The sequence below is a fragment of the Aythya marila genome (assembly GCF_965140915.1).
Source record: "Aythya marila genome assembly, chromosome: 2".
Taxonomy (NCBI): domain Eukaryota; kingdom Metazoa; phylum Chordata; class Aves; order Anseriformes; family Anatidae; genus Aythya; species Aythya marila.
The window spans coordinates 105,259,115-105,547,472 of record NC_139043.1 but is presented as its reverse complement, the minus strand read 5'-3'; the positions used below and the strand labels follow the sequence as shown (position 1 = coordinate 105,547,472).

Here is a 288,358-nt window from a genome sequence, read left to right as displayed (position 1 = left end):
ACTGTTGAGGAGTTTGAGTACTTCCTTCACCTTGTCTGTTTTCTGTGAAATTACCTAGGTGGATTCCAAGCTCCCTTCCAAGCACTGGAGGGGGAAAAAAAAAAAGGCCTCAGAAGCCCAAGTGCACACAGGTCAGCCTGATGTTGAAGAAGGTTCTTAAGTATTTGGAAGATTGAAAAATGGGCTGTGTGAAAAAGGAACCTTAATGTGAATGCAGATTTTACCTTGTGGTAAGTAGAAACAGGTTGGGATGGAAACTGGTGGAAAGATTGCTACTTGGACTAAGTGGAAATCATGAGAATGTGCTGTTGTTCATGGAAAAAAAAAAAATGCAGCTTTCACAATATGCAGGTCAAAAGCAGTATGAAGAAAGTCTGACATCTTTCCTTCAGGCCTGAGTTTCAGCTGGGGACTGCTTCCTAAAGAGGTCCAGCAACTTGAAGAGAATTAATCTTCCTCCGAAGTTCTATGAACCAGAGCCTCAACAATTAGGGGTAAGCATGCTTCTGAGCAAGAGACTCGTCAGGGTGCCAATTGCTTTGTGAAAAGCCATTCTTGCTGGGGAGCAATGCAACCAATCAAAGAGCATTAGACATATCAGGATGGGGTAGGGGGAGGTTTTCCTTCCATGGTGGGGCTGGTTTGTACAACCACAGTGCCAGGCAGGCTGCAAAAAAGACTGCTGCAAGGCAGCTGCAATCCTAGTGATGATTGAACTCATTAGCTTAGCCTCCTCTTTACCGTGGTAGGCTTGAAGTACTGAATTGTCTTTTCTGTTTTCTCTCTTAAACATTGCTGCTGCTCTGTGTAGGTACCTTTTCACAGACAATTAAAAGACCAAAGAGAGGAGCAGGAGTGAGAGGGAAGACACCGGGTGTTAATTAGATTTTTTTTTTTTTTTTTACCAGTAAATGAACCTGTCATGCAAAGGGAGTATCTGAGCTTCAGAGTGAGCTGAGAAATATTCACAGTATCTGAAGCAATTGCAGAAGGAAGTTTAGACCATACTGAAATGTGTCTAAATGGAAAAAGTGTTTTGCTTCTTTTTGATAATTTCATTTCCCAAGTGGGACTTCGGTGGCTAAGTCTTGTTCCCCAACCAATCACTCAAGATTTATGGGGCACTGCATGTTTAAATAAACTAGAAATCTAGACTTGGGTGCATATGGTCTTTCATGTATGTACTGGATTTATTCCAACAACAGGACACCTATCCCTTGCCCTGGCACCATACTGAGGCAGTTGTTCCCTGCCACGTCACTAAATCCCACCTCCAACCCTCTTGGGGGCTCCTAATTCCTACTGTTTCTGGAGACTTGTGGCTTCTGCCTTGGCAGTAAGGCTTTTGTGCCAGTAAAAGGACACAGCTCTGTGTTAGCAGCGACTGTGAACAGAGAGGCTGGAGCATTAGCAAGCAGAATTAGGGGGTTTGCCAGCAGCTATTTAGATTAGATTAAAGAAGGTGTTAGGAGAAATTAGCTGGGGATGGGGTTGGAGATAGTGATAGGGGTCAGTGGGGACATTAGGGAGCACACAGGGACAAGACTTTCTGTACTGTGGCATCCCCAGGCTCAGGGTAAGGTTTGCGTCAGGTGTCAGAGGGAGATGGGTGGGCATAGGGTAGACACACTCTGTCAGGTCTCCTATCCACTCCTGTCCTGACCCACAAATCCATCCCTAGAAATTGCCCGGTGTGATGCCTTCAGAGTGCTGTAGAAATTCACAGCTGTGTTGGGAAAACATGACAAAACTGAGCACTTCCCAGGTGGAACTGCCCTTCCCAGGTCAGACCATGAGCTGATTTCACAAAGTTGATATAGGTTTCTGAGGACATTGCAGTTTCTGATGGGACCTATGTGACCAGGAGAGCCTTACCTCCTGCAGCATCACTGCCTTCATCAGCCAACAGCAGCCCTTCACTATTAATAATGCCTGACACATCATCTTCTCCCTCTTCATCCCTTGCACCATGCTGCTGGAGCCCATGGCCCAAACTGCCATGTCATGATTGCAATCCTGCTCCACCTCACACTTCAGCTGGAAAGGAGTGTCTTTGTGCTTCCATCTCTTGTCTGTAGGTGATGGAAATGAGCCTTGAGGGGATACAGCTGGCTTGTTTATCTCAATCCTTGTAGACAAATGACTGCTGAAAGTGCCCTCTGCTTTTTCTTTTTTCCACATGGTAATAAATACTTCTTGCCTCTGCATCCTTCCTCCCCTTTCAAGCACTTTGCATCACCCCCAATAATTACAATAACCAGATCCACCACAGGGTGAAGCAGAAACACTGAGTTTGCAGTTTTCCCTTTCTCCCTGATGGCACCCATAGTGGTTTGGGAAGACTTTTTCAGACTTCATAAAGGTGGATGAGATATTTGGGCTCATACTTGCTCTGCATAATACACCCCTGTCTCACAATCCACCATTCCTAGAGGAACGGTGTAGTGTGGAGGATGTGAACATCGTTAAAGGTGATTATGTAGACAGAGTTCGCCTCAAATCCAGAGGCTGGTACTAGCAACAGTTGCTCCCCTGAGCCATTTCAGGCAGGAGAAGGATGGCAGGTGAATAAAGGTCTACATGGAAGGGAAAGTCCTTGGAGAAGTAGTTTATATGGTCTGAAAAAAAATGACCAACAATAAGCTTTTGGGAAACGAGACTCAGATTGGAAGGTAAAATGATTTAAAAAAAAAAAAATATATTTTTTAGGTTTTAGCTCTGATTAGTGTATATAACAAGTACAAATCCTAAAAGAACAAAGGTTACAACAAGGAATGTCAAGGATATGCCGTAAATCACAATTTTTTTATTTTTTATTTTTTTGCAAAAATACAGATGCTACCATGAATGTCAACAAGGCCGATGGGTCCCTTTATTCAAATACCTTCCCAAAACGAAGGGGGCACAGAGGTCAACAGCTTTGGACCATCATCAGCTCTGTATACCATACTATGATGGCACAGTATTCCCCACTGCCATACATCTGACCTACACATAAATTAATTTCATAGTGCTAAAAAGAAAAATCTCAACAACTCCAACTAAAAATGTAGGTATACAAAATAAACAAATTTCTACCTCTGGGTGGATAGTCTGCTTACACTGAAACAGTAGCAGTACTAATGAGAATAGCAGTTTGGAAGCAGGAGAAATGAGTATTTGGGAACACGAAGGTTAAATCTTCACAGAATCACAGGAGGGTTGAGGTTGGCAGGGACCTCTGGAGGCCACCTGGCTCCCCCAGAGCAGGATGCCCAGGACCATGTCCAGGTGGCTCTTGAATATCTCCAAGGAGGAGACTCCACAACTTCTCTGGGCAGCCTGTGCCACGGCTTAGTCACCCTCACGTTGTTTTGTGATGTTCAGAGGGAGCCTACTGGGCTCCAGTTGGAGCCCATTGCCTCCTGTCCTGGCGCTGGGAACCACCCTCATTGCACCCTTCCTTCAGGTGTTTATAGAGATTGATAAGATTCCCCCCTTTCAATCTTCAAAGAAACAGAATATATCAAAGTTTGAAGCCAAAGTATAATCTGTTGATTTCATATATTTTTAAAATTTCATTTTTATAAGGAAAATGCTTATTCTTATAATTTTATAATTTCTGTTACAATTTCTGCTTTATGGTTTGGTTTAGTTCCCTTCCTTCTTTGCCGTCGATTTTCTTGTTTATTTGTTGGTTAGCTGTTCGTGTGCCTGTTCTTACTGGGTTTTGCAGCCCCCTGCTGGAGAACCAAGCCCCCCCAGGCCCTCCCCAGGTCCCGGCATCCCGCGGTGGCGGCGCGGGGTCGCCAGGTGGCGGCATTGCACCGCCCGGGGAGCCCCACCGGGCCTCACAGTCCTTGCGGCCAAAAAAAAACCCGATGCATTAAATCTGGGTACATCGCCCGGCTTTATTAACCTGACGAGCACTTTACGAGGCTGTTTACCCGGTCCTTCTCTTCCCCTGTGCCTGGTTCCCGTGTGTTTATCACCGGAGGGATTCAGTGCATCTTCCCTGCAAAGAAATCGTTAACCAGGTGTGGGTAAGTTTTTGTGAGAAGTTGGATTTTTCCTTTTCCAGAAGTAGAGGTGGTGTGTGCAGCACAAAAATACTCACAACTGAAAGTTAAAAGGCAGTTTGTTACCTTAATTGTGGGAATGTATTACTCTGTGATGCATTATATGACTTTTCTCTCAGTAAGTCCACATAAATGAAATGTGCAAAATAACTACTTTCTCCCTGCACAAGTGTTTCTTGCTTTTCTATTATGAACTCTGAAGTGGCTATAAAAGCTCCATTTCTGAATGGAAAAAAATATGCAAAAATCCACTATTTCTGGGAAATGGTTGGGATACTTCTGTTTCATCAGACCAGTCAGCAGTGTCCATAGAAACTGCTGCATGAAGCTAGATGAGAGATAAAGCATCAGTAGATAAAGCTGCACAGAATTCAGTGGGCTTCAGCCCTCTGCATTTCACCTGGTCTTTCTACACCCTGTCTTTAGAGGTATTTCAAGAAAAAAAGAAAAAAGAAAAAAAAAAAAAAGGAAAAAAGTGAAGCAAGCATTAAAATGTATCAAACTTGGCATATTTTGACAGATTCTGTCACTTTTTTTTTTTTTTTTCCAGTGCAAATTAGGTACATTTTTTTTCAAAATAAATAAATAAATAAATAATGAAATACAATTAGTTAAAACCACTTGGCCCCAGCCCTTCCCGTTTGGAAAATGTTTCTAAAATTTTTCTCAGGGTCACTGTGGAACATCACTCTTCAACAGAGGCTTGTGAGGATTTCCATGCTAGAGCAACCCTAGCTGGGACATCGTTCTACAACCTCTTGTTCATGCAAATAGTAGATGATTTCCAGAGGACCCTTTTCAACTTCAGCTACTCTGTGATTTGGTGAGACAGCTTCTCCTCTCCTAACTGGCTGCCCCCTCATCATTGCTTTATTCTTCTCCTTCTGTATGGTGTTGCTTGTTCTCAGTGCCTACTAAAGCTGTGGGACTTGAATCGTTCAGCACTGTCATTTCTGGGACTGAGTCCAAAAATCTTCAAGTAAGCGAGTCCCAGACAGTTATTTCCCAGAAATGGTTCTGAAAACATCAGTCATTTGAACATGTCTCAAACTGCCATAGCAATGAGCCTGCTCAGTTGGACTGCCCCAAAATGCCCATAGGGCACAGCCAGTGTGTCTGTCCCCCGCGCAGAGGCTCACTTCCCCTCTAATTTAGGAACTAAAGACGTTATCTGTGAAACAATTAATAGCCTCAGCCTTCTCTGTCCATCTGTGCCTGATTTGAAGCTCATGGCCTGGGGACCCATCAGAGAGACCTGAAGGGCTGATGTCCAGCCATGGTGGCCACAACGTGACACCTCTCTGGGGAAGGGCAAAGCACAGCAGGAAGGTGCAAACAACGAAACTGAGATTCAACATAAAGTGAGCTGCCCCAGCATTATGCTTAATAAACAGTAAATAGCCAGTGGAAGCCTTGTTTATGCAGTATTCCTCTCCTTAATGAAAGTTGTATGTGCTTGCTAGCTTGATACAGAGACATCAGAAAAGATTTATGCTTTCTTTTAAGAATGCTGTAGAATGCCCTTGGTATTCATATAATCAGTAGCCCACAAAACCTTACAGGGAATTTTTATCCCAGAGACCCATTTCCATCCCCACTGAGGGACCCAAGGGAACGAACGGCATGGAGCTGGAACAGGGAGGGTCAGGCTGGGGGTTAGGTAAAGGTTCTACACTCAGAGGGTGGTCGGGCACTGGGACAGGCTCCCCAGGGCAGTGGTCATAGCACTGAGCCTGCTGCAGTTCAAGGAGCGTGTGGACAATGCTCTCAGACACAGGGTCTGATTTTTGGGTGGTCCTGTGTGGAGCCAGGAGTTGGACTTGGCGGTCCTATTGGGTTCCTTTCAAATCAGAGTATTCTAATATTCTATGGTTTAGTAGTATAACTGTGCTCAGTTTTGGGACACATGAAGAAAGACACATTCCAACCAAAAACAGTCTCTTAAAGTAGTTGGGAAAAAAAAAAAAAAAAAAAAAAAAAAAAAAAAAAAAAAGGAACCCCTTGAAGTGACTTTCAATTAAGCTTTTAAGAGAATTAGGATGCTCTTTGTGTGTAACAGCTAGACCATAAATTTGATTTCTAATTAAATGCTGGGGAGAGACTTCACATCACATGTCATTCTACCTGTAAATTTATTGATTTTGAGATTTGACCAAAGTTACTTGGAGATATGCTCTTTTCTCCTTCTGCATAGACGCAGCAACTGTGCAACTTCTGAGAAAACAAAGGAAAGCTGAAGGACTTGCCATTGCATTGCTATGCTACTGTAATCACAGAAAGTCACAGACTTCTTTTGTAGGTCAGTTAATGGAAAGGTCAATATTCTACTGGAATTTCTCTCACACAGTGCTCTAAAGCCTGCTTATGGTCTCTGGATGAAGCCAAGTGCTTGTGCCACATTAGTCCTTAGAGGGTTAATTACATTCTTTTTTACCGGACCATTTTCAGCCACATCATACTTTAAGACAAACATGAGCAGATTTCATTATCTTGTTACAAAAGTTAAGGAGCAGATAATGCTTATTTCCTACTGGCAGTGTTATGGGGCAAAGCATTTTTAATAATTACACAGTTTTGCAGGTATGACTATTTCTCTGAACATTAGGCCTGAATAGCTGTTTTGTCTCTGTACTCTGTTACCCTTTATTACTTCCAGCTCTACAAAGATATATTCCATTTCTTCATCTAATTTAAATGAAAACTCTATTTCTGACTGCAAAAATAACCCTACCTTTCTTTTTTTTCTTCTGTTCTCTCCTCTATGACATTGGTTCAAGTGAAATGGTGTGGTACAGTAAAACATTTTTTCCACGACAACCCTTATGGTTTCTCAGATGTTAATACTCTGTTGGGACAAAAACAACACAAATTACTTTCAGTCTATATAATTTGGTGACAGTAGTCACTGGGGAATTACCTGATGCTGTTTCTTGTGCTGCTCAGTTAAAGAAATGTGTCTCTTTGCTGTCACCCAAACCTTTGTAAGTTTTTTTCTGTGGGTCAAAGTGTTAAAGGCTTGGGACTGTCTGGTCAAACAAATGAGTACAGTGTGAAAAGGAGCACTGTGTGCAAGCATAGTACAGTCCCTGACCCCATCTCTCACAGCTCTTTAATTGCAAGGAAGTCATCACCTTACAACAGCATTGCAGAATGACTTGACCTGAAAACCCAGCCTGCAGTCTTCACCAAAGATAACTTGAAGATATCTTGCTAACAAATAAAACAAAGCATGGCTAGCACAAATTACTTCTCCTGTGCTGAGCAATACCCAAATGCACTGTGAACCCTACCCAATGTTTCTACCTAGAGAATTTATGCCATCCCATGCCTGCAGGGTCTAGGACACCAAGTATACAGTCAACATTTTATGCATCTGAATACTACACAGTCTACTACTCTGATTTGACCTTTCAGAAGGGTTCCGCTTACCATTTCACAATTTTTAAGCCAAATCTTTTCAAGCATCTATGGGTTATGATTCCCCAACTAAAGCACGGATAAAGTTTCAGGAGTCACTGTTCTTCCTTCTTGAAGCCAAGGAATTAAACTAGGCTATTCTTGTTTTCTTGTCTTCTGCAAGCATTAGAGCACAGATGGTTGTTAATGTTTAATTGTACAATTGTACCTTAATCTTTTGTTCATGGATAGTATTTACCCATCCTATATGAGGGTAAGAGATGCTTGAGGCAATTAAGATTTGGAAACTGTCATCTATTTTTGTGTTTAAACAATTCAGTTGGAACCAGAAGCACCTAGAAACAGACCTGTTTCTCAGAGATGATGCAAGCTTTGTGCAATTCCAGAGAAGCTGTAGGCAATCATTACCTTCAGGAAAACCTCAGCTGGCACTTGGACATACTTTGTCCAAAGTACAGCTCAAAAAAAAGTCTATGTGTTGGTTATACTTGAGAGAGGTACTGCAGGCTAAAACCTGCTACTCTTGCAGGTATTTTTCCTACCTAACAGTCTTTGTCAGTTTTTTTTTTTTTTTTTTTTTTCCTTTTATATTTTAATATGAATATAAACCAAGATTTCCAAAATTATAACTGATTCTGAGTGGTTAATTTGCTATCTCTCCAAGATTATCAGAGGGTGGCTGGTCAAGCTTTTGCAACTCTCAGACCACATTAAAATGTCACAAGTTAGACAAAATACATGCTCTTAAAATGTCCACTGATAAATGACATTACTGGCAGTGCCATAAATGAGATGAAGAAATTCTATTATCAGGCACATTAGGAGGTGGCATCAAAAGAAATGTTCAAATTAAGACTTTCTTAAATGCATGGTTAGAGAGCTTTCTTGTCAAAAGAAATGTGAATATGAAGTTTCTTAACAGAAAAATATATATGGGCAAAACTGTGCAAGCTTGAGTGGTGGTTTTACCCTTCTAGGCAGCTGAACTCCACCACAGCCACTATCTCACTCCCCATCCTCAAAGGAAAAGGGAGAGAAAATGCAATGGAAAGGGCTCAAGGGTTCAGCTGAGGACAGGAAGATCACTCAACAATTATTGTCATGGACAAAACAGACTCAGCATAGGGAGATTAATATAATATATTGCCTATCACTGGCAGACCAGAACAGTGTGAAACTAAAGGCAAAGTAAAAACACCTTCCCCTCATCCAACCCCTTCTATCTCATCCCCCCCGAGCTGTGCAGGGGTACAGGGAATTGGGGCTGTGGTCAGTCCCTAATGCCCTAGGTCTCCGACACTCCTTCATGGTCACGCTGCCCCTGCTCCACGTGGGGTCCCTCCCAGTGGATGCCGTCCTTCCCAAACTGAGTCTGCGGGGGCTGCCCACAGGCAGCAGCTCTCCAAGCGCTGCTTCCACACGGCTCCATACCACAGGGTCCACCCCCCAGGAGCAAACTGCTCCAGCACGGGTCTCCCATGGGTGGCAACTCCCCCCAGACCTCCTGCTCCTCTCCACGGGCTGCAGCTCCGGCCCAGGGCCTGCTCCTGCGGGGGCTCTCCATGGGCCGCAGCCTCCTCCAGGCCACATCCACCTGCTCCACCAGGGGCTCCTCCACCCATGGGGGGACTGCAGCGTGGAGATCTGCTCCATGTGGGACCCATGGGCTGCAGGGGGACAGCCTGCTCCACCAGGGACCTCTCCACAAGCTGCAGGGGAACTGCTGCTGCCTGCCTGGGGTACCTCCTACTGCAATGACCTGGGGGTCTGCAGGGCTGGTTCTCACTCCTCTCTCCCAGCTCCTGTTGCACAGTTTTTTCCCTTTCTTCCGTCTGCTCTCCCAGAGGCCTTACCAGCTTTGCTCACTGGCTCGGCTCTGGCCGGCAGTGTGTCCATTTTGGAGCTGGCTGAAACTTGTCCTTATCTAACATGGGGTAGCAGCTGGGTTCTTCTAATAAAGGCCACCTCTGCAGCTTCCTACTGCCAAAGCCTTGTCATGTAAACACAATACAGCTTGTAATACCCCAAAATACACAACTGTAAGGAAGAGAGACCTTTGAATCATCTCTGTCCAAATGTGTTGGGGTTTGGGTCTCATTTCAAGGGAAGACAGAGCATATTTAATTTCATTATTATTATTACTATTATTATTATTAATGTTAAGTCCCATAACTGTTGAATCTCTTGTCTATTTTCATACAGCTTTGGCAAACATCTAGTGATTATAGAGAAATTTAGCTCTTGTAGAATCTGTGAAATGGATTGTTGCATAGACCATTCACGTGCCCCAGCTCAGGGAAAAATGGCAATCAGAGCTTATGCATTAATAGACACCGGGAGGTGTCTATTCGCTTAGGAGAGATACTTCTCCAGAAACCATTATTCAGGGAAAATGCTTAGTTTTTCAATATATCAACCATAAGGCTCCAATTCTGAAGAAAATTAGCATTAGTCTTGTGCTTTCAGAATTAATTTTTGTTTCTGGTTTTAAAGTACCTCTATTGTTTCAGATTTTTTTCCTCCAACAATAAGCCCCTAGTCAACTTCTGGAAAGTTCCTCTGCTGGCCTGTTTCTAGGGGATGATATTTTTTTTTTTAGGCGTAAAGCAGCAACTTCAGTGGCCCTTTATGAAAGTCACAAAAATGCAGGTTCCAGGTCTTTAAAATACACTGGGTAGATGAAACAGACTGTTAAAATGTCTCTTGTTGTTTCTGGAGGGACTCAGCTTCTACTAGAAATAGTATTATTGACTTCATTACTATGAACTTCAACTCTTTCCTATCCTGATATTTACCACTGACTTGGGAACATAATTCTCATTAACTGCAGAGCAGTCTCATTTTTCCTTATCACTGAAGGCTCTATCCATTTTCCTACTTGCTTTTACCTATCCTGTTTCTAGGGTTTCCAAGGGGAAAAAAAATAAAAAATCTTTCACTTGTCCTCAGTATGAGTCATAGATCGGGATTAGAAAAGAGGAATATTCACAAGGGATAGCCCAATGGTGTTAAAAACATATGAATATTTTAAAGTTTTTTGGGGGAAACATTTTCAGCTGCAAGATTTATATGTTTTTTATCTCCAGAACACATTAAAAATGGATATTCAGAATTGTGATAAATATGCGAAAGGAAAATAATGATTTGAAATATCCTATGATATTTCAATATGTAATGCCAAAGAGCAGAAAAGGTGTGTTGATGTGGAAAATTCTTAATTAATATTTGAGTAAGTATTCACTGTCTGCTTCCCTTCCCCCTTCACTTACTGTACAAGACTTTAATACAATCTCATATTCTCTGTGCTAAAAATCCACATAGGGAAGTGGCCTGTGATAGGGATAGAGTGACACCTGTGATAAGGATAGGGTGATAGGGTGTGGCCTGTCTGATCAACATTTTCTCATTATAAATTGTGATGGACGCTATTGGTCTATCTACCAACAGAATACTTTCCTGTGACTTGAAATGAATATTAATTAATCTATTATTCCTCTGTAAGGAATAGAAAAATAGAAAAAGGAAGCAGCTTCTCAGTCTCTCTAATTGAGCATTGTAATTGTCATCAGTACCCCTAAATATCAAATGCATTATTTCAACTGTGGAACAATTCCCCTAAAAAGCAATAGAACATAATTCCCAAATAACAAAATTAATTAATTTTATAATAAGAGAACATGCAAGCATCTTCTCTGTGTGTCAAGTAATGCAGAAGTCCTATTTTAACAGTGGTGAAATGGTGCACCGAACACCACTGAAACTGGATTTCTCCCTTTGGCTTTCTATGCTAAAAAGGATCTAATTTCTAATTTAAAATGACAACAGTAGATGAAGCACAAAAGTGGGGGATTCGTGGTAGGCTGAAGGACACATACGATGTCATTCCGTTGCTTTGTTTCTTTTTTTTTCCTTTCTTTTTCCTTTGTAAAATAAATAAAACCCTGGCCAGTGATCACTATTGTTACCTGCTGCTGGTAACAGCCTTTTGCTACCTCTCTTCCAGCTTCACAGCCCACACTAAGGTTTCCATGACAGACAATTGCGGGTCACAAAAACAAAACCAAGGGCATGAGCAACACCCTGGGGCTGTTGGAGCAGGCTGGCGGAGATGGGATTTGTGGGAGGCAGCTGTTAGAGGCAGGAGGTAGCTATGCCTCTTCTCTCACTTCTGGGCCACTTGAGCACTCGGCAGGAATCATAGGCAGTTGCAATTGCAAATACCTTCATCTGTGAGGATAGCTCAAGTGCTCTTTAAAAAAAAAAAAAAAAAAAAAAAAGACACTCAAGAATTACAGGAGAGCTTCTTCTCTTTGCAAGACAGTCAAATTTTGAACTGACTTCCCCTGTAAACTGAGGAGAACCTAAAGAGAATGATTATTTAGTGGAAGCCTGTAGTCACATGCTGTTTGTTTGTAAACCTATTGCTATGGTCTCCTAAAACCATATCATTTCATCCTTGAGGAGTCCATACTTGTATTTTCCTTCCCTTTTTGAAGAGAGGGAAATAGTGGGATTTATATTGGCATTTAGCTGGTACTTCAAGAAATTGGTGCTTATTAGTACCATTACAAAGGTGGAAAACTATGGGAAAACTATGTTTAACCACAGACTCTGAGCAGCATAGCTTTGCTTTCTCAGACAACCTGCTCAGTGAGTAGTGAAGCTGAAGAGTTCACATCTGATCGCACACATCTTTTTTCCCAAAGGATATCCCATTCTTTATCATGCTTCTGTTGGGAGTTCCTCAGATTTATGCAAGGCCATGGGAGTAGGTCTGACTGTGGTACCGTGCTTTGCCATCTGTTTCATAAGCCTTCCTTTTTCTGATGAGCTAAGTGAAAGATTTTCAGATGAAAGCCACCTGGGGGAGGGATAGCTACAGGGACCACAAGAAATGCAGGCTCAAGCCATGGGTAGCTGTTAGAAATATTACTACATCTACACCTTACTCACTTCCACAAATGGATAGGAGTAAGTTTTTCAGTTTGGAGGCCAGACATAGGCTGCTGGGCAAGCCCTGCTCTGTTCAATGTGTTGGCAGAAGGATGCTGTTCCTCAGAAGGGTCAGGATATCAGCATATACTGAAGCAATGCCTGCAGCAGGTGGTAGGAAATGCCTGAGCATCTGAAATACTTTCTTTCTCCTAGACCCAACACACTTTCCTGATCATCATGCACAATGCAAATCTCCTCCTCATCTTGGGCACCAGAATCATTCTCCTGAGAGTAGAAGGCAAGCTCACATTCTCTTTGAGAGTACCCTCAGTGACCACAGGTTATATAAAAATTGTGGGCTAGAAATCTTGCTCCACAAAAATGAAACCTGGGTTTAGGCTCTTCTCTCTTGAAATTCAGATATCCCCATCCCACACACAGCCCTACACCCACCATGGCCTAAAAGAAGCTAGACCTGCTCCTTATGAGCTGGACACCATCCAGATAGCAGCCTGAGAACCACAACATAGCATGATGTGGGAGTGCACAGCTGGTTTGGGCATTCACCTGTGCAAGGTGAAGCCCTGCAGTTTTCAGGTTGGGTCTTCACCAGGCTAGGCTTTCAGCCTGCTCCTATACTTTGTATTGAGCAGTCTTTGGGATCAGCAAGATGAGGAGCAGGGCCAGGGAATGGCCCTGCACAAGCACCTCAACATCAGCTTATAGATTTATGTGCCTTCAGAGTTTTTCTGCTTAGAAAAACTCTGCTCATGGGAGAGGCAATTTCTCTGCTTTTCTCTTTTTTCTCTCCTACCTATAGTATTTCCATCTGTTTCTCTTTTTGGAGGAAACTATACTATCATTTGAATTAGCTGAAGTGCAATAGAGGAACAAAGAACTCAGCTGAGTGCATTTTTCTTTGCTGTGTCCAGAATAATCTGTTCATTCAAGGAGAAGAATAGACAAAGATCATCTGCATTGCTGATTTGGAGAAGCAGCCTGCTCACATCTCACAGGCTGAAGAGATTCTTGGGGTGCATTTCTTCAGACAGAGGCTGCCTTATCCTGCTGTCAAAGCACAGGCAGCTCTAGATTATCTGCAAATTTTGAAGATATCCAGGCAGTGTTACTGATATAAAGTATTGACAGCTTGCATGACCCCTATAAAAACACCATAAAAACATGCACAGCAAAAGTGAGAAGAGGGAAATTAAAATTTCACGTGTGAAGAGTTCAGGGGATGGTGTTTATTCACAGTTTAACTGTAGGGGTCTAATTAAGGACCAGTTGATGTGAGCGCTGTGCTTAGAGAAGCTGTACCACTTGAAAACTTCAACTATCACCATATGCAGCCTCAAAATAATTTAAATGTTGAGTTAATAGTAATTTTTTAATTATTATTATTCATTATTTGGGCTGAACAAAACTGAAGGGAGGACTGCAGTAGACAATCCATGAGCCAGCTATGACAACCAGATTGTCAGACTATGAAAGTTCTTGGAATATCAGCAGTGTCTTTACTGCCTTGTTTACAGTGTTATTTTCATCTTAGAAAATGGTTCAGAAAATGCCAAGTCTGTAAGGGCAGCCTGGTTTCAGAGACCTTTAGGGACCGTTGAAGACCGCAACTTTGGTTAAAGTTGTTTTAAGCAGACATGCCAACCAAACCAGACCCTGCTGCTGCTTCCCACTCCATAAGAGCATCCATCCTGCATACCTGGCTCCTCCTGGGGCAGAGCAGGTTGAATCAGGCTCTGCAGGAGCCAGCAGCAGTTTTTCTCTATGCATTTCATTGGTGCAGCAATTAGCTCATTTTACACAGCTCTCAAATAAACCAGACTGCAGTCATGTTGAAAAAAATAATATGTCTGTGTCTGAAACCTGACTGCAATCCAATTTCTTTAAAGGTTGCATGACACAGATATCCCAGAAACAGCTCTGCAGCAGCAACAGAGATTGATTCCACTTCCCCTCTTTTGCCAGGGAATAGCCTTAGCAAAACTTTCAAATTGATGGTAATTCACTAGTTTCAAAGGGCAGACAAAATAAATCTTTAATAAAGAGATTTGCCCCAAGAAGGAACTGCCAGTTTAAGAAGCTTAGAGCTCCAAATCATCGGACTGTGTTCTCTGTGTAATTTAATACTGGAGGATCTTGGCTAACTTCATTAAGAGGATGACAGTGAAATTGAGATAAATCATCCCATGGTTAGGAGAGAGACCAGTATAGAAAAAAAAATATATAATCAGCAGGTCAAGTAGGTTATATTATTGCACAGATAACTTTCTTCCACACTAGTGTTCAAGTGAGTTTCATTGACACAGACTATACATTTGGCACCAGACCCCATGCTGTTGTAAAGTCAGGTATGTTGCATAATTCACGTAAACACATCTGTAGTTGCTGGACCTTTAATAGGTTTAGTTTTTTATTGTTTTTAGTCCACTGAGTGAATTTTGTTCTTCTTTATTTTTTTTTTTTTGTAGTCATTTTTACTTCTTAACCAAGTAATATATAAGAAATGTCTTTACAAATCATGTAACTGTAATAATCTTAGATTTTTAACTTCAAACACCTGATTCTGATAATTTAAAATACTTATTTCTTACTGTATGGAAAGATTCCCACTCTCTACAATCTTTTGATACAGTCATGCTAAGCAAATACTAAAACTTCAAAAATGTCTCAAAATGACTAGAAAAAAAAAGCACTGCTAAGAAAGATATCCCCACTGTCCATACAGAGCTGTAATTCTATCTTATAACTGCTGTTGTGGTTTTGTTTTGTTTTTCTTTTTCTTTTTTTTTTCCCCTGCATAGAATATCAACCATTTATATAAAGACTTTTCTCCAGAAAGCTGAGTCACTGGTTTTATTAAACACATTCAGCATAAAATGTGCATTTAAATCATTTAAATAATGCTTTTTCTTACATTTTGACAAAATTTGTCCTGCATAACATTCAGTTCTTCCAACTGAGCAAGATTTTAAATTCAGAATCCTTATTTCAGGCTTTGTCTTCACAGCTTTTCAATGCCAGCCCTCTGTAGCGCCTCTCTTGCTTGTGCCTGCTGCTTTTCAGAGGCAGGATGCTGGACACTGCAGGAATAGCTGCTCTGCTTTAACCGTTCTCTTATCTCCACTTTTGTCCATCATTAGTTGTGCACATACAGATCATTTTCACTCCATTTTGGAGGTAGCAGCCCAGGATGGATAAGTATGGGCTGTGACACCTGTTTTGGCTGAGCTCTGGATGTATTAATTTCCTGAAACAAAGAGCATGAACAGTCCATACTTTGGCATAAAATATTATAATGTAAGATTGAATGAAACCCAAGAGCCTTGGCTGGAACAGGTAATTTCTTTTTAATGATTTTATTCCATTTGCATTGAGTTATAATACATTTCCTTAGTACACAGCACAGGAAAATATTCTTCTTATAACTGATTGATTTAAAAAGGTTCTGCTCTACATCAGCCAAGAGGGACGACACAGGCCTGAAGTGACAGACAACCTAGTCTTGAAATAAGAGCATTAGGAAGCATTAACTCTTGCAAAAACTGACCTGTCGCATCATCTGCTTGAAGAGACTTAAACAGGGACTTATAACCTAAATTACAGAGTGGATGATCACTGTTTATGTCTGATTCCTTGCTACATCATTTTGAGAGATGAAGGATGCTCCCTATAAAGTTAGGGCAGTTATAGGAGCTGTGCAATGCTTACTCGCTGCCACCAGCCGTGATGTGTCACCCAACTCTACACTGTGGGCATGTGTCATGGCAGCTGAAGTCCTCCCTGGGCTGAGAGCTGGGCTTTGCATCCTCTGGGCAGATTGAGGAGGTGGCTGGTGTGTGTTGGGGGGGAGATACTGCTCCTTCAGACTGAGTTCCTGTCTTCATGTAAATACCAAGGGAAAAGGAAAAAGCAAGCAAGCAAAGCTGATCTTCTCAGCATCCTCCTCATGGTCTCTAACCATTTTCAGCTCAAATTTCCATATATCTCATTGTATTTATGTATTTAGTAACCCTCAACAGAATTCTTCCCAATGCCTGTTCTCCACCTTAAATCTACTAAATTTTTTATCCTACAGCCTAAGGAAACTTCTGGTGTTCAGTAGGAGCTGAACTCGGATCTCTCACAGAGTCCCTTTTACCACTCTTGTGCTTATTGTAAAGTATCCTTTATTCAAATGACAGACCCTTAAATTCCATGTTCACATTTCATATGAAAGAGGAGTGACTAAATCAGTCAAATTTCACAGAATTACAGAATGGCTGAGGTTGGAAGGGCCCTCTGGATGTCACCTGTTCCAATTCCCTGCTCCAGCATGGCTTCCCAGAGCAGGGTGCCCAGCACCACTTCCAGGTGGCTTTTGAAAATGTCTGGGGAGGGAGACTCCACAATCTCTCTGGGCAACCTGTGCCAGTGCTCCATCACCTGCACAGTGCAATGTGTACAGCAACACTAAGCAATCACAGAATTATAAACAAACAAACAAACAAATAAATAAATAACCACGAATGTTGTTGAGAAGGTTGCTGAGAAGGTTTCTAGCCCTTTCACAATCATAGGGCAGGAGCAGTTATAATTATTTTAGTCTTGATAGTTATTTCTCTTATCTGTTCTCCAGGAATGTAGACTTATGCCTCCCAGCAGCCTTTTCCATTCTGGCACAGAAAATTTGCTCATTTTCTATTTTTTAATCTCTTGCTCATTTTTTTTTCCCAGTTTATATCTACTACTTCTCTTCAGAAGCAAATGTTCTTCTCTTTTCTTTTGCAAAAAACCTTTATTGTATTTGAGTTAACTGTTGGTTAAACTTCACATTCAGAATAGAAAGCAAGCCTGACAATCTCAAATCCTTTAAGAAAACCTATGATAAATTTCAAAAGTTCTCATTTTGTACTGATCGAATTAAAAGTATTCAAATAGAAATGATTAACACAATTCCGTATTTAAGAGTTGCCTTTTGCATTATATTTTCCCAAACTGCCTCTGTTTTAGCACTTATTCCTTGAAAATAACTACACAAGGAAGAAAATTTCTGGAAACTTGGCCTTGCAAACAGGCTTTGCCACATACTGATTCCAATTGTTTTATTAAAAATGTTCAACAAACAAGGCCCTCTGGAGAAGTCTAGATGTTTTCAAGAGGACACCACCACCAGGGCTACCCAAAGTTCCCATGCAGAGCTACCATGCTATGCAAATATCCATGCACAGCTCAGGGGGGTTCTGCAGTGTGGCACAGCAAGTTGCAAAGCTGCCTCCACAGACAGGGAAACAGCAGTGCTCTGTGATGGAGAGGGAAACTTGCCAGTTCTGAGATTAGAACAATGTTAGAAATAAATGGAAAGTTTTCCCCCTAAAAAGAGAGATATTGACCTTTTCTGAACTGTTTGACTGCAGCCACTAATGAAACAGCCTTGCTTTCTAACATCTGCAGTTGTTAGCTGCATATTCTTAGATAAAACTTCTTGTATTGCCAGCATCTGTCTGTGTAGGAAGAAATTGAAGACTTTAGGAAAGACATGTTTTTCCCCTGATGCCTCAGTTAATGGAAATATCAAATACTGCAAAGTTGTTGTTGTTGTTGTTGTTGTTTTTGCTGGTTTTGTTTGTTTGTTTGTTTGTTTGTTTAATTTCCTTAAGATTTACTGCTCATTAGCAGGGATAGGAGCATTCTCCATTAGCAGGGAAGGGGAATTAGGAATATTTACAAATACAGAGATCAACTACTATGATAGGACTTAAACTTTGGCAAAAAGCCACGGTGATAGCTAATTATACAGGAAAGCATTACAATTGGGAAAATATGTTGTATATAGTACATCACTTGAATTTTCAATCATGTTTCAAGTGTTTTGGACTGAAAGGGATATTTCATCTGAATATGCAGAAGAGCTGAAATGTGTCTTCACCAAGCAGTTAATTTTGTATTTGCAGTTGAAAGGATCTTAAAGTATTTTCTGTGTTCTGGAGCTTTCTATCTGTGCATCAGGTGAAGACTGCATAGCTACAACTTGCTTTTTACAAATGAAAAGGACTGATAGAAAACTGGAGGGAACAAATATTTCATACCAACATTTCTTTTACAGTTACATTACCTTGCGTTTGGCCTTGTTGAACCTCATGAGGTTCACACAGGCTCACCTCTCAAGCCTGTCCAGCTCCCTCTGGATGGCATCCCTGTCCTCCAGTGTGTCAACTGCATCACACAGTTTGGCGTCATTGGCAAACTTGCCAAGGGTTCATTCAATTTCACTGTGTGTCACAAACAGAGATGTTAAACAGCACCGGTCCCAACACTAACCCCAGAGGAACACCACTCATTACTGATCTCCACCTGGACACTGAGCTGTTGACCACAACTATTCAAGAGTGACCATCCAACTAATTCCTCACCCATCAAGTGGTCTGTCCATCAAATCTGTGTCTCCCAAATTTAGAGACAATGATATCATGAGAGAGACAAGGGTATCATGTGGGATATAAATAATATTGTATAATATGATGTAATGTAATGTAATATAATATGATACAATGTAATACATTGTAATGTAATGTAATATTATATAATGTAATATAATGTAATGTAATGTAATATAATTAATGTAATTAATATAATGTAATGTAATTAAAATAGTATAAAGCATTCTTTGAAGACAAAGGGCAACAAAGAGTGAGTGACAGTTTCTCTGGTCATAAATACTACTTTCATCTAAAAAACATAGTGGCAAATGAGAAGGAAAGGAATGAAATTTCATTTGTTTGTGTACCTTAGTACTCAAGCACCTGTATTCAGCATTTGATTTCAGATACCTTTGCTGAATATTCTTTGTCTTACAATATAATAAGCATTACAAAAGGTATAAAACTTCACAAAATTTGGGTATAGCATGTTCATATAAAGAATATTGTGTAGCAAGAGTCAGTGAAGAGATGCCCATATTTTATGCCCTATTAGTAACTGGACACAAATACTATCACCAAATCTTTGTTTTCTAATTTTCCTAAAAATGGTGAAATTTATTATTTCCATTCATTCACCAAATGCACTAAAAGAAGAACATTTTCTTCTTGTAAAATGGCTTAGATAGCACAAATCTGTCAAATATTGCTGTCTAAGTCTGAAATAGAAAGTATTCCTGTAATTTCTGTAAAGAATTTAAAATCTTAAACAAACAAACAAAAAAAAAACAAACTCCAAAATCCCAGCTGTACTGAAATGTATTAAAATGGAGACAGACACATTACAAATTATAACATAGACCTTGTAATAATTGAGATATACCTCAGAGAATAAAGGAGTATGTAGTTCAGATATGCTGAGGGAAGTAATTTTTTCTTAAAATGCTCCTCAAAAGAAAGCATTCCCCAAGATTTTTCCCATGATGGAAGGGGGAAGGGGTGTCCCATCCTGAGACCCTACTGTCAGGTTTCATTGCATGGGCCAGCAGATACAGAAGCTGTTGAGAGGCACAAACACAGGCAGATAATGTGAGCATGAAAACCTTTCTTTCTTGGGAAGTCAGGCAAAAAACCTCCATCGCTGACCTCAGATGTCCCAATAAATGGGTAACTCAAGTTCAGCCGAGCTCATTCTACATAGCTGCGTATGGTGTGTTGCCAAGATATAGACTCTCATTTATATAATGTGTAAGCAGGAGCAGCAGCAGCTTTGAAGCCAATGTTAGAAGTGTAATTGGGTGAAATCCAGGCTTCTTTTAAGATGATGAGAATTCTGGCAGGAGATTTTAGGAGTGAGGGCTCCACTCATTAACTGTAAGCCAGTTCAGCAGTAGGGGAAACATGACTAAGATTTCTCAGGTCCTAGAAAAAAATAATTTCTACACATTATTCAAAGTATTGATTCATATACATAGCTTTTCCAAAATAACAATAACAATAGTAATAATTGTAAATAATAGAGGACACACTACAGGTTTCATAACGGGAATGAGCTAGAACCAGCTCCACCAGATGCCATTCTCAGAGAAACATTGTGTGCCTTTGACATAATTAAAACATAAGCATGCACAATTTCTAAACTTCAGACTGTGGCATTTTTTCTTGATTTCCAGTGATTGGTATAGAGTGATGCATAATGGCTCACTTGGCAGACTGCCTTTTTGCAAAGGGACAGGTAGATCTTTTCTGTAAAAAGAGATAACATAAAAATCCTTTATCCCACATGCTAGAAAGTAATGACTCCTTATCATTGATTTATCAATAGGAGGTGGATTTGACAATACATGTGAAAATAGAAGTGGCTCACATGAGGATTTAGGACCACTGTGGATGAGAGAGTAGGATCATAAGAAGTTCATTTATAAGTACACAAGCAAGGCGCTTGTTGAGAGTAAAGTCTGAATATTTATTAACTACTCCTGCTTTAATATGCTCCAGATTTCCTTGGAAATCTTAATTTTCTGAAGTTACTAATGGTTTCTGAACCTATGAATGTACCAAATACACACACAAAGTGAGATGCTCCTTCATCCCTCCATCTTCTGTAGCTGCAGCCAGAACAATTCTTGTTTCCAGATAAATTAATGGTTTCTCCTTAACAGCAAATGAAAGACTTTTATTTATTTATTTTTTAAAGACAAAACATGGTATCAATTTGTTTGCCTCCCTCACACATAGACATGAAATTCTAATCAGCAAAACAGAATCAGGAACAGTTTGTAAGGCTTTTGGTATAGTCTTGCAAACACTCTGAAAACAATGCTGATTGTCTTACACTTCTGTTGAACTGGGCTTTGTGTCGTGTAACACCACATGGCTTTTGCTACTGTGCACAGGCACTATATTTAATCTATGACAGGGTGTGCACTCCCATTTTTTTTTTCTTTTTACTTTTTTTTTTTTTTTTTTGTGGATAAAGAAACTAGCAGGCAAGAACCAAGTAAGGAAGATTTGTCTGGTTTAGGCCAAGTTTCCTTTGGTAAGTAATTTTTTTCATCAAATGAGAATGCTGCTTCATTTCACCCAGAATGATGTGCTTTGCAAAAGTACCTTAAGTGGTCTATGTTACAGAGGATAAAGTGATCTAGGAAAAATCTGTAGGAAAAATTTGCAGGAAACTTGCTTCCTCAGACCAGTCCTGTAGCTCTAGCACCATCCCAGAGTTTGGACTGATGTTTTCAGGGGCTTTAGTGCCCACTTGTGGCCTTTTCCTTGTCCCTTTCTGTCTTGGTGGTCTTCTGAGATCATCCTGTACTTTGGTCAGGAAGGTCATGTACCAGAAGAGACTGAATGCCAGGACTGGAAGCTGGCAGACTTTTTAGCTATGTTCTTGCATTGCTAGTGAAAAAATGTTGCTTGTCATTGGCCCTTGATACTAGATATTGTTCTCCTCTTGTCTGTGCTTTTGGAATTTCAGTCCAAGATGGAATAAAAATGACAGTACAAGAGACACGGTATGGTCCAATGCTCAAATGACAGTCACAAAACAAAAAGGAGTTGGCTGCAAATTCTCGTAAGTGTCTACAAACATACACAAAATCCTTAGGATGATGCATTGTTCCTCCAGAGACACATACATACTGAAAGAAGTAGAGTTTGCCCATCTGCAGAGCGTTTGGCATCTCCGTGAATGATGACGTATTCATTTTCACCAACAATCTGAAAATTCACGTGTGGAAACATTTTTTGCTTCTGTACAGATGGGTACTTGGGTGAAATGAACAGATCACAAAATAATAAGGAACAGGTCGATTATGAGCAGAACTCATTTTTTATCTGCTGTCAAGCCTCAGAAGTGGAGGGAACACAGTCATATGTGTGCCCTAATGAAATGTGACAGGCATTTAGAGACCAAAGGCTGACATTTACTGACAGCATCGCCATCTGCACACTGAAAGCTGCTAGCATCCGGACATCATAATCTGTTAAGGACTGTTTATTATTGTACCTCCAAATTGCAGGTCACACAGATCCTGGGGTTTTATGGCATTAGCTCTGTATGCAGCCCTGTTACCTCAGCAAGGATCATAATTCTCAATCTCTCAATGTGCTCCCTAGCTGCATGTTTAACTTTCCAAATAATCAAGATACTTGCATCCTAATAGGCTAAGATACAGATATTTGAAAAGGGACAGAAAGAAAGAAAGAAAAAAATAAAATCAACAAAATAAGCTCACAAGCCTCCTAGCCTGCCAGCAGGCAAAATAGATGTTAACCTAATTCTTACCAAGGCAGATGGAGTTATATAATCTGATTTCTAAGAGTAAGGGTTTTCTCAAGGAAAGATTTAGCATATGTAGTATATAGATGTTTTGACAGCTTCAGAGTTGTAACATGGCAGTAGTTTCTACAAATCTATCTCTACACACAATGCAGGTACAGACAAAACTGTTTAAAGAATTAAACAAGTGGTAAAGATAGGGTTTGGGCTTGTTTTTTGTTGTTGTTGTTTTTCTCCTTCTTTTTTTTTTTTTTTTTTTTTTTTTTGCCTATACCAAGGAACAATGTCACCTGAGATGTGTTGGACAACAGAGATTTAAACAGGGACTAGGGGACTGACCCAATGTTTAATTCTTAGGCCTTTTTTTTTTTTTTTTTTTTTTTTTTCAGAGCAAAGAAGAAGATGACCTTGGGAGACAATAGTACAGGTTAGCTGGAATAAAATAGAGCAGGGGAAAATCAATGGAGGTTAACTTAATCTTCAACGTTTCCTTCCATTGCAAGGAAGAGGAGAAAAGGCTGAAGCCACATATCAAGTTCTAGAAGCAGGTGTGCCGATTTTTGCCTGGAATAAAATGTTTTTTCATCATATGAGATACCCTGAGGAATGGTCCTGAATTCCAAACTGGCTTGCTAGAGTACTGTGTTTGCTCTCCTGCCTGGCAGTGAACAAGGAGCACCCAGGGACTTCTCTTTTTTTCATTGAAAAGCAAACAAACAAACAAACAAAACACCACCACAACACAACACAACAAGAGACTTGTTTAACTGCTCCGGGTGGTGGAGGAACATTTCTGGCCAGGTAGAGGTCCAGTGCTTTCTGCAGAGTTTTACTCCTTGGAGATTGGCTACAGCCTTGTTTGTTCTCATCCAGCCAGCTCCTCTGAGCACAGTGATGAGCAAGCTGACACCTGACCCGGGCACTGAACTTTGAAGCCAGCTGTAGCAAACAGTGAAGAATTTGGTACCTTCTAAGCTGAAACAGAGTTCTCAACTAGGTGGCATCCTAGTGTCTCAAGTGATGAGGAAATATGGGAATTTGGAGCATCTTGTTCTTTCACACAATTATGAGAGGGGAAAATGGTGTGGGACTTATTTATTTAAATTAGAGAGTGATTCAGGGATGTGCTGGGTCCCCTCAGGTACCCCTCTTTATTTTTTTATTTTTTTTTTTTCTTGGGTCTGCTCACGTGACTTTTGTCTGGAGGTGAATACATGAAAATAAAGAAATGTATGAGGTCAAGAGAAGAGCTGCAAAAGTACCTCAGCACTGAGAAGGCCAATTTGTTCCCTGCATTCAGTTATCTAAACCAAAAAGTACAATGAGACTGCCTATAGATCCAGAAAGCCTAATGCTCACTTATGTGGTCCATGGGAAATCTGAAGTCGGATAGACGTAGTCAACTGTCACAAGTCAGGGCAAACTGTGCCCCAGGAACAGTTTTTGCCTTGAAAGTAAGTATTAAAGATCACTGTTTTATGGGTAATTCATCAGCAAGAGAATGTAAGGAAGCACTGGCTAACAGAGTTGTCCTCTTTGGAAATAAACACATACAGTGAGCTGTAGGAAAGGGTCAATATGTTATCAATGAGACAAGTAAGATTTATTATATTCACTTTCCTTGTTCTGGAAGCAGATGGCTAACACAGTTCATCATGATGAACTGATAGCTTTTCAGAATGAGCTGTCCCATGCGTAAAAAAAAAAAAAAAAAAAAAAAAAAAAAGAGAGAGAGAGAGAGAAAACAGTATTAGAGAGAGAGAGAAAACAGCATTAGTAGAAGATATGTTTACTAAGCAAATACATGGCAAAGGCATATGGCAACTGGAGACTAGGGCTTAATGTTCTGGGATGCAATTGTACACGTAAATGCACATGTGCAAAGCATGGCAGCTATTCAATCCCAAGGGCTGTAGCAAATATATCATTCTACCAAAGGATGCAATTCAAAATCTTCAGTAGATGTAAGGAAGTAGCATTAAAGTTTTCACAGCAATGCAGCAATGCTCATTCTACCTCAGATCACAAAGCATGCGATTAGTCTTCACTAACAGTTGTTTCTGAATGAGTTTCAGCTCTGAAAGCACACAGAGATCATTTTCCTTAAAGCCAACAGGAACATCTTACTTAGGTGTTTTATAATCAAATTAAACGGGTTCCTCCTCTAGTCCATGAAGGATGAAAACAAAATGAAACAAAATAAAACAAAAACAAAACAAAACAAACAAAACAAAAAACAAAAACCACAAAACCAAATTCCCTCTAGGACATCATTTATTGCTACACCATGATGGAACACCAAATTCCACAAAGTTCAAACTAATCAAACCCAAACTACTTAAAGTGAGCTATTGTTGTTTTAATGGTAAAATTAGGAAGCTCATACACAAAATCCAAGTAGTAGGCCACTAGAGGAAAGGCTATTGAAAAGACAAGCTGCTTATGTTAATTAAACAAAGAAAATCTGCCTGGCAGACAAGAATAAATTTGAAGCAAATGCATTTAAAACACTCATCTATTTCTTGGTGTTTGCCAGAGAACTCAGGCATAGCTAAAACGTGTACTCATCCATCCCTTCTTAAGGATTAAGGAAGTTGCTGTCAAATTGACTAACTCTGGTGGAGATGCATTTGTCTTTAAAAGCAGAAGCCAATACACATTGATGTCCAGCAGGTTTTGTGGAAGTATCTACAGAAATAGATAAGAGACCTTGCTTCTGTTTCTTTTGAAAGGCAGGATACAGTGCAACCTACTAGGCCTCAGAGCCTTTAGCCTTTAGCCTTTAGGCCTCAGAACCTTTGTTCTATAAAACCTAAAACAAGGCAAAAGTTTTTGTCAGTGCTTATCTTATGGGGCCCTGAGGAGCCAGCCATGAAAAATCAATCTATGGAAACCAGGCTACGTCACTACTGCTGCTCACTCTTTAGTGAGTGTCTGGTGATTGTGAGGAGATCATTATCAACAGCTCAGTTATCTCCTTCACTGCCACATACTCTTTTAACAAATTGATCCAACAATTTGTTGCAGGAACCAATGGAGAGAAGTTAGGCTATATCAATATCCAGGTCTTCGTGGATTTTTTTTATTTTTTTTTTGTTTCAGACCCAAGAAGGCAATCAAGAGAATGGAGTGAATCCCATATACTTTCAAAAAATGTATTCTACTTCCCCTTTTCTTTTTCCCAAAAACATTTAAAACTTTTTCGTATAAGCCTTTTGTAATGACACATCAACACCTGCATTTGACATTTGCACACATGTAAAGGGTAACTGCAGCATATTTCGATGTAGCCACATCAAGAATAGCTACATTTATATTTTTATAATCTTATTGTAGACACACTACATTCTGTGATGTTAAAAACATTGCCAAAAAATCAGACATGACACCAGTGGGGACTTTAATTAAGATTTTTAGATGCATCATTTGCTATTGAATAGATATTCAAGAACTTCCAGCTTTTAAGTATAATGTTATTACACAATGCTATTATTTCTCTGAAAAGACAAAATGAAGATGTCATTTTCTAAGTTACACTGTTTTGTGGGGTGTTTTTTTTTTGTTTGTTTGTTTTTTTGTTTTTTTTTTTTTGTTTTGTTTTTTTTTAGTTTAGTTTTGTTTTGTTTTCTTCACCTTTTAGAGCAGGGATTTCCAATGTAAGTGCCCAGAGCTGACAAATTTATTAACAGAGGCAGTTAGTAATCTCTTACAACATCCTGATGTGTCCATATGAATTTCCATTGAGGTGTTGCTGCTTTGTGGACAGTGTATGATTACATTACAAAGAACAGCCCAAGTACAGTGATAAAACTATAATAACCAACCTAAATGAAAATATGGCAAGCACAGTGCAGGATAGCCACAGACACCTGATTCTACTTCATTAAAAGAGATGCAATAGTTGTACTTTCACATTTGTATATCTTTCTACTTGACATGTGCTAAAATGTGAATTTATTTTAAATATGTTTAGATGCCATTTTGATTGTCTTGCACTTTTAAGATATGAATTATTGTAGTGAATAATGTTTTCAGTACTACAAACTTCATGAGCACACTGGTTGCTTCATAAAATATTTTATAGTGAATCTGAAAAGGAATTCTTCCTTTCTTTTGATAAGAGAAACAAGAGACATGTAAGATGTTAAAGTTTCTTTATTTGTAATCAGACCTGCGTCACATCTGTAATAATTTTTAGTCTGTATTTTTGCCAGAAAATATAATCTATCAGTGAAGATACCAAAAATACCCGCTTTTACCATTTAGTGAGCATGTAAGAAGTCAAGGGTTAAGTATTCTTTTGTGCAGTTCTCTCACATGCAGTACAGATCTCAACTACATATACTGGATGCAAGTGGTGTGCAGAACATCCTTTGCCAATAGGTGATACTAAATGCATGCCTTAATTTAGGGATATATATAATAGATAGGAGATGCATTATTTGGGTCTCAGGGAAAACTACACTATTTATGTAAGGGTATTTGTTTTTCCTTGATAGGAGAACATAGTAAACCTCCTCAAGGCTCTGCAAGGCTTTATACCATTCTTCTCTCCGCAAGATATTAGACTTCTGACAGCACTGAAATGATGTACTGGTTGAGTAACAATGTGTCTAAAAGGACTAAAACAGTAAAGAGATATTGAAGAATAGCATAGGAAGGGAGGAATAGGCTTATAAGAAGCAGTGGCAAAAGCCAGGATTCACTGGCTTTTGAAGTTCCTCTTCTAACATGATGATTTAAAGAAAATATACTGACACAAAAAATAATTTCCAGATTACTGTATTATTACTAAAAATATAATTACCAGGAAGAAATAAAAAGACTTGCCTTTCAAATTTCTGAGGAAAAAAAAAAAAGACTAATTTCAAATAAATGCTGATTTTGCTGTCCTTCCTTCCCATATCATTCTAGGTGAGTCTTTGGAAAAAGTCATTTTACACCAGTCTCTCCAACAGTCTTCTTTCACTGGGCTTGCCTACTTATCAGCCTGAGTTGAAACTTGGCTCATGATCATGATCAGTTTTCTTAGGATCTCAGCAAGCAAAGATGCAGTGAGTGGTTAGAAAAGAGCTATCTCTCAAGTAAAGGCCAGTAAATGAAAAATCTATTGGCAAAAAATTATTATTATGACAAACATACACATGCCCCAAGACCCAAATATTTCCGCATGTCAAAGCTTGCTTGGCTGGGAAAATTCACCCAGCATCTATAGAAGTGAACTGTGTATTTGCAATCCAATTCAGTTTTCAGGATTAGAGGATTTAGAACAACTTTAATCATGTTGAATTTTTCTTTGCATTTTTAAGTGAAAGAAGATTGAGCTAGATCATTATCTGGTATGAGTCAGTGCTGGAAAAAAAAAAAAAAAAAAAAAAGGAACCAAGCAGAGCTCAGAGGCTTAATATTACAGTATGTGGCTATTCATGACTAAGCCCTTGGCCATCAGAAAGAATCCTGAAACTGTTTAACAGAAGCAGTAGGACACACTAAGTAATAGCCAATTACTTAAACCAAAAAGTCTCTTTGAGAATCATCTTGCTGAGTAGAAAAGCAATTATGAAAGTTTATATCATTCTTTGCAGATCCTGTGCATCTGCTTCTCTGTATTTCTAGGTATATTACCACAAGAATTTGGATGCAGCAAAGCTACAAACCATTTCTAGAATGAAATATATTGTTACTCATTTCAGATGTGTAATAGTGCAATCATCATTACAGTAAGGGAGCATAAAGTGAAAGCTACATTTATTTAATGTGTATTTTCAGAAATATCATGGATTTCTTCAGCTATATAGAGTAGTTAAAGGATATGTTCTGTATTACCAGCTTAAAGCAGTGCTACTTAAGGTCAATCTATGCGACAATTGCAAATATCTGAAGTCACTTTATGCCCAGCAGGTGAGAAATATCTATCATGACAAAATTCAGACACAGTATATTTCCATCCTTCAAGATACTAATAAATTCAAAAACCTTTTTTAAAGCCACTCCAGTATTCATTGTCTGTAAATCAAGCCACAGCAAACTTTCAAAACTGAAGAAGGAGCTAGCAAACTCCATATCAGTACATCAGTTTCTCTTCTTTCATTATCAAGAAAATTAAAAGCTGTAGTTGAGGCACAAGTGATTTTTATGTAGAAGTTCAGAAGTATTTCAAATAAGTAGACCAAAACTTCAGTACTTACTTTAACTTCTCAAAAAAAAAAAAAAAAAAAAAAAAGACATAAATCGCAGATCTATGATCACAGTCATAGATCATAGTCACTGCAAAGTTGCACTGGATTTCTTTTTTTTTCCAGTATGAAAAAAAAAAAAAAAAAAAAAAGTTGGTTCATGGAACTTACCAAATCAACTTTATACTGCCATTTCTCATAGTCCATGGTTAATCAAAACAAATAACAGTCATGTTTCAAGGCAGCCTGAAAGCATTCTACTACACTCAACAATAAACTACTTCTTCAGCGGCGACAGCTTCAGTGAACCCAGTAACTCCGAGAAGAGTCTGGCCAGCTGACCTGGCAGCAACACTGCGTGCAGAACTTATATGAAAGTGCGCTGACAACAAGCTTTCAAAAATAAGTCCATACCATAAGAGCTTGTGCTTGAAACTACTTTTATAGCTAAGATTATTGTTTCTGTTAAGAGGCACTGCATAAATATGGAATTAGTCATCTAATGCACTTAATATTTCTCAGCCGAGGACTATTGCAGTTTTACTCTATGTTTAGGTGTTGATTATACTTTGGTTTGTTTTACAACAGTAACATTGCACTAGCAATACAGCTGATACTAAAGAGAAGGCTGAAAACATTGAAGGATCAAAATAAACAAGCTGCTCCTTTACTTCTTTTCATGCTTCTTGGTTAATTTCCCTCTTTCTAGCTGGAGGCTCATACTGCTGTTTGTTCGCTTCTCCTTTTGTTGGCTTTCCTGGGAAACTTGCTGTACTGCTTGGAGGATAGCGGTCTGCACAATTTGCTTGCTGGCATTCTGCAGCTTAACTTCGTCTTGCTCTGGACCCGGTTTCTCACCTGCAGGAACCAAACAACAAACAGACAAACTGAATCAAGCATTTATGACCACTCTGTGAACACCTGAGGGATAAAAAAAGAGAAGGAAAAAAAAAAAAAAACAAAAAACAAAAACCAACCAACCAAACAACAACAACAACAACAACAACAAAACAAACAGGGTGCTTGGGAACAGCTTATGACATAGGGAACCTGCTAATGCAGAAAATGACATAGTAGGTTGGAAAGTTTCTACTGCATGTTCAGCACTACTGGACTGAATGAAGAGGCAGAATTTGAGTCATAAAGTGCAGCTACACAGTTCCCCACCCTAAGAACAGCTGTGGTTTCACAGTGGAAACTAGTACAGCTCCATTTTGCATCATCAGAGGGAGTTTTTTGTTGTTGTTGTTTTCACATCCAGCTCTGAATCACATCCTTTTTGACTTCAGCTGCATTTCTGCATAGGGAATTTGACTTCATTTTACAGATCTGATGTAAAATGAAAAGCCATGAAAAGCTAAATTTTTCTGTTAATGTTTCTATTTACTTTTACTTAAAATTAAAAGCCCTCACCCAACAAATTCCACTTGTTGTGAGGGAACAACAACAACAAAAATCAATAGAAACCTAACAAATATACTTTTCTTATGTGATTTTTTTTTTTTCCACAATGCTAAAATCTGGAGAAAAACAAAGTAATGCAGCATGACAGATGACATATGGTAATGAAGAGAAGTATATTATGATAAGAGGTTTCTCTTTTGGAATTATTTTGACTCCTAGCAGCAATGATAATTCTGAGGGACGATAAAGAATTTTGTAAAATGGTCAAAGTTTATCTTGATGTACAAAAATAATAATTCTGAATTAAAGTGAGGTACACCCACTAAAAAGCTGTATTTAGGAAAAGGTACGCTTGATAATTGAAATGCTTAGAGTAGGTGTTTATTTGCATCACTCACTTGATTTGATTTAATTTTTTTTTTCAGATATTCATCTCAATTCTTTCTTAATCAACTGTACTGTAGTCAAGTATTTCATTAAGTGGGAACTGTATTTTACTGTCTGTTTTGAAACCATATATTAAAAACTCTATCCTGAGAGAAGTAAAACAGAGTGAATTGAAGGTCAGATGCTTTTATGAGAGGGCCACATTTGGAGCTGTGACATATTCCTGATGTTCCTTAAGAAATGCTTGGAAGAAAATTTAAGATAGAATCAAAAAGTAAAGTAAAATCACTTGATTATCTTACAGAAGACACTATAAAGACATATGAGCCTAAACCAACCACTACCAAACTTTATTATGTAAGAAAGAAATAATTCAGTATCTCCAATACCTCTTCTAAGTGGTTTTAAAACTATATTTATTTCTATCAATTATGTACATATTATAAAAGTTCTGGCTAAAAGGAAAATGCAAATGTGTTTTAATTCTGTTGAAATGAAATACATGAAGAATAACTCACAGCTGTACCGAGATGACTAACTCTGACTACAGTTCAGAGGTTAAGACCATAAAAATTTAGAAAACACATTTTAATCTGGAAATGCTAACTGAATGGAATCACTTGAATTCTTGGCTCAGTCAGCTTCCCTGATTCACTTTGTTCCACCCATAAGCACTTGAAACAGTGTTTTTTGGATGCAGTTCATTTATTTAACAGTAATGTATAGATATTCCTTTTTTTTTTAATCAAATATTAACTCACATTTTTATTACAGAATGAATCAGTCTTCTTGCTGGCTGAAAAATATCCAACTCAGCTGGTGTTCAGAAGATAATATATTAGCAGAAGTATGAATAAACATGAATTTCTAAACACATGTGGTATTGTAAATACAAGTGAGTATGTTGCAATTGGCTATGAGGTAATATGGAATGTGAAAAATTTGCCAACACACATAACCATAAAAAATCAGAATTTGTGGTTAAAATCATACTGTTGTTAAGCATGTAGCTGTTGAAAATTACCTGATTTTATTTCTTTGGGGGTGCTTCATGATTTATTTTGTTCTTGCCACATAATCTACAAATTCTGACTTTTATATATATATGTGTGTATATATTAACCGAGTTTTTCAGTTGTTTGTCATAGAGTAAATCCTGCCTTTAGGTACTACTCAGCTAAGTGAGACCTCTATTACATCTACTTGTTACAATATTCTGGTCTGTGCTGGGAAAACAAAACAAGCAGAGAGAACCCAGAACCTCTGATCTATTTCTACCTTAATTCTGACATCTTAGGTATACACAAATGAAACAAAGCAGCATAAGCACTTAACAATTTTTCATGCATACAACATATTTGAGATTACAGTAACCCAAGTAACAACAGCTAATTGGCTTTGGTTATGAAGAAAGCTAAAGATGTTGGCCTGGGGTGATGTAAACAATGGGGCCATTGGCAGCTTATGCTGACCAACTAAACTAGAAAGCAACAATCAATGAAAATAAGGTTATAAGAAAAGAACCCAGGAAACTATAGACCTGGTAGTCTAGCCTCAGTAGTTAGAAAAACTATGGTGAAAAGCATTTAAAGAACAAAGCTACTATCAGGCATAGTCAACATGTTCACATAGGGAAAGTCCTACCTTAGTAATTTGATCTAGCAGGTCTAGGGAAGTGATTGTCCCCCTGTACTCCGCTCTGGTGAGGCCGCACCTCAAGTACTGTGTTCAGTCTTGGGCCTCTCACTACAAGAAGGACATCAAGGTGCTCAAGAGAGTCCAGAGAAGGGCGACACAGCTGGTGAGGGGTCTGGAGAACAAGTCTTACGAAGAGCGGCTGAGAGAGCTGGGCTTGTTCAGCCTGGAGAAAAGGAGGCTCAGGGGTGACCTTATTGTTCTCTATAGGTACATTAAAGGAGGCTGCAGCGAGGTGGGAGTTGGTCTATTCTCCCATGTGCCTGGCGACAGGATGAGAGGGAATGGGCTAAAGTTGTGCCAGGGGGAGATTTAGGTTGGGTATTAGGAAGAACTTCTTTACTGAAAGGGTTGTTAGGCATTGGAATGGGCTGCCCAGGGAAGTGGTTGAGTCACCATTCCTGGAGGTCTTTAAAAGGCATTTACATCTAGAGCTTAGTGATATGGTTTATTGGGGGACTGGTTAGTGTTAGGTCAGAGGTTGGATTAGGTAATCTTGGAGGTCTCTTCCTACCTAGATGATTCTGTGATTCTGTGTGATCTATAAGGTCATCCACCTAGTGCATGAAGGGAAGGTTGTGGATGTAGCCTTTCTGGACTTCAATAAGTCCTTTGACCCTGTTCCTCACAACATCTTTCTGGAAAAACTGTCCAGCTCTGACATGAACAGGTATATGCTATGCTGGGTGATGAACTGGCTGAATAACAGAGCTCAAAGGGTTGTAGTAAATGGGGTTACATCTGTCTGGTGGCCAGTCACTGGTGATGTTTCCCAGGGCTCAAGTCTAGGACCAGTCCTGTTCAACATTTTTATCAATGATCTGGATGCAGGAGTGGAGTGCATCCTCAACAAGTTTGCTGATGACACTAAACTGGGAGGTACTGTTGACTCACTGGAGGGATGAGAGGCAATGCAGAGGGATCTAGAGAGACTGGAGCATTGGGCAATCATAAATGGCATGAAATTCAACAAAGGAAAACGCCAAGTTCTGTACCTGAGATGGATTAATGCTATATACAGGTACAGACTGGAAGACAAGCATCTGGGGAACATGTCAGCAGAAAGGGACCTGGCCGTGCTGGTGGCAGCAGGCTCAAGCTTTCAGTCAGAGTGTCATCTTCAGGCTGAAGAGAGTCAAAATTTACTATACTTTAATGTTTATTTTCAAAGTGTCACAGCCATGAGAGCACCTTCCACTCCATTTATGATACTGAGTTATTTTGTTATTTTGCCCTAACTGTTGGCTAAAAAATCTTTTGCATTCCATTATGTCCTAAAAATATGAGGTTTTGAAATTGCTAAAAAAGAACTTTGATTCAAGAAGGGAATCTCCCTCACTTTTTCCTTTTTTTTTTTTTTTTTTTTTTTCTCTCTCTCTTTAGATAACACTTGGTATCATAAAGTCTGAAAACAGGAAAATCTAGCAATCATTCACCTGAGAAGTGTGGATTTGGTTGCCTTCTCGTTTCCAGCAGGTGAAGGGAGGTGATCCTTCCCCTCTACCCAGTTCTGGTGAGGCCATCTCTGGAGTACTGTATCCAGTTCTGGGCTCCCCAGCATAGGAAGGACATGGAGCTTCTGGAGAGAAGGTCACAACAAAAGGTCACAGAGATGATGATGTTCCTGGAACACCTCTCCTATGAGGAGAGGCTGAGAGAGCTGGGACTCTTCAACCTGGAGAAGAGAAGGCTCTGAGGGGACCTCTGGGGGGATCTGGGGGGATATACAAATACCTGAAGGGAGGGTGCAACAGAGACAAAACCAGGCTCTTGCCAGTGATGCCCAGTGTCAGGACAAGAGGCAATGGGCACAAAGTGAAGCACCAGATATTCTCTCTGAACATCAAGCAACAATTCTGTGCTGTGCAGGTGACCAAGCACTGGCACAGGTTGCCCAGAGAGGCTGTGGAGTTTCATCCTTGGAGATCTTCAAAAGTTGCCTGGACGTGGTCCTGAGCAACCTGCTCTGGGTGGTCCTGTCTGAGGCAGGGGATTGGACCAGATGAATTCCAGAGGTCCCTTCCAACCTCAATCATTCTGTGATTTTGTGACTCCAGCTGGCAAGGCTGACATAAAACACAACTTTTCCATTTCCTGAAGGAGTACACAGCAGTGTCTAGAAGGGTATAATGATCAACTCTTCTTCCAACTATTAATTTCACGGAAAGCAGTCAGCACAAAGCTGTTTTCTGAGAAGCTCATTTATTTGTTGATATTCTGCATCTACTCTGAACGAGAAGAGAAGGATTGGCTAAGAAAAGCAGAGATGACTCATGCAAGGATCCCAAAGGGACTGAGCTGGAAGATATCTATCAAACCGCTCTAACTTACTGAGATACAGACTGTTGTGGACATGAACAAAGGTGGAATTCTGAGTGCCTATAGAATTAATCAGGCATTTTAAGGACCAAATACTTTAAATTAGGTAAAACACGGGCATCTCCACTGTTATTTAAGCATTTGGTGTTTAGCTAATCAAACCAAGAATGACTAGGGTGATAAGACACAACTAATTTTTATTTATGGTTTTTGTTTGATTGTTTGTTTTGAAGAATAACTTTACATTTAATAAAAACTCCATGACAAAAGTTCTGTTGAAGTACTTGCTGGTAAAAACTTGCAGGACAGCATGAACAACATTCTCCCTAAAGTTATCCTTGTCTTACAGCTACTTTTTCCTCTTGATGTCAGAAAATCTTTTCTACCTATTCTCTGCCTTTAAATGCTCACTTCAGTTATACAGGAACCTGGTACACCAATTCTGTAAACAGAGAACTGAAAACTCCAGGTTCAGTGATGCTTAGTACTTGAAGACAAGGTAGCAATTTTATCATTAAGAAGTGACAAAGTCTCTTTAGTGTGTTTACATCTCTTTGCCTTTCACTTTGTGAATTTTATCCCAACTGACTTAGCAAATTAAAAGTAATTTGCAAACTCTAACCTGGTTCTGCAACCTAAAATATGGTTTGAGAGATTCACAAAACCTCAAAGTCCTGTACTGCCTTCAGAAATCAGTCACATATTCCTCTTTCTGTATATTAGTGCTGTATATTAGTACCTTGAAATTCCCTTGGCCAACTTCAAACTTCATGAAGGCAAAATAAAATAAAAATTTGGAAAAAGAATAATAACATTTGAAGTAGGTTCCAAATTTTCCTTTAAATTCCTAGAAGTAATATTAGTTTTAGCTCAAGAACATATTGTGTGGGAGATCTTATATTACCTGTTAAATCTCTGGACTATTGAATATGCCTAAGAAAAGTATACATGAGAATTAGTAACTACAGAGAAAAAAACATTTAGCACAGATTAAGTCCTGGACAAGAACTTCAGTCTGGTTGCACATAGACCCCCTTCTCATTTACACACTTCACTTTCCTGAAAGCAAGATGAGTCACTTCCATTCCAGTCTGCAGTCAAATCAGTCTCCTGTGCTTTCTTTTATTCCGTGTGTCTTTTCCCTTTCGGCTTGCTCCTTGTTAATTTTAATAAGGCTTATAAACACTCCTACCTAATAATAGTCAGCAGCAGGTCATTTGTTTGAATCAGCAGTTCATTAAGTTTTCTACCATACCTTTTCAGAGTATTGTTGGGGAAACTATCATGAAGGTAAGTTACCACAGGCATGACCTTGCTCTCACAAATATGCAAGCCAATCTCAAATCCAATGACACTAGCAACGAACTATGGGGAACAAGACAGCTTTCAGTTGGTGAATAGTCAGTAATTTAGAAGGAAACAGAAGCAGTGTTTCTCACATGGAAAGAGGGCAGGAGCAGAATGATGAATGAGCTTTGATAGGAAAGAACTTCAGACTTTTGGAGAACATGGACTACAAATAATTCATCCCATACTTTTTTATAAGACATTAGTCGCACACAGGCATGCATGACCCTAAATGAACATCCAACCTCTGTTATCTCAGCAAATTTCTACTGTCCCTCAATTATCCTTTTTACTTCTTCAGCAAGCTTACTGCATTTCCCAGGAGAAAAATAATGTCTTTAATTTCAATTCTGCTTTCCTCAAAGCATGTGGTCTTTATGCAATTCATTATGTCTTCCTGCAGGTTAGGTCTCATAGGATTTTCAGACACAGTACAAACACTGTATCTGAAAAGAACTGCTTAACTCATATATCAGGTTCCACAAATCCCAAGGGCCATGCATCATAGGTTAAAAGTTTACATTCTGCTCCACAGGAATAACAAATGCAGTTTAATTCCAGCAAGTGAATTCCTCTAAAGCTGTTCTTCTGGGGGAGGGGATTTTTTTTTTTTTTTTTTAACAGAAAAACCCATATTCCTTTAAGCAAACATTTGAGCAATTTAGAACTCACAATTACCCAAAATATATTTCCACTAACTACAATTTTAATTTATCCAAAATTTCTGAAGGTGGAAGAGTCACCAAGCAAATATGCTTTCTCAATTTTTACATGAGATTATGCAGGTACATCCTTTAACCAGAAACTTTATTGCTTGTTTTATGAATGCATTGCTTGCTATTCCTATTGGAATATTTTACCATTATGCTATTTTCTGCAGCACTACAACATTAGAATTAACTTATTTTCCATGATTAATAAAAATAAATAACAATAAAACAAAATATTACTATCTGATAAGCCTGTTTTAATTCTATTTAAAATTATTACTCTAAATTTTATAAGTAAACTGACAGTACTGGTGACATTTTAAATGGGAATGAAAGTATAGATAAGCAAGACTGTGATGATAAGGCTTCATCACAAAGCCCAGCATATATTTGTAGGAAAACTCGCAGTATATTAATTAATTTGCATTTATAAACTATAGTACTTTCAAACAATTTGAGAACCTGGAAAGTTTGCAATGACATAATTGAATGTATATGTGGTAGTAATTAACAGTAACATTCTTTGCATCAATATTGATAATCTTCTGCTGCAAGAAACAAATCCAGTTCTTCAACATCCTTAATCTCCCATTGGGATTAGGCATTGACATACATATCTCTCCATCTTTCCAGTCACAACATGGAAATTCCAAATGAACATCTTCTGGAGAACGTTCTGTAACCTATGAATCAAAATGGTTAAAAATCTCCTTATTTTTAGTTGCTTTATAGGTTGATGCTAGGATCTCAGCACTGCAAGCTTAATTTGAAGATGATATATAAAAGATCAGGCTGCAAATTATCCATAGTCAGAAAATGTTGATGAGTCATGTTAATTACATCCATGATGAATGAACATGGCAGTCAGCCGGGGCTGTACACTTTCAAACGTGTACAAAACTAACTTTATACATGAGTGTCACTAAGCTATTTACAGGATTAGAGACTTAATTTTAAATGACATCAATAACAATGCCAGATCAGAGATCTCATGAAAAGGTTCTAGAATGAAGCTTTAAACTGAGGAGAGGGAGAGGGAGAGAATCCTGAATCCTTCACTGTATTATCATTCTGTCCAGTATAGTTCCTCGTGTCCAAAACTGGAAGCTTGTGAGGTCCTGAATCACAGCTATTATGTTGCTCTGATTCCTTGAGGAAGGAGGAGGTAAACTAAAGGTATCAGAAACACTAAAAGTACTTTCAGGTAGGACTGCCATGTTTTCCCTTTTACCTAACCTTCACTAGAAAAGTCACAGTTAAGTTATATTTTCTACCTTAACCTCATTCCTTAGCTACTGCTGTGCAGCCATCATGGAAGAGGAACTCTGCATCAGGAAGAGGCCTGGCACAGGCCTAAGCATCTAAGCATCTATTCTCAATGCGTTTTATCAGATTTATTGTCATACTTCAATGTATATATTTTCTAGGTATTTTCATGAATAGTAATGATTTAATTGTTTAAGGACTAAGTCTTCTCAGCTTTAAAGACTGGATGTAGTTTAAAGTAGTAGTTACTGAATATTCTGCCATACATGAACTTATGAGTGTGATATTCTGATTTTGGTCCCAGAATTAAAAAAAAAAAAAATATATATATATATATATATATTTATATATTTATTTTTTTATATTTTATATAAAATCCAGATCTAATACTATAGGATAACACTAACCAATGTAGATTTTTTTGTTATTGTTTACTCCTAAGGTGGAGTTTAATTTATTAAAATAACTTACTTCCTAGAGAACATCAGGGACCAGCTGCTTCAAACTTAATGAAAAACTTAAATTCTCTTCATCTGCACAATTTTGCTATTTATTTAGGGAACATACTTCAAATATGTAAGTAAGAAATATCTGCGCATCAAATGCTGTGCTTGTCCTAGTGCAGGAGAAGTCCAATGGCACAGATACAGTTGGCTTACATGCCGTTAAACTTCCTCTGCCTTTTATTTTCTACTGCTTAGGTGCTCAGAAGTTCCTATCCAAGAAAAAAAATATCAGGCACAGAAAGCGAGATAACATTTAGGTCTTCTGAATCTAAACTAAAAACATTAGTGGTAGGCTCACACTAATTGCCACTGAAATACATAGCTTTTCTAGGTGTTAGAAGGCTTTTGCTATTCACCACTGTGTAGAATAGGGGAAAGGAGAGCTTTCAAATGCCCCATACTCCTCTACAGTTCATTTTGCTAGCTGTTCATATTTCTGCAGTGCCTTGCATGCTTTGGTCGTCAGCTATGTAGAACTTAATTAAAATTCGTAATGTCTAAATGGGATTAAAATATATATATAAATATATATGTATAAAGGAAAAGGTTATGTAACTTGTCATAAGCCAGCAAGTCATTGATAACATTCTGTTAGGCTTTGAAAAAGTTTCAATTTACATCAGAATATTCAGAGCCTAATTTCAGGAATTGGCTAGTTAAACCTCAGCTGAAGAAGAGCCCTTCTTTATCTTTTTAAATAAATAAATAAATAAATAAATAAGAAAAACAAACAAACAAACCACTAAATCTGCACAAACACAAGAATATAGGAAAAGAGCCCTGTTTATTTTAGAATGTGAGCAGAGTTTGAAAGCTGTACATTAAGGCTATTAATAATTGATGCTGGGTTTATAAGTATGTGTGTGTGTGTATGTATGCGTATATGCAAAGTCACAAGAGAAAACGAATCAGATTATGTATATTTAGAATGCACCTTCAAAAAGTAAAAAACAGGTTTTTCATGGCTGTAATCTTGACAAAGTCCTTCTTTACAAGTGTTTAAAGAAACAGGATGCCATGGAATGCTGTATTCCCTTCTTGGATCTAATTCTAACTTCCCAGAGAAATATTTTCCACTCTATTAAGCAGACTTACTTCCATACAGAAGGTAATGTTAATCTGTGATTATTTATCAGAATTAGTAATGGATATGCACCCTCTCCATACTTACAAATAGTGAGTGGATTCACTAATCAAAGTAAGAAATTGCAATGCCATTATATCAAATATGTGTATTGCAAAGTGAAGCAAATGTAAGCTATCCACAAGAGATTACATTTGTCTTACCATTAGAGAAATATCTGCACAGAATGTGGCTCAACTTACTTCTTCAGGCAGCAAATTTCTGACTCTCTTGAAGAAGGAATACAGCATCTTCTGACAACATGACTACAGGCATTTGTAGGGTTGGATGACAGCAGCACAAAGCTCACCTGCCTTGACTTCCCTGGTGAGGCATTCTAAATGATCCTGAAGCATTTTACAGCTACATGTATTCAGGTCAGCTTTTCATTTCTGTTAACATCAGTAAAGATTCTGCTCCAATTGCAATCCCTTAAATAATAATACATCTTTTTCTATAGGATCTTGCAAACTATTACTGAAAGAACATAACAGCAAATGGGTAACCAGTACTCAGATAATTTCAGAAAGCCTATAAAGGAATTATTAATACATTGCAAGAAAGTAAATTTTGCTTAACTTTGTATTTGCAAACATAATGCAATAGAGTGTGCCCTTAATAAAATCCTTAACAGACAAGATTGAAAGTATAGGAATAAATCTGTCTTTCACTGTATTTTACTTTGTCTATCTAATTTCTATTATCATGTTAAGGCTTACAAGGTTAGAATCATATTATTTATGTCTATAACTACAACAGAATAATTCATATAGAAGAATAACTATTTGGAGGGAATACACTTAGCAGGTCAATGTAACTCATTCCCTTTGTGCACTCATTATTTGACTTTCCTGATCAATATATGGAGAATATATATAGTCGTAGTAAGGATGTTAATAATGATTGTACAACTTATTAACACCAACCCCCAACAATGAACTATTTCTTTGATATAAGTCACTACACAAACACTGTGAAGACTGAATTCTTTTCACAGCAAATCTGAATAGGATTCAACCCAGTGATCTGGAAGTGAAGGGTGCCATCCCCAATTGCTTAAGCCTTCATTTCTGTTACAAATGATTTGAAAAAGTAAATACTGTGCCAGTTTTTAACACTGTGTTCATCACTTTAAAGTAATATTAGTTCTAGTACTGTTGACTACTTTATAAGCTTAGTAGTTTCATCACATCTGTGAATATCTACAAACTAACATTTTTTCATCTCACTAATGAGACCTGCTGGTGGAATTTCACATCAGGGGAAAGATCAATGCAACACTAGGGAGAGGCAAACGCACAGAATATTTTTTTCCTCAGTGAAAAAGAACAAGAAAGTTCCTCTTATATGATTTCTCCCTACCAGGTGACAAACATTTTGAAGTATGGTTGAGAGGTCTTAGCTACAAATACATTCAGATTGTTTTATTATATATGTATATATATATATATATATTTTTTTTTTTTGGTTGAACTGGCCTGCATACTTACTATCAACTTTACTACCAGCCATCACAAATTCTGGACAAGAAAACAGTTATATCAAACTGCATGAGCTATGAAAAATAGTCTTAACTGTAGCCTCCACTTTATGTCTGTAACATGGACTTTGCCAACACTAAGCTAATGAGAAAGAATCCTATGTATATACACTTTAATCTTATATCAAAGTGGGTTTCATTTGTTTTTCTACACAGAACTTAGACCATTAGCAGAATGCAGCACAACAGGGACAAGGACCGTGCCCTGCTGTCCTACAGTTGTTCTCATCAATGAAAGAAACTTCATAAGTGACCGTACTAGAGTACCACACTTGGCACAAGCACTGGAGATATTCCACAACAGTTTATCTTCAGAAAAGTAAAGTTATTGGTAGGAATTTTTCCATTCATTATGTCCCTCATTAGTATCTGTGCATTATGGATGGAGGTCTCCACAGTATCTGTAATGTTATATCAAAAAAAAATATCAAGAAATTTCATGTCTTCACATCCCGCAACACAACAGGTTGTAGCTTTCCCAGATTTTCCACTTGAGAAGATCAGGACTATTCGGACAAGTAAGCACATCTGTTTCAGTGTGCAGCTGCTACATCTTCAATTGCAGTTTAATGAGATTCTTAAAATGTTTGGTACAGGATGTGCTTCTGATCTCCAGTGTCATTATGCAAGTCTGTTATACTGTCCCTAGCTTAAAAATACTACAAACAGCTGTGCAGCTGAAAAACTATTTGAAAAGCTGTTGGAGTTGCTGTTGTAAGAGAAAGGTGCTGAACAGTGAATATTCTGACTTCTCTAATGTCTAACTACCTTTAAACTCTAAGCATTTTAACAGATCTTTTTTACACAATAATATTAGTAAAAAAAAATATATATATATATTATATATATATATATATATATTTCTATTGCCTCCTTTTGAGATTGGAGGGTCATGGGTAAAGCCAGTGAGTTTCTAGTTAGGGAAAAAATATCCAATAAGAAAAAAATCTTCAAATTACACTGAAAAATAACACAAATCATCTGAAAGGTTGAATCACACAATTCAAAATAGATATAAGCTTTAAGCTTTAAAGGATGAGAGTGTTCAGACAATGAAACAAACTACCAGTGTAAATGTTGCAACCTTTCTTTACATATTCAGATCAAAACCAACTCTTCTAAAAAAAATAAACACATATATATTATTTACTAAAGAATAAAACTTAATTCAACATATACTAAAATAATAACTTAAATGATATCCTAATGAGAGAGTTGCTTACGAAACCCATTAGGATACATACATCCTTAAAAAATTTCTAACTTTATTTCCCAGCTAGTTTTGAAAATGCAGGCCATCTTTGTGCTACATCAATGCAGATACACAGAGGACCGAGGTTTAAGGCGTAAGTGTTTGAATGATTCATGTGCAAAATTGTGTTAGGGAAAAAAAAAAAAAGAAAAAAAAAAAAAGTTTATTTTATTTTACACATGAAAAGTTTTGGGGGCTGCAAATTAGCACAGAATATGCCAAAAACTATTTTGGAGAAAAGGAACCAAAAGAATTGCCAAAGAAAGTAGTACGATATTAATTAGGAACAACTTCAAATTATTGTTGAATCATGAAGATTAAGTTAAAAACAAAAATATGATTATTATTGATAGATTATTGATATTGAAAGCAATCACTATTTTCTAAACTAATGATAGGGCTTGCTTGCTGCATTCTAAAATAATCTTTTCATAATTTTTGCTGATACTTTAGAACAAATAAATATTTTAATAATTCTTCATTGATTACCTTATAATGATAGATATTTAAGCTGTGGAATCATTTACAAATATCAATCTTTTATAAGATAATTTGACAGTTTTTGTTGTTGTTTGGGTTTGTTGTCATTGTTTTAAGTCTGGAATCCATTGTTTTCTGAAGTCTCCTAATAAAACCTGTCACTTCAGCCATGAATTCTCTTTTCTTTATAGCCTAATCCAAAAACTTGAAATTGCGTGTTTCTCTACTGCAGTCCCATGCATTCCTCCTTCCTTACATTCGACGAACAGAAACATTTTCTTGTCTGCTTCTCAGGCAGCCTAAAGAAGTTCAATTCAGGAAAGGTAAACAAGCTAAATTTTGCAATGTAGTAGTTGGTCCACATTTCCATTAAGTAGATCATCCCTTATTGTTAGGGTAGTATTATAAACAGTGTCATCATGCGAGAATCCTCTAGATAGAATGAATTCCCAGACATCTCATAGAGTTGGCACTGTGTTTCATAGACACCAGTCTGTCATTAGTCAACCTTCACAACAAAGTACAATGAAGCCCCAGTCAGGTTAAACCATATAAGCAAAAAATGTGCTTTTCTCAGTTCCTTTTTTCTTTTTTTTTTTTTTTTTTTTTTTTTTTTGGCAGCTTGTACAGACATTTATGTCAAGACACAAATTAAAATTTGGTGTGAAGAAAGACCACATATGGAGACTAGCTTTTTGCATAGCTGTAAACAGCAGCACACTGTTGAGAATAAGCCATAATAAGCCAGAATGTCCACTTCACTTTTATTTTGTAAAACAAATATCGGCCTTTGTATAACAATTTTGACATATCTGGCTTGATAATATCCAAGCGTGTTTTTTTTTTAAAAAAGTTGCTTTTTAATAGTAATCCATAGACAGTTGTTTTCAGTTTAAAATAAATAAATAAAAAGTATATTTAAACTTGGTAGGTTTCTTCTAATTAACATTTCTTCTAATTAACATTTTTTAAACATAACGTTAAATCAGTGCTCTGAAATAATTCATAACTTTATGTCTTCATGTTATTGATATTAAAAGTCTTACCTTTGTCTTCAGCTAAACAAGTTATATTATTTTTTTCCTGGAAGAATATTTTTAGTTTGTTTTATTTGTTTGTGTGTGAGTGCATGCACATGCCTTTGTTTTTTCCCCTTCTGGAAGCATGTTTATCATTCTAAGCCTGAAAGTTGTAAAGTATAACCCTTTATATGTAGACAAATATTCTTCTCCCTCCCTCCCTCCCTTCTTCCCTCCCTCCCTCTACCACCAAAAACATATAAATGAAACTGAAAATCAGGTGGTCATTTATCATGAGATTAAATCAGAAAGTTGAGCCAAGAAAATGAAGTTCAGCTTCTTAGTAAGTGTATAGAATTCCTATGTCATGTAGCCTTAATTATGGCTACTATGAAGATACTAAAGATGTACAAACCCTTGATTTAAATAAACATATACATCTTATACATCCACAGAAGAGATAATGCCAGGGCAGGAGGGCTGATTTGCAGTGAAGAAAAGCAAACAAAAACAAAAACAAAACAAAAAAAAAAGCAGGCCTTACTGAATACAGAAAAAAGTGTCAAAGCATTCTGTTTTATCGTCTTTTTTACAAATTTAGTTACCCTATGCATATTATGACATTTGCAAGGAAACCAAGGGCTTTTTTTTTTTTTTTTTTTTTTTTTTTTTTTTTTTTAATATATAAAAGTAGACTGAAAAAGAATCATTATACACAACAGGTTTCTTTTTATTTTTTTTTCTTTTCTTTATGGATTAGAGTCCTGAACAGAACAATGTATGTAGTTATTAATGAGATTTGTGTTTTGTTCATTGTCAGTCTTTTGGGAAAAATAAAGCATGTGTTTTCATTATTTTAGAGGTAATCTCATCCTGCAGTACTCTGGTCCCATGGAACATTTCAAAAATGAGTACTGTTAATGGTGACACACTGACAGATAAAAGGAGTTCAGAAAAGAACCCCCTAAGAAAGTGTACTACAAAAGAACAGTGGCTGGTTCTATTGAGATAAACAATTTGATCCCAATTTCAGGACAGACTGTGTTGGAAAGTATAAAATTAGCATGCAACCAGGCAGTCTGAGAGACGAAATGAACTTCTGATTGTTCAAAAGGGATATTAATCTCTTGAAAGGTTAGAGTTTCAGTTGTTGAGTTAGAAAAGTGAAACCCCAGGACTGCTCTTGTAATGAGGGTGTAAAGATTTTGAATTTTTATCCCTTCTCAGACTGGACATAGAATTCCAAAGACAAACAAAACTTCTGTAAGCTTTGCAAAACAAAGGTTTTAACAGCTCTTTGTTGTCAAGTTGCTGCCTTCACTTTACCTTTTCTATTGACCCATTATTTTTACTGACAGTTATATAATTTTAAAGAAGTCAATTACAAGTTACTTCACTACAGAAAATGTTATGCATGACTTTAATATCTTGGAGCTCCTGGGCCTTTCTGAACAACAAATTGCCCATTTCCAAGCAGAATATACTAAGTCCAATGCAGCTTCTGTGCAGCTTCTCAATGGTCTACTATATCTATACTACACACCAGAGATCCTGCACCATTATAGAGTGAGGACTCAAATGAAATCCTGCTGAAGTAGGAACACAGTAAAAAACAAACAAACAAACAAACAAACAAACAAAAAGCCTGAACAAACTTTCTGTTCTCTTGCATTCAAATACTTTGAGGAGAGGGTGGGGGGTGGGAGACCGGAATTTTGTAAAATAGCTCCATCAGCTTTGAAGCTTGTCTTATTCACAGCTGCCAGCGTGGGTGTTAGGTGGACCCACTGCTCAGGCACTGCGAGGCAACATTTCCCTTCCTGCCCTTTCCTTTGTGCAGTCTGGTGTGCACAGCACCGTGTGCACTTGCACAGGTAACGCTCCTGTCCCTGACGGGAACCACCGGGGTGACCCTCACAACCTCTGTCTGCACAGCTGAGTGCCTCCCTTTGAGATTGCCTGCCTCTGCCCGGCAGCAGACCTAGTTCGTCTGCTGTCCCTTCCCCTTCACCCCCCAGGTAGCCTCTCCGGCACGGTCGGGGCCTTCCCACTGCTCTCCCCGGAATGGGCACGGGAAACGGCTGCCCTTACCTGGAGCAAACACCATGGTGCTGCCACCCCGTACCGTCAGCACCTCGGACAGCGGCCGCGCCGCTCAGCACCGCGGACAGCGGCCGCGCCGTTTCAGCACCGCGGACAGCTCCCGGCCCCGCACGGTTCAGCACCACGGACAGCTCCCCGGCCCCGCACCGCTCAGCACCGCGGACAGCTCCCGGCCCCGCACGCCGGCGGAGGCGGCTGCGGGCCGCGGTCCCTCCCTCCACAATGCGGCGGGGCGGGGAGGGGGCCAGGGCGCCTCCGCCGCCCTCACGGACGGACACACGCACACACACACACACACACACACGGACGCACACGGACGCACACTCAGAGCAACACCGCTGTCACAACTCGCTGCCCCGCAGCGACAGAAGCGGGGAGGGCGAGGAAGGTAATAGAGGTCTGCCCAGCAGGGAGACCGGCTAATTGCTCCTAATTACCTCTCGGCACCAGCCCCGCTGCCTGACATTTCGGGGCACGCTGCTTTCGCCACAAGCTAGCAGCCTTGCTAATACGCTCCAGCGACACTGGACTTTGTCACAGCACTGTAGCTCTCAAAGATTTAAATGCTGAGGAATTTATACCCTGATTTCGCAGGCCTGATAACACAGCTGTAGTGACAGAAGCACTTCGAATTAAGAGGGAACATTAATGTTCCAAAATATAAAACACAATTTATTATTTAATTTACTTAATTAATTATTATTTAATAAACACAATTTATTAAGGTAAATAAATAAATGAATGAATAAATGAACTAAGTAAACAGGAGGGCAAACAGTGTGAAATGATAAAACTTAAAAAAAAAGAACAACTTTTGTGTTTCACACTTAACTTGCTTTTATTTGTAAAACCAATGCTCAGGTTTCATGGGGTCCCAGAACTTCCACAACTGAAGCAGGAAGCACTGACAACAGTCAGATGGGACACAATTTACAGTAAATAACTGTTCTGTTTAACCCTACACCTGCAAGAGGTAGTTTGAAAAACATTGATTAACAAGTGCAGATTAGCGAAAAATAGATTAAAAACACATTTTTAGTTGGAAAATTGGCATGTAAATTTTTGCGATATGCAATGCATTTTCCAGACACACGTTTATAATCTACAGATTTCTACAAACCTATTTCATTATTTTCATAATCAAGCATTTTATACACACACAGCTTTCCATATAAATCTCAAATAATTTAGGTATCCAAATAAGTACTTCTTCTTAAAATATAGATACAGAAAAGCCCTGAGTCGCTTAAATAATTCTGCCTATATACCCCAGCAAGAACTCAAGAATGGCATCACTTGCAAAGTCAAACTAATCACATGGTGACTGTTTTATATATTTATTTATTTATGGAACACCATATATGATCATGTCTGAGAAGGCCTTCAAGACTTATCTTTATATACTATTTCTGGATATTCACAAGATCTTCCCCCTATCAGCCTCAGCTTCTTTATTGCCATTTCTTCCTCTCTTCTGCCTTATATTTCAAAGATTTAATTTCACTTCTCTCAGACAGCAACTAACTCAAACATTATAACTCTGACTGTTTAGAAATATTGTTGTTTAAGAATGCTACCTGTAAATATCTTTTTTGCATCTATTGTTGGTTTGTACCTACCTAAAATCTGAGAAATAATAGCATAACTATGAACATGAACTTAGAATAATTTCTAGTACACATAGCCCAAATACAGGAGGAAAATATCAGCTCTCTTATGAGAAAGATAAAAGGTATCCTACAATCTTTAAAAAAACAGGACTTTGAAAGACTGTAGGAAAATTCATACTGGTATTTTCTATGATGAATCTGTTACATGGCCTCTGTATACTTCATTCGTGTCTTCAGTGGAGGGTCAGCCTTCATAGAAAAAAATGTTAACCGCTTTTCTCAAAAAACAAACAAACAAAAACACATCAAATCTGTAAGTTCTATTACACACATCCCCAAAGGAAATTAGGTTTATGTTTCTAAGAGAGTAAGCTTTGAAATGGTGGTGCAGTTTCCAAAAAGATATTAAAAACAGTAAGTTATGTTTCAGTGATCAAAAAGTTTGTAACCTACCTGTAAAATTCTATGAGGGTATCGTTGACTTTGTAATAGAACCTACAACATTTTGGCGAAAGAATAAAGATCATTAGCCATAATATTCTGCACACATCTTACTTTAACTGATATCTGCATTTAATCTAATGAATTACGGAGAACAGGCATGCTTTATTTTAGAATCTTCTATTTTTCTTGCTCAATTTAAAAGCTAGCAGCAATTAATGTTTTCTGACTGAAGCAAAAATGCTATACTGGGCTTCTGAAGAACATGTTTTCAAATTCCAGATTTGGTCACAGGTTCATCAGCACAAAAATCATTGAAATAATTGTGCAGGATATAGTTCTGTTGTAAATTATCACCTCAGATGGAATACTGATGGAGGCAAAATTTTCCTCCAATTTATAAAATCTTCAAAGGGATAGCAGTAAGCAAAATGTGCAGCTAATACAACATAATAATGAAAACAAGTAGTGCACTAATAATTATGCTCATTCAACTTCAGATCAGTGGAAAACATCAGTTAAGCCCAGTAACTCAAAAAAGCCCATGAGAGTAAAGCGTAGTGCTAAAAATGAGGTATATCATTAAAATACAATACATGACCTTGTTCTTTTAACGACTTTAGAAAACAGAAAATATGAAAACAGAGAGAAAAACATCTGTATGTATTTTTACCATTAATTATATAGTCCCCCTTCCATGTGTATCGTTTATCTTACTGGTTGAGTGAGGAACTAGTAGTCTCTGTATAACATCAGAAGACTTAAAATTTTTCAAGTATATGTCTTCAAATATTTTTAAAGAAGCTTCAACTTACTTAAAGTGTACTGCATTAAGAATGTTAACGTTTTAAAATCGATAGTTACAAAAATCAGTTGACTGATGTCACTTTAATATTACCCACGTATCTGATGTAAACCTATTATTCTAATGGGGCTGAACACAATTATGTTGGCACAGAGTCATCAGCTTAGTAAACATTTTTTAAGGATTTTTTTTTTACCTGAAGATGTTCAAAGTTTCAACATTTTGTTAACAAAAATGTACAGCTAACATTTTACAGGTAGGCATCTGAGTGTTTCTGGAAGAATCAGTTGGAAGTAATCACCTAAATATAAACGCAAACATTTTATAAGAAATTATTATAAAAATAAAGAGATAATCAGGAAGATTTCATATGTATGTATCAAATGCTAGTAAGTTTTATATTTTATAAAAAGCTGTCTCCCCAGCTTTGAGAACAAGCTAACCCTTAGCCATTTTATATTTCCTCTTACACTTCAAAATTTATAATCAAACCTTGCTCTTTCAGAGGGAAGATTAATCTGATCAGTAAACCACCTGTACTACCTTGATGTCTTTTGCTAGACTGAGTAGTATCATAAATGTCTTCAAAAAAGTAGTTACAGACACTATCTTATGGTTAAACTTAAGAAAGATCTCTACAAGCCAAGGTGCAATACATTACAACTGAAACTGCAAGGAGGCTGTTCAGAGGAAATAATTATGAGTGAGTGTCAGCAAGAAGCATCTAAAATTACTTGGATGAATATTTGAAGTGTCAAATGACAATTTGTATAGAGGGGATCATAATATTCAGTGTCCTAGATTTAAACTAGAACAATTAATGCCTCTGTGATTAATATGCCTCTACCAAACAGATGCAGGGAATAAACAGAGTAGGGAAATGAGAAAAATCTAAACAGGTAGAAGTACCATTCTCCTGAAAAAGGGAATAAATTAAAAGCCAGTTACCTTTCCGTGAGTATTCCAGAAGAACAGCAATGCACAGACTTCCAGCGGCCAAAGACATGAGACCTTGAAAGCCAGCAACAAGAACATGCAACATTTTCAGGAACAGGAGAAAGTGAACACAAAGACAAATGTGGCCATTAGAGTTTCAATGCATTTGTCTATTAATTTTTCTTAATTAATTTGATAAACTACATATTAGTCTAGGCTCAAGATTTACAAACATGGATATGTTTTAGAGTCAAACAGCGGTACGGTTTAACCTTTTTTTTTTTTTCCTTCTTAATTTAAATATCACAGAAATGAGTCTATACTGGGACTTCTCACAACAAGTAAAGGATCCCAAAAGCCCCATATCCTTCCAAGGAATCTCTGTAGCTTCCCTAGATTCTCCGTCTAGGAAATCTGTGATACACAGCTGCCATCACAACATCTGAATGCCTCACATTAGCAGGTGCTAATGATTTCATCTTCCAACAGTCACATCAGAAATATCTTTATGTTACAAACGGGAGCGAAAATTACAGAGAAGTTGAACCCAAAACAAAAACCAACCAACAAGAAATAAAGACCTAGATAAATTTAGAAGGTCTAAATATAAGACTGAATGATTCATCTAAAGCATTACCACACACGCAACAGTGGAAAAATCAATGAAGCCAAAGTAAGCAGCTGCTCCCACCTGCCACACCTTTGTAGACAACCAGCCCCTCCACTGAGACAGATGAATGAATCACTGTCCAAAAACCAGAGCCTTTAGATCACAATGAAATTATGCTGTACAGCAAGGAATTTAGTCCAGTCAAGTCCTAGGTTAATGGATCTAGCAGAGACACTGTTAAACACAGGAAAAGACTTTAAAGGATCTCACATAAAACTCATGATAGGAACAAGGCCATATCATTCTGCACCAAAGACTCATAGGATAGGTTGGGAGTATGCCATAGAAAAATTCTCATCTTCAAACCTTTTCTGTTCTACCAGTATAACATGTCTATTAGAATAAGAATGAATACTTTTGCATTTATCCCTCTCTTTTGTATTAAGGGTGTTTAAGACTATGATCATACCACAGCTTATTGGTGTCTGTAACTTGCCTTAAGTCATAAAATCAGGCATATGCTCAAGTCTTTAAAGAACCTAAAAGAAGATATGCAAAGAAGCATTTATGACTCCTGGAAAAGAGCTAAAGTGATAAAAAGGCAGGTTTAAAATAAAAGAAGAAAATCCAAACTTGCTATAATATAGTATTTCATTAAAGACTTTGATAAATTCAAGTATAATATTTTAGTAAATGCAAACAACCTAAATATTAAACAACAGGCTTAATTTATCACTCAGAGAACAAATACATTTAATATGTATATATAAAAATAACTATTTTAACTTGCTACTAAAGGGCTTAGGTTAGTTGAGAAGGGGAAACTATTGAATTACTAAAGATCTGAAACATAACATACAAACATTAAATATATAACACTGTTTCCTAACTTGTTCTGTAGAAACAGAAAGATGGGATTTTAGCCATCATGCATAGCTAAAAATTAAACTGTATAATTATTTGGCCTAATTGCTTAAATTACATTTGTAAACATCAAAAGAAAAGATATCTTTCTTTTGCAGTACCTTATAATAACAGTAGAGTGTCAAAAGTCTAAAGTTAGCAGGATTCACACAGAAAAGACCATGCCCAATTAAAAAACATCTATAGGAGGACATCACTGCTCTAGTAGAATTTATCACATCCATCAAATCTGGACTACCCTTGGACTGCATTTAATCAGTCCTTATAACGATGGGCAACTTACAGTCATACAACTGGATAAAAAAAATTAATGACTGAATTGGAAGATTAACCTTATGTTTCATATTGAAAGTATTTACTAACTCTGTTAAAATTGGTAATTGTTAACTTTAATTATAACATTTCTGTTTTACCAGACATGTATTTACAATGGAAGCTATGACATTTTTAAATAAGAATTTCTGATTTATTTGTTTCAATTTTTGCAGACTGAAAAACAAACTCTAGCATGAGTAAACGTACCTGTCATGCATCTCAAAAACTTTAGATTTTAATCATTTCCATGCATATAGGTCTAATACCTGTTAGTCCAACAAGTAAGCTTAGTCATATTCAGACCTCTTATTAATCTGACATATAAAAGCAAGGGTATAGCTGATCCTACATATGAAGTAGATGAATCAAACTCTTTTCCGTTATTTGATTTAAGATCGGATTCCAGAACAAAGATTAATTCTAGAAACAAAGTTAGAATATATTTGTTTTTTTTAAAAATCAAGTCTCACTTTAATGGAAACATTTAATGAGGTCTTAACTGCTTTTCAGGGGTATAAGGTTTCATGTAAAGTACTAAAAAGTTTAAGACTGAAACCTCACACCACTGCTACAAAGTTTAAGTCTCAAAATCCTGGTTTAAACTCTATTCTATATTTTAAGAGCAAAAATATAGTAGATGTGATTGCTATAATCTTACTGGAAAACTTGAAAACTTTTCTGGATGGATAGGTAAAATATTACTGGGTAAAATAAAATCAATAACAGCTGTAATATAAAATAAGGTATCTTGTAAAAAGAAAATATTTAAGTGCTGGCATTACAGATGGAAAAAAAAAAATACTTGTTAAAAGTAAAGCACAGAAAATTATAAGAAATATCAGAGAACAGAATTCATTTCCAGGGAAGAACTTTTCACTGAAAGAAGGCAACTCCAGAACAAGAAAACCTTCTGCAGCATTTGCTACGCAGCCTAAGAATTAAATTTAAAACTCCTTAACTCAAAATTGAGAACCAATTTCATATATAAACGTATCTACACTTTTTATAGTCAGGTCTTCAAATGGACCCATACTTACCTATACCTGGAAGAAAATAAAAATCACTCATTAAATAATCTTCATATTTAGCAGAAAAGCCTAAACTAGAAAGACAGAAAAAAAGTTCTTAACAAGAAATCAGCTGATGTCACCTGATAAAACACAGAATCCGTGTATCACTGTAGATTTGATTTATATTATTTGCAAAAGCTAAAGACTGTTTGATAATTTTTACAAAGTAAGAGTGATCTAAAATACACTTAGAGAATATTGTCTACTTCTAAAATCTGTAAACATAAATCAATGTTGCAAAAATATATTTTTTCATCCTCTTAGGCTTACAGTTTTATCCTTCAGTGAGTTAAATATTTATCGTCTTTTTAATTATTATTTTCTCTTTAATCTGAGTAATTTGGCAGAATTCAAGGCTTTGTAGGATTACTAGGTGAGAGGGAAGAAGGACTCAGAGTAATCTAAATAGTAACAAAACAGAAAACAAAATCAAAAAAGTACAACCCCCCCCAAATCCCCCCCCCCCCCAAAAAAAAAAAATAAAAAAAAATCAGAAAACAAACAAAATGAAAGAAATGAAGCACACACGTTTCTCTCTTCAAAATCCCCCAAGTTTATCAGTAGTAGCTTTTGCACAGGAGTTATGTCTGATCCTTTCTGTTGTCTGCTTGCCTCTCACAAACACTTTGCCACAAATGCTGTATTTTAGCAGCTTGTGTTGAATGTCGTACCAAAATTGGATAAATCCTGCTCCATTCTGTCTTCTAACTAGCTACGTGCTCCTGCCACTTACCTTGAATCAAATCTAATGTATTGGTTCAACAAGGTAGGCCAGCTTAAATCTAACTCACTGAAGCACTGAATTGCTCTGTTATAGAAACTCACTCAATTGGCTTACCCTAAAGCCCCAAAAGCCATTAAACAGGGAAAACGAGGGAGGAAATGGGTGCAAAAGGCACTAGTTGGAGAGGAAAGGAGAGAATGGGATTAACCCTCTTAGCAACAATTTGCAGTTTTACTACGTCAAATGAAACACAAAGGTGCTGTCTTAGGAGGCAGTCCCACCATGGCCAAAGTCTGTGCAACTTTGGGCTGCTTCTCCACTGACCCTAGCACTGAGGTAGTCATGTATGTGGTGTTGCACTTCAGGGGGCTAACAAGCTTAAGAACAGCTTCAAAACAGCTATTAGTTTTCAGGTGCTTCACCTCTCTACAGAGAAGTTCACTGAGATATTCCACAAGTGCTGCTGCAGAACCAACAGTAAACTGTGGCAACCATAACTCAGGTTGACTGAAATTACCATGGATCTGAAACCTTGATCTTCTTTAATATTTTCCCTTATCTTGCAAACAAGGAAACATCTCATGATTTACCTCTGCCCTGGACATGAAGCCTATAGCTTCATTTGTTACCTCTCTCATTGTTATCACTTAAGACAAATAACTAGGCTTGAGTTAAAAAGAACACTAGGCCTGTTCCTATGCCTTAAGAACACTGAATATAGACTGCCTTTGGATTCAAGGGGAGAGTCAGTAGCTTGTTAAAAAAAAAAAAAAAAAAAGAGTATCCAGCATATTAACTAATAAGCACGATATTAGTTCCATGAAAGTTCTAGGCATAGTAAATGCTACCCAGAAGTACTGCGTAGCTTTGCTTGAAACTATGTCCTGAAAAGTCTTCAAAAGGGAAGAATTCAGCAAGAAAAAAAGAATATAACTTAGGAATGGGAATTGTCCAGACAAGATAAGAGGGTGGCTATGTAAGATAGAGTGAGCTGTCACTCATTTCACTACAGTTGAAATAAGAAGGTCTTGCTCCTTCTTGCTTACCCTCATCCCTTTTCCCTTCCAAATACCTTCACCACTTATCATACACTGACACAGCAATTCACCAGACACCTCTAGGAGCTGGAAAGGAAGGGAGAAGGAACAAGACTCTCCCTTTCAACAGAATTAAGCTTTACCACACAAAGCCTGCTTTGCTATCCTTTTAGACCACTGTCTTCTCAAAAAACAAGGTTTACAATAGGAAAAAAGAAAATCAAAATCAATGCTTAAGTTTTTAAACAAACATAGAGAAATATCCCATTGCAAACTATCTTTCCATGCAGCAGAAGCCACTTTCTATTCACTTTATCTCTTTGCAAGGTAAACAGATCAAAGTCTATCAGCGTCTGAGAGAAGCATTCCTTAATGCCCTAGGCAGAACTCAAGAAAATTTTAATTATTTTGTAACAGGAAATGGGGGAATGATAACAGGCTTATGGATTCCCCAGTAAAAATGAATAAATAAACAAACAAAAAAATGAAAACAAAAATGCACCAGGACAAAATGCTTAGATAAAGACAGTCGGTACCACTAGATACTTCTACTGTAATAGATCTCTATCAAAAGATTCTTCATGGCTTGCACACACAGGAAAAATAATCCATACACAGATTCTAAATGTTGCAGTTAAGGTAATGAAAACAAAATGACAAAGTGTCATCTTAGGTGACTGACTTCTTAGGCAGGGGAAAATGCTCTTAAATACAATCAACTCTACTCTGTATACAGTAAATACAAATTTGAATTTAATTTATATTACAGCTGAATAAATTCAAGTTTGAGAACATTTTTTTTCAAAGTATATACTTATTTTTACTCCAACTCTTCTCCCTAACTTTGTCCATGCAACCTTAAACACTACAGAAACACATTCACAAGCTTTGACTGTTTGCAAAATAGAACCAACTAGTATCTTCATAAGACATATACACAGTCCTGAAAAGTCTACTTTGTAAACTGCAATGATTCTGACAAGTACAAAATAGCAATAAATCTGCATATAATTGATAATTTCCCTTGAAGAGAAACTCCTCTCTGAAGTTTCACAGTATCTTGTATATTTCCATTTCCAATTTCTAGAGAAGGAAAAAAATGTTTGTTTGTTTGTGTTTTTTTTTTTTTTTTGTCTGAGTACCTCCTCTTGCCTGAGCACACTGCAATGCCACTAAAAGGGTTTGTTCTTATAAGCACTGCCTGTGGTATCTGTGACCCTGAAAAAAAAAAAAAAAGTCTTTATTAGGGAAGAATGAAAAGCTAAGTATTTTTGTCTTTAAAAATATTCTAAAAATTGAGCTTCCCTGCAGCTAACTTGCTTGCACACGCAGATTACTCAAATGTATAAATAGTCTGTTGGGAGGAGGTAAGAAATCTACAAAAGTAAGCAGTGTGCTTTTTTCTTTTTTTTTTTTCTTTTTTTTTTTTTGTTGTTGTTAAACAGAATGATTTTGCATAACAAAATATATTTTTTTTTTCTAAAATGGAAGAATTTAAATTATAATTCTTCATAATTCTTATAATTTTATGATTCCATGAAGACCATCTATATTCAAGGCACTTTCAATTAATTTCTTTTACTTCTACATTAAAATACAGCTTTAAATCTAAATGTATGCATAGCATGTAACGTGGTTACTATCATATATATATTTATACAGAATGGCTCAACATTATGAAAAAGAAAATACATTTGGAATTTTTCAGTAAGAATTTCAACTTCTTGTTATCGTCACTTGCAGTCTTGTATTCTTTCAAGTGCTACAGACTTTTAAATATAGATATGTATCTTAGATACATATACATCATATGTAAATACATATATAGATATATAGGTTATCCTAGAAGGAATCTGGTATACAAGTACACAGCATTTGTGCTGTTGGCCAAGCCTTTTGATATCCATAAACAAAAAAAGTTAGGCTTGGAAAAACTTTGTTCAATCTACATGTTTTTCAAATTTACCTATATAAAATTAGATACTTAGCTAGAGATTATTGGAGATCAGAAATACTTCAGAAGTCTATTTCTATCTTAAAGAGCTCTCAACATGACAGCGCTCTTTTGTTCATATTGGAATTGTTGAAATCCATAAACTTTCAGCATTTTATAAATATCTAAAGGAGTAGGGCCTGCAAATAAGAAAATATAAAAGGATAGTGGAGAGAAATATTAAAAAAAAAAAAAAACAACAGCAACATATCAATATTATATAAATCACCATTTTTAGCTATTCTATTATTTCAGATTCCTTTTATTACATTTAAGAATCATTCCTGAGAAGAGATGTCTCGACTCTCATGACACATATTTAACAAAATTTATTCATGGAAGTCCTCCGTCTGTTCTAAAATGAATGCTATTATAATTGTTTTAGATCTATATAAAGACAAATGACAGACCAACTGCTGTAATGGAATTTTTAATGATACTTTTCTGGCTAACCGGGCATGCTACTGTGAACTGTGGACTAACTGAACAAGACGAAAATTCTCTAAAACTGTCTTTACATTCTAGGTAGAATTATACTATTCTGTACTGCTTTGTAAATGCTTTAAGAAAAATCATATGAGGCTAGTGGTAGATGTACTTTATTTCAGCTATACACTGCTTCTGTATGACAGAGGGGTGTCTGAACTGATAAAAGACTTAAGAAAAGATAATCTCTCTCTAAAAATACATTCTAAGCTTAGATATTATCTGACTTTTTATTCTATATCTTACCCAACTCTATTAATTTAAATAATCCTACTCACTGGAATTATGAAGGTAGCCCTAAAACTACATCTAAATTGAAAAATTGGGACCAGATCTCCAAAGCAACCTGCAGATCGAGTAGCTAAATAGCAAAATTTTGAGGAGTATTTAGCATTTTCAGCTTACGTGAACATATGGAAGCTGAACTCTTCAAAATTTTGCTACTCAGGTCAGCATGAGGCATTTTCTTTCACATGACGACCTCTAAATCTCTCATCTCTCACCCAACGCTGTTTTTCAAAGAATAAATCAGAAAATGATAACACAAGTACTAAACTGTGAAGTGCTTCATTTTCTAATGTTTGTTAAAATACTGGTAAGGAGGGTGTGTAAAACAGGGGTTAGGGAGTGCAGAAGGGCTGGAAGGTATTCTTTCATATGGTCTCTGTTCCTTTTCATCTTTAGAAAACACCTGTTTTTAAGAGCACAGTTAAAAATCACAGAATAGCAAAGTTCATATTTGAAGTATTTCTTTTCACTGTACATTATTTAGTCTTTTAAATCACAAAGAATCTTAATTAAACTGTTTACTTCCTTAGCGTTTGGATCTTTTTGCAACTCAGGAGACTTTGGGTTAGCATCTCGACTGGTGTCAATCACACAGACCCATTCGGGTCACCAGAAATCAACTGACATGTTGTTGCATTAGACATATATGTATATAAATATATAAGTATATATACATAAAAGCCGTGAACGTGCAAATGGGTATTTATATACTTAAAACATGGAGAGTTCCCTTGAAGCTACTTGGCCACGTCACCATACCATGGATAGACTTTCAGCATAAGCCAGAATTTTTGCTATCCTCTATATATGAAAGACATTACTGACTTGGGTTTCGAAGCAGTAGATGGAGAAGTGTATATTTAGAACTAATTCAATGCATGCTGGTTTTGCTACTTAATTTAAATATATATATGTAATATTTAATGCAATTGTGGCCACCGATGTTTCTATAGCATTCTGTCATTCTTGCACACACTCTAGTTAGCTAAGCTGTCCCTGTGTCTGCAAACCTTGTTAGGAATATTAGGCTAGTCTGGTCCCAGTAAGTCAAAAAATTCCAAATAACTGGACAGGATCTCATCTACTTTCCTGTAAGTTCTGAAAGAAATCATCATCCTTGTAAAAGCAGAAGTAAAACTTTGCCCACTCCTCAATCAGTCCAGCTCATAGCTATTTATCATGCTGGCAAACATTCTGTGGCTTGGAGCTGATATACATCTGTTCCTGTACACAGCGTCTTATGGTTCAGACAGAAGCTGGGAGCAGTAGTGCAGTTACTGCTGCCACTGTATTTATGCACATGCAGTTGTATTTACCTGAACTTCACGCTCAGATCTCCATAGTACATAAGCTACAATCCCTTCAGAAGGTAAACACATAACAGGAGTAATTTAAAATACATTGCCAATAGCATAGAGATGAGGTTACTTCCTAAGACCTCTTCCGGAACTTTAAGCTGAAATTATTTTTTTAATTATTGAATTATTGTTCAAAAAAAAGAGGAGAGGAGGAAGGAAGGGAGGGGAAGGGAGACTTAAGCATTCATGAACAATATTGTTGTTGTTGGACTCTGGAAAATACAGTGGCATTCTGACTCCTTTGCAGCTAAAAACTAGTAAGAGGCTTACGCTCCTTTTGAAACCTATGACATGGGAGTAACTCCATTGTCTTTACTTAAGTTGTTCCTATGGCACAGAGTGCTAAGGCCAAGTCCCATGTAAAGTGTTTATGCCATGCCCAAGGCACATGTGACAACATTTGTTCCTGCCTCAGAATACTACCGTATAAGAGTATATAAAATATCAATGTCTCAATTTTAAAATGCTACAAGCATCTTGCAACCCTTAGAGCTATAACCTTATATAACTCTTACAGGTGTAAGCTTAAAGGATAGCGAAACCTACTCTGATGTAAAGTCTAGTTATTACACTTCTGATTGTCTTTCCATGCATTCCTGCTTTCTCATAAGTTTCAAATTCACGACCTGATTGCTTGTGCACGTCAGACAGAGGGCGATGTTTTCTTCTGTAAGCCTTGAGCTCTCTTACCATTCAAGTGTTCATTTATTACTTCCCTAGCATTCCAAAAAAAACAAACCACCAAAGTTAAAGAGGCTCTTCAGAGGTTGTTTAGCTTACCCTGCAGCTTCAAGGCGGAATTAACTATATTTAAACCATTCCTAAAATGTTTGTCTAATCCATTCTCGAACACCACCGGTACCAGAGATTGGAGCACCTCCCCAGGCATTCTGTTCTAATAATTCATTATTCTACCCCTTAGAAATATTTTGTAATGTCTAATGTAAATGCATTTTAAGCTCATTACCTCTTGCACTCTTTGTAAGAGATCTAGAGATTTTTTTTTTCCACCTTGTATGCTTCTGAAGTCTTTTCACAGCAGATTTGTTTTATGCACAGTTAACCACCCCAATTTTATCATCTAAGAAAAAAAATGAACAAAAGATAAGAAAACATAGCAAGACTACTATTCTTAGAAAGAAAAAAGTAGATCCCATTCTGGACCTACTATCTTTATCTGTGATCATATACAATAAAACATTTTAACAATGGTCATTTATCATGTTCCTCAAGAGAACCAATAAAATGCAATGAATACACATCCTCTGATGTTGCACAGATACAAAATGTATAGTTTGTTTACAAACTAATATTACTGAATGTAAAATGAAGCAACATTTTAAAAAAATATATTGGTAAAAGTCCAAAGTTTACATTTTCTAAAATATTAAATTCGTGTTTTATTTACAGACCAGCTTTCAAATGATTATTGGCATTTTAAGATAATTGCTTAACCTGATGGGTACATGTATAAAATGAAACTGTAAAACAAACAAACAAACAAAAACAATATGCAAAGTTTCATATAACAGTTCCAAAAACGCTATTTTCCATTTCTATTTAGAAATGCAAGATGTGATTTGCCACGCAGTAACTTACCAGAACCTGGTCTAACACTTCAATATGATATAGGTTTTGCAAACGACCAATGTTATCCAACCACGTGCCCAAGAGTGCATTTTTTGCCCATTCCAACTTCAAATGAAGTGTTGACAACAGTTGTAATATTTACAAATTTAAAATAAAGGCTCAAAATCCCTTTGGATCACATTATCACTGTTATTGTGTCTTCTCCTGTTGACTACACATAGCAGACTGCAATCCAAAGACTACGTATTTTGCTGACTCTGTGAGTTAACAGTTAAATTAGCAGCATCTACCTCAGCTTGTCTGGAAAAAAAATAAAAAACGAAACAAAACAGGCAACTCTAAGTAACAGACTAATAGTGAACACTGATTCTGAACCAGTTATGACTGAAATCACCCACTGAAGTCTCCCTCTCGCTGAGAGGTGGCGTGCCAGAGGGTGGAAGCTTTGAACCTTAGCAGGACCTATTAGCTGGTGTGACAAGTCAAGATATAAAAACACACAGTCTGAACACTGCTGGCGGGTATGCGATAGCCCATGGCTGTGCTCTGAAACTCTGGAGGTCTGGCAGTGAATTCCAGTCACTCACCAGTGCAGCTAATTCTCCTGTGCTGCCAGAAACACTCCTTTGCCTTAACTGTGCTAGGTTAGGTGAAGTGAAAGCTGCATAATAATAACTACAGCCTCAGGCTGTATTAGCTTTAACTCATTTCTACGGGCCTGAGTAAGGAAAGAATCTCCTTCTCCATGATGCATCTTTTTTTCCTTCGTGGCTCCATCCCATCTCCTGGGGCCTGCATAAGATTTCTAAAATGAACATAGAAACAATTGAGTCAGACTCTTTTTTTCCCCCAGAGAAGGGACTAGTGAGTGCAATGACCCTTCTTCTTTGCCAGCCTGGACCACTGTGAATAATGCCATTTTTTCAGGAAAGCAAGTACTTACTAGTCCATAAAACTTGCCACCTCAATTAACATGAGAGGATATTTGAGGGAGTGGAATAAGAAGCAATTTCGATTTGATCGCCGCCCTCCAGTACACTCTGTGGTACCAACCTCTAGCACCTACCTTGGGTGAAAAAAGGAGGAATTACAGAACCTAGGGAATTAACAGTTGTTTCTCCAAAACTGTAGGTATAGCACCTTCAAAACTATGAAAAACAAGTACTTCCTTCCCATGTTTGGTATGTTCTGAGATCTCAGCACTTTAAAACATAACTCACTGATTTTGATGTCTATACCATACGTAGTATCCCATACTGGATGAAGCAAAACATCAGCCAGTGACGATCCCTGTTTTATAGAGAACTTGATCATACTCTTAAATTAAATCAGGTATTAGTGCATTGTACTGCTAACGTCAACAAAACTATTTTATATTCTAAGAATACCCATCTCTGAAATATTTTAAAATACCTAACCAAGCAATGCTTTGTGTTCCTATGTAGCATTCAATTCTTCTAAAAATAGTTGCTTTTTTTTTCTTTTTGGAAAAGATAATTATCAGTCTAAATGTATACCAACAATAGATTTTGTTCAATTTCTTATATTATTTCTGATAAATTTTCTGTGTGTTTTTTTTTTTTTTTTTTTTTTTAACTACAGGCTATAGTTTCTAGTTGCTGCTCTGCTTCAGCAGCCATAGCTGCTGCCTGTAATTGTTCTGTTTCACTCTGGATGGAATTGGCTGTAGTAACTTGTTTTCTTTCACTGTGCATATTGTTCTCATGCCTTTTTAGATCAGATGCTTTAGCAAACGCTTTAGTGCAGGAACTGCAGACAAAAGGTTTCTCTCCTCGGTGTCTTCTTTCATGGTCTTTGAGGTGGGACTTGTGCTTGAAAGCTTTATCACACATATGGCATGCAAATGGCCTCTCATTACTGTGAACTCTTTCATGCTTTTTTAGATCTGGTGCCCGAATAAAAGACTTTCCACATACCTCGCAACTGTAAGGCTTGTAACCTGTGTGTATTTTCAGATGCTCTTTCAAATGAGCTTGTGTGGTAAAGCCCTTTGTACACATTTCACAAACAAATGGTCTATCAGCAGTGTGTAGCTTTTCATGTTTTCTCAGTCGTGCTTCATCAGAAAAGGTCTTACCACAAGCCTGACATACAATGTGTTCCCTGTGACCATAAAGCAAATATTCAAATTTCATATCCCCAGCTGCTGTCGTCCAGCCTGGTGTCTGTTCATCTTTCACCTCACTTATGCCATCATTAAATGTCAAAGCCTGAGGGGTTTGGGATCCTAAGTCTTTTGATTCGGTTGTTTCCATGGGCTCTACCTCTTGGCCATAGCAGTTTACTTTTCGAACCTCTTCACTTCCCAGCTCTTTCAGAATCGCCTCCTGAACTCTCAGGGTAGTGGTGGGTGATTTTCCATCTTCCTGACTGGGGGGAGTTCCTTCCACTGTCACATCAGATGGACTGTCGTCGTGATCTCCAATTTCTTCCACCTCATCGTCTTGGGTATCGTTAGGTTCCCCAATAGGACGGTTTATTTTTAGGCAGTACTTGTTCTTGGACTGGGTGTTTTCTTCGGGACTAGATACATCACGCTTTTGCGTGCAGAGTTTATCTAGAAAGCGAATACCAAGAATCTGGCCCGAAGACATCATCAAATTTACATCCTCTTTCTTAACAGAAATCTTTGCAGTGTACATGTAATTGAGAACCTCCTCAAAAATATCAGAACGAAGAAAATCTATTTCTATTACTGATGAACTATCGACTTCTAGTTTTTTGAAAAGCTTTTTGAAGTAGGTACTGCAGGCAGCAAGCACACACCTATGTGCTCTGAACTTAACATCTTCAACCACGATAGCTATGTCACAAAATTCTCCTTCCAAACGTTGTTCGTTTAATGTTTTCAGGAACACAGTTTTGTGATCATCGTCATTGTACTTAATGGTTTCAGACATACTGATGAAAAACTCCTGTAAAATAACAAGGAAAAGCTTTGTAACAAAGTAGTCTAAACCATAAAATCCCAATAGCTGATGCCATTTACACTCCAAAAGAATTGCCAGGTAATTTTTTTAGTTTAATAGGACCAGGAAAAAAGCCTTTCGGAGTATAAAAACATTACTCTTAAACCTCTTTTAAGTTTTTGAATGTATAAAAAATATTGTAAATACATATAAATAACTGCAAATATAAAAATCTCTCCCTAGATTACACACTTTGTAGGACACATAGATACTTGTAGAGGATATTTTTTGCATTAGATATTAATTATTCAAATACTGATTCAGTCATCCACAATGGGAAACTTTCCCTGTGAAGTTGCAATTCCTTGAAAACGTGCGATCCAACTGCAGCAGAAGTCATTCACTAAATCTTCATTCTGAAAATTGAGGAAAAACTCTAAATGTGTCAGCATATCCAACTAAAACGCGAAACATCAAATATAAGCCTTACCATGAACAATGCAGGAAATTTTCTGAATAAATGGTTATTAAGTATTTGACAGATGATTAACCCTTACAATGGGCCACCTTCAGCCTGAAAGACAGAAAGATAGTAGTATTTTAAGAAATGATAAAATATATTACATAAGTTATTTTAAATTAGCGTGTTAAAACACAGCATTTGCCATTATTTACAATGATTCTGTAAATACTATTAAAATGCCCTATCCTACCGATGACTTTGTAAATTAATTTGATAGCGCTGTCGTCCAAAAACCACACATTTGCTTTCATCTGGCTTCAGCACTTCCCTGACTCTGCTTTCTGGTTACTTACTTACTTTGGACTAGCGCTGAAAGACAGAAAAACTTCTACAGGAATCAACACAGCTGACCTATTAAGCCATCAAAAAGACTGAATGGCTGAATTCTGCTGAATTAGTGAGCAGACCAAGACCAGTGGAGAGAGCGGTAAGCAGACAGCAGCTCGAAGGACAGCACCTTGGGCTGCAGATGGATGCACTGAGAGACCACGAGATAGATGCAGCGAGACCAAGGACACCAGATCTCCAAAGAAATGATGGAGATACTTGAAAGGCAGAGGGATGGTGAAAGATACAGAGTTTATGTTACTCAATCCCCATTTCCCAGAGGGGGACACTTGTGGCAGAGACAGGAAACGCACTGGAGAGGAGGGCAATCCAACAGTTGGTTCGAACACCTCCCTCCATCACCTCACGTGCATCTGCAGGATGCTCAGCTCCTAAACTCCTGCTTATCCTTATTTTTCTTTGACCAAATATGAAAGGGATGCAGCTGCCACTCTGTAACACAGCATGGAAGCAGCCAGCACCCTGCAAGTGCGTTTGCAGGTCTGGCATTGCAGCAGGTGGACTTAAGTAATAATAATAAAAAAAGGAAAAGGTAAAAAAAAAAAAAAAAAAAAAAGGAGGAAAACCAACGTTATTTTCGTTGCCGTGTATAACCAGATGTTGTGATAGCCGAAAAGGAAGCGTACTTTTTTTTTTTTTTTTTTTTGTATTTGATACTTGATCTTGATATTTGAAGCTGCGTGTGTGTGTGTGTGTTCCTGGGCTGCCTAGCTCTGTCCTGTAACCCTGCCCCGATGGGGACAGGACTGTCCCAGCGGGACCCCACGACTCCTACGAGACCCCCACGGGACCTGCGGGGCGCTTGCTGCCGGCTCCGAGCAGCGATCGCGCCCCCCTCCCTTAGTCCCAGGCCACCGCGCACCACCACAGCGGGCGGAGCGCGGGAGCGGCGCCGCGCACCCGCCGCCGAGGACGCGACGCGGCGCGGGCGGGCTCCCGACGGGGCCCGTCCCTCGCAGCAACCCGCGGCAGGAAGGCGCCGCCCGCGCTCCCGGCCTCTCCCCCCCCACCCTCCCTGCGCACACGGCGGCGGCGGCGGCGGCGCCGCCTCACGGGGCTGCGCAGCGCCCCCCTCCCTCCCCTCCCTCCTTTCCCGCCTCCGCCGCCAGGCCGCGCGCCCCTTTGTTGCAGCGCCGCCCGCGCGCACCCGGCGGCGGCGGCGGCGCCCGCGTCCCCCGCGCGGCGCTGCCGTTGGGAGAGGGGGGGGGGGGGGTTGGGCTCGCGCTTACCTGCCGCCCGCCCGCGCGCGCGCACGGAGCCCGCCGCCGCCACCGCCGCCGCCGCTTTCCCGGGGAGCTGCTCGCTGCCGCCGCCGCGGGACGGGGAGCGGGGATGGGGGGAGCAGGGATAAAGGGAAAGGGGACGGGGAGAAGGGAGGGGAAGGGGGAGAGGGGGGGGGGTGATTTGGGGAAGGGGGCCGGGGGGGGGGGGGGTCTGCGCGCGCGTCTGTGCGGCCGCCACCGCCGCCCTCCTGCACGAGCACTCAGTGCGCGCGCGCGCGCCGGGGGCGGCGGGAGGTGGTGGTGGTTGGGGTGGTGTTGGGGGGGGGGGGGGGGGAACGGAACGTGCATGCGCGGTGCGAGCAGGGCGCGCCTCAGCCGGGGAGCGTGGAGAGGAGCATAGAGACTGTGTGTGTGTGTAAAGGGGGGGGTGGCGCGCGCACCAACGGGCGCCGGGCACCCGCCCGCGTGTGCGAGCCCGGCCCCCCCCGAGCGGGCGGGGCGCGAGGAGCGGCCGCGTGAGGCACGGGCACGAAGGCGGCGCGCGGGGGCGGGGCCGGGGCTGGGGCCGCGCGCCGGCCGGCAGGCGGCGGCGGGCGGGAAGGGGCGCTCGCGCCCGGCGGCGGCAGCGGCAGCGGGAGCGGGAGCGGGAGCGTGAGGCGGGGCCGCGGCTCCTCGCGGCCCTGTGGGCGGGAGCGCTGAGGGGAGCGTGCCCCGGCCGGCCGCGCGCCGCGCGCTCCTGGCGGCGGCGGCGCCTCAGCGCTCCTAACGGCCCCGGGCAGCGCTGAGGCAGCCGGCGCGGCCGCCGGGGAGAGGAGAGCTGGGGCCGCACCTGTCACCGCCCGCCTCCCTTACATTTTGTTTCGTTTTATTTTATTTCGTTTTATTTAGTTAGTTTTATTTTATTTCGTTTTATTTCGTTTTATTTTATTTCGTTTTATTTATTTCGTTTTATTTTATTTATTTTTATTTTATTTTATTTTATTTATTTTTATTTTATTTTATTTTATTTATTTTTAATTTTATTTTTTAATTTTATTATTTTATTTCATTTCATTTTATTTTATTTTTTTATCGCCAGGCTGTAGCCCGATGGCACGGCGTCCATCCCGTGGAAACAACCCGTGGATAAATAAAGCTTTAAAAGTTGCAACTCTTGCCCCTTCCTGAGTCATCTCCTGTAATGTTCCTATATCAGACAAATACATTTAGCGAATTGCTCGCCAGCTTATATTTTTATATTTTTAAACTTATATTTTTAAAATTATTCATTATAAAACGTATTTTATCTACCCGGTTTTAGGTACTATGAAAGCAAATTTGTATTTTGACTGTGCAGCCGGGACTGCCAGGCCTGGTTTTGTAGGTGCCTGGCACTGAGGCAGCAGAACCAACTGTATTAAACCCAGCCAGAAGCGTTTCTGACTCTTACGAGAACTCCCTCCAGCATGGAAGGAGCTCCCCACACACAGCTTCAGGACGTGCTGTGTGTTGTTGTGACGGTGCCTTGGGCACTCTGGTGGTGCCCTCCTTAGTCCTGAGTAACCTAACTGCTGAGTTTACTGACTGCACAGCACGGCTGAGGCTGGCCGGGCCCTCTGGAGGCCCCCTGCCCCAGTCCCCTGCCCCAGCGGGGCCACCCAGAGCAGGGTGCCCAGCACCACGGGCAGGCAGCTTCTGAAGGTCTCCATGAGGAGACCCCACGGCCTCTCTGGGCAGCCTGTGCCAGTGCTTGGCCACCCGCACAGCACACAAGGGCGGCCTGGGGCTCAGAGCCTGTGCCCACTGCTCCTTGTCCTGTCACTGGATGCCACTGAAAAGAGCCTGGTTCCTTCTTTGTGCCTTCCCTTCAGATGTTTATACATATTGCTGAAAGCCCCTCTAAGCACCCTCTTCTCTGTGCTAAATAGTCCCAGCTCCCCTAGCCTTTCCTCATAGGAGAGAGCTGTGCTTCCACAGTCATCTTAGCGGCCCATCGCTGGACTCTTGTGGTAGCTCCACGTGTCTCTTCCACTGGGGAGCCCAGAACTGGGCACAGAAATCCAGGTTTGGTCTCACCAGTCCCGAGTAGAGGGGGTAGGGTCACCTCCCTGCTGGTGACACAATGCGGCCCAGGATACCACTAGCCTTAATTTACTGCAAGGGCACATAGCTGGCTCATGGCCAACATGGTGTCCACCAGGACCCCCCTGCTGACCAGCAAATTGTGCCTCATGCTCTGTGTTTCTGCTACACCTGCACAGTGCCCAGCACAATGTGAATGTGCTCAATATCCAGGGGCAGGTTCCACTGTAGTGCACATGGTCCTAATTAAACCACTAGCGGAGGACAGCACGGTTACCACAGTGAAAGTACGGCCCTTGGTTTCCTCTCTCCGCTGTCTGTGTAATCTACTTTTGAATGAGTGCTACATGTTTCAAGTTGTATCAGGAGCAACTCTCACTGAGAGGCTAAAACACAACACGCCTGTGTGTATCCAGATTATATCTCCACAACTATGACCTGTTGAAAAATGAAACATTGCCACTGCCAAACTGTGTCATCTTTTTCATCACTTGTACCATCCCAGGTGTTTGCCAAGTGGTCTAAAGTCAGCAGTGCTCTCTGGTGAGCTTGCAAGCTGAGCTAAAACCTTCCTCCTTTCTACCTGGAGGTGCAGGAACACTGCCTGACTGTAAATGCTATAGATAATATTATAAAGCACGTACAGTGAGCAGTAGGCCTAAAGGTTATTAAGATTTGGCAGTACCAGGCAATAACAATAAACATAACAAATAACAAATAACAATAAAATTGCAGATTATTTAAACTACTGCATGTGAGACAATTACCCATTTCCCTGTGATGATTTTTGCTGAGTGATTGAAGCAGACAAGAGATAGAAACCAGTGTCACATGCAAAAAAGTCATGTCACAAGCTTCTGGTGAAACCTGCTTGTCTGAAACGCAGCTACAAGCATGCACCCTCTATGTCTCTTGAAGGCCCTACGCTGAATGGTACCAGAGGTACCTAGCAGTCATCTCAAGTGGGGTTTGTGGAAACTGCAAGTAAAATGGCTGCACATATGGAACTGAAGCGGGTCTGGATGTGGGCAGGTTGCTCTGGGCTTCAGGAATAAAAGAAAAAAGGTAGAGGTCACAGAAATTTCTAATGAAAAGACCTGGGATCAAAAGTACACATTACTGACGGTAGAACATAAAAATAGGAAAACATCTCCACTAGCATGTCTGTGGGCTAATATATATCATGTCAGTTTGCCAAAAGTAAGCATTTCCTCGGTCTACTGGAAAATACTCTTCTGCAGAAGGAGTGTAACCAGGAGGAAAAAAATGCCCTGATCCTATATATTTGAGTGCAACACTCTTCCTGTGAAATTACCCGGCACCCAGCTAGCCCAGATTAATATTCAGGCTTTGAAGCAGATTTGCTGTTTTGCTATCTGATGCACCAGACTGTGGATGCTGTGGAACCGTTGAACTAACAGGCTGTTTCCAGACTATTTTCACCGTAGGGATATACATGCAGGGAGAACGAGACCTTTGTAGGATGGGCTTGTTGGTTTTGCAAATTGTGTAACAGGAGTGCAGGGTGACAAGTGCCACTTTCTGCAATCATACATGTATGTGAATGAGGCATCAGAGATGCAGGCAGGAAGTGCTGAAGGTTTGCTTCTAAAATGTTGAAAGTGGTGACTAGCTTTAATATATACATGTATATTGTGTCAGTGCGTTCTTGTGCGTTTGTGGTGTTAATGTCAATGGTGTTAAATCTCAATGGTGTTAAAGGTGTTAAATCTTAATATCATGGCCTGTTGTCATGTATTCTGATTGTATCTTGCTCTTGCAGAAAGAGGCATAGATCTCCCATGTGAATTTTGCATGGGTCGGACGTTTCATCACACAGAAGACAGCAAAGATACAAAATGTCCACTCTGTGAAAGGGAATCTCAGAGCCCGTTCACGTATTCCCACACGTCAGCAAGGACTGTCTGTTTAAGCCTCGGTGGAGTAAAAGTGAATGTGCTAGGACAGAGGAGGACACTCACAGAGCAGATGCTCCTCGCAGAGTGTGTTACCCATAGCAACCTGGCGAATTTCCCAGCAGAAATTTGCGTGCAACTTAGTCATGGTTTTGCATCATTTACTCACTTCTGTGTTTTCAAGCATCTTCAGATGCTTGAAGATAGAATAGTAGAGAGAAACAAGGAGGAGCAGAGCACAGGGGGTGGAGGTTGGTGGCACTGCCCTTGGTTCAGCTGCACGAGCAGGAAAGGTGGCGAGGCCATCTCACCATCCCAAACACTGAATAGTGCTAACGGTTTGCACCTGTGCCTGAAGGCACACAGGTCCTGTCTGGAGACCCTGAGCTCTAAAATTGTATTTAGTAGTATTTTGAAGTAGAAGAGCATCTTAACTGTACACTCTCCCTTGTGATTTAACCTGGCAGGCAACTAAATACTACACAGCCATTCTCCCACTCCCACACACAGTGGGATAGGAAAGAAAATAGAAAAAAAAAAAAAAAAAAAAAAAAGGTAAGAATGTAAAAACTTGTGGGTTGAGATAAAGGCAGTTTAATAGGACAGAAAAGAAATAGAACAGAAATAATAATAATAATAATAATAATAATAATAATAATAATAATAATAATAATAACAACAGTAGTAATAATTATATGTACAAAGGAAGTGATGCACAATGCAGTTGCTCACTACCTTCTGACCAATGTCCACCCCATCCCTGAGCAGTGATACCCCCACACCCTGTCCAGCCACCCCATATTAATTGTTCAGCATGATGCCACATGGTATGGAATATCCCTTTGGCCAGCTGGGGCCAGCTGTCCTGGCTGTGTCCCTTCACAGCTCCTTGAGCACACCTAGCCTCCTCCTGGCAGGGCGGTGTGAGGAGCTGAAAAGTCCTTAAATCTGTGTGAGCACAGCTGTGCAACAACTAAAACATCAGTGTGTTATCAGCATTATTCTCATCCTAAATCCAAATCACAGAACCATACCAGCTACTGTGAGGAAAATTAACTCTACCCTAATTGAAACCAGGACATCCTACACCTCGTGCCACATTTATCTACAGTCACGTGGAATAGTACATGGTGATATGCTTGTCAAAAGTTGTGGTAGATTAGGATTTGTGGCATGCAAACTTAGCAATTCACTCTCTGTGCATGCACAAGGCACTCCATATTCTTTTTGTTCCTAAGCAAAATAGTCCAGCTGTAGCTTGAATAATACCGGATGCCTTATTACAGTCCGTGTCTGACTCTGTCTCACTCTCATCCTTTTTTTTTGTATGTCTTTATTGATGTTTTTCAGTTTGTGCTCCATTTCTTTATTGATTTTTTCTCTATTTCTTCCCTGTATCCCCACCACTCTCTCATTTTCCCTTTTCCTTCCTTTCACCATCAGTTTTCTCCAGGCCCAGTACTTGACTCTGTATGACACACTTATTTGATTCAAATGACACAGGGAGTGAGTGAAGGATGCTTGCCACTTCCCAATGCCAAGTGCTGGAGGTAATTCAGGAAAACTTCACTTTCTTTCTTCCTCTTCACGAGTGTCCTATCTGTGTTTCCTTGCATCCTATGCCTTTATATTCCTGTCTTATGTAGTTTTGATCCTGTACTCTGGTGCTGGAGATAATGATACAGGTAGCAACTTAGGGCAGCAGCAATGTTTATTACCATCCATGGAAACCAATGGGAGGAAGTCACAGAATACAGGTTAGAGGTCCCAGAGGAGAAAGAAAGTGCTCCATGTATTTGTATTCTTTCTCCTAGGCAAATATGGTATCAAATGAAGTTGCACATTCAGTATTAACGTGGATATTTCTTGACTTTTGAGTGTATAGTAATCCATTATAAAAAGAATGGAAAGCATTTTGCTGAACTGGTTAATATTCAGTAGGTGGAAGCTGTTTCTGTGCTTGATTCTTGTTTGTATGGCAGGTTGTGCTAACATTGTTACAAACACGCTCCTAAGAAACAACTGATCTACAAGAGTATAATGACTGGCCTATCAAAAAGAACAGATTTCTCACATTTACAGGTGAGGTATCTTTTTGATTTACAGAGCACATGTACCATCTGTTCCCATAACGCTGGCACAGTGACTTCAGTTTCAGCCATGTTTCATGCCCAAGGCAGATTCTGTCAGGATGCAGTTAATAGAAGAGACTGCCATTCTGTGAGTGATTCACTTGATGTCCAGTTTGCTTGTTTTAGTAGGTTAGACACATTTTTGGGGGGAGGAATGATCTGCTGATGTGAGAATGGTCTGAGGGGTTACCAATTTACAGTGGATCTTGCCACAGCTTTGTGAAACCTTAATTTTTATCAAAGATGTATTTTGGCACATGGCACTTTCTGCATTTTCCGAAAGGAGCTGAGCTTGCCAAGTGAAAGCAAGTACTGTTAACTATAATGTATTTATTTTGTCAAAAGAAAAAAAAAAAAAAAAACAACAAACAACAAGTCTTTATATTGCATTTGAGTATTGGAAACTGTCCCTCATATTTATGGATAGGCTACAACTGAAAAATCAGTTGTCTCACAGCTACAACCCTCGGTTTCCCTTCACCCTCATTCCTTGTGTTTAGATGTTTGTTGTCTACAGCAAGAATAACTTATTAAATTCTCCATTGCTGTTTTGGTTATTTAAAGCTCCATAAATAAACTAAAAGCACTGTCTGATCTGATAGTTTCACACATCAGTCAGTATAAACAACTACACAGGGTACAACCACAGAATAAAATGGAATCTTGTCCACACTACGCAAAATGCTTGAAAGTCTGTAGCTGAGACTGAATGACCAGGATTCATGCATCTCAAAAATGCCATTGGTGGAGAGGAATGAAGTGATGCACAATGCAATTGTGTTGTGGCAATTGGTGAAGAGGAATGCAAGCAGACAGCTTGTATGCTTCCAGGTGATACAGCTGCCTTCATCAGCATTTGATTGCAGACATGAGATTCCCTTTTTGAGAGCATGGTCAGGGTGGCACTTTGGTTAACAGAATGCAAAGGCAAACTTCCTAATGGCAGCTTTTGCCTTATCTACAGTGGTAATTAATAGCAACGGTTTTTATTTTTGCTTTCCTTTTCATGTCTTTGCCATAATACAATCAATGTAAAATCAACAAATTTTAAGAGGGAGGCTTGAATTCAGAATTTGTATGAATTTTGTCTGATATCTGTTACTGGATGATTGAAGTAGTTGTGTTTATATTGGCAATTGTATGTTTAAAGACAAGTGTCTTTATGTGAGCTTTATACAATGGACAAGTTTTGCAGCATTGAGCGTGAGACTCTGTTTAATGTTAATGGGGTTTCCTGCACATTTGCTAAGAAACATGAACTTTCACTTAAAAAAAAAAAAGAAAAAGAAAGTGGAAATTGTAGAGTGAAGAGCACTTTCACTGAATATTCCATTTTACACATTTGAATCCTTTACCAGCACTTTTCAGTAAAGAGACCAGGAATTTTTAGCCTGTTAACACCTGCAATATTGATCTCACTATTGCATCTGAATACTTGTTGAAAGCAAGGGAACAATTTTATGATAACGAAAGCAGAATTCACAACTGATTTCATCTAGTATCAAAGTCATTAAAGATCACTGGAAAAAAAAGACATCACACCAAGAAAACATCCCCACCACCAAATTATTTGAACTGAGCTGAAATCAGGCTAGAGGCAAAAAAGCTCAGAGCTCTGTCAGAACTGTTAAATATCACCAACTGTAACCTGCTTAAGAATAAGGAATATTTAGATAAGGGAACAAAAGAGAGACATGTTTTATTCATTTGAGGGAATAAATGGGCCTAGAAAGAAAGAAAGAAAGAAAGAAAGAAAGAAAGAAAGAAAGAAAGAAAGAAAGAAAGAAAGAAAGAAAGAAAGAAAGAAAGAAAGAAAGGAAGGAAGGAAGGAAGGAAGGAAGGAAGGAAGGAAGGAAGGAAGGAAGGAAGGAAGGAAGGAAGGAAGGAAGGAAGGAAGGAAGGAAGGAAGGAAGGAAGGAAGGAAGGAAGGAAGGAAGAAAGGAAGAAAGAAAGGAAGGAAGGAAGGAAGGAAGGAAGGAAGAAAGAAAAAAAAAAAGTTATCCTGGTATCATAGAGCACTAGGTAGTAAAAAATTGCCTTTTCGGCTTTCTCTGTCCCAGGACAAAAAATAAATAAAAATCATAATCTGTCATGACAAATGTAGAAAAAGAAGGAATATCTCCTGTATCTATTTCATTTGTCTAAACTGAGTCTTTTTGGCTGTATTGAAGATGACATTAACTGTCCTGTGATGTCAGTCATTCAAACTAGCTTCCTTCTAATTACCTTCCAATGACACACATACATGAAAAAACAGCAAACACAGAAATAGACATTGAAGTTCTTGTGGTGCTTCCTATTGCTTATAACCTTTCAATTTCAGAAGAACAAGCCTCGCACATTGCCTTCAGGCAACTCTGAGATGTAACTAATTTGCACCAGCACTAAAGCTGTTTAAGATACTATTTTTGGCTGATGCGTTTGGTCACACAGTTATAGGACTGCTGCAGAAAATGGAGGCTTATCTGGCAGCCCCAAATGCTTCTCAAGCAGAGGAGGAGAAAAAGAAACAAAAGGGGAAGAGCTAAAGAAGTGAGAAGATGAAAAGAGCACAAATCTGATGTTGGACCGGCACAGACCTGGTAAAGGCTGCAGTACTAGCTGCCTCCTCTACACACCTTAGGCTGGTCAGAGAATTTCCACAACAGACCCTGCTCTTGCAGCAGTGGTAGGTCCCATAGTAAAGCACCCCCCTTACCACCTGTCGCTACTGTTGGTGGCAGTAGGCTTTGTTGTTTAATGAATTTGTTTGCTCATTTGCTGTTAAGTACAGTGCACAGTTCTGTTCCCATGTTATGAAAGGTATGAAAGAAAAAAGAGCAGAAAATAATTTCAAAATTATTTTGAGGGCTGCAGAAACTGTTTTACAGTAAAATACTTTCAAGGCACAAGCTATTTAGCTCCCTCAACAATAATGCATTAATATGGTTTGATTACAGTGACTAAGACACTTACTTAACTTAATGGAGACAGAACACCGGTTGAATAAAAGGTTCTTTAGTCCAAAGGAAAAAAAAAAAAAAACACCACATTATAAAAATAAATAAATAATAACCACCTGAATTACCCATAGGTGGAAGCTGAGACCATGAAACCATTCAGATAGGCAATGAAGCATATATTTTTTAAACAGAGGGAGTGATTAACTGTTGGAACAAACCAGCAAGAAAACTAATGGATTGTCCATCTTTTGAAATCCTCCAGTGAAAATTGAATGTCTTTGAAAGTCATGCTTAGTCACACTCTAGTTAATTGGCTCAAAGTAAAAACAGCAAGTGACATTGTGTCCTGTTTTATGTAGGAGGTCAAATTAGATAGTTGTAATAGTTCTCTTTGGCTTGTCACCTCTGAAATACTGCAACTGCCAAAGGCCTACATTAAAGGAAAAATAATGCATTAAAGTTAGGCACTCCAAGGATAAAAAAGGCAGAATTAAGGTTACTCCAATAATCTTCACTATGATCCTCTGTGCATTTGCATTGTGATGCACTCTTAACTGCTCAGTCACTCGGATTGTCCTCTCAACATGGACCATTACCAGAGTTATAACCCTAAATCTTTAGAAATCACGGACTCTTCTGTTCCTTGATCTAAAGAAATAGTCCTGTATCAGTTTACGTGACAAGGTTTTGGTAGCAGTGGGGTTGCAGTGGTAGCCTTTGTGAGCAGAGCCCAACAGCTGCCCCATGTCAGATCAGAGCCAGCTCCAGCCCGCTCCAAAAGGGACCCGTTGCTGGCCAGAGCTGAGCCAGTGAGTGATGCAGGTTGGGCCTCTAGAAGAGTAGATTTAAGGAAGGGAAGAAAGAAACTTGCTGCACAACAGCAGCTGGGAGGAAGCAGTGAGAACCAGCCCTGCAGACCCCCAGGCCACTGCAGCAGGGCAGGAGGTGCTCCAGGCAGGCAGCAGCAGTTCCCCTGCAGATTGTGGAGAGGACCCTGGTAGAGCAGGCTGTCCCCCTGCAGCCCATGGGTCCCACATGGAGCAGATCTCCATGCTGCAGCCCCCCCTTAGAGGAGTCCCCATGGAGCAGGTGGATGTGGCCTGGAGGAGGCTGCAGCCCATGGAGAGCCCCCACAGGAGCAGGCCCCAGGCCAGAGCTGCAGCCCATGAAGAGGAGCCCACACAGGAGCAGGGGGTCTGGGGGGAGCTTCCGCCCACCTGTGGGGGACCCGTGCTGGAGCAGTTTGCTCCTGGGGGATGGACCCCATGGTACGGAGCCGTGTGGGAGCAGTGCTTGAAGAGCTGCTGCCTGTGGGCAGCCCCCGCAGGCTCAGTTTGGGAAGGATGGCATCCCCTGGGAGGGACCCCATGGGGAGCAGGGGCAGAGTGATTTTGAAGGAGCGGTGGAGACAAAGTGTTAGGGACTGACCACAGCCCCCATTTCCTGTTCCTCTGCACTGCTTGGAGGGAGATGGAGAAGAAGGTACTTTCATTTTGCTTTCAGTTTCTCACTGCTCTTGTCTGTTCGCAATCAGCAATAAATTATATTAATCTCCCTACGCTGAGTCTGCTTTGCCTGTGATGGTAATTGGTGAGTGATCTCCCCATCCTTATCTCAAATCTTGAGCTTTTTCCATCATATTTTCCTTTGATGAGGGGGAGTGAGTGAGCAGTTGTGGCTGCTTTTCATGCTGAAGCCACCAGTTTTTGAAGTTCCTGTCTTCTACTTTTATGTGGGCCCCCCTTAGAAAGGGGTGCATAGAGCACATAATTGTATAAAGGATGGGCAGAATGAAAGGCACTTTGTGTCGGTGTTGAGTGAATGGAAGTATGGGAATTCTGATCTTACCAAGGGCATGGGAACTCTTAATCTTGAAGGAGAAATGATACCCCATTAGGGTATGAATCTTGTCCTGCCTATTCTGAAAGGCAGCATGGGTATGGAGGTGACACAACCCTGTAATATTAAGAACAAATATTTTATTCATAAATACGGCATATCGGTCACAGCCTAGTTGCAGAATACAACGTATTTTGTAGGGAGGATTTTTTTTCTCTTATATACGTGTGTTAGCTGAGATACAGAAAAATATGGATGATACTGTGAAAAATTGCTGCCCAGCAATTTACTTAAATTCATTCTACTAACAGTCAGTGGGAATGCTGTGACTCATAAGTGAATTAGGTGTGAACCCATAATTCATAATGCAGTAGGCAGAGAAAACTTGCTTATCCACCGACAAGAATTTTTGAACACATCACTTCATATTTAGGGAATAATATGTCTTTTTTTCCTGTTTTTGATTTGTTTTGTTTGATTGAGAAAAATGTATAGAGCTATGCAAGAATCTTTTAAGCCCATTTATAAAGATACATGTTTCTACGTCTCTGTACACAGCACAGTTTTTAGGAAATATGCTTACTACTTTAAAGTAAAATAATGTTGTAAGTATATTTATAGGGTAGAGAGGAAAGACTGATTTTATTTATGTCAGCCTTGTCTCTGGGCAATCAAAACATTACATTAAGAAGTCATATGCAAAAGTATAAATGAGAAATCTAGACTTTAATTTGTCTAATTTTAGTGTGTCCCTAGATTTTTATGTGAAATATTTGAAGATCTCACTCTACATTTAATAAAGTAAATAGAATATCTCCCATTGATTTCCACCAGAGACAATGTCAAACTGCATTTGGAATAGGGTTGAGTATATCCTAGCTCTCTTCAGGTTTAATGAATTTTATTCTGATAAATTCAAAACTCTTACCATAAATTAACAGTCTCGTTAGACTCATAAGATAAAAAAACAACTACATCTCCATTTAACTCAATGGGAATATAGAAAAATAATATCCCCTACTAGAATCAGCATAAGCATTATTACTGTCTTGACAGATTTGAGTGTATGTAGTATGATCAATACTTCTATTTCTGTGCAATCCTCAACAAATTGCCTTGTTCCAGTTCTAAATTGTTAAGAGGTGCAAAGATGAATATATAATAGAGATGATGGGCAGAAAACACTAACTTAAGATAACAGAACTTTAGCAGATCTCCCTCCTCCTCTCTTCCCTCCCTCCTCCTGACCCCCCCCCCACACACACACTCCACCCCCAATTTCTTCTTGGCCCTTCAGCACTGTCCAGAGTTACAGGTTCCTCAATATTTCCCGGAACACAAAGGCAAACAAAACCCAGCCACATGCATATTAAATATAATGGTAAGCAATATACTTTCCTCCATTGTCAGTGTGGACCATCATGCCAGGAGCTACAGGTGGCCATAAATGATTTCAAAGGGTTACATTACTCAATACTTTAATTCTCCTCACTTTACAGAGACCTATTAATTTTGCCTTCATATGACTGCAGCATTTGTGTCAGTTAACTCAAGGAGTTACTGGTATATTTCCTTCACAGAGTAGAATATTCCTAGCAAATTGGCCTTTTTTTTTTTTTTTTTTTTTTTTTTTTTTTTTTTTTCTGGTCTTAGCAGATCTAAGTCCACAGCATACATCACAAAGTCCCCTTTTCAGCTACTTTCCAATTTCAAAAAGAAGTCCAATGTCAAAAGAAAAACCTAATACTACAGCTTTATGAAGCTTAGCTCTGCCTCAGTTTTGCTGCTGACTTTAAACACAGCACTCTCTAATAGCTTTTCAGTGCACCCTAATCACTTTAGGTCAGCTCTGCTACCATTAGAGAAGCTTGAAAATATCCCAATACATTACAGCTGATAATATTTAACCTACAACAAAATCTGACTGACCTTTGAGAGAACTGTTTAGATGCATGCAATAGACATAGAAGGATCCACACAGATAACGTACTTCCTTAAGTATACTCATGAACGCAGATACCAAAACCAGAGATGCAATGCCTACAGTATAAAAAAAAAAAAAAAAAAAAGTACAATACAACAGATATGGCAAATAATAATAATAAAAATAATAAAATAATAATAACAATCAATTTATAATTGGTCTGCCACAGCAAGAGGTGGCACTCAGTACACTGAGGAAACCTATGAATATTCCAAATCTGAAGTGTTTGCATAAAAGGAGGAAATTGGAAAAGATTCATAGGATATAGATGCTGCACTCTAGAATGATGATCGACTGTGGTGTGCCGCTTCTGCTAGTGAAATGCTTTTGTACAGGTGGGCTTTGAGAACAGTGTTGCTTGTTCAGCCATGGGATTATCAGATTTAATGCCAAAATATACTTTTCTTTGCACCTTGTTTGACCAATTCAGCTGCTCATGTCCCCAGTACAAGTGTATGCATTTTGCAAACTGATGAATGGTGTCAAATGGACATGGGCATTGCAGTCAAAATCAGGCTGTATGATTCAATACCATACAAGTTGCATGTAATACAGGAAACATAACCCTATAACTCATTGCAAGTTATGTGAATTATTAGTCCCATGAAAATAAGTAGAAGTTACATATGCTTGGTTTGAACAGTTTATGCTTTATAACCACAGTCCTTCAGAGTCTTTTCCACATAGAACCCATAAAAATATTTCCAGCAGCTGTGACTGCCAAATTATGTGGAGCAAGTGAACATTGCTCAGTCTCTGTAAGTACAAAGAGACTTAACAGTCATGCCTTATGGTCATCCCAAGCATTATTCATTCTGCTTTGCCTAATGCATATTTTGGACTTAAATGCCCACTGACTTCTCAGCCAAAGCTGTTAGTGGTATAACTACAGCCTCTGATGGCAATGTAGCAAGCCTTTTTGCTTGATATGTGCTATGATTACAAAATAAAGTAGTGTTACATTAATTATTTATAGTACATCTGCAGCATAATTTGCAAACTTAGAGTCTGATTATTTTATGCATTGGCAACTAAACTAATCTGTATTTATTGTTCAATCCCAATTTATTATTCAGGGAATTCAAAGGGGATGGCTAAGTATCATTCTCTGCTTTCTAGCTTCTGCAGTTTCCTTTCCTGTTTTGTTTTAGTATGAATGCAGAGAGATGGTCTCAGGAGTGGGGGAAGAGAAACATGTTCTTAAAATAAGAAATTCTTTTTGTAAAACTCTAGAGGAGTTTTACAACCAAGATAACAATTATCTGACAGAGATACTGACAAAGATATAGCAGCTTCTCAAAGACCTTGCATAAATAGAATTTTACACATACTCAAGCCAGGAAATATTATTAAAGCACCGGTTCCAGTATCTGTATGCAACATAAGTTGAAGGAGGAAAGGAAAGGGATAAAGGAAAAGAATTTTAATAGTATCAACCATATAATAGTTCCAGCTACTGTCTGTTAAATAGTTCAGTCTACAGAAAGTGATACTTCAGGGCTAAATCATCTGTGAATGGTGGGTCTCATTCAAGTGAAGTCAATAGAAAGTCCATCAAGTGCTTTAAGAAAGGTTCTGTCCCTCCATAGGTTTTTCCATCTCAAGTATCATCTCTCCTTAAATCAAATGAGACTGGCCATTGCTGATGCTCATACCCATTAGGTGGAGATAAGTACAAATAAAGCAGGTATATGGTACACTGCTATTGCATTTTGACTTTCATTCTCTAAGCTTTAGAAAGTCAAAACAGAATATTCCACATGCTGGATGGACAGTGCTGTCCATATGGGTAACATTCACTGAATGGATAATGAGGGTTATTTATGCTTTTTTTTTTTTTTTTTTTTTTTTAGAGAGATTTTTTTTCTTCTGAATAACTGCAGCAATTTCCATATTTGCTCCCATATCAACAAGGTGTATGGTTAGTAATGGAAGTAAACCAAATTCTGGGTGTTAGCCTTATGTTTGCACAATCATATTTTGTCATAGTTGATAAAATGACAACAGGCCAATTCTCAAGCATATTTATGCTAATCAAAGTGCTAGGATAATTCTTACTTCAAATATGAGGCAATGTGGCAGTTGTTTCTATTAGACCATCCTGCTAATATCTCCTATTGATGCCTATGGGATGAGTCTTTGCATGCTCTGGAAGCTGCTTAGCCCACAGGATTGGTGCCTTAAGAATAGAAGCCCTAATTTCAGAGAACTCTTTCAAACTGCCTGAAACTTGGCAGAAGCAAGAGTAAAATAACAACAGCTATAAGCATCACCTCTTATATATATATAGGTTCCATCTTATATTGATATAGGTTCTATAGATTTCATTCATTTTAGTATCAGAAGATCCTCTGTTTAGGTACATGATATCCACACAGCATTTCAGTAACTTTCACTATTTCATTTTTATCCTATATGGTACCTCACACCCTGTTGTATCCTTTGGCACTTAGGGTGGCAAACACTTGTAAGGTGATGTACCACATACAATCTATGTAACTACCTTGAAACTCTGTCCAAAGCCCAGTTTAGAGAAAACTAGCAGGTTTTGGTTGTTGTTTGGTTTAAGTTCATTCAATGTGTGCATTCTCCAAGATTCTCATTTGCTTAGATAATTATCTTGTTTCAGAAGAGCCTGAGTCAGCCTTTATTAGCTTACTAGCTTTAAAACCTCAAATGCAACTGGATGTTTAAAAAAATAAAATAAAAAAGGAAGCAAATATATTAGCTTAAGAGCATATAGCTTGACATGTTAATGGCACTATATTTTTATTTTAATCAGGGACTTTTTGTTCACAATATTTAAGTATTTAATGCACCATCCAAATCAAGAACAACTGTTAGAGCTTTGGATCAGTATGCTGTCTGTTAGCATACTGCATTAAGTATTAGCTTTATTACATAAGTTTACATGTTTTACTGTAATAGTTACCAGATCAACTCAGACTAAGTAGATCACAAAAGCCTTAGGCATCGCAGGCTGTGTTGATTCAGCAATATTCTCTTGCTGTCCTCTTAACATGCTACTAAAACTTTTTGCTTGATCATTGTGTAGAAGCAATATAAGCCATGAATTCTGCTCAGCCCATTAGTATGCTTATCCTGAAATGTACAGTGTGTTGCTCACAGGAGTTCCATTTAATCTTGGGTACTTGTTACCACACACAATTTCTCCTGAAACACCCCCATGCACTGTGCCATTTTCCTCTCTTAAGCTCTCTGGTGCAAATCAGACCAGAGTGAGGATATGACAGATTTCCCTTTCCAGTCTTATTTTCAAACATTTTCACCCCCTCTGACTTTCATCACATTTGACTTCACCTGACTCTTTTCTTACTATCTCCTCGGTACCTGGGCTCTATGGGGCACTGTCTCCAATTCTGTCTTACAGTTCTCTGTTGAATGTCTTTCTCCTCTTCTTAAGGTCCCACATGCTCAGGCTTCGGTGATCTCCTTGTTGATGACCCACTTTAGCTGCCCATTTCCTTTTCCTCACCTCTGCTCAACTTCCAGGCTTAGATCAAAACTTCCCAGAAGGCTAATTTCCCCATTAGGGTCTTCATTAAATAAGACTCTCTGTGATGCTTGGCTCTATTTCACCTCTGTAAGCTTCAGACTCTTATATCAGGCTCTTATATCAGGCTTTTGGCTCCCATCATCATGTCCTATCACTAGCTCAGCCTATCAAAATTTATGTCTTAATCTCTCTTAGCTGGTTTGGCTCTTAAATTGAGGTCATCCTTGATTTCTTCATGTTTAATTCTTCTCTACCTTTACAGTGAAAGCAGTTTTTGTCTCCACTTTGAGGTCAACCAAGCCCTGGCTGAACGTTCATCTTGTCTTTGCATCTTCTTCCACTGCTCTCTTTGCACAACAGGGCTTTGGTGCTGTGTCCTCCCACTCTAAAATCACTTCTGTCTTGTGCACTGCCACCTTCCTGGCAAAAAAAGAATCCCATGTTCTAAGGTCCCATGTTTTCTCTTGATGTTCTCCCAGACAGTTCATTGTGGGACTACCTTGGTTTGTTCTTTATAAAGATGTATAAAATTATTTCTTGAACTCCTTAAAAATTCCCCTTTCAAAATTGGTAGCAGACACATACACTGGGATTCTTCACCAACAGAATCTCATTGTATCCACCTGTGTATTCTTACTCAATCATCTCTTTTATTACTGGTTTATACACTTTGTTTATATACTGATTAGGAGATCCTAGGATTGTGTATTTCTGCTGATTCCAATGTGTGAAAAACTTATCAACTCAGATCAAAGCATAAGCACACTTGCTTTATGAATTACCTTCACATGGTTAAATCAGCTTCACCAGTTCAGACCTTCAAATATCTATGGCCCTCAGACCATGCTTGACTTTGTTTACATTTGAAATCTGTACTGTAATTATGAGGTTGTTTTGATACCATAGTTCTAGTGATTTGTTTTAGGTTACTGCCAGGTATCGGGTGGAAAAATCCCTTTTAAAGGAATATTAGTCTTCTGAAGCAAAATTCTGAAGTATGACTTTTGAAGTCATACTTCAAAGAAGTACTGCACAAACCATTTTATGATGTATTTGGAGACCTACAGTTTTAAAGGACAAGCAGCCTTTAAAAGACATAAATGTAGTTTCTAACAGTGGAACATATGCCTTTTGTATAAAGTTTAACAAATAACCAAAACATTGTATCTGGAAATGGGAATACCTTGTAGAATTGTTTGCTGTCAAAACAAAACTTTCCACAGTAAAATTCCTGTCTCTTCCTCTCATTTTCTTTCAAGTCGTGCTACAACTGTTTTTCATTAATAGCCCAAATAATATCTCCCACAAGTTTTGTTCAAAAGTTTGGTTCTTTCACTACAAACACATAATAAAACCTCAGTTCCAAGTGAATTTTCCTGCTTTCAGAACAACCTGATGTATCTGTTACGCATCTGCTGTGTGCTATAGGGTTGTATCTTTCAGATCTCTTTGTTTGGGCTAGTTTGACCTCTGAGACTACAGACTTTACTTTCCAAACTAATTTGTTTCTTACAAAAAACAAACATTTCTATTTATCCTTGTGATTTAGACATATGTTATATTTTCTCCTAGACCTATCATTATGTCTCCCATCTGGCACTGTGGGAAGGAATACGCATTCTTTAATATCACATGACAAATTTGCGTGTCTTGAGACATCTCCCGAGCAAGGTTCCCCCCTACATCTTTGAAACTATGTCTCTCAACTCTTACTGCCAACCCTGATTCATTAGTACTTGCAGTTTTACAAAAAGACAGAAAATTACATAAAATCCAAGTGACAATTTTTCCACCCAGCTGGTATTTTTTTTTGTCATGGGATGCTTCTGCCTGCCTATGATAAGGCCACAGAGAACAAACATATTTTATGGTCTGTAAGGCAAACATATCCATACTATCCTCTATTTATATTTAACATATATACATAACTTATCCATATGCTATATTTACTGTTGCCAATCATAAGTAACTTTCTCTGTTTGAAGCATGGCTTCCTAGAGCTGTGCCCATAAACTGTACAATTTCTGTCACAAACACCACATTCATCCTAGTAACTGAACCACTGAATTTGTGCAGGATGGTGACACTGTCATCATACAAAGTGCAAGTTTCATTAACTGGGTTCTTGTTCTCTTTTGCTCGCATGTTAGGTGAAGATGGTAATTAACCAAGAAAATTGCCATCTTTCACTGTTCAGATTCTATCAGCAGTACAAAGCAATGAAGAAAGAGAAAGAAAGAGAAAGAAAGAGAAAGTCACCAAGAACAAGATCTAGAAAAAGAAATTATCTCAGGAACAGTATTCTGGAAGACCTGACAAAAAAAGCTGACAATTGCCTCTGAAATGTATTTTAAGCATAGATAGCTATCAGATAATTTTGTTTTCTGCTTGATTCAAAACAGTAAAGAGAAATGAATAGTAAATGAGTTGCCCTTACTGTTTTTGTAATTCTGGAATCTGCAAAAGCAACATACCTGACAAGCCATGTTATTGAGCAGCATAACACACAGCATGAGCATGTGGCGGAATCTACCTTCAAATGACAGCACACAGCTGTTATGAAGGGATTGCTGTTGTGTTGCCTTTTGCAAGTGAAGCAAATATAAATTCAGACACACCCAATGTGTTTGGGTCCATTTGCGAAGTTGCTGTCTCTCTTATTGCTAAGGATAGTAAGTGCCCTTTCTCACTGGTCCTGATAGTTTTTAGCCTTGTCATGAACTGCTATATCTTTCTGGGGAAAGGTCATAACCTTCTTTCACCTCTGTTGTGTTGTTGTGTTTGAGTTGGGGATATTGCTGTTGAAGTCACCTATATACAATCATAGAGGGGCTTGGGTTAGAAGGGACCTTAAAGGTCATCTCATTACAATGTCCATATTTTTACATACAAATGTAGGAATTAGAGAATGAGCTGTCTGTTTCTGTACACCAAATGACTGAGCTTTTTCTAAAAGAAGTTCCTATTAAAAATCCTAAAGGAAATATTGAGCGCTTTCTCCATCAGCTATGAGATTAATCATTTATACCTTAATATTTGTAATGGGATACATTGAATTCAGGCTATTTGTTTTATGATTAACTCTAATGGAAATAATAGTTACACACACACTGTATTTGTCAACTTTTGCTCATCAGACGTAGCAGCAGAATATGACAAACTATAAATGCTCGTAGGCATTTGTAGGAAATAGCTGCAGATAAATGGTTATAGACACCTTTCATCACTGTTGGAAAATAAAAATTGGGGATAGGGCTGCATTTTTTTGCATTTTTGCTTCTCCTTTGTTAGCTTCTGTTCAGCTCACACAAAGATCAGTGCTTGGTGAGAGGCATCACAGGGGCTGAGACCCAACACATGGGTTTTTATAATGTGGAAAGATCCTGGACCTGTTTGCCATCATGGCAGGCTCTGAATAGGCCACATGTATTGACTGACATATAAACACGAGGAAAGTTCCCCTGTCACCTTGCATGGATGTGGATGCTATGAAAACTCTGTCACCAAAGTGGTAGGGATATTGCTTTTTTTGTAGGTTAAATCCAGAAGACAGGTAAGTCAGCTCTTCGGGTGTTGTCATATGGGTCACTGTTTTTTGTTTGTTTTTTTTTTCTTGTTTTTTTGTTTTTATTTGTTTGGTTGCTGTTGTTGTTGTTTTTAACCAGGAAAATGGCAGTAAAGCTCAGCATGAACAGGGCTTAGGGGAGGAAAGACAGAAATGACAGAGCTGAAAGTGTTGTGAGAAGAAAGATGAAGGTGAGTGATGAATGCCCAGGGACACAATAATAGATACAATGAGAAACATAGAAGATTATCTGGTAGACTTGGGGGGTTGGAGGAGAGGGTTTCAAAAGCAGAAGCAGAAAAATGACAGGGAAGTTTCTCCCCTCTGCAGTTCTAGAGTGTTAGTTAAAGTTAAAGGGAAAGGTGGTGAGGGGTCTGCTGCAAACCAGAGAGAAAAGACACCACCAAGTCTAATGCTCTCCAGTACCACATGTTCTGAAGTCAAAGACTTGCCCTGTCAGACAAAAAAAGCTTGAATGGGATTATGAGTTCTATTATGACTTCTTCAGTATCTTCCCAAAAGAATCAAAGGTGAAATCTTAATTAATTTATTTATTTTTTTCTTCCCTATTTTTTCCTACCCTGGGAGAGAAATAGATGCAGAGAGTGAGGCATCCATATGAGAAAGTCTTAGACCTAAGTGTTGTCTCAAGAAATCATCATTTCTCTCTACAGCAGCAAAGCATTGCTTGAGGCAGGAAGGATATCAGAGAGTTTTAATTGTTGGTGTCAACACAGTGCGCATCAGTCTTGCCAAATGGTGTTTTCTCTACTGATTGTTATGTAACAAATCTCCTTGCCAATGTTGCTGAGCACACAGAAGTCTGCTTTGACAAAGTGAAGACTGCAAGATGGACATCATTAGTCAAGGATGTATAGCTAGAATTGGATCACTTTTGAGTCTCAGCTATAACTGCTTTACATAATCATAGAATCATAGAATCATAGAATATCCTGAGTTGGAAGGGACCCTTAAGGATCATCAAGTCCAACTCTTGACACCGCACAGGTCTACCCAAAAGTTCAGACCATGTGACTAAGTGCACAGTCCAATCTCTTCTTAAATTCAGACAGGCTCGGTGCAGTGACCACTTCCCTGGGGAGCCTGTTCCAGTGTGCAACCACCCTCTCTGTGAAGAACCCTCTCCTGACGTCCAGCCTAAATTTCCCCTGCCTCAGCTTAACCCCGTTCCCGCGGGTCCTGTCACTAGTGTTAATGGAGAAAAGGTCTCCTGCCTCTCGACACCCCCTTACGAGGAAGTTGTAGACTGTGATGAGGTCTCCCCTCAGCCTACTCTTCTCCAGGCTGAACAGGCCCAGTGACCTCAGCCGTTCCTCGTACGTCTTCCCCTCAAGGCCTTTCACCATCTTCGTAGCCCTCCTCTGGACACTTTCCAACAGTTTCATGTCCTTTTTATACTGTGGTGCCCAGAACTGCACACAGTACTCGAGGTGAGGCCGCACCAGCGCAGAGTAGAGCGGGACAATCACCTCCCTTGACCTACTAGCGATGCCGTGCTTGATGCACCCCAGGACACGATTGGCCCTCCTGGCTGCCAGGGCACACTGCTGGCTCATATTCAACTTGCTGTCTACCACGACCCCCAGATCCCTCTCTTCTAGGCTGCTCTCCAGCGTCTCATCGCCCAGTCTGTACATGCAGCCAGGGTTTCCCCATCCCAGGTGCAGGACCCGGCAATCTAATGCAGGGATGAGATATTGCTAGTGCTGTGAAGAAACATCTTGAGCTGGCTTACACATATTTGCATTGTTTCCTGCCTGTTTATGTAGGGACAAATGCAAAAGAGCATACCACTATGTGTAATGAATCTGGACACCACTTGATGTTTGTGCTCAAGACTGACTCAGTAGTAGTAGTTTCAATAAGATTACACCTGGAGCCGTGCATGCACTGGATATAGCCACCCTTTTCCCAAATACCGCCCCCCTCCCACCCAGTATGTGTTAAAAATATCATCAAATATTGGGACAGTTGTCCGTACCAAAAGATAACATTAGAGATATGTTTTAGTACTGTATACACTGAAGAAGCATCTTCTTTGGAAGTTAGCAATGTTATGGGGATGTATTTTTCTGTAGTTATCTCTAATTGCCACAATTTTAAAGTAATAGTGTGAAAAAAAAGGAGAGGAGAGGAGAGGAGAGGATAGGAGCGAAGAGAAGAGAAGAGAAGAGAAGAGAAGAGAAGAGAAGAGAAGAGAAGAGAAGAGAAGAGAAGAGAAGAGAAGAGAAGAGAAGAGAAGAGAAGAGAAGAGAAGAGAAGAGAAGAGAAGAGAAGAGAAGAGAAGAGAAGAGAAGAGAAGAGAAGAGAAGAGAAGAGAAAATATGTCTGTTTCAGATGGTGGATAGATACTAGTCCATCACAAGTTTTTTTCTTTCTTGAGACAGCAACTGTAGTATTCCATGACTGCAATGAACAGAGTACATCAAACTATTTTTCTCAGATATGTGCTAACTGAAGAGAGATACTCTACTGCACATATGAACATGTACAACAGTACAGCATTGTACCCTGCAGTACAGCATTTTATCTGATTTAGTGTTTTACTAAGTGTTACTTAGACAAATAGGTTATGTTCTCTCTATAGAAGTTCTGAATTAGGACTGTACCCCCTATATCACAGTCCTAAAAAAAAAATAAAAAAAATAAAAAATTATTAAACCCACCCAGCTAATGATAGTTCTGTACTGCCTTGAAGTATCCAGTACTGCATCTGCAGCACCACCTTATTTTACTTGCACATGTCTGGAGGCTTCCTTGTTTTTTCCACAATGGTTCCTTTATGAATAGTCACAAGGACTTTTTTAAACCCTCCATTTCCCCCCCCCTTTTTTTTTGTCCTTGGAGAAATACAAAAAATAATTACTCCATGGATATGGGACAAAGTTTCAACGTTTGACTCTATAATTAAGTTTATTTTTTGAGACAAGTAAGTACCTGCTTTCTTGATCTTGAACTATTACCACCTACCTTTTCTTTCATTCATATAATCTTTCCCAGGCCCATGTACAGGTTCTGTCACAGTCAGTGAAGGAAATATTTTATATTTATTCTCTGAAATCATCTAATCTAGACTTTCCTTGTCCTCTTGGTCTTTGAAGGGAGGCACAACCAGCAGTTTCAGGTGAAGTTAACCTTCTTTCAGTAACTACCTTGGATGAAAGAAGACATCTGATCAGCAGATGTCTTCTTTCAGCAGGCACTCATAGGAATTGATTTTTTAATCACAACATGTAAACAACACTGATGTTATTTGAGGAATTTTGATAATGCAGCTGATAGTCTTTCTCTCTCTCTCTCTCTTTTTTTTTTTTCCTCTGATCACCAGCAGTTTATTAACAAAACAAACAAACAAACAAAACCCACCAAAAACCTTGTTCCAAATCAATAGAGCAATGGGTTTTGGCCTGCCAAAGATATGGCTCTTCTGACATTGTGTGCTTAGTTGTCAGTGGGGGATTAATCTACATCACTGGAGAAACTGGAATCACATCTCCACAATTTCCACTTCCAGCTAATCAAGTATATGTAATGGTAAAACTTGTGTAGGGAGCCATTTTGTTTTACTGTTGTCCCAACATCCATTAGCCTTAATTACTGGAGTGATTGATGTACTTGACAAGACAGATGGACTACTCAGGGTGTCAGCCAAGTTTTCCACAACCTATATGGCTATAGCAGAACTTTTGCTCTGCTTATGTCTCTTTTCCTGTCTTTTCTTTGTCCTAAAACCAGACAGACTTAAATGTGAGCTCAGCATTAAATGCACTGAAGAAGAGCCCAGTGGTATGATGGAATAAATAATGCTGATGCACCATTTCGGTCCAAATGTAATGGCAGATGTAATCAGTGATTTGATACCTGACTGGTTCAGCCTGTGTCACAGCAGCCTACATCACATGTATAATATAATTTCACTGCATTCCTAAGGCTTGTGCAAGGGTCATGTGCCCATGTGTACAAGAATGGAAAAAGACAGCCTTATTCCTCAGCCCCTGGTCTGAGCAGATCAGGTGGAAACCAGCTCCAGTTCAGGTTCTCTATAACACTGGGCTGCAGTGGAGATGCCCTCCTGGTTACAGAGCTCCTTCGGTGGCTGAATTACAACTGGCTGCTCATCTCAGGATAGTTTAGGTGTCAGCATTGTGATGATGTAACCTCTTCATTCTCATGTACTAATAAATACTGCATTTCAGGGGGTGTTTCTATTTTGCCTTCACACAGAACACAATGTTGTAAATATGTGCAAATTGGTTAAAGAGAGGCAATACTAACCTTACTTCCAAGAGGTGAAACATAAATACGGGGTGGCTGAATCCGTGTCTGTGGGTATCACAGTAAGGATGGGTAGAGGGGCATTGGATTCCTACCATAAATGTTGAAGATCCCTACTGAAAAGCGGAGTGAAAGGAGGGGAGTCTGTTGGAGGACATGCTGAAAGAGCTGTTGGAGATTCAGGAGGATGGAATTCAGATACTACAGTGGAGTATGTGTCTGACAGAGAGGACAGGTTCTGGAGAATGACAAGAGAATACAGGGCCTGAGTCTGAGCCTGGAGTAGACAACCAGAGGGGCTGTGATAGCTACTGTGGGGGAACACACTGGCCTGGAGAGTGGGAGAGAGCAACTCCAGGTGAAACTGACAGCATGGCCCTGCATGTGAAAGAGAGAGTTGGTGGGGACAGAACAGATATTTTTAGGAGGAAAGATACTAAAGAATTCAGATGTAAATCCAGTATCATGATGAGAAAGATCCCCTGGGATGTACCATGAAGAGGTTTTGAGGATATCAGAAGCTGAAGTTGTATTGGGTTTATGTAGCAAGGTGTTGGCACTGAGGGCCTGCATGGTGGCCTCTGTGAGAAGAGTTGAGAAGCTGCCCCATGTTGGATGCAGCCAGTTCCAGCTAGCTCCAAAACAGACCCACCACTGGCCACCAGCCAACATCGGCTGGAGAGCAGCTCTGCAGAAAGGGGCCTGGGGTGCTTGTGGCAGCAGCTCAGCATGAGCAAGCAGTGTGCCCTGGCAACCAAGTGAGCAAATCACATTTTGGGGAGCATTAAACACAATATGGCCAGCCAGTCAAAAGGCATTTTCCTGCTATATTTAGTGTTGGCGTGGCCTCATGTTGAGTATTGTGTGCAGTTCTGGGCTACAAGATATAAAAAGAGTGTTAAGGTCCTTGGAAGTGTCCAGAGGAGGGCAACAAAGCTGGTAAAAGGGCTGGAAGGCATGTTCTGCGAGGAGAGGCTGAGGACACTTGTGTTGCCTAATCTGGAGAAAAGGAGGCTGAGAGGCAACCTTGTGGCTTTCTGCAACTTCCTGGGGAGGGGATGTGCAGAGGGAGGTGCTGGTCTCTGCTCCCCATTAACTGATGTCAGGACGCACAAGAATGGCACAAAGCTGCAACAGGGGATGTTCAGACCGGACATGAGGAAAAAATTCTTTACCATGAGGGTGGTGAACATTGGAACAGGCTTCCTGGAGAGGTGGTTGATGCCCCATGCCTGTCAGTGTTCATGAGGTGTTTGAATAATGCGTCAGTAATAGGCTTTAACTTTTGGTTAGCTCTGAATAAGTCAGATAGTTGGACTGGATGATTTTTGAAGGTCCTTTCCAGCTGAAGTGAACTATTCTATTCTATTCTATTCTATTCTATTCTATTCTATTCTATTCTATTCTATTCTATTCTATTCTATTCTATTCTATTCTATTCTATTCTATTCCGCTCTGCTCTGCTCTGCTCTGCTCTGCTCTACAGAATGTCTATTGTAATGAAGGAAAGCAATCTACAGGATTTCCAATGTTCATGCTTTTCAGTGGCAGGTCAGAAACTAGGGATGGGGTTTGGAAGATCTGAAGACAGATGACAAACCATCAAAGCTAATGGACCAGAAAACATAAAAGGGTCAGTGTGAGAGAGAGCGGACTCATTCTGAAAGAGATCAGATGATGATTGAAGAGGGAGGAGAGCGGCTTTAAAAAAAAATAAAAATCCAAGAGAGTACTGCTTGGTAAAAACAGCCGAGGGAAAGACACCACTGATAAGAAGAGAAGAATGGATGAAGCCTGAAATTTGAAGAGAGTTATGAAAGCAAATAAATATACACTACGAGATTTGGTGGCATCATGACTGTAGGAGCTGAAGCTGTTAACTCTCAGTGGTGAAGCCTGCAGGACAGAATATCAGGAGTCCACAAAAGGTTGATAGTGATGACAAGAGGCAACAGCAGGAATGAATTGGAACAGAAGCAGCAGATGTAGTCTGTTCAAAAGCCCAGAGAGAAAATGCAGAAGAGTGGAACCTGATATATCAAACACACTTGGGTTAAGGTGTAGAATATGAAGATGAGCAAAAACGGTAAAAGAGAATTTGAAATAATCATGGTATTATTGCCACTCACTGTTGCAGTCTGTCTTCCCAGAGTTTGCAGAGGCTTCCTTGTCAGGTCACAAGGCCACCTCCTGCAGATATTGAAGACAGCCATTTGTTTCTGTGAAGGCAGGCAACATACTGCAGTGGTTTCATGTTAGATATTCACTTTTACCAATTGATATGACAGAAAGTATTTGTACTGACATATTGCATCTGATTGCAGGAAAAGAAAAATCTTCTGACATGTCAATCACTAGATGACATTTTCCCTGGAAAAACGGACAAAAAAGTCCATTGTTTAATACATATTCTAGGATGATTTTGTATAGATACTGTCAGAACAAATAATGTTCTGTGGCAACATGTATACATGTGTGCATATTTGTCTGGTAGTTTTGGATTTAGGAGCTCTAAGGGTGAGTGGTGAAACTCAGCACTTCTGACTATGTAACACAATTCATGTTTGTCTGAGTTTTATATGTACTGGAGATTAGATAAAATGAACATAAACGCCTTTAGAAGTGAAATCCATCAGCTGAGTTCAATCAGAAAACCCATATGTCTGAGAAACAACCTCATAAATCCATAGAGGAAGGATATCAGGGTATCTGTGCAAATAGCACTCTTGATTTAAGGAAAGAGAAAGCATCATATTAGTTGGGCTCTTCCTAGTGGAAACAGCTTTGAAGGTTTTTAAATGACCTGCTTTTGTACTTTCAGGTATATTGCTTTCATTTTTTTCTTTGCTCTGTTGTATGATTTATGACACATCCTTCTCTAAGATGTTTAATTTTTATATTTTATTTTTTTTTTTTCCTAATAATAATCTGTTACCTTTTACCAGTCACCCAGGAATACCCTCCAAAGAATACACAGCTAGTACTTAAAAGCAACATATGCAGCAATGGAATCATAGAACCACGGAATATCCCAAGCTGGAATGGACCCACAAGGATCACCGAGTCCAGCTCCTGGCTCCACACAGGTCTACCCAAAAATTCAGACCACAGGCTTGGTGCTATGACTACAACCCTGGGGAGCCTGTTCCAGTATGTGACCACCCTCTCGACGAAGAAGCTTTTCCTGACCCTCCCCTGTCAAAGCTTGACTCCATTCGTGCGGGTCCTATCACTGGTCACTAAAGAGAATAGATCTGCACCTCCTGCCCCTCTGCTCCCCCTCATGAGGATACTGTAGTCTGTGATGAGGTCTCACCTCAGCCTTCTCTTTCCCAGGCTGAACAGACCAAATTTTGCATAGTAAACTCTGGATAAAAAAAAGAAGGTTCTTATACTAGAGAAAACAGACCTGATAGACTGTATTACAGAAAAGTCAAATCTGCGTAAAAAAATAAAATAAAATAAAAATTAATATTTCTAGTATCAATACTTTTTTTTTTTTATTATTATTTCTATGTCATTATAGTCTCTCTTAAAGACAAGGCGATCCTACTTACAGTTAGTCATAGTTGTTTCAGCTGTAAGAGTGAAGTTGTTGATTTATGGAGGTTATAGCTGCATTTGGGAGCAGGAGGTGAAATAAGAGAGCTGACAGATTTTTGCATATTGATCTTCTTTAAAACTAGGATTTTTGAAATTCTAGTGCTAACAGTTTTTGCAGTAGCCATTAGTTCCAACTGAGAAGTAGGAATGATGGTGAATCAAAGACAGGAAAAAGGGTGGAGGGGGGAATTAAATGTCATAAAACAGAACAATTTAGGTTGTGAACAAGAGCTAACATTAGTTCCAAGATAAAATAATCTGGTTTCTTTTAATGAATACAGGGATTTGTGGAAATTATTTTTATATAAAAATGAACAGCAATATGCCTCGTTGCCTATTCCAACATAAATCCCTATGAGACAGAACTAAAACATGCAAACCACTAGTGGTCCTTTCAAGTGTATGACAAAAATTTTATTAGGAAGGCTGGCACTTCGTATCGCCCTCAGAGAACTCAGGCCAACCATGGACAACCTCTTTCCTGATGTAGCATAAAGCTAAGGATAAAAGATACAGTAAAACATCATTTACAGTGTAAGACTGAGACCACCTTTGGAATTTGTAGATTTGAGAAGAGCCCCTCATTTTCTCTTTCTTTGAAAAAAAACATGCAGTGTAGTAAGCACTTCTCATAGTCATCCATGTAGACACCTCAGACTACCACTATACTTTGGGATCTATACAGGACTTCAGAAGATCCGAAGTGCTTCTTCATGTTCATCCCATCTCAGATCCTCTTTGACAGGACTTTTTGCCTTACTCCACTTGAGTGGGAGTTGGTTTGGTGTCATTTCATTACCATGTAGTTGTAGAAAACATCAGCACTGGAAGCGTGTAACTACAGATAGCTTTATCTTTTTCAGGAGGAAAAGAAATTGCAAGGGCATTCGAAAGATTAGATCAGCAGAGCCAACTTAAGGAGCTTCAGTACTAACAGAAGATACTTGAAAACAAGTTCCTGCTTCTTTACATAATTGAGAGTAAGGGAAAGAAGAGAATCTAATGTTTGTTTTTGATTAAAAACATCTCTACTTTGCCAAACATTACTCTTTTATGCACTTCAAGAGAAAGTGGATCTAAGAGTTGGGAATGGGAAAAAGTCCAATTAAGAATTTTCCCTAGAGTTAGAAATGTAGAAGAACAGAGATCATATTCTCAAAGCATTGAACTGTAGTTTGGGACTTGTGTACCTTGGAAAATATCCCTGTTCTTAATGCTTTGCAATGGCTAAAGTCAAATGAAAATGTGGCTTCTTTTGGCTTTAGTTTGTTGATTGGAGATACTTTTAGTGTAGGGTTTCTGGCTGCTTGTATAGTAACTAACAATGTAAAAATAATACCAGATTATTTGACAGAACGTATGGGTGACTGAACAGCATTTTGTTTGGGCAATACAATTAAGAGTACGCAGTATGAGCTGCTGGTGTATTCAACAAACATTAAAAAGGCCATACAATCTATCTTAGCATTGCCACAGGCACACTGAAAACTTTTCATAGACTACAGTAGAATGTAAGATGAAGAAAAATTAAAAATTAATGTTTTATTCCTAGCTCTGCAGAACACGAACCATTACTATTCCTTTATAAAGAGAGGAAACTCATTTCCTTACTTCACTACACTATGTAATGAAGGTAGGTTGCAGAGAAGATATTGTGATAAGGTAAGATATTGTGATAAGATAAGGTGAAGCCTGTAAACAGGGCCTTGCACTCTTAACTATTTTGGATTGAGGTAAGAAATCTGCATGCAAAATTTTCCAGATGACATAGTATTTTCCAGACTGAAGCCTGGACTCAGTTTGCCTTGAGAAACTATTTATGGAGAACTGTTATTTCTGCAGATACTAATTGTACAGGTGAGCTTCACCATCACACCAGCTCCTTAAATCTGCTTTGGGACTAAGCTGTTAAATAGGACTGAGCTGCTAAATCTAACAGCTAAATCTAATCTAATGCTTTGATCTAGTATCTGGATTTAGAGGCCCATTAACGTTTTTTGAGATGCTTGTACACAAATCTTTATTTGCAATTTGGGAGAGGAATACCTTAAAAAAACTTCAGAGGGAGAAATATAATGTCATTCCAAATGGCCTTAAAAAGGCTGAGGTAGTGATTTATTTTTTTCTGTATCTATAATGGTTACAACTGTGGTGACTGTTATGTTTATACTTGCTTTGCAGAGCCATCATGATCCCTTACCTCAGTGATGCAGATCAGCCAGTTCTGATGTGGCTCCATTTGTAACAAGTGAGGTTGTCTCCTGTACTGATGTCTGTGTTAGTAATGGTGTTTTCAAGTAATATATCATTTGAAGGCTTATTTTATAAACTGTTTTACATCAAGACACCAGACAAAGACCAACAATAAATGAGAAGAGTCAGAGACAAAAGCTGGTTGGTAGAAACAGGCAGGTGTTTTTTATTTCATGTGGCACAGCATTAGGCAGACAACCCAAGAAACAGTTTCTAACAAAAACCAAAACTATTGCTCCCAGGAACCATCCCCCAAACAAGGGTCTATGCCAACAGTGGCACTGAGATGTCCTCGCCTGTCCACTCTAATCTCCTCATATTTTGCACATGCTTAGGCTGTATCTTAGCTGTGAGCATCCTTTCCAAGGAGACTAACTTCTTAAGATACAGTATCTGTAGACAGCATACATACTGTGCAGTATCACCAAAGTACAATCTCCTCAAGCCATGCTAAAATATAACGCTAACTCTGGAGAGAAGGCTGTGCAACCGCCTCATGTCTCTCTGAGGTAATACAATGCTGTTTCTTAGCTGACAACATAAGGGGCACCTGAGGGAAGATCAATATGGCTTCAGAGTCTATTTTTAAACTCCTGTTGCAGTAGCGAGAACCAGGAACGAAATCTGCTGAGACACTGTGTGAGCACCTCTTCCACCTATGGCTGCCGCAGGGCACTGGCAGCACCAGAAATCTGATCCTACCTTCACCAAGAGGGCAAGAACATAGACGTTCTTCTCTAAATCTGAAGGGCTAGTAGGGAGAGAGGTCAGACAAAGACCACAACAGACCGTAACTTTTGCATTATTCATCAGGCAAGAGGTAAGCAATGACTGCAGTATGGGAAGTTACATAGTTAGCACTCTGGATTAAAGGCATGAAGAATGGCTGGTGGAAGGAAGACATTTTAGAGACTTAGGGCAAAGCTTTTGAAGCTTGGGATATTACTTTAAACTATTATCTACAGGTTATTCTCTCTATATATTCTATTTTTCGTTCTAAATTAAGAAAATAAACATTTATTAACAAGTCACTGGGTCAAGTCTTGCTCTCTGCTGAAGCCAACCCATTGACTTCAATGAGAGAGAGCCCTGTGTAAACAATGAAGGGCAAATTTGGCCCTTTAAGTCCTGAAAAGTCTGCTTGTATCCATTTCTTTCAATCCTGCAAGGAGATACAGATTGAAGGGTGAATTACTTGTTATGAATTTCTTTTTAATTACCAGGGGAGCATCAATGAGATATGGCAAAAGAGCAAGAAAAAGGAACAGAAAATGAAGTATTCCTTTAAAGAGATAATTTTATCCATGTTTCAGAGCAAAAACGCAAAAAGAGAAAGGCTACTGGCCTTTACTTTCTAAGCAACCACAAAATCCTTCATTTAGCCTCAGTGAAAACAGTACACAACTACAGAAAACAGAAGAAACCAAATACTTCTTTTCATTTGCAAACACAACTTACACAAAGGTGAACATCTTCAGACCCCCTGCTAACTCCAACAGTCTGCACAGTGCAGTGTCAACCACTGAAGACAAAATGTGCCTACTGTGCAGATGTGTAAAACCTGTGGTGCCTTGCAAATGTAACACAACGTTTTGAATATAAGAAACACTAGGTTCTTTTAGACACAGAACAATACAATTTTGGATGCATTTACCACTTTTATTTCACTATGCAGAAACATACATTCACCATGTGTTGTGATGCAGCTGACAGTGTAATGGACTCTATCCCTTCAGTGGGTATTATAGCTGAACACTAACGAGTTTTCAGTGGACGTTCTGTACAGGTTAAGGCTTGACTCTGAACTAGATAGTAAATGCTGACCAGATTCTCAAACAGATTTTTTTTTTTCCTCTGAGAACATAAGGGAAATCAATAGAAAACCATCACGGTTATTTCAAATTAATAATTTTCTAAAGCTGCAAACTAAGTAAAATACAGATTTTCTCCAAAATAACTACATATAATTTACAAGGTTAGGATCTGTGAAGGGTGACCAGAAGCTGACTTTGAACAATGCTGACAAAAATTGTTAAAGTTAATATGCTAAAATCATTACTACCTCATAAGGTATTCAGTCAGGTATACAAAGCACACTTTGTAAGCATTTAAATATTTTGATAAGAGTAAAGATTCATCATTGTTTATCGGGCAGTAATAAAACCAGATGAAACAAATGTAAGATTCAAGTTGTTTACTGAATAAACTGTGTTATTGGCACATCTAATGTGTGGTAAAACATTATACACAGTACCTATACAGCTTCTAGCATTTTGGGGGTAATCTTCATTTACAATATCTGTAAACAAAAGGCTTGCCACCTAACAAATTTTAATCTGTTTAGACTTTCATAAACTGTGAAAGGCATGAACTGTTTATGTGTTACATGAGATCACTGTTTATACTGTTTATGAACGTGCAGGTATAGCTGAAAACTTAGACTTTTTAAGAAAATTAAAAATGCTGCTTTTCTGTAATTTAATCGTTGCTTCATGCAATATTGTTTAACTGCTGCTGATTCAGATTGCTTTCTATGGGAAGATATCTCTGCCAGTTTCTTTATTAACGGTCATGATCAATTCTTCTGTACTGAAATTTTCCATAGACAGATACAAGTCAGTCAGGTTGGAACTGAGACTCCATATAGGCTCTCGTATTCCTACGGGTGTGCATGTCTGGATTCATATGCAACCTAGATTATTCCTGCAGGAAAGAGACCTGAGTTAATTATTTGAAACAACTATTCTCCTGCAGAGAGAGATTTTGTCAAATCATTGGCATAACAAAAATTATTTAAAAACAGCGTCATTCCAGTATAAGCAACTTGGCCCAAAGTCATTCTAAAGACTATTGATGCCAATAGAAAAATTTAGTGACATCAATAGACTTTTAACTGAGCCACATTATGTTGTCTCTGAAACATTCAGCAGAATACCACAAGAATCATGGCTACTCACTCCTCAGTGATTGGTTCCATCTTCCAAAATAAATTACAGATACTGAAATTCAGTTTTCTTTAGGTCTCTATATCCGAAAGCAGGAGAGCAAAACAGCTTCAAAAGGTGCTGTGCATCATACTCTGTTACTTACACCAAATGCTAAGGAATATATATTTTAAGAATAAAATGCTGCTATAGGTTTAAACAAATTAGACAAGCAGCTCTTTTTTTTTTTTTTTTTTTTTTTTCTTTTCTTCTGCATACAGCATTCAAAGCAATTTGTGCAATGGTGCTGGCATTAACAGCTTTTGCAGAGCAGGTTAGTATGCATGACATGTTTCTGCACACAGAATAAATATAGTAATATTAAGATATCTGTTTAGCCAACCACAATTGGAGAGCATGCCTTTAAAAAAAAAAAAAAAAAAGCTTGACACAAGAAAGCTGCATTATCATCTCATCTTGATAAACAATGCCGCTTTAAAATGTAAAATGTCCTTTACCTAAGAAAGCCAAGACATACAAATACTGACACACTGCTTCACTGGGTTCAAAACAAAACTCAAAAGCAAGTTAGACTGTATCTTTGCAAGTTTTGAATAAAGTTTAACTTGTAACTTATCTGCACAGAAAGTTTAAAAAGCAGCTATAGGTTTTTCCTTTGGCATTTTTTAAACAAAATGCATAAACTTTAAGAACAAAAGCAATTTGTTCTTAAATGACATAAAAGCAGACAACGGATTTTTTTTGACTTCAGGATTAGAAATTAGACTATATCAAAGCATGGACAATGAGGAATTTTCAGAAAGCCAACAAAAGCAAATGAGTAGTTTCTCTTTCTCCAGCTGGCACCATTAAATGAAGACATTTAGAATAGAATGGGCTTTGCATTCAAATACCAGAACTGATAACTTGCACAAATGCAACTTGCAAATGCCAGTGAGAGAAAGAAAAGAGTTAGAGGTGAATTATGGTAGGAAAACAACCTTTGCAACATGCCAGCCCAGTAAATGCCTAGTAAAATCATCTAGTCCTCTTACCTGTGGTCAATCCTCCCCATCTTCTGGTGTGATTTCTGTCTCTTTATGTACCACTACTTTGGTCACTGACATGTCAGGGTGCTGCTCTTTGGCTTCTTTAATTGCCTGAGCCAGCGCCTATCCCAAGGAAACCACAGAAGGGCAAAAACAAAAAGGAGGTGGAACATGCATGATCAGTAGCAAGGTGGAGAGATTCATGAGATATTACACAATTTACAAATGAGGAAAATGATTAAAATATGAAATATACCATCACTGATTAAACTACTAATCCACTTTAATTTAAGGCATGCCAGTTTGAATAGCATCTTTTAGAACCATGTTAAAAAATATTCTGTTTGGCAGTCTTCAGGGTAGCCTCAAACAGCTTAGAGATTTTACCTGATCATGATCGATATCTGCATCTCCTGTGATGACTATTCGTTTTTCAATTCTTGTCTCTGAGATGCCTCCTTTCACAGTCTAAATGGGAGATACAAATGCATGTCAGTAACTTGCTTTAAAGAGCGCTGTGACCCATTTGCAGAATGGTTGGGAATCTAGATGTGACCAGACTGAACAGTCTCAAACAGAGCACATGGACAACCCTGAACTGCAATTGGAGCAGCTCTGGAGTTGGCCTGCTCTGAATGGGGATTGGAGCTCACCAGGAGTCCTTCCAACACTGAGAATTTTGTTATTTTAACCAAATTGTATATGTCAGGAGAGATACTTGTATGTGTTGGGTCAAAAATGGAAGGTATTATTGGTAAATTCGTCCCATTAAGAGAAGAATGGACATACAGACAGCTCATGTTAAGACCTAGTTAAGTCCTACTGCAGGCTTCAGAAGAACAGAGAGGCTGTACGGCCTTTGTATAGTTCATCTACTGAACTGGACTACAGAAAGATGACATTCTGTCCTCAGTGAACGTTGGTAGGAGAGCTGTCACTGTAAAAATAATGTTTCTGCTTAGGGGCGACCTGTTACTAAGATGCTACCTTGAAACTTGAAAGACCCAACATCATTTGTCTATTTGGCCTTAAGCTTTCTGTCTGGCTGTGGGCAAGCACCTTAAGGGACAACACAAATCAACCGCAGTGTCTGAGCTGACTGAATTTCCCATTATGAATACACAATACAGATTTGTTTTATCATTTCAACACCATGCAGAGGTAATAACTCAATACTCAAAAGCAGTATAGTCCTGTCAATGCACCCTCACACTCAGGAAAATTATTCCTTCATTGCAATCACTTGATACCAATGTGGCTACATTGCTCCCAGTTTCAGAGAGTATTTGCAGCTAACTCAAGTGTTTCTGCACAGCAACGTTTTGTGCTTATGTAGACATGCCCTAAGGGTTTATGTTTTTTGGGACTGCTGTCAAGTCCTCGGATGACAGGTTAATCAAGCTAGTACACCCAAAGACAAGTGAATGAAGACAGGTACACAAAATAGACAGGATATTGTCCAGAGATTATAAACATGTGTCCATGTTTTAAAATATATAGAGCAATAGCTAAGAAAACTTATCCTTCTGAGAAAAAAAAAAAAAAAAAAAAAAAGCTCCCTGATTTCAGAGGACTCACTTTGGTGATATGTGTAGTGGTTGTAGTGCTGGTGGTTTCAGACGTGATGGTTTGTGCACTCATCAGCACACCTGGTTCTGAGTCAGCACCACAATCCACCTAGAGAACCAAAACACAATCATCAGAAACATGCTCTTGAGCAGAGATAAAACTGAACTTCCCTATTTTTATTGTTCTTCATAAAAATAATATTTAATAAAAGGGAAATAATTGCTGTTAGGGTGATCATGTGTCAGTATTTCTCTCTGCATAACGACACTGCTTCTGGAAAGACTGATGAGATAGAGTGGTTTTGACACCTGCAGTTTCATCACCATTCTCAAAAAGTCCTACATCAGGACATGACAGTGACCTTCAGATATGCTATAACTACATACATCCTCCTTGTGCTAATATTTAATACTTGAACGACTTACAACAGTTCACACTAAGGTATACACTTAAACATGAATGAAGAAACATGGGTTCCTTAAGGTCATGTTAAATTAGACCTTGGCTTGTGCAGAATTTCTTACCTGTGAAGACTCGTATGTAATGGTTTTTGTTTCTGTATGGACTACCGGCACTTCCTTTGTTGAAATTTCAAGATTTTCCCCCCCAGCAGAAACGCTACTGAAACTGATAGTCTCAGTCTTCACAACTGGTGACTGTGTAAACAGAAAAAAAAAAAAAAAAAAAAAAAAAAAAAAGGAATTGGAACATTTACTAAAGCTTTGGGATTACTCTGAATATATTCTTGCATGGGAAAAGAAGGGGGGATGAATAATAAGTGCTTTTTAGGAAAATAAAAGAGAGAAAATCTCTTAATTATAATGGTACATACATGTATATTATTCTGGCAATATTTAACACTATCCTGGATTTCAGGAAAACAAACTTCAGGAAAGATATAAACATTACACATTTTCTCAGAGTGACAAGAGAACAAATCTTATTCAGGCCTACTTTTCCATTCAGGTCTCAGAGAGAAAAAAAAAAAAAGAAAAAAAAAAAAGAAAAAGAGAGAAAAACAAGCTTTTTTTTTCCCTTCTGCAAAATAATTCTTGAAATTCTATAAATAGGATTAATATAAGAAGCCTGGATTGCTTGAGACATAGTACAATAATATAACAATTGTACCAAACACAGAAAAAAAACATTTTCTGTCTTTGAGGACATGTGAACATTGCCAATCTTGATGGACTTTCCCAAAGAAAATGCCAGCTGAATTCTAGTTATCCATTGCATAAAGAGCCACCAAATTAGGTATTTCCTTGCAGCATGAAAAGCGCTTTTAGGTAAAATATGCATGGCATTTTGCCAAGGATGGAAACCAGCAACAAGCCTTGCAGGTGCCATGCAAGGAGGAAATAAGAGGAGAAACAAACTGCCTGCTGTAAAGATGCAATCATACAAGCCTTGTACTCTTTACTTTCCATGAGAGGAATTGATTTAGTCCACTACTGCATACATTTACAACTCAGCGCAATAACTGATTTAATAATGAGTTACCTCAAAATGAGGTTTTCTTTCCAAAGAATCTGAAACTTGAACTGTTGTACTGTGCTCCTCCGCTTGCTCATGAGAAGTAGCAGCAGCAGCAACGCCTTCCTGTTTGGTTACAGCTTTATCAGCCTCCTCCCTTTTTTCCTCTTTAGCCCCCTCAGTCACAGCAGAGCCCTCCTTCCCTTTCACGCTAGCAGCTGCCGCAGATGCTGCCTGAGCCTGGGCATCCAGCACAAGTCCAGCCACTTTAGCAGGATCCCCACTTGCATGCACATTCATCCCACGTCTCTCCTCGATAACCACAGTCTCCTGTACAACCTTCGTCACTGCATCCTGGTGTGGCTGAGCTGCTTGCTTCATTTCACTGGAAGCTGTCTCCTGAGATGTCGTTGTGTCTATTCTCTGTAGAGAAAGAGGAAAAAAAACACCTCAATGTCAGAAGCAGACAACAGTACTTAGAACAGCTCCTCAGCTTAATGTACTGTGAACATAAATAAAAATGGGGTATTACATTTTGCCAATTTATTTCTCTCGCATTGATGGATTTTCACTCTGAGGACCTAATTAGCATAGTAGAAATGAAAAATAAAGCAAGAATTACAATTTTTAAAGGTGAAAAGAAATGTGTTTTTCTTCTTGGTAGTTTTGTGCGAGGTTTATAAAGGCAAAATACAGCACCCTGTAAAATGACCAAAATAAAGTGAAATGAGATTAAGAAAAAAAAAATCTTTTTTTTTTTTTTTTTTTTCCTTTTGGTGAAGTTTCTGTTGTGGTCTATTGTAACAACGGAAAAAGCACAGCAAGTCCATGTGTTAGTTATACAGGCTCTGAGTTATGCATAAAAACAGGAAACAAAAGAAAAACCAAAGTCATCAGTGCGCATTTATAACACTGACAGATGGAATCAAATGGCCACCTGAGCCCAGCTATGTGAAGTAGAAGTAACCCCTCCTATGAACTCTGTCGGTTTTCTGGCGGACTCTATTAAACTGAAGATATCTGAGCCATCCAAGGTTTTTTCACCAGTGGACTGTTTAGTCTAAACAGACAAAGAAATGGAGAGTCATACACAGGAGAAAGGAAGACCCATATGCACAGACATATTAATTGACAAAACTGGAGCCAGAGATAGAGGAAAGGAAAAGAAGGTTGCAGGGGCACACAGAGTTTGGAAACAGGATAAGAATGGGAAAATAAATTAGAGCAAATTCATAATGGCTGTAGTAAGCAATAGTTACAAAGCATAGTTGTTAGCACTGGCATTTCGCTGGTTCAAGCAAACCTTTTTATCCTTTGGTTAACAAGCAACAGCAGCAATACCACATTTCAGTAACATGGATCTTTAAATAAACTGGAAAAGTTGAGAGCCTTATATAATGCCTGCTTTAGACCGTGGTAAAGATTCAAATTATGAGAAAAAAAATAAGCTGGGTTGGCTGCTGTCAACATAAAGCCAGGCAGCAGAACTGAAAGGTAGGGCAGTGTGAGGGTATTGCCTAAAAGAAGTCATGCTTTAATCTTTAAACCCGTGGCGTGAAGTCAAAGCCACTCGTTACCACTACTTTTGATGCAGACGACTCAGTAACATAGTGAGCAGTAGCAATGGTAAATGGTTGTTCTCTGGAATATCTCCACTCTTTCCGGGCAAATGCCCCTGCTTTTACAGCTTCACTGTCAAGGTGTTTTTCTGCTTTGCCAAGCTGCAAGCTTCCCAGTGTACCATGTAACTGCAAATCCTGATCCATCTTTGGTGTCTTTTTCCAACTCTCCTCTTCCGGACTCTGCAACTGAGATTCTGCTTCCTTTATAGGTGTCAGGGAGTCGGACAGCTTTCTTTTTGTGCTCTGCACGTCGGATCCCCTCCTGGCTTTCTCATCAGTGGCATGTTCTACAATCCCATACTCAGCCACTGCTGGAACGATTTTCACAGATTCTTGCACTTCCCTTTCCATTTTTTGCAAAACTTCTACAGAAGGCTGTACTGTTTTCTCTCCCTCTTTAGCTTTACTTGTCATGGTTACAATTTTCCCGGACATGGTATCATAGGACTTTCCTAGGGTGAACATTTTCTGCTTATTCTCCTCTTTGGATTGTATTTCACTTTCCAAGTCCTCAAAGCTCTGCATCAGAATGGTACTGGATTTTAATAGCTCAGGTGGAATGCCAGCTTTACTGCTCACAGTCACTACTTTGTACGTCACATTTTTTTTCGATTCACCATCAACTACCTCAGAGGGTATTTTGTCTATAATAACCCAATCCTCAGTGCCCTATATTTGAGATACAAAAGCTAAATTAGAATATCTGAAGGTTTATCTGTGCTTCAGAAGCACTAAAGTGTGAAGTCTTTTAAGCAATCAATGCTGCCTCTTCTGAAAGCATATAATAACTTTTACCACTGAACTTCTTAGAGCAGTTATCAAACTGATAAACAATATCACCTTAGGCAAAGTATGATTTCCTTTGTAGGCTTCCTCCCCTTAGAGGCCCATACAATGCAGACACAAAAAAATTACTTTTGTCACACTATGTCTGCAGTAACTTAAAGCAAAGTAAAATGGTGTTTGGAACCATCCTGAGGTTAAAAACCATATATCACAATGGTTCGTAATGCTACAGTTGAAAACATGTTACAAAAATAGGGCAAATAAGCCCATTCAGCTGTTCCCCAGTTGTCACGAACAGACTTTTTATGAGGTTTTAGAATAATATGCATTTGTATGTAGCTGCAGTCTGCACTGAATTTCCTTACTTTTGTTAGAAAGCATCAACCCCCTTCAGCATTATTTAAATTTAAATTTAATAGCACAACACAGAAAACTTCCTACTACTGAAGACACTGAACTGAAGGCAATGTCTTTTTTTCTCCTTATGCAAATATTCTACGTGATTTGCTTAGATTGTGCAGTCAGCATCCACTTATTTCACCACAACACCATAACTTCTGTATTTAAGCAAATGTGGTTGTTTAAAATTGAATGAATTAAAAATAACCTCTAGGGATGATGGGATACTTTTCTGGATAATGATTTGATGAGAAGTAACCAAAGTGCCAGCAGATTCTCCTTCCTGCAGCTTCTTCTCTATCACACTTGGCTAATAGAAAAACCAATAAGAACACAAAGTTCACCATCACTCAGCATAATCTGAATTCACTTGACAGTATATAGGAAATTCATTCTAATGACACAAGTGCCCCATTAATCATAACGTTCTCATTGCGACTTATGCTGGAAATGCATGCACAACTGCAAACAATATCCACAAACAGCACCGCACAGGTCGATTTGTAACTAGAGGAGAAATCAATCTCTATTAGGCAGTCATAAGCTCTGGAGGGGACTCATTCTTCAGAATTTAGGCCCAGATTACATCTGGCTCTGGAATTTATGAAATTAATAATAAATAAAAAAAAAGTGGCTTGGAAAGCAAAAAAGATAATACAATAATAAATCATTGCCAGCCTATCTGACCATATTTCAGAAAAGTATGATTTGTTTTTACCTGCATTTCAAGGAATGTAGTACCTCCCTTCTGCAAAAATATGAGTTTTTCTGATTTTTCTCTTTCTTCTTTGGTCTAATGTCAGGGGAATAAATGGTTTTAGTAAATGGAGGGCAGATAGTCCACTATACTATACAATAGCTTATCAAATTTCTTTACGAATTATTAATTGCATGGTAAGTTAGGAAACAGAATTACACTGAATAATTTTACACCAAAGAGGTTTTGAAACAGTTGCGCTGTTAAGGACATTCAGATGAATGCAAAGTGGACATGAGCATACAGTTTGTATAGCAGGAAAAACAGCAAACTGAGTAATATTCAGGTGTGGATGCACCTGACGTCATCCTATGTTATTCACTTAAATGTGTCTGGTGCCAACTTACATGGCTTCCAACAACAGCCAAAACGCAGGACCCTCTGCCTCATGCTGGCTTTATCTCTTTCCTGAGTTTGCAGCTTTCTCTGTTGAAGCAGGCAGAATGTGTGCTCTGCAAAGATTTTGGCTTGCCCTTTCTCCTTATGGGTATAAGAGGTCTCAGAATGTTTTCCACATGCAGGAAGCCAACCATTGCTGTATTACCCAATACAGCATGACAGGAATTTTCGTCTTCAGCTTTACCCCATCTGTGCTTTCCCAATGCTGTAAGAATAATGAAAATCTCTCTGCAACTTGACCAACTCGGAAATTGTAAAATGGTGGGAAGGCCCAATTTCCTAAGCCTTTTGAGCCTGGGCATACATATTTCTCATTGGGCAAGATACTCTTGGACATTCTTCCTGCTTCTAGGCTGTCCACCTTCTTCATTTGGCTGGAGCATATAAACCCCCGCATAGCAAAGCAGGTTTCTTGCCAAACCTTTTCAATCCACTTTAAAGTCTGATGTATGCTTTAGGTGTGTAAATGCAAGTAACACAATGGCATGATAAAAAAGTACCATTTAAAACAATTTTTCATAACTAAATAAAATCAAAGAATTTCTCCTACTATTGTGAGAAATGAATTGTTGACCAGGCAGGCTTAAAGTCAGTCTGACCAAACACAAACCATGCCAGACACTCAAAGTATATATTTTGAAAAGGCGTATTTTCCCCTATGTTCTTGTTTTATTATACTAATTTTAAAGAACTAGTTGTAACAGCTTTGAATACACTTTTAAAATGGCTACTCTGATTTAAACATGTAGCTTCCTTGACTATGTTGAGCTACTGTGGGTCTACATGCTCTGGATTCTGACTGCCCACGCATCTGTTTGTAGATGCCATGGTGCTGATTTTGACTTTGCATGGCTTAAAGCAGGACATACAAACTGAAACCATCCCACTTAACACAGACAAAAAGAACAGTCAGATGTTACCTACAGTGTGGTGCCAGAAGTCACCCCAGAGTTAGGCTCTGATAGCTCAAATCCACTCACATTTTTCACAGAAATACCTTCATTTGGATGAGATTTTGAGGGACAGCTGTAGTTTACTTAGATGCATGTAAGACAGCAACTGGACATTGCTTTTGAGCAAGTCCTTTTCATCCAGTAAGAGAGTTATCAGATGGGGATATCTCTTGCCCTTTTCCTTTCCAAATGAATGGTTAAGATGTCTTTCCTCAGGGTAAAGCATACGTAACTGTAACATTTTGCCATGTCTGTGCATTTTAATAAACATTTTGTTATTAAATTTGCATAATAATAAAGACTTGAAACAAACTCGGGAGTTACATTTGCTTCACCCACACTTCTCTGATTCAGGCCCAGCTAACCAGTCCCTCCCTTTTCAACAGTTCCTCACATCATTAATGTGTTAGATGCATCCTGTTTATTATAATTACATTATTTCTTTTAAGACAGAAAACCTGTATTTTCAACTACAACCTTATTAATATGTTTGTAGGATCTATTATGATTCCTGAGCAAGACAGTAGGAGTAAAATTAGTATTCCAATCACACTAGTGCTCTCTCCAAAAGGTAAGCCCTCTGCACTGAGTCAGCTTTTTCGATATTTTAATACAACCTAATGGCCACTCTAATGCAAGTCAGATGCCTCTAACAGACACTGGAATAGATGGATATAATGTGGGACACGAGGAACTGGGGTCTTTTTCTTGTCAACATCCCTTACCCTACCAGGAAGAAGGAGAAGTTGACATGTTATCTGCATGCCTCCCCAGAGAGTTACAGGTCCGCAGTGCCAACCTCTAAGGTAGGAAACCAGAAGATTCTTTTGAATTATACTTTCTGTCCAATCTTGCTAAGTTCCTTACAACCGTAAATCATTGAAACGGTGTCAGAAGCAAATTTTAGGAGCAGTTACTGATCCTAAAAAGCAAGTGGTAAATATAAAGATGATTCCTGTGAAACAGAAACCAGATAACCACAATGGAATAAAAATTAATCCTCATGCATATGACAGAAGCAGGCTTCTGTTTGCTCTACTAGACTTAAGACACTCTCTGCTTGTTTTGAACTCCTATATGTTTTAAGGGAACAGTAATGTTACATCATTACCTCTACATCGCAGTATCTATCCACAACCTAAATAAAACACAGCTTTTTAATCGGCAAGTTTCTTGTGAGCATTTCAGGCTGCACAGTAAGATTTTTTCCTGCATACACACTGCATGAAAATGTGCACACTTAACAATCTGCACTGGGTCTTCAATAGGTATGCAGCAGACGGCAGCAACTATCAGCTCCCCTATGGAAGTGGCCAAGCAGGCCCAATTATCATCATCATTTCTTCTTCACCTTCAAAGACTGACAGAGTTCTGTCCTTTGCTCTGTATTTTCCTGTCAGATTTGGTACTGTAGCCCCATCCGTGCTGCTACGCCACTGCTCCCAAGCAGTCACCATTGTTTAAATTTCCCTTCAATCACCATCATGGTTTCTTCATGCATGGCTGGACTTCCTCAAGCTCAACGAACCTGTAAGGAAGCCTCCGTTTTGCACCCTTAGAGAGACCCAATTCTGCCAGGTGGCTTGCAGTGAATTTTGCACTCTGCCTGTACGTACTTATATATAAATATATATATATATATATAAAAGTTATCTGCTCTTCCTTGTGCCTTTGCTGCTAGAGCCTGTGTCTTGAAAAAGGGGAGCACCTGCAGACATGGGGAGGCCTCTAACATCTCCTGAGAGCTACTGTAAGTAAAAGTGAATACACAAATACATTGTGAAGCCTTTCAGATCGAGCTGACCTCTTCAGGCACTAGCGGTTCAATCATAGGAGCCTCCTCCTGCCTTGCTGCAAGCCGAACGGGAGATGTGGAAAGCCTCTTCTCCCATTCATTAGACACAGCCGTTTCTGTGGAGGTTTCCAAGAAGGTTCGTTTCAGCTCGCTTATATTGGTCTGATGTTTCATCAGATCTTCCTGGGTTTTGTCTAGGTCCTAGATAGTTTTAAAAGAATAGAGCAGTTTGAAATACATCCTAAGCTGGCCAAATTTCAGAGCCAAAACATGTAACTCGGTTAGTAAATGGGAAAGTAACATCTCAGGGAGCTGGGGAGCACAGCACTAACACAACACTCTGTGAAAATGTGGCATTTTGAAAGGTAACAGCATAGCATATCTTGTACAAGTGGGTATAAAAATACTCTTAAAGAGTTTATCTGTATCGCTTTAATTTATACCTGGTAAAGAGGCTTAAAACAAACATACATATGCGCGTGGAGGCACACACACATACGCGCACACATATATATATTTATAGTACAAGTTAGAGGATTCATCATAATCTGAGAAAAAAATATCTACTTAATTTATTAGCAGGTGGGAATACACAAGTCATGCATCATAGTGCAGATTCACGGTTTACCACTAAAACTAACACACATGTACGCACATGCACTGGTATATACCAATACCAACCTCTAACATAAGATTACTATGTTTGACATACACATTTTCACCCTGTATTCGCTTAATCAGACTATTCTGAAAGAAGTGAAAAAGAAAGGGAAAGGTAAGGGACACAGTATTGAAAGGATACAAAATGCTGTTTCTACACATTTCTTCACAGAGAACTGACAATAGCATGCTGAGAGATATGAACACCTCCAACATCAATACTTCAGTAACATCTGGGCCTTTTGTTTCTTTACCTGCGCCTTTAGATCTCCGTCTTCCTCTTGGTCCGACTGCCAGCATGAGAAAGATTTGAGAAAATACCTTATCCATTCATATTAACAGAAGGCTTTATAAAAGTTGGTTAGTGGACTAGATTCAGATCACACTTTCCTTAAAAGCTCAAGGCAAATGAGTAGACACAGTAGCTAACTACACAGCTTCCTAAACCAGAGCAGACCTCATCTTTTCAAATTTGTTAATTTCGAACAAAGGAGTATTCAACATTTGCCTTAAAATTTTACATTATCATTATTTAACTTCCATTATTTAATTTTCCATTATCATTGGTGACCTCATCTTGCTGAGGTCACTGCTGGTTTAGGACCAAATGGCAACAGCAAATTCTTTGGAAATCTATAATCCCCAAATTTAAACATACGAGGACATCTCCCGAGCCACAGGAAATGTTTTGTGTAAACTCATCATGGGTAAACAATGTGCAACACTTTCTACAGAATGAACCATATTTTATTTGCTAAAAATGCTATTTCCCTAACCTCAGTCCCACTTCATATCCATATAAATGTATTTCAAATTCAATCTGTATATATTCTTTCAGGATCCATCTGCCATGGTTCTGGAACTGGACACATACCACATTCACTTCAGCTCAAATTTTCAAAAGCAACGCAATATGGACTACCAAGACAGCTCATTTTCTGAGGGTTTAATTTTCAGATGGCAGGTATACTGCACTTTCTGAAAATCAGGTGTCCATAAGAAAAATGGTTCACAAAATCTTATCTCCTAAAATAAAGGTGGAGTATAGGGAAATTATCATGCATTTTTGCTAAATAAATGGAACAGTTGAAGTGTCATGGTTTTAGGATTATGTTTTACTTTCTGTGTGGCTCACAGCCTGAAGCTATGGAGTGCAAAAGGTACTTCAAAGCCTTTTGTGTTCCTGACTAGCCTCTACAGACATTATGTTGTTACTCCATGTGGATTCTGCTAATGCTTGTGCCACTATTTTAATGTTAATTTTTCATACAGTTCTAATTAGTGAAATGACCCACTGAAAGATCTTTATCTGTTGACTACTTCATAACTCAGTTCAAATCTATTCTATTTACAGCCAAGGCTGAATTGTCCTGACACGTCATATAAAGAATTTTTCCTTGATGATAATTTTAACAGTCTGAAATATTAATGAGATCTTACTGAAAACCTACAGTAGTGTTTGCAGTAAGGCTCTGTCTTCTACCAGATGTCAGACCAAATTCATCTCATGTTTGCAGCTGCAACCATATTAATTATGAAAGCATTACATACACTTCACTGGAGTCACACACAGTTGAATTTGCCTGCACAGTCTACATACTATGTTGTTGGATATGAAGCTTATCAGTACCAAGAAAAACTCTTTTTTTTTTTTTAAATCTCCCGCACCCGATTGTTGGCTGTACACACATCTTTGAAGATGATACATGAAATTAATTGCATTGAAAATATTTATAATCTGAAAATAGCTGGTTGTTTTTTTTGTTGGTTTTTTTTTTTTTTTTTCAGAAAACTTGAAAACTCTGCTTTACTTCGTTCCCCAACCTCCCTCTCTCAAACAGACTGCAGATTATAAGTGCAAAGAAACAAACAGAAAAAAAGCAGAACATGACCTGGTCGGCTTGACCGTCCAGGTAGTCACCGCTTGCATGGGTGATGCTGCTACCATCCTGCTATCCACGCAAGAAAGCACGAGGTTTGCAGCTTCCCCATAAAATACTGAAATAAGATGAATCTGAAGGGTGCCCTGAAAACACCACTCGCCAAGGGAAACTCGCGCTCGCGCGCAGACATGCACAGTGTGGAGTACCCTACACTGTAGGAGGAGACATGCATTTTAGCACTCATGCCCAGTGGGGTCGGGGAGAGATGAAGCAGAAAGCTCTCCCCTTCGCTAACTGGGTGCTGGGGACTGTACAAACCTCAGTGGCAGTGGTCTCACCATCAGCTGCAGTATCCGTCTGCTCACTGTCAGTCTATTTTGTTAGACAAGTAACCACGTTCCAAGAGGAAGGCAGGAATAAAGAATAAACCCATCTCATCAATACACGCAGGCCACATGGAGAACTGTTAAATTCAACATCCCTGTGAACTGCATTAGCATTGCTTTTCAAATCACGCACAAGTCAAAGAAGCAAAATAAAAATGCTATATTAGTAAACAGAACAGACTCAGAGGAAGACTCAAGGCGTACTGTACACAGTATACGGCTTTACTGTAACAAATTTATAAGCCAAACAAAATGTTACAGAAAAAGTGTTATTTGAGTAGCAGATTTTATTTTTATTTTTAAGAAAGCCAGGTGGCTTGAAAAAAAAGGAAAAAAAAAAGATATTTTCTAAACAAACTTTTCCTCCCATATTTTTTTTATAAGAATATTATTTATCAAGGTTTTTTTTTTTAGCCAATATAGATTAATGGGTTGCTTGACTTTTTATCTGGAGGGGGAAAAGATAATTAAATACAAACAAACAAACAAACAAAAGGCTACTTTAACAGTCACCTGACTTTCAGCCCCTCATTTGTACAGAAGGTGTCTTATATCCACATTTATACACTATGAGGCTGTCTGCATTACCAAGGAGTAGAAATAACTGTACCCTCAGCCCACCTACTGCCTGCCTATGAAGTAAAAGTAGGTAGGGCTCAGATCCCACTTCATTCCAATAAAGAGCAGCTGACATTGTCACCAATAGTAAAAAGAAATAAAACTGTTATTAAAAAAAAAAAAATAAATCGAAATACTTCTCATTCCATTTAAGAATATGGACAAAAGCAGGAGAAAAATAAAATTAACTCCCTCCCCCCCCACAACACTCACTGGGTACAAGTGATAAAAAGGAAACAAAGCACAGCATTGCACAGACTGATCTGTCCCTGCTTTGCTCTGGTAAAATATTGACACCAAGAATAACATTTTAGTGGAGAACCCAAGTGTTGAGGCGTAAATAGAGAGTCAAGTGTAGGTTACTGCAGGCTGAGAAGACAGATCAAATGACGATTTTTGATGTTATACAAGCTTACAGAAAACTATTAAGTAATGAAAGGGCTCCCTAATGCCCTAGATTGGCACATACAAGTTGTTTTAACGTCAGTGAAACCTTTTGTTTTGATTAGTGATTTTCTGTGGTCCTTAGATAATCTAAAGTAACACCAGCAGGCAAGTTAAGGCCAGGACAATATATATCATCCTCAAATCACATCAGTATGAAACAGGACAAATAGGCAACCTTCTGCAAGACACGGATGATCAGTCTAAGTTTGAATTTCCTATTTTCTGTCATTTCCTGACAACTGCAATGATTCATTTTTTTTTTTATTATTTTTTTTATGTTTTCACTGCTTTATTCTTTATCATTCATTTCTTCAAATAATTTGTATTACTTGTATGACAGGCAGAAGAATAAGCAGATATTTTGAACTATCGGGTAAGTGCTTGAATGCAAGTCAGATGCAATTTTTCAAGTAATAACCACTCACTAGACAGACCACGTTTACTTTTAAATAAATCTGTACTGCCAAAATAGGCTACCTATCTGGTCAGGCTGCTTTCACTAAAACATTACAAAACATTTCTCTGAAAATTGTTTCTTTATTAGCATAGAAGCTCACATCTTTAAAACATAAATAACTGTATGGCAACATGAAAAAAAAAACAACAACAACCAAACAAAAAAACACCCTATGCATTGTCACTACTATTAAAAGAAAAAGGAATTAATAAACCTAGGCATTTAAAAAGAATTAAAAGATTTGTGTCAAGGCACTGCATTGTGAGTCTGGCATATACTGTGCAGTTGAGAACTTGAAGTTGGTAATATTAGTGAAAAGTCAATAGCAATGCTAGCTACCAAGGTACCAGTGCAGAAACTAGTGAAATCGAAGGGGACAGATCCTGTCTCTGACTGCACAGACTCTGTCCAGATGCACCGTTCAAAGGAGGTTGGAGCTCAACAAAGTATGAGATATGGCCTGTAGCTCTTATAAGTGCCTTCTGCATCACTATGTGCAATATTTGGTGAGCTGGAAGCACATTTGGGGAAAAATTTCTTTCCCCATAACAGCAGTGAAGTCCTAAATAAGGCATAAAACTTGGTTCATTGTAACATACATGTCTGCTAACAAGCCAATCAAGAGCCATGGAGCAGAAGTCAGCATTACTGGGTTACTTGAAATAAAGACTGTTGCAGAGCACAGAAGGGCCAATTATGAGGTTCAGCAAGGCAGGCGCCCTCAGCAGCAGGGAGTAAGAAAGGTTGAGCTTGAATCAGAGAGGGGCTGCAGCGCACTGCATGGCAGGCAGCCGCTGCTTGTGGTCGTGGGCAGGCGAGGGGCTGGAAGGGAAGAGAAAGCAGCTACCTCCTGAGATGCTGTGGCTGCATGTCCTGTAGCTTGTAATCATAATTGCTGTGATTTGTTTTGCCAATGTAATGCAGACATGCCCAAGTTTAAAACATATTCACTTTCATGCAATATTTTGAACAAGAAATACCCCCTGGATTAGGCACAAGTCTGTGTTGTCTGCCAGAAAGCACTGCCAGAGTAATCACCGTCATAAAAAAGCTACACTAAAAAGCCTATTTTGTACATTTTTATGCTCAATACTTCCTAATTTTACTACGAAAAGAAATGCTCATTTCTGAAAGAAGAGCAGAAAAATGCATTATATAAACACTGCCTCATTATTGCCTCTGGAGCTGGCACTGTATTAATGCTGCTATTGCTATTAGATTAATCCAAGTGCAGAGCTAATGCAAATTGAGACATAAATGCTATCTCAAAGCGAGGACATGAAATGAGACAGCAAAATTTTGGATGCTTTTTATCAGAAATTACATATTATTACTTATTTGTTAGGCATTACAGAGCCAAAAGCATTTAAAGGCAATGTTTTTACAAGATAAATTGATACAACTTTTGGCTTTCCATGAAAAGGAAATGAAATCCTGCACCAAGTCTTACAAAAACAGCAACGGCAGATTTCACAAATGTTTAGAAGCACAAGATATTTATTGAAACCAATAGTGCGATGGCATAGACAAGTGGCCCATACAGTTTTTACAAATGGCCAGCTGGTCTGCAAGTATCTGATCTTGTGTTTTTACACACAAAGCAAAATGTATTTGTGCATTTTGAGGATGAAGGAAAAAAGGAAAAAATCAGAAAAAATGAACTCATTATTTTATTCTGTCAACCAAGAATAACAAGGTACCAGCAAAAACAGAGACCACTTACTCTGTTACTTAATCAAGCAGATTCCTTTCTTCTTCTGGATATATTATTATGTCCATAGCTCTCAGAAGCACTATAGATTCTTCTCCTGCTGTTGGTTTATCATCTGCCTGTGATAACCCTCGTAACTTGAGGCATTGATCTTGGCAGTGCTAATTTAACACTGCAAATGGTAAACGGCCCATGTGGCATGCTCCCGTAACAGCTGTCCCAGTGTGATCTCTCACTGATACATTGGATTTAAGTGTGGGAAAACAATTTAATCATCAGCAGAGATGGGATTAAGGTTTAAAATCCTGATTCAGGTTCTGCTGGACCAGAAAGCCTTTTCTGGACTTGTGATACAGATTATGGCCTCTTACAAAAAGCTAAGCCTGGCTGAATTTTGAACACCCTGAAGTTGGTGAGGGCGCTCATTATTATTGACTAGCTATTTATATAGTGTATATACATTTACATGCATATGTAATTACGCATGAAATTGTACTCCTTTCCCACAATTTAGATGACTATTCTACCGTGGCCTAGGATGAACTGATAGTAAAAAGGAGAAATCTTGGTGGGTCAAATACCATACTTCAGAGTTGATTGTTGACAATTTGTTTAGCACAAGTCACTTTGCATCAGCTGACATAGTTTGAACCAAGCCACTTACACAGTGTTGTGCCTAACCCTGGGCCCCAAGCTGCACTCCCAACACAAGGAAAAAAAAAAATAAGAAAAAAATAAGGGGGAAAAAAAAAAAAAAAGAAAAAGAAAACAACCAAAACCAACCCCAAACCAAAAACCCCATCCCTTCTAACATATCAGCACAGACAGAAATGAGGCTCTGAAAGTAGGACCACTATTGCAGCAATCTAACACTGGTTAGGACTGAAGCACTGAACACAAAAAAGAGTGTGTTCGATGCCGAGGTACACACCTCTTCCTCTGAACTGTCACTCAGGTCATTGGCAAGTGAGGCACTCAAGGAGGCCGCCTTGGGCTCCAGGTAGCAGAGGCACATAGCCAGAGGAAAGGAGAGAGTGAGGGCATATGGCACTGAGAAAGAGGCAGAGAGCAGAAAGAAAAAAATGAAGAGGAAGCAAGGCACGAGGGAGGGGGAGCGGATGGGAAGGTAATGCTGCACGCTGGCAGGCAGGAGGTTGGTTTCGGAGAGGTTAGGGAGCGACAGGTAGCCATCGTCATCCAGGAGAGAAGGGAATGACTCGGGAAGTTGCAAGGAGAAGGAAAACAAAGTCCCGCCTTTGCTGGCTTTTTGCTTATAGCCGAAACCCACGTCTTGCTCAGCGGAGCAAACTCTGCCTTTTCTGTCGGAGTCCGGCTCTGACTCCCCGTGCTTTGGAGCACCCTCTTTAGGCGACTCGCAACCTAATGACTTTTTTCGAGCGCTCTCCTTGCATCTCCTGCGAAGCTTTGCTGAAGATGCATGGGGGCCAGGCTGCGAGGATGGCGAGGAGTGGCATGAGTCAGCGCCAAGCAAAGGTGGCTGGTGACAGAGAAAGAGCAGCAAACAAGGCGCAAAAGCAAAAGGACAAAAAGAAAACTGTCATTAGTTAATTTTCTTCTGTGATGATAAATAAGATATATTTATATATATTATTATAAACATTACTTTAACACCACAGCTTTTCACTGAGTTAAATGTTGCATGTTCCCATGCTGCACACCACACGTATTAGTAAATAATGGTTATAGATTACAAAAGGCAACTTCTCAGTTCAGCATTTGTCTAGACATCTGCAGTACAGGACTTAAATAAAAATCTTCATGGCCATTTGTGGAGGTGCAGGTGCTGCCAATTTCCACTTTCTGCACAACTTGCTTCAGATCTTAAGGAGCTTTCAAACGTGAAGTAAATGGATAGCAACAACCTTACTCAAGTCACGAAGAGACAGAATTGGGGCCAGATGCCTTGGAGAACCTCAGTAGTAATTGTTAAGACCCCTAAGGTTTTAATCTGTGTGCCCAAATTCCAGCATTACATTTTTTAAAAAATGCTAGGTCATAAAATTAATCAAAACACATTCTGTTTTTGGCAGGGGTCAGAAGAAACTGTATTAGGTTGATACCTAGCCAAGCAGCAGCTCCTCATCCCACCTCTCCTCATTGCCCAGCCCTGCCCTCACTCTGTGCACCCCACCACACTGGCCCTATGCATGGCCATCTCTGTAGTCAAAAAGTGACTCTTTACCCCTAGGGAAGAGATAAAAAAGTACCAAATGCTTTTGCTACAAATTTTACTACAATGCAGAGTATCCACTACCAACAAACAGGCAAACAGGCCTTGCTTTAATGCACCATTTGTAGGGCTTTCATCAGGTCTTTAAGATAATTCAAGACAAAAAAAAAAAAAAAGAAAAAAAGGTATAAGCAGGGATGTAACTCAGAAGAAGGTACTCGCTTCTTGCTGACATACAACACACTCCCTAGCAGGCAGCCACAGCCAATGTTTAGTCACAAAAAAGCCAACAGTTGCCACCAAAATAACCCCCTATCATAGATCTGTCTCAATGCTGATGGATATTAGGCATTTTGGCCAAAGTCAAGTAGGCGCACTTAGGTAAAGTGACAAACTGGCTCTTTGACCAAACCATAAGTACCTGAGTTCCATCACTGCTCATCTTCCTGAGGAGCTTATAAAAGGCATTTCAACTGCACTCACACTCCAAACTCCTAGGAGTAAAATGACTTCAAAGACAAAACTGCTTTTGTCTGCACAAGACGGTGCAAAATCTGAGCCAACAAGCTGGATCAGAGTTTTATATACAGGTGGCATCAATGATACCTACTAAGCCTAATCTTTACCAGTTATACTAACAGTAGGAATGGGATTTCAGTCCAATATTTCCATGGAGGAGTTCATTCCCCTCCCCCTAATATTTTGCTTCTATCTTTTCTTTAATGGGAACAGGTAAAACAAATGTATATATCTATCAGTTCAGGCATTTTGCATTCCAGAATTAAGCAATCAAAACTGAGTCTAACTTCAACAAATACCTTCTTTGTGAATTTAAGGCAGTAAATGCAAGCCAAAATCTAATGCTGATGGACCCATAGGACTTTATGTGAGCTAAATACATAGAACTTCTCTTTATGTTGTAAAGGCAAAAAAGCCAAAGTAAATTTCTTCTTTGCTAATGCAGACTATTCATTTATGGACAGCTTTGCAGCATTAATATTTAGAATAACTTCTGGTGCTTAAACACATATGGATAAATCAAAGAAAAAATGTCTTAGTGGAAAATCTGCAAACCTACACATATATCTTTAAAACAGAAATGTGATTGCAAACTTGTCCTGTGTTTCTTGAGACCCTATTCTCTTTGTAATAAATAACAAACTGTTGGCAGGTCCAGTGGAAGCAGGACTAAGATCTCTATATGCTTACAGGATTGACATTCTGTTAACAGGTGGTTTAAACAGAACCCACCTCTTGGGGGTTAAAATTCATCCGTTTGTGTGTGTTTAACTACCATTTTAGGAAAAGTGTTTTCCTAAAAATAGCTCTATTTCTAGCCATCAATAAGGAACATATGATCTTTGAAATGCAGCTGAACCTCTCCATTGACCTAAATTAACAAACACTTGGAACGGAATTAGTTTCTATTGGATTTTTTCTGCATATTTGATTTTCATCCATGTTTCTCCATGCAGAAACTAATGGAGTTTCAAGGAGACCCTTGTCAAATTTTACAAAGATTATTTTTAATAGCACAATTGCAGCCCACAGTTTCAAAAGAAAATATTTCCTCATCTGCAGTTTCAGTAATTCTGTTTGTTTCCAATTTTTGTACCTTAATTGCAGCTTTTTATTTGAAGATCTGTACCTTTAGCTCATTATATGTACCTTGTTATATGGTAAGGCTAGAAGTTCAGGCTCTCAGATTTACATTCCTAATGAGTTTTCTGGGTATAAAGGTATACATAGTTTTTTCCTCACACATGAAGAGAGTAAATCTTGCACATTCAACAAATGCGTTCCATACAACACATTTTGAATGATATCCCAGATTCAGTATTTCATAGTGTTTGTTTTTTTTTTTTTTTCTTTTTTTCTCTTCAATGTATAAGAAACAGATGGCAGTTTACACTCAGTCTTTTCTGATTCTACCTTATTTCTCTTCACTATCTACCTCCAAAATACAGCATCTTCTCTGTCCCTCTGATTTACTTTCTTAATATCTCCGTAGATGTAATCCACAGCTGTGTGTTTTATATACATGTGGTGGTGGTAGGATTGGGTTTGGTGACTCACAAATCAAATTTAACAACTGAGTAGAGAATCATCAACAAAAACAGTTTTCTACAGTGAAAATTTCAAAATAGGGAAGTCAATGCTTTTGTAAGCCAGAAAAATGTTTATCATAGTATATTCATACCCAAAGGGAAAAAAATACTCATTGAAATATATGGAGGGAAACATACTGCTATGAGAAGGAAATGAGAAAAATGCAATAGTTTAAAGCACAGAGATATGTACAATGACACAGAACTACTTTGCTGTCCTGTCAAGAAATAGAAAACCTGATGCCCATACTAATGTCAAAATACAACTGAAGACCAAAAGAGCAAAACCTGCACTTCTAGGCTATTTTCTGAATATTTCATAAAGAGCTCCTGATAAATTCGTTTGCTTTTTCCAAAAGCAGTCCAAGGCAGGAATTGGCTTTTACAACATCATGCAAAAGGATCATACAAATATACAAATTGATTCAAGACATGTATATACATACACAAACAACTGTGTATATTTTATGTTCCTCTTACTGGATTAGGTATCTTCTCCCTCCCTAATCATTCTGTGCTGCTCCAAGCGCTGTCCAGGCAGGTCAGTTTAACAAAAAAAAACTAAAAACTCTACCTTTGTATCATGGCGTATTGCCGAGACTGGGGTGACTTCCTCTTCTCTTTTCTTTTTGCCCTCTTCATCATCTTTTTCTTCTTCTGCCTTTTTCTCTGGCGTCACAGTGGTTATCAAGTTGGTCTGAGAGATGCCCTTTGTTGTGGCGTACTGGCCAGTACCAACCTCTGCAGCAGACACAGAATCCTTCATGTATATTTCATGGTTTTCATTCACTGATGCTAAAAGCAAATATTTAAAGAGGGAAAGTCTGAAATAGCTTTTGCTGAGAAGCTGCATAAAATTAAAAAGCTGGGTTAGTAAAACATTCAGATATTGCTGAAAACACAACTATGTCATGTGTCAGGAAACCAGAAGCATGTGCATACATTTAAATAAACTGTTTACGTGAAATAAAGCTTTTATATGCATAAACATATATTACGGATGTGTATACACACATTACTGTAGCTAATGTGTGCATTACACAGTTGTTAAATGTTAGCAAGCCATTGTTATTGTAGTAAAACATCAGAGAAAAAATAATGCATTGCCATATGTATCCGGCAGAAAACATATAGAAAAACAGCTATGACATCAGCCGAGGAAGAGTGTTTTTTTTTTTTTTTTTTTTTTTTTTTTTAAATCTGTCAGAATATAGCAATACAGATCAAATGCAGGGTAAGTAATGCACCGTATTGTAGGAAATGACAATACTGATGTAACACACACAATACTTGAGAATCAAGAAAGGTCATCTTTCTATTATCAGATATTGAAGTCTGTCAATTCACTGAGCTCATTGTCCTAAAAAAATCTGAAAGGAATATTTTAGGATGTAAATGCTTGACAATTCAGCAAACTTAAACATATATAAAGGATTTTAAAATAAATAGTAAATTTACAGATAGAATGTAATTAGTATATTAATATATACCTAGATCCTGCTCTTCACTACTGTGTAACCAATTTCAAATTCACCAGGACCATTCAAATGTGCAAAGTGACTTGCGTGCATAGCAAACCACAGGGCCAAGATCACAGCGTAATCGTAATGCAGAACATTACTGGCATGTTTGTGTTACAGTAACAACATTAGTGAACGAATCATAAGCATTAATTAAAAAACAAACAAACAAAAAAAAACTCTCTTCCCCATTTGCACTTAGGCAAATTAGCATAATAAAAACCTTGCAGAGTCTAACAAAAGCTTGAAAAAAGCTTTCAGATATCTTGTCTCTTGGGTATGAGCTCAGGAGGCGGGAGAGAGCAAAACGAGTAGAGGGAGACATCTTGTTTAGATGTTAGAAACAAAATAGTGCACAAGGGTAATTTCTGCTTTGAGACACATGCACAGCAATCAGGTCACCAGTTGCTTGGTAACGAGCAAGAAGCACATCAGAATTAGAGGATTCCAAAATAATTAATGACAAGCAGCATCTTTAGGGGGAGAAAAGAAGGCTCGTCACTCGTACTTTTAAATCATGGTTTCTCCCCCTCCCCACCATCAGCTATATTCGTTGCAATTCATCGGTCATATTCCGCAGGAGAAATCACTTTTTTTTTTTTTTTTTAAGTTTGTAAAGATTCTAAGTTTGGTCTCAGTATTTTTTTTTTTCTACAAAAATAAATTGCAACCTACTTTTAATCAATATCTGACAACAATAACAGCTGATGAAGTAGCTGAGACTGCATCCCATGTTGGTATAATCTAAGGAGCAGCAAAAACTTGACCTCCGTGAACCACAGAGAAAGAGAGAGGACCTACTGTTAACCTGCACGTTACTTTCCATCTTACACCCTCAAAAGTGATGTACATACATAGCCCACCAGGACTCATCAGAGTGAGGTACTAGTTAACAAGCAGGAGTTATTACTCTCTGGAGGGAAATAACTCATTTATGAGTTTTAACATATACTTAGACGAAAAACCAGTATAGGGAAAAAAAAAAAAAAAACAACTAAATTAAACAAAACCCAAACAATTATTCATGTAAAGTCACTGAATCCAGACTTGCTCTGGAGGGCAAGCCCAGTCTGACAGATTTGAGTACCTTGAACTTCTCCCAGGCTGGGAAGGGATCTGTAGGGGTGAGGCCAAGGAATAAGGCCCATGAAGAGTATGCTCCCAATAACATCCTCCAGGCAAACATTTTGTAACTGCAGAAGCAGTAAATTCAGGACATTATTTATCTGTATCCTGCTCATGGCAACCGGTGGGCCACCTTCCTGATGCCCCTCAGTCTGGTCTTTATCTGCTTTCTCCCTCCTGGAAGGGAGCAGTAGTCATGGGGCAAGGACTTGCTTTCCTGCTCATCTCTTTAGGTCTCCTTGGCTCCCCAAGTGGGACATGGCTCCTGAAAACCACTGCAGGCAGTCATTTATAAAAAGGCTCCATGACAACACAGAAGATGTGTTGTGGAAAGCTAGCAAGCTTTGTAGGGCTACTTGACGCCTATCCTGTTTCATCTGAGACATTTTCCTGCTGCTTTACCCTCTACTGCCTGGGTGAACATTCCCATTGCAAGGCCTCATGAACCTAATTTCGAAGTCCAGCTATGCAGACAAGTGTAAGTACTGCCTCAGTTCCCACACAAGCTGTATGCTGCACAGGTCATTAGGAGCAGAAGAGCCAGCTGTACTGACACAGCCTCCATCCCCGGTACGCCGCAAACGTGCAAGTACTCACATTCTCCTCTCAGCAGAAGCTCAAGGGATATGAGATTACAAGAGGTTTACATCTAATTTAAAGCAGTGACCACGGTGACTTTAACTTCTGAAAAAGTCAGTTAAGAGGACCTTACCCCCATCTAAGCTGCGGGACATAGTATAACGTTTACTAGAAGACCGCTCAAAGTAAGGCGCAGGCCGGTCTATGAGCGCACTGGCTCTTCTTGTCTGAGCCTGCGTCCTGCCACTGTAGCGAAACTTGGAGCCCAGCGTCAGGAACTTCTTTGGAGGTGCTTCAGGTAGCAGGAGCCTAAAACACACCAAGACATACAGGAATTACTCCACTTCCTCCACAGATCAGTCTACTGCTTCTGCAGAGGGGAGAAGACCACTGCTTCATATCATTACCCATTGGGACCTATGTCTCACAGGTCCGTGTTAAGAAAGAGATCAAATAATGCCTCACATACAACATTACAACATCATTTAGCTAAAGTGCTAAGACCACAGGGCAATATTCATTCATAGGGATGCAAACATTTTTCAGGTCAGAGCCTTCCCACACTCTGTATTTTGGCTACAGCATTTGCTGAAGTTTGCTCCATGCTCCTGCTATGGAGTTTATGCTTTAAAAATTGATTTTCCATGAAAAATCAGAAACACCCAAAAATGCACAATTTCTTTTTAGATCTTGTGATACTAAAATAGCATTTCATATGAATCTACAGACAACTTGAACCAACAGTTTTAAGAAAGGAGAGAAATTCTTCAGTCCTCCCAAAAATCTTGAGAGGGAAACACTGGACACTCTCTCATGCCATTGAAAAGCTTACCATTTTGGGTTCTCATTGCTAAAAATATCTTTGCTGACTATCTTAGCACAAACTAGTTACTGCATTTATTCTACTATCCCAAACTTTTCTCAAGTCATCATAGATGACAAAAGCATAGCTGCTTATGCATAGTTGCAAAATTCCTCAGTAATATAAAAATTACAACCATGGATTGCTTATTCTGCATGACTAAATATTACACCACTGCTTACTGTTTGTATCTTCATATGTAATTAAGTCAAAATCTCTCTTGTTTTTTTTAAACACATATATCCCAGTATACACACACATATATATATTTTAACACATATGTCCCAGTAATTTTCCATATGAGTTGTTCTACCTATACAAGTGTAGAAGAGTCCCATGGCTTTTTAAGTATAGTGACCGACAACATCATGGCACAGATAAAGCAAAACAATTAATTAGAATCATATGGTGATTTTAAACATTCAGTATCTAACTGAAATACTATGAAAAAAAAATGGGTGAAACATTTCACATTTGTAAGGAGCAATAATCATCTTTTCTTGTTTGCTCAGAGGCACCTCTTGATCAAAATGACAATTTGCTTTGAAGGGTTTTGTCTCTGCTAACAAGATCGTTCTTTTTTGTTGCATTTTATGGCACACCTTTAGGAAAAGAAATTGACATACCTGAAAAATGTATGGTGCTCAACACACACTTTCCATAAGCGCTTTGCGGCGCGATGGTTTGGCAGCTTAAACCCAATAGTGCTTTCAAACTGCTCAAACTAGGTGGGAAAAAAGAAAAAGTACACATTTGATGTGGTGCATCTATATTTAGATAGTATGCACAGGTACACAGGTTCATCTTCAGGTACACAGGTTCATCTTCATTTCCTCTGTCTATATCATCTCTTTGCAGTCTAATGTATATAACTGTATATATACATACTCCAGACTACTGTCTGGGAAGGAAACTGTGAGTAGTAAACAAAGGCAGCTTTTGGGGATTGCTTTTTTGGGGGAAAACTTAGATAATGAGGAAGAGGTTTTTGATGCTGACAGTGATGTTTTATGCACTATAGTAACAGAGATCAGTTAAGACTTGGGAGAGTTCTGAGGGGAAGAAAAAAAAAGCTAACAAAAACATTTAAGTGCTTTAACCCTAATGTTTCAACTTCACCAGTTTAAAGAACAGTGGGAAGCCTGATAATAGCCTGGAAGGGAGCAATAGTCTCCTGGGACTGGTCTGGTCTTACACAGCCCTATATTAAGGAGAATTACAGTGAAAGAACTAGAGTTAGTAAATCACAGTATTTTTAGCTAATTTAGCTCCTGGGAAGGATGAGAAAAGGAACAGGTAATTGAAAGAGTTGGCTGGGGACACTAAGTGACCTCTTTGGGTTGTGCTGCAGATTTATATTCCAGATGCAAAAGCTGTGACAGCTACGACTGCTGTAACATGTTGATGGCTACATGCAGATAGCTGAGTAGGTGAAATAGTGTTGCTGTGATTGGGGAAAGGTAGGCAGAAGGGCACTTGTAAGGAAGCCTGGATCTCTATGGGGAACTGACAGAAAGAAACATGGCAGGAAACAGCAAAAAAATAAAGATGATAGAAGCAACACATGAGATGGTGAATCACATTATCATCAAATGTGATTTCAAATGGACTGCATTAATCATTTTGCAGAAGTAACTATGACCTGGTCACAAGAAGCTACATACCATGACCAGCAGAGCTCAGTAGGAAATCAGTGGTGGAGAGCTTGAGTACAGATATTGGGAACATCAGTGGCTATTCGATTTTTTTTTGTCTTTTAAATTAAATTCAAGACTGCAAAGTTGGTGAATAAGACCGTGTCTGCTGTGAGGCAGAAGATGTAGGTTTGTGGATTTTGGTTTATAGCACTACAACTGCTCAAGCCCTGATGCTGGTGGTGGCGCCAATAGATTTCCCAGGTCAGTTATGAAGCCAGTACTAGAGACATTGGCTCAGGACTCCCAGCTGCCATATTACATTAAGGGAGAAATGCAATCCTCAAAGGGAGAAATGCAGTCCTCAACCAGGTGATTTCTGTCCTCCTATATAGCTACAACCTCTAAAATGGATATATATGGATTTTTAATCCATCACAGTCCGATTACTATGTCAGAAGTTCAAATGGAGACCCTTTTGTTTATGATGATCTTGAACTCTTCCTGGGATTTTTGCTAAGATTTATCATCTTATTTCTGTGTTAGTGTATGCTTGCCACATGAGGTAGACAGACACACGTTACCAGCGCTGTATTTGCTACGCATGCGGCTGAGCCACGAGAGGGCACTCACTGTACGAGATTTCACAACACCTTCTTACGTGTTAGAACATGAGCTCCTATGGGCCTGGAAGGGCTGATGCATGTAGCTACCAAAAATGCTGACTGATGGATGCTGGACTCCATTTTTATGAGTCTCCAGATTTCGACTTAGACCCCAAATTTACTAGTCTGATATGCTTATAAAATTTGGTATGTCCTGTTCACATCTTACTGTGTAAGATGAATAGACACTAATTTAATATACAACATGTTGGTGGATAATGAGCACTCCATGGATATGCAATACATTATTTAAATGCCCAAAGTATTCATAACATGGATTAGCTTTTTGCATGCAGATAACCATATTTACTGGTTACATTAGTTCATGGATGTAAACAGAAAAACACCAAAGATTTTACCTGTATTTTAAATAAAGTATTTACCTACTCTTTCCTAAGAAAATCAGCACAGATTAAAAAATATAAATGAAAAGGAATGTTAAAGGGCTGTAAGACATGACAAATCAACAAATCAATGAGAACACAGGTTTTTGGAAAAGGTTCATTCACTGAAGGATGCCCTTACCTCCCCCGGTCGGATTTTGATGTAGAAGTTGTTCCTCTTGTAGGAAATTTTCAGAACCTTTGGCCAGGCAAATCTATTTATTCTGAGTCGGTCTCGATATATTAAGAGGCCACTTGCGCAAACACCTAACATGATTTCCACTCCTTCAGAATCCTAGAAAAGCAAGCAATATACTTTTTGAACACTTCTCTCTTCAAATCCCATAGTACTATAGATTCTTGTCTACTGTGCTTCTGTCTGAGCTACAAATCTGTAATGTGTCAGCTACAGTGACCTTATTTCTGAGAGCTACACTACTCATTGACCGCATTCATGCAAGTAATAGTAAGGTTGGGCAGGATCAGAACCTGAGTGTTGTGGAAGTTATCTCATCTTTTAGAAAGACTCCAAAAGCAGGGGGTTTCACTTTATGTGGTATTAAAATAATGATATTAACAATACAGAACACTTTAATACTTCTTAAGCATCATTAAGATAAATACGAGATTGAAAGTAAGTAGGACTGTATACACATTTACCAGTCCCAGCATCACCCATTCTGCATGACTAAGCCTTGTGAATCAGACAGATTTTTTTTCTCGAAGTCAATCTTCAGTGTTTACCATCACCACAAGCATGTTAAATTGTATTTTTTTTTTTTCATTTAGTTAAGTACTAATAGTTCTAGAGAAAAGAAATGTCCTCCTTAAAGCACAGAGTCCTCTGGTAATTATTTTAAAATAACTTAATGTTGTAAAAGTCAGTTATAGAGATGTCATCGTATGATAATCATGAAATGAATTAATAATTTTCTGCTATTTTTCCAAACATCTTCTAGGCACATAGTGAAAGTTTAATTACATTTTAAGATGAGCACAAAGGCACACATGGCTAGATGAAGAGCCTATAGCACAGCTTGAATTAAAAAAAAAAAAAAAAAAAGGATGCTTTTAAAGTCAGAGACACGACAATGAATTAGTGCCACAAGGTCACTCCACTGTTAAAAAACATGTATCAATAAAGGATGTATGCTTCTACAATGATGGTATAACCCCCCAAAAGATATCTGTTTTCTAAATAAGGCTCTCGTGATAACATCGTGAGGTACTGCAGAAGAGAGAAAGTTATTTTTTTCAGCTGACTTCAGTTTTACAATTTCCTAAGGAAAAAGTAATGTTTAAATACAGTGAATACATTTTTTTAAATGAAGTCTCATTGCCTGTGATCACACTGACTGGAAAACGCTTGAAACACGTACATGCTCAAATATGGCATGTAGCTGCAGCTGAAAGGGACTGTTTCTTTTGTTATATTTTCTTAAAACTTTCCTGAGAAATGTTTCCTTTCTTCCTCTTCACCTTTGCGGCAGACCTCAATCCATTCAAGGCTTCTTTTGTGTTTTTTTTTTTGTGTCAGAAACTGCTTTTCAATGTGATACTACTGGCGTAAAACAAAACCCGAGTACGAGGAGAATTTGGCTGTTTTTCAGGAGCCATGCAGTTGCACAGAACACAACGCTCTTTGCTCTGTCGTCTGAGGCACAAGATGCTGAACTGCACATACCCATAGCTCTGCATACGAATGGGAGGTTTTGTCAGAGTGCTGACAGCCCAAAGGACAAATCTATCCATCTGAACACATTCTTAATTGTAGCCCTGTGCTAGGTAATTGAGAGCTAGTTTTAACAGCAGTTGGCAAGTCCAGCATCTGTTGAATAACTTGGATACCTGCACAGCCTTAATGAATTGACGTTGACACAGAGACATCTGCCACTGAACGACTTCAAAAAGGCATCCATAGAGACGCTGGTCCCACAGCCTGATACTATCCCATCTCACCACCAGGCCTAATTAAAACCAACTGCTGCTTCTCATGCAGATTCTAGTTTTCCTACTTTTAGCTCAGTTTCCAAAATTATCATCTGATTTCTTACTCTACAGACAGACCCAATGCATTACCAATGCAGCTTTCTCTATTAAGAATATCACTTTAGAAAGAGATTGGCTTGACTAACAACTTCGTTTGCTCTGAGTCTTTCAATATGAAGAATAGAACAGTAAAACTAGACACTGATATTTTGTAGGAAAAAAAAAAATAAGGTTATCTCTGGACATCCTATCTTAAATTTCTCAGCCTTTCTCCAGTATTCTGAAAAAAATACTCAGGTCTTAATGCCATGCTATGTCAGATTTTCGGTAATGAAGCTTGTAACATATTTAGAGCAGAACTCACTTTGTTGCTGTTCTGCAGATTTATTTGAGTTGGACAAAGGGTGTTGAAAAAAAAGCTACTGAGTGACATTTATCAATCCATTTCTATCTCTGTTCCAAAGATGCCTCAAGATTTTGTACCTATCTGCCATTCACAGGAAAAACAGTGGCATGCCTCCTGGTCAAGTGCTACCCATTGAGCCATACACATATTTTTCATTTTCAGTGGAGGCAATTAACAGAACACAAAAGATTACCTTGAATTCTGTAACACACATGCACAGATCCTATGAAGTGCTCCAGGGACACGGTTGCATGCCCTTTCAAGATCCAAGCTGCAAATTTATCTCGGTTCTTGAAAGGATCTGCTGCAGCATAAAAACAGGCTCACAGCAATTTGACCTTTACAGAAAATGCAGCACTCTCCACAGCTCAGGAGTCTTTGTTCAGTACTCATTGCCAAGGATGCTTGCTAACCTCAGAGATGTTAAAATCCCTCAACCTTACTTTGAAAAGTGAAAAAAAAAAAAAAAAAGAGTGAAGAATGAAGTAATTATTTATATGGAGAAAAAAAGAAATCCACAGACAAACAGAAAGCTGGCAGGTGGCTTTCCCAAGCCACAATAAGCATGATCATTTTTTTGTTCCTATCTTAACCTGCTGATGATTAGAGAAACCACCTCATCATGGGAGAATGCTTCCAGCGGCATTACTTCCCTTCCAGTCAACTGCAACAATGACACTTCAGAAGAGAGACCAGACGCTGTCTCCCTATGACTATCAATCTGATTAGGTTTCCAGCACAGCTAAATAATTGCTTCAGAATTATTTTCAGTGTTAGAAATGATCTGCTTATTTAGCCAAGATACCATACGTGGCCTTATTAGATTGAAAAATGTAGCTGAATTAAAATGACAATTGATCACTCTTTGGACAGCTTCTAAAATCCTTTCTCATTACTGTGTCCATCCAGTATTTTTTTCCCATGGATCTGGTTGTTTAACTAACATAAAATGTTGATGTGCAACATCTCTGAATCTATAGGCTAAATTATGTTACAGTTACAAGAAATATTTATGATTATCCCAGGAGCCACCTTTCCTCATGTTTACCGGTGATTTATTCCCCAATCTGCCTGTCCCAAACTAGAAAGAATAAATCAGGCTGTCCATGCATATTCAAGTACTATGCCAGATGAGAAAGATGACAGTTGTAGGCTCCCTGCTGGAAGAACTGTAGTCCATACCTTAGCATGATGGAGATCTACTCCATACATTGATAACTTCTTGGCATTCTCCAGAAAATGCATCTCAGCCTCCGCAGGTGTCATTCCCCTGAGGAAAATCAACCAATTCTAGCATCAACATTAAGGAAACAGAATATGAATTAAAACCCAGCACCTGGAAAACATTTTCAGCCTGTCACAATTGAAGCTGTATTCCTTAAATAGCATGGTACCTATTAGAGCTGAAGCTCTGGTGAAAGCACTGTTATCTTTCATGATTTTTTGTTATCTCTTCTCTAACTGAAGTCACACAGAGAGAAGTCACATCCAAAAAGTACTTTTATGAAGTGCTGTCACTTCAGAAGTACGTAACAGCAGGTTTCAACATGTTCTTATGCTTCAGGATGTACCTGAAGGCAGGCTACAGCCTCCATCCATCCATCTTACCTGTGGCTCTTGTGCAGCTCGATCACCTTATCTTCCAGCTCCTTAGTGTGATTTGGCGCAAAGCGAAATTCGCTAACGTAGTCACTGCCATACTCGTCGGGGTCGTAGTCGCCGAGCTCAGACTGCACGGTGTAGGAGCCCAGCAGGGCAAGCGTGACAAAGGAGCAGGGCAGCCTGCCAGACACGATGTCGTCTCTCAGCTGCAAGCAGAGGTAGTACCTGCAGGGGAGCACCACCACCACTCAGACAAGGCCCGCCAACAACAGAGCAGCAAGGAGCCAGGGGTCCTCTGCTGATGGGCAGAAAACTCCCAAGCTCAAGGTTTTTCAGGCATTAGCAAGGATAATGAGACTTAAAACCACCCTTTGCCTAACTTGTGGGTAGCAATGCTTAATTAATCTTTAAAAAGCTGCATGGAGATTTCTTAATAAAATGGGTTGCTATTTTGTTTTGTGACCCAGATGGAGAATTACCCCATCGGTTTCTGTAATAAATCACTGAGATATATTGCTAACTGGTAACTTTTTTCTTTAAGAATAAATAATGTTCCCTAAGGGGTAGCTGAACTCCAAGCAGTTCAAAAGATGTCTCCTTAGCAAACTGTGAAGCTTTCTCAAAAATACATTTAAATGGTACATGCAGTTATAAGCACAATGACAAGCAGTGCAAGGGATCATCAGATAGAAGAATCCAGAAATGAAGTGAAGCGTGTTGGCTTCGTGGTTAAGGCACAGAGTTCCCTCAGGAATTTAAGGGTGAGAGAGAGCTCCCGAGTTCTCCACAAGCTTTGCTACAAGCCTAATGACAGTGTGCCCTTGGTCAGGTACAATTTTTGGTGTAACAACCAACATGGCTTACCCCAACATGGAGCTGATGGAGAACTCAGGTGGGTTAGGAGGAATTTGGAAATGCTCCCAAGCTCAGTACTGCAGATATAGCCTCTGTGTCTTGAACCCAGTTACACACACAAAAAAGAGCAATCCTTCCCTTCAGCAGAGGTGCAGGTTGCAGAGCTAATTGACTTTGTTACCACCACACTCACCATACCGTGCACACCAACAACACATCTAGCCAGTGACACATAAAATTGACATGCATGCTCATTCTCATCCCCTTTCTTTCCCTTCACAGTTATAATTTTGCTGACAATAAAATCTTGTTACCACAGACAAAAATGGGCATTGGGCATCTCTGTGAAAATTCGAATCAACTCTCAAGAATATGCATATTGGAAAAGCTTGATTTTGAGGTTAAATTGTAAAAAATAAAGTTGTCTGAGCTCAGAAAACTAAACACTGTCCACAGTGTCTTTTCTGCCAAAGCATCACATATTTTCCGTAAGCTCGTAAGAGAAAGAAAGCCAATGGGAATACAAAACATTCCTTTTCTTGGATAATTAGAGCGTAAGCGCTCTCAGAAACAGCTTTTCAGCCCCTTCTAGAAAGGTATTTAATGCTTTAAACACCTGGTAATATCTTCAGATAGCTGGGCAGGGTCTGGAGGGTAGAATTTCACATTAAATGCAAACTGCCAAGCACCACCTGGAAGAGAACACATGTTTACTGAAAGTACAGTGTAAGTGCAAATGAAGATGTTCATGCTGTTCAGTTACCAGCAGACTTACAAATACCCCAGTGAAGAAATTCATAAGAACAGGACATAGTATCTTTTTCCTGTATATCTTTCTGAAGATACTACTTTCCAGTCTCGTAATTACACTGTTAGATCAGATCTTACAGCTCTTTTCTTATTTAGTAAGATTTTCACTGAAGTAAGGGCTCTAAGGGAGTAGCAATTTATTGCTAATATTTAGGAAAATTCAGTCTGAAAAAAAAAACAAAAAAAAACAAAAAAAAAAACACAAATGTTTACTGGAATTAACCATCTGAAAACACAGCCTATACATGTATTAAAACCAAAAACCCAGAATGCAGGCACTGGAAACACAGCAAGCTAGGGTTCACTCGGGCAGCCGATTGGGGTGATGTGCTGGATGGGCACTGCCCAGGGCAGCTCAGCCGCATCATCTCAGGGTGCTGCCTCAGCACATAGCTCCTGCTGCCAGCAGGCAGAAATTATTGTGCCGACAAAACTGCAAGGACAAACACAGGCACCACGGCTGAAGAAAAAGGCCTTAAGCACAGAACACCAGGAAATTCCCAGTTAGTAATTTTGGTCGATTTAGATCACCCCTGGGATAACTGTTTTGCATCACTGCAAATATTTAGTGAAAAGCGTTTTGGAGTGCTACTTTTAGATGTTGTCCTGAAAGAATACAAAGACTGAAAACCAGAAAGTGTTGAATACAGCAATGTAAATATGAATGCTGTTATTTAGAAATGGAGAGGTTATACTAGTGCATGTCTCTAAAGCAAATGAAAAGCAGTAACAAAACCGCAAACCAGAATATGCTAACAAGCAACATGGTGGTATCTTGTGAACAGGACTTTCTCTGAGCCCTTTGTTGCAGGATACACCTCTTCATATGCAGTTCTACTGTAAGGTAAAGTATTTCTGCAGTCAAGAAACCAAAGCCAAAGTAAAGACATCTCAGTTTTCTGAAATGTGTTGCCATCTAATTACAAATCTAACTAGGCATAAATCTTTCGAAAGGTCCCATATTGGCTGTGTAATGACAAAATGCTCATGAATGCTGTGAAAAATAGGATTCCTCCTTATAAACACTTCAGAGCAAGGTTTTCCCATATCTTCGATCCAGAAGTACCCTATGCCTAGGTAATTCTCAATGAACATGGGTCTTGGTGGTGTATCTGGAACACTCTGTGGTATAAGAAGCTTATATTCTGGGCAGAGTGAACATCTGCTTGCCTGGAAATGCTGTAAGGTTTTCCCGATTGGATGTTTGGGAGTATTTACTTAGAGACTTCAAGGAAATCTCATCCTATCCAAAGTCCCATTTGCTATGGTCATACATGAAAACCCAAGAAAACCAGCTGTATGCACAATGAGTCTTTGATGGTTACCATCAGGGTTTCACCTCTTGCTGAAATTTTCAGGCTCCTTATTCCAAGACCTTTTCCACTCCCTTGCACCATAAAACCTGGTGGAAGGAAGATTTGGCCGGCAGTGAGGATGGGGCACGGTCCAACTGCTGCCCCTCCCAGTGGAGGGCTGGGGGGCCTCAAAAACCACAGCCTGAAAATCTGTGCCCATGCCTCCAGCACACACAAAGACAAATGAAACCGACTTTATAACCCTTGGGAGCACGGCCAGTTAAGGTGACTAAGTAAGAAGCCTTCTTCCTGAACTACAGGGGCTAAAATAAAACATAGTGGGTTAAAACTAATGGGGTGTGAACCAGAGGCTGTAAGCACAGCAATGACCTTGTTTCTTAGACACTGGAATGAAATCTCCTGTTTGCAGGGGAATCAAGAATATCTGAGTGCAGTACAGCACTAAGTAAGCAGGATGATATATGTATTTATTTATTTTTTTTACCTTTCATGAAAAGTATCATGCATAAGAGTCCTACTTTTCCACACTTCTCTTGTTCCAAACTTCTACAGTGAATTCTCCAGAGCAAGCAAATTATCACTGTCATCTCCTGCAAATACAACTGTCCCCAGCTCCACGTCCAGGACTAGACTTTTCTGCCCTGGTTCTCTCTCGCTGTCACTATCTTTCACTATCCAACTCATGGCTTGGGCACATATTAAATGCATTTCACATCAGCAGTTTGAAGCTGAGCTGCTTTCCTTGCATTGACAATCAGCATAACCTGACTCAAGAAGGTCTACAGCACCTTTCTCTCCAGAGCCACCTTCTCCATGGACTGGAAAAAGGCATACAATGGAGCACAGATTTTCATTGTTCTTCATTGCTGATCATTTAACTCGTAATGAAAATAATACTGGTGGAAAGGTGCAGTTGCTCAGAGAAGCGGAGGAAGCTTTGCAGTCAGTGTCAAGTAACCCTCTGAATTACGGAGAGGGGAATGACTCATTTGCGAGACCTGATCCAAAAAATGTGAACCACCAGATGTGTTTGCTTGTAAAAGCACAGGTGCTAGGTTATTTACAAAACGTACAAAGACAAAAATACTGAGGTTTTCCTGCCAAAAAAAAAAAAAAAAAAAAAGTAACACACACAAACATTTAATCAATTTGAAAAAGTGAGGGTGAAAAAAAGGCAGGTCAAGTTTCAAGCCTGGCAGCCCTGACACAGTTTTCCTTCCAGACGTTTTTGAATTTCTAATGCAGCAGACAGCTAAATTTAACAACGGGGCTTTTTAAAATATTCACGTGAAGCAGAAAATTGACTGATTCTCTGCAAATTGAATGGTCACTTTAGAAGCAAAGTTCAAGCTTTTGACATGCAGGAAGGAAAGATATTTTAGAGCACTATCTTTGCATCATTAAAACATTTCAATGTGGAGCACTAACCAGTGTTCCTGGATTTCATATAAATATCAGTAACATAAAGAAATAACTTATATCATAGTCCCTAGGGTTACGTCGTTTAATGTCAAACTTCATGTTTTTGCATCTCTGCAAATGTCAAGTTGTTTTCAGTAATGGAATTTCATGTGTTACGAGCCTGAGTAACTGCCTGAACTCTTTATAGGGTAAACACGTGGGTAATTCTTGTTCCAGAGACAGGATGAAGATGACTCTGGAACTTCAGATCCAAGATGAGGTTTCATCACACCAGGGGGAAGCAAGCTCTGTGCTGCCTTATACACTGAAAGGTGGGGACAAGGGGGCTATGGCCCCAAACCACTTGCCTCATAGCCCCCATGAGCAGGGGGCCAGTGCGTGGAGCACTCATACCACAGGGACATCTAGTGGGGCAGATCTCTTGCCCATCAGCAACAGGGCACCCCCACCTTTCCTATGGATGGCTCTTGGAGGGGTCGTGACCACAGTGGAATGAGTGATACTACAGAGCTGTAGTATCTCTTCCACTGGGATCTTCCAGCTTGAGACACCACATTGGGGTCACCAGCTTTGTCCCTTTGTTACAATGGAGGCTGGAGTCAATGACAGAAGAGGCTTTGTAGCCCACCAAGCTTCTGTGAGGCAGATTTCCATATGTAAGAGACCACACTCATGGAGAAACGAAGGCCATGCCTAGTGCCAGCAGCAGAAACAGATGAAACAGTATGGAAGGAAAAAGGATTTTTTTCAAATTTTGGGGTCTAGGTACACCAGATTTTTTTTTTTTTTTCCAGAATCCCTGAAAAAAAACCACACAAACAATAACAAACTTACTTCGGATCTGCTTTTTGATTTCCTTGGCAGGGTCCAACCAATTCTGAAAAGAAAATGTTTCCTTTTTTCAATTTGAATCAGAAAGTACAATCAACATAATTTCTAAAACAGTGCTATGAGACAAAGCTAGAAAACCTGCACGCCCACCCCTTCCTCTTTGGAGCAGCAGTAAGCAGGGATAATGGTGACTTTTAGGATGCAGAATCCAGATTGTTTCTGACCTTCCCAGAAGGTGGGGGGGCAGGGTTGAAATTAACAAAAAAAAAAAAAAAAAGAATAATAAATCCACAGAAACCTTTTTTTTTTTTTTTTTTTTTTTTCTAGTGTATCTTCTGGTATAACGCCAGTTGAATTTCTACAAGCTTGTTAGTTTTTAAATTTTTTTTTCTTGAATTGTGGAAGGGCTGCATGTGTTGAAAAGCTTTGTCACAGACACACAAGCGTGCCATAGATCACTGCACCGTTTGTAACCCCCTGCTAGCATGACGGCATGATGGAGCATGGGGGGACCTGGGACAGAGTTGTGGCCCAGACCACCCCCATCCATGCCATCTGAGGCTGGTGGCTAGGCAAGAAGATAGCACATAAAGGCAGGTGAGGAGGTGGGGGATTGTCACAGTAATGTGCTACTACTTCCCCTAATACCAAGGAGCTTTGCAGGCTGAGACCAAGTTCCTCCAGAGGAGGTGAGCAGCAGGTTGGGGTCTCTTATTGCTGCCACTGCAGTGAGAGCTTGCTGTTCATAGAGTGCTGCCCCTGGGAGAGATAATGGGAGAGAGAGACCCTGTGCCTTCTGCCTTGTCCTCTAACGGAATCAAATTAATATTTAAAATGTCTCACACAGCCCAGAACATAGAGTTCACTTCCCTAAGGAAAGTTCCACTTTGTCCAAAGAAAGAAAAACAGATGTATCATAGAAAAAATATTAAAGAAATATCAAACGGGCAGAACACAAAAACTCCCACACCCAACAAAAACAACCAGTTTGCAGCTGTCCAAATCCAGTCAGTAGCGCAAAACACGAGCCCGAAGAGTTCCAACCATTTCTAAACTTTCTGTAAAAGCACACTATGTGCCTCTATGAAAGGTGCACCAGGATTTCTGTTTTCAAATGTGACATGTTACTGTCTGCCTGGAGGTTATCTGGCAGAGGATGGAGGTGAATTGCTAAGTACTCTGACATTAGAAATGTGCATGTTATTGATCAATAAATATGGTGTCAGTCGGTTTTTAGCTGCTTAGCTCTGTAAAGTAACTGGTAATCTATAAATGTTTGGTACTTCTTAGCCACCCATTAGTAATGCATGCATTTTTTTCTTTCCAGTACAGGAAAGCATAGCTATCTGGAAATGTACTTAAACATCTGCTTAACTAAGTATACGCTGAAGTGTTATCTTGGACTAGCATGGATCAAGTGTCTGCTTAAGTGACTTTCTGAAACAGGAACAAAATCCTCATATTTAAAAGTCTGCAAAGAAAGGGGAAGAGAAAAAAAAAAAAAACACAAAAGAACACTGATTTCTTTTGTATCATATATAACTGAAATAAAAAGGAAGCCTAGAAAATAAAGTTGTTCTCACAAGACATAAAGAGCTAAAGAGGCAGTAATAACTCTAGCTTCATCAGGGAAGACCTTTGAGGATATACAAAGCACAAAATATCACCTGGTGATCTCTGCTGGACTGTGGCATATCTTGCTAAGAAGTTTTGTTCCTGGATTCTTTCAAAATATTTGTCTTAAAATGCCCCACGCAGCATTTAAGCTAGCCTTTGCTATTCTTTCTTTCACATGTCCATAAAAATGTGTTTATTACCCAATGCTTAAATCATCTTAATACACAGTTCACTTAATGTTAAAGTTGAGCCATAGATATGCAGAATAGATTCACTATAGCTCCTGACTGCTTCTGAAGACATGTCTTTAGCCTAATCAAACATAATGCATAAGACAAGGCAGGTCAAGATTTGAAGTCAAAACTTCTTAGCAGTGAAGCAACTCCTGCCTATCTGGATCCCAAATGTTGTATTAAATAAGCCATATTTTAATATTATACGCTTAAAAATATACACAGAAATGTAAATCTGACTTTCATCTATGGCAGTAATGAAATAAACCATACTAGAAAGAGAGACAGGTACATGATTAACTTCTTTCATGCCATTAATAGCCCACAGAGAGGTAGGCCAAGGAAGCCCAGGGGATGCTCTCAGGAGGTACAATCAGTTATAAAAAATAACAGCTCTAGATACATATATGTAACTTGATGAGGAAGACAAAAACACCTTCAGGATTGTTTGCAACTGTCTGGGGATGCATTGGGGAAGCTCTGATGTCCAACTGTCAGGTTGCTGAAGGCCAACAAATATTTTGTAGGTTACCTTTTGGTTTTCTGTGTCTCTGTACGTTAGCCCAAAGTAGTCTTTTTCCAAAAGATTCAGATGCTCACACACTTTGTCAAATAGTACTTGACCTCTGGAACGTTTCTGTGGGAAATGAACAGAAGAAAAAAAAATCACCTTTGAAAAATAAAGTAATATAACCATTAAAATAACACTTTTTATGTTTAATCCTCAAATTTGTAACCCAGAAATGATTTATTTCAACTCAGCCATTTTTCAGACCTATTGATCAGATCTTCATACGAATTTGCTGAATGGGGCAAATCTGCTTTTCATTAAAATAAAAAGTCGTGGAGTTAAAAGTAAGGTAGTACGTATCATGTTTCAAGTTTCAATTAAAAGACCTCTTCTGTCTTTCAGAAATTGCAACTTCAAATTTATTCTGAGGTCATATCTCAATAAACCAGTTTCCTTTGTTTGCAACAGCAGTAACAGGCAATGGTACAAAATATTCCCTCTAATGGATTATCAGAGCTGTGGCTTGGGGGCAATCTACTGGAGTAAAAGCCAAATGTGGAGACACGTCTTGCTTCAATAACATTGTAGACTGATTCCAGGATCCTTCTCTGTCTAATATATAGGGGAATGCAACATACCATCTACTGAAATCAATGAGAGCCTCGTATCTCACAGGGAATGCAATTAGGTAAGAAAGCAGTTTTCCGGTGTTCCACTCATCTTCATTATTGCTAACATGTTATATGGAAAGATGTCTCACTGTCTCACTTCTTAGCAGAAGCATCATAATCTCTCTCACATTGGGCAGCAAAAATTCAGGTCATTCTACTTCTTACTGTTGCATATGACATTGAAAAAAAATCTTAAACAAAAAAACAAACAAACCACAGCCAGAAATGTCCTCTTTATAAGCTACCCATGCCAACTTTAATATGCATTAACTATGACAAAGAATTCAAAATTGTTTGGGCCATCAGACATTGTCTGCTTCCCTACATGCACCTCAGCTAATGGAAAAACCTCACCACTTAATTTCAAACACACACACATGCATAAATATTTTAGTTGATGTCAGCCAGCCAGTTTCTTTATCTGTAACATACACATGACTTTAAGCAGAATGGAAATACACTAATTACTTCAAAAGCAACACAGAAGGCTGAAACAAAAGCAGACAGAACGCTTCTTCCAAACTCAACTTCATTAAAATAATGAGGACAAATCCAGAGCACTACAGAGATTGTTGTCTTCTGTCTGTGCTACGCAGTGGCCATTTGTGGTCATGTTACGCCGAGCATATTCGTGACAGCCTGTCATTCCTCAAAGGTCACCCACTTGGACCCACGTCCCTTCGGCACTACATCATCCCGTCACAACAGCAGTTTCACCAGAGCCCCTCGGTGAGCATGAGCATTGTCCTTCCCTCACCAGCTCTCTGAGCTGTACAAACGGAGTGGAGGAAAATGCTCCTCTGTCAATACAGCTGCACCCATACCACGCTGCCAGCCCAGCAGTGTTGGCCAGGCTGCACGAATATTTCACAATCCAAACTGACAGGGCTATGCCAACAAAACTGTGGAGCCCAAAACTGGCCTCAAACTATTTTAGAAGTGGTAAGCAAGCCAACAGAAAATAACAAAATAAATAAATAAATAAAAGGTTGCTGTCTAACACTCGGCAAAAAAAACATTAGGAGCAATGGTGGAGTAAATTGTGTAGAGGGACCTATTTTTTTTGTTAAATTCATTATTTGTATTGAGGTTCTGGTGGTACATAAGGCAGAGAAATATCTTCTACAGTTTTATTGATGGGGAAACTGAAGAATGTGGCTGTTACAACCTAACAAGTATTCTTCAGCCGAGAGAGAAACCAGCCACATAAATGTACTGAAGCTGTACTGTATTAACTTCATTTACTGTGCCTTATAACATCATTTGAGCAACCAGCTCTAGGCTTGTCACACGCTTCCAGCCCTGCATCAGGAAGCATAAATAAAACCCAGCTCCTTCATAATCTCAAACAAATGTTTAGTTAATTCTTCAATCCCCAAATCTGGAAATAGATAACGGAGCTTGGTAGTTTTACATTTGCTGCTCCTTGGAGATGACTCCACTACTGTGTGCAGAGAGGAACAACGCCAGTGCCCTCAAGCCAAAATGGTCACATCTCTGCTACAAACAAGCAATGCCGTATTTTGCCAAATTTCTTGCTTTTCTACTTGATAACAAACTGTTTATACTAAATGAAGAGGAATAAGCAGGTTACCTGCTTGCCCCACTGCACCATTTACAGTTGAATTGTGACACTTCAACACTTCAATGTCCTCTTCAAGAGTCACACAAGGTCAACACAGGAGCTGTTTTATGTGGCCAATCTCTACAGCCACACAGATGTCAGCTGTGAGAAACAGTAGCTAGCAGCTGCAAGGTAAGATGTTTTCATAGGGAACTGTAGGAAACAGTTCTGTGCAGCTATGTTGTAATAAAAACACTCAGGATTTCTTTTTTGGCTATGCACTGTGGGCAAGTGAGATTAAATATAGCAAGCCTGGAATAACTTGCATGGCTTATTTTTTGCCTGTGACAAAATCTATCCTCTTCCTTCCCTAGGAAGATGCCCAAGCTTCACTCAGCCAAAATTCAATTTCACAAAATTCCTGATGCATTTGAATGCTGGTAAGTCTTGTTGGTTCTGCAGGAGGGCTTCAGAAACACCATGTGTACCTAACAGCCTTTCCTGGTAAGGATGCTCTCTTCACTGGGTCTCAGCTTTACCAGGATGACTTTCCTTACTCTCCATAGAAAAGCCCATCAGCATTAAGACAGAGGAGCTGCTACTAGAGTGCCTCTTCCCAAGTGAGACCTGACCCGCATGCCACCACTGGCGCAGGATCTAAAGGGCTCCTATCACTTGGGGGTGCATGCTGCCTGGAAATGGAGCCACCACTGCCACCCTTGTAAAGCACAAAAACAGAGTGAGGGGAGGCTACTTCATAAATCCATGAGACATTAAGAGGTTTAGCTGGGAATATATAATTAAAGCAAATGAACAGACCTCCCACGCTCCTGTTAATTACTTTTCTTTTACCATGCAATCAAATAAACATGACAGATAAGGCAATGGGTATCATAGCTTTGGCAGGGAAAGGATGAGGAGAAGTAGAGAAAGGTCAAGTTACAAAATCATGCTGCTCCTCAACTCACCCTAAACCTTTGCCTTCCACCATTTTGGGAGTGACAAGGCAATCATAGTTTAATATAAAAAATGTAAAGCAATTCTCAACAGATCAAAATCTGTGCCTAGTGCCTTTGCAATGCTTTTAGTGGATCACAAAACAAACTCCATGCTATAACATACTGGCCATATAACTGAAGAGTTGTGAAAGGTAAAAACATGGGAAGAGTCTCCCCCACAAATATTCTTAGCTACATTTCAGGCATCAATAGGATGAAATGAAATGTAGAGATGTGAAAAAGAGCCACTTTGCTCAAGCTTTGGGATATTTAGACCACAGAAACAATGCAAAGCATACATTGCACAGTATAAATGAGTATAGAAGTCAGGGAGTAAAAACTTTACACTTTTCACAGACTCTTCCCTGCAACTCTGTAAAGCCCACAGCTCTCGCTTGAAACTGAAATCGGAAAAAAAAACAGCCTCTTGGTCAAGCTCCCAGTGAAAAGAGCCAACAGCAGTAAACTTGGCAAGTCTGTGCCCGCCAGCAATTCCCACACGCAAGGGAGAGGAGAAGCAGCGGTCTTTCCTCGCCAGCTTCTCCTCTGGTTTTGGACCTGAGCCTCTTCCTCCTTGGGAGGCAGAAGGCCACAAAAGGCTCTCCGGGTCCCTAATTGGCTTCCCCAGAAACAGCCCAGGCTCAGCCCCCTCCACATCAACTTCTCACGCTGCTGCTGCTGCTCCACTCCCTGTCCCCAGTTCCCCCCAGCCCAGCTCTACAGCCCTCTTGGCCAGCCAGGACCGCTCACCCTATCTGACACCTCTCCTTCCTCTACTTCTCCCCTTCACTGCCTGACTTCTGCCACTTTTCCACTACAAGCCCCTGCCCAACGTGGCCCCCAACCCATGCAATGCCCTAATCCACCCAGGGGGCACTCTTCCCTTCTATATCTTTGCTGATGATGACCCTTTTTTTTTTTTTTTTCCACAGCACTGAAAAAGAGAAATGAAATAGTTGATTCTACTAAAATCATGTATTTCAGCAAGAGGAGCACGTACTTGGTGGATGGAACAAGCAAGTATATCTCCTGCCCTCATCTGTGATGTTTTAAATTCAGGGAATTTAGCCAATATCCCTCCCACTCCTGCCCCATTACAAACCCGACAGACCAAAGTAACATGTTGTACAGCATTGAGAATGAGGAGCTGAAAAATTCAGTACTTCATTTAGCTCTGTGTGGATAACAAGATTATTACAAAGTTAATTATTATCACCAGTGAACATTTGGGTACAATGTCTGGTATTTCTTAATGCAGAAAAATGAAAAAGTTTTCCTTTGTTATGATTAAACCCATAAGCTGTCATGTACTTAAGATGAATGGACATTATTAAAGTGAAAAAATGTAAGCCTTTGTTATTCATACTTTGTCATTTCGGTCACAAAATATGTATTGCACATTAATCTAATCAGAGAATCACAGGAGGGGTGAGGTGGCAGGGACCTCTGGAGGTGACCTGGTCCAAGGCCCCTGGTCAGGCAGGACCAGAGAGGGTCAGGATCGTCAGGTCTAGTTTTGAATAACTCCATGGATAGAGACTCCAGAGCCTGTCTGGGCAACCTGTGCTGGTGTTTGACTGCTTTTGCAGTAAAAGTTTTTCTTTTTTGTTTGTTTGTTTGTTTTTATGTTTAAATGGATTTTCCTGTATTTCAATTCTTGCCCATTGCCTCTTGTCTACTTGCCACTGCTGAGAACAGTCTGGTTCTGTCTTTATTCTTCCCATAAAGTATTTGTACATACTGATGAAATATCTGAGCTTTCTCATCTCTGGGCTGAACAGTCCTAGGTCTCTCACAGCCTTTCCTCACAGAAGAGGTGCTCCAGTCCTGTCACCATCTTTGTGGCCCTTCCCTGGTCTCTCTCCAGTACGTCCATGTCTATCATTTCTTGGGTAGACCAGAACCAGATCCAGCACTCCTGGTGCAGCCTCACCAGTGCTGAGCAGACAGGAAGGATCACCTTCCTCCATCTGCTGCTAGCGCTCTGCCCAACGTGGCCCAGAACGGCATTGTCCATCTGTGCTGCAAGGGCACGCTGTTGACTCTTGTTCACCTTGTTGTCTATCAGGATCCTCCAGTAGTACCCTCAAATGAAGCAATCAGACTACCAAATCCATACGTTACTATGATGTGATAAGCAACTAGGAAAGTTGCACGGTAAATGAGCAACCAGCATTTTAATATAAAGATGTAATAACACCTCCTTGTCACGCAGGTGCTAGTAAGACCCTGTGAACCACCTTCACTATTTATTGTGATAAAAGAAGAGATCAGGAAGATTTAAAATGCTATGTGCTAGATGGTACTTCCCAGACTGGAAGTCAGTTATGCCAGAGGAAACTTTTAAGGATCCAGAACTACTTGCCTCCAACGGGCAAATTTTGGTTCTTTGCAGGCCAAGAAACACCATTTGTCAGAAACATCTCCTTCAAGCTGCTGTGGCTCCTGTTTTGGCAATCCTGCACTGCCCCCGAACCACCACCATTTTCAGTTTGCTGGCAGTGAACTGCACCTCTGAGGCCATTGAGGGGTTAATCGTCCTACACCTGATTAAAGCGCAGAGTGTTGGCCTACTCTCGTGCTCTATTTTTATTCACTAGTAGATTACCCTCCTCTCACTGATAGGGAAACAGTATGTGCAGCTGAAGAGCAGAAAACAGCCCTCTCTGCTTCCTAGAAATTAAAGCTACTGCAACCCCCAAAGTGTCGCATTTTTAACGTGGTTCTATTTTTGCAGACAATGCTGCAGTCTCATGTGTATGCAAAACGCTGAGCAAGGGCTGGGGGAGGAAGCTGTCTGCAGCATGCAGGTATGCCAGTGCTGTCTGAAAGCAATTACAAGCGATCACATTGAGGGCAAATTTTATAGGCAAGGGAGAATCCAAAGATAGAGTCTCCCATCCAAGCAGCTATAACGGGATTTGTTTGTGCCACCCACAACCATCATCTCCACAGCATAGTACCTACAAGGTCAGGGCACCCCACTGAGCTGAATCTTTGCCTCCATTTCTGTTCAGTCAAGGAGCAGAGACAAACAGATACCGCAGCTGTGGACTTGGATTTCAAATGGAAAGTGTCTGCACATTTCTTTCTGCACGAATACATATGCAAACATAACATTGCCGCCTTCCTTGGGAAAGCTGTCAAGCTGCCAGTGAACAACGCAACACTAGCACTGGCCTGGCGTTAACTTCTGTACAATTACTGTAATAACTCCAGTGGGCATGACTGCTGGAAGAAGGACAAACAGATTAGTATCATGAAATCCCGGTAGAAATAATTGGTCTTTAAATGATGTTGAGGTTATCTGGTTCACATTCCTAATTAGCATTTGCACTTTCCAATGGGTCTCAACAATACACTGTATAAATGTGTGTGCTGGCTCCAGTCTTGCATGGAGTAATGCATTTTGGCATGTGACTGTACTAGCCTCTTCTTTTCCCCTCGTTCTTTTCAGCAGAGAAGTATTAGCTAATTTTTTTCATTTACAATGCATGATGAAAGAGATTCCAATTGTGTCCAAACCCCTGATTTTATTTCATTTTAGTGTTTCAATTTAAAAAGCATTTTGCAAGATTTTCTGTTGACACTTCAGTTTCTACACTGCACAGGCCACGATGATGGTCTTCTCTATGCAAACGCAAGGAACACTCACATAAAATTTGAGACGCATATGGCATCAAATAAGTAACACACACAAGGCGGAACTTTCATCCTCTCCATCCTGCAGCTTCTGCAATTACTTTTGCAACACAAACAAGTGTAAATGATTAGCTGGTTAGCAGGAATACTTTGTACTTGCCGCAGCAAGCACTCTCTTCCCACAAACTCCCCCAGCTGAGATATCTACAGTAAGCAAGCCTCAGAGTGGCTGAATTCCAGCCTCCTGACAGCGTTCACATTCCTTCCTCATGAATTACCCATCATACACAAAAATTGGCCCAATCTCGGAAAAAAACATGACTTGTGCCAATAGTCATTACTTGCTTGTAAAGGGGGCAAGTGCATGCAAGTTTCCAAGATCCCTTTAGTAATAAGAACTACATCTCCGTGGAAGGGATCTCAACATCATGAATATATCATAATTTAATGTGCATATGCAAATATGTGCATAATTTAAAACACGTAATATGTGTATGTGCAAACACATGCAACCTTACAAGTAAATAAATGTGCAGTGTGGTTCCAAATTTGGAGGAGCAGGTGACCATGTCACCACTTCATCTATGCAGAAACAATCACCGATCCCAAACTCAAGCAATAATTCTGGTAAAAAGCATATTTTTACCTATGTGTGAAGTAAAAAATCTACTCGCTATGACATTGCCTGTATTGTTTTGAGATAAGTTTGATCTGGCCAACATACAAAGGGCTGAACTGAGAAATTCTAGAAGCTAATTACTGCATTTTAGGACAAAACATTTCCAAATAGAGAAAGTGTAGTTTTTGAACTAATCTATATTTTTCATTAGAAGATAAAAATAAAAAAATTAAAAAATAGCAGGGGTTAATTTTCCTCAAGGAAGATAAATGTAAGAAGCCATTCTAAATAAGTCTGACTTCCTTTTACTTCCACATATTCATACTTTGCAATGTTAGAGGATTTTCTCTTGGGCTGCTTACTCTCTCCTCCACAGTTTCTCTCCACTGGGAAAAGATGATGAAGGAGAAAGGTGACAGAGGAGAAAAGAATCCACAAATTTCTTCAAATCTGTGGTTTCTCAAATGAATCCCTCAGCGGGAAGCTAAGTGTGTAGCATTCAGGAAGAAAAATAGGACGAAGAATCTTTCCTGGAGTGTTAATTGGCAGAAAATCAGCAAGTTTTCCTCTGGTTTAATGAAGTGCATCTTACAGAAAATGCGTATAACTAACAGGATGAGATCTTTCCAAAGAAAAACATGACTCAACCATTGGAGTTTAGCCCCCTAAGTCCCTTGCTGCATTTGCTGAAAATGGTAATGAAAGTTCCAGAAAAGTCAACATTTTGTTTTCTCTGAAAGTTTAGTTTGCTGAGACTGATGTTATGTGTATTACATAAAACATTTTAAAGAAAGCCACCTCTGATACCGAGCAAAAACTTTGCTGAAGTTACTTGTACAAGCTGTACAACGAAGTGACAAAGCAAACAAATGGACAGAGCAAACAACAGACATCCCACTGCCATCACGTATATAGCCAAAAACTAAAAGACAAAAGAGACAAACTCATCTGTTTTTTTTACTTCAAATACTTTGTTTCTTAAAGAAAAATCTTAACTTTGGCATACCGAGACTATTATAAATGAACATGTAGGAGGACACATATCTCCTTGATGTACATAACAACATAATAATCTCCATTCAGTTTGTAAGAAGTTTATGCATCACAGGTAGGAGATACTGAACAGGAACTTTCTGATAGCCTTTTGGGAGGCAAAGAAAATAAAGGCAAATAAAATAATAAGTTTTCCATGAAACACATTCATTTTTTGGTTCTCAAGATGATATACTGTTTAATCTTTCATCTACTCTCTAACTACAAACTAAAATTCCTTGGTAAACTGCATATGGAAATGTTCTAGGTCACAATTCCAAATACAATGTATTGCATAAACAATTTAGCCAAATGTGTGGAGAACTAAGAATTAGACATGTCAGAAACCTTTCGTTTAATAAAAGCTATGATGAAAATGCTTTTTTTTTTTTTTTAATGTGAATGTATTTAATCCAAAGAGGTGCTTTGCCTGAAAGCTGTATGCCAATACGAGCTCTCCAATTATTCTCTTTATGAAGATTTCTACGCAAGGACCCACATGTACATCAGTGTAGCTGTCTAATATATGTAAAAGTTTGAAATAAAACATGCAGTATTATTCTGTATACCTTTGCTTCTTAATTTAGAACTCTATCCCATACTGCTGCGCACATACAAATGAATGCCACATAAAGAAACATACAATAAACTAGAAGGTATTTTGAAACACAGTGAAGACTGATCTTTTACCCCCTCATCATGGTGGTTCTATAATTTATCAGCTTTTTGATATTTATTGTGTATAGAACACTGAAATATATTACTGTTCCTAAAAAGAGCCATTTTTGACACCTACCTCTTAAATATTTAATTCAAGTATTTAGATAAATAGGTAACACTGCCTGTGCTATAGTTACATACCTGCACCTAGTGTCAGTGACATTGTATAACATGACATAGTTTTTATCAGGGCAACCTTCTTTAATACTGTTTGAGCTTGCAATCCTAAAGAGCCAGCACTAATCTAAAAAAACCCAGGGGACTGCTAAATCCCCGTAAGAAGATTGGTGACCTAGTCCTGATGCTGGAATCAAACCAAATTAGGGTCTTTGCCTTCTACATCAGCAGCAGAGATCACTCTAACACCAGTATCACATGAGCTCTAAGTGTACTCGTGGGTGTGCTACACAGTGTGCATGTTTACGAATAAAGCCTACATTTTGTACGTGGCAATGCTAAGCTGCAGGAGGTGGCACCTGAGGAATAATAAATACTCTGGAGCATATCTTTATATATTGAAGGGTAGCAGCAACAGTTGCATGTGCACAACTGAAGAAATGCATGTTAAACATGATGACTACCAAATGCTTAGGCACCCCAAATGCATCAGCATAATTCATACATTCATACTGCAAGAGCTGAGATCTAGTAACAGCTTACAGGCATTCTTTTCCAATATTTGAAAAAAAAAAAAAAAAAAAGCACATAATGGACACTATTTCTCAAACAGCAGTTCAATTCTCAGCACATTCATTAGTCTCACACATTTGCTAAATCCTGTCATACAATAATAAACCATATTCCATGATTTTGGAGGCTTTTCAAGAGAGAAAGTACTACCCTTGCTCAGTATGCTGGAGCACACAGATTGTTTGGGTCTGGTGTTTAACCAGACAGACAGCCGATCCATTTGCCTTCTGACTGCACTCCCTCCTGCAAGAAGGTCTGCAGTAACTCAAGAAGGTCTGTTGGGATCCAATACAACAGCTGAGGCTTTCCAGTGGGGGGTGTAAAAATAAATATTTTCCTTATTCTCCCAGGTCTTGGATGAGCTCAGCGAATGTGCATCTCTCCTGTGTAACCACTGTGTAACTGTGCACAGGTGTATTTATCATCACGGGGAACACGCCACTACCTGCACCATACATGGTTACTGGCATCTATCAGCAAAAATCAACCGTAAACATTGGGTTTATTTTCAACTGAAAAAAGCCCCACTGTAAACATAGTCAGATTTAAAGTGTAATCTTGCCATATGAATTTAAAAGCCACAGAGCTCTCCCTGACCTACATTGCCAGGCTAGAGGGCAATAAATAAATAAATAAATCACACAGAAACCACAGCACAGAAAGACACTCCTGAGACAGGAGAGGCACCATGAGGATCACACTTTTAGATCTGGGGTACCTTAGAGAGCATCACGTCATCAGTGCTGGGGTTGTCAATAAAAATAACTTATTCTGTTCCCTGTGGTTGTAAACTTTACCAAAGCTTTTTCCCTTTCAGACCAAACCCATTTCTGCCTGAGCAAGATCAACCATGAAAGACAAATCTCTCCGCCCACCACTGCTTTCCATCATATGCAGGTGTTTCCTCACTGCCCAGTCCTATCTCTGATATTTTGTTCTCCCTGTCAACAGGCAGGGGTAACAAACCATAAAGGCAGCTCAGCAAACACTGCATGGGGCTCACCTGGAAAAGTCACCTATATGAGGTGTCAGGATTTTAGGAGACAGTTAATATTTTTAGGGGATGATAAAATGAGCATTGGCTTCATTTTGCTATGAAAACAGTAACTCTAAGTGTTAACATGGGGACAGCACCTATAAAATAGGAACAAATAGCAACAGAGTCAGAGATTAGGTTAGACTGGATGGCTGGGAGCTGTAACAAGTAACAGGCACCTGCATAACCCAGAAAAAGGCCAGTGTGTTTAGGGTCAGTATGTTTATGCCACAAAAGGCAGGGAAGCTTGGCAAAAGTGTGACTGGAGCAGGGACAAGAAAATCACCAATGTCACTGGTAGAATGGGAACGCGGGGTAAATGGGGAACAGACACAGTGTCCAGAAACAGCAGGAGGCATTAAAATCTGAGCATCAGTTCAGGGAAGGGAAAAGGGCTAATCAAAGCCCTTTTTTGTGACATGTGTGATTCATTTTCCAGTAGTGATTAAAAAACACTTGCAGAGACTGGGTGCTGGCTGCACCTCTGTGAAAAAAACTGCAGGCTGGCCAGTGTGAGCAAGGCAGCACATCAGGAGAAGACAAATGTGTACACATTGATGCAGTCTCACCATCTGCAATGGCAGTGACAAGGACAGGAGCCCCGCTTGCTGCTCACTGAGAAAAACAAAGAAGCAACACAATAATAAGATTGGACAGGCACTGGAGCAGACAGACCTCTACCTGTCCGGGGTAAAAGATCATCCCAGGTTAACCAGCAACCGGCCTGCAGTAGCTGGGTTTGAGTGTGTGCGTGACCAAAACCAACTAACTACATAAATACAAGTCTGCCAGATGGAAAACAAGCTCCTGTTGCCTGGCTCATTTCCAACTGGTTCACCAAGGGGAGAGAACCAGAGGCAACATTTCACTTGGAAGTTTTCAGTTAATGATTTATTCTCTACAAAGTGTAATTTCAGGGCAGTTGAAATTATTTGTCAAGGTAGGTCTAGCCCTCTTGATAGTTTACACCATTGTGAAAAATGGCTGGTGCCTCAAAATATCAAAATGAAGATGTTTGTCTCCTAAACCCACCATTTTACTGCTCAAATCATTTTCAGAAGCCATTAATGAAAGACAAGAGACAAGAGGATTAGATGAAAAAAAAAAAAAAAAAAAAAAAAAAAGGTCAAGAGCACATGTACAATACCTTATTTATTTATTTTTAATTTTAAAGTTCTGGTATTTATTCTCACTGTAACCATGTCCTCTGCTGTGCTGAAAGGCAGAATTTAAAGCCCAACCTGTTGCTTACTTAGTACAACATCTGAAACTGTGACTTGGCTTTAATTCTTGGTTCTCTTTCAGTCTATAAAATACTTGTATATTAACTGGAGGAAACACAAGAGACCCAGCTGTCTAACCATTTAGGTGTGTTTCCCCACCATCTTATAACAGATTTTACCCATGAATACCACACAGCCCAGATGTTCCCAGCTGTGAGGAGCTCAAAGGTGCCACACCAACATCCTTGGACCTTTTTTTTTTTTTTTTTTTTTTTTTTTTTTTTTTTTTAATTTTGATTTCTTTATCTTCAGTGAAAAAAATTTTAAAAAATTTAAAAGATGTAAAAGGAAGCCCAAATATTTTTATTTTTGTTTCAATTACCAAACCTAAGCAAATAACTCTTTTCTGCCTAGCCTCGTGGTTCATTATTATAAGTTGGAGAACATGGATATTGATTTCCAGAACATTATGCTTCCTGAATTGACAAGTATTTTAACTCAAAAAAAGCCATATATTGTATTTTTAAAAAGTAAACCAGAAGAGTTGTAAATTAAATCTATTCAGTTGGAACATACTCAGGCAATACTCAGACTCCTACTGACATGTGTCAGGTAACATAGATCTTAACTGAATCCCCTGGCTAATCTAAGTCAGCCCTAATTAGTGGGTCTGGGGACAGAAAACATTCTGTATAATGCCGACAATGCATCTCAGGCCAGTCACATTTACTGAAACACGTCCTAGGTAAGGAACAAAAACCTAACGCAAAGCTGTTCATATTAAATTAACTGAAATGTAAGCAGAGAGTAGGTCAAAAGGAAAAGACTTATTAAAAAATTCCCTCTTGCACTCAGTAATAAGTTTCACATGTAAGGCCATTTGCACGAGACTGTGTGGAATTCATTAAACAATTAAAATGTGCAGGGGGTAACTGAAACTGTATCCTTCAGAAAGCAGAGCGCATCTTATTACAGCAGTTTCCTTCCTGACCTTAACTTCTACCTCAAAATGGGTAAGAAAGGCCTTATTGAACTGTCTGTGGCAAAGCAGAGCACACGTCTGCCCTGAGACAGCTCCTGGGGAAGGGAGGGCTGGCTCCAGTGCTGCACCGGGCAGGGGTACAGTGGTATACCAAGAGATGGGAGGATTTTTCCTCTGGAGTTAGTATTACAAGCCAGATGTGGAAAACCAGGAGAAGAAACACAAGTCATCACTTTCTTTTTTTTTTTTTTTTTTTTTTTTTCTGGCAATAGTGGCAGGGCAAAAATAAGCGTGCTCATTTTTACTCTTCAAGTCTGTCCTACGACCATCCTTACTCTCAAATTTATTACAGGAAGCATCCATACCCCCTCACTTTCTCAAGAAAAGAAAAATTTCTGTTAAACACAGTGCTTCATGCTATATGAGAAGCCATTCACTTCATGCTCATTTTGCAAGGAGGAGTTTCAGGACATACTTGTGCAGGGCAGACAGCAACCTGTCCATTCCAGCCTGCCTCTGTCTGGGTTATAAATCCTGGTTACAAATATACAGAAATACACCTCACCCTTTCCATTCAAGTATGGTGCTTTGAAGGCCTCTGAGGTTGTGGGGAAACTGCTAAGAAAATGGTCCTGATTAGGCAGGCCCCTCACAGAATTGTAGAAGGGGCTATTGCAACTGGGCAACAGATTAATGCTTCAGTGAAAGCAGAAGCTTGACAGAAAACTGGATGTGAAAAAAAAAAAATGTATATTTAACAATCTCCTCCTACCTCAGCTGAGCCCCATCCACAAAGAAGAGGGGGTACTAGTAATGCTTCCTGAGATGCTGGATTTCCACGCTCCACAATATCTGAATTACACGGCAACTCAACCTGTCTGATATAGGGCTGCAGAGATGCCACAGCAAGGTTGCCACGGAAACATTTATTTTCTTCCACTGTTCTCCTGTATGATCTTAAAGTCCAAGTGGTAGAAAAAGGAGTATAAATTACCAATGGGCTCAGACAGTTGGGCCCTTGAAAATGAAATCTAATTATTTTGCCATTTATTTGGACAGATTATGTTATAGCTTTCTGATCTCACTCTATGATTAATAACTTGTATATGTTTAGAGCAGAAATGAAGACAAATTCCAACCTGTTTTAGAAAGACACTCCAAATTAGGCAACGTATAAGGAAGAGAATGACAGCTGGTTCCACTTCAATCTTTTAATTAAAATGAAGCAGTCTACATAGCAGAAAAACAAAATGAGGCAGATAGGGAAATGGAGAGGGATAAATCCTAGGAATAGTGTAATTGTACTAGAGCACTCGAAGATCCCTACTTACAGCGGAAGGAATTTAGAAATAAGTTACTTCTGCTTGTTATCCTGCACCTTAGGAAAAACCTCAGCTAGTGCATTCATTGTCTTTTTTTAAGGTTATCTGAAATCAATTTACAGTCTTGGATCTTCCTTTGCTGATCTGAAGAACTAAACAAGTAAATGCAATATATTGGCCTACCTTGCTTTACAGAGAAGCCTTCAGCATCCTCTTTGCCAGAGCAGCTTTGGCCCCAGCTATGGACTTGGCCGCTTTTGAGCAAAAGCGTTTCTGATCCTGGTGCCAGCTGGGGAGCGCAATGAGCAGCACAAGGAGAACTGCTTCCAGGAGGGGTGGGCACCTCATTTGAAATCACAGGCCAGCATCCATCTGAGCAGGCTGTGACAATTGCCGTGTCTGAGCATCCCTGAGAAACCTCCAGTTGCTTTAGGACACGAGGGAAGCATGGACTGAACCCAAGGCTGCTCTGCTGGTGACAACATCAGCATACAACAAACAACTCCACTCCAAAAGCCAACAGCTGTTCCTGGACAGGTGAAGTCCCATTAGGTAGCCATCCCACCTCGGAAAGGAAACAATCCTCTTAAATAAGCCTGCTGCTACCATCCACAGACTCCCAGCCGAGAACTGCAGTAGCAGTGCAGATGGTAACACTTCTGGTTTTGGCTTTTGGAGGAGGATGAATTAACAGGTTGCATTAGCTATTTAACCTGGTTTTGGCTCGTAATGTCTTACTGCATGAAAGACTTTCTGGGTCAGGATAGATACAACACACTGGCAATAACAGTGCAGGGTGACAGGAGGAATCTTTTATCTGGCATTTGCTTAAGATCTTTTCAACGAAAGAGTACCACATTAGATAAACTGCTGTTAACCTCCTCTTTGAAATTACCTCCACTACACTTTCCTCTACAGATACATCTCATACAATATGAAAAGCCCCTGGTGCCATGTATGCGATGTACTGGGCGTGAGAGAGACAGAAAGGAACAGTGGAAGGCGGTAAAGATTCTCAGTATTGGATAGGGAATAGGAAAGAGGGGTTTGTGAAACAAAGAACAGCAAGGGGATAATGGATTAACCAAACCTGTCTCAGAAGCATCTGAATCTGTGAGCAAGTGTAATTTTGGCTGTCAGGTCTTTAACTGGATGAACACATAATTGATAAGCTGTAGGTTGTGCTCTACTTGAGAGCAATAAGCTTCTTTAAATGATATGAATATTTAATGTATATAAAAGCATTTGTCTTTTGCAGAGCACTCTATAGAGCAACTGATGGATTCTATAATGATCCCCCTGACTAGCGAATGCACTTCCAGAGGGATAAATAACTGGCATACATCCAAATTAAGATTCACCGACAGAGCTGGTATTCTAGCCCAAAAGAAGGTTTCTAAATTTCCTGTCCTTCTAGATTACACTGCTTTTTAGCCTTCAGTAGGCAGAAGCATGGCATACAGACAGAGATGGAAGACAAGAGCTGGCAACACAGGATGGCATTTCTGACTCACATCCACTGATTGTCACATCCCTACCCTGGGCTGCTGTCCACACTGAGAGTTATAGTTACGTGGATAAAACTCAATTAATGGGAACACTACATATTTGATTGGCATGTCCCTGCCCACTTTTCTTTTTAAGGAGTCCACCTTGGGGAATTTACTGACCTCCATAATTTCTTAGATCTTTGAACATGCTTATGTATTTTTTTCAGTTTAAAAGTATATATTAAGCTTACTTGTGGGCCATCTTTAAAATAATAGTTTTTTGTTGTTGTTGTTGTTGTTGTTCTTTTTTTTTTTTTCTTTTAAATGTGACATTATTTCAAGGAATCATAAAGGTTGGAGAAGACCTCCAAGATCATCTGGTCAAACCATCCCCCTAACACCAATGTCATCCACTAAATCATGTCCCTAAGCACCACATCCAACCTTTCCTTGAACACCCCCAGTGACAGTGACGCTACCACCTCCCTGGGCAAACTGTTCCAGTGCCTGACTGCTCTTTCTGAGAAATCTCTCCTCATTTCCAACCTGAACCTCCCTATGCAGAATTCCTGTAACAAAACTTCATCTTCAAATCCTACATGATTTTTTGAAATGTCTCCTGTGACAGATCCTCAGTCTCCCCAGCCTACTAAATCTCTTTGTATACACTTTTTCTCCCCTGGATAAAAAGCAGAGCAAACGTTACTTCGTTTGTCTTGGCTGGACACGGACTCCTTTCACTCTTTTTGAACTTTGTGAACATATTAAGCAGACTTGCCCAGGGATCTTCCCCTGGGTCAAAGAGTAGGGTGTCCTGGAGAGGTACCTGCAGTTGCATCCTCAATGCATACCATATGCTAACAATACCACCTATGAAGGACTCAAGGTCTGGGTCATTCATTTAAGGGGTGTAAATACACATGTCATTTAAGCTGTACTTGTGCCTTGAAATATTTTTGACTTTTCACTACTAAATTCTGTTTCAATGCACTTAATGGCCTGCTCATCATCATAGTATTACAGCTTTGTCATCTGAGGATTCATCCTTTTGGGAGCCCTATTCTCATCAATATTACACTCTCCTGAGGAATTCTAACCATCTTAGAGGCAGGTGCAGTGGTTACTGATGACACTCAATAAAACTGCAAGATATTTCAGAAGTCTAGAGAAAATGTATACAAAATCTATATTGGACATATTTTTCAAGAGTTATTCAGAACTTACAAAGCAGACAAATGTGACAAGCAGTAAAACATGATGGTTTCTGTATGCTAGCATTCTGACATTTCAACTCCAAAAGAGTCTAAGTTCAGAGGAAAAGTGAAACTTCCTAAAATAAAGTATTATTCATAGCATTTTTTTGCATAAGTGAGAGTCTAACATAATAAATCTCCCCTTCCGCTCCATCTTATATCCTCATAAAACTCAGCCTTGTAGACAAGATTTCCACAGAACTCCTATTTTGTAAAATTTGCTTGACTGTATTCCAAAAAATGACTCAGATTTTCCACTCGAGTGGCAAAAGCTGAAACAAGTATCACTCTTTCCATCAAAGCCAGCAGAATCATTCTTCCAGGTTAATGGTTTGCACACTATCTTTAACAGATAAAAGTGGGAATACAGGTCAAGAAATGACAATTTAATAGTCACAAAGTACACAACCAGAAAGCTATTGCTAGTCTGATGGAAACAATACAGGATTTGGCCACCTAAACTAAACGATAGTCAAAAGCATGACTGCTAAACTGCTATACAAGCAACTTAATCACAACTGCTCTTTGGAGCTAACTTCTAACATAGCAATATTTGGCCCAAACTGTAAAACCTTCTTTTTCAACTATCACTTTCCAGAGCACTTAAAACGAGAGCAGCTGAGTGAAATCTGAGCAAGGATGTCAGAAACTAGCTCCCAACCAGTTACTCTTGTCCTCCCCACTCTGTCCCCAACATGAGCTCTCCTCCTTTGTATTCCTGTGGATTCCCCTTTCAAGTGTACAGACTATCCCATCCCTCCCTTTTAAATCTTCTGTCCTCCCTGGGTGACTTTTCCACCACACACTGCAGTTACTCAAAGGAAAGCTGGCAATGCTGATCCCTCTAACACACATCCTTCCCCTTCCAGGAGGATGTTGCTCTGGCTGGGGCTCAGGCTTACCTTCTATGAGTAGCTTCCTAACCTAAAGCAGGCTCAGGACAGACAGGTTCACTGCCCAACGACCACCTTAGTGACATGGCTGGAGTGGCTGAATGGAGAAACAGGTCCACCCTAAGGTGCTAAATTTGCTCATGCCTCTACTTCTCTATGGCTTTCTGGAGTTCAAGGCATCCTTGAGCTCTCAGCATGGCTCTGTCAGCAATCACAGACCATAAGTGACAATGCAGTGAAGACTGTCCCTCCCCAAAGGAGGCTCCTGGCAGGGACCCAGAAGGTGAGTTTCCTTACAGAAAACCACCAGCAACTTTACACCAGTGATGATTACATGCAATTATGATTCCCAGTCACAGTGGAGAAGCACATAAAATTCCCCACTCTAACTTCTATTTGCTTCTGACATTTCCTCTGGGCATCTCTTGTGTCCCCACTCATCTCATGATGGTCAAAACTACTGTTTAGATAGTGACTCCATGTGAGTCCCTGTTCAACAGAGTACCAGGGAAAAGAGAAGTCCTGTGAGATCAAAATCCTTCATTGTTTATGGGCTTTACTGCCCATAATTTATTTTCTGCATTCTGTTGTGGCATGTGCTGACATAACATTAATCCCCAGTCTCTGGCTGTTCCAGGGACTGCTCACTAGTCCTCACTGGAGCTCAAATCTGTGCAACTTCTTCCATCTCCAGATAAAACAATGGAAGCAGTTTTGTGCATGGCATTGGTGAAATATCTGGCCATTCATACTTTTGTTTAAACTAGGAATATAGTTTGTCTTTTTTTAAAAAACAAAACAAAACAAAACAAAACTTTTTGTTTGTTTGTTTTTTGTCTTAATCTACAAGTCTTATTCTAAATATTTTCCTCCAGACAGAAAACAAACAAACAAACAAACAAAACTAAACAGGAAGAAGCAACGTACCTCTACTTCACATGCATATTCAGATCCATCCAGGAGTGTCACTTTGCACTGCATATTTTTAGGCTTCTTGACAATCTTTAGAGGAGACTTGGAAAGTTTGCTAGAGGATGACTTTTGAGAGAGCTTGTCGTCCTCTAACTGCTGGTATTCCAGCTGTTTCGCGCTTGCAGCTGCAAATTCTTGTTCCTTGTCTGTGGTCTAGAAAGAGAAAAAAATTAAGTTAGACAATCTGATCATGCAACACAGTACAGTATGCACCCTGCTTTCTGCACACCAAAATTTAAGGTGGGTCAAGCATGGGGCTTGGATGAGAGGGCCCATGATGCAGTGTAGACTCTACCTATTGAAAAGACTCCCTGTGTTCCCCCCAACACTCTCACCTCACTCCAAAGGTACAGAACACCCAGAGAGGGAGGACATGCAGGAAAATACTTTAGGTTTCTTCTTTTTCCATAGTTACAAAATCACTCTCAGACCCTTTTTTCATCTATTGGAAATGCTGAACAATAAGTAAACGTTGCCATGAAGAGACATTCCTAAAGATTGTTGATATTACCTTAAAGTCCTGTATCTATTAAATCATTTCATGTTTCCATGTGGAACAGGAAAAGACCATTAGGTTTGCACTAGTTTTGATATCAGTGAGGTGTGCCTTTGAGAGCGAAAGGCTCCCCAAATGCCTGAGCAAAGGTTTAAACAAACAGGATGGAAATAAGAGGCCAAACATCTTTTATGTGCAGCTGGCTGGCTAATGGATGATAACTACAGGACAAGAGGCTGGATTTTGCTCTCTGCAGATGCTCGATAAGTCCTTTAAGCTGGCAAGAAGTAGGTTCTATTTGAAAGACAAATATACTGCAGGGGGAAGGGGAGAGAAGAAACAATCATGGTTACTTTTCCTTGGGTTTATCTGAGGGTCAGACCATTTGAAGAGTTACCATGATGCAGCACAGCTCGTGGTCCTTTTCACTGCAATAGATGAAAGCCAGAACAGCTCTACAGCATTTTGCCCTTCCTAGCAACAGTGCTATGCTGCAGACATTATCTTTCAAATCAGTTATGCCCCTGGTAGTATCCAAACAAAACCTCATCAGGAGTGCAGTAATATCTAAGCTAGAGTATATATATATATATATGTATGTATGTATATATATATATCTTGCTACAAGGAAAAAATAAACAAACGTTTGGGCTCCAAATGGTTTTCATGTAAGAAGCAACAAGCATCACTGGAAGTAATATTGTAAATTAATCCTCCAAGTCTGTTTTCATTCATTGTATGTAATAAGCCTTCATGAGAATGGAGCAAATCCGTCCAAAGGCTTTAATCTGCTTTGAGACCAAAACAACCTTGCATCATGTAACTAGCAACAACAGCATGGCACTAAATCACAGGGAAGTTTCCTCAAGAGATTTAATACAAGCAAGCCATAAGCTCTCCTTTTTCATTTATGTGAAAGGGGACATTTGGAGTCATCCAAAGCACCATCTCCCACCAAAGCCCCAGCTGCGAAGAAGCAAGGCAAGACCCCACATTCCTCCTTTCCCTACAGGTGAGGGCACAGCCAAGAAGGTCTCCTGGGATTTCCTGGGTGGGGAGATAAGAAGAAAGTGTGACTACGAAGATGCAAAGAGGGACAAAGAAGCTGCTTTCATAACCCACCAACCGACTCTTCCCCCATCTATTTCCAGACCTGGAGGATTTCCTCCTCCCAGCACTTGGACGCCAGCTCTGCATCCAGACGTCAAGGTCCTCGTACACTTTGAAGGCTGGCGGGAGATGAAGGCATAGCATATGTCACAAGATTAGCTGTTTGCTGAGGATTTAATGCTCACAGTGGCCATGACAAAGGGGGAGAGTCCCTCCAGGCTCAGCGCAAAGCTGGAGGCCAGTTACCCCCCTACAACCACGAGGACCAGCTGGCAAGCAGTTCAACCTACTGCACTAAGAGGAAAACAAGACTTGAGATATCTTCTCCTTGGACCCCTGCCACTGATGAACAGAGGGACTCTCATGATTTCTACATGTTTTCTTAAGGAAATCTACGATGGAAATTTACATATGCACATCTGCATGTACAAAAGTCATTTTGGGGCTGGAGACATTATACCATCACTGCAGGTGGTTCATGTAAGAGTTAAACCCTTCCCATGACCCAAAAATCCCAACCAACCAAACCAAAAAACAGATGCATGGAATTAATCTTTTTAAAGAAAATAGGAAAGCTTCTTGAGAGAAAAGCCCGTGATAGCATGGGTACCCTTCAGACATTTAAATTTTAGAAACGTTTTCAGCCTGAAAACAAATTTTTTGAATCCTTAGATTGGTGATCGTTTTCCTTCATGAAGACACTTTTAACTCAAGACTTCAACAGACATTAATTTATTTATAAATACATATATTTTAAAAAACAAAAACAGTATTGACATTATTTTGTTTATTAGGATCCTGTCTACATTAAGATCAGAGGAATCTGTCTAGGTTAAAATCATAGAATGGTTTTACTCCCATTTGTCTGAAGAACAAAACATGCCGAGAACTATTAGAGAAAATCTCCTGAACTATGCTGACATGTTTAGGCACTGAGATACTTTCAGAGCGAATTAAGCTTCTTCTTCCTAAAGAAACCTGACATTGTGGTATCTAGGAAAAAAAAAAAAAAAGGCCAGTGAAAATTCCACATACTCAGTGGATTATTCTGAACTCTATAAACATTGTTGCATTCTTCCCCCATCCTGTTTCCCTCCCTCAGACCACATTTTTGCAGTATTTTCAATGCTACGGACTAAATTCTAGTGCATCGCAAGTTGTCTCAGGGTTTGCTTTTTGAGTATAAGCTTTCTCATCTTTATCTATATTAATATATCATACACAGTATGCTCAATGACAGCAAGAGAGAAAATTATATCCATTGATCCTACAATTTTTGGCCTTTTTAATGATGTCACTGCCAATAGTTCTGTTGGTTAGTATTGCTTTTAAGTAGTTCTTTCATGTGATGCAGACACTTAAGCTACTACAAAATATACTGGGCAGATCATCGCTGCTAGACCTGGCAATTATCTGACAAGAGAATTTCAGATTCACACTGGTAACCTCAACATGGGAAATCTCACATATTTCTTCACTAACTCAGATCTATCAAGGCTGTACAGATGTCTGAGCACAAGTGGGAAAGAAAGAGGATCACACAGCGCACAAGGGCATCTCAGGTCTCCAAGCTCACACCTCCATAAACGCAGATGGACAGTTTGGTGCCTAGGGGCTTTTTTTGTTATTGTAGTTTGTTGCTGTTGTTGCTTTGTTTTGTTTTAAAAAAGAAAATCAGAAGAAACTTCAAGAGCAAAGATTAGTGAAGATGTCTGGAAGAACAAAATTGGTAATACTTATGCCTAGACCTGGCATAATTGAATTTTACGTTAATGAACTGTTTGTGTATTGGTCTTTTCTCCTTGACAAGCAGCCCTTCCTATTTTCCCCAGACTAACTAAACACAATTTTTGATCTACTTCAAAGACTGAAATTCTCCCAATACATAATTTGTAGGCATGGGAACAAGAGCAGAAAGGTCTTTGGTGGGGATAGAGAGCTGATCAGAGTTTGTCAGTGGTAGAAATAGTCAGTAATCAAAAAAAAAAAAAAAAAAAAAGGCAGTTCTTCCAATGGTTGATCTTCAGTAGCTATAAACACCAGAAACCCTGCTTTGCCATGTCTGCTTCTTGGGGTATAAGAAATCAGACACCTCTTTCAATTTGATCCCTGAAATATTTGTCATTCTAAACTTTGAGGTAATACATCCCTAAATAAGGGATACAACAGAAGGCTTTGCTTGTATTTGAAATTGCTTATGCTTCATTTTTTCCTCAGCAACAGCAAATTTGGGCTGTATTTCTGAGGAAAAAAGCTTAAAACCCAAAAGCACAGGCAGTCCCAAGCAGTTCCCAGGGAAACACAACGATATTAAGTAATGCCTTACCTCTGCTTCCTTCACCAGCACTGCGTCCCAGCTAGGTTAAACAACAGGACCTCACTTCAAAGTACCTATTTATTTATTTATTTATTATTTATTATTTATTTTTAAGGGTAGACGAGGAGCAAGACTGACTTATTCCACTCTACAAAAGTGAATGCCATCAGAAGGGAGTCATAACCTTACGGATCTAAAGGGATGTGATTTGCAGGTACCTCATTAATTTTGTTTCACTTACCCATGAAGAACAATGCCTGTTAATCCTATTGACTGGAAATTGTTAATGGGAAAAAGAAAACTGCTGCCACAAATTTAATAAGTGCAACAATGAACCAAATGGAAAAATCGTGTGACAACCCTTCTAAAACCTATTACATGATAAGTTAAAGTAATTATAATGTAGTCAGTTCAGAACTACAAGAAGCTTAAGAGACCACAGATTCTTTATGGCTCACACATCAGACAAGCAAGCATGAAATCAGTTTTCAGCAGGTGTCAAAGATGAAATGAACTCTAAAAACATTTTCAGCTTCTTAAAAATTGGCACTGTTTGCTACCTGATGCAAATGCAAGATGGAAAATGTTTCCCACTTAGTTAATAAGACTGGCCTTACAGTTAAGCACTGGAGGCTGAAAGACCTGACATGAATCTCCAAACATTCTTTACAAAGGCTATTATGTTTAAATGCAAAAGACCAACCAATTAAAACCTACAACCATCAAAACAGCTTCCACACAAATCTGAGTATATATTTCCAATCCTAATGAAACAGGCTCATTATTTCCCAGGAGGAATAATGCACGACTCCCTTACCTGTTCCTTTTTCACTGGTGTGCTGTGTGCTGCCACAGCTGAAAACTGCTCTAGTGCGTTTTGCTGCTCTTCGCTCAACTGCTGCTGCTGCTGTTGGTCCTGCGGCTGGACCTCTGCTGCCCCTGGCTGTGCAGGGGTTTCTTGCTGGTCCTGCTCTTTATCCTTGGACTCAGAATCTGATCCTGACTCTGTAGTCATGGTTGGTTATTCTGTAAAACAAGGAGAGCAGATTTACTGAGTATGATCACGTAGCCATTCACTGGTAAGTTACACTTACAGAATAGAGAATCATTAGTCACAAAGTCTTAGCCTTAGTACATCCAGCCTGTAAACCTGAAGTGACTATTACACTGGCCCAAGGAGAATCACTGGGAAAGCTTTCCTTGTGCAAAGGAGTAAGCCTAAATCTGTACTATAAAGAAGAGCACGATGCCATAAAACCTTATTCTACACTATCACATACAGACAACATTACAGGAATTAAGTTGAAGTTAAATGTAGAAATGCAGTTCTTCATAGTTTGTAATTCATAAAAACAGAGTAACATACTGAGAAAAGCTTGTGTGACTTTAAGCGTCCTAAATCCAACACAATTCACCGTAGCCTGGGTTTCCAAACCATGAGCATGTGGAAACTTAAAAATGTTCAATCTTTTGTTCTTAACATTTATGTCAACAGAGCTTGAACTCCTCAACAACTGCACTGCTTTTGGAAACAGACTCAAGTACTTTTGATGTTTCTAGGCAATATATATGCTGGAAGCATTTGAAGTGGGCCCACCAAGATCAGTGCAATAACGTCCTTGTGTTCATTTCTACCCTTCCCACTTGCATTCACCCACACTTCTGTCATTTCTTTCTAAGTGTTGGAGTATGCAAAAGAAAAGATAAATACTTCCAGTAAGTCATTCTAAGAGTTAGATTTCAGAAAAAGTGAATACAATTTTTTATTGAATATGAAATGCCTATGCCTGAACTTAGCTTTGTCCAGTACAGAATCAAAATGAAAATATTAGCAATATTCATTCAGACTCTTGACATCTGAATTTAAATAGTTTCATTAGAAATATGTGCTTGACACCCAATTCTCAAACTACATAGAAGCAGAATGCAAATTTAGAAGGTACTGAAATTCCACATGAAAACCAGGATTTGAAAAAGCAGACACCGTGCCAGTTCAGCAAATAGAGCGTACTCATATTTTTGTTACTTGTACAGCACTATGATGACTCAGAATGTACTCAAGCATTTTGCTTTTAAGCAACTCAACAACAAATCAGTCTGCTGCAATCTATTTCTGTTCATCATCAGGCTGTAATTTCTTTAACCTGGTAACCATAGCTACTATGTAATTATAAGCAGTTTCACAGAATATACATCTGCTAATTCATCTGCTATGAAGTCACTATCAACTCTTAACATACGCTACAATGTTTACTAGTAGAAACAGATTTGCTGAAGATTACACAAAAATTACGGGCAATTTTTTTTCTTTTGCTAGAATGCTTAATAAGCTACATTGCTTGACAGACAACATTTTAAATTAGGTCAATTAATATTTTCAAACTCGTTTACGTATTGCGTGCTCTCAAGGCTAAGCTCTCCAGTGAATACTCTGTACAGCAAGCAAGTTCTCAGCACTCAGCATGTGCTCAGTCTTTGTACTACATGTGTGGAGGTAGGTCTATGGTCCAACCTTCTGCACACCAACACTCACAAGCGAGAAATATAACATATATGGTAAACTTATATTTCAGGCCGTACTTTCAAAATCCTAACATATGACACACCTACTGAGGAATACATCATAAATTGTTACACTTAAGCTGATACAGTTGAATGAAAAATGCCTCTGAAAAATGTACTATTTAAACCATTTTCTTCAGCATCTACAAAAAGCAGTAACTATCTCTGTCTTTTAAAATGTGACAGTGTGGGAGGTGTTCATCTAATCGAACTCTGGATGTACGCATCTGAGATGGTCACTTTAAACTCACCACATACAGAAGAGAAAGACATTTCAGGGAGTGATTCATCTGACCTATTTTAGATGTCTGCTTTAAGCTGAGATAAATCACTTACTAGCACTATTTTGTTCTACTTGTTACAAAGGAAGCTTAGACAAGTTCCTCAGATGTAGAGCAAACTCTCATTCCCCATACTCAATTCTATTAAGCCACTCTTTTTGTATGCTTTAAAAATTAAATTGTGGAATAATGTTAATCTCTCAGAGTTTTGTTTTGCCCATCTGTCAGACCAACATATAATGAACTATTCTTCATCTGATGTTATCATGGATGGCTTGCTTTAAAAGTATCCAAGACTACACAAACTTCAGGGTTTTCTTCCCCCACCTCCACATCATATTCTGTACAAATGCACAAAAACATTAAATGCAAATTAATCAAACAATTAGATCAATAATCGCAAACTATGCATGGTATTTTCTTTTCCAGATATTATGAAGTAACAAGGGGGAAAAAAGTAACTTTCAGCTACTAAATCATGGATAAAACAACTCCAAACAGCACAGATGACCAATACAAAGTATAATACACAGAGACAAGTATCTTCAGGTGTTGATCTATATAAAATGCGATTGCCAGCTGACACAAATCAAGCCTGCCTTTCTTCAGTTTTCACCACAGAAGCTAATTTTCACACCCTATACAGGTTCTTTCCTAATGAGCATTTTATTTTATTTTATTTTATTTTATTTTATTTTATTATTTTTTTTGTCCTGGACTGTTGTAGGCACAGAAACATATCCAGTTAAATTAGTCTCATAAAAGTCAACTATACGTAGCATGAACTGAAAACAAGCTTTACTTCATTTGTCATTTATAATTTTGCATCTCAAGGAGCAACAAATGTAGTTCTTCAGTTCTTCTGGGATATACTGCATGAAACAGAGGTTTGCAATTCTGTGAGTTGCTCTGTGGGACTGGTTTTCACCCTAGTTACATGCGAGTCTTTGCTTGCTCTAAGACTGCTTTGTTAGAAAACTTCTCGTGCATTATCAAATCTTGTAGCATTAAGTGATTCCCTGGATACAATATTCCTGTCATTAGTCAGCCACCAGATGGATTTAATTAACCCAAGGTTACCCATTTCCAAATGTCTTCTCTATTTCCCTACGCATACTAATATGTTTAATGACAAATACTGAAAACAAAATACTATTAATTTCATGCTGTTATCTTACAGATGTAAATAGAATCAAAGCAAACATACTTTAAATCCAATTTCTTCTGCACTTATAAGAAGATTGTATTTTTGAGATCTATCTCATTCCATCTAGCGCAGGCAGAAAATGCCGAAACTACAAGATGAAAAAACAACATTGCCCTCTCTTTTAATCCATACCAATAGGCTTCTTTGCCTTCCTTACCAAACAATTGCTTATCCTAAAGAACTTTTCAAGCAATTCATTTTTTATTTTTTGATAAATGGCATCATAATTTTCATAGGAAGAGATCGTTACTTATTGGAAGATATAACAGCAATCTTAAGAAATCTAACAATATAAATATTATTCTACTTTTGTTTGTATGCAATTTGTACTTGACAGAACAGCTAGTATTTTCTGCCTGCTCATCAAATATATTAAATTGGCTGAGCATTTCTTAGTCATATTTTATTAGTTTATTTACTATATCTAGCTATGTACCAAAATCATGACTTCTAATATGAATTTCAATACAGGAAGAAAGGCATCACTAAAGTTCCTTAAACTTTTTCTTTTGCCAGAACAATCCCTGTATCAAATTCCTTTTTCCAGCCAACAGAAAACAATCTAATGAAAAGAAACTAGGAACACTACCTTACACAAATGAGGTAATACTATGCAACCCAGATGTGCTCTCGGATATACAAGTTTTGGCTTAAAATCCTGTATTTAAAGATTCCAAAAGATTAGTTCAGTCCAAACTTAATACAGATGCTGCTAAACCTGGATACTCTAAGTCTAAAGTCAATTTGTATGCAGAATTCAATCAGAATGAGAATCAAATCTTTATTGTTTAAAGAAAAATAATGCACAGAACTAGCTAATTTAATCTGTGGTGTCCACCCAAAAATTAAGTTTAAAATGTATGCACTTTCAAGGAGTGTAAAGGTTTAAAACATAAGGGTTTCAGAGCACTGTAGAAGAATATTAAAATTAAAATCAAGAGAATATTAATATACCATCAAGGTATTAAAAGCACTTTCAAAAAAAAACACCTACAAATTATATTTTAGAATAATTTTTAATAGATCAAATTACAGATAAGGTATCTTTTCATACCTTTACACTGTACAACGTAAAAACACTGGAGTGCAAAATCTGCAAAACACTTGCGCAGAGCTTGCACCCTAAAACCTTTCAGCACACCTAGTCATTATTACCTAGAGATATCAATGTATTGCCAGTTGACAGAGTGCTACTGCCATTACCAATTAATTGTCATGGACTAAGAGAAAGCTGGTAACTTCCTTTATTCCATACTGGAACCAAAATTATGTTGTGCTCTATTAAGAATTCTCTTATCAGGCCAAGCCCAGGCTATGTCATCTGGTTCCCCTCCAGCAAGTGACAGTCACAATATACTGTATATATCTATACGTTCAAAAAGTTCACTCCTTGCTTTCCATTCTCAGAGTGCAGATCTTCTGTCTCACCCATCTATTGAGCAATTGAATTCACAGCTAATTGACAGCAGAGTCCATGGCTTAATTTGCCCAACAGTCATTAATAAACCTTTATTTATTTTCACTAGCATGTATTTATATGTGTCTGATACATTAAGTAAACTGAAATCAGATTACTGAAGAAATTGGAAATTAATTCCAAAACAAATTGTGGTGCAGTGACAAAATAAAATTGAACCAAGTATAATTAAATGATCTATACATAGCCACTAACTATTTCCTGTAATGCAAAGATTAATGATTTATATTTAAATGCTTCTGTGATCTAATTAATTCTCTTTGTGGAAAGTTCCTCTTTAATTACAACAATTCCTGAAGACGATTATAAATCATTGTAAAAGGTCCAACTTTATTTACATAATAAAATAATGATTCCATACTTTAAAAATAATGTTCCACATAACAAGATACATATTTATACAATAACGATGAGATAATGATGAGAAGAGAATATTGAGAACATTGCCACTAAGAGCAGTAACAGAAACGTCAATATATGATTCAAGAAAAGAGTATGTGCCAGACCACTGTTTTCTAAACTTGAAACATAAACTGTTTCCATTAAAATGTTTTAAGTCTCAGCTTCTTTCATTCCAGTTAATTTGTCAGCAGGAAAAGGAGAATTTTTTTTTTAATGCCTTTAATTTGCATTAATCTTGCCCTCACATGGTGGAGGCACCTAGGCCACAAAAAGCCTGGCAAAGACTCTCTGTCTGGCTGTCTAAAATGGCACAGAGACTCCAGCCCAGGATGTGCAACCCCTATACTTATAAATGCATTGGTAATATTTACGAGTTTAAGATTACATCTTAAATATAAAAAAATATGTATGCATATAACCTAAAGACATATACATATTAGAATCAGTTCACACACACACACAAATGCACAAGAAGAAGTGTCAAAAAGGTAATAGCAAAAGAGACAAGAGGAAAATCTATGGAGAAAGCTGCTAAACATGAGGAATTATCAGGATGAGCTCCAACCACAGTACGGCATAGGTAAATCATTCAACAGATCTGGTGGCAGAAGTCACAGACCCAAAGCATATGTTCAGGCGAGACTTCAGGAAAAACAGGCAGGAATTCATAAATTACAATAGAAAAGGCTGGGTGGAGGTGTTACAAGATACAGCATGAGTTGAACTTTTAGTCTGGCTGCATAGGAAGGTGCATGATACAGATTTCTTTAAAGTTTCTCGATGAAGATGAAAGAAGAGGAAATAAAGGCAATATGTGAAGAAGAATTGGGTAATCAGGAGGAGACACTTTTGACCTACCAACAAATATATCCCTCAGAGGGGACAAAAAAGTGATGGCACACTTGTCCCCATGGACCCAAACCTCCCCCATCCCAGGTACATGTAGACCTCTCTACGGCTATGTCCCACAAGGGCTGCTGAAAGAAAATTAAGCCAAGGGTTTCTGGAGAGACTGTGCTCTGCTTACTGAGTGCGGAGATGTGAAATGTCAAGAGGTTTAAATGACAGGTGAGAAGAAAAAACAAACAAACAAACAAACAAACCACAGAAACAAAAAGGAATTGTACTGGATTGTACTCCGAAGCAGAATCAAGAACACGTGACTCATATGATGGACATAAAAGACCACCATAGGCTTACATGTAAAAGAAGAGATGACAGCTAAGACACAAAGTGGCTTAAAATCAACAAGGAACACAGCAAACAATAAGAAGAGATTCTATAAATACAAACTGAAAAAAACAGGTCCATTATTTAACACAAATGTGGCACAGGAAAGGCTGAATTATTCAATGCCTCATTTCACAGAGGCTATCTGGGACCAGATATTCAGCACATCTTTCAGCCTAACATATAGGATATGCACGTGCAGGCTGGAATAATGAAAGAAGAGATTAAGACATCAGTAAATTACAGGTTTTCAAGTCAGCAGGAAGCACTGAAAATGTCCCTATACTGCTTAGGGAACTGCCAGCAACCATCCGTAAACCATTAGCCAGAGAGGCCAGGTAAGGTCTAAAAGAAATTAAAAGACCCAACCTGATCTTACAAAGGAAAGTAGGGATGAAGAAGACAGAAATTATAGTGTATTTTTAATAACAGAGAAGTCAGTGGAACACACTACTAAGGGGTTTACAATCCTGTAAAAATAATGTGATTAGAAAAAAAAAAAAAATCAACATGAATTTATCAAAAAGTGATGTCAAATTAATGTAATGTCTCTTTTGCTCTCTCTGACAGGGCATCTGTCCCAGCTGATAAAAAGAAAGTGGAAAAAGCAGTGCAGATGACTGAGCCTATCTTTAGTAGAGCTTTTAAAGCAGTCCTGCATGACTTTTTCATGAGCAAACCACAGAAACAATTTAAATGATTTAAAAAAATGGGTGCACAAGCGATAAAAAAAAAAAACAAACCCTATGCCATGAATACTTATCAGTAGCATGATGACAACCTGTGAGAATGCATCAGTTGAGGTATCACAGCCCACTCCAGAGCATTAATGAATGAATGGCAAGTATCCGAGCTGTGCTGAGCATTGAACCAAGGGAGACTGGGGCATGCTATCACAATATTCAGTCAGCTTTAAGACCAGGAAAGCAGTCTGAAAGAAAACTGTATATAGGCTGAATCGGAGTGCATTCTGTAATGGCAACTGCAACAAGAATGGGGACATCACAACTGAAAAGCTATGAGGAATAACCGGCCAGGTGGCAGGAATGAAGCAGCATAAGGGTCTGAAGCCACGCATTAAACAAGACCAATTTCATTCTGGGATCTGCTATTGGAGCTATTCTGCCTTCTTCAGCACCAGGGAGAAGTATACAGTATCTTGTATTTCATTTTGGGCCTCCTCTTTTTTGAAAAGTATGTATTAGAGAGTGTCAAAAAGAAAGTAGGAAGAATGGTATGAGGTTTAGAAAAATATGATGAGTGGAAAAAGGTTTAAGGAGCTGAATTTGCTTACTCTGAGAAAGTGAACAGAGAGAGGGGAACTGATAAGAACATTGCAATACACACAAGCTTCTTACAGACAGAAAATAATCAAGTATTCGCTGACAGCAGAGCAAGAACTTGATTGGCATTGAGTGGGATTTAGTGTAGATGGCATACCAACTACAGCAACAGTCAAGAAGAGGCTGTCTATAACCGTGTGCAGTCACCACTAGAAACTTGTGCACAGATAAAGAGCAGCATCGAAATTCTCCATTTCCCACTTTATAAAGCATAAACATTTACATTTTGTTGGTTTTGCTACTCTTTTCAGCCGGGGTGGCAACTCCAAATTCACAAGATGCATGTATTTGTTTCCACTTCAGAGCACTGGATGAACGGGATAACAACCTTATTTCCTGTTTACCTTTCAGTTCTATGAATTAGTGAAATTACTCGGCCCTGTTTATTTCTTTTAATGGGTGGCTTCCACAGCAATAAACGCAGAATGGCTGCAAATTCTTATGCCTCTCCTGCATACAAGGTTTACAATGAATATGACCAACACACACTTCCCTGAATACACCAGATTGTCTTTTGGGGCCTTATCACCTAGAGCAACACCCCCCCACCCCTCCTCCAGCTACCCTAATTTCTGAACAGATAAGAAAAATCAGGTTACCATAAATATTTGTGCTGTTTTTCCCCATCCTGCTGATCCAAACATTTTTCCCCACAGACAGACAAGGACTTGCCAGAGGAAGAAAGAAACTTTACTCTGCCAAACACACACCAAACTCTCTATACAAGTCTCCAGTTGCTGCTGCCCCTTTCCCTGCACCCAGAGTCTGCTGAGAAACAGTGGGGAATTACAGGGTTTGGGGGGAAGCAGATGTATGAGGAGGAGAAGAAAGAAACGAAGGAACCAATAACAGAGACTAGAGCAGAATCCAACAAATGATGATCATAATTGCACATGAAAAACTCCAACCTCGCCTCTCCCTCATTTCAGTTTATAAAATAAAAAATAAAAAATCCAGGCAAATGAAAATACAGCAAAGCTGCTTGTAGTGTTGTGATTACAACTGATTGATAAATACTCAACTAAAACAGCATGAAAGAACCCTCAATGGCATACTCTGATTTTCTGCAGAGAAGTGACTTTGATTACTTGGGTTACATTTACATGAGGTTTTGACCTTTCTGAATTGCTCTGGAGCCAAACGTTCACATGCAGTCCCCTGTGCATCATTCACTATTTAAAACTTGCATTGAATGCTACAGAGCCCGAGTGTGCTTCAGGCATAGATCTATAAAGTTCGTATTTTCTTATAGGAAGCAGAAAACAGAATCGATTTTGGATTAAAAAAAAAAATAAAAAGAGCTGCACAAGTTGCTGACACATGACAGGTGTGGCAGATTATCACTCTACCCTCAGGCCAAAATGCTGTAGCACCTGTGCACAATATTTTCTGTTTCATACAGTACCTAACCAGGCTGTGCTCTCAATCTCATATGAAGACGGTTATCAGACAGGCAAGGTGCAGACCAGAGCATCAAGCCCTTCTCTTCCACGGGCTCTGTCCTACCAGGCATTTTATCTTTCCAGCTCAGATAATGGAAAAGTCCATGAAGAAAAACAAACAAACAAACAAAAGAAAAGATGGAATATAAGCTCAAAATGCCAGCATTGCTTTTCTGATTTCTTGGGTATTTAGTAACTGCAATTCAGAGAAGAATTTAGTTGGTTTTACTCTGTTTTATGTAGTGGCACATGAGAAAACCCCACAGGGCTGCTCACACTTGAGCTAAGCCCTCACCAGCCCACTACTTGCAAGAATATTCACAGTATTATCGTAGAAGATCATAAGGTATCTTCGCAATATCATATTACTTTTTTTTTTTTCTTTTTTGCAATATTTTCTGAAAATCTGCCAAGAACTATTTTTTGTTTGTTTGTTTGTATTTACTTTGTTTATATCAGTTGTTTCTTCCTCAATTTCCAGAGGAAAGATGCAAGCCTGGCAGTTTGAGAGACCTACTCCACAGCATCCCCCATTAGCACTCGGGAACTGCAGGCTGCTTTCCAGGCATTTTTGTGAGCAGGGAATAACAATAACCAGGAGGATGTTAAACTTAGGTAGAAACAAAGGGGAGAAAGAAGTTACAGGCAGTGAAAAAATAAAACAGATGAACAAACCCTGAATCCACGTTGGGCCCTACTTAAATAAAGGGTGCTCTGTGCGAGCGGAGCAGTCTGAGGCCTGGGGCCTAGAGCCCTCCGCCTTCATTTGGCTCTGTTCTTCTCCAAATACCACACCAATTTTACATCCCGTTTTTCAGCTTTCGGAGGCATTAAACGGATCCATCACAGCCAGGCTATATTACAAGGCATGATAGTGTGTTTAGCAGTAATAACTTTTCTTTTTCTGAAACAGATTATTTACTTTGTCTTTTGATTTTAACCTCCTGGGTGTACACGTTGCTTTTTAACGTAAAACACACCCTGCGATATCAAGTGATAGACTTTCCAGTTGGGAGCACCATGTCAGGAAACCACTGGCTCCCAAACAAATTAAATCCTTGCGAGTCTAAACAACCAAAGCCATGGCATCAGACAGTCAGCTTCTTATACCAAAACTCTTCGGGGACCCCCATGCTCCCCAGCGCGTTATGGCCTGCTGCAGACTACAAAACCACCGTTCATTTGGCACAGACAGCAAGCCCGTGACACCAGGTTAACGCTGTCACTGCAAAAGCATGCTTCCAGCCCTAGCCAGACAGCAACTTACCAGATGATCAAACTGGGAGAAATGCAAAAAATACATTTCACAGTGTCCCCCAACCCTCCCAAAAATCTCAAGCGCAGATATCGGCAGTCTGCCCTGCTGCCTGTGCACTGTCAAAAAGACAGCTCTCCCCATTCAGCTTCCCCAAATCACCAGCTGTTGAACATTTTGTTGGATGCAAACCAAGCCCTACAGATGGTGTGGTGGGAGTGCAGACTTCTAGGAACGAGTCGGTCATCATGGAAATAAATGCACAGATGACGAGGATATTTACGGAGGATCCAGGCATCTGCAGCACAGAGCAATCTAACTTAAAACCACTGAGTAAGCAGGATTCTCTCCCAGCTTCGGTTACACTTTAGTTAAGTGTTTTGGGGCCATTTTAGTTGCACGTTTCCAAAACACAGGAAGCTCATGCACATGTTTTTCCATGCACAGTAGTTGTGTCTTGAGGATCCTTTGCACGATGAACCCACAGCTAATTAAGAGCAAGCATACAGTATCCTTACAACATCCCAATAAAGCCAAAACCTTTCATCATCTGTGCAGCTGCTCTAAACCATGAGAAGGTGAAGACCAACACCCAATACTGCCTGGCAATGAAAACTGTTATCTTTAAAGGTGATTTAACTATTTTCAGTTATCATACCCTCAAATGCTACATGTACAGCTCTAATCACATCATGTACTCATGACTCCTGCCTCTGAAGATGGATGTCACTAGATCTGGCAATTCTTCCTCAACATCTACAGTCATCTTGAACTTAGTCATGAAGAAGTGACAACAGCTCTGAAAGGACAGAAGGGGTTAAATAATAAGGACAGACAGGTGGCTTGCAGTGCCCCACTACACAGTGGTCAGAAAAAATGGTGTAGGGAGAGAGAAAGGAGAGGATAAGGAAGAAATTGGCAGTGATGCAGCTTAGTCACAAGAATGAGAGGGGGAAATAATGGACTAACTTGGAATAGAAGGAAGAAGGAAAGCTCTTTACAGCTTTTAAATCATTGAGGAGTCAAAAAAAAAAAGTTATTGGAAGTCATTCTAAGTTTCTCAGCACAAGTTGAACTTTAAAAAATAAATTAAAAAAATAAATGATAATTGATTCTATGTCAAGCTGATTATTTGAAACCAGAAATGAAGGTAATTAAGTTAGATGTTGGTATTTCCTAACTCAGGAATACATGGCTATATAACCTAAATTGTTTCCTTTCCCATTTCCTTTTTCTTATAGATAGCTCCGGTTAATGTTTGATTGTGTGCTTTGAAGGTTAAAAACCACTAACTTGGTAGCTCCTATCTACATTAATTTAAGGAAGAATCCTACAATTAAGAAATAAAGTGAAAGACTTCATTGTGTATTCCGTGTGCTGAATTTCAAACTCGTCACTTGTATTAAGCAGGAAAATGCCCAAATCAGTTACATAGGTGCACAAACAGTGAGTTTTTCCATCCTTCTCACTGACTTTGTGCTGGAGCCAATGCAGGATTCCCTGGGCATGTGACAAAGGACTGCTGTGCATTATATCTACTGATTATTTTATGCCAATCCATTTCTTTCAGCACCCTCCAGATCACAGCATGTGAAATTCAACTTATTTATATTCTACACTACATGGAAGCGTGGGGATAAGGGAACTCTCTCAATACATACAGGAAAGATTTGCCCAAGAAGGCATTTGAAATTTTGATGTTTAACTTATCCAACAATTTTGGTATCTTAATGTACAATTCAGCGTTCTCAAGAGTTACTAAACATTCAGAAAATAGAAAGAATTACTCCCTACTTCATCGTAAATTGTAGTTCAACAACCAAAAATGTGTTCTAGTAGTTATGGTTGATGCTAGATAATGGACAGAGTTGAATTTCACCTCTCCTTCCCCTTTTTTGCAGCCTGTTTTCTATGGGGACAGAAATCTCCATGCCAATATTCATATGGTTATTACATCTGAACTAAAAAATTAATGAAGTAATCCACCCACTCCCTAGATGTCATATATGCCCTGGGGAAGTGGTGCCCTGCAGCTGGGGTCCGACTGATTCTGCTCTCCACAGCGTGTACTATATGCATGCATTTCACTACAGCTGGGGCCACACAAACCATCCTTACACTTACAAAATCGTTTTTAACAGGATGTGCAGAGAAGAAAAAGTAAATAATACTCCCAGCTCCAGAAAAGCATTAAATATTCCTACAACAGCAGAAACTGAAATTTTTTGGGTGTAGGGAGGGGATGGACAGACAGCAAAACAAAGTATGCAAAAACCACCACCAACAAAACAAGTACATCATATATATGTGCTGGATTTTTATTAGGCTACTCATCGCGTTAAAGTGTCTTCACAGTCCCCTTCCAGACCCCTTCTCTAAACTCACTGTGATATTTATTTATGCCACTTACTTCTGAAGTCCCACAATGATGAAGTTTCCATATTCTCCACAGGGAATTACACTGACTCCTGTGCCTTACTGTTGAGGAAAATTTTCCCAAATGTCTGACCTAATTCTTCCTACTTGAAATGTAAGCACACTACTCCTTGTCGTGATGACGGTGGATGTGTGAAATGGCTCTGCAGCTTGCAGACGGCTGCTGTTCTCCCCTTAGACTACTCTCTCCTCTGCCTCTTCTTGCAAACACTATTTTTAGCCCTCTCTTAGACTCTCCTCTCCCTCATCTATTCTCTTTCTGATCAGTCCACTGCTTTTCTGAGCAGTAGTATCCAAACAGCAGTTTCAGCTGAGGATCAACTGAACTTACTGGTTCTGAATAGATTGTAAGGAGTGCTTTGTGTCTTAAAACAATACTCCATGCCTCCCGGTATTAAAAAGTTCACCATCTTCACAACATCGTGACATTACCAACTTAGTCTTAACCTGTGATTGATTTGTAATCCTACATTGTTTTCTACAAACTCTTGGCTAAAGATCTCCCAAGTGGAAAAAAAGCCATCTTAACTACATTGTTTTCAATAAAAAGTAAGCAAAAAAAAATCTACTGGGTAGATATTTTTAAATGTAAAATGTAAAAAATCAAATAATGAAGTTCCTTCTTTTGAGCCCAGTATCATTCAAACAAGTAAAGTATTTGTTGATGTACAAGATCTAGTTTCAGTGACAGACTGCACATGATTTATGTTAGAACAACTGTGCCTCCCAGTATCAGAAGTACATTCAAGTCATGGTATCTTTTGTTTATTAAACTATAAGGGAATACCAACAGGAAATATTTCCAGTTTCACTTACAGCTTCCATCCATTGCTGAAACAACCACTCAAGAAATACCCACCTTGGTATTGGGTACTGTTAGAGTCATTAACAATTGTTTGGATGGGCTGACACCTCAGCACATTTTCACAAGAGTTGATGGCATCTTTAAAAAAACAAAAACAAAAAAAAAAAAACAAACAAACAAAAAAAAAAACAACAACAACAACAACCAACCAAACAAAAAAACTCAGGAACTCTAATTTCTCATCTGATTTCAAGAGCCACTAGGACATTAAGGTGACCTGAGTGGCAGTGTTGGCAGTGCCATAACTTATTAATAAATTGGGAGCAAGCTCACATCTGCTAGCAAAGCAAAGGAAAGTCTATTCCATTTTATGGTCTCTAGCCGAGTCAAGCACATTAAAATATGTATTACTTCTGTCTACCTGTCACTTCTTGTAACATGCTTAGGTGAACCTATGGCTGGAAGCCAGAACTCAAACTGTTTCAACACAAGTAGTGCTTGTGGGGAAAAGTTATTTGCAATAGAAGTGTCAGCTCCCTTCCAATATGCTGGCAAATGCTTGGTTCAACTCTTATGAACCAAAAGTTAAATGGTGTTTAAAGACTGTGTTTTCATGTTAATCAGGGCATCTTAAAATGCTCATGAAATGAATTTACCAATGAAAAACAGAAAGCCAAAAGACTGATTGAGGGGGATTCTTTTAACCTGTATTTCAAGAACAGCTTTGATGTTGATTTCTTTTCTTTTGTGCAAGCTGCCCAAGCATTTCAAGCAGGTGAAGCATAGATGTTCCTGTAAACGAAGCAACTGCATTGTTCTTATTGCATTTTTTTCAGTGCAAGAGCAAATAAGTTTTTTGGGAACAACACAACAGATGCAACTTCATACCACTCAGAGGGAAAAGTGGAGAGGAATTCAAGAGGATATGTACGAGGTCCAAACATCTTGCAGGAACACAGCCAGGCAGTTATAGGCCATACGGCCCCCTGCAGAGGCTGCAGCAGAGAGAGCCAAGAAGGAACAAAAACTGAACCTACGATACCACCAAGGAGAACATCTGCTCTTTCCATCACAGCAGACAATGTGCCATTGGGTCAAAGAGACCAAGGAACTGGCTGATAGGCAACTATATGACACCACTTCATGGAAGTAGCAAACCAGTTGCTAGACAATGGCTGGCATTGAGACGGCTGAAAACTTAACCGAAAAGCTAGTTCCAGCTGGCTTAAGTAGATACAAGTGTGGGCTTGGATATGCAGGAGTTCTTAAGAAGAAAAGCAGCTTGCAAGATTTCAGGGTGGGGTTCTGAGATTTTTGTCTAATCCATTAGTACTAAATAAGACCAGAAACATGGCAGGGGCCTTTGTGCCCTAACCGGCATCTAAGTCTCAGAATTACAGCTGTAATTAATGGGTTTTCCAAGCTGAGGGGAAGAAAAGTCAAATGGAAAAAAAAAAAAATCAGCAGCCTGCACACTAAGCAAGTTAAGGATTTCTTGTCTTCCTCACGCACACCCACATGCAAGCATAATAGAAAGGGCAAAACTCCCAAAACACACACCCAAAGGCACTTCCCCACTTTACCCCATTTGTAATCTTTTATGGTCCCATAAAGGCATGCCATGTTCAGAAAGATAAGGGTTCTTTTTATTTCCTATTATTTCACCTGCAATTCCATGCATTGCTTGACCTATGCTAACATAACTGTAAGTAAAACTGGTTGAAATATAATTCCACCATCCCCAAAATGAACTGCATTTTATTAGCTTCTCTCTCTCTCTTTCTGCTCACACTTTGGAGGACAGGAAACTCCTGCTGTGAATTCTTGTCCAGCATTGCTTTCTATTGCCAGGGAGCTCCCCGAGGAACACAAGCTCTTCAAGAAAGAGAGGTGTAAATACCTTTGTCCTTTCCTGTCAAGTGGAAAGCAGTGGCACTGACTGCAGTGCCAGCAGTCCCCCAGCAGCATAATACTGACCCAGCTTGGGATGCTGGCTGGAGCCTTCTGTCCTCACTCACGTGAGTGCATGCAGAGCCCAGCAAGGACAGAAACTGAGATCAGGTGGACACTGAGCCGCCTAACTGCACCAGCAAACAGAGCTGGAGCTGGTATCAGCAAGTGTGCAAAAGCTGCAAATGTTTGGTATTAGTATCACACAGCTCTTTTTCAAGAAGCCAGCTGTACGATCTTATATACTGAAGCCATACAGAAGTTTTTATCAGTCATAGTTAATTATGTATGGAAAGGCTGAGTTACTGCTTTTTTGCAACTATGGTGTCACAACATTTGTAAGTCTCATATGGGACACTTGTAGCTTATTAAACTAGACACACATTTTTTTGCTCTACAAGTTTGGGTTGTCAAAGAAGACCATGTACAACTATAAAATTATTACATGTGTTATAAATAAGCTCAAATATTCAAATTAGCTTGACTTTATATGGAAAGCTATTCCTTATTTTATTCCTTTAATGCTCAGGACAGTATACCATTAGGCCACAGCAGTCTGTGAGGTGGACCAGATCTATTACTGCAGCTGAGTAAAAGGCAGCCTTAAAATTCACATCCAACAGAGATAAATCCAAACTTCTCCATATATGCTATTACTCTTCTACATAAGAATGGAAAATCCACTGAAATGTCACTATTACATGTCTGTTTAAAGCACCCTCCAAAAAACATATCTGTATTTTTCCGTGGAGTGTTTTTTTTTTTTTTCATTTTTTTTTCTTTTTCCTCCATAGGTGGTTGTTATCATTCTTTGTCCTCTCCAAGGATGGCCTCCGGTAACTGCAGTGTGTTAAAAAGCAGATTTCATAAGTCACGTATGCACCTAGCAAGCTTAAGTCTGGCACACATCCCTCCCAACTCCTCCTCATTCCAACAAAACATACATAGCGGAAAACCTGTTTCACAGAAGAAGAAAAAATGCTATTTTCAGACCACACCAAATGTACTTGAATGAAAAAACTCCAATCCTGAGAAAAAAAAAATACAGAAAAGACTGATTAATTTTTAACACTGTATTTGCCATAACTGTCCTAGCAATTCATAACATTACTGATCTCAGCACCATTGCCTGAGCTGCACAACAGGACTTACAGGTGTGCTACGCAGATGCAGAAATATATCCAGGTGAAAGGATCTGGACTATTCCTTCAAACCAGAGGTGCAGGTCTGCAACACTGGTTGCAGTACGCTTAAAAAAGGAGAGCCCCACTCTCAGTGACATGTGTTTTCCAGCCTGTTTTAACTGCAGTGGACGTGAGAAGCACATCTGATCCAGGCACATCTGAAGCACATCTCCAGCCCCATCCCCTTTTCTCTGCTTCCCAATGAGGAGTGGTCTCAGCAGGCACCACCTACATGCTGGCAGAGACCAGAGTAAAGCCAGGGCAAAGTGCATGCGCCAAAACACACGTGGCACCTGATATCTCATTGCACAGGTCTCCTTCTTCTGGGCTTATGCCCCTTGCCTGATGTGGACATGATCCCTCTGTTCTCTCCCACTCTACATTTATCCCCAGCCCCCGTGCTGGTGCAGTTTTCGAGCAGTGAACATGATGTTGCCCATGCACAATGCTCCTAAACAAACACATGAATTCCTCACCACCACCACCCATCTTTATGCATGTAAGCCATTAATATGATTTCACACCAATCAGGCTCATGTGTCAAGGAACAAGTGACCTGGAGATCCTGAGTGTTCAAAGCCTGCATATGCTTGGCTCTGCACTTTATTTATGTTCTGTACATCCGCTGCCTCTCTGAGGCCTACAGCAAACAGCTGTCAGTAACATTCACCCCTTCTGCTAACACTTTCCCTAATCCCTAACTGACTTTCCAGCCTATAATTAAACTTTCCAGCTGCCACACTCAGGGATGGCGCTAATATGCATCATTTATTTCTAAGCAGTCCCTAAAAAGCTCTTTTTCCAAGTTCTAGGACTATGGGCTAGGACCAAAGCCTCTTATGCTTACAGGTTTTAGGCCCAAACCCTTCAATTTACTTACAAGTTGTCTCATCTTTTATCAAGGAAATTAAATGAGCAAGTAATTAAACTAATACCTTTTTATAGTGCCAATAGGTGGAGTGCAAAGGGCTTGAAGACTGATGGGTGAAAGCTACAAGTGCTCACACGTTTTGCATGGCAAATCCACTGCCAAGAACTGCGTATCCACCAGGATTTACACAGCTGCTTGATCCAATCCCAGAGTTTACAATGAAAGAATTAGGATTTGGAAAGATCTTTTGAATAAACACAGTGAAAACCAAGCATCTTACTTTGGATTGCAATGCTAAATCGAGGTCAGCAATTTGGTCTTGAAAATCTGTTTTTCACATTCATGTAAATGATTACCTTTCTACATAGAGTTGGTTGGCAACTTTTTTTGTTGGATGCAGTTGCTGTGTTGTTCAAGAGGACTCAATATTTTATAAGAAAATCTCTGGCTTCCCAGTTGAAAAAAAAAAAAAAAAAAAAGAAGAAGAGAGGATGTCTGAAGTGAGCCCTGTAGTTTTTTTACAGCACTGCATGGCCTCACTGGGACAAGCACATCAGGTTGGAGCAGACTAATGCCCGGCATGCTCACACCGCAGGCTGCAGGAGGATGATGATCCATAACCCCCATGGATTTGTGGCAAAAAAAAATGCCACTGAATATCCACAAATTCATGTTACATTTAGCCCCAGTGGAAATACAGTTTGAGACACCTGCAGAGTCCAAAGCTCCCCTACCCTCAAGTATGAAGGCTGGACGACCACATGCAGCACCCTCGATCCCACAAAGCAAAACAGGCCCCCCCATCTCCAAATATTATCTGTTCCAGAGCAGGCAATGTCTGCTCAGCTGCCGCAGTGCTATTGCTGCAAACAGCAAGCAAGATCCATTCATAACACAACTGGCAAGGGTCCATCAGCATTCCCAATACCACATGGTCCTGAAGCAACCACGTCGCCTGTTGCTGGAAACCCTGGAACGCTGCGGGTCAGCCTCCCTCTTGTTTCCTCTTAACATGTTTGGGAGTCACGACGTGCTTTGGCCTTGCATTTTGCCTCACGTGGCAGAGATAAAGCAAGCTCTTCAGATGCAGCTTTTGTGGTTTTGAAGCTGCAGGCTGGTTTCATACAAGATGAAGGCTGCACCCTTGCAGAAAGTTATCTGCTATTTAAACAAAGTGGGAGCGCAGGAAAGGAATGCACTCAGTTTAAATTTTATCCTGCGGCTCGAGATTGCTGATTTTCTTCCTGACTTTCTGCTAAATGCCTTAAGGTTTTAGTGTTGCAAAATATTTCAATGACTGCTCAGTCTTTATCAACCACTGTTAAGACTATTTTGGGAGACTACCAGAAGATAAATCATTGTGGTTTCATCAAGTCTAACAGCATCACTCCTCAGTGAAGAGATCACACCAGACAGGTGTAAAAATTCAAAGCTTGGACAGCTATGGCTTGTTCCTAGCGGCAAGGCAAGAAGGGTCAAAGTTTCAAGTAGAAACAAACACACTTTCAGTTCTCTCTAAACCATAGGTGAAACTTTCTTCCCTCCTTATATTAAACATATTTTTAAAGGTGAATTTTGAAGAGTGCGGATGGCATGTTTAAGCTTCAAACACAAATGCTTTGAAAGGTTAGGAACATGCAAAAACAACATTTCAATGAAAACTGTTTGTCAGTTTTAATCACAGGATAACTCTACAAGAGGTGTGACTGCAGCAATTTAAATTTTCACCTGACAAACTGAATTATTAATCTTTGTGGTGTCTACAACAAAGGATCAAGCGGCACAGACAGCCATCTACCCACCAGATCTACTACAGGGAAGTCTGGAGGTGGGGAAGGAGGAGCCTCGGCATCCTGGGGTGAAACAGTTCTCCTCGCAGGCCTTGCAGAAAGGAGGGTGCCGGGACCTTTATCCTCATCTCTCACTGATAGCTTAGAAGAGGTTTTCCAAAGCAGGGTAGGACCCTGAGCAAATCCATTGGTAGGAAACACCGTGTTTTGCTAGGAAGGAGACAGGAACACTGTTGAGGGCTTCATCTACACCTTGAAGGGATTTTGGCAAGAAGGACTTCTGGAGCTTTTCACCTATGCATGAGTGGAAGCCTCACCTGCTATCAGTCACTCCTTCATTTCCCCATTGAAGGCCATACATATTTCCAAGCTCCCACTAACTTTTCAAGTAGCTGCCTTTTCCTTGTGATGAGGAGTGACATAACAGGCTGTGGGGCCATTTGAGTACCCACTGCCAGCAATGGCACATGCCAATTCTTCGTGAGTAACAGAAAAACTTGTCCTGCCTCACCGTTCCATTTCCTGACGATACCATGCAGTTTGCAGAGCTGCTATCTTAAGTGACATTAAATATTGCACTTCAGTACTAATTTCATATCTCTGTAATATTACTGATAAATAATTTCCCTACTGCATGTTTAACTAGAGCTCAGAAAGAAATAAAGTTCTAAGAATTTCCAGAGTAACTTAAAATGGGTTTTCCATATACTGTAATTTCAGAATACTAGGTTAGAGATTTTACAAGGTCTTAAAACAAAGGCCAAACACCACTAGAAAGCAGGATTCCTCTCTTGAGAATCTCAAGATGTTGGCCTTAACCATGCCCTGTCGAAGAGTGGCTTTTTCCCAGCCGACTTCTCAAACTGGTATGTTTTTAAGTAGGAAATAATCCTGTTTATCACTCCAACACTTACTCAGACTCTTGTTCATGTTTGTACTACCCCTTCTGAATTTCTGAACAGTTTTTTTTTCAGGCTCAGTAGCCAACATTTAATTAAGAAATATTTAACCATTAGTATTTTTTAAACAATGCCACGTAAGCAGAAATAATTGCTTATCATGTCTATGTTACAAAAATCAAAATACAACCAGTGGAAATCAGATACAAAACAGGCAAATGCACTTGCATTCAGCTGAACTAGTTTTGTTTAGAAAATTAACAGACAATGCGTTTCCTTGGTTGAGTCCTTGATTTGTGTGCCAAGTTCCATCCTGCAGTGATTTTTCTTTTTTCAACAATATAACAGGCACAGAGGACACTACTAAGGAAGCAAACTTGTAATTCTGAAAGTTAGGAACACAGATAGCCCTGGAGTGACCTAAAAGAATGTAGCAAAGCATTTTTAGTAAACTAAATGCATCTATTTTATCCCTTTATAACTGCTTGGAAGACAGAAAATGGCATATCTTCTTATGGTAATTTGTAACTTTATAATGCACACATTGGCTTGTTACTGCATCATCTATTACACATCGACATTTTTCACTTTGAATAAAGAGCAGAACAAGATTTCTTACAAGTCTGCAGAGGTACTAAGCATTTGTATCGATTTCCACAAATTGGTCAGAAGGAGGAAGCAAAACTACACTGATTGCATTCTTCAAAACAATATCTGAGGATCAGAAGGTCACAGGGAACATCTCTTTTCATACCAGCTACCTTGCTATTAGATAGAAGAAACACCAGCAAGAGTTAGAAAGCATTGCTTTAGACCATGGAAAATGCAAGACACATGCAAACAGCAAAATAAAGAGCAATAACCAAACTGCTAGTGTGGTGAGAGGATTTGGAATAACAAAGGACTGTGGAAAACACAACAATGTGTCTGCATATGGAATAAGTAAAAATAAAAGTGGACCTTGAGACAGCAAGTACAAAACAAGGCAGAGAGTTTACTTTAATGCAGGCACTCCTATTGCAAAAGTGCCTGTATTCCTTTGGCCAGTGCAATGCAGAAACTAAAACTGCCTTGATTCCAGGATTAAACCCAAAACCCAACCATTTGCCATATACTGGAAAGAGACATTTTATGTCTTTTCCAATAGCAAAGCAGCAGAAAGATGGTAAAAATTGAAAGAGAAGGATTTTTTTTTTTTTTTTTATTCTTCACTTCAGCATCCTTAATTCAATCACTGTCCCCTCAGGCTGAGGAAAGGAGTGGCTTTACTGCTCTGCACTACCATGTTAGTAGAGAAGCTGCAAAGTAGTATACTCATATTTCATATATGATATGAGTCTAAAAAAAATAGTTATGGGTTCACACATTGAAGAGCAAGTCAAGAAATATGTGTCACACCAGTAGCGAATGAGGATAAAATACTTTTGAACTTTAAACATTGTGAAATTCTGAGTATTTTGGTTTGGTTTTGCAAGAATTCTGGCCAGTGGGTACTGAACAGAAATAGTGACCTCGACACCAACATTCAAGAGAAAGGCAGGATTTTCAAAGAAAATTGGTGATAATAGTATTTCACCATAGCAATAATTAATTATGTGGCACACTTAATTACATACAAATGCAAGTAGGCACGCAGTTTATGTGGACAGAAAGTTGAATATAGTTTAATACATTCATGGAGGAGCTGGGTGCTGCCTTTTCTCCCGTCCTTGGCCAGCCAGCGTGGGGGGCAGCATTATCTGCCGGCTCTTCTTTGCTAACCCATTATGGGAAGAAAGGGATTCCCAGGACTGCTATAAACTGAAACAAATTGACTATTCACTAGTTCTTCAGGGTGTCAGTGAAGAGGGTGGCATGGTAAGTGTATTTTCTTGGTGGGGGGGAGCTCTCTCTTTTACTGTTACTTTTTCCAAATGTCTACTCTATAACATTAATAAGTTATTTTTCTTACACATACTTGTACAATCTCTATACATACACACATATACGATCTATCTACACTACTAGTGGCACTGAGGGCAGGACAAAACCAGGGCACTAACACAGAGCAGGGCCCATCTGCTACCTGTGTGTGCTGCAGTGGAGAATTGCCACTGCTTCGCATGCTACCGCGGCAAGTAAGTGATCAAAAGCCGACAGCATGCTGGCACAGAATTAAAGGACTCTCCTAATTGCCGTACCTCAAATTCCATCTCTAAGCCTGCTAGAAGAAAGCCTGCAAAAACTCTTTAATAAATCATAAAAATCAGAGATGGAAATTAGGTCATTTTTGCCCGTGTCTCCTACGCACGCCGTGAGTTTGTTCCCCATGTTGTGCTGTTGAGTGCTCTGTCTCAGCAACTTCTAAATGATTCAAGTGGTGAGGCTTCTCCTGATTCCCCAGGCAAACTGTGACATAGCCCAGCACATCTTTGTGGCACTACAGTATGCTTCCCACCCACCCACCCTCATCCTCTCCACCCTGCTTTGCCTCTGTCCGATTTCAATCTATTCCTATTCCTATCTCCCTCTGACTCCTCCAAAATCTGCTCATGGTGCTACCTCAACTACCATCCGGCAAAAATTGTTGCTCAGGAAACATTCTTCTGCCTCTCCTGTAATCCCACTGTAGTGTGCTGCTATTTTTAGGAGAAAAAGGAGGTGGTAAGGGAATGAAAGGCTGCCAGCTCCAGCTGTACAAGAATAATGCTCCAGTACATGGAAACTACATTATAGTGTTTTCCTTTAAGCACATATAATTAACCAAAACTTTCAGTATTCTGGAATGATCCACTGGAGAGAAAAAATGGAAAATGTGAGTTCCAACATAAAAATCAGCAATTTCATTTCATCTTTAAGCCCTGCAGTTGGGCCTACCATTCTGTATTTTTTTACCCACAAGATTTTACATCAGTATTTGCCTATGAGATAAATGGTTAAACCAGCAAAGTACCAGAAAACAAAAAAAATAAATTAGTTACCTGTTATAGAAAACTACTCAGCAAGAGGCAACTCTGTCTAGTGCCAGTGTCTAAAGCGGGACTGAAACCTCTGTTTTACTCCTTGCTGAGGCACAGGGTGATGTGCTGGGTCATGTTGCACTCCTCCCAGCCATCCCTGCACCCCTTCAGCCAAGACAGATGCTAAATTCCCCACACAAGCCCCATAATTTGTGCAGTGCCTTGGCTACCAGGACCATCTAGCAAAACTGAAAAGAATTTTTTCTTTTGAGAGCACATTTTTCTGTTTTTCAAACCAAACCTCGTATTTACTGATACCATAAAGTTAAGCATCACCTATGAGGAATAAACCAGAGATACTGGGTTTCTTGGTGCACACATTTCCCACATGGCATTGTTTTGGTTTGCACAGATGCATACATTCAGGAACCCACCCACATGCAGCTGTGGGGTGCCTGCAGCAATCCCATAGCACCAGAGAGCGGAGGGACGGAGTGCTGCACGCCCAAAGCCCTGCTCTGCAACAGCCGTAATTCAATTGAAAGAAAACAGTGATGAATTCAGCAGACGTGGTGAAGTAATCATCTCCGGGGTCCTCTGAGAGATTACAGCTTCCTGACCTAAGCTACAGTTTGTAGGGTTGGATCTTGATGTTTCTATCTAACCCAGATCAAGCCTTGCTTCATGGGCAGGCTTACCGATTTCCGTGGGAAGGCTCGCAGACAAAGACGCTATCCGATGCGAGTAGGGGTGCAAGAACAGGTCTCTCAGCTAGCATAAACATATGTTTTCTAGGTCTGGTAGAGCATTTTTTTTTTCACAGCCTGTTTGCATTCTCTGGCTTATTAAAGGAGATTTTATTTGCAGACAGTATGTCCTAGGAAACCAGGAGGCGTTAGACATAATTGCCCTCATGTTCACATGGAGCAAACAAGGAGACTTTTCACCAGGGACTCCTGCTCCACTGCCACCAGCAATGCCCTGGGGACCCAACTGGTGAGCCCAGAAGAAGGGGCACCCCAGTGGTGACCACAGCCATGGGAAGGGGACATGTGGAGGTGGGGAGAGGGCAGCTGGGAGCCAGGCAAAGCCACTGCTCTGCTAGGGGCCTGGGGGCGTGTATTTCTCCTCCTCTTGCCCACCACATGGCTCATCCTCCAACAACACAGCACCGACAAAGAGCCTGCAAGGCATCCATGCCCACGTCAAAAAAACTCACCCCTCACTGCCCATCTCCCAGCCAGTACTGCTGAGACCAAAACCCAGCCCCTGCTTTGGGGGACGGGCTGCAGTAAAAGCCAAGTGACGGATGGACACATGCTGTGCCTCAGTAGCTGGGTTTTTAACGTGCAACAGCAACCATTGCCCATTGTCTCTAACCCGTTAAGGCAGCGCAATGACTTATCACTTCCACCACGTTGTCAGTAAGCACATATTTCATACCAATACATGCGTGCGTGCGTGCATGTAGCCGGCACTAGATCTCGCTAACACTCCCCTCCCTTTCCCCCAGATTTTCTTTATATCCACAGATGCTTTCAATTTATTCCACCCCTTGCCCCCCACACACACACGTTCCCAGTCCCCAGCTTCCACATTCTTCTGTAACCCTCCAAGCTAAAGGCTTTCCTCAGCAGGATCAAACATCTGGTGGGTGATCCTCACATGCACTTCAGTACTGCTTTTGTTTCTCGGCTCGCGAACAGATCACTTTTGATAGGTAGCAAAGCCACTGAAAGGGGTTCTCTGTCTGCAGCACACAAAGTACTTCCAAGGTCTATAAAGGAAAGGGTAAAACTGGAAGGGGTCCATATAAAAAGGGGTTTTCCTCCCCGTTTTTATTTTTGTGTGCTTTTTAAACTTTCATTTACATGTTGCCTTTTCATACACTGTGTCCTATAGGATGCAAATAGATTTGTGATTTAGAAGATTAATTTATTTCCAGGTTTTATCCACTTTATTTAAAAATGAGCAGCTCTGCTGATACATTCAAATAAAGACCAAATAAGAAGTAAAGATTTAATTTTGCTCCAGAGACAAAAAGCTGACCATTACTCAACATTTCATGACATCACTTATTCAGGAAGCGAGCAGGAGATACGGAGCTTGCTGGCTGTACGGCACATTGTCTCAGATTAACTTGGTTGTCCCAAATACTGACCCATTTCTCCATGGATACCTAGTTCTCAGCAATCCTCCTGAGTTTCCTCTGCACTGATGCTTACAGTGACGACTACTGATAATGGCAGGCGCAGGAGCAAAGGGCCTATAGGACTCTCTTACTGACACCAAGACAAGTGGTTATGCTCCTCTTCTCCACTGCTGGTGCTGTTCCTTTCACTGGCTGGAGATCTTCCCAAAGAAAACAAGCATTTGTTTTCTTTGGGAAGAAAACAGCTAATGTGAGAGTAAGGGCTATGCAGCTGCATCCACATTTAGACCTGGACCACTACCTCATCACTGGAAATGACAAGTGCTGGATATGCAAAATGAAGAGAGATGCTTTAAAACTAAGATAATCTTCCAACTTTTCGGTATTTCTCCTCTTTTAAAAATTTCCTTTACTGTACTTGTTCAAAATGCGTAGTGATATTTCCTAAAGTCTAGTTCTGGTAACACTACTTTACATACTCTAACTTCTGTACCAGATAAAAACAATCCATCATGATCCTTCAGAAAAAAAACAATAATAATAAAACAAAATAAAAATGTTTTTGGCTTAATCTTCAGCCTATTTGACAGCAATCATATTTCTCAGTTATACACACATTTGTTTTCACTTCATAAGAGAGAAGTTATGTCTGAACAAAATACTTTGACAATTCAAACTCTTCAATCATATTTCCAGTTAAAAATGTGACAAGTCAGATCCTAAAAGACAATATCCTAGGGCCATAATACACACTGAGAAAAGCACAGCTCCTGCAGACTCATGAAAGAGCCTTCCCTGCATGGACTGACCCTTTGTTTTCAAAGACCAGCACACAGTGAACACGCGTTGAACGTACCCAGATTCACACTGCAGTATGTATTTCAATGTGAAAAACAGTTATAAATGCTCTCATGTTGATAAGGCTAAAGCTTGGGAGATAAAAACGATACTTCATCTCATGAGAAACAAGTATTCTTTTATAACCACTTGTAAATGGTTTGATGTCTTCTCTGAGACAACAGACAGCCCTTTACTGGTACATGAGATTTCCATGAAACAAGCCTGAATGTCACCCGCTGTGAATAGCACATTTAACACATTTCAAGAAGTTTCTGTTAACTCCAGATCACGCCTGAAATACACAGAAGTGACATTTTACATATTTAAAAAAGCCGCCATGCATTGCCCCCAAGGAATTCGCAACAAACGCACCGGACAACAAATCTAACAAAACGTAGGTGAGAGCATGCCATCGTGGGTCAAGCCTACCATCAGAGCTTGTATTATCTATAAAAAACAAACCAAAATCTCAGCCTTCAAATAAAAACCCATGAGCAGTAACTTTCTTATCAAAGGTTTCCCCTTCAGACAAAAAAAAAAAAAAAAAAAAAAAAAAAAAAGACCTCACCCTGTTTTAATGCAAAGAATTACGTAAGTCGGAGGTTCACCTTCACTCGCTCCTTCTTGGAAGAGAGAAGAAAACCCAAACTAAAATCAACCCTCTCTCCTTTCGCTGTGGTTCCCCCGAAGACAGGCACAGCCCTGCCCTGCCCAGGATGCTGGGGAGGGGTGCCCCACCCTGCTGCCCCCCACCTCCTCCTCCTCCTCTTCTCCTCCTCCAAAGGCTAAACCTGCCCACCGCAGAGGCTGGCTCCCATCGGCTGAGCTCCTGACACGCATCCGACGAGCTCCCCGTCACGCGGGGCAGCCTCCGGGGAGAAAAAGGCCATCGGCTGCCTTGCTGACGGAGGGATGGGAGGGATGCGGCTGCGCGGAGTTAGCTCGGGGAGAGGCGCGGGCCGTGCTGGCCCGATGAAATAAAGGCGATGTATTTTTAATGCACGCCAGTTCACTGCGTCTGGTTATTCGCTGCTGCAGCAAGCAGGGCTCTGGCATGCCGTGGGCTCCATTCCTGCTCAGGCAGCGCTGCAAATAAACTTCCAACAGCTCCTACCCTAATGCGGGGATCTCGAGCTGTCTTCTCCCCTTACTGCTGTACAGGTCTCATCCTAGCAGCAGAGCTGAAAGTTTCCAGCCCAAGGAGAGCAGCACAGCAGCATTCACCTCTCTGTGTACCATAGGAGTACACATACAGGTGCAGCAAGACCAGTGAATTCAATCACAGTGCTGATGCAGCAGGATGAGCTTGAGCTTTCATAAAATCACAGATATCCGAGCTGGAAGGGACCCACACGGACCATCGAGCCCAACTCCTAGGTCCCCAAAGGAGCACTCTAAAAATCAGACCATGTGTCTGTCGTTCCATGCTCTGCTCCACAGAGGAGTTTTTCTCTGTAGTTTCAGAGGAAAAGTACATACTTGACGAAATCTGATGAATCTTTGCTGGTCAAAAGCATATTTTGCTTAGTTGCTTATTTTCTACGAGATTGATACTTTTTTTTATATATATATATATATACACATAAGTCTTTTTGCTTTCTGGTGACAAAGAAAACGCTGATATTATTAAAAGTAAAATGAAAGGGCGAGAGTTCAGCTTGCCACACTGCAAAGAGACGGACGCACGTGCGACACACCTAGCCTAGAGATTTTCTTTGGCAAGCACAACCTCTGACTTGCATTTATTTTGACTGCAAAGACTTCCAATGAAGCAGGTAGTTTTCCTTCTACTTCTAACTGACATGCACGTCGAGCTCGGGAAATACTTTCTGCCTCAAACACAAGCACAGGCTGCAAAACGGCATTCGGAGCTATAAGCAGGACGCCCTCCGCTTCCAAGAAAAAAATAAATCAGGAAAGTGCAAAGCCACATCAGACGCGCTCTGCTACTTGCAACGATGACAGGGGTGCGAGCTTTCAGGCTTCTCCCTTCATCTGACAAAGTTTCAGCTCTTTGAGGGAAGAAAAAAGAGCTACGGAGCCCCCCCGCACCCGCAGGCTGGGTCTCCCAGGGGATGCCCTAGGGGTTTGTTATTTTTATTTTTCCATCTCCCCCTGGCCACCGCCACTTCCACACCACACCTGGGAGTGACAAGCAGCCCCCCACGCGTGATTTCTCCGCAGGGCAGCCCCGGCCCGGCGTCTGCGACCCCCAAAAGGGAGAGTAAAGCAGGGGGGACCCCTCGCTGCCTCCCGGGGAGGGAAGGGGGGGAAGGAACCCGGGGAGGGGGGGGCGCGGCGCAGGCACTGCAGCGGGCCGGGGCTGCGATGAGCTCCGTGCATAACCACACCCGCCGCATTGCAGAAGCCACGGCCGGGGGGGGGGAGGAGGGAAACAGCCCCCCCCAGCCACCGCAAGGCAACGGGAGAGGAGAAGAGTGTGTGTGCGTGCGGGGACAGCCCCACCGCCCCGCCCCACGGAGAGGATAAGGGGGGCTCCGCCTGTGCCCCACCACTCCACGCCTCCCCCCCACCCACCCCCCCCCGCGGCGCCTGTGCCGCCTGGTGAAGTTTGCTACAAAAATAATGCTCTAAATATAAATAAAATTGCATTCCCCTCCCTACACATAAACACACAGCCCCTCCGGCCCAGCTACAAGGGCGCAGTTCCCCCCCCGCCCCCCCGCAACCCTCCGGCTCCCATCACGGGGGCACCGCTCGCCGCCTCCCCCAGCATCCCGCACACCCCCCGGCCCCCAGCACCCCCCCGGCATCCCGCACAGGCCCCCCCCCCATCCGCGGCTGCCAACTTAAAAATGGCTCCTGGGAGCGGGGCTTGCTTCTCCGCCGCTCTATATTAAATAGGTGGATTTAAAAAAGAAAAAAAAAAAAAAAGATAGAAAAAAAAAATCGGAGGGGGGTGTGTGCAATCTGCAACACCCCCCCACACACACACCCGGGCATACCCTCCGCTTCCCCGTGCCGCAGGGGCTCCGCGGTACCTTGGTGGCGGTGCCGGGGGTGGTGGCACCGGTGGCGGTGGCACCGGGGCTGCTCCCGGCGGCGGTGGCGGCCACGCGTCAGCAGCAGCCCGGCTCTGCCCAGGGCGAGCCTCGCTCCGCCGCTCCGCAGCAAATCAGGGCTGTGCAGGCTGCTCCGGAGAGAGGGAGGGAAAAAGGAAAGGCAAAAAAAAAAAAAAAAGCTCACGCCAAGGGGGAAAAAAAAAAAAAAAAAAAAAAAAAGGCAAATGCTGGATGCTGGCAGGGGGAGAGGGGGGTGTTGATGGGGTGCACCCCATGCACAGAGCAAGGAGCCCCACCTGCACCCCGGGAGGGTCTGGCCGGTTTTTGGCTCAGCGAAGTGATTTCTGCTCTGCGGAGAAGTTTAGCTGCTGCAGTTGCAAACGATAAGGAGGCTGCCTGTGAATTTAAAACCAGCAAGCTGCATGCTGACAAGGTCTGGCTTTGATTGACCTGCGGGATTTTGGCTGGGGAGGGGGAGTATCAGCCTTCTAGATTTTAATTTCAAGTGACAAACCACATGCTTTCAAAATCTGGACCCTATTTCACTCAACATCATCACCAAAGCAGAAAGAAACACAGGTCCTAGTGCACATTGGCTCCTGAGCCATAAAGGGCGATGTAACACTGAAGATGACTTTGGAGTTTTGCTAGTGTGCCTAACGCAACACAAACCACAACCCGACACATGTCAGGAAGTGTCACAGATTCTGAGTGTGCACCAAAGCCCTTCAGGAAAGGATAATCTGACTTGCACCATTTCATTTTGGTAAATAGGTAGCTGCTCTTAGAGCACATAACTGAGCTCCCTGCCATCTGGCTACAAGGGCCAGGAGTAGCTCTGGGAGCTGAGGTTCTGCTGCATCATGGTGCTCGGAGGCACTGCTCATTCCCTTCTCTGGGGGAGCAGCTAAAAGTGCTCCTGCCCACGGTGGGACCAGCCACATGAAGGCTGCTGCCCTGTCTGGCTGCAGAACTGCAGCCCAACACACTCCCACGCTGCACCCTCGTTCTGCTGCAAGGAACTGGGTAAATCAGGCTTACCCTTCAGTGTATGTTGAGAGCTCCCCCAAAATGATAATCTCCAAATGAGATTCAGGCCTCCGATATGAATCAGGGGGTGGGTGGGGGGATCTCCTTTAATTAGTCGCATCTCCGTGGGATTTCAGAAAGGAAAGCGGTTTTGACAGTAGGCAGCGGATGTGCCACAGCTCAGCTCTGCAAACCTGCACTGCTCTGTGCTGAATGCAGAACTGCCACTTAGCAGACCTGGCACGCTGTAACAGGCACAAGAAAGAGAGAGACTTCAAAGGGAAAATGTGTGCCATCGACTGAGAGAGGGCATACCTCCAGTCATGCAGTTTAAATAAAACAACTTTTGTACGCTTCCCCATCAGGAACTCTGGAAGTCATCGGGAACCACAAGGGAATGTACTAGACAGCTAAGACATATATTAGAGTTAACAAGGCTTGGTTTCGGGAAAGAAGAAAGTAAGAAAAGGACAGAGTTGGTTTGAATCAATTAAGCATCTCAAAAGTAAGCTAAGAGACTGAAGAAGTATTATTATTTGAGAACAGCTCAAGATTTCCCAGTTCAGCCTTTAGCAGCTATCACCCTATCCGTTGCAGAGGGAGGTGGTGGCACTGCTTTCAAGCAGAGGGGCAGCAGAGCTTTGGAGCAACATCTACTGTCCTTGAGCAGGGAGATTTGCCCCATGGTAATATCACACCCTGTGATCCCTTCTGTGGATATACTGTGTATCTAACAGCATCTTTCATCTGAGGATCTAAAAGCTTTCAGCACATTGATTTAACCTCAAAAGATCAAGCGGTATTAATAGGCTGTTCCTCCAAGCAAGAAATCTTTGCATCGGATATTTAGTAGCTGGAACCTCTGCACTGCCAATATGGGCTGAGTTTCCGAGTTTTTAGCCCTCACAATCTCACTGACTATTGCTTTTTTTTTCCCCTCTCTTTCAATGTTATTTTCTAATTCTGAAGTGGGTTAGTTGGCCAGCCTGCCCTGACTCCTGTGAGATGGGAGCTCAGTGGAAAGTTTGTTTCCATGAATCAGCATTTTTAAAATTACTATTTAAAAAGAAAACAAAAAACAAGCTGTTCTTCCAGTGGTTTTTAGTGAGACCTCATCCATACTCTTCCCACATAGGTGGGAAACTTGAATAATCCCCCCATGCTTCCCCGGCATGATACCAGTGTTTGTATAGATGAAAAATCCAGGCGGTGCTAGAAGGGGCTCTGATCTCCTGCCTTGTTATGTGATGATAGGTTCACTCCTGCTATTTTCTTGCACTTTTGGAGGTCAAGCTTCAGAGCTGGGTATCAGGAGGAACCGATTTTGATGTCTCTACTGTAGTTCCTGTTCATCTCCACCCCCGACACACTGCACTTGGTGCAGCACAAGGCAGCCAGACACACAGCCCCTGCTGCATGCCACAGGAAGGGGCCAGCCTGCTCTCTGCTCGAGGTTTGTTTTTTTAACTCCTACATTTTGCTAATTTGAAAGGGGCCTGAACTTGGGAGGGATGAAGGATGCCACACTCTTGCAGCTTGTAGTAGTTGCCCTCAACATGCAGCCTTTGAACTCTTCACATCCTGCTTGTTCTAGCCACGAGCTCTCTGCATGCCGCTACTCAGGGACCATCTCCTCTCCACTGCTGACTGCTGAAAACTCCTCCCAGCCCATATACTACCAATATACCTTTGCCCTTACGACAAGAATCTCATCATCTTCCCCTGTAAGGTAGTGTCCTCCCCCTGTGCCATACACCTTTCTTGCATTTCTTCCTGGAAGAGGATCCTCATAGAATCACAGAATATCCTGAGCTGGAAGGGACCTCCAAGGACCATCGAGTCCAACTCCTGGCTCCACACAGAAAACACCCAAAAATCAGACCCTGTGTCTGAGAGTGTTGTCCAAATGCTGCTTGAACTCTGGCAAGCTTAGTGCTGTGACAACTGCCCTGGGGAATTCCTCTATTTCCTATTCATGGAAGGAGCTAAATGCACATTCATACTGCTTCTGTGCTCCCCTGAGGTCCTCTGGCAAGGAAGACACACAGGTATGGAGACATCAGAGTCAACACATGCTGACACCCAACTGTATGAGCCACAAAGTCATCCAGGAGACTGATGCTAGGGTGGGGAAATGGGTAAAACATGCAGGAAGCTCTGCCTTCCACTCCCTTTCCCATCCTTCCCTTCCAGTTTTCCAGTTGGTGAACTTTTTGGGAAAGCCCCACAGAGGGAGGGAGGAGAGACCTGGTGTGAACAGACAGGGAAGAATAAGGACAAAAGTGAGCCTCTGACACAAAGCAGGCAAATTACAGGTGGGAAAAGGTGCAAATACTCATACGCACATCCTTTCCCATGGGGCACCAGTAAGAGAAGAGCACTCATGAGGAAAATGGGCCTGTGCAGAACATTTGGCCATGACAAGGGCTTTTTTTTTTATAGGAGAGGGCAATGGGGAGACACAGGGTCTCTGCCAGGAAGGGATGAATAGGCAACCCTGGAAGAGCTGGGACAAGGATTATTGACCAGCCCTGGGAACTGCTGCCTAAAACATTCTTGTGATTCCCTAATTGATTGGACATGGCATTCAAAATAGCACATTACAGAAAAGCAAGACACAAAAATGCTATCAAACTCCGCAAAAGGCCGTCTCAAGCCCAGCCAACAATGAATTAGCCGGGTACAGCACTTAGAAAAATGGGAAGTACTGTAAAAGTAGTAGCATTATTACAGCAGTATTAGGAAGATATTTCTCCGCAGACGCAAGCTTGGCACTATCTGTCTAGACGGGTAGATGGTTTTGGAGTCGAACTGTTTTTTTATTTTTTTTTTATTACCGTATCCACTTCAATTTATTAAAAGCAAACTGTTCTGCCCATGACTCATGCAGCTTAGCTTTCTGCATGGCAATGAAACAAAATTCTCATTATTAAAAGCCATCACTGTGAGACAGCATGTGAAGGTTAGGTTTAGAAATCAGACCAAATCTTCTATTTCTGTCTTCCCTCATTGCAAGTGTTATGCCCACATACCTCTAATTGGCCAGCATTACCATTTGCTTAAAATACAGAAGATACAAACCTTTTGGCAAGATATGAGACTCCCCTTAGTGCAACTCCAGTGACACAGGTCAAGCTCACGACATGGGTTAGCTGACCTCAGTACAGAAACTTACTTGCTCTATTGTCTGATGCAAGTCTTGCTCTGCCAGTCAATGCTAAACCCACCCAATTTTAAGACCACTGAAAGAACACTCAGTAAATTTGGCTCCTGTGCTTCTGCAACTGAAATCCTGTGAAGATTTACTGCAATTAATTCAGCATTGCCCTTTGCCACTTTCATATCTGTAGCTGCTTTCTGACTGAGAGAATTAGCTGGATTATTAAGACATTACCTCCTGCTGCATTTCTCCAGCCCTCCTCACTAACCAAATGTAACCAAAGTCTTATGCATTTAAGATGCTTTGGGTTGTACCAGAGGCTGTGTCCAAAAACGGACATGCATTAGTTTTCACAGTAACAAATTTAAGTTTTTATCTCAATAAGGTTTTCAATTTTAATTTATTTTGACAATGCATAATCATTACTACAATTTAGCTGTACTCTACACTCATATACTCTGAGTCTAGCAAACAAAAAATACAGAAGATATATATTAGTGTTCACTGCGTATTGTATTTTAATTTAAGTAGGGTTCCTAAACAGATCAGAAATACACGAGGCAAGAACAACTCTCGTTTACCACTGGTCATGCTATGATCGAGAGCATCCTAGATGGTGACCACCTCTACAGCAAGGTTAACACAAGCTGTTCTGCTTTACTGGGGTCGTGTCTGTTGAGTCCATCTACTTTTGCCCATGACATGCTGGCTTCTCCCCCACCCACCCAAATCCATGCTGTGGTCTCCCACCCACCCAAATCCCTCTACTTGTGGTACATTAAACAGGAAAGTAGTCCTTCCCCATTTTCCATGCCACTAAACTGTCTTGCATTTAAGTTACAAAACTATCTGTAACCCCTCTATGTCCTCTTTTCATGAAGCATCTAATTCAGAGAACTTTACCTTGAGCATAATCTAGTCTCACTGACTCAAAGGAGAATTAATGCACATATATATTAAGTACTGTCAGAAATAGAAATGACATCCTGAATCATCATGGCCTTCTAAAAATCTCTTTTTGAAATACCTCTTCCTCATGACACGTATAATAAAATGACTCTCAGTGGCCACATTAATAGGCATGGCCCTCAACTGCTTTTATATCATTAGTCTTCTTAGGCTGCAAGATTTACCAGGTAGGGAAGGCACTTTAATGAGTGTTTGCATAGCACCCAACACAGTTCACCTCTCATCTTGATGAAGGTTAATAGCAATTAAGAGAAGTGCTAATAGGTTCTTATTTAAACGAATAGCATTACAATAAGCATAAGTGTAGGTAAAAGTGATATTAAGAAACATAGGAAGTTCAGCTCAAGAATGAACACATCTAGCCTATATCCATAGCCCTCGCACTCTATGCCCACCCTGCAGCCTGCCATGGTTTCACAGCCATCTTAAAGGTCAGTACCATCAAAAAGAGTCCCCATCCTTCACCTAGTTCCTGGCTGCTCCTTGCCACCTTCACCCAGCCACTGCAAGCATTTATCGAGTCCATGGGAAGAAGCAAGTAAACCTATTTGAGTTAAAACTGAAAAAGGAAGGACCATAAATCTGACCGGTTCCTCTCTATGATTCCCCATGAGATCCCTTCAATATTTCTACAGTGTCAGAAACATGGGGGGTGACATGAAAAGCAGAGATGCTGGCAGTCACACTGCCTTTTTTGGCAGCCACACCAGCTTGTGCTGGCATTAGACAGTGGTGTTGGACATGAGCCTTTATTTATGTGAGCAACTGCTCCAAATTATCCCTAACCTTCAGGACCTGCATGACTGGGCTCCCAGAGGCCAGTCCACCTCTATCCAGCAGCCTGCCTCTGAGCACAGTGAGGAGATCCTCCATGTCACATCTATAACTTAGGCTCTTTGAAAATACATTAGGTTTTAAAAGCAAACTTTAATTAAATTTACAATTGACATTCAGATTCACCTTGGTTGATGGGACAGTTGATAGTGCTGGGTTCAAACAGTACAACTGAAATAAACTTATTGAGAAGTGAAGAAACCCATCGCCTCCCTCTGTGTAAACGTGTATTTCTCCCACTGCTACTTAGTTTTGTTTGTTTGTTTATTTATTTTTTCTCCTTGAGAACTAACAGTAAGAGTTGTTATAGAAATTCTTATTCTCTTTCCCTTGATGAAATATACTGTCATACTGTAAAGGCAGGGTGCCCTATGTGGATTATATCCTGTGATAGAAAAGTAGCATGCTCCACTTGCTTCTTTCTTACTGAAACATAGCTAATTACTAACCTGACACAGAGCCCCAAAACAGCACAGCAGGTCTGGTTTTGTATCTCTCACTGAAGAGCAAACCCTTTAATAGCACAAAAACATTACATTGAGAGAGAAGAAAAACTCATCATCTTCAACCCACAGCTTTAACAAACTAAACAAATTACACCCTCACAAATGACAATGATATATATTTGTGTCCTAGGCACTGAAAAATACCTAAGAAAGGCATCTCAGCCTCTCACCTTTTTGAAAAGCTTTTTACACTTCACAGATAATGACCGTCATAAACAGCACCTCACAGTGCAAATGTTTAATTTACCACAGATGCCCCAAACCAACACTTCCAGGAGCAGGTTTGCTCAGTTGCCATCGGACCACCACTACTCCGCCTGTCTGCAAACATCTGTCTGACTGCTCCGGGAGACTGACACACCAAGCAGTGACCTGAATGCCTTCAGCATCAGGCCATCTTGCCACTTTGGAAAAGTTTCCTATCAGGCTTATTTCTGAGTAAAGCACAAGCTTACGTAAAGACCCTCCAGCTCCTTTTCCACAAAATTGCTGTGTGCAAAGTTCGTGCTCATTAGTAAAAGAGATGTAGGAATTCTGGCATTGCCACTGGAAAAAGGAAACAATTTACACACTGGAGTTCCTAAGGTTGAAATTGAAATCTAAACAATGTTTTAGGCTTAAAAATCAATTTTCTGGGTGACAACAGACAAAGGGTACTTTGTCTGTTACATTTTTCATCTCTTACCCAAATCAAATAACATGCAAACATTGATTCAGAATATCTGGAGGCCAATGTAATGCCTTTGATGACAGCTAAAGCCAGGCACCCCTTTGTAGTTACAAAGGGCATACAAAAATAATGTATTTACAGGCAGCCTGTGAACAAAAGAGAACCAGGCTGCGTTCTCCACAACATGTGAACTCATTTTTCTCAAGTGCCAACCAAATTATTTCCAAGGTCCTCTTTATCATACCAGTAAGAGCAGCCAGACATCCATAATCTTCAGGCCAGTTCCTCTCCCAGAGCAAACTAGCAAAGAGAAGAAGTGGGACTGCAATCTCTGCTGCAAGATAAGACCACAGTAACAGCATCAGGGCTTACAAACAGTGTTAGTCTTTAGTTTCCAACTTGTCCGCAGAACTTTGATGAAATCTGGGTATTTTGTCCACAAACTAAGATCTAATCACATGTGCTTGCAATTTGTTATCTTGACCCAAGAAGTTGCTTAGCAAATGCTCGGAATTGCCATTGGACCTATTAACATGTGTCCACAAAATATTGGTGTTTTTAACACAAGAAAAGAGAGATGATGATATGTGGAGTTTCACTGACGCTTGAGGAGCCAGACAAGCAAAATGTAGTTGTAAAAGGGGGATTTTCATTTTCATGTTTTTCTCCTGAGTAAACAAGTAACTGCAGAAATAATGAAAGCCACAAATATTTTCTCAAAGAAAAAGTATGGTGGCATTGATACAAAGCACTGGATTGTAAATACACAGCACAAAGTTGTTTCCTTTGTAATAGCAAGAGAACTCTATTATTCAATTAGCTTGGAATAAAAAGTACCAAACCCCTCCAATTCTGACTTCGATATTGAATGCATTTTTGGAGGTTTGGGTCATTTTACTGCCTTTTGTACAGCGCCTAATCCACATTCCATAAGTTATTTTAAGTGGAAGAAAGAAATTAAAAAGAAAAGTAAGCAAGCCAGATAAATGGACTCATAAAAAAGTCTTCAGAGGGATCAGATGATTTCAATGAGTTGTTCTCCTATGTTCTTTCACATTATGGGGAGGAAAGTTGGAAAGAGATGGAGGGAGGCTGAGTGGAAGAGGAAAGTTAAGTATCAAAAAGGCTATGTTCCTCAGCTTCTACTGCTCCTTGTGCCCTGCACTCAATCCTTACCACCACCAAGCCCTCCAAATATATATTTTAGTATTTCTGCCAGACAAGGTAGAGCAAACGTAGTAGCTACAGGCATGCTGATAGGCAGCTATGCACATGCGATTACCTTACCTATCATAACATATGCTTTGATTAGTCAGACAGGCTAATTGCCCAGCTATGACAACACAGAGCATTTAATGGCTGAGCTCACTTCAAAGCCAAAAAATTCCCTTAGAGAGAAAAAAAAAAAACACCTTGCAAAACTTGCCTCTAGATTTTCCTAGACCACCACCGCTACACCACCACTGCTACTCTCTTCTATTTCTGCTACACAGGGTAGATCTAGACATGTAATATAAAAGGTGCTGTAGCATCGTCTCATGGTATGGAGTCTCCATGTTTTTCCCTGCACCACCCATCCTCTGCTTTGCATTAAGCATAACAAAGTTCTGCCTTACTTCCTTTTAGGGGGACTCTGCCAATCTTTGAAGGAACCTGAAAGTGATTATACAGATGAATGATGAAACCTGAACTCTCATTCTCGTGTTCTAACCAAGTGAAAAGACAGGAGATAAAGTGGCTTATCCTTGGAGAAGTCAGCCTCAAGTTTCCACTGCAAACATGGTGACTTATTTCAGGTTGTGCAAATGGTGCCAAAACCCTTTGGACAGCAATACTACGTCCTGTGTAGTATTCTGAAATGAGCTTCAAAGCAAAAGTGCTTTAATTTCATCAGTAAATTCCTTACTGACAGGTTTTTCATTGTTTTTGTTTTGTTTTTATTTTAAAGAACAGCAATTAATAATACTAAACTTACAATGAATGCTTGTTAGGGTAACATGACCAAATTCTACCCTTTGAGAGAATTAACTTTTCTATACTCCATAATTCCCATGAAATCAAATATTCTGACACATGCCCACTATTATGATTAAAGTAAGGACTTTGGAAGATAAACTCCCCTCTGACTAACTTACGTTACCTTCAACAAAGCCCCTGTAAAGCTAAAATTATGTTTTCCATTGTCCTTTACCAAAGTCTTAGCTCATATGATCAATTTTATTTAGACTAATAAATTAAAATTTTCACTCGGAAACTTCACAGGCATCTCAGTATGTGACACGTCTGAAACTTGTACAGAATTCATCCACCAATGAACTAAGTGAGCTGAGCAATGTTCAGCATGCAATTACCACATCTGGAAAACATGCCATAAAACAGCTGTTATCACTTATATACATACACACAAACTGAGTAATTATTTTAAGAATAGGTAGCATGTTACATCTTGTCTTTTAGGTCCTTAACACACTCAGCTTCTGAACCACAAGCAGGGCTCACGTATTTGTGTCAAGCAGCCTTCTCCTCCCGTACATTGTCACTGCAAAGACATATTATAAAAGCTTTGTTTCAGTGACCACTTCTTGTTAGCTTTTTTTGTATCTGAAACCTTTCTGAAAACACTTTCATCGATTAAAGGTTGTTTAGAAAAAGATACGAGTTGATGGCTGACTAAAAATCAAAAGCAGTATGATGACTGGTGACTTGGAGAAGTTAGCATGCAAAGCGGTTGGACAAGAATTTATGGTACTCTACTTAATCTTCACTAATTTGCAGTGTAAATATTTTCAAAGTCCAGTAAGGATGAAGTAGCTCCCCTCCAAAAGAAGTAGGCATTTATATCACTTTGCTTGGTTAAACAACTTTCAAAATCTATTCTCCTGTACTGTATTACCTTAAAGAAAGCCACTAGCAGTGACGCTGAGTTCAGAATTTGTCTTGGGGGTCCACACTCTAGATCACAAGAAGTGTAATTGTATGAACTACCTGAAAACAAAATTGAGATTCCCAGAAATTTTATGCTATCAGAAAAAAATATTTTTAATTGGAAAAAAAAAAGATGAAAAACAGAAGGTTTTTTGAAACAGCTGTGTCTGTTGCTTACCATGTGCAAAACTTGCTAAGTTAAGGATAAGGAATGTTTCAGTTCCAATTCAGTACAATTCATTTAGCATACAGAGTAGTGCTAGCTATGGTTATGAAATGTTGTGAAATCACAAATGTTTTGAAGTTCTGCATATGGGGAATGACCGCACGCCATGTGTACAGGGGTCACATTCAAAGTGGAATGTGAGAGAGGAGAAATCAGCTGCAAACAACCATGCAGTGAGCATCTAGCTTGGACGAGTCCACAGAAAACCTCCAGGTGACCATATCTGCTGGGCCACTGAGCTGGAGACCTGCAGTGAAAGCTCATCTCCACAGCTGCAGTGCCAGAGAGACGGAGAGACTGAGAACACAGCCAGCATCTCACGTACCTGAGAAAAGGCATGCCTAAACACAGATTCTGGATGACACCAGCATGGGACCTGGGAAGCTCAGCACCATATGAAGGCCAAGTAACAAATCTGACATGAGAAGCACAAGTTCTGTGGGGCAGATGAGCTGCAAATACCTATACAACTAGACAGGACTGAAACCAGACTGAAATTCTCATCAGAGAAAGCATTTTGAAGGCACTACGATACAGCACCAATATCATTTTCAGCAGTATTGTATACTCTTTTCCCCAGTTTTCCAATGTTCCTATATCACTTTCTATACTGTTTCTATACCAGTTTCTCTATATATATACATATATTTTAGGAAATAAAAACGACCAGGACTTTGAGAGTTTGTTCCCTCTTTCTCCTCCCACCTAGATCTTTACATCTCCTGTTTTTGCCTAAGCTTCACAGCTCAGAACAGTAAATCAACTTGTGGAGAGGAAGCAGTGTGTTACAACAGTCTGCTACTAGAATAAGAAAATTAAACATGGAAAGGGGAGGTGGGATGAATCATGCTATCGTGTGACATTTCTTAACTCAAAAAAAAAGTCCCCAAACTTTCTCAAAATTTAATTTTAGTTACTTACGGTAATCTCGCACTGTATAACTCAAACTTCCCCATGAATAACCAGTATATACTATTTGGACCTGCTCTTATACAGTTTTCTTGCAACTTGACAGACTAATTTTCTTTACTTTTCTGCAACCTATGCTAAAATATAAACTTTACTGTAGTTTAAAGTTTATATTTTAGCATAAAAGAAACTCAAAGTAATTGTGTGTGTGAAAATGAGAGAAAAATCAGAACAATTTGTCCAAATGTTCATCATTACACTGAGAATGCACCAACCCATTTTAACATCTAGTATGTTTCCCTGTACGTGATTTTCAGAGGTGTTGCAAGCAATAGAAGGATTTTCATGATCATTCCTAAACCAAGCAGTTTGCTGAAATGAGTATGTTTAAAATCGGCTTTGAGAAATGCCCTTTTCAACAGCAAACTTAATTGTTTCAGCCTAGTAGTTTAATACTGCAATGTGTTAAATGAACTGACTTCAATACAGTTTACACATTTCTACTTCAGCTTTGGTTTCCCCGTTGGTCCTGGTGCAGAGAGGAAAAGCTGGGCAGCTCCAGTGAGAACCTCAGAGCAGGGTGAGAGGCAGGGATGGGGACAAGCAGCAGCAGCTCTTCCTTCTCTGTACAGTTCTCCTAATGCACATATCCTGCTTTCAGGCAGTCTCTGATAATTACACAAGATTTGTCCGGATCTATTCTCTGCCTTAACAGATACGTTGTTGGTATAGCTAGCAATTAAAGTAGCTTACAAAATGTGCAAATAAGGAGCCTAGCAGCATTTGTGCATGTAGGTTATTCTTGGTAGCACTGGTGCTACTGAACCCCCTTATCTTGAGGCATTCTTTTCCACTTAAGAAAACCAAACCACTGAGAAGCAACAGAGACTTTCCTAAACCTCTCTTTGAGAATCTTATCACTCACTCAAGAGCCTGAATGCCTGGAACAAACAGACTACCAGGAGCCCCAGAGAGCACAGTAGAGCTGGGAAAAACAGACAGTTTTGTCTATAATGTCCAACAGAAGTTTCACATAAGCAAACAGGATTCTGTTGCAGGGGGGAGAACAGGTCTAACCTTGACAACTCAGTGGGTGAATGCCTGGACCATTGAAGTGGATAGGGAAACCTGCCAGTTTAATGATGCAAAGGTGTCCCTGACTTGGGAGTTTTGGTATTCCTGGTGGTCAAGTGACAATTTGAATAGCTGTGTAATTGTACAAATGCGTATTATTGGAAATTAAATTTGACTTCCATTCCTTTAATCGTGTTCTAACATTTATAATGTTGTATTCACTGACTTATTTTTATAAACACTACCAAAAAAAAAACAAAAAAAAACCCCCACAATCAAGAGAAAAGGCTCTGTTATGCCTAGGAATGAATTATTACAAAATAAATACTCATCCCAAATGTACTAGAGCATATCATTACAGGCCATTTAATAATTTGACTCTAAACGCGGTCAGTATTTGAAATATATCAAAAATTGCAGGCATACGCTTGCATGCAAAAGCCAGCCCCCGTGTTTAACACAGGCAGTGACTGCAATTACTTTAATTTCACATCACAATTAAGGCACACCAGTGCCCGGGCATCTCTGGTGCGTGGCTCTCAGTATAGGACCCACTGCACTGCCTCCCCCCAGCAGCACACGAAGGTCAGCTGCTTTTAACACCGGAAATGTAGCGAAACAGCTTGGTTTGTTATTGCATTGGAACTGTTTTGAGTCAGTGCAGCTCGCAGCTAAATGGCAGGCAGAACAAGCAAATTCAATTAAAATAGCTCTGAGGCAAAAGGGAGAGGAGAGTATTAGGAAAATAAAAATGGGAATTTAAACGGGTGCTACAAGAGCACAAGCAGGCCACAGCACAACCCTGTCTTTCTCTCCCTTTTCATATCCACATTTTTCTTTTAACTATAAAGAATATTTTGAAATAGGCTGGTCCACTTCACTTCTATATCTTCTCTTGACATACATGTATGCAAGCAGACAAACAATCAAAATTTTCACCAAACCTGCCATGTCATCTTGTAGATAAGAACTTGTGAAATGCAAGGTCTGAAGAATTTCTCATTCCCAGGCTTAATTTTTGGCCCCTGCTGCAAGCAGAGGGCCCAAAGAGCATCCTTCCTGCAGTACGTGGCAGGGGGGCACAGAGTGAGGCCAGCCATCCATGCAGGGATGAGCACAGGGTGAGAGCAGCCACCAGTCCCTTGGTTAAGGAGGGAAACCAGGGCACAGCCCATATGGCTTCGGGGCTGCTCTGCCGGGAACTTCACTTGTTCAGCCAGCAGAAACACTGCCAAGGGTTACAGTTGCACATGAATGACCACATAATCCATTTCTTGTTGGAAATCACCTCAAGATATGGCTCTGCACATTATCAAGGATAACAACATTTCCTTGTGATCACTCACTCAGGATTACACAGAATCAAAGAGTGGCTGAGGTTGGCAGGGCCCTCCGGAGGTCTACTGCTCCAACCCAGTGCAGGGTGCCCAGGTGGCTCTTGAAGGTCTCCAAGGGAGGTCCCATGGCCTCACTGGGCAACCTCTGGGCTCCATCACCTGCACAGTAAAGAAGTGCTTTCTGGTGTTCAACCGTGCTCCAGTCTGTGCCTCGGGTGTTTAAAGAAATTGATGAGATCCCCTCAGACCCCCCATCAAGGTCCATTGCACTAGGGCTTATCTGTGGTTTGTTTTGCAGTTAACTCAAATTCCTTCCCTTTGTCTTTGCTTGTGGCACCACATTTATCTCCTACCTACACAAGAATATCCAGGTGAGGGAAAGTCAACCCTCTGCTCGTTGCACCAGAAACATGGCAGTCCTACGTGACACAGAAGAAAAGCAATAATAAAATGAATATTTTCATTACATTCAACTGTGTTTCTGTCTCTCACTGAAAGTTTTTTTGCACTCAACTGTGTAAGTGTTTTTGTAACGTTTATACATTTCTTTCAAGCTTAACAAAAACTGGCTTTCAGTGGAATTCTCTGTTAACATGATAGCTTTGATGTGTAGCTACATCCTTCTGTGCCCACACTGGATCAGATACCAGCATGCATCCAAATCACTGTGACTGTTTCTGCAACTCCTGCACAAGGAAAAGAGAGGGAAAAAAGGAAAGTAATCAAAGCAATGTTTGACTAACACATTACTGAAGTTCAGCCTCAAAGTATTTATTCTTTGCAGCTAACTAAAAACAGGTGCTTTGTGAGCTATGCCAGCCAACCATTATTTTTTTTAAGCTTTGCTAAGAAAAGAAAATGTGTCCTTGAGCACAAATCATTTTACTTTCTCAGAACATGCCTAATTTTTCCTTGTGGTTTGAGTAACAGTCTTAATCAGAGAACTCATGGACTCAGGATGAAGACAGACCTCTGAGGACAACATATAATATCTTTTCTCGCCTTACTACCATCTTGGGCACTTTTTAAAATTTAGCATTAGCATTTTTAATTAAAAAAATTAAAAGAATACAAAAATAAAAAAATAAACACTTTATTTTTCTCTCCCCCAATTTATTATTTCTAGTGATCATTTTTGGGTGTCAGTATGAAAATGGTATTTTTTTCCTATTAACATGCATAAGTACTGTTACTAATTCTTTTCTTGTAGCATCTGAAGACTCCAGACAGTGATAAAAGCTAAAGCAGGGTGTACCCAGTACACATCAAAAACAGATAACCCTTGCTTTAGACAGACAGGATCAAGATTAGCAACACTTAAATAAATTGAAACTGAGAACAATTTTCACAGCAAATCCAAGTAACTTCACATTTCTTACATGCAATTTTGTTTATGTTGTGTCTAGAGTAAGTGTAACTTGGCAGGAGCGCAATACTCCACAGACAGATATGGCAGCAGGAGGAAAGAAAGCAATTCTAAAAATAAAGGCTGTAGCAGTATCATATGCAGAAGAAATATGCGCTTGCTATCAATGGGGTGAGAGGGATGGTGGAAGCCCGAGCAGAGACCCACCAGTCCTCTGAAAGAACAGTTTTACTTGTCTTGGAGCAAACTGAACAGCACAAAGACATTTGTGGCCCTCTCCTTACGCAGATCATGCTGAGGATGCAAACAGACTGAAAAGCTGCAGACAAATGTGCCACCGGGGCCAACTTTTACAACAGAAAGTTGACAAAACTGAAATAGCAACTTAACTACAATTTTGTAGGTAAAATTACATACCAGAATATATTGAATTAACATTAAGATTATAGATGTCAGCATTCAAGAAGTTCCACAATTAAGTTGCCTTCTACTGACATACTATTTCCATACCCTCTTTTTTTAGGCCAGGAAGGAACTCCTGCCTTATCCAGCGTAAAGGGTGAAGGGTATCTAAAGAAGTGAGCTATGAATACAGAATTATCAATTCCCTCACAAGCTTTCCTGTTGCTTAACACTGACAAATGAGCATTGTAAGAATAGCCATTAATACTGATAATCACCGTTTCCCTGACTTTTTTTTTTTTTTTTCCACTTGTAAGACTGAGCCACACATTGATATCAAAAGCAACCATCAATTTGGGATACCCTGGGGCATTGTCTTGCCCCACTTCTTACAGACTTTCTGTAAGTAATGCTGTAACTCAAAATGAAGATAGGAGGTGAGGCTGGCTGACTTCCTCTTCCACTGCAGGTGAGGCATACATACCTCTTGGATAAATGTATTCACTTAAGAGTTTAAAATCTCAAAAAATTATGGATGAAAAAATACTTTCTGTGAGGAAAAAAGAAAAACAAAACAACACTAGCAGTCCTCCCTGCTAAAAATCATCAGCCTTTAGAAAATACAGAATTTTATTTGAATCACTGAATAATTCAGCCTGGAGGGGTCCTCTTAAAGTCATCAAGTTCTGCTCCTAGCTCAAAGCAGGAGGACTAAGTTCTGTTAGAGCAGGCTGCTCATGCTCCCGTTCTGTCAAATCTTGAGTATCTTCAAGGATGAAAAGTCTGCAAGCTCTCTGGGCAACTTGTGTTCATACTTGACCACCCTTACTGTACTTTTTTTTTTTTTTTCTTTTAATTTTATTCACACTTAGCAGGAATTCCCCTTGCTACAACTTTTACCATGCACTTTTGTGATGAGTCTGATCCATCTTATACACCAGCCAGCTCAGCCCCTAGCCTGTGCTGCTGCTTCAGCTTATTCCACCCCAGCTGCATACCCTGCATTTTTCTTTGCTCAACTTCATGACATCTCTTTTAGTCCACTAACACAGCTTTTTGTGGTTCGCTCTTGATAACTGCTAAGAATTCAATCCTTCACCTGGCACTGTAACAGTGAATGGGAATCACAGTCAAAAGGATTCAGTCAAAATCACAGAAAAAATCACAGGAAAAAAAAAAAAAAAAAAAAAAAAAAAAAAAAAAAAAAGGGTCTTTGCAGCATGCAGTCACCTTGAACTGTGGCCTGCCTTTGATCAGCTAACAACCAAGCTGATCTAGGACTGAGCCGTCTGCTGCTCAGTCAGGGAGCTGATAAAAAACGTCTGCTTTCGAAGGCAGTCCAAGGAACACCATGCAAACTCCCCTCTTGCACCCTTCCTTAGAACTCATTTCAATGCTTTCACTGCCCCTTTCTAGGGAAATACATAGAAGGGAAGTTAAACTTTTCTATACTACACTAGAAGTCTTCAGTTCTTTCTGCTTCACTCCAGCACCTATTTGAGCAGGACAAATATTCAGTGGGGAAATATTTGGGGGAATACACCTGGATCCACCCCAATCTCCATTCAGTTTCATAATTGCCTCACTAGCATAGGAAACCTGGTTAATTCCACATTATCCCAAACCAAATCCATGACTTCAGCTCCCCACACCCAGCAGAGTAGAACAAACCATGGCAGCAGGTTCCCAAATAGACTTGCAAAACCAGCACAGGTTGCAAGGTCCCCAAACCATCTTCCTGCAGAAGGAATATTTTTCTTCCTGCACTGCTTCTAGGGGCAGTGACCATCCCTCACCAGAAGGTACACAAAAATCAATGCAAGCTAGGACATACTAAACTAGACGCAGAATAAGGAGGAATGATTGATCTTTTGAGGAATGAAATGAGGTACATAGAACTGATAGGCTTCTTTTTACCCTTTCCATCACCATCTCTGAAGAGAGTATGAAGATGATGGATGATTTTTTGAGGGAACATCTTGTTAAGATGTTGGCAATGCACCATCAACATTTTGGGTCTACTTAATCAATTAAAATGGCCATCTCCAAAAGAACCAAATTAATATTAGACATGAAAGATGAAGAAAGAGCAGGATGTTAGAGAAAGGGACAGATTCCTTTTTCTTTCTTTAAATATTTAGCTGACTCATGCATTTGATATTCCTGTTTAATGAGACTTTGCCCACAATAGAGAGAGAATTGTTTCTCAAGTAAGAAGTTCATGGAAGGTAAATCACTTCATCCATCACCACTGGAGCGAAGTATTGATGCTAGGATGCTAATTGCCATTTAAGTTCCTACAATATTTAATTGAACCGGTAAGTGGTGTGGCTGGCTTCTCCCTCCTCAGTGTGTGGCCCCATACAAAAATTGCTAGCAATCTCAGCTAGGATGTCATCACCTGCCCATGCCAAGGCCATTACGATTTTGCTCCTGAGACAAAATACACTAACCATATCCTCCATATCCTTGTGTGCCTGTTCCGGCCAGCTTTACTTCCTCCTTATTCTCTGTCCTCTCCCAAAGCATTAAAGCTCCATGTGCTAATGTCTGAGGGTTGTTTTCTGCAGACATGTGTTACCTAGCCCTCTGCAAGGGCAATGTGAGGAAGGCTGCCCAGCTTCCCACAAAACAGCACACGAGTCTCATCCATATTTGACACACGTTTCTGCCGTGCAAAACTAAAAATTGCCATTTGCTAGCAATTCAGTTATACCTGTGGTTACTGGATTAAATGGCAGTATCAAAAAAACAGTTGCAAAAAAAAATATTAAAATAACCAACAGATCTCATGCTCTCTGTATGGAGCCAGATTCTCATCTGGCACAAGCTGGCAGGGCTCCACATTGAAAGTCTGGCTTAGAGCATAAGTGGGCTATAAACACAGTCTTTGCTTCATCCATAAGGCTTGGGTTATCTTAAATTTGACAGCCACTGAATGAAACTTTACTCTGGGGTTTAGATGCAAATTATTGAACTGACTTGTTAAATTATGTTTCATTAGCAGCAGGAACATTAAAATTGCACCCTTTGTTATTTGAGACTTCAGTTCGATTTTGTCAAGACTTTCATCATTCACTTTTCTAAAGCAAATGATTCTGAAAGGTTGTTCAAAGGGCACAAAAAGCAGAAATAGAGTAATGATATTCTAAGCAACCAGAGTTGGGGTTAATTTCTTATTTTTTATGTTTTTAGATGAAATCAAAACTTTCCAAGGCTTTTCAGACCTCAGTCATCAATGACTTCATATCCAAACAGCTCAGGTACTCCCTCTGAAGTGAAAGGTGTAAACCCTCAGGACCATCACGATGTGAGAGCTATTACACCTACTTTTGAAAAGCCTCAGTGAGTTGCAATTTGATATGCACTACACCAAAAGAATGGCCACCTGCCAGCAGAAAAGAACTGGAAAACAAAGTTTGAGTTACTTCTGTAATTCATCAGCTAGGTATTGAGGAGTAATAAAGAGGGAAGAATGGCTGACTCAAAGACTGTAAGGAATCACTAGGTTTAAATTAACCTCTGCAGAGAAGGAAATCACATCTGGAGCCTATATTACCTTTTTCCACAGAAGCGGAGCATATTCACTTGTGAAATCTTAAACAGCAAGAAATGAAAGACATCTAAAATAAAAAACAGACTCTCATAAAAGATTTCAAAATAACATCTTTGGGCAACATAAAAAGCATGGAAATTGACCTAAGTAACTCATTAAAAATGTTTAAAACCCTACTTATTCACTTCCCAAAGTTATCCTGCACATTCCCATATACGATCATTTTATGTTTTCAAAGCTGCACTTGCAAAAAGCAGCCCCTGTGCTAGTTTTATGATGTAGTTACCCAGTCTAACTGATGAACTTAAAGACTAGAGGATCACAGCATGCTCAGATTGCAGCCATGGCTTGGAAAGTTTTCAGGAACAAAAAGAAATACCCAATTATCAAGTGGAATTTCAAATCTTGCTGCTTATCGCCAAAGAGAAGAGACTTCTGTTAGCCGCTGGGTAACTTTTAAGAATAATTCAAGATTATTATTGGAGGTTTAGCCTCCAAAAGCACTGTGGTTAGGGAACAAGAGCTCTTTCCATCCTGCCTTGAACAGTCATACATGAAGCCAGAGAAGGTGCTGAAGCTCCAGCCCTAGTGAGAGCTACTGAGAGCATGCTGCTGAAGACACAGGGGATGCTATGGGATGCTGATTCACATGAATTGCAAACCTCGCTCAGAACTTGGAACCAACTTTTCTGTTAATGTACTTGCAAAGCAAATGAATGAGAGCTATGTTAAAAATAACTCTGAAGTTACAAGGGCTTATAATCACAATTAACTTGAAAAATACAAGAGCTTATTTGTCCTGTTTGGTCTGTAGTCTCTCATCAACATGATCAGTAAAAGAAGGCATTTGTGAAGAGGAAAAAAAAAACACAAAACAAAACAACAACAACAACAAAAATCAATAAAAAAAGATTGTTTATTGTACTCCAGTTGGAATTCCTGTGAAAACCAAATAAAGGTCTGAGAACCTTTGCTGCCACCTCCCAGTGGAATATAGCATCTCCCCAATGACAGGGAAAAAAAAAAAAATCCCACACTCTTGAAACCTATACAACACATAACCAAATTATGTCCTTCCCAATGACTGAAATTTATAGTGTAATTGAAAAACCTCTGTGAATGCCAGATTGCCCACAGGGCTCCCACCTGCATGCAGGAAGTTCTGGGGCAACCTATTGCTGGAGTCTGGGAGATTTTACCCAAATATCACCAGAGGCCAGGTCAGTGTGGAGGTGATGGAAAAAGGCTGGTGGTCTGAGCCTATGCTGGTAGCCGCAAAAAAATAATTTTGCCATTTTTACAAATTTTTATTTCTCACAGGTGCTACAGCCACGCATCTGAGACACGGCTCATATCTGATCTGAATGAAGAAATTTTCAATGTCAGTAGGTAAGGGGCACTTCTTGCATCCCACATCAGATGAAGCCATGTAATCATGCAAGATTCAGTACGTTTTAAGCAAGTTAATGTTTCCGATGCACAGAGATGCCACCCTTGGGTTTCAAGCACAGCAGTACCTTGAGGCTGCCTCTGAGCACCAGGCCACACCTGTGTGCTGTGCAGGTGGCTGAGCACTTGCACAGGCTGCCCAGAGAGGCCATGGGGTCTCTTCGTGGAGACCTTCAGAAGCCACCTGGATGTGGTACTGGACATTTGCAGCACAGGACTCACACTGTTAGGACCTTCTCAAAAGCAGCTGCTGGATAAGCAAGGTGGACATATGGAGTGTGCAGCCCAGATGCTGAAGGGCTGTCCTTCCTCACAGGTATTTTATCTGCAGTTACTGCACACAGAGAACACTTCTGATTCATGGCAGGGAAGCCTTCCTGTGCCGCCAAAACACTGCTGGCTGCTAATCAGCACTAATTGAGGGGAGGAAAAGGGTTATTTGGAAATAGCATAGCCTGTAAATTAAGTCCAGGTCTCATGAATAGGAGACTGGAGGATTATTCCACCTCACCAAATCTACCTTTGTTTTCCTGAGTACTTCCTAACCCACAAAGTCTGTAAAATACAGTACCTTTTAATATCACAAGCATGATTTACTTCTTGTCTATGCAAAAACAGACAGGCAACAAGCCGTGCAATTACTAAGAATGGAAATAACCCAACCCTACTCACCAGTGGTATGTATGGAGCGAAAAACTCAAAGCACTAGAAATTTTCATATTGTAAGGGTGAAAATTAGAAGCACAAGTGTTAAGAAAAGGGGGAAAATATTAGTATATAATAAAGCAAGGTACTTATAAAATGTGCTTTTAAAAGAATATTCAATAACCATGGCCAGCAGCAGAGCTCCTTCATATCCCTTTTCCTACGTAAGTCTTAATAGGAGCCTTTCAGCAAAACGTACTTTTCTGTATTAATTTATTTCTAAATTGAGATACGAATAAAACTGAGAAATGAGAAAAATTTAACTCTTAAAATAGACTATGGAGGAGGACTTCCACATAATCTTTGTTACTATTTTTGAACCACGCTGCTCATACCTCAAAACAATTAACTTTCTTATTCTCCCACTTCCCTTTCCAGAACACACAACTGAGGATGAAATGCATATAATTTACCAGTATCACTGAAATACTATTGCTGTGAATTTTGGGGGGAGAAAAGAAAGAAACAATGGAACAAACAAACAAACAAAAAAACAACACAACAAGGAAGCACCTTTACACCTTTAACTTTTCCCAAAGGAATACCAAAATCAGGCAGCAGAAGCCAGTAGCCAGAACTCTCCCCATGGTAGAGATTTCGAGCATCTGCACAGGAACTGCAGGAATGCAAGATCCTTGCCTGTAGCCAGCTGGCTGTCAATGAGTGATTAATTCCTTACCCAAGCAAATTGCAGGAACAACCAATTTTGAGGTGACTGGTTTTATTTTAAATGCTGGTTGTGGTTCTGAACACCCACCCTTAACATCAGCCTAACAATGCTCTCAGGGACTTCATTAAGGTTTGTGTTTCAATACCATTAGACAAAAAACAGTCATGCCTGTGTGAAGAGCAGCTGCCCTTTGCCAGGGCACGAGTTAAAACTAAGACTGAATCCCAGAGCCTTGCTGACTGATAAAACAGACTTCAGCACAACAGAAGGATGGAGAAGAAAAAGCCCTTCATCTCAGATGACCCACGACAATGACCCACATATATTTTTGCTCTGCTCATACATAATGACATATCCTTACGTATGCAGCCACAGCACAGCAGTTGAGGATATGAGGGTTTGGTGGTTTTTTTTTTTTTATTAGTCCTTAATGTTTATTTTACTATCTGTCCATGCAACGATAGCCTCCCAGATCATATCTCATCAAGAGCATAACGAGCCAAATTACTCTCTACTCCTGTAAATTGGTGAAGGTCCATTGACCTCATTACAGAACTGCAATTTACGCTTGCAGAGAACATGGATGACTATTTCTAAACAAGGAAACAGAGCAAAAGTACTAATACTGGGGAACATAATTCAGGAAGAAAATAGAGACCACTGCCTTTTTATTTCATCTGAGCAGACACATGTATACCAAATCTTCGTAGCAAAGAGTTAAATAGTTTTTAAAACCACCACCCGCACTTACTGAGCTTCAGAGACTTCTACGACTCCACAATGTTTGCAGAGTTGAATAAAGGCAGCTTCCTTCCTCTGCAAAGCAACCAGCTCCTGGGACTCATTTGACATTTCTAAAGCATTCCTTCCTTGATTCCTTAGTGATATCCAGTGCCACTAAACACTAACTGCCCTATTCACCACCTCTTCAGTGGCCACCATAGGTGACATCTGCCAAGTGCAATGCAAAAAAACTTAGCAACACCTCTGCTAAAGTAATTGCCAAAGTGTCTGGTGGACTTTGTGCATGTGTTTTATGAATTTGGAGAGAGGTAATCAGGAGGGAATAAAAGACTCCAATCTCTCTGCCATGCATTTTCTTATATAAACTTGTTAAAAAGTAAAGGGGGTGGAAGGAACTCTAAAAACTAAATATCAGTGGACCTTACTCTATGACCTGATGATTTGTTTACATTTCCACGTGGCACATTATAACATATCTTTTGCTACAATACAGGCAAGGTACAAGAATGCATAAGAAGCAGAATTTCAACATTAAATTACAGAAACTGCTTCTAAGCGAACAAAACAGAAAATGACTTTTTTTTTTTTGCACTGTGTATTTATCACTTTTAAATGTCTAAAGGCATTGTTTGTTAGTTAAAATAATGCAGAACTTTTCCTTCCTACTGATCTTGATATTTTTTAAATCATATACACAGTCTTATCATGAAAATTTCCAAATGAGCTCAGCAGAAGTTTCTAACACCCAGCAGGAAGTTAAAACACAAATATATATATATATATACACACACACACATACACACACATACATATATACATACATACCCAAAAAAAAAAAAAAAAAAAAAAACAGCTTCAATAGGCAAAATGCAGCTTTTCTGACAGAAATAACCTCACACATACGGTATTAAAAAAAAAAAAAAAAAAAAAAAAACCTGCTCATACAGCTGCTTTGGACTCCCATACTTAGCTCAGAAAGAGGCTGGGGAGATGCTGAAGTCTGATGATTAGCTGGTAGGAACCCCTCCCAGTGGACCTCCCAGTTGGTTGCTATTAAGTAGAGGGGAGCTTGCTCTGCTCAACAAAAGGCCACAGACATCACCCAGGATCCTATGGATCCCTGGGGACAGAATACTGAGAAAAATCAGAAGGGAACTTGGGCTGTTTTTTAAAATCCTGTGTGCTGTTCTGATGTCCTCCCACAGACTTCTCTCTGACCATGGGTCTTGACTGAACTCTTACTATCCAGAAAAATCAAAAAACCTTGGATATCCCATACCTCAGCTCAGTATGAGGCACAACCTATCCCAAATGGAATTGAATGTCCTTCTCACAAATCTCTACCTAAAAATGAAAATTAAAAATATTGGACTCAAACCACCCTGTCCCAGATGGGGAGAACATAACAAAAAAAAAAAAACATATACAAATATATCCCCAGCTGCGCAGAGGAGCTGTCTCTGCCTGGAGGTCCAAAAGCCCAACACCTGACATTGGAAGTAAGGCTGTTTGGATCTGCATGATGCCATTCCCTCCAATGCAAGAGCCCCTTGGCATTTTGTTACTGCCATTACTAGGGGAGGCACATCACTGCATGAAGGAGCAGCAGTTACACCCCTCCCAAAACACAGCCTCACGGCAGGGCTTGCAAGCACACACAAACTTCCCCAGGCATAGCAGTCAGCCAGAGAAGCTTATGGATGCTTGGAGCAGCAAGCCTGAAACCAGCAGCCACTGCCTTGCTGTGGGCATCAACACAAAAACAAGATTTAAGGAAAACAAAACATGAGACGTTCCTCAGATTTGAGGTACAGGGCTGAAATATTGATAGCTGTTAACAGTGCTTTGCTGGCTCTATGTTGTTGTACAAGAGCCAGGGGAAATAAAAGCCTAGCAAAGAGAAACAGACAATTTTCTCGTTTTGTGTGTGGCAAAAGAGAACAAAACCCAGAAAAGGGCTGCCCAGTGCCTTATTGGCTGTCATTCTGGAAGAGATCCACGTGTGAAAGAGGAGGGAATGAGCTGAGTGAACCTGAGATGGTCAAGCTTGGTCAGGGCAAGGACCAGTTCATGCTGGAACAGCCTACCTATCTGATGAAAACATGATGTGCTAGGGGAAGGAGAGAATTGATTTAATCTAAGTCAAGTCAAAATGGTTGCACGCTGCCTGACAGACACATTTGACACTGTGTTAGGGTCATTCCTGTGACTGTGGCTTGCAAAAATACTGCTCCCTGTGACTGAAATAAAACCTAGGTTATCCCTGGGCTGCCATGTGGTTAGGAAGAACAAGTATGAGAACATTTCCAAAAGGGACCTGCAACAGGAGTAAGCAGCAGCACTTCATGGGGAGGTGGAAGAGAGGGAGGTTTTCATCAATAGTCGTGATACATTTATTCAACACAGGAATGAATCTCTATGTTGCTGGTCAAACACTTACTGCAAAGCACAGGACCCCTACCACAGATAAAAGATACTTATACATCGTATTGGATAAATGCAAGAAAAATCATGATGTCACAGGACTTTAGAGTATTTCCATTCAAAAGTTTGGAGAAATTTGATATAATGGGAAAAAAACGTTTACAGAACACGATGGACTAGGCACCTGAGGGTTCTTTTGTGTTCTGACGTAGGAACTAATCTAACTGTGTTCAAATGATATAATTAAGATCTCTTCCAGTAAATACGAACATTTGGAAAGTACAAATTTGTAGCTAAAAATGTAAGCCTCATTGCAGTGATTTCCTTCTCTCTCTATGGGAGGCAATCTATCTAATGTTGGCATCAGACATTCATTAAGGCTGAGGAACATTCAGTAGAGGTTAAACAGCAGAAGCTGTCTTTGGTGGCCACTCTAAAGAGTGATAACAAGCCATGTGATCCTACTGCTGGGATGCTTTAAAGTTAATTCTCAGCCTATAACCATAAGAACTTGCAATGCTGTCTACAGGAAGTCTCTCAGTCTCTTAATTTTAAATCAGTTCGAAAGAGCAGTTCTTGTAAGGTACCCAAACAGACACAAGCTGTTTAGTGCTGCTCCTGGGGTCCCATGTCTTGTTTTTCTCAGCAACATTTCTCACATCATCTCAAATTCCCTTTCAATCTCTAAGTTTCAAGGGGAGATCCCAGGGGTCTGCAGTCCTGTTTCAGTTTCAGGAGAGCCACAAAATTCAGGCTAGGAGAAAAACAGTGCTGGTAAATGCAAACGTAGCATTTAAACTAGAAGAGAAGGATTCAAGGGAAGAAAGGAAAATGAGGAAAAACAGCCAGATGATTACGCATCTACGCCAAGGGAGCACTCAGCACCCCACACAACTTCCTGAGGTGGGCGGGTGATAGGAGGGGGTACCGCTGACAGTGAAACAGGAGCAGAGCAGTCCAGGGATCAGATAGCCAGCAAAGCCATGTAAGGAGCAAGGACTGCATGAAAGGCTCCCCAAGGCACATGAGGAGGGTATGAAGGGAAAGCAAGCACTGGATGCAGTGAGGTGCCAAGCAAGATGGCAAGCAGAGGTCAAGAGCAGTTAATCATTTAAAGGAGGAAGCGGGGGGGGGGGCATCCAAAGGGGAAGCCCACATGCCATGGAGCGGGACAGGGACATCAGTGTTGCAACAAGTACCGTGGCCAGGCAAGGCAAAAGAAAAGATGACACGACATTGAGGGGAGAACACCCTGCTGTGCAATTATGGATATGCTTGAGGTCGGACCCTGCATCTAGGAATAAATCGGTTCCTTGTTTCTTTCCCAGTATTTCCTTGTTTAGGTCGTACAATAGGTGGTTCAAAATTTCTTTCCTCTTCTTTGCAGCAAGCAGTAGGAATTTATTAGAAGCAGTATTTTTGCAAGACACACTTGGGACAAAATCCAGCAAACAATTATAAATCCGCTTAACTTCAACCACTTAAGTAGTCCTTTTGACATTAACAAGACGACTCATACACTCTGTCTTAAGCAAACATGGCATACGTGCACGAACAGCCCCTAATTAAGCCTTGAGTTTTATGGTAGCCTCCACATCTTCTGCTTCACCTCCAGAGCATGACCCCTCTTTGTGCACACAGCCTTCATCCCTGCCAGCTTCCGGCTGACAGGCTTCAAGCAAAAAAGCTGTTCTTGTTTGTTTGCTTTTAAAGCTAGAAATGTTGCAGCAAAACATTTTGATAATATACAGAGTACTGCCACTACAACATAAGCCACGCTGCATTTCAAAAGTAAAAGTAATCAAATTCACACTACAGTGTATGTAAAAAGTTCTCAATCAGGCTGGCCTGAGCTGTACCACAGTAAGTTTTTACAAAGAACATTTCTTTTGCAAAGAAATAAAAATATCAACTTAACTCAGCAATAATATAGCAGATGTTAGGACTCAGCATGGCACAGGTAAAAATTATGGGATTCTCACACACAAGAAATCCTCTTTTAGACTTTGGTGGTTTGGGTGTTTTTTCAAACACCATGAACATTTTACATTCTGCATGCCTTTTTTCCTCCCATCTTCTTCCAGAAAATGAAACATTGGAATATTTTTGAACTAACATCAAAATCTTCATTTCCAAAAATTCCTGAAGTGATTGTTTATTTCCTGTTCAAAAATAATCCATTCAAATACAGCGGGTGAAGTAGGCCAGACCAGAAGGCAAAAAGATACTGCTCCCACTCAGTGATGGCATCAAACAGCTACTGGCAGCCCTAGGGCAAGACTGGATATTTTTATAAATACACTTTGGTGACAACAATGCCTTAAATATCTCACCCAGAAGCACCATCAGTTATCAATACTGCACTTTTCCTTCTCTGATGGAACTAGTCTGATGTAATGACAAAAATTGATCTTTAAATATTCAAAACTCTGTGATTATTACGTTTTTTCTGAGAGAAGCTTCCACCCCTTCATTTTCCTAATACTGATAACATTTACATTTTCTTTTGGAAGAAAAAGATTTGTCTTCATCAATTCTGTTAGTAATTTCCTTCATTTTATCTCTTTCAACTTTGAGCACAGCAAGGAAGAAATATTTGCATGCTAATGCAAATCAAAGTGTGAAAGCAATCAAATCAAACAAAAAGTAAAATCATCTCTGAAATTAATGAAATCCTTCCTCCCCTTGTACATTATTAATTCAGCATTTTCTTTTTCCCACTACTGACCAATTGCCAATTTGTCCTTTAACCAAAATTATAGTAAAAAATAAATCATCGGGAATTCAACATTATATAATAGAAAGTAAAGAGGAGATAGATAACTATTTTTTTGAATATGTGAGAACATTTATGCTTTAATGGACAAATTAAAATCATATCCCAATTCTTCTAGAATCAGATGCTTTCAGGTAGGTGTTGCCTCTTTATAACTTGGGAGCAATGCAGAAATTTAAAAGAGGAAGAACAATGTTACAAATGCTATTCTTGCACAGGCCAGTCTGATCTAGTTTTATAGCGCTATTTACACAGAAATCAGATCACAAACAACTCCCTCTAACCTCATGCCTAGTTTTGTAAGAAGAAAAGCTGCAGACATGATTGGTCTTCAAGCACAAGGAATACTTACTGCAAGGGCAGGTACTCTGGCAAAGCAAGCTAATAAGGTATTACCCATAGCCTGTAAATCACACAGGCAGAGCAGTATCTTTTGGGCACTGCTTTGCCAACTATTATGTTAGAAGGTATTATGCTTGGGTTTTGCAACAAAATGAACCTCTAGTGATTTTAATGGTGGATATTTGGCTTTAATAATGCTGTTTAATGTTCAATATCAAGTTATATAATTTGTGTCTTCAGATTGGGCAATTTCATTACTTTCTCCTTTAAATGGTGGCTTTAATAACTAAGCTTTTAAATTGTTTTCCCCATAATAAATAAATGAAGCTAAAAGGCACTTGTCAGCATTGAAAAGCTGGATATAGTCCCATAGTGGACATTAAGGATACAGATAGGATCAAGCCAACAAAACACTTACAGCAAAGGTTTCCCTATTAGCTGTAGCAATTTTAAAATTGAGATTCAGTAATACGATTTTAATGCCAGGTGAATGAGGTCAGACAAAGAAGAAATTACATCAGCATCAACAGGCAAATTCTTACCAACTTAATGTCTACAAATTAGAGCAATCTCTCCTTCAGAAACCATTAATGGATCTATAAGCACAGAGGCAACCAAAAGCAAATCACTTCACAATGAAGAACTTGCGAGAACAGAACTAAAATACAATGATTTTTGGTTTTGTCTCTTAGGGGCACATTAAGAATTAAGGATGTTAGTGAATCCGTCTTTTCCCTGAGTAAAATGATAATTAATAACATAAGCAAAACCTTCACAGTCTCAGGACAGTAAAGTGGTCCCCCCGATTTCCCTTTCCTATACTTTATGTGGATATCCTTTTAGCAGCCAGTTTCCAGCTCATAAACTTCCCAGGTCACATGCTACAGTGGCACAGACCCAACAGGTTGTGCAGCTATGCTCAGATATTTGTAGTTACTGAAGATATCAGTCCCCTGCAGAGAAGGGAGGGAGAAAGAAGGTCAAGTCAGTTAACCAAAACCAATGAGAAACTTTGAGTGCTGCCTAGGTCTAGATCCCAAATTAGTGGGATTGTGTTTGCACGGGGAAAAGAGAATAAAGTGCATGCAAGAGAGAGGTGAACAACTGCTGCCTCATACATCCATTGCAACACGAATGCGATGTTCACCATGCACAGAACACTAACAGTCAGGAGCAGACCATATGGCAACCACGGTCTGCCTTCGTGAGGCAAGAAATACTGATCTAAAGTAAGGATCTTGTCATCTTAACACCTGTAATCTAATTAGTTGATGTACTAGTGCATTCTCTTTCTCTCTCAAAATAACCTGCCAGGCCCTTCAATTTGCTGATGCCATCTGCCTACCTATATTATTTACTTCCACAGTGCATTGCCTGTTACCTTTACTAACAAAGAAAAATATTTTCTTAGCCATTTACATGCTAGCACTTTAATTCTACTCCAAGATACTGAGTCAAAACAGTTAAGTCTTTTTAATACCTCTATTTCCACCCTTTATTTATAGCTCCCCCTCCCCCTTTCATGTTAAATAGGCCAGGACTAATTACATCTCCATAACCTGTGCTAGCTGAACCCATGAATCATTTCTGCTCCTTTCCACTCCCTATCTTTATCTTTGCACTTTTCTCCCTCTAACAGTGACAGAAATGAGCAGACAGCTCCAGATCTGATTTTCATGTGCCAGAACAATCTTTCCAACCTCAAGTTCTCAAGACTTTGTTTGCTTTCCTTTCTAATTGCTGCCATAAACTCTGCAATAACTCTCCCAAACAAAGCAAGGCATTTATTTTCTTGATTATCTTCAGCTTTACCATTTCGTGGCACAGGGTGACTATCTAGCATTTGCTTCATTACTTTACGCTATTCTGTACTCAGCAGAGAGATTCAGAGTTGAGGGGGGTGCAGCTGCCCCTATTAAGAGCTTCCCCTGGTGCTGCCACCCCCTTGCCTGCAGTTCAGTAGCATGACAAAGTTCAGCCTTCCTGAAGCTCCACTGAGTTTTGCTACAAGGAACAGAAGGGCTAACAAGGCTCAGCAGGATGAGGGCAATCTCAGCCCCAGTCACAGGGACACCCTTTCAGCACCCCTTTGTGGACCTTTTCTCCCCTGCCAGGGCCAACCAGGCCTCCCTTCGCTGCCAGATGCCACCACCACCTGTGTTTGACACGGAAAGCATGAATGTGACTACAGCAACACATCCAGTCATCTAGCAGGCAAGGGGGCATTTCAGGGTTGACCTGCCAGGCCTTCTCCTAGTAGGCCCACTCCACCCCATACAACACACTTCATAGGGGCAGCAATCAGAACCTAAACGGCCCACACCCAAAAGGAGTGCTCTCCTAAGTCCTTTAGCTTCTCCCTGAAACAAAAATGAGATGTACTGAGATAACCTAAGGGGCAGTAACACCACACTGCTCTTCAGCTAACACTACGGAGCTCTACAGAGAAGGAAGAGTCATGGTTCAGATCTCTGCCCCGCTTCATACTGTCCATCCATGGGACAAACAGTGAGGAAAACTTAATTCCTCCAGATATGAACTGCTTCTGGAAAGTCTTTTTATTTTCTTTCCTTCTCCCAGTTTTAAGTTAGCCTAAGTAAAATATCAAAAAACTTGTAAATCCTTTGTGGTCAATCTTAGACTCAGTCAGATGTATTCTGCTGGTTACCGTGAAAACTGATTTTGTGCATGGTATAGTACTGGAATTGGCAACAGAATATTATTAGGCACTCCAAAAAAAGAAAAATACTGCCTTGCCTTTAAATCAATTACTTTACAAGTAGGTTTTAAAGGCATAGTAGCAGTCTATGTTTGGACCAAACCTTTTTTTTTTTTTTTTTTTTTTTTTTTTAATAGCAAGGTCACACTTTTACAGAATTTAAGTGCAGCAGAAACATTTCCAAATTTAATTTAGAAATTCCAGTGAAACCACTGCTTCTGAACAAGTAATTAGAAAACAACAACACAAGAGACGTAGTAATCTAGTGGATCACTGTAGGCTCAGAAGCATCAAGTGACACAAATTTACATGTGCTTGCATTCTCTGCTCAAAGAAGAAATAAATCACACTGAAAAATATACTGATTTTAACATTGTTGTTTAAAAAATAAATAAAGAAAAAATAGCAGATAAAGATTATTTTTTTTCCCTACAAAAGACAGTATTTAGCAGCAAAAAGCACCTGTCCAGCAGGCTCAGGCAGTCTAGCCAGACAGTCTGACCTTATCTGAGAGGTAAAGCCTACAGTCACATCTAATTGGGACTCAAATACCACAGGTTGCCAACTACACCAGTGTCTTGAAGGCAAAATTTAAAAAAAAAAAAAAAGAGTTGAGGAGTTGACAAGCAAATACGTGTGTGTATATATATACACATATATATGTATATGAATATATGTATAAGTATATATGTGTGTGTATACACACACATACTCAAAAGCCTGCCCACTGCTGCTGGCAGTCTTCCTCTGCCAAGTGGAAGCAGCACAGCCTGATGGGTTCCCTCTTCCCCCACCACTCCTGAATCTTTCCCCTTCCCCCTCCCCAACATTGCAGATGCTGCTTTTCAAAAGGGAAAGGAAAAACATGCTCCTATCTACAAAATAGCATGGAAATGACCTGGAGGGCTCTCTGGAGAAGCAGTCTGTTACCTGGCTGGAAAGGATAACCAAAGTAGGTGGCACAGAGCTGAGCAAGTAGGGCTTCTGTTGGCTCCCTGTTTTCTCACAGCCATGGTCACTATCACACATTTCACTGCTCCCTCTGGGCACTACATGTTTGACGTTAACTTTGTCCATGCTTAGCTAGCAAATATCAGCTGGAAAGGCCAGAACCCGAATATTCTTTGGATGAAACAATGGCAGGCTTTTTGCCAACAACATAGGACTGGATCCTGGCCCCTGTACCACACTGCTCCAGCAATGCACAGAAAATAAGCAAAAAGTTGTCTTAAGAGCTGGGAGGAGGATTTTCTTCATGTTCCCAAACCTCAAGGAGACAGGAGTCCAGGCCCAGTGCCCACCTCCCTCCTCTCTCATCAGTCTTGAGCTACATCTGAAAGGTGCAAGAAAGCTCAGACTTAGAGCTCATGACAGTTACCTCAAAGCTCCCTTCAACAGGAGGTAGAAAGGCAACCAGACAAAGGTCCCACTGCCTTTGGGTAGACAGCGCACTTTTGCTGCCATGTTCTCTTGACTAACATTTAGGAGTCCCTGCTTCTGTTCATCAGTTTAGAGCATAAAGGGTCAGCAGAAAAGTCAAATCTATGTGCAGTATTGAGCATTGCAACTCTGTCAGTCCAACCCAGTATCAACCAAAGTAGAAGTTGCTTGGATGAATTAACACCACCTTGTACATATAAAAAAGTCTTTTCTTCTTCATGATTTTTGTCTCTGTTTAAAGGCATCATTTATCACCAGCTCACTGGAGACATGAGACAATACTTATCAAAAACTTCTGTTTTATTTGAGATTAGGTCAAAACATGATTTCCCTTTAAATAATAAATAATAATAATAAATAATAATAATAAATAACCATTACCAAAGGATTAAGTGTTACAAAAATTAAGAAAACAGAAAAAATAGGACAAAAAACATGCTCCCTTAGATAAACATTACATATTAGAAAAATTACTCTGTTGACTGGATATTAATACACAGTACATGTTTCAAAATCCATAACTTCTTAAAAGAACTCCTCAGCTAGCTTTCCAATTCTGATTTTATAGGCTAGCATGCTGTTTTCTAACATGTCACATCAAATAGTGTGAAAGTACACATAGTAACTAAGCACAAAATATTCCAGGATCACATTATTGCCATGCTGTTTTAATTTCTTTAGCTGCATGCTATTTCATACCAGGATTATTTTAGTTTTTCTAAAACAAGCACTCAAGCAAGACAGATGAACTGTTTCAGGTTGCCATTAGCTTACTAACTTTATCTAGAAAGTCTCATTCTAGATAACAATCAACGAAAGCGATGCCTATCGCAATTCTTCCTCCATGTCCTTTATCCATACTGCAAGGGCATTCAAGAAAAGGAACTTGAGTTTAATCTTTAAATTAAACACTAGATGGAGCCCACTTCCCAACACTGAAAAATGAAACTCCTTACTGCAAATTCTTAAAAGCCTATTGAAATATCTGGTCATGCATAAGCATGACATAACCCAAACAGCTGTTGTGACCATCATTACTGCAAAAGCATATACTAGCCAGCAATTAAATCTCTGCATAAAAAGACAGGCTTTAATACTGGGCAACTTGCAAAAGAATTCACATTCCTCTGTAAATTTCTTAGCTTGGAATCAGAGACTTGTGATACTTTAGAAATCCATGTGTGCCAAGTTTAATGTTCCACAGGACATACATAACGCTGGGCTAAGACAATCAAGAGAGAAATACAATTAAGTTTGATATCTTTGTATTTTAACAGTAAGTAGTACTGATTCCATCCACGCTAGAATTTGGCACATATGCTCATAAATATAAATTAAATAGGAAGAATTCTATTTCAGTTGGTTTTCATTAGTTCTAGTAAGAAAGCTCATTTGTGTTGTTTGATAAGACACTGTCTTTCTCAAATGAAACATACCACACGTTGAACTAGAGATAAATGATCTTAGTGTTAAAAAATAAAAAATGGATGCAACGATACAAAACTTGAGCAGCCTCATTGTTACTGGTTAAATCCAATTATTCCAGGCTCCATCACAAACAACTGTATTTTGGCCACCCTCTGGATCACCTCCACAATGCAAAGGGCAGGCAGAAATCACAGAAATACAACCCTTGACCATTTCTCAGCTTGCTGAAGGACGTGCTAGCAGGAACACCTAAAAGCTAAGCAGACAATAAAGTTGTGCAAAGCCTCAGATGAGATTCCCAGCAACACAATTCTGCTGACAGCCGAGCTATTGCTGATTGCTTTAACCTTTGCCCAGTCCGGGCCACTGATTTTGCCTGACTCTTTTCCTAACAAACCTATGGTAATAGCTTCATCAAGGTTGAGATAAGCATGCAGGCAGTTAGCTTCACCACAAAAGACAGCATTTTGCCCATAAACAGCACTCCATCCTGATCAAACAGAACTAACAACCCAAACTGAGCTTGCCTTTGTCATTTGCTGCAGGATATTTTCTGAGTCACCTAGGAGGATAGGTCTTGACTAAGGAAATTACTAACTCAAGTTCACTAACTCGGATCCTAACTACAATTTCCAGAAGCCTGGGAAGAAAGGTACAGTGTTTCCCTAAAAGGCCCTCCCTAGTCATTTTTGTGAAAGACCTACACAGCACATCACTTTTGTCCCATATCCCTGCTGATGAAAGCTGGTCCTCAGGATCTGGTGGATTACTGCTGTGACATCTGCACCTAGGGCCAACTCTTTGAAATCAAACAAAGGTCTTCAAACATGAGACCTGCTGTGAGGAGGTCACAGCTTGTACTCATCGTCACACACGCACTGACGAGCAGCTCCACCAGCAGCAGAGGCAGGACGATGCCCACACGTGCCTAGGCTGTGCGGCAGCCCTGGAGCTGGCAAACAAACACTCTGCTGCCATAAAAGCAACAGGCTTTGTCTAAGCTAAAGTAAGCATATGGTAAGCAGTTCTGATGTTAATACTTCTGTTTATGAATATCCCTTTTTCAGTCCTATTACATATGCTTTTAAAATACCCGAATGAAAAACATGTCTGGTCTCAGATGGGCAGGTTTTTTATTTATTTATTTTTTTAAATCAATGGGTATAGCAAGCACCTAGAGTTTCTTCAAAAGCAAATATGAGAATAATTAGGATTTATTCAACACTTGACCTAAAACCATCTGGGAATAAAGGCCCATTTACTTCCAGAGGCTTTTGGTTCAATAAAGCAGTTACTTTATTAGCAGGAAAAGTATCTCACTGACCTCACAAATTTAAGTGTCAGCAAAAGGAGGAGAGAATCGAAGTACCAGCCACAGTTGCAGGTTTTACTAAATAGTAATGTTTAACTACTTCCTTATCACAATCTTCCTGTACAACTATAATTTAGGAACCTTTGCCACTGCAATTTTCTCTGCTTCATTTTCTTTACAGCTAGGCTTTTGTGTGTCAGACTAAATGCTTCTTCATCAGCACTATTATCCATGCAACAACTGAAAATGAACAGCTATGGTGAAAAAACAGAAAAGAAGAAACAGAGGCTTTGCATATGTATAAATAAATAAATAAATAGCAAATTATCCAGCCTAGTAATTGAGGCTAGAGGAAGACTGGACATTGAGCCACAATAGTTTCTTGAACGTAACACTGAAAAAAGTCACTGTGCATACACATAAAACAGTAAAGTTAAAACCAAGGTAAAGTTAAGGTTAAAAGCTTAAAATTTTACTTTTCCACAGCAATAATCTTGATGGCTTTATGGTCATGGTGCTTTCAGCCTCTGAATATGGAAGGAACACTATACTGTATCCTCCCTTGGACCTCCCCCACTGATCACATCTGATCACCGTTGGGGCACGACAGCTAGGAATGATAGCACACCTGCTATGTGCATGGAAGCAGATGGGACAGTGGTTTTAAAAAAAAAGCCTTTGAAATTCCATTGGAGTGACTAAACTGTTGCTATTCTTATTCACCTTTATTGCCTCTGAACACAAAGCAGGGAAGTCAATCTGTAAATGAAACTAACTCTTCAGGAACGAACAAAAAACAAGCTAACAAAACCTGAAATACAACAAAAAAAATAAAATCCAGTTAATTCAAAAACCCACATTTACTCACTTGTGCATTCATAAGCCATACACTACTAATAGCTCATTTTGTAAATGTTATGTTTGTTATTAAATGTTTGCTGAGCTAATGCCAATTATTCAGGCCATCTTCCTGAAAATGCAAAGGGTTTTTCAGGAACAAACCATCAGCAGGCCTTTGCTCTTCCAAAACCCCCTGTGGTCATTTCGGACCCATCCATGCTCTTCTTTGCAGACTCCTGTGTTTTATCATGCAAGTCAGCCTGAATGACCTTCACCACTTCTCTTTTCCTCTCCTTCCTCTACAGTCAGAGCTCTGCTTGGCTTCACATCACTACCACCACCACCCAGCATCTAGCTCACATTGAGCAGCTGCCTTGCATTTAGTTCCATCAACAATAGGTTTTAATCTTCTTGCTATTTGCACTCCCACATCATTTTTGAAGCTCTGGGAATAGTCATAGCCCAAGTTTTTTACAAAAAGCCAACTGGAAAAAAATAATTTCTCAAGGACCGAGAGCCTTCCCCATGAAGAATCTAGTTCTCCTAAAGTTTGCTCCCATGAGGTAAATAAGGCTTGTTAACTGACACCAGCAAAAGTCACTTGGTTACTTCCAAAGCTTGAGAAACTATTGATGCAGCTACCATTGGAGCATAACGAATAGCATACTGTTTCTTCAGAAGCAGCAAATTGTTTTGTGAAATTAAAAACTGAAAACAAGCTAACATCCAGAGACTGCCCAAGGCAGCAATATTCCAGAAGGAACCTAGCCAGATGCTACATTCCTCTTCACCTTACAAAAGCCACCCTCCTTCAGATGTCACCAGCAGTCTTGCAGCTTTCTCTCTCCATGACCCTGCCACTTCACTTCTCTTCCAAGCATAAAGGCCATACTAAATTCAAATGTTTTTTAAATGGACCGTAGGATAATTCAGGCCAGGAGGGACCTCAGGAGGTCTCTGGTCCAACCTCCTACTCCCAGCTGTGTCATCTGTGAGGTCAGACCAGATTGCTGAGGGCTTTGTCCACTTGGATGATGAAAACCTCCAAAGATGGAAGCTGCACAGCCTCTCTAGGCAGCCTGTGCCCTTGCCTGGTTGTCCTCAGGGTGAAAAAGTTTCTTCCTGTAACCAGTCTGAGCCTCTCTCATTTCACCTTATGCCTGCTGTCTCTTGCCCTTCCACCATGCAGCGCTGGGAGGAGCCTGGGGTTGCACCAGTTCTACTCTTTCAGTGAAAGCAAAAGAAACCAGCCCTTTTAGCTTTAATATTTACCTGCCTACACACACTACATTTTGCTCTTTGATTTGGATTAATGATTCCAATTGTAATTTTGCTTACTACATTTACCAAAAATTTAGATGTAACCGAACTAGAGCAATAGTGAAAAAATAAATTTAAGCACAGAATTGGGGTAGAAGTATTTGTCCATGTAATCACATCAAATTTCCTCCAATGTACACTGATGATGGAAACACTTCAGCTTTCACATTACTGCCCTTCCAGATATTAAAGCAGAGTATATCTTTATATAGGTACAACATGAGCCAATTATACATGTACATGTACATTACAAAATGGCCTGAAATAAAAGAGATCTACGCAGAAGCAAAGCCACGAGGAATGCACTTGCAGTTTTTAGATTTGAAGAGTTTTTGGTAGTGCGTACATCACAGTAAATATGCATTACTTACGTTCCTGGGCACAAGAGCTATTACTGTCTCAGGCTGATCAAGGCTTCTTAGCACATCAAAAGAGCAGCAGTCTGAAGCAGTACATTCACAGATCTTACTACTCAGTTACAGAATTACCTTGTACCAGTCATGCAGAAGGCTTCCTAACTGCACTCCTAGCTACAGTGCTGGGGAATAAAAGGTATCTAACAGCAACCAAGAAATGAGAAAAATGCAGCACTGCAACATATGTTCATCCTGCCCGAAAGGTCACATGAAATGTGATTAGAGCCATTATCCTCCAGCACTCTGAATCTGAATATTGCCTTGAGACAAAGGCTTTCCGGCATAAGCTATGGATCAATAAAAAGGATTAAGCAGCAATACTTTGGAAATGCTCAAAAGTAAAATATCAGGTTTTAATCTCGGATTTCTCCAGAGCTGTGCCTGAGAAGACACTCTTACATTTCAGTCCCATCTTCCAGTCTCAGGCTCTCTGCACCTGTGCTAGACACAAATGCCACAGACCTCGCGTGTTCAGAGGACTCAAAAGGAAGAAGGAGAGGGCATGCAACAGCTAAACCCCACTGCAATCTGTTGGCAAGCAGCCTGTGCCCAGCCACACACTTGCTCCCACGCTTTGCCCAGAACAGGGCCACCACCACACAGGGGTCACTCACATCTTCCCAAAGTGGGATGTGACGACAACACGTTGATCCTAAGTTTTCTTACTCAAAACCGAAGCCTGTGCATAAAGAAGACAGTTGCCACGTAGGTGAAAGGTGAGGCAAGTTGTTTTCCCTTGATGGAGCCCGTTAATAGTAATGAGCCACTCCTGCAGAATCTAAATAGCTCAGAGATAAATCCCAAGGCTGCTAAGCTGCCAGCCACCTCCAGTAAGTTCTCAGAGACAGCTTTACTCCTCCAGATAGTGCTGGGTGAACATAGCCACCTCCAGTCATGTTTCTGGAGTAGATCTCATGGCTCTTATGTTTGCAGCAAATGTCTTCCCTGCAGCTGTCCAGTCACCTTTAACTGAAAGTCCAAAATGCCAGTCTCATCCTCAGGGAGCAAAAGTGTTCCCTTTGAGATCTGCAGAGGAGCAACGAACACAACCCTGAAAGAGCTCTACCTCTCTGTTTACACACCTCTCTGGAGACTACTTGGGATGGAAATCCTTTCCACAGAAAGTTCTGGTCCAGTATTGAATGCAAACAAAGTAGCAACACATTACTTCTGAAAGTTAACACCATGGACAACAGCAGCACGAGTGACAATACAAAGAACTGCACAGTATTTTTCTGAAAAACCATCCAATGAAATAATAAATTTTTATCTGAATTACTTGCAGAAACAACTGAATAAGCCAGAAAAGAAAAATTAAAATGTTCTAAGCCATTGCTTCACAGTGTGTCTTACAGAAAAATCATTTAAAAATTATTACAAAAGCAATAATACTCAATCTTATAAAGTGACACTATTTCAAATTAATCTGCTGCGTGTTAATTCCTCCACCTTTGCCAACAATGAAACAGAAAAAAAAAATGATTCACCAAAAAATAAGTTGCAATTCAGTAAGCTTCGCCTGTTACTTCCACAAAACCAACATCCCAAAAGCAGATCTAGCCTTCATCAAACCAATAAAAAACAATTCTCCTGTTTCTCCCAAGAAAATATAAGTTGAACTCATTTTTCAGACTCACCAAAATTGTCCATATCCCAGGAGGCAGAAGCATGTCCAGTTTGTTGAGTCCATGGTTGTGGCACGGTCACAGCATTCAGCAGGAAAATGAGGGGGGGAGAAAAAAAAACAACACGTGAGATTCAATGAACAACACAACACCATTGCTTAATGTTAAAGGAAATAAAACAGACACAATAGCACTATCATGATGATAAAAAAATAATATTTGCAATTTAGTCTGATCTGTTAAGAGGCTGGCCTCATATGGAAGATTTTGTGGGAATAAAACAATTCTCCTCCTGCACTTTTTTCCTCCCCCATCAGGGGGTAACAGGTGAGCAGTATCACATACAGAAAAGATACACTATTCTCTGATACCACAGACATTTTTAAATCCTTGATGATCAGATGCAAGATCTGGTAGGGAAAGAAGTCAAAAATGACACGGGCCAGTGATTGTTTGCAGAATCCTCGGTCAAGGAGGGGGGTACTAATAATTTATTCTTTACAATTGAGGGGCTTGAAACCTACCCTACAGCTAAGTAATTGTGCAGTTATACGCTTGCAAATCATCAAGAATAATCAAGCTGAAATGACAGCATGAGTTCTTTTCTAATAATAAGAAGAAATGAAAAAAAAAAAAAAAAAAGAAAAAATGTTGCAGTTTTTCCAGGCTCAGCATTGATTTCCTTTGGTAACTGCTCCAAAGCATTCAACCTATTATTATTTTTTTTTATTTTTTTTAATTATTACTATTTCAGAGAGGGATTGCTCTGAAGATATCTGTGCAAAATTCTGATCACTGTGGGTTAACCTAAACGAGTCCCATGTTCATATGTAAGAGCACTGAAACACGTGTTCATCTTTGGACTAGAGAAACCGATTGCATTTGCAAATTAAGGAAGAGCGAAAGGTCCTGGAGCACCTGATAAGGAAAGCGCTGAAGCCTGCAGTGGAGAGGAGGCAGCCAAGAAGGAGATGCTAGCCACGTTGTCCTCGCAGCTGTATCGTCATCAGATTCTGGCACTCGTGCAAACAGCACCAAGGCTGACGAGATGCCAAGGAGTCAAAGGTCCTTGAAAGTCTCTCACAACAGATTGGGAAATCTTCCCATCTGGTACGCTTGAGCCATCCAAATCCTCCAGACCAACTGTCCTCAGGAATACACCTAACCTGACAACACAAAGACCTTCTGCAGGGGCCAGGGCAGCTTTCTGGTGTCAAGAAATCCTAAGGCAGGCTAGGAGGGTGGTGAGCCTCCTGCACAGCCCCTGGTGTGGTGTGTTTCTTTTGGATTAGAAACCATCGGATATATATAAAAAAATGTATCTGTTGGTATCAAAAAGGAAAATATAACTGGCACAGGCAACTAATTTGCAGCCCCCCATGGATAATGGTTGATGAGTTACCTCCTCCTCTGCTTCCACGGCCCATTAATAAGACAGCAAGGAAGACTGCAGAATAAGGATGCTGACTGCTCATGTGTTTTCCACTTTGCTTGCAAGCAACTTTTTTGTTGCTTTTACTGTAGGAGTGCTTTTACAGAGGGAGCCTTTCCAACTCCTTCATGTGAAGCATATTGGAGGGGAAAGGGAAAAGAGATTGCAAAGGATTTTCCTTCTCTTCTGATTTCACTTGTCAGTCTTGTGAACCACTGTCCTTCCCCAGAGAAGTGACCATGCACCACTATTGTCAGTGTGACTGCAGCTACAGATTGCTCTCAAGATATTACCCACCTTTTGCTTCTGCAAGGGGAGTTGAGATTAATGGGAGGACAATTTCACTGGAGCAGACATGGCTCCAAGATAACCCCAAGGACTGTAATGGCCACTGAGTGATCTGACTAAACACAGGATTTCAAATTAAGGAAAGTAAGACTGTGATGGTGGCATGGAACAAGATGAACATTAACGAACTTACTCGGAGACAAGAAGTCAAGAGGTAACAGGAAAGGAGATGTGCAGTAGAAGGGACTGCAGGGTAATGTGGTGTGCAGGAACAAAAAGGAGGAAGGAACAAAACAAATGGGTACAGCTGACTTGAAAGCAGCTGAACGTGAGCAGGAGAGCTGCCAAACTAGTTTATGTAAGATGGAGAGATGGCAGAAGAGAGGGAAAGTGTTGCAGCATTCCCATTGACAATACTTCTTATGCATTTCTGAGTGAGAACAAAAAAGGAGTGCTGAAATTTCATACAAGCGGGGAGATTTCCATTAGCAGCTCAGGTCTGTGGAAAAAGAGAGTCCTGAAATGCCTTGATGGGATGGATGAATGGATGGGATGTAAGCATCAGCATCCACTGCCCACGCTATGTCCCAATTGCCTGGATCAGGGCGAGAAGAGATGCATTAGAGCAAGACTCCAGAGCAGAGCCATTTTGCATTCCCCCTGCTCCTCTTCACATGCTATTTTTGCATGACACCGGTTATGAAACTGAAAATGTTGGTTCAGCTTCAGGCAGCAATTTTAGGGTCAATTGCTTCTTCACCAGACACTGAAATCACAATTTTTCAAGCATCAAATTAGCTGTGAATGTTTTAGGGGACAGTGAACTTTACTTATGCATTATTACTTCAGGTCCCTCTCCTCCAAAGCCTGTATTGTAATCTGTCTTTATATGTCAGGTGCCTTTTTTTTTCCTCGAATCACACTTTAAGATGAACTCTGCATTATACTACTTGTTTTTTGCCCTACCAGCTCATTCGTGACTGCTACACACTCTCCAGTGCAATCTGTACAAGTGGAGGCATATGCTTTCAAAGCCAGGTGAAGCATTTTATCCATTTATCACAAAAGTACATCAATATAGGTTTTCCAGCTAAAAGCTTTTGGAAGTTTCCTCGAAACTTTTATGGTTCACCCTGGATCCATTCCTAATCCACAGGCAGGCTAAAAGATTCATTGGCACCAGTGCTGCACAAAATAAACAAACAATAAAGCCTTAGTGAGGTCAGCTGTTCAACAACAACAAAAAAACAAACAAACAAAAAAACAGGGCTATGCATCTTTCCCTAATACCATCAGCACAACACAGAACAATTGCAAGCCCTAATACTGGAGCTGATTTCAGCCAGGATCCACCTGAAGGATATGGCTCTGGAATCAAAAAATTGATATTTGAACAGTTTCACAGCCAGCACTCCAGAGGGCCAGGACAAATGGAAACTAATGGAAATTGGAAAGCCATTGCTGTAGATGATGTCAGGTTCAGATTTGTGACTTCACCTGCCAGCAGAACTTGTGGTACAGAATAAAAACTTCCCAAATTAACTCCTCTGTGCAAGTGTTAGTAAAGTTTGAATGTGAAAAAATGTTCCTTAAAATGGAAGTGACCGTCCAGTATTATCCTGCAAATTTTATGCGTCTTCAGCTGATCAATTTAGAAGTGCTATTTTGTGTCAAAATGGGCTGCTCATAAAATCTTATGGAAGTAAGACAGTTGAAATGAGAAACAAGGAAACCAGCAGTGCTGGGGAGATTTAGCATACAAGCAATAAAGCTGAGTTGCGTTTGGTCAGTCCCCACATCAGGTCTACAGCTTGCTATCCAACTGTGGAGGCAGACCATGAAAGCCTACCACGTCATGAGAAGAGAACTACACAACTGAAGCTCCCCATTTCCTTCAGTGAAGTCAATGCAGCATTACACATCAGTAGCATCAACATCTCCCTTCTGTCCTTGCAACGTACAGCCCAAGTGCTATTTGAGTTTCACAAAACATGATCTGTGGCAGCTCCTCAGAGGCTGAGAAACTTCAGCTCTTGGCAAGGTTTGGCAGTCCCCCCCCAGGAACTTATCTATTCAAAAGCCGTACACCCATACATGCATATATATATATTTATGTAGACATGAACATATATGCAAGCTTAGTATATGGATACACACACAATATGCATGTTTAGAAGTCTACAAATTACATAAAATGTGCTCATCACCCAGCAGGTGGCACTCATACCACAAGCTCCCGATGCAGGAGCCCTATGGAGACTGCAAGCAGGCATTGCTCTACAGGAGGCACCATCCTCCTGAAAGGTAAAACCACCATGGACATAAAACGGCCTACAGACCTTTTGCAGGACCTGAAGTGTCAAGGCCAGCATCCAGGAAAAAACAAACAAACAAACAAACATTAGGCTTACTAGCCAGAGATGGCCTCCACTAATTCCCTTGACAGCAGCAAGACTTCACTTCTTGTGGTGAGCAGCATTTTGGGGACTGAAAGGGTTCTGGAGAAAAGCACGCCGAATACTTTTGATGTGGAAATAATACCTTATGATGGTAAGAACAATAAAATTAAGCGTAAAGCTTCCTTCAGACCTCATCGCTTCTTTTCTTCATTTAACACACCCAACTAGCTTTCAATTAGTCCTACTAATAACGTGGGTTTGGGAAGATCTCATGAATGAGCAAAGCAGAACTGGCAGAGGAGATGCTGCTGTTTTCCTTCAATTAAAATTGAAGTCTTGTTTTCACCCATGACTCAAGCGTCACTATCACATACACATTCTCAGTATACCTCTTCTTCAGCTGAATGGTGCTTCAACTTAGCTGAGTGGGTTTGTTTCTAAAAAAATATTTTCCCTTCAAGTTCAACATTCCACCTATCTCCCTCCAGTCTTAAAAGAGGAAAAGAAAAGAAGAAGAAAAAAAAAAAAAAAAGTATGTTTAGAAGCATCAATCTGAAAACATCAGTTCCGTGTGGAGCATTTCTGTTCCCAGTAAGAGAATGCCTCATGTCAGATTGAAAGATGCCTTTCCAAGGTCATTTCATGTTCCAGTAGGCTTGTTATGAAGTTGTGGAACGGCAGATAAGGTTGCATGAGATAGTAAAGTGCCTTCCTAAGCTAGTTCTGAGCAGTAATGTGCAACCAATATTTGAGCTAGAGACTTCTATAACAATTACCTCTTAAAGCAACTTCATATGCGAAGATAAATGCTGCTGCAGGAAGGACAGGGGAGTACTGAAATACTAATAACCTGCTTTCCTGCTCTCCCAACAACAAAAAAAAAAAAGTAGAAGAAAGCCATTTTCCTGGCAAACTTGCACTAATAGCACATGTTTATGGCACCTGGCACGGATGCATGGGGTACTTTATGAGGTACTTTCTAGGAACATTTGGGGGTATCTCCTTGGGAAATTTTGTTAAAATACCAACCCTTTGTAATAACGAGAATCTGACATTAAGAACTGTTTGATTCAGAACCTATAGAGGTATTTCCAAGTTACAAAAATAAAGATACTGGAGTAGATACCAGGATACCTATTAGATACCAGGACCAACAATTCCTAATGTTAAAAGGAAGAAAAAAAAATACGAAGAGCTACATGCATGTCTAATGTTTCCTTGAAAGTCATACAGTCACAGGGTGAGAAACGATGATCTGGTATTTTTAGATTTCCTCTAATATAGCCCAAAAATGGAGGACACTACATAGCAGTAACCCCTCAGCATGCTGTTAATACTGCCTGAGCCTATCCCAAACTGCGAAGCAAGGTATGCGTCTGGCAAGGCACTGAATTGTGCATTACAATTTTGGCCATCATGACAGGGACTGTATCCTTCCCTGGAAAGAGCAGGGGAACAAGCCTAAAAACTCCAGAAAGACAGACAGACAGGGAAAGAAATCCTTATCATAAATGGTTAGCTATGTCTTAACGAGGTTTAAAGCTCGACTGAGATTAATCAGTTAGAGGTCCGCAAAAATGCAAACACTTCGCATTGAAAGAGCCCAGCTAAAGTAACGGGGAGGGAGGAATCTATGCTTTTTCAAGACTCAAACGAGCGTTTTTTGGGGGGGGTCCAACAGCCTGTCAGGAAAATTTTGAAAAAAATGGCCACCCACTGCTGAACTGTGCACGAAATGCAGAGTTTCGGCGCTCCGTTTCTGCATTGCACCCACAGCCCCCGCGCTTTCCCCCCCCCCCCGCTGCCCGAGCATCCCCGGCGCCCCCCCCCCCGGCTGCCTCCCGGGGACTCGGAGCCTGGAGCTGCCGATGCTCAGCTCCGGCTTCGCCCCGCTCCGGGGGGCTCCAGCGCTCCTACTTTGAATTTTCGGGCTCCCAGCACTTTTCTAAAGCACCGCTGCGACTACAGAAATGCGAAGAGGTCCAGCAGAGCTTTTTCTTTCAAACAACCAAAAGGGTAGAGGGGAGAGAAAAAAAAAATAAAATAAAAAATAAAAAAGGAAGGGGGGTGTTAAACCTTCCGTTAAACCTTTTTAGCGCGGAAGGAAGACGCACTGCCCCTGCAAAAGCTTGCGCACCCTCCGCAGCCTCCCCGCCGCGCAGCGCAGCGCGCAAAAGCCGCGCAGCCCTCAACTTCGCTCCGCGGGTGCCGCCGAGGGGCTGGCAGCTCCCCGGCGGATCTTCCGCGAGGGGGGAGAGGTGCGGGAAGGGAAGGGAAGGGAAGGAAAGGATTGGGAAGGGAAGGAAGGGCGGCCGAGGGACAGGCAGCCACAGGATCCCTGCCCGCCTGCGGCACTCCCGCACCGCCGGAGAGGGGCGAGCGCTGCCCGAGGGCACCCCCGGCTGGGGGGCGGGCAGCAAAAAAGCGGAGGGGGGAACTAAAAATTAATTAATTAGATGAAAAAAAAAAAGGGGGGGGGGGGGGAAGGGGAGAGCCAGGGGGCAGCGCACGCCCCTTAGCCCTCCCCGTCGACCTCAAGCCAAGGACAGCCCGGCGGCCCCGCTGCGCATCGCGACCCGCCGCGCCGTGCCGTGCCAAGCCGTGCCAAGGGACAGCCCGGTGGCCCCTCACCTGAGCCCGTCGCAGGAGATGCTCCGCTCCGCTCCGCGCCAGCCCCGGCCCGCCGAAGTTACGCGCAGCGGCCGCGGAGCCGGGCTCCCACCTGCAGCGCCCGGCGCACTCCGGCTGCCGGCTCGGCACGGCACAGCTCGGCCCGGCACGGCTCGGCTCGGCCCCCCCCCGGCCCCATTGGCCGGGCCGCCGCCTCCGCCCCTCCTCCGCCCCGCCCCGCGGCCGCGGACACCCCCGCGGAGCTGCGCTGCCCTCCTGCCCCGCCGGCTGCTCGGGGTGGGGGACACCCCGGTCCGTTTTATTTTATTTTATTTTATTTTATTTTATTTTATTTTATTTTATTTTATTTTATTTTATTTTATTTTATTATTTTCCTTTCATTATTTTATATTTATTTTCCTTTACTATTTCATTTTTATTTTATATATCTTCTTTTCTTTTTTTTAATTATTATTATTTCTTTTTATTTTATTTATTTATCCATTTTGGTGCGGTGTGGGAAGGGAAAGTGATAGAAGCCCCAGTGACAACCAGCTGAACGCGCTCTGTGCCACAGGCCCCCAAGCCTGCCCTGGGAAGCTCCAAACTTCCCCAGTGCAGCCCCACGACTTCCAGGAAAAGCAGGTTCCTGACCTCTGCCCGGCTCCTTCTTTCAGCAGCCCGATTTCCTGCTTGCTATCTTGCTAAAGGGACGGGTAGCACCCACAAAAGTGCTCCTAACACACAGGGAGGCAGAGGACAGGAGACGTGGGATAGGACCGAGAATCTGGCTGTGCTGCGAGGGTGTGAAATGAAAAGCCCATTCGTCACCTGCAGGGATTGTGGACCCCCCCCCCTTCCATGCAGCCACCTCTGCAGAAGTGATGCTCCACCCCTGGGAGCCCACCAGTGTCCCCAGAGGACACCCTCAGCCACTTTTGGAGATGGTGTGGATTCCCGGGCCACAGCAGGAAATCCCTCAGGAGAAGGAGGTGCCAAGGAGGCAGCAGAGCTGCTGAGGGTGCTGTGCCCAAGTCCTTAGCACCACAATTACTCCTGACCCTGCACAGGGCTGTAAATCGCAGCCAGGCTGCTTGATCCCCGTGGGTAGGCGGCCGGCGTCACCGCTTTTAGAAAGAGCAGCAGCCATGCAACGCCGCCACTTAACACTGAGCAAATCTCCCTGCCCACCTGGCCCCGCTGCCTGAAGCTTGCCCACAGTGCAAGCTATTGCTGCAATCCACGTGTAGCCGTGGAGTTCAAAGGATACCCGTGGCGGAGATGTCCTCACAAAGAGGACATGGGGTGCCAGCTGCTGGTGGCAAAGGTTGAAGTTCCCACGAGGAAATTTTGCTTCGACGTACAAGATAATTTTTCAAGATAAGCTGTGCTTAGGTCGGCTGAGTGAGATGAGCCTGCTATCGAATGGAGTTGTGTGGCAAGCAAATTTCCTGGTTGTCTGCATTATTATTATTATTTATTTATTTTTTAATGGGGAGCTAGGTACATCTATTGACTTTTGCAGCTTTGCCAGCTGATACGCAAGGTGCAACGGGCTCAAAGAGCCAGAGGTGGGATCTGGCTACGTAGCCTGATTGAGTTTTTCTGCTACTTTGGCAATTTGTAGAGGGCAGATGAAGTCAGGAGCTCTAAGCAGGCCTACGATGGCCTTCGCAGGAGCCTTATGGGTACAGTCAGTGCCATAACAGGTTTCTAACCTCTGCTCAGGCTGAGGGGGCTCTGATAAAATACAGAATGTGTAAAAAATATGCTATAAAATGAATGCTAAGAGAAGGAAGGGGCAAACCACTGCTCTGCCACACATGGTGGCAGGTGCTGGGGGCTTTGGGGGATTCGGAAGCAATCGCCCAGCCCTGTTTCATCGGACGAAATGGCTGAAGCATGTTGTGTTTCTCTTTGGTCCCTGTTGGGGAGGCTTTAATTAAACAAAGGAACTAATGGCGAGTTCCTAAAATATCCATCAGAATGATCAGGATGTCTGCCGGGAGAAATCTGACTTTTGGGGCTTCAAGTTGTGCCAAGTCATTGTGTTCGCCAGGAAACGAGGGTGTTCTAGGGCAGGTGAAAGATAAATAAATCACACTCACCCTCTTCCAGTACTTCATGCTTGTATTTCCAAAGCAATGTTCCAGTGTCTTGCATACGTTCGTTAGGTATTTACTTAATAGAGTGTAACAGCTTTGAGGCTTTTTTTTTCCTTTCTTCCATTGTGGTTAATGCTTTTAGTACATTGTACAGGAGTCTCTCCTTACTAAAATTACCGTCCTAAGCACCCCTCTCTGAAATTACTGTGCTAAGGATCCCTAGCAGAGGCTGCATTAGACGGATGTTAATCTGATTTATGCTAACCTGGTGCGACAACTCACGGTAATAGGTGATATAAAGTTGAAACCTTGTGACGGAGAGGACATTCGTTCCTGCCCACGACGTGAACACGGGAGCCTCATGGGGCCAACTACTGCGAGTGCAGAGCGTGCGAGTGCGGGGTGATGAACGAGGGGAAGTATTTACTACATAACTCTGCAGAGTCATTTACACCGGAGAGCATCATTATTTCCACACGTATCAGTACTTCCTAGCACGGGCTGGCCTCATATATCCCAACTTTTATGGGCTCTCCGTATTATTTGTGGGACAGTGGATTTTTTTTTTATTTTTTTTTTTGCTTTAAACGAAGCTAATTAATAATGCTTCATCTGCCACTGCTTATTAATGTACTGCTGGGGAGACCAAGTCATGGGAGAGGAGTGCCTGGCAGTAGAAGCATCCCCATCCCTCCTTGGGCTGCATACTCTGAGGACAAGCCCAGAGGCTCAGATTTACAGTTGAATGTGGGTTCCCAACAAAAGGAGTAATAAATATGCCATGCAGACATTTTCTCTGCCCAAAGATGTTTCCGAGTTGTCTCAGCACAATGGCTGGCAGCGCCAGCTCCTGGCACCGTCCGCCCCGCCGTGTGTCCCGCAGACCTTCCGCTGCGGCACCACCCCTCACTCCCCTGCTACCCTGTTCCTGAAAAGTTTTCCAATCTGATAGCCCACACGCTTACAGCTAAATCAAACAGAGCTTGTTTAAATGCTCTGTTTCCAGTAAATGAAACTATACACCACCAAAACGGCTTTGCTCGTAGCTCATCATTTTGAATCGATGTTTTTTATTTTTTTTTTTTACAAGGACCAAAGCATTGTTATATATTGTTATAATTTCTCAGTCACTGGGGATGGCTTTGGAATCAGAACCCATTATTATCTGAGATTAGAGCTATGCACAGCCTTATTTTTGTACTGTCATCAGCACACGTGATGTTTAAGAAAAGACAAAAAGATGGAAAAAAGACAGTGTCCCTTCCCCAGAAAATACATGGTTTCTGGACTGAAACTGATTTATTGAAATCAATGAGCACTTTATCATTGATTCCTTTGTGTGGTGAGGCCTCATGCAATGTTTTAAAGCTTGACAGCTTTTTCTTGTAAAGCTGAAATGAGACTAACCTAAAGTATTATAACACTGGGTAGTTTGATATGATACTTCTCTACACAGATTTCTGAAACACTGCAGAACTACTGTTATTTAAGAGCAGGCTTATCACATTAACTGAACATGCACAAGCTGCTTAAAACAATACAAAATGCATGCAAATTCAATTTAGCATTGACAATGGATTTGGCCAGGTGATCCAACTGGTCATTTATAACTAGCTGTGACTGCAATTATATGTTCATGTCATTCCATCTAATATTTTAAATTCATCCTACACCACTTTTTTGTTCAGTGGCAGGAATTTACTTTAGCATCATTCTTTCACCATGTCACAGGAACAATTTTTCACCTTTGATAAGAAAATGTCATTTTTTGTTAAAAAATGCTATGCCGCCTAAGATTTCCTTATTTCTTGACTCTCCTTGGTGAATAATTTCAATGAATTTCAGAATAATTGCAGTCTGTAGTGTGTATCTATCAAATAGTACAGGAAAGACTTTAAATAAATATCTGAGAACTAGGATTTCATATTAAGAAATGCTGATTTTGTAACCACCATAGCTTGGCCCCCAAAGGAGAATTGCAAGAAATATATTTTCTGATGTTTTGTGTAGCAAGAAATATATTATTAGATGTTTTGAGTGGACTGATGGCCTTCTACAATGAGGTGACTATCTTGATGGATGAGGGGAGAGTGGTGTATGTTATTTACTTTGACTTTAGTAAGGCTTTTTTATGCTGTTTCCCATAACATCCTCATAGATAAAGGGATGAAATATGTGTTAGATAAGTGGACAGTGGGGTGGGCTGAAAAGTGGCTGAACAACCAGGCTCAGAAAGCTAAGATCAATGTCACAGGGTCCAGATGGAGGCAAGTTGGTAGTGAGGTACCCCTAGGCTCAGTGCTGGGATCAGTAATGCTCATGATCTTCATTAATGACCTGGATGATGAAGCAGAGTGCTCCCACAACACATTTGCAGATGACTCCCTCCTGACTGGAGGGAGTGACTGATTCATTAGAGGGTTGTGTTACCATCCCCAGGGGACTTAGTAGGCTGGAGAAATGGACAGAGAAGGCTTTATCTCCTCATGAAGTTCAATGTGGAGAAATGCAAAGCCCTGCAGCTGAGGAGGAACAACACCATGCACCAGTACAGGGTGGTGGCTCATCAATTGGAAATCTGCTCTGCACAGAACGACACGGAGATCCTGGTGGACAACAAGCTGACCTTCAGCCAGCAATGTGCCCCCTTGGCAAAGAAGGCCAGCAATATCCTGGGTTGCATTTAGAGGATTACAGCAGGATGAGGGAGGTGACCCTTCCCTCTACTCAGCTCTGGTGAGGCCTCTGAAGTGCTTGGTCCATTTCTGGTCTCCCCAGCACAAAAGAGGCCTGGATACACTGGAATGAGTCCCTGGAAGAGCCCTGAAGATCATTAATGTGAGCTTCTGAGGTATAAAGAGGGGCTGCGAGAGATTGGACTGTTCCGCCTGGAAAAGAGGAGAGTCAAGTGGATCTTATCAGTGTGTATAAACACCTGAAGGGAGAGCATGAAGATGAAAGACTCAGGCTCCTTTCAGGAGTGGCCAGTGCCAGGACAAGAGGCAGTGGACACAAATTAAAACATGAAATTCATGAGAACACACACACACACACACCAAAAAACAAAACAAAACAAAACAAAAAAAACCACCACCAACAAAAAAAATCACTGTCGCCCAGAGAGGCTGTGGAGTTTCCTCCTTGGATATCTTCAAAAGCCACCTGGATGTGGTCCTGGGCACCCTGCTCTGGGTGGCCCTGCTGGAGCAGGGAGTTAGAACAATTGACCTCCAGAGGTCCTTCCCCACCTCATTCTGGGATTCTGTGCCTAATTCAGATGCCCCAGGGAGCAGCAGTCTTCTCCCCTTCTCAAGGAGAAACAAGCAAAATACTCCACTGAAATGCTGTTTTCTGACTTTGATGAAAGAAAATATGTTACAAATCGTTAACAACATACCAGCATATTAAAACCATATTATGCTTGTAAAATAAAGAACGTTTTGTCATCCGTTGCCATCAAATTTATGTCTGTTAATCTTAAAAATTAAATAAACCCACATGGATCTCCCAATTAGTGACGTAAAGTACGTATATTGTTTAGTATAAAATAAAGTATTTCTGTTCAAATTTGTGGATGGAACACATACTCTACCATTAAAACAAATCAGACAATTTCAAATCAGAAAGCTATGTCAAGGTGAAGAAGATGGCAGTAGTACAGATTGGCTATTCAGCCCCATAATGGCTCATCAGTCCCAACAAAAAGTGCAGTAAAACCAGAGAAACATCTGTCCTTGGTCTAGTTGACCTGAATATGCAAGAGGCGTGTGCTGTAGCTTGTCCTGTTGGACAATACTGGTTGCTGTTAGCACGTGTGAAGTCTGGACAATCACAGACCACACTGAAGTGGAAGGGTATGCTGATCATCTTTCTTTCAAACTAAATGAAAGAGAAATTAAAGATGCATTTGTTTAGTGGTAATTGAAACAATACGAGTCACCGCCCAAGGTACAAAACAAAATATGAAGGCTGGATTGGAAGCTCAGCTATGTGGCTAGAGGGGTTTCACTGGAAATTGGTTGCAAAAACAGGAAATAGAGCACTGATTGGGTTGAAGCTCTGCATTAGATTTTGGGTGGAAAGAAGCACCAACTGAGCAGGCAGTCAGACAGTATAAGTGTGTGTGTGGCCCCAGAAAGGTAGCCAAGAATAAATGTCCCTTTTCCTTCCAACCCTGAAAAGCCAGGGAAAGATCTCACAAACAAAAAGGGAGCTTCTAAATGTATGGTCCTCCTGTGTTTTGAGGGGAACAATATTTATATTTTAACAAACAGATTTTATCTGACTCATAAGAACAATTTCTACTTGAAGCAGTCCTAAAACTCTGTGAACTTTGGCTTCCTGCAAGGAGCAGCCTCATCCAACTGCAGCATCATACTACCTACAGCTCTTTTGTCTGTAAAGCAGTGTGGAGTCTCATCCCACAATCAGTTACTCTCCTATTAAAACTCTTCTAGCAAAACAGTATAAACAAGATGTGTATTACAGCCTTGGAGCTATACAGCTTCTCCCACAAAAGTTATGAAACCTTTTTTCCTTAAGGGATAAACATTAAAGTAACATTGAATTTATATGAATAAGTCTTTCAGCTGCTTAAACACTTCCAGCCTGATGAATTCTTTAAGCTGCTCTGATTTCTTTGAATGTATTAATCTTCCACACCTGTTATTTCAGTGAAAACAGTATATCATGCCACATTACTATTGTTTCTAATTTCCTGCTATGTTTTTTGAAGATTCCTGATGTGATAGCTCTTTCATGTAAGAGCACAGTAAAATGCTCTTTTAAAATGGTACGTCCTTTACACTGTCCTCCAGGTGAGGTTTTATGTCTGGACACTTTGTAATGTGAGAAAAAAATAAATTTTGACAAGAAAACCTTCTTACCTGACTTAACTGTTCAATCTACTCATGATTCTTGTTGAACTGAGAATTTGTAGCAGTGAGTAATCTTGCACGGACTGCTGCTCTTTTCTTGCCAACTCTTCATCTTTAAACGCGATGCCATTTGTGTACAGAGCTATCCAGATGTGTGTCACAGTTTGATTTCCTGGGGCCGTCTGAAGAAATGCTTTAAGAGAAGCTTCAGTGCGTTCTACGTCCATGACATGATAAATCCCTTCTGGATGCTAAGTTGTACTCTAACAGCAAAGCTAGCTATTAAATGTCCCTTTTCAGTCTGATGAAAAGCTAATGTCTCTTATGAACATGTTCATGAAGCCCACAGAAAATGCTATTTGTCATGTTTAATTGAACATTTTTTAATTTGATCATGTAAATTGTGATTCTGTCATCTGAGCCATTTGTTGGTAATCTGTGTTTTTCCACGGATACAACAAAAATAGCTCCAACTTGAAGGTGAAAATACTAGTGCGCATTTCTGTGCCAATACTCGTAAAAGAAGTCTAGCAGTGCAGGGGAACTGCAATGTACTCTGTAATCTCTGAATGAACAGGTGCCTCACAGTTAAACACAGATGAATATTTATTGAGAATATTTATTGGGCGTACTCCCTATCGCTACCCCATTGCAATGGTACGGACTCAGATATCCAAAGTGGGGCATTGAAATTCTCCCATTTCTGTCTTCTCAAGCACCCAATGTGAGGAAGCAAGGGGGAAGCCTGCAGCAAGAGTCAAGGTAGGAGGCATGCCTAGGCCTCAGAGGTGGGAGGTAAGCCTTGATAGGTAGGGAGAGGGGAGGAGAGAAGGATTCACATAGGACTAAATTTGGGATGAGACTCCAGATTGCAATATTATAAATATTTGCAAGTTGCAAACTCCTTTTCTTTTGACTTTCTCTCTCTCTCTTTAATCAATATGCAGTAGTGGAGGCTTACAACTGCACCTTCCTATAGCAACTGTGTTTTAGCCCTTATGCAGCAGGAGCAGCAGCTCAAACCACTGTGGAGAACTCACATCTCCCCTTGAATCGGGGTGGACCTCCCACAGACAAGCTGGGCTTGGGGGTTGTGATCAGGGTTAGTGCAGTGTCATGAGGGCTTGTGTTCTCCTCTGCTCTGGGAAACATCCACTGCCAGGGCTGTTTTGGGACTTCCTTATTCCAGTTAGGGTAAATTGGAATCAGAGCGGGTGCCATGATAGGCCCTGTAGTTTATGGGCTTGCTATGCTTTGCCCAGCCTCTTCTCTTGCTTCTGTGGAGGTTTTACTCAGGTGGGCAGCTGAGTTCCACCACAGCCACTCTCTCACTCCCCCTCCTCAAAGGGAAAGGGGAGAGAAAATGTGATGGGAAGGGCTCAAGGGTTGAGATAAGGATGCGGAGATCACTCAGCAATTATCGTGAGGGTCAAAACAGACTAGGGAGACAGTAAGATTTATTGCCTATTACTAACAAGCTACAGAAGTGAGAAACAAAGGAAAGAAATAAAAAATGCCTTCCTTCCAGCCACCCTCATCCACTACCTCCCCCTGAGAGGTGAAGGGCAACAGGGAGTGGGGGCTGTGGTCAGTCCCTGATGCTTTGCCTCCACCGCTTCTTCACGGTCCCTCTCTGCCCCTGCTACCAATGGGGTCCCTCTCATGGGATGCCGTCCTTGCCCAGCTGAGCCTGCAGGCACTGCCCACAGGCAGCAGCTTTTCAAGAACTGCTCCCACATGGCTCCGTACCACGGGGTCCATCCCTCAGGAGCAAACTGCTCCAGCACGGGTCCCCCACGGGTGGGCGGCAGCTCCCCACAGACCCCCTGCTCCTGCATGGGCTCCTCTCCACGGGCTGCAGCTCTGGCCCGGGGCCTGCTCCTGTGGGGGCTCTCCATGGGCTGCAGCCTCCTCCAGGCCACATCCACCTGCTCCATGGGGACTCCTCTAAGGGGGGGCTGCAGCATGGAGATCTGCTCCATGTGGGACCCATGGGCTGCAGGGGGACAGCCTGCTCCACCAGGGGCCTCTTCACAGGCTGCAGGGGAACTGCTGCTGCATGCCTGGAGCACCTCCTTCCCTCCTGCTGCAGGGCTGCTTCTCACTCCTCTCTCCCAGCTGCTGTTGCATAGCATTCTTCGCCCCCCCTCCCCCCCCCCCCATCTTAAATACGCTCTCACAGAGGCGCAAACAACATTGCTTATTGGCTCAGCTCTGGCCAGCAGCGAGGCCCTTATCTAACATGGGGAAGCTTCTAGATTCTTTTTACAGAAGCCACCCCCATGCCACACTTCTACCTTGCCACGTAAACCCACTACAGCTTTTCCAGCCAGCTGGTCTTGAGAGAATAGCCCTGTCCTGCCTCTGTCCTGTGACACCAACACACAGGGCAGGCACCATCTCTGCTGACATCAGCTGGGCTGTGGGATTGACATGCAAATACCCAGAGAGCCACCTCTAGCTGCAGGTGAGGCTGATTTTATTTCGGAGTGAGCTGCCATGAGCCTGAGGTGTTTAGGAAAGCAGGCTCATGTAGCTGCCTATTTTCTTTTAAAGCTTAGGCTTTTATAGTGTAGAAAATAAAGATGACAAGTGAGCTGAAAACATTCTGAGGATCAGAAATTTTGTAAAGGAGCTTCCTGACAGCCATTATATTGTGACTATGTCATTCTGCTATGGCACTTACTGTTACAGCTACTGTAACAACTCTTCAGGCTGACGTATGTATTTTTATAGCATGGATCATGGATCAGTTACAAAAGGACCATGACATATAATGAAGATTGATCGTCTGCAGAACATGCTATAATACAAAAATAAAAAGCTTGAAGCACAGGTGTTATCTCCTGTCTAATGGACTTACACATGCTTTTAGATCATACCATTCGTGATTGCCCCACAGCTTTCAGATTCTGGACAGGAAGGGTTAAACCTCCTGACAGCTGCAAGCATTTTTACAAAAGCAAGTGGTTTGTGTATCATTGAAAAAAAAATACAGAAAATGAGTCCAGCCCCTTCACATTAATGACTGAAAGATAGAAGGTAATAATTCCTTAGTGAGGTAATGTTTGCCTTGGGTGAGCATCACTGTGGAATACATATATTTTTAATTAATTTTCAATTTTAACTAAAGGGATCAAAACTAATGATTAAAACAGGTCCATGAATAGGCTTCTTACTTTATGAAAAGAAAGAGACATTCACGAGGATTCAGCTTAAAAAACAAAAGACTTTAAATGAACTGAAGGATGAAGTAGATTCTGTAAACAGTAGGCAACTCACTGGGAAATAAAGAATAGTATCAGTTAGGCTCAATGACTGCAAATATGTTGACATATTTAACTACTTTTATATGTTTTACTAGCTCCACATAGTAAAATCAAATGTATGCAATGACAGAAGCAGTGAACTAGATAGATCTTAGTTCTGTTCTTTTTTTTTTCTTTTTTTTTTTTTTTTTTTGACACCTGTAGTATCTTTATTAGTCATCTGAGTGGTTGAAAAAAAACTTTTCCATAACTGAAGCCTTAAATCAAATGTTTCTGTAAAGATGGTGAATCCATAAGCAGAGAACACAACTTGTTCACTTTTGAAATTTGGCCCCACAGGAGACAAGCATTTGCTTTATTAATGATTTCTAACCTGAGTATTAATATAGAGACTAGGTGTAAATAAAAACCAAGCACACAGCAAAACCCTACCTGTAACCAATGTACTTTTTATGGCTAAGACTGAAAGACCTTCACTTATGGCCATCCATGTAACAACTAGTAGGATTATTTCCTAGGATATAGGAATACAGGAAGTATCATATGTCTTCTGAGTTTAGAGTGGTACTTGTATAAGGACTACAGAATATATGAAATCCTTAAAATAAAAATTAACATACATTTTTACATGTTTTATTTTAGTAAAAATTGTAACCTTGATATTTATGGTATTTTTTCCTACCACACCTTGGCCCATGGTACATGTAATCTAGCAAACTGTCATTTGCAGTGGTTAAGACCTGTTTTGTCAGTCTTTTTGTCAGTTTTTCACAGAAAAATTTATGTGCCGAAGATCATTCGGAGCTGCTTTCCACCACACCTGACTGTGCCGTACCATACACACCATAAGCCAGCGTCTTGGATAGGGTAAAGCAATTCACTGTAAGAGTTGCCCTTGCAGAGAACAGAACCTAAGATCCGTGTGGGAAAATAGATTAAAAGTCTTAAAAGTGTGATCAGCATTTTTAGAAGAAGGTCAACCGTGTTTTATGTGTTACCATTTCTTTGATAAGTCTGTGGCTGTGCCAGTTCAGAGGACATGCTGTGCCTTCAAAATTGATATTGCTGTTGGATTTGTCAGTTAGCATTTATGCTTTGTCCTTTTAGCTTGATAAGAGAATATTTCAAGTTTTTGTTATATGCAAAACTGTTTATTACGTTTTACATTATTTTGACAAAATCATGCAGTTTTAGTCCTTGAGCACCTTGCCCAGTAAAGCACTTAAAAGAACAAAATCCCTTTTACACATAATCATTAAGTTCTTCCCTGAATTAGAACTGTATTGACTAAATAGCATGCCTATAACAAAGCTAATGAAGGAGGTTACTGAGTAGGATTTGTGATTTTCATTCAGATTTAGACAGAAGGAAAATAGCTAATGGATATTGACTACCAAAGGTTATCATGCTGAAAGACAATGGCTGAGAGATATTTCAATCAGTGTGATGGTGCTGAGGAACTCTTTCTGACACTGAATATGAATTTGCAATAATATGGTTTGCTCTATCTTAGAAAGGATAACTTTGCCCAAGTCTTGTGTAGAAACTTTCAATTTATACTATATTAAAACATTCTTCATCTATTCCAGAAGCTTGTAGGAATTGCATCCTTTTTAGTCATTATCCTTTATAAATTAAATCACTATACAGAGAATAAATCTTATGGAACAACTTTACCATGAATCAACAGGGACTTTATAGTAGAAGCAACAGTAAAAGTTCAGCTTACAAGCAAGTTTTGTTGTTGCAGAAATGCTTTGTCTGACAAATGAAAATACTTTTGCCTGAACTCCATAATGGAAAGAAAAAATCAATAACATTCATTGGCAAAACCATTTCATCTATTAACAGGGAAGAAACGACTCAGAATTAAAGATTTGACAGTATAAACTCAATATTCCTAACTTCAGAATTCTATAATTAAAATCCTAAATTTATAACCTCAGTCCTACAAACATTTCTATATCAAATGTTATCAAAGGACAGTAAGATAAACCTAGATAGTTTACAATCCATTTTTGTCTACTTTTTGGTTTAAAACTGTGTTCTGACCTAGAAAGTATTACCATTCGAGAATGAAAAAAGTGCCCTGGGACTGTAGATATAATCTATTTCATCTTGCTTACAGGCAGGAAGCCATCAGCTATCACTTCTAAAACATATTTCAAATTTTGTTCCAGTTGTGACTGGCTGATGTAGCTGATACAGATGCTAACGGCCCAGCTCAGACTTGAAAGAGGTGGACATAACCCTGTCAAACTCAAATGCAATTTCACCCACTGTACCCTTAGCCCATGCATGGTCCTACTGAATATTAACCCTGCTGAGAACTCTAAAACCTCCAGGCTGTCACACATGGGCATTCATTTTTGGACAAGGATATGATTTGGTTTGCACAACATATTATGACCTTTTAGGATTGCTCTAAGAGATGCAAGAATTGCTTGGCAGAACCAAATGTATCCTTCAGACCATCTTCCATATGTGCATAACAGGAGAGAAAGTTTCTAGGTTCCCGCATAAACATTTTGGACATCCAGAGATAAGCAATGTTTTCAAACACTGTGCACTTCCAGCAAAATTGAAAACTCTATCTTCCCTAGTTAATAAGCAAACAGTGTATCTGGGTAACTCTTACCAGAATGGCTATGACTCCAATGTTTGGTTCTTATCTAAATATAGTTTCTGAATAGAAATAGAATTGGGATCATTCTCAGTAGCCTAGATTAATTCCACCTTGCAAAAATAATAATAAAATAGCATTTGATATGAAATAAAACTGAATGAGTAATATGAAGAAAATACATCTGAATTCTTATTGCTAGCTGTTTAGGCAAATGCCATGATAGATTTCTGTTAGGTACATGATAGGTTTCTCTTCCTTAGCTGCTACAAATGTACTGTTTATTTTTTATTTTTTCAAATGGCTTTCTATGAATATTGGGCAATAGTTATTAAAGAATGATGTTTCCATAAAAATTTCCACCAGTGAAATTTTTTATTGTCTGGAAACAAACGCAAGGTTTTTGAAAATCAAATTTATTTAAAAGTTTAACAAATAGCCATTGAAATTCTTCATCTTTCCATCTAAAGATAGACTTCAGCCTTTCATTTTGCTAAAGTCTATCTCAATCAATTGAAGTCTTGTAAATGGACCTTTTGCACTGCACTGCAAAGCCCTTTTGGCCTCAGGGTAACTTCAGAGCCTGCAATTATCTCCAAGTGGCTTCAGTTATCAGGTTGGCACCTAAGAGAGGTAAATACGACTCAGCTACTATCTGGCCAGCATTTTTGGCTCCTTGCAAAATAAATGATGCAGTTGCCACCCTAATTTCTCTAATTTCTACTACTAAGCAATAAAAACAAACCAACCAAACAAACAAACAAACAAACAAACCATTTTAAACAGTTCTGCAAATTTTTTTTTTATAATTTGTATCTATTTTGTATGTTTATTCTCTTGGAAAGAAAGGAAATTTGGCAACTGAAGAAATCCCTTCTTAAGTTGCTGAACAAAGTCAATTTAAAATAATGTATATAGATAGGAGAAGAAGAAAACACTCATTAACCGTATGTTTTAATTAATTAACCGTTTGCAAGAAGAAATACTTTATTAGAACAAAAGCTACACCAGATAACATACTTTCTTGGTTTAAAAACTTCTCATACTTTCAATGAAAATAGTTTTCAAAGTGTAAACATCCTCGTATTGCTTATGCAAACTCTTTGAGCTTAGTGAAGGACTTCTCAAAGTTTTCAAACCCTTTTTACTTTAGCAAAGACCTCTACCATTGATTTCATACTCTTTTTATGGAGGAAAGCATTATTCAAGAATGAGAAATGTTTCCATGGACATCACTTATCAAATTCTAAGCCATTCGCTTGTTTTCTTTGTGGGGGGGGAACGATGGCAAATAAATTACCTTTAATTTAGGTCAAATATACCAGTAACAAGAAACTTGGATGTAGTTTTTAATTGCTCTGATAGATCTACAGCACTGCACTTTCCACTGCTGAGGACTTCTGAGGTCCAAGCTCATTAAAATGCAGTTATTCAACTCAGCTCACTGAGTTGAACACAGCTCCAGTTCATGCCTCTTCTTCACAGGAGGACAACTTCACTGAAGAGTCAGAGGATGCAGGAACAAAGAGAGGGAGGTTATTTGTTTGTTTATAATTCTCCTTTGTGAGATCCCCCAGGAGTAAAAAAAAAAAAAGAATAGTTTGAATAGTTTACAGTCTGGTAAGATCAGAACAACAAAACTATTTGCAGCATGGCACACAATAAAGTATTACTGACTTGGAAAACTAGGAATACTGTACTCCCAGACAGCACCATCCTGTGAGAGCCACAGATCAGCTCCAGACCCCACTGCAGACTGGCTCCGGGAGCTAACATTCCCCTCACCTCTGGAGACTTTTCTTCCCTGGAGAGCTCTAGTAGGCTGATGCAAAACAGATCCGGCCCTCTGCAGGATATCTGGTTATTTTTTCTAATTTCTCCCTCTATGGCTTGGTAGACTTTTAAATACTAGTTTAAAATTCAAGTTTCGTTTTCCATCCCATTGACAATATTCACATCCCAGTCAATTTGTATTTATTTTACAAGCATGTTTTCTTTAATCATGCCAAGGAACAGGCCACTTATTCTCCCTTTCTGGATGTCTGTGGTGAGACCACACATGCTGTCAGCTCTGAGCACTGGCAGACTGGAGAGAGATCAGAAGAAAAAGCAAGAACAAAGTATCATTAGAAACCTAAAGCAGTTCTGATTTGAATTGTTCTTACATGGTTCCTCACCAAGCCTGTGAACTTTGCGATCTTCAGGCCCTGTGGCCTGTCTATTAATCCTTATTTTCACTAGTTTGTTGTTCCAAAAGTCACGGCAAAGCTGCATCCAAAGAGCTCTCAATTAGCCCTTGGAGGTAGTCCAAAGTAACCAGTAGCCCACGCTATACTTCTTGCTTAGGAGTCACTAACATCAGAAAAAGACATCTTGAGCTGATAAGCCTAAGTGAATAAAGGGCCTCTATGGAGGATGTAACAAGAGAAATTTTGAAATGCAGTATGCCATTTTTATAGAGGGATGACACTGATGGGAAATACAGTCTCTCTATTAAAGTGCTTATTGATTACTTATTTCCAAAAGCACAAATAGCATCTATTTTGAGCACAGTGTGGGTACTCGTCCAAACTATGCTTTCCCCATCTCAAGCAAATTGGCAAGCTGGTAAACTCTGGCACGACTACACAGACTGTGTTGGCCTCCATTTTAAAGGGTATCCCGATTTGAATTGTAATCTCACCTAGAGACGATTCTGAGAAGAAACTTGTGTTTTCTGAATTGAAACTACAAAGCATTCAATTTGATTTTGACCGCAGTGATATTGTTTAAAGGAGAAAGAGATTGTGGCATGTACTCCTGCCTGGACACAAAAAGCTCTTTTATTTCCCTGTCCAAGATGATGTCATCTTTAAGGCATACATTTCACTAACATGGGCCTGAACATATGGAAGTAAACCAGGTTGGATGTTGGATGTTCACTTTTCATCACCCATGTGGTTCCTGGGGCAGGTGTTTATACCTCTACTAATGCAAGAAACACCGGAGTATCAGTCTGGAAATGTCACTGACTACCCACTTCTCTGCAGACTGCCTAGTGAAATTTACATGAAATTTATTTTGCAGTCAGGAATTCAGATACAGCCTTTCTGTTCAGGATTGTAACTCCCGCTCCTCGTTTTAAGCTCAAATTGTAACTATTAAAGATAAATCTCATAAAATACTTTATTGTTTCATGGTCCTTCCAAATGCTCCGAGAAGTGATGGCTCACCAAGTGTGCTCCCCACAGTGGCTGCTGGTGGGCTTGTGGGAATGGACACCCGGTTATGGATTCTTTGGGTTGCAGTTCATAACATGGGCACCTTCCTCTGCCAGCACCTGAAGTTAGGTGTCCATGCCCTTCCTTGATTAGCCTTGATTAGCCTTGTCTGCTCCCTCCCAGGGCCATGCACTACAGACCTCAGTGTTTGCAGGGGAATCCAGCTATTCAGCATCTGGAAGCTATGTTATGGCCCTTTTACATAAACCTGTCTCTTGTACTTAATGTCTCCAAACTTCTGTCACGTATACAGTGGGCACATTTTGATCAGTAGTTTTGTCCATGCATCAGGCACCAACTCCAGGAGTTCTATTTATGCCATGTGTCTTTACTGTATATGGGCATTTCTTGCTTTTCCTATCCCCCTTCCCACAATACTTCTGGTGGCATTTCTAGTCATATTTTAACTTCTGCTAGCCTTTTGATGGACCTCAGGCCTCCTGCTTGTAAAGCCTATTCTCCAGCTGCCCATCTGTCATGCTCTCAAGCTTTCCTTTACTTCGGTTGCATAATCATAGTAATACAAGTTCTTATTCTTTAGGGCTCCGTAACTTCGCTTTAGCCTATGGATAACAACTGTCATCAAGGATAAAAATAGATACTAAGTCTTTTCTTACTAGCCCTCCATGTAGTATTGCCTTCAAGGAGATTGTTTAATGCAATTTTCAGCTTGTGTATCTGTAGCTGAAAGTACGTAAGTTTTTTGTTCCTGTTGATCAAAAGTCTGAAAGTTCAATCTTTATTTTAAAGAACCAATTGATTCAGATGTTTCAATGAGAGCTTCTTAGCCTCAACTTAAAAAAAGCTTTGAGTGGATGGTGAAATAAATCACAAGGTTATTTGCTGTTTTTTAACAGGCCATTTGCTCCAGGTGGAATATGGCCTCTGACACGGCATACGTGACAGTCAGGGAAAAGTGCTTACACTGAGGAACTGACAGCTACTGCCTACTATTTTTCTGGCAAATATTTACCTTTATGTCTTGCATTATATTTGTAGCCAACATCTTTGTTAACAGCCCCTCCATAAACTGGAATGAAACTGTCTGAAATGCCATGGCAGATCCGGATAAATTCTATCAGCAACATCTTATTTTATTAAACTGAATATAAAAAAGAATATTAAGATCGGTATTATATTGAATGAAACTAATGTTAGTGTCTGTAACGTATTCCTTGTGCTACTTATTTCAGCACTAAATTTAATCTACCTTTTCCTGAACTGTTCCTTTTCAAGATATGTCCCAGGTTGTTGGACTGAGACTTATCAGAGTAACCTTATAACTTAGGAATTTTGGGGAGGAATCTGTAGGTTTTGGTGTCTGAGCAGAGACACCAGGTGGTACATCTGGCACACAGAGAAAATTGTGGGAGGTGGTTTGGAAATATAGTAAGAGCATATTAGCTGGATGTTTCTGCCGGAGTATTCAGTAACAAAATATTTAATGATGCTGACATTTAAATTGTGATAATTAGATTTCCTAGTTAGTGCCACATTGAGAAGAATGGGAACAATTTATATATTGCTCAGAGCTATTATTTCAGACTGTCTGCAAACTCTGATTGGCAACAATGACCTGGTTCATATTCTATTTATATATGCGTTTTATTTTGTTTTTAATAACAGCTTAGCTTCTGGATTGCAGTTCTGTAGCATTATGTGGCTCTGTGAGGATGGGAATCACAAAAGGCCTGCTTTCAGCCAAGTTCAAAGCTCCGCTACCGAGATAGCATCAGAACTTACTATCTCTGCAAATACTGGTCTGCAAATATGGCTGTGAAACCTACCATAGGTTTAGAAGGAAGGGTCATCCAAACATCGTAGAAGATACGCTGGAGATTTGAGCAGAAGACATTTTATTTGCAAAAAGGTTGCAGGAAGAGCCAAGAAAACTCGTGCCTTTACTCTACCTCTCCAGGACTTTTGTCCTCTACTCATACGAGGTTCACTACAGCAGGCAGAGCAGACAGCAGCACCCACGATGGCGCAGACTGACTGTCTCCAGCCAGTTTTGCTGACTGTTTAAGTAAGGGCAGGGAAGTTATCCATGTGAGTGTCTTCTGTCAGCTGAGTTCCCCCCTGTTGTTCTTGTAACAGAACAGCTATTTGTGGAGGGGATTAGGAAAGAATCTTTTGCCCCATTCATTCTCAGAAATATTGTCATCATTCTCTCCTTTTCTCCTTTTGGCAGGGAAACTGACTGTGACATTAGTGGTTCCTTTGGCCCACAATATAAATGAATGATTTCAGTATGGCCATCTTCAGCAGGACTTTGGGGAAGGCAGCTCATCCTCTGAAATGCTGCCTGTGGCTGGCCTACCCATTGCTGCACTTGGCAAGTGCAGGCTGGAACGTATGGGAGAAAGGGTGGGATGCAGGGATCGGTAAAGGAGGAGGGTAGAGGTAAAAGACCAAATAATAAAGACCTATAATAAAATTTATTAATAAAGACCTACAATAAAATTTCCTTTAAAGCAAAGGGAAGTTGAAAGAGAGCACAGAGACAACTGTTCTGTAATCACTGCTGCCCTCCAGAAGCTCAGCTGATCTCAGGAGCATCTCTACCCTTCTGCTGTTAGTCAATATCTAAGAAATCCAATACCAATGTGTGAATCTCACCTTCCCTCATTGCCAAACAGCTGGCTTACAGTCTAGCACTACCCCCCACTGCTCCAGTAGCAAAAGACATCAGAAAGCAAAGATGCATGTTGTACTTGTGGGGATAAACAATAATGTTGTCTTAATATTGAAGTTCATCTTTTAAAGAAATAATTAAGTCCTCCAAAACAACCCCAAATAAGAAGGGAAGGGAAGGAAAGGGGAGGGGAGGCTGCAGAACAAAGCACTAAAAATTTAAGGAATACATCCAGAATTGACAGGGACTCAGCACACTCCCTCTGTTTGTGCTCACTGTGAGACAATCTTTAATTAAATGACCATGTGATATTTTATCCACAAGACCTTTGCCTGATTCCACACATAAGGTGGGTATAGCTCAGGCAATGTCGCTTAATGATTTCTGCAGTTTTTGTAAAGCAAATTTCTCTAGCAGACATTTATTTTTTTTTTTTCTGCTTTACAGCAATTAAATGTATTTATTGAGCTGTACTAGGTTAACTGAAGAACTATGTGTGGAGGAGCAGAAGGGAGGAATGAATTGACTAGTAACCAATCATTCATAAAATTCTTGTAGTGACAGTTCCTACAGAGATTTCTGAATTTCTGAACAACTTCATCTCTGCTTTATTTTTGCTGTGTATTTCAGACATTATTTATTCTATGTGGATTATCTGGCCTGTAAGGGGTGAGCAGTACACAAGCCAAGAGAAAGACTCATCCAGCTCACACACTCACACTCACACTTGGTCAGTCACCTGTGTGTGAGCGCCCAAGCCCTGTTTCCACCACCCAAACAGATTCACTTCACATGTGGGTGCTTGACAAGATCCCGGACAGAGGTTTTTTTCCAGCATCTACAGCACCGGACTGTACAGAAAGGTTTATCTCCTACATTTACGAAGCTTTTTCCTCAGTACTTGGTCAGGCAGCACCTCCCCAGATGGAAAGCACCCAGCCAGGTCTGTAAGGGAGGGAGGCTCCAGAAGGCAGCCTGGGAATCTGTGATGTATGAGCTTCATCAGCTAGCCAGTCCTTAAAACCAATGCAGTCTTTCACCAAAAAAAGGATACCTCTGACCATGCACATACCCTCGAACATAAAGTATCTGCAAACAGTCAATTTGTTCACAGTATGGAAGCTTATCATCAGGCAACTAATTCAGCTTTCCTCCACTGGGAGAATAAATTCTATTTACTTACCTGTTATCAGCAACAATAGTTGCTTAAAAGAATGAAACAGAGCATGATTGATTAGTTCTTTCTACAGCTCTTAGAGGATCCAAGGTTATTTTTGTCATTCATCATGCCACATTCACACAAGCATGATTTCTTTCAAGGTACCAGCAGCTATCATGGCAACGGAGTGGATTATTCAGCGACGTGTTAGGCATTAGTAGCTGTTTTTCTCCCATCTTCACTGTAACATGCGTATAAGATTTCTAAGGCTACCGTATGCCTTGCAGTTTTTCTCCCATTCTTTATTTAGACAGAAAAACCTGTTGGTTTCTGTGTAAATTTCAATGCCTAGAAATAAACTGCAGTCCTCTGGACTGAAAGCGGAGTTCAGTTATGTTTCTTTGCTAGCCAGAAAGATGGAAAGTATTTATTTATTTAGCTATGTATTTCTTTATTGTTTACCTGTATTGGTAAGCAGTGAATTTTCTCTTCACTTTTGCTGAAGAGTCTCTTGCCACATTTTAGGTACTTTCTCCTCCCATGGGCATTATTTATATATATATTTTTTTGGAGCCACAGTTGGTCAAAACAGAGCCAACAGAACTGCAACCATTCCCTTGCTTATTTGTTTGCTATTAAAATCTGTCTGTGGTTCTGCAACAGGCAATATAATTTCACATTTGCAACAGGTGGCAGAGCAAATGCAATCCAGACAGGCTCTCACCCGACACAGCAGCTGTGGCTCTACCTCCCGTGGGACACTCCATGAAAACATCAATACACTCCCAAGCTGGTTTTTTTTTTTTTTTTTTTTTTTTTTTTTTCCTAATAACCGTCTGTGTACTTGAACAGGGACAGCATACATCTCTCTTGCCCTGACCCCAACCTTTCTTCTCCACTTGGCATTTTCACACTCTCCCATGAGATTTGAAGCCAAGTCTCCACCCTCAGGATTTGGGAGTGTGCATGTCAATGCTGAAGATAACAGTAACCTTTGCTTTGGCAAGGTGGAAAGACTGAGGTTGTTTTTTTGATTGTTTGTTTGTTTGTTTTGTTTGTTTGTTTGTTTTTTGCTTTGTTTTGTTTGTTTGTTTGTTTGTTTGTTTGTTTTCCTAGGCAAGGCTTAAAAGGGGTGGGAGGGGGTGGGGGGCAGATGGTGCCCATGCCTGCACAGCTGGGAGCTGGGCTCCCCAGCACTGCCCTCAGCATTGCAAGTGACATCAAACCTGCATCCTTAGTTGGTCTTCCCTATTGAAATCATTAGCTCCTTGCAGCACCAACAGTCTCTGTGCCCAGGAAAACCTCTGTTTTGAAGGGACTCTAGGGTATTTCTCTGACATAATAAAATAATTGTTTGTAGCAGGAAATGTTGAAGGAGACCATGCCTAAAGGACTGTCAAGAGCACAGAACAAATCCTTTGATGGAAAATATAAAATACTCCTTTAATGACTTTTCATAGTCAGAATTGCAGGCATTTCTGTTTAAAGTTGTAAATATACATTTTCTAAAAGAAGCTTTTGTTATGTTATTTTTATTTATTTATTTATTAAAATATAAAATAGAACATTATTTTAAACCTATAAAAACAAAGAAAAATATGTTAGGTTGTGTAAATAAAATAAAAATAATTTGACCTGCTAGTTCTTGACTGGAAAGAAAATGCAAGAAGAAATCTCAATGTGGAAATGCTGTCTCAGCCCCATACTTCCTGAGCAGCTCATACTGGAGAAATAGCATGCTGTTGTTTTGAGCAACAGAAGACCAGGGGCACTGTCATGCCAGTGAACCTTTTCTGAGGAAAAATTAGCCCTTAGGATTTAGTAACAATCTACATTTTGTGTTTTGTTGCTGTTTGTTTATTTGTTTGTTAGCAATGTCTCTAGTTTTGAGTCACACATGCTGAGAAACATGAATGAAATTGTCAGTGCTTTTTGGTTTTATATTTTTGGTTCTTTAATGTAAACAGAAGTGACCTGGGACCTCTTGTACAAATGGTGCTGCACATGTTTCTGAGTCTGTGTCTTTTGTATCATGGTGATTAAGGAAGTTACAAAAACAAGGCTACATCTACAAAGTAAAGAGCTGTCCCAACTAATTTTCAAAGATTTTAGACATTCATTTTCAAAAGGCGGGATTTTTGTTGCGATGGAATGAGAGCATATACCAGAATAAATCGAGCAACAAACAGGACTTAGATTATACCACTTTCATGGTGGTAAGTAACAGAGACCCCCTAACTATATTTACATTTCACCCTAGCTGCCAAAGTATTTGGGTATATTGGGAGATTTCACCTTTTGGCAGTTGTAAACATTTTCTGCCAATTTATGCTGTACTGCTCCGTTTTTAATGAGGTCATTTACTGGAGGGTTTTGGACCAAAATCCAGAGCATTCCCAGATTAGTGTGGATTGCCAAGAACAATTGGAGATAAAAATAGACTGGGTGACCCTTTCATGCAGGAAAAACTGAAATCTGTAAACTCATTTTTAATCATGAGGTTCTTGATATCGGAGATGAGTGATATATTCCAAATCTAATTAATGCTTAGCTTTTTTTGTTTGCTTTATGCACTCTTGAACAAATTTCTAATATTCACCTGTGCTGTTAAATATAATGCACGTGGTTCTCATGAGTAACTGTCCCCTTCTGACAGTTCAAGAAGCCCTGACTGTGAGCAAAATTGGCAAGAGAAGGTTATGCTCCATTTTCATACTCCTTCTAAACTTTTGGATCAAGGCCTGAGTCCATTACATATGGACTCCATTACATAAGAATAAGAGTAGCTTTGCTTTTTAAAAGGGAACAGACATATTCCTTGTACAGAAGCACCTATATGTCCAATAGCACAGCTTTGGCTCTTGCACCAGTTTAGCTACAGTGAGCTAGACAGATAAATAGTGTCTATGAAGAGGACCATGGGAAGACTATGTTTATCTTTCCGGCTTAGTTAACATCTGCCAGCAGTCAGTGCATCCTAAAACATTTCCAAGTCTCCCAAGAGAAGATCTGTATCCTTGTTCTATTATTTTATTTCTGCGCTAGTAGCAATGGTCTGAAATATGAAGGTCACTGACTCTCCAAATATTCTCACTTCAGTGTGACTGTTCACATTAGGCTGGTTTGAGTGTATATCCACAACCTCATAGATGAGGGTCACGTTTGAGACAAAATTAAACCGTCTTGACTACTTCTTAAATGACCCTCTAGATTCTCAATTAATTTACATGGAGTAAAGGAAGCTTATGCTTGGGCTTTGAGGTTAATGATGTATTCCCTAGATTAAGTTCAGGCCAGTCACTATCAGTGTCATCAGCTATAGCAACAGACTTTGAGGCTTTGTCTTATTGAGTCATATATTCTCAGATTTTCTTGCAGGGGAGCTTGAATTCAGGTAGCAGATTTAAGCTGGCATCTAATTTGGTGCCAAGAAAATATGTGTCTCTGCATATCATTGAGACAGGGAGCTGGATACCACTGAACCAATTCTTCAGAGACATGCACAAGCTCAGATGTTAATCAGTTAATTCGATGCCTAATAAACTTTCTCAACTTGATTGAATTAGCATGTTTCCAAACTTAAATAACTGTTTTGTTTTCTGCCTTGCTTATTAACCAGCTCCACTCCATTGTTGTCTGCTAATAATCATCAGTAAGGGAAATAATTTTGGAGGATGAAGAAAACTATGAAGAAAAATAATGAAGAAAGCTGTATGCTGTTCTCTGTTAGCAAAGTTCATTGATGGGCCATCAAAGCTGTTCAAATAGACAGTGTCAATAGAAGGATTGTCTCTGTTGCCTGTGAATCTCTTACTGGTAGAGTATACTTCCTTACTGTTGCTTACAGAGCAACACATAAGACAAAATGTTGTATCATAACAGGGGATGGGAGCCAAACCATGAAAAGGTTTGTTGCCTGAAGGCTAACAGTATTTAAAAAACTGATAAATACTACCTGAACAGAGGAAAAAAAATGCAATGTTGGAGAAGGAAAAGCATGTTTTTTCTTCAGCTGTGGTATATATATCTCACATATACAATACAGTGGCTGTCATAATCATATTCAGTACAGCATGTGATTGTTTTATGTGTTTGATTTACTGTTATCTTTAATTAGCAGCAATTCTTTCTTTTTGTACATTAAATGAGTTTGGTTTAAGAATTCTAATTCTGAAAGTCTCTAAAATTAACAGAAATGAAAAAATACATTCATAATTAACTAATTTTTGAGATTACAATAAGCTATTATGCTGAACAGAACAAATGTGTGAAGGCAAGCGATTAAACTGCACGGCATTCCCCACACTGTACCACATTACTCTGCCTCTTCCGTTTCAGACAGACACATTTCTAGGCTCTTTCATGTGAGTGGCTTTGCTTTCCTACAGCCACAGTCATTTTGTTTCAGATGAAGATGCTTCCTGAGCTTCAGCCACCCAATCAAAGAAAGAACCGGAGCACAATCACTCAGCCTTCAGATCATCATTTGCAAAGGCTACAATGACTGGAAGATTTTCTGCCACTTAATATAGCAATGGGTGTAATCTTCCAGAAGAAATTTCACTTTCCCACAGCCTCGCCTGGAATCCTTCGTGAAAGAAAACGGGCTTATATATTGCTAAAATATCTCGAGCAGCTTATGACACTTCAAAGCATTGGTCTACTCAGTGCAGCGTGGACGAGCTAACACTTCGAAAGCTACTGTACACTGAGGATCACACTGGTTCAGAGACAGGCACAATTCCTCCAAAACAGATGTCAAAACTGACACGGCAACTGGTCTCTCAGACACTTCTGCTGTGTTCTTTGACTGCCGAGTTTCTTCAACCTGCCACAGGGCAATGACAATCAGAATACTTGCAATTCAATACGTGTATTTGCAGCTCTTTCATGATATATTACAAAACTACTGCTGTGAAGCCAAAAGGACACGTGAATGTAATTTCTTTTTCCACAAAGCATTTGCTGTGCTCTTAGAAAGGTTAACCTGCTTTAGTAAACTGTACAAACATTATTTCACTTTTATTGACACTCTTTTCAGACCATGAAATGACTTGAGTTTTAATCTATTTTTTTTATATACCAAAAGGAGCAGATTAATTTAATAAGCTCCTCACACATAGGCAGCTTGAAAACATGTTTTCCAAAGCTCTTTCTTGAAGGAGCAAGGAGGGAATGGAAAATGGTGCATCACAAAGAAGAGGATATTGTTAAGATAAATGCAGTTATATTTACTGGGCTGGGTTTTTTTTTTTTTTTTTTTTTTGAAGGTATGCCTACATATTGTGACACAGCTCTGATGCAGGAAATGCTCCATTCTACCTGGAATGTGAATGGTAGGGTCACATTTCTTGGTTAGCTTATCTTGGGGAAAAAATTGTGTTTGGTGGTGGTAAGTCCCATGTGAAGGTTTCCCAATAGATGAGTCCTCCCATGGGAAGGTTATCTCCACCCACTGCAACCTCATGATGGCCAACATTCTTGTGCCAAACCAGTGCAGCGAACTGGGTACTCCTCCTATAGGTGACCATGAACCTGTTGGCATGGATCCAGACCAGGTTGCTCCTATTAAATACTCCAAACTCTTACAAGAGCAAAAATATTGCAGAATTGTGGGGCATCATGATCCTGCTGGTAGCAATTCATACCTACTGATGATTTCACCTTGTATTTTCCTGGTAAGGGAAAAACTCAGAGATTAAAGGCCACAAATACTGCTTCCAAATTATATAAACTATTTGAACACAATTGTAAGTAACACTATTTTGCCTTGCAGAATTGGATTTTACTGTGTATTCAGGCTCTTGGGTTCCACAGTTAATGAAATTGGTTCACAGAGCAAAATGTTAAAGACTATATCATGCAGACTATATAGGCCATGTACATTAGGAAAATAATGGCACACAGCATTATCTAGCTGATGCCTGGAACTTAAAAGGGAAAAAAAAAAAAAAAGGAAAAAAAAAAAAAAAAAAGCCAGCCGTTCAGACCTTTCTACTGTGAGCCAATAGAGACTCCAGATGGCAAAAATGGCTGAAAAATCTCTTAAACATCAGACTGAACAGACTGACCAGAACAATAACTTCAATCTGTATTAAAAAACCTTCTAGTACCACTAAGGAAACAAGGTTTTGTTCTTGACAGAATGGTCCTGTCGATACTGAAACCTGCAATCCCTTTACTTTCTCCTCCCACCATTTGGGCTAAACATCTGGGCATTACTAATCCTTGTCTTGAGAGCAGCAAATGAACTTTCTAATAGGAGGAAAGACTGCACTGGGGATGCTGCCTATCAAAAGTTTCTGCTATGAAATCTGCTATGAAATGATCAGCACTGGTGAGGTCTTCCCTGGAGTGCTGGGCCCACTTCTGAGTTCCCCAGCATGAGAGAGACCTAGACACACTGGAAAGAGTCCTGTGAAGGGTCCTGAAGATCATTAAAGAATGTGAGCTTCTGAGTTATAGAGAGAGGCTAAGAGAGCTGGAACTGCTCAGCCTGGAGAAGAGAAGACTTCAGGGAGATCGCATCAATGTCTATAAATACCTGAAGGGAGGGTGCAACAGAGACAGAGCCAGGCTCTTGCCAGTGGTGCCCAGTGCCAGGACAAGAGGCAATGGACAGACTGGAGCACAGAAGAGCATCAGGAAGCACATTTGTGCTGTGCAGCTGATGGAGCATTGGCACAGGTTGCCCAGAGAAGCTGTGGAGTCTCCAAATTCAAAAGCCATCTGAACACGGTCCTGAGAAAGTGGGGACTTGGACCAGATAACCTTCAGACATCACACCCAAAGTTTCTAGGCTGGTTTTGGTTTTTGGTCCTGTGAAAGTTTTCACATGCTTCTTAAATTTTATATGAAAATTCAGTAATTGACCACTGGCTTACTGTACTTCTGAGTGCCTTACGAGTACAAATACCTTACAACTGAGGTACCAGTTGTAAGAACCATTCCCCAGATCAGCAATCAGCATTTAGTATTCAGCTTGGGTCTACAGGAAAGAAATTTTGTGTCCTTCAGTCAGGATAACTTTAATTGAATTATAACTAATAATAATAAAAAAAAAAAAAAAAAAAAAAAAGGAAAAAGGAAAAAAATATCAAAAGCTCATTTTCATACATTCAGTAAGTTGGTTGATCCTTGGTGTTTCATTAACAGACATAGCTTCAAGTATCATTATGGAAGATGAAGGAAAGTATACATTTCCTAGTTCTGTTTGTTACCTGAAATAAGTTAATGGCTAGTCCAGTCAGAGCATACCATTCACAAGGTCTGTCCTGTCAGATGGTAGGAAACACTTCACGTCACAGAAGAGAAACGGAGCCCTATGCTTAGTGCATGCATCCAAATGAACACTGTATTTAATATGAGCAAAATAGTATTTTTTAACAACATTTTATGGACTTATTATATTTTTAGGACCAGACTCTTTTAAAGAGAATAGCTATAACTAAAATTACCCCATAAAGTTCATATGAGGCATTTCTGGAACTGGAGACAAAGATAAGACTTTCCCATTCTGTTGTAAAAAAAACAAAACAAAACAAAACAAACAAACAAACAACAACAAAAACACTTTTTTTAACAGAAAAAAAAAAAAAAAAGGAAAGTTTCTTCTCCAGCTGTTGAAGGGTATTTTGTATATAATTTCTTTCTACAGCTAATTAAGAATTCTGTTTAAAATTCACTGCCTATATTTTCTAATATCCTATTGGCACCCTACTTTTTCCTCATTTGGGATCTCTCATAATCCCAAGCACAGACATTAGACAACGTAGTCAACTTTTTTTCTTTCATTACTTTAAACCAGCTGTGTATGGCTTGGTATTCCATTTTTTTCCCCACATAGTATCTTCTCAGCACTTTCTGAAAGCTAGATCCATACATGAAATGTCAAAATCCCAACACACTGAAACATCTGGTTTACAGCACCAAACCATAATACTCCATAAAATCAGCTTCCTAAGCATTATATAAACTTATATTTCTTCACAAGTGGGACAGCAATGCAAATACCCTGAAAAATATATGCAGATATAATGTATAATGTACTCAAACATAAAAATATAATGACGGTTTTAACTCTTCTGTTGATGAGTGTTGATAACATCTGGTTATGAGCGTATAACTCAGGCGATACATATTAGGTTCTTGCAGTAAATCCTGTTGTCTTTCCAATTAGGGTAGGAATACCTGCTGTAAACCACAGTAGCTGAAAGAACTATGACATGGACAAGAGGTGAAGGGCTAGCAGTTCTGAGGTCACATCAAGCAACGAAGTATAATTTATTTTGGACTCTGTGACAGAAATGAGAGTGAACCTGTGTGATACTAAAACTGAAACCTCTTTCTATGCTGTTTTTCAGCAGCATAAAAATAATAAAATTATACCAAATTTATTTAATGTAGATTAATTTTTCTACAGTAACAACAAGGACATTTTGCTAAACCTGAATTTTGAAACTACTTTGAAAAAAAAAAATAATAATGAAGAAATGAACATTTATAATCTCATGAAAAATCCCTTTATGATGTACAGTATCACATTTCTAGAAAGTCAAAAATTATAACATTATACAAGCTCTGCATGTCATATTAGTTCTACTTTTACAGAATCTGCAGATTTTTTTTTTTCTAAGGGCTTTTTTTTCATTAGTTCCTGACGCCCAAAGACTAAGCAAAGACTTTCATAAGTAGCAAATAAAACAATTTAGGGATTTAATGGACTGTCACTTGGAAGGAAAATTATCTAAACTCAGGCAGCAGTTGGGTTTCACTGTAACCATTCTGCTTTCAGTGCTTCCCATTACCCTAACCTTTTGCACCATGGTTAAAATACATTAACAAGAACGTGAGTGTTGCTGAAGTGATAATTTAACCTGGCAAGATTCAGGTCCATGTAAAGTCAATTTTATTGAAAAGTCCTGTTAAGATGGACAGAAGTAATTTGGTGCCATCCTCCCCTGTTTTATTCAGCTGTATCTGAACAGCAGCAGTTCAATTTGCATAGGAGCTTACATTCCCACCAATAAAGAGAACAAAATTGGCCCAAACTGCAGTCAGGAATTTGACTTCCTTTCCTGTAAAGGGAATGGCCATTTGCTTTCTACTTAAAATACATAGTCACAATATGAGAAATATTCCTATTTTATTGTTGCAAACACTGCATGAGAGCTAGTGAAGGAAATTTCTGTGTTTACCTTTTCTCTTTAGAAATCAAATGAGATGTGTGAAATTTAGCAAGAGAATGTTAAAGCTTCATTGTAAATTCAGTATATTTTTAGAGATGTGCTATCTGCTTTAAATACTTTCTAATTTGGATCTGAGCAAACAAAATCTGCTAGCTGAGATAAATACCTATGTAGGATGGAGAAGATTTTGGCTGGGATATATGCAATCATCCATATTAAAAACCTTTAATAAAGCACTGAACATTTTCATGGTGCTTTCTCAACACATAATAAAATATAATCTTTAAGATCCTCATTTTCATAAATCAAAACAGAAATATTTCTCACTTGGGAAATTGTGAATTTGGACACAGATTCTCACCACTACTTTAGTGACCATCTTCCCCTGCAAAACACAGTGTGATACGGAACTCCCCAGCAACGGCTGAGGCAGGATGCTCAGTGCAACATTTGTGTAGACCCAGCGTGGGCATCTCTGGATCTGCAGCAAATTCTGCCTCCCAGGAAATAAAAAGTGATTCAGGTGCCTTGACACAAGCACCTGGAGCCATTGTATTGACCATAAGGTGTGCTGCTCAGCTGCCTCCCCATAAGAGCACAAGACCCCTGCAGGTCCTATGTCATGTCTGCCTGCCTTGTGCAGATATTTTGGGTACCACTGGGCATCTGAAAAGGCACAGCCCACCTCTGGTTGGGCACCTGAATCTCACCCCAAGCCCCTGCTGCATTCACAGCAGTGAGTATCTAAATACCTTCAAATATCTAGGATCTGGTGTCTAAAAAAATTTGGTGACACCAAAATCATTATAGAATGTTATACAGCAAACGGTAAAAGTATTCTGATAGCTATTTTTAAAATCTATTGTGAAAAAAGGTCTCTCCAAATTTGCATATTCTTCACCTCTAAAGTTCCCTTCTTAGCTAACCGTAACCATTTTAGTTCATGTTAAAGGTGGTATATTTGGCTACAGAAAAGCTTTTTTAAGATTCATACAGCATTTGAAACAACACACTCTAACAGTGCTCAGTTTCCCTTAGGTTAGGAAAGCTGTAAGCATTTTTGGGAGTCCTATCACACTACTGCAGGAGGAAGTCTGTAAGGCTTCCAGACTTGTGTCACAGGTAGGGGAGAGAAAAAGAGACAACAATATGTGCTCCAATCCATTCACACACCTCAATCTGATGTGCAAAGGGGTGAGCGATGAGACTCCATTTCCCCTCTCCTCCCGACACAGCCTGCCTTCCCCAGGCAGCAACCCACCTTCCAAATTGCAGCCCTTGTTGGGGTGGGGACTCCTAAGTTCTGGTCTCTGATCTGAGGGTCTTTCCCACTCTTATATTCTGTGACTGACCCAGAGAAAACAGCCCTACACAAGCAAATAACTTGCCTGCTCTAAACTGTGTACATTAGCTGAGAAAAGCGGAGTCAGCTTTGTCAAGCTATTCCTTCTGGTTCATTGAATCTTGCTCAGCTGCAAGACACCTCATATGCCTCCCTCAGGCACCTAGCCTCTAAAAAGGTCAAAGTCCAGACTTCACTGATCTGCTTATTTTTCCTTTGAGCTGGCTGGAAGGAGCTCTTTGCTCAGTGAACAGCTTTGAATCATCTCCCTCAGTCCTTGGATTTCATTGTGGTCAGCATGTGTCTAGAATGAGGAATTGCAGCATCCTAGTTATAAGCACCTGAGGCTTTTATTAGTTATGGTCCTAAGAGACTAATTCCATGGCTTAATCATTAGATAGGTCTTCATGCTAGAGATCAAACTTCAAAGTCAGTCTTAGTTCAAGTTAACATTGTTTAATAAACATTCCCCCATACCAAAGCCTGCACTGTCAAAAGGTTAGTGTTCACCACCACACCACTTGCCTTTTGCACATCTGGAGTCAATTGGCTTCAGATAAAATCACAGCTGAGAAATGATTTTTTTTTCTTCCTTAATTTAAGAAAAAACTCACCTGCTGGAAGTTGCAAGTCAGCAGTAAGACGTAACAAATAACTGAATGAACCTTGTCTCAGTTGTGAATGAGACTCTTTTCATTCATCTCTGTGACAACACTGAGGCTATGAGACTTATAAAAGCAGTTAAGGAAAAGGTATTCACTACATAAATAAAATAGTCTTCCCTTCATACTTCTGGGAGGAATACCAGAGCTTGACAATAGTAACTTCTAATGCAAACCCTTAATTTTATGCACATTTAGGTTCTACGTATTGGGTACAAATCCACTTAGAAATTGAGCATTTCTCTCATTTTCTCAAATGCCCAAGTTAAAGGAATGCTACCAGAGGAAAATAAAAAGAGGAAAGCTTTAGCCACCTGATAGACAAAGCTCAGATTTTCAAGAGATGTTTGAAGTGACCAAAGAGTGTTGGAAAAACTCCATCTTTACAAAGTTCAGTCTTGGACTCTTGGCAACCAGTGTTCCTCACAATAGGAGGGAGATTTGCCAAGGAATTTTGGATCACGTCTCTACATTTATTCTAGGCTTTGAAATGTGTTTTTGCAACCCATGGAGGAAAAAATAGGGAGAAATTAAAACTGTGAGTCAGAACCGTCCCTAGAAGGTGTAAATTAAAGGGTTAGAAGACATCTCACTTTTAAATATTATTCACATTCAATAGAGAAAAGCAGCCCCTTGATGTTGCAGTGACTTTCTGATTTGGAGCTCAGTAATTAAAAGCAGCTATTTTTAAAATTGATGTTTGTTAATCCAAGATGCTGTTACTTTGCATTTCATTCCAGGCAGCACTTTTATAAGTTTGCTTAAAAAAAGCACCCCAAAAGGAGCAGTTTTAAACTGAAAATCCTGTGAATATTTATCTACTGGATTTAAGCTGTAATGAATTTAAGAAGCTTAGGAAAATGCCAGCAAAAGTCCACCAACTTTCTAGCACCGCAACTGATGCGATATAAATTGGAAATGAATTTCTTCCAGAAGAGAGGAGTTGCACTTGAAAATGTACACTCTTATTTGGGCTCCAAAGGGAAAGAGGAAAATGTAGTTCTGCCTTGTTGGATCCCTCCATGGCTGATCATTTCATTGGAGGGAACTGGACATTCTGCATTGACCACAGGTGGAAAATCCCAAATTGTTACCTGATTAGATAAATATAAATTGGTCATCCAGGTCAGATTTGAAACTCAAATATGTTGAGTCACTCAGAGAAAGGAGTCACAGCTAGATATTTCAGTGCAGCTGTGGTGATAAGCAGTCTGAATAACATTAGGGTAGATTTTAATTAGCTAGGCAGAAGGTATCCAGAAAGAGATCCTGGATTTGTAAGATTTTGAGTGCCTTATTATGGGATTTTAAAAGGACACTTGTTCCCTGTCTGCTGACAATATGCTAAACTTATTTGCTATTAATTTCCTTTTTTCTATTTTACACCACTTATTTGTAGATTCCACATTTTTATTCCTGTAGATCAGAGCTCATATTTTCAATCCTTCTTCTAAAGTACTAGAGAGAAGACTTAAAATGAGAAAGTAGGCAGCATTTGCTATTGCTTCTAGAAATATACAAGTCACTAGGTACACAGTTAATGGGTTTTACCCAAATGTTCACGGTTACACCTATCACCAGATCTGGAGTCAGATAGAAATTTTCATCTCCTCTGAACAGATCAACAAGGGGGTGCTGGAGATCTCCTGTTTTCACTGAGTTTGGACCAGCATCTAGTTTCTAACCAAAACCCTTTGGAGACCAGCAAATTTCCTGCCATGAAGGAAAGAGGCTGTGGTGCACGATAAGCTGAGAGGGGATGCAGCTAGGAAGGACAGTTGACCCAAAACGACCAAAGGGACATCCCATAACATATGGCACCATGCTCAGCAATAAATTTGAGGGGTAAGAAGGAGAAATGGAGGAGGTTCAGGGTGATAGCTTTCGTCTGCCCAAAAATCATTACATGTGATAAGCCCTACTTTCCTGGAAGTGGCTGAACATCCAGGGAAGTAGTAAATGAATTGCTTGTTTTGTTTTGCTGGCACTTAAATATTTTGCTCTACCTTATAAACTGTCTTTATTGCAACCCACAAGTTCTCACTTTTTGCTTTCTCATTCTCTTTCCCATCACACTTAGACGGGAGTGAGGAAGCAGCTGTATGGTGCAGGCTGCCTACTGGGGTTAAACCACAACACTAGGATACAGACATAGCCCTGGATTTTTCTTGACCTTATTTTTCTTAACCTTATTTATAGACTTTTTTCCTCCGTTTATTATAGACAACCAAGAAGTTTTGGAGTGTCAGATGTCGAGGGCTGCATTGCCCTCCCTCATCTGCCCTACAGACTGCACATACAATGGCTTGGGACAGACCCCAGTAGCAGCTCCCTGAACCCCATTTAATTTGCCAACGCAGAACCCAAACACAGGTGTTTTGCAAAGTCAGAGTTTCCCGGGGAGATACCTCAGTGACAAGAGGATGCCAGGCTGGATCTTAAGTGATGTTACCTCTGCAGGTATGTTTGCCAAATTAAACATGAAAGTAGGAGCATCACTACATTTGATCTAAGAACTTTAATAGGCAAGCAGGACTCCATCCAGATAAATTATTATACTTTGAATATTTCCCTTCTTGTGAGTTTGCATTTTGTCAGTTTTTGACAAATATCTTAACTCATTTGTCAATAAAAATGAGAGAAAAGTAAGTTCAGAAGCATGTCAACACCTTCTGTTTTGTCATCAACTGTGATAAGGTTAACCTTGAATATTTTTGAATTTATTTGGTAAAGAAGAAAAATGACATCTGTTTTGTAACCTCACATCTTCCTACACTTTCTGACAGCATGCAGCATTTTCACTGAACTGTAAGATTTGCTCGTGAAAGCTGAGCTAATCAGAGGTGGCTATGCAAAGTTTAGTCAATAAATAGCTTGGTTTTCTAGCTTGCGATGATATAAAGGGAGATCAATAAGAGCTATGAAGATTGTTTCTCTGCTGTTTTTTTTTTTCTTTCTTTCTTTTTTTTTTTTTTTCTTTTTTTTTTTCCTCTTCATGTTAATTTACCCATGAAGGACAGACTACTTCCCTTCTATCAGTTTTTCTCCTTAACTATTATGCTGCACCTGTTCAGTGGAAAGAGGAAAGTGCAGATTGTACATGCATACTAGCCTCAGAATATTCACATTTAAGTAATACATTCCTAAGCAATACCTATTCATAGACTTGGAATATTTACTATCAAAACAGAATGTTTAATAGCAAAATGTTGTAAGTAAGCACTAGAACATCCATGGATTTTTCTTATTGTTCCTACAGAACAGGCTCAGTAATGAATATTTAGACCAAATCCCTGTCCTGTTGAAATGAAAAATTCCTATCAATACTAAGAGCAATGGTTTGTTCTGAAAATAAGTGCATAATTTCTATCTTAACAACAGAGAGCATAGCCTCCATCATGTCAGCCCACACGAAACTTGTAAAATATCCGTTATGCCAGATTACTTTCTAGAGAAGGTTGTAGCAAATGGCTGTACTAAAATAATGAGGAAGCATCCAATTTGAATTGAATATCAATGTGGAGATTAAACATTGATCAATGTACAGTGAAGAATACTTCTGAGACAAAAATTGAAGCTAAAGCCAGTAAAACCACACATAGTTACATGTCTAATATAGGCTGTAGAGAGAAAAAGCAAGCAGAAGAATCCAAGAAAAACAACTTAGTTTTAAGTGTTTACCTAAAGGCCAATTATCATCAAAAACAGTGGCTCTTAATGTTGGGATATTTTTAAGCATTATTTGTTTAAGTGAGTCTATGCTTTAGATCTGTATCTAATCTGCAATTGGATTTATTTGTGACCAGACATTTAATACAATTTTAGACACAGGGTAAGGATACAAACTAGAATCTGGAAGAAAACTCTTAATATTCACAAAGAGTTAAAGGTATTCTAATTGTCAGAATATATAAAATTTGAGGAAAGAGTCTAGGGAAATAAGCCAAAATAATCTTGGAACAAGTCTCTTTGAATATTCATTGAGGACAAAGAAGGTCTGAGAACAGGAAAAGTTCAAAAATTATCTCTTAAAATTCAGTGAACAAAACAGAAAGCTTAACTTAATACTCAGGAAGAACAAGTTATAAACTAGCAATTATTTAAAGATAAAAATATCAGAAGTATCTTGATATCAAATACTTCTTTTCTTTGTTGGTTACCTGCCCTAGTGAAGAAGTAGAAGATAATCATTGTAGTTAAACTTGATGTTAGCTAAAAGCTTGGCAGTGTGTAACACAGTGCCGTGATCCAACATTTCTGTTAATAACGTTCACCATGGAATAGGATTAGATGTCAATTTGGAGAGAGCACTGTGAAAAGAGCATCACAAACTCAGCACCTTTGAAAACAGAGACAACTCCTGAAATCAATACAATGAAATTCAACACATGAAGCTGCAGAGGAGTGAGACAGAAAACAAAGCAAACACTGAGTAGGAACCAAGCAGCTGAATGGCACTGCAACAGAAGTTGAACTAGCTTGTTTAGTTGATCATGAACTGTGTACATGGCAATGTGATACTATTTCAGCAAAAGCAAACTGACTTTCTATATGTTATGACCTGAGTATAATATGCATATGGGAAACAGTTTTTTTCACATGTTGTGACCAAGTGTCCAGTTCTGGATATGACCAGATGCAGACAGACTTACAAGGAGGAAGAAAAATGACAGGGAGCATTAGCTTAAAATGCGTTTGATTTGAAGTGGAAAGGATAAAGGAAGTAGACTTTGCTGAGAAAGGAGAAAAGACTATCCAAGCATATGAACTATTTGTTATAAAGATGATAGTCAGGAAATGTTCTGCATGCTCTTTAGGACTATGACATGAAATAATCAGCCCTGGTGTTCAGCAGAGATTTAAAGCAGATGTCAAAAGACTGATCTGGTTTTGGTCAGTGGAAATTTAACACCTTCCAAGGATGATGAATGTTCAGCTGCTCCAGACAGTGTGTTCCAGAGCTGAGCCATTGGGATTTACCTGGGCTGCAGCACTGCCTCTTGCCCTGTCACTACACTCTGCTAAGTCTGTCCCCATCCTCTCTGTAATTACCCCCTGAGGAAGTTGTAGGCAGCAACTGAGTCTCCTTTAACCTTTGCTTTTTGAAGATGAACAAGCCTGTGCTCCAGGTCCCAGTCATCTTTGTGACATGCTCCAGCATGTGTGTTTATTTCTTGTGCTGGGGAGCCCAAAACTGGACATAGTTCTTCAGATGTGGTCAACAGGTGCCAAGAAATGCTTTGCTCAACCTCTTTTCTATGCTGTAAGGCACTTATGCAGATAGCTACTGCTGCCATAAAAACATATTGTGGACATGTTAAACTCATCCATCAGGTTTCCCGGGTCCTGTCCTGCAGAGCTGCTCCACAGCCAGTGAGTCCTAATGCACCCATCAGATTATCCCACCCTAAATGCAGGACTTTACAATTTATTTTTTTTTGCTGAGTATAATGAGGTTGTTGGTCAACCCACTGCTGCAATGTCCTGAGGATCCTTGGTGTAATACTCCTGTCCTTCAGTCTCTCAGATGCTTCTCCAAAAATTTTGTGTTTCCCAACAGCTTGCTGAAGTTTCATTCCATCTCTTCATCCAGAGGATCATTAAAGACATGACATGGTACAATGCCTGAAGAATACTGCTTTATACGGCTGTCAGGACTTCTAGCTACTGACTACTACTCTTTCAATCCAACAATCCAGACAGTTCTTCATCCACTTTGCAGTATATTCACAGTCAGTACTTTCTCAGTTTGTCTACAAGTTGACTACATGAGATCCTGTAAAGGCAAAAGCTTAAATACAGGTATTACAACACCCACTGCTCTGCCCTTATCCACAAAGCCCATCGTTTTTGTTGCAGAATGCATTCAGGTAGGTCAGTCTCCATTTGCTCATGGTAAAACTATCTAGCTGTTTCCAAACTCTTTCTTGTCCTTCATGTACCTGAAAATGGTTTCAGAAAGGACTTGTTCCATGATGTTTCCACTTACTGAGGTGAGGCTGACTAGGCTACAGTTTTTCCTTAGTTACTTTTTTGAAAGTGGACACTACATTTGCATACTATCTGTCATAGCAAACCTTACCTGAGCACCACAACCCTGATTGAAGTCAGTTCTGTTTGACATTTGCCAGTTTCCTTAGCTCTCTTCTTGAACTCCAATCTTCTATATCATGGTATATGCCTCTGCCTCCTCTACCTCACTCTTCTAAATGCTGCTACTACCGACTTGGAGGTCTGAGGTAAACCTTTCCAATAAAGGCTGAAGCAAAGGAGGCCTGGAGAGTCTCAGCCTCTTTGATGTCCTTTGTCATTAGGTTGCCTGCTCCTATAAAACAGTAAGCCATCATTTTCCTTGGTATTTCTTTTGCTGTCAAAGTACAAACAGAACCTCTTATTGCCTTTCACATCTCCCCAGAATCAAATCCAGCTGTCCCTTGGCTTTCCAAGCTCTGTTCCTGAACTAATTATGGGTGGTAATTCTGCATTGATTCTGGATAGCTTTTCCCTGCTTCCACCTTTCTTCATATTTGAGCTCAGTATGGAGTTATCTGCTCGACCCTGCTGGCATCCTGACACACACTCGTTTTCTTGAGCACTCAAAGCATCCTTATTACCCTTTGATAAGGATGCATAGGAATATCCACCAGCTCTTCTGAGATGCTGATCCACTGCCTCTCAGTGCAATATCCCCCAGGATTCCAGCTGCTGTTTCTGTGGTCAAGCTAAGTCTGCTCAAGTCCATGGTCTGTGTTTTGCTACTTGTTTTTCTCCCTGCCCAAAAGATCTTAAGCACTGCAGCTTCAATGCTGTGGCAACCAAGGCTGTCAAATCACTCACTGATTCTTCATTACTTATTAATACCCAGTTGTACATCAGTCATCTTCATCACATAAGCGTCTCTGACACACTCGAGAAACCTTCCTGAACTGCTTGCTCTTTGCTGTGTTGGTCTTCCAGCAGATATCAAAATGGTTAAAGTATAGTATGAAAACAAGGGCTTATGACTCTGAGGCTTCTTCCACATATTAAACTTTGCCCAATTGTTCTTGATGAAAGTCTGATGCAGACATCCACCACCACAGTGTCCTCTCTGTTCCCTACCCATAAGCTCTAGACAGGCCTGTTACCTTTTTCATAGCAGTCCTACACATTTGAGACATTCTTCTGCAGAGGGTACAATTTCTCCTCCTTGTCTTCCTAGGCTCTACTTCTTAAAGATCTTTCAGTCATCTATTAGTGTTCCAGTCATACAAATCACCCCACCTCTCCAATCCCAGTGACAATATTTTTGGAGCTGCTTTTGGGCTCCTAGTGTCTCCTTCCCCATTCTATGCATGTTTATGTTCCTCTTTGCCCTTTGTTGTCCCTTTCAATTTCAGTATATAAAAGATACTCCATAAAACCTGAGTGTAGACTCAGAAATGAAATTCTTCATAAGAGGCTATCTCAGAGCAGGCATGCATCCAGGTACAAAATTCTACACACTCATCCCAAGCCAGATCAGGCTTAGATGTAGTACGTGTTAATCAAACTCTAAGCTACTAAATCTTACCCTGTCAACACTGATGCAGCACTGTGGACCAACGTGGCCATGTCTGCACATCCATCCATTCAGAGTGCTGTTTGTCAAGCATAGGATGAACAACCTTCTGAGACCTATAGTTAATTTCACCATTTAGTTTAAATGTAGTTAATTGTACATTTTCTTGGGCAATGGTTCCACCAGCAATGGGCAAGCCCATATTCAGTTTGGTGGCTGCAGCCTCTTTGGATGGAAACCACTGTTGGCACTTATTTGGAAGTTTTTTGTCTGTTTATTTTTTACAATTAATCATTTTTACACAGGCCCATCTTTGGCTATGCTGAGACAGAAAACACAATTCAAGCTTCAGCAAAAAATATAAAAATGACACTGCAGAAACTCTGTAACATCTACTTTAAGATAGCCAGGGAAATATTTTCTAAGCTTCTCTCTGTTAGTCTTCACTTTTATGTGATAGCTCCAAACCAACCCTTCTCAAACATTCATCCCCACCACTTCAACATCTACAATGAGTTTGACTTGTTCCTGTCTGCAGCGGGAAGTGTTGCAATCTTCACAATATGATACACAGCTTGATGAATGACTTTCAATGCTCCTTTTTATATGGTATAGCCGACCTGTTAAAAATAGAAACAGACCAAAGCCTTCCTTGGGAGGGATTTCTTTTTCTCCCACCATCAGATGAAGCAGTTCAGACCCATAATTTAACTGTTTGTCTCACTGTAGAGGTGCTCAAAATTTTTTGAAAGGACTTCAGTTACTAAGTCTGCAATTTAGCTTGAAAAGTTTGTTTCTTCCCATTCTTCCTAGTTTTTGAATAAAGAGATAAGGGATAACGCCTGCTTGCCATGGTAGGTACATGAGCTATAATTTGCAATGAAATATCATGAACTGTGCCATACTACAGAAGCTTTAATTAGAGTAATTTAAACACATTGTAACTTACCAGTGATTTTGCATTCAGTATATTTTAAACAGCTGAGCCCTGAAAAAAATGCAGTGATTTGCTCACCACCACATATCAATGGGCTTCTGCAGCTGTGGAATCACACTCAAATCAAGCTTGCACAGGCAGCCAAATTATCCTTCAGGAACCGAAGAAAATCAGAGAATGATATCCCTAGAGACAGCTAAAGAAAAATTAACTGTTAGGTCTCCTATGTGATTTTTGGCTGTTCATACCTGGATGGCAGACTTGAAGGATTCTTAAAAAAAAGCTATTTAGTAAAGTAGTTCCTGGGTACCTCACCTGTAGCCTTGCACACTTGCTCTTCTCTACTGTGGCAGAAGGTAGCTGGCCAGTCAGCACATATAGTCATCCAGGTTTCCTTCTACTAGCCAAAGAAGAACCACTCTCCAAGAGAATATCATATTGTCTCAAGAGTACTGTGAGCATGGATTAAGACCCCAGTCAGTTAGAAAGATACCAAGTACTGGCTGACAGTTTTAAAACAACTGTTTGTTGAAAGATAATCTCACAAGATACTATTTAAGAAAAGAACAAGCTTGAGGGCTAGAAATCTTTTTCTTTCTTCCTTTCTTCCTTTCCTCCTAGCTCTTTCTTGGCAATTACTTTAGCATTGTGTATATCCCAAGTTTGTTCTATTATGAAGGCCCTTGCCACTTCCAGAAGCTAGAAAATATAAAAGACTCTCATTCCTCATGCAGCTGCTTAAATCACTACCAGCTATGGGTAGGAGACATCTAACTTGATTGCACCTTCATGCTGCACAAGCACTTAGTGGGAAAATATGTAGGGGATTCAGCATCACAGAATGGCTGAGATAGGAAGAGACCTCTGGAGTTCACGTGGTCCAACCACCCTGCTCAAGCAGGGCCACCCAGAGCAGATTGTCCAGGACCACTTCCAGGTAGCTTTTCTGAAGATCTCCAAGGAGGAGACCCAACAACCCCTCTGGGGAGCCTGTGCTTCCTGATGTTCAGAGGGAGCCTCTTGTGCTCCAGTCTGTGCCTCTGCCTCTTGTCCTGGTGCTGGGCACCATTGAAAAGAGCCTGGCTCCATCTTCATTGCACTCTCCCTTTACGTATTTATAGACATCGGTGAGATCTGCCAAGCCTCCTCTTCTCCAGGCTGAACAGTCCCAGCTCTCTCAACCTCTCCTCAAGGAAAAATTAACTGTTAATCCTCTTTCTCAGCATCAACATCACAATCTCTCCATCATGTCTCATAAGGCACCTCACAAAAACTACTTCACATTGTACATCTGGTGCAGGGCTATGTCCAGGCTCACATCCAAAATTGCATAGACTTCACACACAATCCCTAAGCATAGACCACTGAGCATACCCTGCCCTGCGTCTGCTAGGAAATAAGCAATTATATGCAACTCCAATATACAGCAAAAGCAGGAACTAGTGGATCGCAACTATTTGCCCATCAGCCATTAGTTATTTTTGCATGCCTGACATGAGGACCCAGATGGGGCCCACCTAAGTTAAGGCACTGTCTTCATCCTGGCTGGGGCCCACAAGAGACTTCTTTGGACAGAAAAACAGCAGCTCAAGCACCAGATGTGCAAAAACCTGAAGATTTCCTTATGGGGAGCTCAGCCTGTAAACTGAAGAATTTTATACTTTAAAGTTTAGAAAGGTTAACATCCCTGAGATTAAATGTTCACCACAGCATCTATAAATGGTAGAGAAAGGTATCAAATCTGTAAAGGGCATGCAATTTCCACACAAAAGTGTGGGATTCTTCTGAAAACACTCCATTCGGGAAAGGATTGCTCTGATAACATTTTTAAAAGGCAGCACAATAAAAGAGCTAATCATTATCGGCTCCTGGAGGACACCCTACATAGTTAATTCAAACCTAAAACAGGGAAGAGTAGCAGCACTTTATTGGAACACAACTGCTTTTTTTCAAGACTACCTTTCTGAAAATGTAACTGAGCCAGCTGTTCGAGTGACAGCATTCACAACAAAAAGGATAAGTCTTCAGCAAGTGATTAAATTCTGGAGCAACCCATTTAGATGACCATAAAAATATCTTATTGCTGATCTAGTCCAAAGACAAAAATATGTTTGTGTTGTAGGACAAAAGAAGTAAATATATTTATTTATTTCCTTCTGTGGAAACATTTGAAAATTCTAAACTGTTTTGGAGATGAAGATTTGTCATAGGGCAGCCACTCACTGCCCACCAGACTGTTCCTTCACGACCAAAAGTGCCTCCTGCCCACACAGGACGCACCAAATTTCATTAGTGTGCTCTGACAGGAGATGCTTTAGCAAGGCTGTGACTGCACTAAGGATAGGTTCATAGATGAATCTTTGCTTGATTCAAATACTCACTTTATCTACTAAATTCATAGAAAAATAATAACATGCATAAAGCAATAATACTAAGGGAAAGGGAAAAGTAAAGGGAAAGGGAAACTAATATCTGCTGGTATCTCTTATAGCCTACCACATGGACATATGCAACTCAAACACACGCCATTACAGCTACAGCCCATGCACGTGCCCAGGGAGGTGTCAGGATCCCATGAACTGCCCTGACAGGAAGGAGGTCAGTGGAGGTCATCCTGTTTGGCTCAGGTTACTAGTGGGGATGAGATCCGACTAACCACAGTGCAAATCACAGTTCCGTGCAGTTGGCTTCAGTGAGAACCAGCCCTGCAGACCCCCAGGTCCGTGCAGCAGAAGGTGCTCCAGGCCCCAGAGCAGTTCCCCTGCAGCCTGTGGAGAGGCCCCTGGTGGAGCAGGCTGTCCCCCTGCAGCCCATGGGTCCCACATGGAGCAGATCTCCATGCTGCAGCCCCCCCATGGGTGGAGGAGCCCCCGGTGGAGCAGGTGGAGGTGGCCTGGAGGAGGCTGCAGCCCATGGAGAGCCCCTGCAGGAGCAGGCCCCGGGCCAGAGCTGCAGCCCGTGGAGAGGAGCCCACACAGGAGCAGGAGGTCTGGGGGGAGCTGCCGCCCACCTGCTGGGGACCCGTGCTGGAGCAGTTTGCTCCTGGAGGATGGACCCCATGGTACGGAGCCATGTGGGAGCAGTGCTTGGAGAGCTGCTGCCTGTGGGCAGTGCCTGCAGGCTCAGCTGGGCAAGGACGGCATCCCATGAGAGGGACCCCACGTGGAGCAGGGACAGAGAGGGACCCTGAAGGAGCAGTGGAAACCTAGGGCATTAGAGACTGACCACAGCCCCCATTCCCCTACATCGCTCAGGGGGAGAGTGAGGTTAAAAGAGGTGGATGAGGGGAAGGCGCTTTTAGTTTGCTTTTAGTCTCATACTGCTCTAGTCTGTTAGTAGTAGGCAATAAATTATATTAATCTCCCTATGCTGAGTCTGTTTTTCCCATGATGATAATTGGTGAGTGATCTCCCTGTCCTTATTGCAACCCTTGAACCCTTTTCATCATATTTTCTCCTCTTTTTTAATTTGAGGAGGGAGAGTGAGAGAGCAGTTGTGGTGGAGTTCAACTGGTTCCACCCCAATGGGATAAAGAGAAAACCTAGCTCTGGTCTCCCTAAGTCATCTGGGCCCACCACTACAGATGAACACCTCACTAACTGTATTTACTTAGGAAAAGATAGCCTTGGCTTCAGGGTATATTGTGCAGGAAGATTTCAGGATTTTCCTGTTTTACTAGTCAATCCATCTTTCAGTTTACCTTTAGCAAAGCTCAAATAAAATGTTTTCTGTATAATATTTACCAGTACTGTATAAAAACTGTATTAGTTATTGTGACCTAGTGTGTTGTAATTTATTTTTATTTATTAAAAATATGCAGAATCCTAATATATTAGAGAGAGAGTTTGCAACAAGGATTATTATACAAGATTTTATAGTTCCTGAAAATTAATCTATATTATTCCTTTGAAGCACAATTAGAAAAAGCAACATCTGGTAGTAACAGCAAGTTGTGCAAAGCCGTTATTTATTGCTCCGGCTTTTTTGTCTGCTCAAAAAGAATCATTGCCCAAACACTTATTATTCTGCCTCATCATATAGGTTTCTCAGGGGCACGTATTTAATATTAGTAACTTTATTAGTGACAGAATGCTGGAAAAACCTCAAATCAAATCACTTTTGTTTCCTCCCCTTAAAATACATTAAAGAACTCACTCTCTCTGTATAGCCTTATCACACACATTTTCTTAGCTTGACTTCATTTCTAAATGCCACCAAGAGTCACTTTCCAGTAAATTTCAAAGCACATACAGGACAAAAGGAAAAAAAAGAGAGCATGCTGAAAGAGAAGCTCTTACACAAGTAGGTTGTAACCAGCCGTAGGCATTTATTCATTAACACTTGCCTGAGAGTATCCCAGAGCCTCAGGTGTTCTGAGTAAGAAAACAGGCTAAAGCAGTCAATCTTTTGAGGAAATATTTGGTGTTTCACCTCTATCAGTGTTTGTCCTGCTGCCTTACCAGTTTATCTGATAAGCTTTAACCTGCAGTAGCTCAACCTCATTTTTTTTTTCTCCTCCTGAATGACCACTTTATTCACCACAGGTGCAGATAGTTCACATTCATGTGAAAGGCTCAGCCACGTGAACTGGCCTTCATATAAAAATCTGTGTCAGGAAATTAGTTTTCTCTATAGGTAGCATAAGTTTTATTTAAAGAGCTGAAAAAAGGGTACCTTGTAGGTGTTGCAAGCTGTTTCCTCTATAGGATTCATGTGTAAGGGTCTAGTAACAAGCAGATAAGTAAGCAGCTGGTTAATTTTTACTTTATAAGTTGGCTAAAGACTTCTTTAAAGATCTGTAGCTGGTTATGCAAACTTGCTTCACCCAGAGAAACGGCAAGCTTCTTTCTAATTTATTTGAGAAATGGTTAAGGGCAATAGGACATTGTAGATTATGAAAGAGGAGAATGAGAATGGTGTGGTCTGAACTAATATGATATTAGTGAGAGTAAAATGAATCAATTATTGGCAGAAACCCTAATTGCTCAGCATATTTGCATTATGGCTTTTTATTATTGTTCTTTGTTATGCCTTATGATAATGTTTTCATTTTAAGGGAATCACCCTGAGAGATGCCTTCTTTGAGGTATAAAATGTATTGTAGTGCTGTCCATTAGTACTGTCATACATAGCAGGAGCTGCAGTTCGCAATGACTCTAGATCATGAATTGTTTATACCTTTTCTTTTTTAAATCCTGTTCTCAGTATTTTGACTGTCTCTAATCGCTAAAGTGATTAGGGAACTTAAGAGGAGCAGAACCTATTTGAGGTGAACGTTTTCCCAATGGGGAGGGAGAGGTGATCATAGAAAATATTTTTCTTCTCTTTTACTGATGTCTGTTCTTGTAGTAAATTGACTTTAAACACCAAGTTACAGGTTAATGAACATTTGTAGAAACTTGACTGTCCAAGATAGTGCTACTTAATATGCTGGAATATCTTGATGTTGTCTTTAACAGGTCTTCAAAGACTTAGAGCTTGACTTATATAACCTAAATCTAAGGCTGTCACCAACTGGCTATAGAACTAATATACAACCATCACTGGGAATAGTTAATGGTAAAAGCCTCATTGTTTGTAACTTGTGTGTGTTATTTTCGTTTATGCTTTAGCATTTGCTCTCATAATACTTTCCATGGCGGGGGAGCGGGGGGGAAATAAAGCTTTTTCTCAGCCTTAAGGTTGTTCTTCAGGGTTAACATCTAATCTTGATAACAACTTCTAGTTGAACTTGGTATTTATTGGAGAAATGCCAGATCAGTAGCTTTGAAGTGTAAATCTTCTGTCTTGTTTGCCCAAGAAGTGTAATGAGTACTGGTAATGCAGGTCTACCTTGCCCCCAGAGTACTTTATAGCATGTCTCAGGGGAAGGTAGCCTGTAGCTGAGAGCATTTTATCACCTCCAGAGTGAAGTCCTGTGGATTAACAGTATTGCTGCTGGATGGAGGAGTGCTGTTTGGGTAAGATATAACAAGAAGAGAAAATCTCTTTGCCTTTGTCCCTCACTGATCTTTAGCTGCCTGTTTTGCCGTGCTGCCCCAAGAGTGTCTGGATCTGTCTCCTTTTTACCTATGGAATAAGTCTTTCATCCAATCTGCCTCTTTCTCTCTTGACTATGCAATAAGTCTGCTGTGACTTTCCTTAGGTTTAATGACTGTTTAAATAAGAACATCGTCCTGGGAGATGTCTTAATCTGGGAAGCCAAAAAGGGGATATTAAGAGTGGTAAAACGTTCTAAAGTTGCTTGTTCTGATCTGGTCCTGCAGAGTGGAGTGGTGGGACCTCTGCAGACTGCTAACAGGAATAAGTGTTTGCTGATCTCTGCAAGGGTGTCTTTAATTTATTTTGGGGTCTTTTTATTTCTGAAAGAAACATATGAATGTGGGATGTAAAGGACCTCCACAGTATAGATGAGCCAGTTTATACTGTAGATACATATCAACAGCCTGTATGAGTAAAATTAATATTTAGGTTATATAAATATGTGTATACATATGCATCCAAAATAGTGTGTATGTATATGCATACAATCTGTAACTTAAAACTCTTGTTGCCATGTCTCAGTTCTGGAAAATGACAATCTCCCAATCCATAACACTTTTTAGGGCTCCTTCATCCTAAACTTTTTAGGTTTGTAGTTTATGTATTTCTCATACTGATGTTGCACATAATGGTGTTATACTGTTGAGATGTTGAACAGACTCTGAAAAGATAAGTTTTATGTAAGACTTAATTCAAACAGATTTATATTCCTGCAACTCTCTTCCGTTTTTCCAAATGTGTTCTCATGAATTTAAATAGATCGAGTACAGTTGATGTCTTGATCTATTTGAATTGCTTCTGAAGCTACTGATCATATGCTTTTGTCTTCTCTATTCTGGTGATGCAGCTCCTTGTTCATTCAGAGCTTGACTTCTGAGGTTCTGGGATTATTCCATGCTTCTAAAGCAGCTCTATAACTGTAGTTCTTAGAAGTAATCAATGTTAGTTCTTTTTTAGTAAAGACTTAATCCACTCCAGGATTTTGATGGAAAGGTTCAATTACCCTTTCTCTTAAACTTGATTGTCAGAAACAAAAGGAATAAAGAAGATGGGACAGTTTCTGTAACTTCTAATGATATACCTCACTCTGCAATTAATAGTATTTATAGCATTATGTGGTCTCTCTCTTCTTCATATAGAAAGGTGAATTACTGCGTCTTAAAAATCCATAATAAAGACAAACTAACTTCTGTAAGTAACATTTTTATGGTTCTTTTGAGCAGTCAATTAAGAATATAGTGTCATTTCTCTTTTCAGTGACTGAGCAAAACTCAAAGTACTCTCTGAAGAAAGTATGAATCTATACACATGCTGAACATATATTCTATAAATATGTAGTAATTGCTCATGTTGTAGCATTAATATTTTCTTTTCATGTGAATGCTTCTGAGTAATATCCTTGTTAGAATTTCTACAGAAACATGCTTGCCACTTCAAAAGTACTTATTTTTTGTTCCCTAGAGTATCTTATCTAGTTTGTAAATTTCCTTTTCTGCAACACTTCCACTACCCTTTTGTGCATTGAACTTCATATATGTAGCATCATATGTTGAGGTAGAGATGGCTGACCTATGAAAAAAGCCTCCTCCCATATGACCTGCTATTTGAGTGCACCTGAGAATTCAGGTAAAGAAAACAAGTATTTCCAAGGTGTTTGTGCCATGGCAGGTTTTTTTTTTGTTTTTTTTTTTTTTTTGTTTTGTTTTGTTTTTTTTTTTAGGGCAATAAGTATCCACAATAATTCTGTCATGCTGCATGAGCCACAGCATGCATGATTTTTTTTTTTTCTTGCATAATATGTAATAAACTATTAATCCTCCCCAGGAGGACTCAATCAAAGCAAGATTTCCTTCATAGATAAGATGTACTATCTTTCAGAATTTTCTTTGAAGATTAACTGCACTGAGATATTGTGATCCCTGTTCAATCTGTCCATGTTTTACTCAAGTATTGGCAGTAATATGCTTTAATACCTGCCTGATGAGTACTTTAGTTATGCTTATGTCTAGAACTGTAGCAGGCTCTCAACACATTGTAGGTGATAATTTGACACCAGTTCAGGTAACAGGATCATATTTGGTTTGGGTTTGAAGGAACCTTACAGCTCACATAGTTTCAGCCCTGCTGCCATGGGCAGGGACACCTTCCACCAGACCAGGTTGCTCAAAGCCCCCACCCAACCTGGCCTTGAGCACTTCCAGGGATGGGGCATCCACAGCTTCTCTGTGCAACCTGTACCAGTGCCTCACAACTCTCAGAGGAGAGAACTTCCTCCTAATATCTAAGCTAAATCTCCTCTCTTTTAGTTTGAAGCTGTTACCCTTTGTTCTACCACTACACTTCCTGACAAAGTTCCTATTCATCTTTCCTGTAGGCACCCTTTAGGTACTGGAAAGCTTCTACTAGGTCTCCCCAGAGCCTTCTTTCCTCCATGCTGAATGACCTGAGCTCTCTCAGCATGCCTTAATAAGAGGGCTGTTCCATTTGATCATCCTTGTGGCATTCCTCTGGACTTGTTCTAATACATCCATGTCCTCCTTATGTTGAGGGTCCCAGAGGTGAATGCAATGCTCCAGGTGGGGCCTCACAAGAGCAAAGCAGAGGTGGAGAATCAGATCCCTTGACATGCTGGCCACACATCTTTTGATGTATCCCAGGATACAGGTTGGCTTTCTGGGCTGCAAATGCATACTGCCAGCTCAGGTTGAGCTTGTCATCAGCCAACACCCCCAGGTCCTTCTCATGGCTGCTCGCAATCCATTCTTTGCTCAGCCTGTATTTGTGCTTGGGATAGCAGGACCTTGCCGTTAGTAAGTTGCAGTTAGGGGACACTTGTTACATGTCTCATTTGGGAATTGATTGTCATTGATATCCATCATGTGAGATGTTCCAGTGCAATGTATTTATAAATATTGGGGAGCAAGGAGGAGAAATGCCTTGCATTCAATGACATCTGCTACTTCTGAATGTTGGTGAATGGGTGTCTAAACACAGAAATGAGATGTCCAAAATTACAATTGCAATTTGGATGTGTTCTATAATCTATAACTCTGTATTAAGTGCTTTAATAAAATGTTGGATGGTACCATACTGAACTTATGTAGCAAGCTTTAACTTCCTTGTGACAACTTGCCAGGAGGTGATTGGAAGGTAACCTTCCCCCCCATCCTGTCACAAGATCCCTTACTAACCCATGTCAAGAAAGTTGTTGCAGATGCTTTGTTTGCTTCTCCCCTGTGTACACTGAGGGACTATTCCCCACCCCACTCCAATGCATCCTGCTAACAGTTAAAACAAAAGAAGGCAATACTGCTGTCTTATTTTTGTGAAACTTGCAGTTTAAGTAACAGCTTTAGTCATGATAACTGGAAGTAGATTTTTCTTAACCCTTTTGTTTTTGGTGAAGGAAAAAACACTTTGTTTTTCTTTGTTTCCCCTCAGACAAAAGGATACAAGCATCATAATAAGGAGAGTATGACACAAATGTGTTACAACGTGCACTCAGCAGGATAAGAGCAGTAGTTCTTGACTCTCTCTGTTGGGCATACTGCAGTAATGCAGGTGGAAATATGTCCTAAAGAAAAATGAAATGGGGGGGGGGGGGAAAGCATAAGGGAAAATTAATGGGCTTCATCTGCAGTGAACAGAGGTGCTTAAGGGTAACTTAATTTTATTTATAACCAATAACTATTCTTCAATTTGGGGAGCAAATTACTTTCAACTCAAGAATCATGAACACTTTTTGCTCTGTTTATTTTCCCCTACTATATGTTCACAGGACAGAAAGGTAATTTATAAATTGAACAGCAGTTGCCAGTTCATACCTGCATGATTGTATAATAAAGTATTAAAATCTCACGATAGTCCAGTGTATAGTCACTATTTCTGACTTTAATCCAAAATGCAGATTACTAATGCAATGCAGCATTATTATTTACGAAGGAAGACTTGTTGTGCTGCACTAGGATGGTGTATAATAGCATGTGTCCTTCTGGAGAGTTGAGGGGGTGCACAGGAAATCCACCCTCTTCTGGTGTTTGAGTGTTAGATACAGTATTTCTGTCTAAATGTGGTGAGCATACGAATATGAAGTGTAAGAGGAGATTTGCCAAGTACTGATATATTTCTTATTTCTCTACCTCCATATGTCTTTCCACTAGCTGCCTCTTACATCATAGTTTCCATCCCCCTGCTCAGATGCTTTTATATCCTCTTTGGAAGGAGGACTGGTGTTGCTCTAACAGAAGGCATGCATAATGTGAGCTGCTTATTGAACCAGCAGCATTTTCTTGCACCATACATATGCATTCATTTCATTGGGCTCTCCTTTGGGTTGTACAGGTAGGGAGGCTGGGAAGAAAAGCATTAGCTTTCCTATCTGAATAGAACTGCAGTCACTCAGTGCAGGATGAGCTGCAACAAGAGTGTGACTCTGCAGAAGCTTTTGTTTACATGGCAGAAGAATCATCCAAGTTGCAACTCAATGGTTCATTTTATTTACATACACCAATATTCAAGATTGTTTTTATTATTCATGGCTAATATCCTTCCAAGGAGGTATGTAAAATAGAGATTATTAAACATTATTGAAAACTATTCAGGCTCACTGTGTTAGGTACAGACTGTTATATTACTTCAACTGAAGAATAGAAAATACTGTTTCTAATGCCGCAATACAGAACAAAAGCATGTACAATAGGATTCTCTTTGCAAAGAAATACTTAACCTGCTGACTTAAAACTATTGTGTAAATACAAAAAGTATAATTTCCTTACATAACCACTTAAATTTTTCATAATTAAAGCAACTTTCCAATTCCTTTCTTCATGGTGGTACAGTAAGTGCGAAATAGACTTTGTATAAAGTATGATGTCAAAAATAGTGACTGTTACTGTGTCTTTCAGGCAATTAGTATAACAACTGAGCTTAAAAAAAGTTTGTTTTTTTTTTGTTTTTTTTTTGTTTTTTTTTTTTTTTAAAAAAAGTCTTTTTAAAGTGTACCTTGCAAAGTAGGTGCAGTTTGATTTCCATAAAATCAACTCCAGTTCCCAGGTAAGTGAAAGAGTGAAATGAGTGTGCTTGAGAGTTGCCTTCTAGTCCATGTTCTGCCATCTGCACTTTGAGCTTAAAGAACATGGTAGCCTGAGTACTTTCACTCTTATTACCCAAACTGTGTTTGTCTAATTAGCTGATTAGTAAGGCTACAGGCATGAGCTTGGGACGTGACAGCAAGTGGCCTGGATGTTTATGCTGAGTTTGGAAGTATGCATGTTAAAACTTGTAGTGGAAGCTTAGTTGTTCAGATATATTGCTGTGTTCTTGGAAAATATTTTTTTAAAGGAACAAATAATCTATATTCCCTTTTCTGGTGGATATGAGGTATTAAAAGCCATTAGTTTACTGAATACATCTTTTAGATTGCAGATGATCACTATGGCTGGTTACTGCTAGAGACCATCATAAGCAGAAGTGGTATGATGAACTATATTTCTGATTAAAGATTATCTCCTTAATTGACAGCTGGAAAGAAAACATGTAGGGTAGTATGCTGGCTTGTGAAATACTGCTGAGATGACTGCATTTGATGAAGTGCAATGAGAAATTTTCAGTAATAAGGTAACAGGGCAGTGTCTGGACTGCTGTCTCAAATCCATAGGTACAGGTTATGGTGTAAAGCTGGCAGTGTTATGCCTGAATTTTGCATGGCTTTATAATAAAGAAAGAAGCACTTGAGGAGGTACCCATCCCCACAGAGCTGGCTTCATGGTGGGAAAGCTGTTTCATGGATGATGAAGTTCTGGTGCCAAATGGAGATGCACACAGTAACACTGGGTCTTTCTGAGCTGGTGGCAGGTGGTGTCCCGGCATAAAAGAAATTTTATTTATCAGCATGGGAGGGCTC

General features: G+C 40.0%; 2 protein-coding genes across 14 annotated transcripts; both read right to left on the bottom strand.

The window, feature by feature from the left end:
• Positions 1-46,748: 46,748 nt before the first annotated feature.
• On the bottom strand, positions 46,749-65,308 carry ZBTB14 (zinc finger and BTB domain containing 14). Of its 3 annotated transcripts, XR_014316936.1 has the most exons (8): positions 65,149-65,308; positions 63,539-63,622; positions 62,056-63,054; positions 59,496-59,609; positions 49,736-49,798; positions 48,984-49,088; positions 47,995-48,036; positions 46,749-47,790 (listed from the first exon to the last, which is right to left on the bottom strand). XR_014316936.1 is itself a non-coding variant. In XM_082753607.1 (4 exons), exons 2-4 carry the CDS (start codon positions 63,539-63,541, stop codon positions 59,562-59,564), a joined length of 1,050 nt encoding a protein of 349 aa, XP_082609733.1. In that variant the 5' UTR covers positions 63,542-63,622; positions 65,149-65,308; the 3' UTR covers positions 58,759-59,561. The 3 variants fall into 3 exon arrangements, 2 of the variants coding, with proteins under 2 accessions (XP_082609733.1, XP_082609732.1); XM_082753607.1 differs by lacking the exons at positions 46,749-47,790; positions 47,995-48,036; positions 48,984-49,088; positions 49,736-49,798 and having other exon boundaries at positions 58,759-59,609; XM_082753606.1 differs by lacking the exons at positions 46,749-47,790; positions 47,995-48,036; positions 48,984-49,088; positions 49,736-49,798; positions 59,496-59,609 and having other exon boundaries at positions 61,679-63,054.
• A 30,094-nt stretch (positions 65,309-95,402) lies between these two features.
• EPB41L3 (erythrocyte membrane protein band 4.1 like 3) lies at positions 95,403-230,138 on the bottom strand. 11 transcript variants are annotated; one of them, XM_082752951.1, is made up of 27 exons: positions 190,895-191,014; positions 161,645-161,853; positions 156,860-157,057; positions 137,819-137,923; positions 135,440-135,482; positions 131,674-131,749; positions 130,209-130,427; positions 129,783-129,870; positions 126,348-126,500; positions 124,150-124,247; positions 122,795-122,970; positions 120,012-120,232; positions 116,070-116,636; positions 111,838-111,891; positions 109,891-109,926; positions 109,658-109,723; positions 108,986-109,177; positions 105,791-105,865; positions 105,281-105,382; positions 103,843-104,556; positions 103,203-103,325; positions 102,293-102,688; positions 101,317-101,448; positions 100,802-100,900; positions 99,611-99,691; positions 99,230-99,346; positions 95,403-97,953 (listed from the first exon to the last, which is right to left on the bottom strand). In XM_082752951.1, the coding sequence occupies exons 2-26, from the start codon at positions 161,840-161,842 to the stop codon at positions 99,236-99,238; spliced, it is 4,323 nt and encodes a 1,440-aa protein (XP_082609077.1). In that variant the 5' UTR covers positions 161,843-161,853; positions 190,895-191,014; the 3' UTR covers positions 95,403-97,953; positions 99,230-99,235. The 11 variants fall into 11 exon arrangements, with proteins under 11 accessions (XP_082609077.1, XP_082609079.1, XP_082609075.1 ...); XM_082752953.1 differs by lacking the exons at positions 109,891-109,926; positions 111,838-111,891; positions 116,070-116,636; positions 190,895-191,014 and adding an exon at positions 230,101-230,138; XM_082752949.1 differs by lacking the exons at positions 109,891-109,926; positions 111,838-111,891; positions 116,070-116,636.
• Positions 230,139-288,358: the final 58,220 nt, after the last annotated feature.

What these genes read in the sequence shown, in the direction of transcription:
- EPB41L3 (XM_082752951.1), bottom strand. Translation starts at nt 161,842, where the DNA reads ATGACTACAGAGTCAGGATCAGATTCTGAGTCCAAGGATAAAGAGCAG. An exon ending in GAGCTGCACAAGAGCCACAG is followed by an intron (nt 129,871 to 130,208) that starts GTAAGATGGATG and finishes GATTTTCCTCAG; the next exon opens with GGGAATGACACCTGCGGAGG. An exon ending in CAGATATCGATCATGATCAG is followed by an intron (nt 99,347 to 99,610) that starts GTAAAATCTCTA and finishes TCCTTGGGATAG; the next exon opens with GCGCTGGCTCAGGCAATTAA.